Here is a 234,310-nt window from a genome sequence, read left to right on the forward strand (position 1 = left end):
TGTTCTTCAGCTCCCTCATCTCCTCCATCTCATTGAGCATCTCATGTACATTGAATTTGGACATGAGGAACTTCAAGCGCCGATGACAATAGGTCTTCCTATAGTCCAGGATGAAGTATGAGAGATGGGGTTGGCGTACACAAGCAGACTCATTAACAGACCACATAATCTGACATGTCATCCCACAAGTCATCATCCCGCAGCGGTTCCAGTCATGTGCTTTTCATGTTGCTTTTCATGTGGGTAGTGGGAGCAAGAACCAACCTAACAGGGAACATTCGCAAAACTTTAGCCAACATTATGTGAAGATTCTCTATAGTTTGGTGAGAATGTTATTTCTACGTTTTACATTTCAACAAAGGTCCTGTCAATGTCAGCATGATAATCTTATTACTTAACATCCTTTTAATACAATTGATGTTGAAAATTGTTTTATAATAAAATACAATTTTATCATAGTGCTATATGTATATACCTCGACTACCTCCCAGTCTTTCATGACCTTTGACATATAAAGTGACAGTTACATACTGCTTTACCGTGCCCTTCATTGGTTTTCATATTACAACCCTGCTTCCAGAAAAGTTAGGACACTGTGTAAAATGTAAGTAAAAACAGAATGCAATGATTTGCAAATCCTATAAACCCATATTTAAATGAATATAGATCAAAGACAGCATATCAAATGTTGAAACTGAGAAATTTTATTGTTTTACGCCAAATATATACTCAATTTGATGTTAGCAACACACTTCAAAAATTTGGGACAGGAGCAACAAAAGACTGGAAAAGCTATGGAATGCTAAAACAAAACACCTGGATGAATATCTCACAACTAATTAGGTTAATTGGCAACAGGTCAGTAAGATTTTTTGGTATAAAAAGAGTCTCCCAGAGAGGCAGAGTGTCTGTGCAGTGAAGATGGGGAGAGGTTCACCACTCTGTGAAAGACTGCGTGGGCAAATATTGCAGCAATTTAAGAATAATGTTCTAGAGTTTGGGAATTTCATAATTTACGGTGTACATATGGTGAAAAAATATTCAGAGAATCTAGAGAAATCTCTCCATGCAAGGGACATGGCTTAAAACCAATACTGGAAAGCAATAATATACGGGTCTTCAGGTGGTACTACATTAAAAACAGATATGGTTCAATAGTGGAAATCACTGCATGGGCTCAGGATGACTTCCAAGAACCATTGTCTGTGAATAAACTTTGCCGCTGCATCCACAAATGCAGGATGAAACTTTAGATCTGGTTTGCATGGTAAACATGATCCGGAAACGCCGCCGATTTCCCTGAGCCCAAGCTCATTTAAGATGGATTGAAGCAAAATGGAAAACTGTCCTGTGGTCTGCCGAATGAAAATGTCTCTTCTTGGAGATCATGGATGCTGTGTCCTCCAGATTAAAGTGGAGTGGGACCATTCAACTCGTTATCAACAGTTCAAAAGCTGTCACGATGTGGGGGTGCATTAGTGCCCATGGCTTGATTAGTTTGCACATCTGGGAATGCTAAATGATATATACAGGTTTTGGAGCAACATGTCTTCTTTTTCAGAGAAGGCCTTATTTATTTCCGTAAGACAATACCAAACCGTATTCTACACATATTACAATAGCATGGCTCATTAGCAGAAAAATCCAAGTGCTACACTGGCCTGCCTGCAGTCCAGACCTGTCACCCATTGTAAACATTTGCCGCATCATAAAATGAAATATATAACAAAGGAGACTCTGATCGGTTGAACAGTTGAAATCCTATATCAGGGAAGACTGGGACAACATTTCACTTTCAAATCTCCAGCAACTGGTCTCCTCAGTTCCCAAACATTTACAGAGTGTTGTTAAAAGAAGAGCTGATGCAACACAGCGGTAAACATGCTCCTGTCCCAGGATTTTTGAAACGTGTTACAGGCATCAATTTCAAATTGAGCATATATTCGTCATAATATAATATCTGTTTCAACATTTAATATGTTGCCTTTGTTCTGTATTCGATTAAATACGCATTGCATTCTGTTTTAATTAAAATTTTTTGGAAACAGGGTTGTATTAGTCTTAGCTGCAGTAGTAGTTGTAGTGATGGGATAATGTTCTGGGTACATCAGGAAAACTGGACACTTTGAACGTTTCTGTACCTTAATCCCAAGTTTGGTAAACACTCCTTGAAGGTGATTCGTAAACTACACCCTGACAAAACTTAAACATGGCTAAACCTGGTGGAGGATAACAGTTAGTGTCTCCTTAAATCTGTGCTTGTACTCAAGAGTGAGTGACAAGAGGTAAACTTACGTGGGGCCTTGCGCTATCAATGCAATGAGGAAGTTCATGTCATCAATGAAAGTGGCGTAGTCTGGTGTGGGTAGGTCGATGGGCTGGTGATTGTCAGCATCCACTGTTGTTTTGTAGACATGGACCACACCATCATGCATACTTGCCACATACCCCAGATTCTGTGGCAGCGTTTTTGTGCAGAAGGGGTCCTCCCCAGCTGTGGGTGGTGTGAAGACTGATGCACAAGGACACACACAGACATGCATACTGCTGTTAGATATCATACATAAAGCACTATGTCACTAGAAGTCAAATATACCCAGAGTATTAAGGATAAGAATAAGTCAATGTCTCCTTAGCTTTACCCTTGCTGCTATGAATTCACTCAGGCGTGCATCTCCTGACTATTCCCCCAGCTTTGTGAATGCATTGCAACTCAAATGACTGTGTTTCAGCAACCTGTAAGTTCACGTATTTGCCACTTACTGAGCAGTCATTTTTCTCTCTAGATCAGTGTTTTGCAACCCAGTCTTCAAGCACCCCAGACAGTCCACATTTTTGCTCTCTCCTAGCTCCCAACCAATCAAGAACACTGAATGCCTGTTATGGTTGTATTGGGAGCTGGAAGACAGCAAAAATGTGGACTGTGTGGGGGTCCTCGAGGACCTGGTTGAGAGACACTGTTCTAGATCAGGGGTCCCCAACCACCGGGCCGCCGACCGGTACCGGGCTGCTGCGAACGGATAACAGAGGCCGTTTTATTTTGGAAAACACTTCCATCTGTGGCTCATAGGTGACGATAAGGCAAGGCACTTGGTGATTACAGTAAAATCTCGTTATAGTGGACTCACTTATAACGGAATTCCGCTTATAACGGACAAACAGTTTGGTCCCCAGGGCCGGTTTTAGCTGTAGTTTTGTTCACTATAACGGAGGTGCAGGTTCCGCCTACAAGGCGCCTGGCGCGCGGGTGATATCCAGCTGTAGTTTTGTTCGGCTATAACGGACATGCAGGCTCCGCCTACAAGGCGCCTGGCGCGCGGGTGATATCCAGCTGTAGTTTTGTTCAGCTATAACGGACATGCAGGTTCCGCCTACAAGGCGCGTGGCGTGCGGGTGATATCCAGCTGTAGTTTGTTCGCTATAACGGACATGCAGGTTCCGCCTAAAAGGCGCGTGGTGATATCCAGCGCAGACACGTAGTCGGGATTATTAAGTCACGCACCTGGTCAGGTAAAGTTGGATTACTACATGTATAATATAATAATCTATACCACAAGTGTGTCTGCTGGGGTGTGGCATGAGTAAATGGTGTCCTGTAGTTGTGTTCCGGGCATAGAGCAACTCTGGATATAACGGACTGTTTTGTCAGGTCCCTTGAAGTCCGTTATAACGGGATTTTACTGTAGTTAAATATTTCGCACCTCATTATCTTTGTTACACGTCTCCGCTCCCTCCCCCAACCCGGCACGTAAGAGGGAAAGAAGCTCAGGGTTCCCACTAATTCAGCGGGATGGTGAGTTGTATTTTTATGCACTTTGTTAAGGGTCCAAAGCACGAAGTGCTATGGAACCTTATTGTTTTTTCAGTTGTTTCTATACTGGTGTTTGAAAATATTGTTTTACGTGAAATTGGTTCATGGCGCAAAAAAGGTTGGGGACCGTTACACGTGTCCGCACGTCTCTTAACACGCCCTCCCCCAGTCCGAGGAAATTTTAACGGAACAAAACCGGTCCGTTGTGACAAATAGGTTAGGGACCACTGTTCTAGATCATTCAATAATTATGTTAAGGGTATGGGTATGGACGTTTTTTGTAAAATGTATTTATAAACATTTTGCAAATATAGAAGTGTTTCTGTGTCCTCCAAAAGATTGTTTTTTCAGTTAACAGTAGATTACAAAGATTTGTTTGTGAAGGTAGACCTCTTACTGTTACTATAGTGCCAATTGTAAATGGTTAAAATAGTTTTTAAAAATTCTGCTGCTAGAATCTAACATGTTGTCACTTTTCCCACCAGATTATAAATCTGTACATACTGTATATTTACACACATATAGATATTGTGTGTGTGTGTACTGCACATGTATATGGATTCTAGTCTATAGTGGTGTTTGTTTGCTTGTTTTTTTTCCTGTTATTATTGATTTACATTTATTGGCACCAGCCCAAAGGATACATGACAGCAAGTATGTCATGCCAGCCATGCTGGAACGTCACAGAACATTTTCCAAATGTTGTCTTTAACACACCTGGCACCACCAGGTCCTCAGTCTTCCAGTTTACTCTCTCAATCTTACGCAAGAATTGAGAAGCAGTTATGGGGAAACGCTGGTAGGCCTGCCGCATGTACTTCTCCCTGATGCAAAGGGCACGATACAGGCCCCTGCAGGACAGTTCAAAATCATCCATAGTCACCTGGGGAGGACAGAAAGATGCAGAATGTGCCGAGGTGGGAAGGAGCAGCAGACTCTACAGAATGCTTTGATAATCCCTGTTAAATATGGCCAGTACACCAGCCTGTCATACCCCAGCAGCATAGTCTCCAATGACTGCCACTCTCTGGAACTCAGGCACCTCTAGGTATGTAGGAGTGTCTGCTTCAGCTGATGCAGTGACTGTTACAGTGTTCACAAAGGCCTGCTGTCTCTTACTGAAAGGGGAGAAGGAGAAAAACAAGAGGTTATTTGGTGTGGTGCACTGGACTATATTCATCAACCCAAACAAGCAAAGAGTTCTTGATTTTTACATTTTTTTTTTTTCAAAAGATGGTCGAACTTACTGGTTCAAGGAGCAACTTTGGTACTGTAATACGCTTGAGTGAGGTATTTAATCTGAAATGCTCCACTACCAAGGAGTAGAGAATGTCAGCTCAGCATTTAAATATCACGTCATTGTATTCCCAAGACCTGAAATGCAAGAATGTCCATTTCTGTACTAAAAGCCTCCTCTAATGTAGTTTTAGAATTCTTGGCTTTTCTTTAACTGGCTTCACAATCGGAGACCATGTGAGTGTGCGAACAGTGGAACAGCATTCCGCAGACCAGTATCAACAACTTGAGGAGCCTGATGTGTTGTGCTACCACAAGCAAATGGTGGTCACATCAGGTACACATCTGGGAATTCTCTTCCATGGCCCCACCTTGTTTTCGTGGTATTCGTGACCAAAAGAACCTAACGGATTCATCTCAACAATCAGATTTCCATTTCTTAATTTATTTTCAATAAAATCATTTAAATGGTTGCCTTAATGAAAGAACTGGGGTGCCTTCATGTTGATAGGCCATTTCATTTCATGCCTGACCTTGAAGTTGTGGATAAAAGCATCTGCATTTTTATCTAAGTGGAGAAACAGATGAATTTCCTTTGTTCTTCACTTACCTGTTTGTCTCTTTCCTTAACTAGATTGTTGGTCGACAGATTTGACTTCTTGGGTCACTTTTTGGGCAGTATGTAGTATGAAGGCGGAAAATGTTTACTGTTGTTTATTGCTCTGAATTATATTTTAGTATCTCATGTGATAATGTTGGACAATGTTTACTGAATAAGATCCCTATCTCGTCTTGTTTTGCCTTGTGAACTTATTTGCTATTACATGTAAATCTCTTTGGAGATGAGCGTTTTCAAAATCAAGAAATATGTCTTCACTAAACAAAAGATTACATTTAAATAATCGTGACCATTTCCACAAAGGTCCACATCAGTGCCTTACCGCCTCTCCTCCTTTGTTTCATCCTGTAGGTGCTGGGCCATCTCCTGGTGGATGATGGGACAGTCTTCAGACACGTCGAAGAGAGAGATTTCTTCTCGGACGTCCTCATCTTTCGTCTCGGATGCAAACACCCGCTCCGCAAAGGCACGCATGCTGGTATCGGATTCTGGCACACATTCATAACTGTATTGTATTATATCTCTTCACTCAAGATCACAGTATATCTATAAGTCTGTATGCAGTTAATACAACATATGAAACAATATTACAATAACTAAGAATAATACAGTTCTGTACTCCAAGGAAAATCAGCATACATGGTGGGGAAAGAGGGTGGCAGAGAAATTTAACCTGCTTAAATAAATTAATCATTTATTATATGTACAGTTCCTTCAAAAGCACAGACAGCCAAAGGAAATTAAAGTTTATATTGTTTATGTTGGTGTATAACTATGATTTTATGTCTTTCAAAGTATGTGAGCCTTGCAATTTAAAAATAACCATATACCCATGTTGACTGCTACCCAACCTTTTTGGTTAATCAATACCACATCAAATTAACTGTCAGCTGGTTGTGAAATTTAACACATACATGGAATGACTGAGGTGCCCCTGAGGAGAGGTTTGGGAACTGAAATGGTGTTCATCTAGTCATCCAACTAGGTATCAGTAACTTTTTGGGGAACAGAAGACATTCATTTCTTATTGCCCATTTACACATATTATAAATGTCAAATTGTGTTATTTTCTGAGCAAATATACACTTACTGCTCAGATAAGTAGCTTTAAACATTTTCTTTGACGGCCCTAGACTTCTTCAGAGATGTATTTCATAGTAACTTGTACACCCCTGAGCAAAAAAATGGCCAAACCCCAAATTACTAATTATTAAGCTTTTAATGGTCTTAACAACAGATCATTGGTCAGATAATTAGCAATAACTAAAAATTGCACTCTCGAGACCTGTACCACCATTTGCTCGTCACTGATCACTGCTGCCGTGAACTGCTAGAGGAAAATGCTGAAAACTGGGACATTCATTTACACACGTTTCATGATAAAATCATGAAAAGATTTAAATGTGTGATATAAAATTCAGACTAACATCTCTGTGTGTTCAAAATTTTTCAAAATATCTTCTGGTTGTTTGCTGTTGAGACCATTAAACACAATGAATGAATGAATGAACTGTTTTGCAATTTTTTGTCAGGAGTGCATATTAATAAAATTGGCCATCTATAATGCACACAAATCCACCTTGCAAGCTAATGACAATTTTACACTCTGTGAGTGCGTAGACAATTTAGTTCAAGGTGGCTGAACACCATTTCCACTGCGATGAACAGCCTATTGGTCTCTGGCTAACAAACAACAGGCTACAGCCCCAGAGGCCTGTTTCACAAAACTGGTTTAACAAAGTGAGGGTTAGAAGAGTTTCAGCTTAATGAGAAACAGAAGAACCAGGCTGCAGTTTGCAAAAACAAAATCATTCACAAACGCACACCCATAAATTAAGAAATGAGTGAAACAAAAAATTGTCCTATGGTCTTCAGCAACTGTATTTTTGTAAACGAATAAATATTTTTGTTATAAAACAAAAAAAGCAATATTTTTATTGAATTAAGCAAGCATCTCAAGACTTTCTGTGAACACTGCATATCTGAAAAGCAGACCAGAAAACTTATATAGTTGCAAAAGCAGCTATAAAGAAACGTAATGTGATATTTCTTGACCCAAGTGAGGTACGGCTGCACGACACATTAGAAGTATTCCTGATTCAACAGTGTTACATTTCATATTAATGATTGTTGATGATTTAACATGCACAAGCATTTCGCGACAATCTAGCAAACAAATTTGAGTTTTGTTTTGGTTAGTAAACAGACAGCAAAGTAGCTCTTTAGCGGCAGAACAAATGTAATCTATTGATCCACAGGGCAGAACTTTATCTATTGACTCAAACTTTCCACTGACCATTCAGAATTCAGCAGACAGCTATAATATTGGTCACAAAGAGACATCAGTCTCAAACAGAACGTCCAAACTAGACGATTACGTTTTGTTTCGCAAGACAAACTCCACAACACCCATACCAAAGAGAGACTTTACCGTTTATTCATTTATCTATTTTTCTTTGTTTGATTTTTCTGCACAACTGCACTAGTTGTAAACATGAATAAGCAGGTAAAGTCTTCCAGTCACATTCCGGGTCTCTCATATTTACTTACTTTTTGGTGCTTCCGTTTTCCCTACAGTCCAAGAAGACCACAATCAGAAAAAGAGCAAAGGAATTGAGGACATGATTTATGCCCTTGATCTTCCTCAGAGACCCGTGTACCAATCACTTCAAGATGGGATCCCGCCATCTGAACCAGTCCCAGTCCAAATTCTGTCAGGTCGATATAAATTGCCATCTCCACACATTAGCACATTAATTAGTAGTCTACTGCTGATTTTTAAATCGTTATTTTGTATTTCTTGATACAATGACTGAACAATACTAAGGAATGTGTATTTTTTAATTCAAGTGTTTTCTGCACTAGATTTAAAAAAATGAAATGCCTATCATCTTAGGGTAAGTGGATGGATGGAAGCAAAATTAAAATACAAGAGACCAGAGAAAGTTTATGCGAACAGGGGAACAGAAAAGCTGAAGAGGATACACCCAAGATTGGGAAACTCCATGATGCCGGGAGAATGGATGCTTATCTATTAACAGTGAAGAAATGAGATAATCCAGATATCGCTACAGAGATTAAACATTAACCATCTTGATTATGTAGTTACAGAATTACACCTCCATCAGGAGTTTGTTCACAATCAATTATAATGGCAATAGTTCAGTTAATAAGAGAACGCGAGAGAACTTTCCACCCATATTATGTAAAATACAATGGGCACTAACCCCAATATCACATGTAGTTGTCAATCACTGCAAAATGGATAACTGTGATGGCAGTAATATTACAACTGCAGCCTCTTACGAACATTGGCTTGTAATATGTGGAGTAATGCCATAAATCATGCAAGTAGACACCAGAATAGGAACTCTCTCATTGAACATTCTTTTTTTTTTTTGCCAACGATCAATATTAAAGCAAAGAAGTAGTTTGTCAGCTTTCCGCTGGTATGAGCCAGACCGGTTTTGGAGAAAATGGCATTTTCTTTTCCCACAACTTTATCTTCACTATGCAAACCGCAGCTCAATTTCAAGTGGAGACATATATCCCTGAAGGCCCAGATCCCAGACACTTGATCTTAGAGAATTTGCTGATGTTTGTGGGCTTCAGGCTCCACCACTTAACACTATCCATCTAAATTACACCATAAAACAGTCACATTTCACAGTCCTGCAAAAATTTCACATCCAAAACGTTTTCCATACCTTGAGAACACAATTCCTTCAGAATCTAACCTAAATAGCAACTTCCCCTTCCTTTCTGATCTACGGGCACAGCGTTCCTCAGGTATCAATCTCAGTAACATTGGCTTTGATGTAGCACCGCAAGCACAGCAGATGTAAACATGAGTCATCTAACACTTACGGCTCAAAGGCAATGGCTGCCCAATCCTAATAGTAAATGTGTGTGTGTATATATCTTCACAGAAATCAGTTGTGGCATTAGAGTAAAGCAAACAACTGACAAACAAATCCAGTTAATCCACAAAAGTATTCAGAACATTACCTTTTTAGGATCATGGTTTGTATTCTTTTCTTTCTTCCATTGTTATTGAATATGATCAAGTATCATACCTCCACCACTACATAATTTTTTTTTTGATGTTATTTGAAAAATCAGAGTGAAGTATTATGTGGAAACTTTAATAGATTATATCTGCTTACATTTCTATTTTCATAGGAAACACCCATTACTACACAGAAGGGGGGCAGCAAAGGTTCTTACATGAAACTCATGTTTTATGCAAATGAAACACACTAATCCATCAGACAGGCACTTAGAGCAAGTCGCAGTTCATGTTCTTATGCTGCAACACTGATAAGTCATTCCTAAAACTGGTCAGCGTTCAAGTGGCACTGAGATCCCGCAACAGCAGAATCGCCTGCGATTCTTCTGTCCCAGACACTCACCTGACATTTCAACTCGGAATATATTCGACCAAAGACTGCAGATGTGACGCCTTCTCCGTCTCAGGCTGAACTGGTACGACGACGTACAACGTGGAAATGTCTGCTAGTGTAGCTCACTGCTGTTTAAGCCGACTTTACACACACACACACACACACACGTAATCAGAGCCTGGCACCCGTGACTGACAAGTGTGTTAGTGACAGGATGGATGCTGCTCTATTTTAGGTTTTCAAATGGTATCCAGTTCCTTCCTATGTGTATAAAGGGGCCAGAAGGCAGGAGGTTGAAGAACACGTTCGTTACCTCAACCTGATCTAAACCATTATAACAACAAAAAACAGGCATATGTAAATTTATTAAAGAACCTGCATTAGTTTAGCATTTATTTTGCACCTCACAGATGTCAAAATGACAAACGAAAATTGTAAAGATTAATAAACCCTCCAAACAAAAAGCAGAGATGAAGCAAAACTTAAAACAGTCGATCTGGTGTAGTCTATCAGTAGATTAAAAAAAAAAAAAAAAAAAAACAGTAGACAGTGTACAGTAGACACTGCATTAGAGATAAAGAAATTTAACAGAAGGGTCAAGGATAATAAAAAGCCTACAGTAAGGCGATTGCAGAAAGAAATTACTAAAGTCCTGTGTGGTAAAGCACTCAAACGTAGAGGAAAGTGCTCCCTTATTCATAAAATGTATTTAAAAAATAATCCCCTTGCAAATTATCACAGTTTTAACGCCTAAACATAAAACCATTCACATTACTCCTGTAACACTGGCTTCCCGATTTGGTTTCAGACATAAGCCTGACTGGTTGTTTAGCACAGGGAAATGTTAAGGACTTAAAATGAGAACGACAGCTGAAAATGACATTAGATGTGAGAAGTGTAGGCTGTACATCTCCCAAAAAACCCCCCACAGAAGCAAGTCCAAGTCTTCCATTTGGCCACGGTAGCTCTGGAGAAAGTGCACATGCAGCAAGGCAAAAGGCAAAGCCTGCACATACACTGACAAGTGAGATACCAAATTTGTTCTCTGGCAGCAGTAAGGTAAGGTAGGGTAAGACCGAGGGGGTCACCACTGACATAAATCTCATTCAGAGCTCATTCTGCTATACCTGCATTGAAATAATAATAATAATAATAATAATAATAATAATAATAATAAACCAAGGGAATTCTCTCCCTGCTCTGTCATACGGTTTCTGACTATGTAAAAATAAAGATAAATTACATTTTCCAAAACAAAATAAAGAAAAATAAAAACAGTTATAAGCAACAGATGTTGCTCTCTGCTTTCTGAGTGCGAGTAAATCCATCGCAGGTGAGGGATTGAGGGGATATACTGACCATAAAATAAAAGACCATTCACCTACAGCCAGGAATGCTCAAAACAAGAATCAACAACCCTTCTTAGATTCAGCACCCATGCCCTGTCTCTTGAGCAACAGCTCATTAAAAACCCAAAAGCCACTGGATGGCCACCCACATACTCCCCCATTTCCAATCAAATGCAAAAGTATGGTATGATAAAGTACTGCATTCATGAGATAGTCCTTAATAGAGTGTAAAAATGCAGACAAAACCATTTTGTGGGATGGGGTAGGACGGGAGAGCATTCTGCTACTGGTAAGAGTTTAAAGGGGAGAAAGGGGCTGTTGGGTTGGGCAGAGTCCACTTTTCTGTAAGCCAGCATGGACCACAGACCTGCCCCAAAGCTCCTCAGTGAGCAGATACGCCAGTGAGTAGCTACACAGGAGACAGCCCTGGAGAAACAGCAGGAGAAAACTAGTTAGCACCAAATACGAAAAGCAGAAATGTCCAAATCCCTGGGTCTAGGTACAAGTGACCACAGTTTGCTTTCATTGTTGCTGTTACAATGGTATAGAACTTAACTAGCCACTTTCACAAAGCCATAGTTAGTTTTTTCTAAAATCTCTGACCTTGGGAGGTTACATGACCGCACAGGAATGGCCAAGACAGCCCTGGTTCCTATCTTCTCTGCTGTTGAGTTTCATCATGCGGTAGTGTCGGATCTCCCTGACCAGCGTGTAAAATGCATCTTCCACTCCCTGCGGGTGACATGACACTGACATGTTGTGCAAATTGACACATTGCATGAACACTTTCTAAAAATTCAGTTTAACCTTAAAAAAAACATTAACTGAACTAAATTTTTCATTCTTCATGTTAAGATTCTTACTGAAGGATCTCAGTAGATACATTCTTTGTTTTGCACTTTCAGTATATAAATACTAGACGTTTATCAGATGTGCCTATTGCTCCTCGGCAGAAAAACTGTACCATCCATGAGTGAGGATCACGACAACCAGAGGCCATGCTTCACAACCTACCTGTCTAGTTTTGGCAGAGGTCTCCACAAACTCGATTCCATAGCTGCGTGCCAGTTCCTGGGCCTGCTTGGTGTCTACAGTTCGAGCCAGGTCACACTTGTTACCCACCAGCACCATGGGAACATCATCGGAGTCTTTAACCCGTTTGATCTGCTCCCTAAGGGACATAAGAGAATATGGAGAGAAGGAAAGGATAAACATCCTCCGAGTCAAAGGTCTGATGTATATACAGCTTATTGTATGCATAGATTTTCCTTCCATCCAACCCCAATAACCATATAAAACATTAATTTATGGGCATACGCTACAGGTCTATGTTTATTATTGAAATCTCTTAGTACAATTATATTTCATTCATAGAATACAACAGGAAGTACTTTATTGATCCACATGGTGAAATTGTTGTACTTCATGCAGAGCAGTTTTTGTACATCTTGCTCTCCATGAGAGGCCCATACACATAGGGCTGACTAGGGTTACATTTCACTACATGTTGCATGTGTACAATAAAGCTCTTGAATCTTATCAAAACGAAATAACAGATAACATGATTATTACACAGAATTCCGTTTCGCAGCGATGCTGCAGTTTTGTCTTTGTGTTAAATCCAGCGCACCTCTTTCCAGCCCCTATTGAATTATATTAATAGTTCGTTAGTTTAAAAAGTTCAGTAAATGCATATTTCCAAAATCAATGAGTAATCATGTTAATTGTCATCTCAAAACTGACAACTTGCATACTTAGGATTTTTTTCCATAACTGAGTGGTCCTATATACACATATACAAGTGAGAGAAAGTTTTGGGTCAGAGCACAAAGTCATCCAGGGCCCAACATCCTGGGGCAGTAGAAATTAAGGTCCTTGCTAAAGGGCTTAACAACAATATGACTACTTTGCTAGGTAGATGATTCAAACCCACTACCCACTCCCTAACCCACAGAGGGGCATAATGCCTCATAAACAATTAATGAGCTCACAGTCAAGGCTAATCACTCAGGACTTTGATGCACTTGCCACAGTGAAACCAGACAGTAACTCCCCATGTCACTCCCATTGCAAATTTCAAGAAGTCTCCCTCCAAATTATGAACCACAAATATACTGGACCAAAGTTTGATTCGTTTTGATTGTTAAATGTTAATAATCCTTTCCATAAATCTGGTCAAAACTCCCGCTTAGCGCAACTCAGAAATAAGACCTACAAATATGCTAAACATGACAATTATGCAGCAAAAAAAATTAACTACAAGCTACATAACTGAGAACTCTACCAAGTCAAGTTCCTACAGTCTGCAATGACTTCAAACCCATGTCCAAATTAGGAGTGGACTAACATCAGAAAAGCACTACATCCTTACCTGTAGAGGTGCACGTCAGCAAAGGACTTGCTGTTGTTGATGGCAAAGACACAGAGGAAGCCCTCCCCAGTTCTCATGTACTGGTCCCGCATGGCGCTGTACTCTTCTTGACCTGCTGTATCCAGGATGTCCAGTAGACACGTCTCGCCATCGATCACCACCTGCTTTCTGTACGAGTCCTGTCCCATCCCATCACACATGTATATTACTTTCAAGGTTCTCAAACCTTTTCTCAGTGACCCCCAGATGAACGTGACAACTGAGCTTTTTTAAAAGAGATTTAAGGATCCTTGCTGTAATCTAATGACAGTTCACCATTCAAAGAGTTGTGTACATCCATTGCTGTTACAGTTTGTTAAAAAGATTGAGCATCGATGAACGTTAGACTTACCTCAATGGTGGGGTCGTACTCATCCACAAAGTGGTTCTGAATGAGCTGTATCGTGAGCGCACTCTTGCCTACACCTCCAGCTCCCACCACCACCAACTTGTACTCCGTCATCACACCTATTAGATCTGGTGTCAAACACAGAATCGTTTGGTTAGTCGGCTAGACTTGGGACTGAGGGAAGAGAATGCAAGACAAAGGAATATTATGCTGGTGTATATATATGTGTAAAAACACAAGATCTATAGGCCGCTTTGAAAAAGTCGTTTGTATTTTGCTTCATCTGCTTCAAATCTGTACTTATCATTGAAACACAGAACTCTACGGAAGGCAATATTGTACAAAACATGGGTGGATTTAGCTGATCCAGCTGACAGCAATGGCCCCCACCAGCACACTGCACAGGATACAGACACCAAAGTAACCGAGAAAAACATGGCTAACCCAGCTGACAGCGGGTTAGAGTTCAACCTCAGTGCTGGCTAAGGACAGATAAGCAGATATAATCCATCTATTTCTGGAACGCTCTTCCAAATGTCAAAGTTCCCCTGGCTGCAGACTGGGCAGAAGAGAACAGCAGAGACACAAGAGCCTGCAACTGTGTCACTGGACCAGTGTTAAGGAAACGTTGCATAAAACGAGAAAAAATTCACTGAAAAGCCAACAGGGAAAAGTTCTAACAAAATAAGAAAACAAATCTAAAAGGAATAAGATTAAACATAACCCAGTAACTTAATGATGAACATCTGATGAAATTATACATGCGATTAAATAACTACATCACAATATTGAACAGTAAAATGCAAAATTACCACCAAAACATTAGTATAACCCCCCCAAAAAAAAAATTAACACAGCAAAAATGTGTATGCATCATGTTGTTAAATAGAACTGTCACTACTTATATATTAATAATCAATTAATCTAATCTGATGTCAATATCAACATCACATACTATGACCATGCAACCGTCACACCTGAAAAACCATAATAGGCAGGTGGGCAAGGACACACCAATACATTTTTACTCTGGTAAATAATCATAATAATACTAACAACAGATTACATTTATATAGCGCCTTTCACAAACCTCGACGAAGACGACAAAATCTAAGCAGTTCAGGAAGAGAAATGTTCATTAAAACAAGAAGGTCTTTAAGTCAGATTTAGAAGCAGAGAATGAAGAACAGTCACGGACAGCCTGAGGATGAGAATTCCAGAGTTTGGGGGCAATGGCACCGAATGAGCTGCCAGCCATAATGAGAAGCCTGGCACGAGGGAAGAAGAGATTACAGCTAAATGACTGAGAGGGAGAGTAAGGTGTCAGAAGATCAGTGAGGTAAGCGGTGCATGGCCATATAGTGCTTTGTAGGCACCTTGTGTTGTTTATTGTGACACAATTAAAAAAAAAAATGCAGTCCGACAATATATGACGTTTGTTTGACCAAGTTAGCTATTACTCAGAGGTGTATTTTGTGCATGACATGCAATGAACCAAGGAATGGCATGTCACCTCACCTTTAAAAGGCAGCGGTGCATGAGCGACGGCGGATTGCCATTACAAAGGCGCGTTTGCCCGGCTAGCCAAATCACTATTCGCCCAAGAAAACGGACGTGCTCGTCCACAAAGTGAAAATGCGTGAGTTTAAAATCGGAAAAATGGGACCATTTATTTTGGATTACAGCAAAACCTTGGATTGCGTGTACAGTAAGACCTCAGACATTCGCAAGGTTACATTCCAGAACCCATCGCAAATGTCGGATTCGTGGATGTTTGGTAGAGTCACTAAAAATGGTAATATGTGCTTATTTCTATAGTTTAAACCCTAAATATGCTCCCAAAACACTTAAATTTCATTTAAAAGTTACCTTAATCACCTTTTTTTTTTTTGAAAAAAAAACAAACATTTGATGTAAAAATAGAGTGCAGTATTGCCTAATGGATATTTGGGAGACGTATGGGACTCTACCTTGTTCCTTGTTAAAGTCACACAAAAATATTCCAGTGAGCCAACAGATAGCAGTGATTCCAATAGTTATAGTGAAAGTCGTCCAACAAAAAAACCTTCCACTTCTCCTCTCTCATCTCTCTCACACCATCCACGATTCTTTTCAAAGGTAAAGTGCAGGTTAATTTGTTTTATGTATTTTTACTTTATATTTTGTATTAATTATCTTTATATGAATATTTTTGGGTAGGGGAATGAATCATCCGAGTTTCCATTATTTCTAACGGGAAAATTCGCTTTGATATACAAGTGCTTTGGATTACAAGCATGGAACAAATTATGCTCACAAACCAAGGTACCACTGTACTTTCTTTGAATAAATAGACCAATTCATTCACAATACACCAGGATCATGAATTTGTTAATGCCTATATGGAAACCATGGATGACCATTCAAGAAAAAAAGGCATATTGCATGTCCATAGTATCCAGTTACTTAACTGGGTATGAAGGGTTTTATGTATGTTGCACAGGCAAATCTAGACTTGGCTAGAGGGCATTGTAGCTTTCCAGGGAGCAGTACTAGCAACTAGCGCCACACTACATAATTCACCATGGGAAAGTGGGCAGCATATGCAAAGTCTTACAGATAGGAATGGGAATCAGACCCTCTCCTGAAGAACTGGATTGCTCTGGTATCTTCCTACAAATCAAAGGCACTGCGTAAATATTGTAAAGTTGAATTGCGAGCCCATCAACACAACCTGAAGGTACATGCATCCACTAACAAGCACTGCACAAGATGCGCTCCCACTCAGGCCAATTCCACCCCGATTACATCATTCACAGGGCCCATCAGGAGTGTGATGTCAGACGATCCAAAATGGAGAGAGGTGAATATGGCTACCTGTGTTGCTGAGCATATATACATAAACGCAGTGGGTGACTTAGGCGAAATCCTCAAAGATGTATTCATACATTACTTCATTTTAAGGGTCAAAGTTTTAGAAGAGTTAGATTTTGGGCTATTTTTTATACTCCCGGTTTGGGCTACAAAAGTGGTACAGGATTTGGCAACACTTGCCACTAAGCCTTTTGAGGTGAAGCAGAGATGGGATGAGGTAGCAGCGAGTGTGTCCTCGTTTTCTGGCATCACCAGGTCATGTGCTCAGTGGTAAAAGGATGTCAGAATACGGGGAAAATGGAAGCTGACTGCTGAACGAGAGCAGCAGCTGGGAATGGAGACTTGGTTATGCAATTGTGTGCTTTTTATTATAATTTTGGGTCTGCAGTTTGCAAAATATAAATAAAAGGGTGATCTTTGTCCAAACAAAACAACCTAGTTTTTAGAGCGTTTTAAAATGTTCAAATTAATGCCAATAGGGCTGTTTTTGTACGTCTCACACTTTAGTCTCCTTACCAAGCTACAGATGATTCAGCTCTTATGCCAGCTGATCCCTCCGTGCCCGCACTGCTGGCATACACTCCTTTGTTGGCATCACACCTTCTAAAGTCTCCTAATGTGTCCTTACTTATGTCCAGCAGACGCCCATCAGTCATGGCAATATTATGCAGCGTACAACATGCCACAAGGAATGCTGTGGTTTCACCTGACTTCATTTAAATATCTGAAACACATTCTCAGCAATCCAAATGTCCTGTCAGTTACAGTACGCGCTCAATTCTGATAATGTTCTTCACTTAATATATATTGTTTTTCCTTTGCCGTTTCATTAAACAGTGCGATTACGTGAAAGGACTGGATGTACTTTATAAAAAAAATATATACTGAACAAAAATATAAACGCAACACTCTTGTTTCTGCTCCCATTTTTCATGAGATGGACTTAAAGACCTACAATTCATTCCAGATACACAATATTACCATTTCTCTCAAACATTTCTCACAAATCAGTCTAAATGTGTGATAGTGAGCACTTCTGCTTTGCTGAGATAATCCATCCCACCTCACAGGTGTGCCACATCAAGATGCTGATCTGACATCATGGGTAGTGCACAGGTGTACCTTATACTGCCCACAATAAAAGGCCACCCTGGAATGTGCAGTTTTTTGCTTTATTGGGGGTCTGGGGACTCAGAACCGGTCAGTATCTGGTGTGACCACCATTTGCCTCATGCAATGCAACACATCTTCTTCGCATAGAGTTTATCAGATTGTCAATTGTGGCCTGTGGAATGTTGGTCCACTCCTCTTCAATGGCTGTGCGAAGTTGTTGGATATTAGTGGGAACTGGTACACGCTGTCGTATACGCCGGTCAAGCACATCCCAAACATGCTCAACGGGTGACATGTCCGGTGAGTATGCTGGCCATGCAAGAACTGGGACATTTTCAGCTTCCAAGAACTGTGTACAGATCCTTGCAACATGGGGCCGTGCATTATCTGTCTGAGTGGCTGGTCTCAGACGATCTTGGAGGTGAACCTGCTGGATGTGGAGGTCCTGGGCTGGTGTGGTTACACGTGGTCTGCGGTTGTGAGGCCGGTTGGATGTACTGCCATATTCTCTGAAACGCCTTTGGAGACGGCTTATGGTTGAGAAATGAACATTCAATGCACGAGCAACAGATCTGGTTGACATTCCTGCTGTCAGCATGCCAATTGCACGCTGCCTCAATGCTTGTGGCATCTGTGGCATTTTGCTGTGAGACAAAACTGCACATTCCAGGGTGGCCTTTTATTGTGGGCAGTATAAGGTACACCTGTGCACTACCCATGATGTCAGATCAGCATCTTGATGTGGCACACCTGTGAGGTGGGATGGATTATCTCAGCAAAGCAGAAGTGCTCACTATCACACATTTAGACTGATTTGTGAGAAATGTTTGAGAGAAATGGTAATATTGTGTATCTGGAATGAATTGTAGATCTTTAAGTCCATCTCATGAAAAATGGGAGCAAAAACAAAAGTGTTGCGTTTATATTTTTGTTCAGTGTATATAGAAATGAAATAAGATCAAACAAAACAAAAAAGCCATTGGTGCACTTCGAGAGCGTATCTGTGTCAATAACCAGCATCATGCACCTGCTTGGTTCCAAAAAAAAAAAAAAAAAAAAAAAAAAAATCGCACCACGTAAATATCGGTTAACAATGTGAACCTGACTTTTCCATGGTTTGTTTGTCAAAAGCGCGATGGTAACTGGCGACAATGTGCCCAGTCACGTTTCGGTTAAAACACACCACACCTACAAGTAGAAAGCAAGCAAAATCATTTTGATGATGTGCGCACATGGTGTGAAAATGAGCGATATGTTGGTAGGAAACTAGCCGAACCACTTGGTGTCGTGCTTTGCGCAGATGGAAAACGGAGCCCGAGATCTTAAGAAGCTTTCATAAGAACTCACCAACAGCCCAGCTGCTATTTTCTAGCAGAGAGACTTGTGTGGTATTTCTTCCTTTTCAGTACTGACATATTCAGGCAACAGAATGGCCAATGTGACCAATCACCGCAAGCCCCTAATATCCATTTTGGGAAACGTGTTACAATTTTAAGATTTTAAGCTTTGCCAATAAATTCTACTATGTCCATTGACAGAATCACCATTTCCTTATAAGTCAACACAAGTTAAGAAAGAAAAATAGTTGACAGAAGCAAGTGTACAGCTTGGAGTCCATACCCACAGACAGTGATTTAACTGGTTAACAACTCCATTAATACTTTAGCATCAGTTCGGACTTGGGCCTGTCTTAAGACTTGTGAAGGGTGAAAGCAGAGTTACAGCACACTGTGGGGATCATTGTGGGGAGTTTCCACTTCTAACAGAAACTCAATATATGATCAAAACAAAAAAAGTGTGAACACTGCACAAAGTATTATTGCTGTGAGTGTGATTTTATAGTGACTGACTTCCCAGAATTCCCAGAAGGATTTCTCTGGGTTTACTATTCATATCCACACTCACAGCAAAATAACCCCAACTCACAGCATCCTCACTAATGAACAGAGGTGGTTTTTATTTTGCCACCACCCACACACAAGCCCCCCCCCGTCACCCTGGCTCACTGCAATGCCAGCCTGTTCAGTGGTGTGCATGTCCATGGCAGCACTGCATTTCATATTTAGCTGTTCTATCAACACCACCAATTTTTTTTCTTTTTTTTTTGGGGGGGGGGGGTGTCCAGAGCACAGGGTATCTGCCCCCAAAAGGTTTCAACAGTTACAGCGACAGATATAGTGGCACTACAGTTACGTTTTAGATCAGTTTCTTTACTCAATGTCTTTCCTTGATAGGTTTTTAACTAATGGGATGGGAGCACTCAATGTGTATTGAACCCCCCTGCAATAGGAAGATAGATTCCTGCCCATAACAATGCAGCCCTTATCAGTAAAACATTAATGAACTGTAGGGAAAAAAAGCCCCAGGTTTATTTAAGTTCATGGGAACATGGACCATGCTCATTGGTTAAAATTATGACCATCATTGATGCCAATATAGTCCTTGCTATAGTGCCAAAGGGGTGACCGATAGCGCTGGTTGGCTTGAATATCTGATGAAAATGACAGAACATCCTGCCATCACCTGTTTCACCATCAATCTCTAATCCTCCCTGGCAAACGGTTACACCAGGAGAAACGGTGATGTTGATACGTTCATTTAAAGGGTGATGGGTAAAGCAGACGTGGACTTTGGAGCAGATGAGCCGCAGCCAGGCTGCATAATGTGCATAAAAATGTACTTCTTACATGGTTTGAATGAACGTATTCTTTTGCAGAACGAGCCATATGAGAATGCTCCAAATGAACCTTGAAAGGGGGTTAGAGTAGAGTTTGTTTTGAGGCCGTTTTGCTGGTTCGTTTGCTGATGGGATGCAAACAAAAGGTGCGCCCAGCTTGCTTTGCTCCCTGTGCTTCCTTTGGATACCAAAAAATGCTGATGTCAAAACGACTGTCAAAAAAAAATTATGAATTCTTCAGATAGATTACTGTGGAGCCCTGTTCATAATCTAAAGCTAAAAATTATGTATACTGTGGTCACATTTTATTCATTTGCTCCCACAGTGTATTAAATAGTGGACAGGATTCACTAATCCATTCACTCGTTTAAGTTCAGTGGTGGCCACATTTTAATTCCTTCCCTAGACAAATCGTGGGAAAATTTTATGAATTTGTTCTCTTTTTGAGTTGCATCGTTCACATATTATTTTAAAACTTGGCCACAAAATATATAAATTTTATCATCATGTTATGAGTGGCGCTATGTAGATTATATGCTGGGAAATTTCTCAGTAATGCATGCAGTTATTTTAATAGTATGAACACAGATTCTATTGGAGACCTATAATATTCTTTCCAGGTTGTAAAAAATGTGACAGTTTAGTTTATGTTGCACATAATCCGAGAATTCAAAACTATAATTAAAATATTCAGTTAGCGTCTCACAGGAAAGCTGATATTACTCGATTTACTTTGTTTCAAAAGAAATTCCTGACAGAGGATTACACAGGATAAATATATCATAATTTGCCATATTTGATTTATTTTATTGAAAGCTTATACCTAAAAATCTTAAGATCTTTCATTTTAGAAAGTGTCACCCTTCTGTTTATAGATAATTTTGCGAAACAGGTTTAAGATTTTAGATTGATCACGCAATTGGTATTAGTGTTTCGAGCCATCTAGTGAGTATACATGCGATTGATTATATGTACATGTTATATGCCATTAATCTCCAAAGAGTGTAACTAAAACAAATTAACAATGAATGCTTTTTTTGAAAGCTTTGAAATTCACCTTGCATTTGCTTGCATGTAGTATTTTAGTTGGAATTGAATAATCTGTTGGCCTACATCATATATTTAACAAATATTAAAATATTGGTCATTCTCACAAACTTGACATTTTGTTGAGGACATTACTCTCATGATCAGTTCAGTGTCCAAGAGGACCGAATGTGAAATGCAGCGATACCACATAAAAACTGAAGTTGGCCAGAAAGCGAACAGAGTGCTTTTGGAAGGTAACGGACAATGGAATCGAGCTCTCTTTCTCTTGGTCCACGTTCTGGTCCACTAAAAGACGACTGTGCTTGGTTCATTTAAAGAAAGATATGTGAAAACACCTTTATAGCCAACAGGTATTTCTCAGGCCGATCTATATTTCTTGTGATATGAAATGTAAATTATATGAGGAAACTACAGAGGCTGTTGCTGCCCCACTCCAATGGTGCACAAATTTGGATGTTGTCTCAAACGAATTACCATGTTTGTCTATCGGCTCGGTTACCAAAATGCAAGCAGTCTTGGTCTTATCAAACACACTCTATCCAGTGCATGTGTACTTACCTGGGAAACCAAAATGTTTCGAAACCGCTGATTACGACTGCCTGTAACCAGCATTAGCCGTAACCGACTCACAGCCACAATTAGCATAATGTTTCCACGTTGAACGTCTAGATTAGAACTTAGGTTCCACGTTTCAATAAATGTATTCATTGGTTTCATTAGCTGTGTCCCATTTCAGGGGCTGCAGCTTTCAAAGGCTGCATTCAAAGTCCAAATGCGTAGAGGTGTGCCACAAATGCTGCCCAATAACGAAGGATCCTTCATGGCCCAATGGCAAGATTCATTGCGTGGATTTTTAAGATGATGCTGTCCATAAAAGAGGGCTATGCAACTCACGGTCCTCAAGGTACCAGCCCTACTGATTTTCCATCCTTCCTTCACCTGTGAGCCAGGTGTGAAGCCTCTGGCCAATCAGAATCAGTAATTATTAAACTACCTGGGAGAGCTGAAAACATGGTCTGGATTTGGAAACAAGGTCCAGAGTTCAACAGCCCTGCTATAAAGTCTATACCGACCAGGTCCTTCAAAGGACGTAGTACCAAAACTGGGACACAGCTACTGTCTGTACTGGACTGAAAATAATGTAGCAAACAGTACAAGACAAATACGTGAACCGTTACAGCTCAACCACATAGTGAGACATCTTTCATCGTGATGTTTTTGTTAACCATCAGAACATGTGCACACTGGCTTCTGGTAATTACAAAAGCCTGATCTCAATGTTACCTTTATTTTATACAGCTAGAACTGTATAAAATAAAATTCCTCAAGTGGCTCTTGCTGAGAAGAAAAGATTTAGCAGTCATTGTTTCCCCACCTCAAATACAGGTTAATTTTTCAAAAGCTAATGCTTCTCCATTCATCATGGTGAATATCAGGAAATATATGGGACATGCCAAACTGAAGATACATAAAATACATTTTGTCCAATACCCGTGTCACACTGAGTAATTATGTTACTAAGTCTAAATATCCTGTATAGTTTAGCCTTAGCAGTAAGAAACTACTGTAACAAAAGTTCCTAATTACCAATAAACTGCTATTTCAAACACGTAGTTTCGTTTTGCATTTTTAACGGTAGAAACAAACACACCGAAAGGCCTCCAGTTTACTCGACTGCCTTGCTGATCAAGTGTAACAGCGAACACATATCACTCGTACCATGATTTCACAGCTCTGTCCTGGTTCTAAAGATCAGGACAGAAAAGGCGACCATCATAGCTTATGCTGCTATAATACCACCCCATTATATACGGATAGCTATGCTAATATTTTAGGTCGTTGGTAGTAACATGTTAAAGCAAAAAAAGACGTTTACAAATTATTCCAAAGTTTGTAAAAGCTAGTTGAGGAAACCTTGCTTACTATAATAGTATTTCATTGTTCTTTTCTACATATTCTGGATAAAATACAAACGTATGAGTACGCTAAAACGAATAGCTGAAATGTCAAGTTAAAATAAATGTATGCCGCCACCAAATTAGGCAACAGACCAGTCACACTGTAGGTCAGAGATTGGTATAAATGGCAAAGTGGTTAAAATACATAGCTGCAGTATATCGGTAGATAGATAGGATACAATCCTGCATGTGTGAACTTATCAGTATTAAGGCGTGTGTGTATTTAACTCAGGAATCATATAAATCATACGAACCGAGTAAAGATTTTTAAAGAAACTTACCTTTTAGCCTCCGATTTACAGTCCGAATCTTTGCCAGAACTGCAGTGACGTATGGATTAGAACCAAACTACACAAAATCATAAGAAAGAGGCAGATCGTAAATTAGCATTTCAAAATGATTGTACTTAATTTTTAAAAGTATTAATTACCAACGACAATCAACAGTTCTTGAGCTGAACTTCCTGTCTCATTACGAGAACATTATAACTTCTCGAACCGATCCTGAATCAGACCGATAATTTAATTCATCATAATCGACGATGGGCTCCTAAAAGGTAACTGATTCCAAATCAGTTGGGAAATTCAGAAACGCTCAGTGCGGCTCAGACTGACACACCCAGACTTATGCGTTGTCAGGACCCTGTATTATAATCGTCTACTATTATGCCTGTTTTTTATGTCGTTTTTCCTCGTTTTTAATTAAAATCAGACATTACTAAACTCCATATTTTACCATCCAAACATACATTTAGATGTTAACCATCAGGATTTATATTCCAAAAAATTGCCGGATTAAAATGACATCATTAGAAACGAATAATATATATGTTTAATAATTTTTATTTAATGTGCCACAAGCAGGGGGAAATGAGTTTTATATGTGATAATATTTTATCACTGCAACCTGTCTGGAAATAGCTTGAAACATGGACTTTTTTCAGCCGAGAGTACAGGCTGATGTTCCGCACCGATACCCATCGCTGTTCCCCTCCCTTGTGGTTCTCAGGCAAAGACGTGTGAACATTCAAAGCGTATTACCATAGTTCGTACCAAAAACTAAGAAATACCAGAATTAGTTTTCTATTTGAGTATTACTGGTAGAGTGCATTCTCTTTTGTGTTTGACAGGTTAACCATTTCTTAAAATTATGTTTTAACCACACAATGTACATACCTAATCTGGACAAATGCATTAAATTTAATAATTTTGTTGAAAAGCATTATTAAAATGAAATCGTGACCCGGTTAATGTTACTGTAATTTATTTAAATAGGTAAGAAACAGTAAATATGGCAAAGGCATAAGACCAAGACCAAAATTCAAGTAAAGTTACACTGCAAACTTACTCTCGGTTGACTTTCTCACGTAACAAAGTGAGAATCGCAACCTGTAAACTAGATTCGGTGAGAAGGGGACGTTTCAAACTGTCATCAGGACGATAACACTTACACCGGTTTCTGGTAACACATAATGCAAAATATCACCGTCTAATTCGTCAAAGGCGAACACTAAAGTGGGCGGGGGAGGGGGGCATCACCCACGATACCAATATCCGCGGATGCTCTAGTCGCTGATATGGTGCAGTATTTGCATATAGACTTACGCACATTCTTCCATATACTTTAAATCATTTCTAGACTACTTATAATAGACCTACCTAGTACAGTGTATATGCTATGTATATAGGCCTAGTTGTTATACTGTATACAGCAGATTGTACCGAACAACATATATAACATGTTTATCCTGTAGGCCTACATACATACCTACGATAAAGTTCAATTTATAAATTACAATAAAGCATAAACAAGAACATAATAAAAGACCACAATATTCTGTAATGAAAGGTATGTCTAGCTTTCTGTTGAATGAGCAGTTTTCTTGTTTTTGTATTTTTGTTTAACTCACAACGGAAGATCAATGTAACATCTTGAACACAACATTTTAACAGTGTGGAATTTTATTTCTTATAAATTATCATAGCTCATTGTCTGCAGTCACCCTCCTGTAATATGTAATATTATAACTGAAACCGCGGTTATATCAGCGGGTACGGGGGTTACACTGTATTTAGGGAATAATGAAAAGGAAAACTCTACATGTTCGCCGCAAGGAGGCTACAGTAAGGGATGCCTACACATCACGGCATTTGTGTGGATTCAGCGTAGTGTTGGACGCGGAAAGCTTTTTAAAACTTTATTTTTTTTTATTCCAAATATTTTCGATCGGCTGATGCGGAACCTGCGGATACGGAGGGCCAACTGATTAATAATAAAAAAAACATCATTATGATTATGATGACGATCATTATGTCTTTTTGGTGCCCCCTCCGGCACTTCGTGGCTGACGCATACTGCATGATAGGCGTGTACAATGGGAAACACAAACGGAGGAAAAGACGTAAATTAATCCCAAGAAACGGACTAAAATGTGGCTGCCCATTTATAAACAAACATCCAAATAAAGTACATCGCTTTGAATGAAATGTAGATTTATATAGGGTGCACTGGCCGTCGCAGGGTCGCCAACTCTTATGCATCTGGCGTGACAAACGCTTTCAGATTCTCACGCTCATACAAAAAATCTTATAACAAAGCTATTCTATTATAAACCTAAAAATCGTTGGGGCTAGTTTGCAGAACCCTACAGAGTATTTACAAGGTACTAAAAGTTTTACATGCATATAAATGCGTGTGCATGTGTGTGCTTACTCCAACCAGCTGACCAAAGTTGGCAACGCTTATATATAGGTAAGTAATCCAAACTATAGGTGTCAATAAAGGTATAAAATTTACCATGATTTCCAACAATCACGGTAGCTAACATAAATAGGATGCTAACGTTTGGAAATTGAAAAACACATCTCGGTCCTGATCGCTATCACGCAAAGGTCGGTGTCTGTCACTCCCTCAGAGGCTATTGTCCGTCCCAATTCGGGCGGTTCTCTAGTAGTTGGGTGGATCCCCGAAACCTTCCACAATATTAAACGAGACCTTGAGATTTCAAAATATTCTTACTCGCCAAACAGTTCTTCACAGGTCAGACCCACTAACTCACGCTTCCTATTACGGCTGGATACGCATCCGCACGGAGCAAGAGTATACTTCAAGGGACTTTGGGGTAGGCGTTTAAGCTTCCATTAAATTGTGCATAAAATGAAATGAAAGAAAGATAATTATGTTATAATTAAAAATGAACCGAATTTGTAATGTCCTGTGACCTGTACCAGCATAGGCATTCAGAAAATGGATTGATGGACAGGAGCTATTGTAATGGATTGATGTTTCCATTATAGCCCAATTACTGGAAAGCAAGCATTTCTTGAATAACTTTTATTTTAAACCCATTTCATTTGAGATGAAACTAAGGATGTATAAAACGAAGATTATAGGAATAATCAGTAGAAAGAAATGGAGGAAACTGTCATCGCCCCGTAAAGGCTACAATGGTGTAGTTTATTGAAATTAATTGCCTTAATTAATTAATTGCCAGGAGCGTGTAACTCTGCTCAATCTTTAATCAAAGATTAGCTTAATACCCTGCAAAAATCATCTACAGCTTGAGTGTCATCATACAAGATTTTTTTTTTTATTTTTTTGCTAGAAGTACCATAAGTGAGTGAAAGACAGTGTGGTGTGTGTGTCTGGAGACAGAGAAGGTGAGGCTCTGAGATGCTGTTCTAGGGAAAAATGAAGGAAAGGGGATGTCTGACTGATAAGCCCTAATTGAAGTAAATGCCCATAATTAATTTCTGGATGTCTTAGTCATTTCCTTCTGATAGAGTATAATTGCAGGAAAAGATAGTACCTCTCTAAATAAACAAATTGTATATATAGACTGGGTATCTACATAGAAATGTTAAATTGCTCCTCTGCCCACCCAAGGTGAATGGGCTTCCCCTTTGGGCTTCCCAAGGTTTCTTCCTACTAGGGAGTTTTTACTTGCCCCTGTCATCTCCTTCTCGGTCTCTGGGGGCTTTGGGCAGGGATAATGTGAAGCACTTTGAGACGATGTAATGTTGTGAAAATGTGCCGTACAAATAAAATTGAATTGAATGTGTGTATTTTTCTTAACAGGAAGTTTTGCATAACACCATTTAGATGTCTTCATTTGTTGTTAAATATAGTACACACACAAAGTCTTACCACACTTGTTTAATTCAATAAAAACAGTACTTAACATTTAAAACATTACTTGATTTGTTTACAAAAACATATATGACAGGGTGGGGGGCCAATCTGGAATGCATTCCTCGATTCCAGTCCAAATCAGGAAATGGAACTGGAGTTGGGATCGGGGAAAAAAATGTGTGGGGAACAGAATTGGAAACAAATTCGAATTTCAGGGAGATTTAAATCCCAACTCCTGTTCTATTTCCTCATTTGGACTTGAATTGATGATGCGTTCCAGACTGGCCCCCCACCCTGATATACAACATTAGAAACAACCAGAGGTTTTAAGTAAATTCATTTCAAGTAGTAATAAATTGAAACCCAAATTATATAGTTGTAAAAGAGCGGTTCTAAGTTAAAAAGTTAACTGACAAGCAGCCTCATTGGATGCTTTTTAATTAGTAACACCTTTGCATAACTTAAAACACCAAACATTTACATTGAATATCTGTTTGGCAGCAATTAATAGCATAATATCAATTAATCAGTCAAAAAATAATTACACTTAAGAAAATGTCTGTATGGAAGATGTGCTAAACATTGCTTGTCAGTTAACATTTTTTACAGAAATAAGCAAGCATCCCAAGGCTTTCTGTGAGCACTGTATGTGTTACAGATAATATTGTATAGTCATTAATGAGAATGTTTCCTCACCAGATCACCAAAGTAATCTAACCATGTAGAAAAAAATTGTCCTTAGTTTAAAACTTATGTCCACAAAAATGAAGGCTGGCTATGAGTAGTATTTTATCTGTTAATTAGCACACAATTGATGTGTAACTTATAGTCAAATCTCTCCTTGTTAGCCTACAAGGATGGAGCTCAAGGTGACCGTCGATGGTGTCCAGCGTATTGTCTGCGGAGTCACAAAGAAGACCACATGTCAGGAAGTAGTCATCGCTCTGGCCCAAGCCCTGGGTAAATTACTATCACGTTCCTTATCTCATCTGTTGCATATTGCCCTCATAACTTCCTACAATGTATATGTAAGTTATGTAAACCTACTGTTCTGAATTTTCTAAATGGACTAATTTTGTATTTGCTGTAGGACGTCCAGGTCGGTACTCTCTAAAGGAAAAATTAAAGGAGTACGAGCGCAGCATGACCCCCAGTGAGCACCTCCTAGAATCTCTGGAAAAGTACGGTCAGCAAGCTAGGGAGGTACAGCTCACCCTGCAACATCTTGGGCCTTCAAAAGTGGAGGACAATGTACTCTCTAGTGCTGGTACTCGGCTAAGGAAGTCAGAGGTGGGAAGCAAAAACTGGGCAGCAAGGAGAGCTGGTTATGTACATCGCCAAAGCCTGCCACCCTTGTCTCGTCTAAGGTTAGACGCAGAGCCACCTCACACAGTTGAGGCCAAGGGGCAAAAACGCAAATCTTTTACACTGGTGGAGGAAGCGAAGGGCTGGCTGGAGAGCCTGGGCTGGAATGGGAGGTTCCAGAGGATACAGCAGAAAGAAAAGGGTTTGGATACGGAGAAGACAGAGAGCCATCGGTGTCCCGAAGGTGACTCTGGGCAGCTCTCCTCCACAGTGGTGTCACAAGAAAGAGGAAACTGTAAATCCCCCACAGTTACCACACATCAGAAGAGGGAAAGTCTCCTTTGTGAGACTGACAGTAGGGCCAAGGGTTCCGGCAAGAATGAAGAGACAAAGAGTATGCAGCTCCCAACTCATAAAGTAAATGAGGAACAGGATGCATTGCGAACACTGTTGGTTTGCCAGCAGGCCAGTCTGCATGAACTGCAGGTGCAAATTGGCGCAGTTGAGGCTCAGATTAAGTTGGAGGAGGAACATCAACTGGAGAAGGAGCAAGAATTCTTTCAGCAGACAGTATATGAGGAGGATGAGTTGCAGTACTGGGAGAATGAACTGAGAGCAGAGGCGGCCTACGAGCAAGACCTGCAGCAGCAGTTTTTGGAGATGAAGCGGAAGGCTGCGGAATGTAAGGCAAGGCTGGAAGAATACAAATTCCGACTCCACGGCCTGGGGGAAGGGCAGAACCTTAACTTTGCTGTTCCACAAGGCGAGGATTTGGATACTGGGTACTCTGATTCACCAATCAGAGGGGGTTTTCAAGAGGGAGAGGAGAAGCTTTTGCAAGCAGGGAACAGAACTGAAAGTTCCACAACTCTGGCTCCCATTGGAGAGCCCTGTTCATCCTTGGGACACTTTTTGAGATGTCAGAACATACACACAGGACCCAGTGCGCCGGAACAACTTCGTGAGAAATGCTGGGTGAGAAATGCCATGTTTCGCTGCTCAGAAGTGACAATGTATACGAGTAGCACAAGGGTCTGAAAGAAGGGTGGGGGTCCTCTTGTGGTCACTACTGTGGTTAACCTGCATATACATTTAAATACAGTGCTTTTACTTCAATAGACCTAGTGCTCTTTACCATTAAGTTACCATTTAACTGCATAAAGTTCCCATAAAAAGCCATAATAAAAAGTTTGATTTCTGGGGACTCTGTTCTGGGGAACAATTAGCATCAGTTCTCTAAATGCAATAGGCGCAAATGAACATCTAAGAACATCGAGGTACAGTGTAAATCCTTAATTGTATTGAAATGTTCACTTTTTGTTAAGTTCCATGGGAATCCAATCCACTCTCATTTCTTGCACCAAGGAGAATAAATATACTCAAAAAAGGGGAAGTGGGACTACGTTCCTAACCAGAAAACACTGAAATTCACAATTCTAAAAATCAGACTTAAAGGTACACAGCAAAAGCAAATGAAGAGACGACATACATTAATGTTCCGTAAAACGTTTATTTAAGTTTCATTCAAGACCATTAACAAAAGTACACAGGAGCGTGTGCAAGGCCCAGCCCGAGCCTGACCACCTCCACGGTTTTGTTCATTATAACAGTAATAACACCATGTGCCACTGAAGGGGCGGCACTCTCTCACCGATCCCTCCAGCTCACAGAATTCAAAATCTCAATCGCTTTTCCCCCAGATCAACCCCCCCATCTCCCCCCTTCAATTTAAGCAAGTTCTTGAATTATATGATGAAGTGGGGGGGGGGGGGGGCAGGGGCACACAGTACATACAGCATATTTCAGCCCACTTGTATTGGGATGCAAATTGTGTTATTTCTACAAAAAAAAAAAAAAAGTTCCAAGATTGTTCTTTACATTTTGGTGGTTGGCTGGGAAAAGTTCAGTAAATTACTAATTCATTTTTGTGTATGTAATTTTAGGCACCTTAAGTTTAATTTCTCATTCATTAGCAGAAACTTATGCAATGAAAACAGCAAAATAGCTGAAATGTGCAATGAAGAAAATGAAAATCATGTATAAAAATAAACTGATGACCACAAGATGCCATTTGGAATTCTGAACACATGGGTTCTGGGGTGGATGTCCTGAGCACAGAGTGAATCAGGAGGTAGGGATACTATCGACACACAAAACATGGGATGACTAACCGTTCGGACTATTCTAAGAACTAAGCAGCAAGGCTGCCTGTGTTTGTGAAGCCGTCTGTTTTAAAAGGTCAAACAAATCAGTGTCCCTTCAAAGAAAATGTAGAAAATTTAAGCTCTTTTTGGAAAAATAAAGTCCACCATGTCAAAAGCATGAATTTATAAGGTAGAGAGAGAGAGAAAGAAAAAAAAACTAATAGCGTTTAAACACACTAACATCACAGGTGAAGAATTCCAGACTCTCGCTAAATGTTACCTTTTGAGTTTCAAACATGGCATACTAGAGCAATTTGCCAGATGGTAAATTGCCGTTTCACCAAAGAACCCACCAAATCCACTGCTACCTTCCACACGGTCTCTAAAACATTTTACACAAACACGCACACAAACACGGAATAGAGACTTCCCTAAGCCTTCTGCTGCACTGGAGGCCACACCCACATCAAAAGCAGAGGACCAATGGATTTGGAGGGTTCTGCATTGAATGGATTGGCTAGAACAGGAAAATGGGCTGTGCATGCTCATCTCACAGCATTTATAGAGTACAGCTGCTGTAGATTTGCCCCTTGCAGGATTGCACTTTTTAAAACTATTTGCTCCACTGAGTGGGGATGGGCCCTGGGAGTACAGTTGAGGGTTCAGTCGATGACACCGGCTTGATGGGTTTTCCGTTCCACATTAAAGCCCTAAAATTGGAAACGGACAGAACATCCTGTCATTATGAACAGAAAGATCTAGAGAGAGAAAAAGAGGCTACATTTGCCTTCAATAACCATGCTGTGCAAGCTGACAGTGACGTTGAAAATGGGGGTCGAGGGGGTTTCTCACCTTAGAGTTGTCGGGGCCACGGGGTTGCCGCACAATGACTAAGCGGGGAGCACTGGCATCATCCAGTGTGATGCTCTTCAGCCGGTTCACCAGCCGGTCGGGCCGAGGTGTCGCCACTGGCTTTGGCCCTTCACTGTAATGCATATAAACGCAGTGTTTTTATTAAAAAAAAAAAAAAAAAAAAAAAAAAAAAAAACTAAAAAGCTCCATCCACATCTCATTTTAACTTATTGATTCCACAGGTACTTAGTGTTTGAGCAAATACAGATCAGTCGTACAGTGCAAATCTCCACATCCAAAGGGCCACTGTAGGGTCAGCCTCCCCACCCACCTGACACGGCGCACGTTGCAGGCACTACATTTGCCCGTCCGCTGGTTGAGGATGACCGAGAACTCGACCTCATCCCCAGCTTGCAGTTCCAGCCCATCCTGAACCTCTTTCACATGGAAGAACAGCTTCTTGCTCTCTCCAACCTCATAGGTAATGAATCCAAACTGTCGAAAAGCACAGCCCCCTTTAACTGACAGACAGTGAATGGGTATACCCAAGAGGCCACAAAGCAACTATCCTAAGGTCACAGATTCCTTCTTTTAAATACAGAAGCAGGTGATGAAAACATGTGACAGACACTGGCTGAACAGTCACAGGAACCAATAACTGGGACCAGTGATCCTACTGCATAGAAGATGCATTCCCTGGATATCCTCTATGGCACTGTGTTGGGGGAGGGGGGGTGCTCTTATTTTTAGGCATACCTGGTCCTTGACACATTCGACGGGGGCACGGCGCTGTGGTACAATGTTACAGGCCATCTTCTGTCCTGTCTGTGGCACAGTGCAAACCTGGAAGCGGACGGTCTCTCCCTTCTGCAAGGGATCCGCCTTGTTGGCCATACCCACTATGCCGAAGGGGAAGCTCTGGCCCTTCTGGGTACCTGCAGGATGACCGGGGGGTGGGGCGGCCGATTACTTTGACCACTTAGATTACAACAACACTGAGTCTTAACACCTTTGCAGCTGAACTGAATTATGACTGAAAACACATGGGCAATGAAATGTTGCGATTCTCAAAAATAATAAAAAATCCCATTCTTTACAGGGGAGAGGTACATACTGAGATGAACCACTTTGCTCGTCAAAATAATTTGATTACAAATTGACAGATGATATTTAGTTAAGTACATGTAGAAACAAACTTGCAGCTGTTTAGATGTTTGAGATCGCATTTCATACACAAGTCGGGATGAAACCATGACAGCCAAAATACTGGCACTGATGCACTTGCAAATGACTCAATTTCTTTAATAGTACAGAATCCTTGATTTTGTTTCAATGTAATATGGATATCTGGCCAGTTCTTTTTGTGTGGAATGATCTTCACTACATGTCATACTATTATACAAAACGGTGTGTTGGAATTTTTTCATGTCTTCTCTCTAACTTTGCAAGGACACTGATGACAGCTGTCTGCCGTCTACATCATCTGTGAGAATTTCAGTGATTACTGCAGCATATAAAAGCTGCAGTCATATTTCCACTTTTTCCCCCCACAATTGTGCTGTGCCACAGTATTAAGCATCTTCTATATTATTTCTTAAAGGTTTATTATGGGATGCAAGGCTGATTTAACTTGAGAGAAGACGGTGATCATTAAGAACTTAGGAGATGGAAAATCAATGCTAGAAATTGCCAATTGGCAGAGACCATTGGGCCATAAAGAACTGAATACAGTTAGGGAAAGGTCAGAAAAGGGGAAGATGAGTTCTCATAAGGTACATTCATTTAGGAAGGGCTAATAAGGCCTTAACCCTCTGGGGTCAGGTGGGGAACACACTTTCCCTGACTGGGGCATGGTCACACACTTCATTCAATATTATAAACTTAATTCATGGCAAAAAAATATTTCTTGTACATTTCTTTTGGCATCTTAATCTTAGTGTACTTTGCAAATATGTCAGATTTATGTGAAGTTTATAATTTGACAAAGTATAGACATTGCAAAATGCAGTTCGGAACACTTGAAATATTATAAAAGTACATAGTAAGCAATGGTGCCAGTTTTTTTTGATCCCATATATCTGATCACCAAAGTCTTGGCTACATGAAGATGACTAAATGGTGTAGTTGCAACGTTCAGTTGGAAAAATAAATATGAAAAAACCGAACTCATGTTACTATTTTGGGGCTCCTGTCATTGAATATGCATCAACTTTCATGTGTATGCATGAGCCATTGACACCTGGCCACGTTCCCCCCCCCCCCCGCCCCCCCACCAGGGCGCTGATGGGGATGTATCTGGATCGCGTTTCACCGTTGCGTTGTTCATCTAATTACCAAGCGAATGTGATTTGAATACGCGGTAATGCACCTATTTATAATGTGAATAGTGATCTTCAGGTGAGGGCAGCACTACACGCCCCTGATGCCGGTAAAACAAAGAAAGGTGACATGGTTTACTTTTTTGCCGATTTAACCTAATTTTAAAAACTTTAATACTTCCGACAATGGACATTTTAAAAAGACGACAGATTACAGATTTAGTCTTTTTTTAACGTTTCTACAATAAGATTTCAGCAAGTTATGAACTGAAATACACGAGAAAGATACGCGGCATCGTTGACGATGCCGTCGACTCCACAGGGTTAAGCCAACGGCAAATACATCTGCTGAAGCTGCTGCCACTAATTTATCAAAATCAAGTACGATATTCCACCACCTTGGAAACAAAGCCAGGTATTCAATCTCTGACGATGGGCAGCTACAAAGTGAAGACACTTCCAAGCTGATGGCCCTGACAGAAGTAGTAAAGGCTGAGGAAGAAATGACAACTCTGCCCCCTCAGACAGACAGCAGATGGTGGTGGTGTGGTGTTTTGGACTGGTTCCTAAAAAAGTGAAATTGCTCCATCCGAGGGCTGGGCGCACCCAATCTTAACAGTAACCCCAGCCCCCCCCCCCCCCCCCCCCCAGATGATCCAGTTGCCTACTCAGCAATTCAAAGCTGGAGCCAGAACCAGACTGCAAATACTTAAAGAATTTCTGAAAAACAATTGTACCATGAAACAAAAGTTGGCATCTAGCACCACAATGAAAGACATTCATGCCTAACAGTGCCCCATCACATGGTACCAGGAAGACCAGAAATAGTTCTTGATGAAATCCGGCTTCAAAAATGACTGATGAAGCATCAAAACAAAAAATAAAACTATGGTGCTATTTCAACATCAGCAAGACATATTTTACCCACAGAACTTTAGAATCTGTCCAGGTCAGTGGATCAAAGGCTCATTTTGGTCATATGCACCCATTAGCAAATAAGCTCTTTATCTAGGGTGAAGAATATACTGGAAATATTACAAGACCTTTGCAAACTGTTCTAAATAAATAGTCAAATAAGTGCATATCTTAGCAAATCATGTCTCTCTCTAAATATTGCATAAAACTTATCATGATTGACTACTTTTGCACAAATTTGGTACAATTCTTAACTCGTAACTACTCAAACTTTTGATGTCAGATAACCCAAGTTTTATGTAACAGCACAACAAAGGGTGTGATTTGAAAATCGCCAAACATCTTTGTTTTTTGTTTTTTGCACCTCTCCCTCTTTGGGGTCATGCTGACAGACTCTTCACCTTCTAAACCACCTTGATGCACATGTGCCAGAATGCCAAAGGCAGCAAATCTTAGGTCTTAGGCCATAACTGATGCCATCTAACCTGAGGGAATGCATTCACTCTAAAAGCTTCATTATGTTCTCCGTAAACAGACTGCATTTGTCAAAACATTCCCATGCCTCTCAGCACCTGTAGGGGTCCTCCTGAGTCTCCTACCATTTAACCCCCTATTACTGAACTCACAATAGACGGCGTCTGTAGGTCAGCTTCTATCCTCGTGGCAGCTGATCAATGTGCTCTCTCCGCCATGCAAACAATCCTTTGCTGCAATCTTTGATCGAGTTCTTGCAGCCAGGAACTTTTGGGTCACGGAACTTAAATTTCACGACATTTTCTATCCCGTTTAATGTTAACACCATGGCCTATAATCTTGTGTCTGACCTGATTGAGCACGGAGAAAGGAAATGAAAGCATTCTCTAGTGTGTCATACTCTCTTCAGACTGGTTGAATGAATGACTGACTGAAGTGTATACTTCATGCACCTCACCACAGGCGATCCCTGTCCTTAAAGTAAAGAATCAGCAGATTCAACTGAAATACTCTAGAAGGTGGAAAAATATTATTTCCAGGGGCATCAGCTGGAAATTAGTAAAATACTTTTTGCGTTACACATGTAGATACCAAAAGGTTTTTTTAATTTCAGTTTTCTGGGAGAAATTCATTATTTGAAGTGCGTGAGCGCCAATATTTTTAGCTCCAATGGTAGGCTGAAGTAAAAGACTTAATACTTTCTGGGAAAAAATTACTTGTTCAGAATATAAAAAGGCTTTGGGATGGCTGCCTCACCCTCCTCGGTGATCTCGATGAGGCCTTGGTATTCGGTCTGGGACGGGTCCACGCTACGCAGAGGTCGCACCACCTTACCCATGACCACGGTTGAACCCACATCCTCCCACAGTCCATTCACTGTTGGGAAGAGCATTGAACTTCAGCACAGTAACAGCTGTTCTACTTGCCTTCTATCACCAATACTGAGGAAGGCTTGTACCAAAAACACTGTGGTGTCTTCAGATCGTGTGTATATACCACTGTATATACTTACTGACATTTGTATGCCTTGACCAGAGTGTCAATGTGGACAAACTCACCAAAGTGTTGTTCGTAGACAGCGATGGGAGTGGAACTTACCAGCAGCCACCCTGGTGACCTTCTCGGCGCTCACTTTGTTCCCCTTGCCCTTGGACACAGTGTACTCCACGGCGTCACCCAGCTCCAGGCTCTCCACATCGCCACACAGCTCGCTGCTCAGACACGGAGATCGCAGCATTCGCCGGGTGGAGCTCACAGTTTACGCAACACAACTGCCTATTTTATGATCAAGGCATCTCGGGGATGACAAGGTGGTTGGAGCTAAACTAAATACAACAAAACTAGTCAAACTGAAGTCGCCGACTCTACCTGTAGTGGAAGAAAATCTCCTGGTCATGGTTGGCGGTCTCAATGAAGCCAAAGTTGTCTTTGAGCGTGGCCACGAAGCCCAGCAACCGTTTGGTGTTGACAGAACGGTTAAGGATCTTGATGGACACAGCACTTTGCTGTCCGGTCCTTTTAACCTCACTGATTGAGAACTCCACCTGGCAACAAGGGATATAGGAAACTGCATTTAAAGATATGGATTCGTTAGATAGAAAAAGGAATGTCTACTTCCGCACACACAGACATATTCATATCTTTGTGGGGACTCTCCCGTCATTTCTATGGGAAAAACCGTAATCCCAAAAATGACAACCTTTATCCCAACTCAGAGCTAACCTTAACCATAAGTAACCAAACAAAATACAAGTTTATTGATTGCATCCACAGATTTTTAATAAAAATAAGGATCATATTGTGAGGACATGAAACGTGTCCCCACAAGCTAAAAGGTAGATTTTACCAAATTGTGGGGACATTCTCCCCCCAATCTCCACTTGTGGAAATTACAGTGAAGCATGAGGAACTTGCGTCATAGTCACAAACCTTATCCCCCACTTGTGGTTGTATTCCACCTTCTAAGTCCTTGGTGTGATAGGTCATCGTCATCTTCACTCCACAGTCCTCATAAGCGATCACCCCCTCCTCTGCCTCCTGCAAAGGAATTTCAGCAAACAAGGTGCAGATTCTTTAGGGCAATGAACATAAGGGTCATAGTGAAAAGGCCTGGCAGCAAAGAAACACTCAGACTGCACTAGAAGCATTTTGTGTGCAATGGGATGAAGACTGAACATAGGTTTACAGAGTTGCATTTATGATGATTTTTTTTTTTTTTTTTTTTAATACAGCAAAACACCTACATAGTGCAAGTCGCACAGACCATCAAGGCTGGACCAGAACAGTTTTGTTCCTTAATCATTATGCATTCTTCTGCCCAATAAGGAAGCAACATGAAGCAGCACAAAATGAATGCCACACCGAAATGTCACACAAGTTATAGGTTTGGGCGATATGATAATATTTTTATCATAAGTCTTAAAGCATGTTGTTTTGCTTCAAAACAACAATTTGTAAATTTTGCCATTGGGGCCTCTATACATACAGGGCCCCAAAAATCCCTCCAAGTTCACTCCAGAAATATAATCTGTGTGTCTAACAATAAATTCAGTCTACTAATTATTACCAAAATTAGCTTAATTACAACAGTAAGGAAGAGTGACCTGGTTGAGAAGACGGCTGCAGTTATTTCATAGGTTGTTTGATCTTAAGCCAAATGACAAAGGCAACCATCAAACCAGAGACTTCGATATTAACTTAAGAAAGACAAATCCAGAAGAATTCATAAAAATAAGTAAAAGCTACTTCACAGTTAGAATCATCGCCTGATGATTTAAGTGGGCAAGCAAGGCTCAGATACACAACCACTCGGAACATTTACAACCACCAAACCCATAGGATGAGATTAAGATAGAAAAGAGTCAATGCAATCAGGAGGATCTCATAATGCACGTTGGCACACAGTGGCGTTGCATAAAATGGTTTGGCAAGATTTCTGAATACAGTCAACGTGGAAAGACGAACTGATCAGGCGCTATAAAGTGCTGCATTGAAGCCTGTTGCTGAATTAACAGACCTTTCATCTGTGGAAAACACTTCAATACTATGCATGCTACTACTCAAAGGTGGCATCTTTGGTGTTAAGATGGGACCAGAAGCTGAACCGGGACATTTAAACTGGTGTGCTTAACATTGCTGCACTTTTAGATTCCTGCTACTGTTAACTACTGCAACAAGCTCATGAAAATCAGGAAAAACGGAGCAGGATTTTATAGCTATTGCAGGAAAAGACGACTGGGCAATCTACTTGGAAAAGTCAGTTTTACTGTGGGGATCTAACAGCAGAGGGAAAGGCTGCAGCTGAATAGAATATAGAAAGATATGACAATTGGCACAGAAGACTATGAGACTACGCAGGCCGAAATTCATACCTTAACTTCTCATACTCATGAGGCCAGATTTACTATGCAGGGCAAAGTAGCAGAAGGGCACAAAAAAGGCACCGATGGAAGTTGCCAGTTCTGTGGGTAATGTACTGAAAGTGCACAAATGAATGAGCACAGACGCAGTCAATTCATTTAAGAAATGAACAATGAAATCTACCGCGGACAGCACAATACAAACATGCTTTTGTGTTACATTACAGCGCAATCTGCAGTAAATTTCCGACCGCAAACCTTAGTAAATCTCGTCGCAGGATTCATTTAATACACCCTCCTCCCTCAAATTTTGTGCTTCGAAAGGGAACTCCTACAGATGCACATGCAATTTAGGCGTAATTTGAGAAAAAAAACACACACTCAAAGTTTTATATTCTGCTCAAAATGATAGTTATCACAGACTTGTACTATGGCCTACAAAGTTAAATGAAAAATGTAAAGCCAGGGCTGAATAATCCTCAGTCCACAAAAGATTCCAAGAAATTTTACACATCTTGCCGTCTAGAGCCTAAAAAGTATAAACAAGATGCTGTTGGAATGACAACAATGTATTCCCTGGATCGCATCATCACCACGACCCCCCCCCCCCCATCTAATTCACCCACAATCTCTACCCCTCTCCAGAAAAACAAAATGCATTCAAAGTTCATCACCAGACCTGTATCCATGGCTGTTATTTCATGTGACACCACTATGTGGCACTGATTCAATTGTCATGAAATTTGTATTGGAAATGGGAAACACATGTTCATCCACAATGTTTCAATGAAACTGAAAAAGATCCAAATACTCTGAGTTCACACAAAGTCAAGTGGAATCTGAAATTGCTCTTCGCTGTCATCACTATGCGGAATTGCTTCAATTTTAGTGTGATTTGTCTCAAAATAAAAATCAGTTCTCGTCCTCCTATACAAAAGTTCCTGCAAAATCTTAAAAACACCCAACAAATACTTTGAACTTCCATGCTAAGCAGAAGTGTCCATGCCTATCCTTCTCTTACGCTGCCACTCCGCAACATGGCTTCAGATTTGGTACGACTTGTATAAAAACTTTCAGATCTTTACCCATATCATTTCTTTGCAAAGTTTGAAAAGGATTAAAAGGAACACTTTTTGGTTTTTTAGTGTGATAAGCATTTGCATGAGCGTGGACTGAAAACCGTATGTATTCCCTATCAGGAAATACAAAGTGAATCCGAGGTGTAAAACTGCCAAAAAAAAAAAATAAGGACTACAGTTCAGGTCGGGAGTGCCCACTTTGTATTGCTCCATACAGATGCACAGCAGGATCGGTGTGGAATAGAAATTTTAGCAACAAATTTTACCCTGATATTAGAATTCTGATGGTGCTACAAGAGAAACAAGGCGCCACTATGCTATTCTTTGGGATGAACCCTGAGACTTAACCGGAAGAGATTCAGAAATATGTTAATCATAAGTGGTTTCCATATCTACTACTCAGCATTACTTGATATTTAACAAGGAGAAAGTTATGATGGATTGCAGATGTATCTAAAAGACCATACTTGGCCTCTTTGTTAATTAACTAGTTATTTTTATTAGACATACAGACGCTCCTCTACTTACGAATGAGACGCGTTCAGAACGGCCATTCGTAACTTGAAATGTTCGCAAGTCGTTATTCAACATCATCTTAAGGGTATACGCAAGTACAAAGAACTAGGATGCTGGGAGTACACTGCTCCGCGGCGGGAGTAGCGGCCAGAAGTCGTACTGACAGAAAAAAAAAAAATTGATGTTGCGGACAGGAAACGGGAGCCCAGTGTACACAATTCGGACTTAGTCCTCTTTGTTCGCATGTGTGAAAGTCTGTAAGTAGAGGAGCGTCTGTAGTTATTTTTGGGCAGTCCTTTTGGGAAGGCCTTCCTTCACTGAGACAGCCGAGTACATGTTGGAAACAACTGACAGCTACCATGCTGTCAATTAACAGAGCAGAGTGGAATGTTAGAAATGGAAAGATACCTAAGGTAGCGATTTTGAAAACAGAATATCGCCCAACCCTAGTTATTTGTACCTTTTCAAATATCCATGAACTAGTAACACTCAAAAGTCAGTTAGTTTTAACACCGAGTGTGTTGTCAATTAGTGATTTATAGTTTTATACACATCAAATCAATGGCATCCTCTTTAGCCTGGCAAAAATGGGCTTTAGGGCCAAGATGCTGTTGGCATCAGTACTGATTTGCCTGCATAAAGCGGCGATTCCAGCTACATAAAAACGACGAAGTTTCAGAATCTGCTATTAGATTCAGCTATGTGAGCAAAGGCAGAGCACTCACCTTGTCAACTTTATTCTGAAGAGATTAAAGACAAAGAGAGTTCCAAATATTAATGTTACTTAAGTTACCAATAAATTTTGCTAATATTTTACTCCCCGAGAATTTGAATGGACTTATTCAGCGGCATAATTAGATGAGGATGTAAGAAGTTGAGCACTGCCCGATTACTTTTAAATACCAATTTATGTTTTATATTATTCATCTCCTCTCTCCTCTCTGGGACCTATTATAAATTTCACCGTTTCAAAAAAAGATAGTAACGTTATCTTGCAGAGAAGAGAAGGAACCTACCTTATCTTTTTTCTAAAGGAGGAGCATGAGGAAGTAAAGGAAAAAGTAGGAAAAAAGCAAACAGGCAGGTTAAAACAGAGGACAGGAGGACTGATACTTGTTTTCAAACCAGAAGACTGAGACCACTGTACCACTTTCTTTTAATAAAACAATTTAGCTGTATCGCTTGGGAAAGGACGTCCTCATTTTCAATTCCAAAACTAGCCACCATACTATTTTTAACTTGTGCTCATTCCTCATCTGTTAATCAGCAAAGGGACAATTTGTTGATGCTCCACCCCCCAACAATACGCAACGCCCTCGCAGAAGAACAGTATGGCAACCGGTGGAAACTGTACCCCCATTACGAAGACAGTGAGAGTGGAGAAAATCTTTGCTTAGTATCACAAGCTGTTGTAAGCCTAGACTCAGTTTAAAGCTCCCATGCGATATCAGGAGCAACAAGTGTGTTTACAAAGCCAGTGGACAGAGAGAACAGAACAATTGTTCTGTACTGAAAGCACCTATAAAACAAAGCAGGTTTGCACGATTCCAGGCCATAAGAGTTCAAACTCAGCCTGCAGTCTACATATGGAAAAACATGAAATGGAAGAATATGGGACAGCTCAAAGTTTTTAGCAGAAAAAAGGGAGAAAACGTTCTTCCCACCAAAACTGGCATCAGCACATCTGTGCTGCAGACCACACAATGGGCAAATGCAGCACTAACAGTGTCTTGGGACACTTGTTTAATTCAGCATAAATATTGCAATAAAAAAAAAAAAAATCATTACTTATCCATTTGCAAAAAATATATAGCACATTAGTAATAACCAGTAGTTAAATAAAACAGTGAGCAAGCACGCAAATTGAAATCTAAATTATATAGTTCTAAAAAAGCTGTTCCGAGTTATGAAATGATTTCACAAGCAGTCACATTCTGTGCTTTTTAATTAGCAACACCTTTGCATTAACATAAAAAACACCAAACTTATTTTCAGTGTCCCTTTGGGAGCCAGTGACTACAATTGCAATTATCACTTAAAAAGAAAATATCTGTGTGCAAGTTGTGTGCAGATATGCCAACAACGCTTGTCAATGGATTTCTGTTATAAAACCGATAAATCTGCAACATTTTTACAGAATTAAGCAAGAGTCCCTTGTACTGTATGCATCTCTCAACCGCAGCCGGAACGGAAACGCTGCCCCCACCCTCCAGCTCCTATTGGCTCACCTTCTCTTTGGTCTTATTGGGGCTCGCACTCTTGGTAGAAGCTGCAGCCTCCTTTTCCACCACTCCTACAAAACGCTGCTCTGATTGGGTGTGAAAGGACACCGTGCCCTTGGGCAGCTTCTTGATCCGCACAGCATGGTTCCGCTGGGCAGACAGCATGTCCTTGAGGGGGGGGGGGGGGGGGGGGTGTTTAGCTGACCAACACTTACAGTATAGAAAAGGACTATGAGCAGAGTAGATAGAAGGTAATGTGTAGACTTAACAGCCGGAAGTGACTCACAGGCACAACAGTGAACTCCACTTCATCAGAGATGTGCAACTGACTCTCCTCCAAGATCTCACTGAAGTGGAAGAACATCCTGGCATCCCGGTCCACACACTTGATGAAACCAAAACCATCGCGCATGGCAGCAATCACCCCCTATGAGCGAGCAGGACAACTGTACAACCACTACTACTACTACTCTAGCACTAAAATCCCACAAAAAAAATGCTTTAACATTTTGTTGTGACGGAACACAAACATTTGCTTACCATTTCCCGGGTTTCTTTAGTGTAGTGAAATGTGTCAGGCAAGATTTCTATATTTGTGGCTCTTTCCAGTTTGTCCCGGCGATCTGTGGAGATGTTGAATCGCACGTGATCGCGCTCCAGCAGAGTCACCTTCGACTTGGTGTCCTTCTCCCCAAACAAAAGCTCCTTATCTGTGAAGTTTATCCTGGCACGGATGCGCCCTGGCAAGGGGTCATTCTGCAGAATGCCAGACAGCGGAGTGTTAGGCCTGGCAGGGTGTGTACGTTGCGGATATTGACAGGATCCTTCACTGCTCATTAACATAACCAGTGGCTACATTCCAATGACCAATATATGTTAAGAGAGCACCTACATTTCAGCTATCAAGTACTAGAAATGCAAATTCAGCTTGGCAGTACAATACAAGGTAAAACATTAAAGGCTTCCCAAAACTGTCTGAAGTAAACAACCAAAATGCATGCAGTAAGTGTAAGGTGCATGCGGTACGGAGCCCGGGAGGGACATGGGAGGGGAAAAGAAACAGCATGTGGTTCAGTGGGCTAAGCCAGTGTGCCTGTAATCAGAAGGTCAGTGGTTCAAACCCAGCCTCAGCATATCTGCGGGTCCTTGAGCAAGGCCCTTAACCCCCAGATCCCTGGGCTCCGTTATGGGTGGCTGTCCTTCAGGGACAGCTTGCTCTACATAGAGCTAGTTGAGGGAGGCTTAAAGACACTTTACTGATCCCCGTGGGGAAATTATCGATTATTATTATTATTATAATAGACATTTGCGAGACCTTGCGAAACATTCATAACTGTGCTGTGTCCGGTTGAAATACAAAAAGATGGAATTTTGGCCTATTTATCGACTAATAAGTATAAATGTACATGATACAGACATGTCCTGTAAAAGGTGCTTTAAGCATTAAACATTGGGGGGACAATGAACACCTTGTAACTTTCATATTATGCGTTTTTATACTCAATCATTTATACTAATTCACTGCCAGTGACTCAGCAAGACAGATGGGCTGTTGAACATTAAGTGGGCACACAAACATTGAGAAGAAAAAAAAAAATTTTTTTTTATATATAAAAAATATATATATATAAAAATATAATTTTTTTTTTTTTAAAGACACCTTGAAAGATATTACAGCCGGAACACTGCATATAAAGCTACCGTTACCGCGGTGCTGAAATTCCACTTCCATACATGTATACATCATCAAATCGAGAATATCAGGCAGACGTACACGGAAGTGGGTTCGGGTTTAAACCTTCACTCTGGCACCGCAGTAAAATTAACTTTGTTTTCCAGCTGCCGTCTCTTTCAAAAAAAAAGTGAAAACCCCCCTTTTCAGATTTATGTACAGCCAAATTTTTTATGAATATTTCAATGGTGGTGTGTACACTATGATCAGTAGCCCAGCTGTCTTTTTTACAGTCACTGCCAGTGAATGGACAGTGCAATTATTGATAAATGCGTACAAGAACACATAATATGAAAGTCACATGGTCTGCATTGTCCCCCAAATTTAATGCTTAAAGCACACCTAACTGGACATGTCTATCGTTTACATTTACTAGTCGATAAATAGGCCAAAATTCCATCTTTTGCATTTCAAACGGGCACAACACAGTTAATGTTTTGCGAGATCTCGCAAATGTTTATCCTTTTTTTTTTTTTATTGTTTTCCTCCCATGTCCCCTCCAGCGCTCCATAATGCAGAGCACAGCGAAAGCCTGGAGAACTGAAATGTTCTAAGGCAACTATAGTCTTGCCATTCTAAACCCATGCCCTGGACAAACAGGATTACTCTGCTTATTCTTTTACTTATTTCTGTGTAGAAACACTCTGAAGGAGCTTTGTGGGCTCTGTATAGTAGGACTTTATGTTGCGTTTTATGTCCTCCTTCAATGTGATTCTATACAGGAAACAGCCTGGCTAGGATGTTGGTTAGAGTCCATGCCAACCTGGTTCTTGTTGGGAATCTTAGGGATGACCTTGGAGACGGTTCCTTCAAACTGCTCGATGCTGATGTCCTCGAAGATGACCGTACCCTGGGGCAGCAGGCGCACCTCTGTTGCCACCTCCTTGCCCTAAACGTCCAGAACACCATGTTTACGTTTTGGGCTTTCGGAGCCTTTTTCCAAAGCAAAATGTACCTTAGTGAAGGTAAATGCAGTTACGCCCCAAAATGATTAACGTGTAAATGAATATTCCCGGCTCTATCAAAGTCACGACGCTTCATACGAAAGTGTCGTCCACTCAAAAACATGAGCAGCGTTGCCACAAATGCCTCGCATACCTGACAAGCAAATGTCTCAAGTGCCCCCCGCCGCCCCCCAGCTTACGTTGCGCTCTTTGATGGTAAACTCCACATCATCTCCAGCCTGAAGTGCCTCCAGGTCGCCCTTGAACTCACTGTAGTGGAAAAAGATCTCCTTCACCACGTCTCCTCTTTCAATAAACCCAAAAGCTTCCTAGGAGCAAGAAGAGAGGGAAGAAAAGTCAAAACACAGCATCTAACAGCAGCGGCAAAAGGAACTACGGGAATGTAAGACGTACCTTGGTGGCGCAAACAACACCCTGGCATCTCTGCTGTTTCTTCTTAACCAGGACGATGTTGTGGGCACTTACGGCTCCCGTGCTGAAACACAGTCAAGACGTCAGAGGCCAAGTTCATCAGGCCTGTTCTGCAGGATGGTGGGAGGTTTTCCCCACTTACTGCTTGTTGGTTTCCATGAAAAAGCTGACTTTGTCCCCGGTCTCCAGGTGCAGCTGGCCCTCGACATCCTCTTGCGTATAGGTCAGGTAAAACACCTCCTAGATGGATGAAAGTAAATGATACATAGCAATAATCATATATATTTTAAAAAAGAAAACCCCACAGAGGTTGCCCACTGCAGTTCCCTAAGCAGATGTCCCTACATTTAACGCATTCACACTGCACCACGCAGGTCTTTCCGGTTGGCCGGTCCTTACCCCATTCCTCTCGTAGCACACACTGCCAGTGGGTACTTGTCCAGGGGCCGCTTTACCATCCAGGTGGGTGGGAACTGGAGATACAACCTAAAGGATGGAAATCAAGTTGGGGTACGAGATTAGCCAGCTGTCTGGGAGCATGTACCGTACTGCTGGTACAAACTGACAACCTGCAGAACAGACACGGATGTAGTTAACCCAGATTAAAAATGTGTCACAATACATGACATTATACACCTGAGACACATCAACATTTTCAACTGATTAAAATATCAAACCATGACTGACATGGGACATGAGGGACCTGCAAAGTCAGGCATAACATAACTATACGACCATCATAAACTGACGTCGCTACTGAAAAGCAACAAGCATCATTCACTGAACCATTTCTTTTCTATTGCCTTTTATTTACTGGCTGGTGCAACAAGTAAATTTCCCCAGTGTGGGATCAATAAAGTCTTATCTATCAAAACAAAGAGCTACATTAAGCTTGAATCCAGCACACGTCACCAGCGTAGCATGTGCTCATCACTGCAAAGATTATCAGCAGTTGTTTTTAATTCCCTTGCAGTTCTCTTAGCTAAAAAAAAAAAGTTCAATTGGCCCGCTTGGGGGCCTCCCTAGCCATGTCAGTCTAGGACCCCCCCCCCCCCCCCCCCCAGAGAAGTTAATCCAGCCCTGATGGGCCAAACATAAGCCACGATAATGCTCTGAACCGTACCAGCTGTGCAGCATGCAAGTCTGTGCCCACCTGCCCCGAGATCCTCTCCTCAGGCACCTCTGGCTTGATCTTTACCAGCTTGACAGCAATGGGCTTTCCAGTACGCCGGTCTGATGACACTTCAAACTCCACATCGTCTGCGTGAACAAGGGGGGTGGGGGGGGGGCATACACACACACACCATCTAAGTGACAGCCTCATTTACAGCACAACTCCACACTTGTTTTATTTGGCATCTACTGGGGGCTGCAGCATTGTTACCTGTGCAGCTACTTTTCACCATCATTAGGAGAAGTGTGAAGGATTTTTTTTTTCCCCAGTAAGCGTTAGAAACAAACCACCATGTTACGAATGAGGTAGAAGTTAAACAGCAGTCTTTACACTTCTGCACGCAAAAGTCAAACATCGGTATTGAGTTGAAAACAAAGACATTTACATAAGCATGGAGATTGTGAGCTTCTGTTACTACAGATTTGTCTGCATGCCTGAACTAGTCTCACTCATCTCCAGAAGAGCCACAAAATCATGCATGACAGCTCTAACAAAGCAAATGCCCTTATGCTGGGCTGTGGATAGTTTCACTTCTACGTCTGGAGAAGCATCTGGCTGCAGAACACTGGGCGAGCTCCACTGGGAGGATCTCCGCTGTGAGGCTGAAAATCACACGACCTCCACATCAGGTCATGATGCCACAGAGGGGAACTCGGCAGGCTGAACATGTGGATCGATAGCACCTGGCTTCCTTTAAAATTCCGAAGATTAATATTTCTCATATCTTAAACTACATAAAAGTGAGACACACCGGAATTGGAGATCTAAACCAGACTATTAACATCCATTCTCATAGATTTAAACAAGATTATTAACATCTGTTTCAGATGCAGCAATAATATCACCGAAAAAGCAAATACGTATTGTAAGAGAAAATTAAAGCCAGTTCCCAATGGTGCATTAATGTTATATCCTGGTGTTGCCCCAACGCCATTGCTGTCGATCTGACACTGCCCAGCATCATTTGATCAGAGCGCTGTCATTCATACCCTGGCAAGCTGACAATGCTCGCTATTGGACCAGAGCACTGTCAATCACTTCCTGGCAAGCTGACAATGCCAGTCATTGGATCTGAGTGCTCTCACCGTCTGCATGTTTAGAAGACTATTTTCAAGCAGCAGAGACGCAACTCAACTACCGGCCACATGATCGCTTGATCACTTCTCCCAAAAAAATAAAGGTACAAATAAAGAGGTAAACATCAAAATGCGAGGTTTGAGAATGTTAGCTTAGCGATCTAAGAGGATTTAAAATAATCCAGACATTTCATCCTGGGAACAAGTCAAAAACACACACGGCGATGTTTGCTACAAATAAATACTGTTAGATCAATAATTCATGAGATTCCTTAGTATATAAAAATTGCTCCGTTCTATCCATGTTAATCAATATAAAACTGTTTCCTAAGGTAATTTTCAATATGGTATTTGTTTCTGAAACAGTTTTCTGATTCCCAACACCCACCCAGCTGATTCTTTGTCTTCCCCGTGCCACTTTATTATAAAAATCTTACAAACGCCACTTCAGTGATTTCAAGCCTCCCAGTGGAGGTACCACTTCTGTTCTTGAAGCGTGCACAACGTCATCTCCAGGCCAGGTGTGGAGATCATGTGTTTCCCGGCCCAACACTGGCTGTCCCCCTAGTAGAGCTCGCCCAGTGTTCTTTAGCCAGATCCTCTTGCATATCTGGAGGATCCATAACTACCATTTTATTGTCTGTCTCAATACACTCCCAGAAGTTTGCAACACCTCACCTCCCAGCTTCAGCTCCTGGAGGTTTCCGCTGTACTGGGAGCAGTGGAAGAACAGGCGGGCCTGTCTCTCGGAGCACTGGATGAAGCCATAGGACGTGAGCAGTTTCTCCACCACTCCCGTCTCACGGAGGCTGCTGCCTGCACCGTTAGCAAAGGCAGAGTGGCCAGTGCTGTGCAGAAGGCCAGGGTCAAAGCTCATCTGGAGCAGTCCGACAAAAAAGAGGAGGAGGATTAGGGAGGGGGATGGGCCGAACAGATGCATTGTTTACTTTGACATGGCATTCAAAACATTTTTTACATGCAACACTGGTTTTAAATTTTGTCCAAAAATGAAGAAAAAAAATTTAAAAATCTTAACGCTTAAGGTAACCCACACGCCAAGTCAGAACATCAGTGGTCAAACAGCCTGGTGTGTGTCGAGTCAATAAAACTCAACGGCCGACAATTTTACAAGCCCTCCAGAGTCCAGAAGCAGAACTCCCCGACCTGCCTCACATCATGACCATGAAAGAGTTAGCAGACGTACTCAGCAGATTGCAGCTGGCCATGACCTCGAAGTGACCTCCCACTCATCACTACCGTCAGTATGAAAGAGCACAAACCTCAGCCAAGGTACACAGGCCTTAGAGGGCTGTTTACCTTTCCAAAACCATGCCAGCGTGTTACCATTCCACTTAATGGGGGGAAATTAATAATAATCCAAACTCAATCAAGTAAGTTTAATAGGCAAATAGCAGCCCTGACAACCCAAAACACACCCAATATTCCACCAGGAAAACTAAAGCAATCTAATTACTTAACACCATTCCAACATTAAACATTGATACAAACAAACATGCACAGCTCTGGTGGTGCATGAGCTACTGCCCTGATTGCAGTGTCAACATGCTAGAGAACCAGTGTGGCGCCGTGTTAATATGGCAAAACCTTAACACAACCAGTGAGTTATGGCTACCATAGAGGTTGATGACAGCCTGTACAAGGCGAGACTGCAAACAGAACCCAAACCATGCGGTTAGGACTAGGAGTGATTAAGGGGCCAAGAGGAGATCACAGACACCATCCCAAAGACTGTCACTTACTGATCTCTGGTATAGGGGGGTCCGCTTGTGCTTTTTTGCCCCGGGCGGATGAGAGGCACGACAGGAAAGTGAAGACGAACGAGGGATGGGTGGGGCCGAGAGGGCCACGGCGGGGGCCTGCTCAGAGTAAGCCCTCTCCATCACTAGCAGGGGGAGGACAGGGACGTGCTGTACCGGGGTTGGAGGAGGAGGCATGCTAAAAGAACACACGGGCTAGACACAGCCTCATTTCTGTCGCCCTGGTAACAGGGCTGGGACATCAGCCTTCCAATGGACTACATGACATCCAAATGTCAGTCTGTCATATTTCTGATTTATTTCCAGAAAAACACCCCGTCCCTGCTGACAAGCTACTTAACCCACAGACGGTCCGACTAACAAAAAGACAAAACAGGAGAGCTTTTCATCCCGAAGCTAAACAGCTTTCAAAGCTAAATTCCAAGCAGTGGGTCATATTCAAGTCACCTGAAAACGATCCGGCCCTGATAAAGACAGAAACAAACCACTCGGTAAAAGGCTGACAGACAGGAGGGGCGCCAACAGCCAACAGTCAGCCAGGAGAACTCAGTGAACACAAAAAAGAAACCCCTAAACCCACAACCAAGCAACATCTGATAAAATGTGTCAGTGGGCAATGCACAAAGCATTTCACACCAAGTCAGCTCTTCATGCAGGAAATCCACACACACAACTTTCTCTGCTTTAGCATGCATACAGATTTGCAGTAAAGAGATGAGCTGGAAAATGGTGACAAGGAAAGATGAAAGCAAGTAATAATGCACTACTGCACCTCGTAAACACGAAAACTTCTCTTTAAATACTTCAGATCAACAAGGTGAAAGTGAGAGGGGGCCAAGGCATGTGCATGAGTGTGATGGATGTAAAGACCATCAATGCCAACAGGGGAAGAATGGGTGTGGGTTAGATGGAGGGGCAAGACTAGCTGTGCCAGGGCAGGAGCTGTTTTGAAAAAGCAGACATTTCTGTTCATGTTCAAACAAAAAGAGAAATCGAATGTAGCACAGCAAACAGCTACATGAAAGGACAAGGATCCTTCAGTTCGATCTCTTATAAAAAATTGTGTTTGTGGTTTTTTTTTTTTTTTTTAAATACACTAACGTTCCACAAAATACCCGTACATCCTCAAAATGCATATCCTGTTCACATGTATAAGCAGTATTAAGTAATAGTCAAACTGAATATGCCAAAAAAAAAAAGGTTATATGGCATAAGAACGACGCCTTATTTTAGAAATCTGAAAGCATTTTTAGTGTGAGGGAGAAAGTTGGAAAGAGCAGGAGAAACTGCTGATTCATGTCAATTACATTCTTACAAACCACGCCGAATCTCAGAATCTCACTGGACTGTCGTAAAGTCTGAAACTCCGACCTACTATGAAATTTCAGCTAATAGCACTGTGTGTTTATCCGAGAGTCAGGGGTCAATCAGTCGCACACTATGCTGACTATAGCCTTCAAACAATGTGGGCCAAAAAACCAGCAGCACGTGTGTTTAGTGGTCACCAACCCTGCTGATCTACCACCCTGCAGAGTTCAGGTGCCGCCCCAATTTAACACACCTGATACAGATAATCAGGCCCTTCAGTAGCATCTTAGTATTTTACCCAACTTAGCTTCAACACAGCTGACACCAACATTTATCTGTGTGTTAGAGTTAGGGCAGCACCTAAGTTCTGCAGGGTGGTAGATCTCCAGCAGCAGGGTTAGTGACCACTGCGTTATGAGGATCATTAATCTAACCAGCACAATAGGGTGGAGGTTGCTCCCCCCAGCTTTTAGATGACATGAAAGCATAGATGAACATGCCCACATGTTCAAACTACCCACCCACATTAAATTTCAGCACAGGCTGCAGCTCAGCAGAGACTAGTCTCAGAGCCCAGGAGGTAGAATGGTGCTAGGACAGGATGGGGATAGAGGGCAGGGCAAGAAGTGCGAGGCAGGTGTTTAATGGTAGGGGTACAGAGATGGGGGCACAGTGGGGTGGAACTTACGGATCGGCCATACGGGGACAGGCAGAGTCCGACGGGGGAGGTGCTGCCCAGGTCGGCGCTAACAAATGCAGTGGGTGGAGACGCGGGCAAGGTAAACTCCACAAAGCCTTTCCAGTGGCTGCCCATATTTGCCCATACACTCCCAAACTCCACCCCCCTTCGTGCCGCTTTCTGCACTTGTTCACACCTTTGGTTTAGGAGAAACTATTTTTGTGTTTTTCTTTTTTTTTTTGTTTCGTTTTTTTTTTTTCCACACCACCCACCCAACGACACACCTCCTGACGTCTGCAAAAGGTGGAGAGAAGAGGGACACAGAAGAGAAAAATAAAGAGAAAGAAGGGGAAGGGAGCAACAAGAACAGGCAGTAAGCACAACGCTACAGCCTGGGAAAGGGAGGAAGGAATGCGCACACGGGAAAACGGACAAGGAGCATCCTATCGGCAAGGCCTATGCTTTCTGCATCTTACCACATGGTTTCTCTAACCCAGCGTTTCCCAACCCAGTACCTTGGGGACCCTCAGATAGTCTACATTTGTGCTCCCCACCAGATCCCAACACAACCGCAAGAAGTATTCGGTGTTCTTGATTGGCTCTGATCTTGGAGGGAGTAAAAATGTGGACTGTCTAGGGTCCCTGCGGACTGGGAAACATTCATCTAAAACTACCTCAGCAACCCTAAGTTCCGGCAAGATTTTGGATTTTGTGTTGGAATGTAGAGACAGACAATTGGTTTAGAAAACAGCTAGCCGTTTAAAGCCACATGACGGCAGGTTCAGCTATCATTTCGTTGAAATAAATGGGTCCAACATATCAGAAAATAAGTGATTGTCCAAATAATTACTCTGATCCAGGCATTGAGCACTGAAAATAAAACTACCACAAAACGTGACATCACTGTGTCAGATCCAAAGGCTTTAATAAGAATAAACATCTTGTGTCAATCATCTACAAGAGAAATAGGACAAAGATAAGGATGAACAAGCTTGATCAAGCCAGCTTGGCCTGATGCAAATCAAAAAAAATTTGGCATATATTTTTTTTTCTTAAAACTCTACTGCTGATGCCAAAAATGTAGGTTAGGAAGGACAACTTGAGATGGCTGGGGATGAAAGGCCCCAGATCAAGGAACTAGCAATTAGGATCTTCAAGGCAATCTGCCATGTATGTTCATGCTGCAGTCTGTTGGAACAAACACCACTAATGTGTAAACTGACTAAATGTGTACCTATTTAGCCAAGAGTTGAGTAGTTCTTGAGTAGCTCATCTAGATTACATTAAAGACCAATAAACAACTTACTCTATAGATGGCATTTCAAAAACCTCAGATATTTACATGATGGTTCAAATATCTTCATATTTGCTTTGTTCTTGCATCACTTGGGACTAGGACACCACTCTGATACCGAGTACTATACCCCTAATCTACGTAGTATACAGGAAAAAACACAATTACATTTCACTCAAAACTTAGAATAACATTTTAGTAGACATACATTTAACACTGTCTCATATAGCAATTAGGTAATCTATAATCTGCCCTTTTCCCACCATTTCCGAAGGAACTAAAAAAAAAAAATAAAAAACACTTGTTAAATTCTGATCCTAAATCAAATTTACATTAAAACAGGAAACACGCAGGAAAGTGTAAACTCAAGTCGGTAACTGAATAACAAGATTTCCAGCATGAACTCATTCTTGTCACTAGACTTTAGAACCAACTTTAAATGGAGTTGCTGGATGGGTAGAGTTAGGGGTTGAGGAGGAGGAGAGAAAGTGTAGACGTACACTAAGGTCACAATGCACATGTATCTGATGGTATGTTTATGCTGCACCTCACACACAGGTACAACAGCAGGATTCTTAGAAGTGAGAATGAGGTTCCGACGCTTGCATCACTTTTAGACAGGATGCTGTTTTTTCTGTCACTCCATAGCATATACAGTTCAATGAAGAGGGGGCTTTCAGGGGGACAAGGCTGTTTCTACTCTTGAACATTGACGTTTTGAGTATTTCCCCCCACACCTTTCATTTCAGTGAGTTGAAAGGTCAAGCCAAAGCACTGGCGTTAGACATTAGGCATTAATAGCCGAGTCACAGAGTACCACTGCTGACATCAGAAAGCACTTCTCAAAAGCATACACAGCATTTCTGCAACGTGTTCGCAGAACACCACCCAAACGCACATGCAAACTTTTCATTAGAGAGGCCTACCTTGTCTGGGTGGGATGAGCGGCTTCTTGGACAGCAGCTGTCTAGGGAGCACCGAAGGCGATTCCGTTTGCACGCAAACTGCAGATTATGCTTGACCCGTGTTGTGATATTTTCAAGCAAAATAATATAATAATAAATGGGAAAAAAAAGAGAAGAAATAACAGTAGGAGGCCGACAGGAGTAACACTGCTTTAACTCAGGGGAAAAAAAAACATAGCAAGACGACAGAGAAAGAGGGATGGAAGGAAAGCGCAAACAGGAGGGGAACTATGTCAAACTAGCAAAGAGTAGCCCCCCCGTACCCCGATGGGACAGAGGCACAGCGAGGATGAGGAGGGCTTTGAGCAGCGTTGGGACGTGTGCTTTATTGAAGCTGTTGAGTAGGCACAAACTTCTGGTCTCAGATCAGATGTGGTCTTCTGGCTTTGTCTTGTTGCCACGTTTCGGCAGACTGTCTTGTCTCTGTTCTTTGGTTGTTTGGCTTTTCGTTTGCTGACTGTTGAATCAATCCTTGATGATGCGTTTTTTTTTCTTTTTTCTTAGCGTTGTTGCAATTTCTATTTGACTTGGGTTTTTAGTTTTTCCTTAATCTTCGGTGTGATCTGAACTTGAAGCAGCAGTTTGATGTTACGTAATTCAATTCGGTTTCACTTCATACTGCAAAGAAAAACAATTGCGACTTTCAACACAAGCTGGTCACTAAGCCCATAACTGGCATCACTTGCTGTAAATAACTGACATCACCATAAGCTTACTACTTAGAAACCAATAAGAATTTAAAAGTTACAAATCCCCCTCAGTCATAACACAGCACATCTTTTACTGACATGTACAGTCTATATCAGTGTAGACCAAATATTTTAAATATGGCTTATTACAATAATCAAAACAAATTACTGGATTCATATGATACGATTCATTTCAGTAGTGGGAGTATTAGGTGTAACGAGGATGTTGTTGACATGTCGTTGATTACTTTCAAAGCCCTCTCTGTTTCATTGATTTACATACCATTTACATTATCGCTTTGTGTGCCATAGGTCAGGATACATCATTTTCTCAGGACAGCAAACAAAGAATATTCACTAAACAGGACACTGTTCACCAGTGAGCACTGCCTGGTCCGAGATTAACATCCAACCAGATTCCTTTTTTACAACCTCAGACACCTAAAAATACAACCCAGCCTCACCCTTTATCTGCAACAACAAGCAGGCTAAACACCATCATTGGACATCCGGGGGAAGAGGACGACAGCAGCACACGGTTATGGAAGCAATGAGTTAAAGGAGCAGGAGCTTAAGTCAGTAATAAAAGCTGCATTTTGAAGAGCAAACCCACAAGAACTCTGGCCATGTCGAATTAGATAAGATAAAACTTTATTCAAGGGGAAATTCTTGAACACAAATAAACTATACAGACAACATTTAAAACTACAGCTACAACAACGTCACCAATAATTAAATTTTTCATTAGCTGCATTTCTGCAATTTGCTACATAATTTGTGTATCACCACTTAGCAACATTAACGTTACTGTTAAATCTAGCTCATATTTAACTTTTCTGCATGCCATTACACACGGAACCTTGTGTTTGCAGCTCCCTATGTTCATACTACATTTGTCTATGAACGTAGATGGTTGCGGTCGGCGCATGCATACAGCAGTGTTCAGATGTATTGCAACCAGCACAAATACAAGCAGTGGAGTGAAACAGGTAAACTTTTATGAGGAGTTTGAAAGTTGTTAATAGGCTTAGACGGTATCATAGTAATAAAAGTATATTGGACCCCCCACCTCCAGCGAATTTAAATTTTATTTTACTTTTTTTAAAATCACCAAGATTTCAATATGCTGCAATATCATTGCTTTTGCAAATGCTGTCAAAACATTGTGTATTGCATTATAAAGTACAACTGTTGTTAAATATGGTGGATAGTGACTCTGTTTCTATGGCACTTTAAATAGAAATTCTGTACACTGTAAAGTTATTGCAACTGATTTTAAAATACCCATGCGCATCTGCTTTACATATCTCAGGAAAAAACTAGGAGACCACTCTGATTTTAAAAATCTGCATTATTAAATCCTGGCTAGACAGGTTTTTTTAAAAAATAAATAAATAAATAAATAAATAAATAAATAAATTATTCACTGCAAAGCAACCTGGTTTTCCACAATTCACCCTGACATCTTAAGTGGAGCACACAGGAGAAACATTATCCAGAACGCCAGTGCAGCAATATTAGCCAATAGCTCCAGGGCTTCAAGGGTAAGACTTCAGTTCTAGGGAATGGTGACGTTTCACACAAGTACACATAGCTCAAGGAGTAATGGCCCCATTCAAAAGGCAGCTAGAGAAGTCCACGAAACAAACTTGCAACCACATTAAAGGCAGTCCAAAAAAATAGTACCCGTTGCTTTTGAAAAGTTAAGACATTTAATAATATGAAGCAGCATAAGCCAGTTTCCTGTTAAAATTACATCAGATCTATTATCCACCAGCCTATTCTAAAAGTTCTTAATGAAACAGCATCCATTATACCAAGTAGAGAAACACAATGTATCGGTTAACATCAGAACCGGCTGATTTTACTTTGACATATTAAACAGATCTTATTTGTTAATCTTAGCTGATACTGCTTGCTTATGCTTAATTTTTATCAATATTAAAAGTTAGCAGCATCAAAGTGACATAACTATTAAAATAATGGAGATAATTGCTTTGGGCAATCAGCCTTTTCCCATAGTTGAATGAGGGAATTTGTCAGCTCACTCTCCACATAAAGGTAGGATTGCCACTTTCAATCTGAAAACGCCACCCACCACCTGGGTCCGCAACAATAAAATTTTCCGAGCAGGAGTGGGAAACTGATCATGTGGTCTGAAAATACAGGACAAAATTTCCCGTACTGCTACAAAAAGGACACAGCATTTTATTTTACAATATGGAACAATCCCATAAAACATGAAATAGGTGGCTACTCTAGTTAGAGAATGTCTCACAGGACCAGCTGCGAGCTTATGGTTTTAACAGCCTGTGACATTTTTTTATTCAGGCCAGCTGATCAATGTAACATCATTCCAATAAACAGCACCTGCAAGTTTGATGACAGTGATATAATGTAGAAGTTATTACACACAGCTATTAAGCGTTTCTGTTTAACGTCATCTTCAGCATTCAAGCAAGTTGAGATGCACCGATCCGATATTCAGATGAGTATCAGCACCGATCCAGACCGATTAGATGGACTGAGTATTTTAATTAATTCTGTGTCGTGAATCTTAATGCTTGGAACTATTTGCTGTCCCTATGACCCAGAAGTTTGCCAGAAATTTCTCCGCCATTTTTTACAATGAGTCCCTACGGGAGGGTCGTCACTGTTTTTTCCCAATAATATGCAGCTGCAATCACCACTCAGGGGGCCCCAACCGCTCGGGTTGACGCATCAACCAAGAAATACGTTCTTTATCAGTTTCACGAGTTTCGAACTTACGTTTATCTGTTTAACATGTTAGGGGGGAAATAAAAAAAAAAATGCTACGAATATATTTGTGCACGATCTATGTTTCATGATTGTCAATGTATTACAAAAAGCATTTTAAATTTTATTTTTCCCTGTTTATGCAAAAAATTCACAAAAGAATTCAAAAATTTTATCTTAGCTATAACATTCCTGATGTTATAATGATTTGGAAACATCTACCGCATTATCTGTTGGGTTATTCATTCTGGATACATGAAATACATTTACATCAGGATTAAATTAGTACTGAAGCAACGTCGTTACATTATGATTATTTTATTCTCATCTGTTTTGCGCATGCAGGAATCATAAGAGTAACGAGGCTTGAGAATGGCGAATTGTTCAGGGCACACGTGAACCGGAAGGTGCCTGAGACGGGGGGCTGCAGCGGAATACTTATTTTTTCTACCGCTCTGCTACACGTAATGCAGCATAAGCACACTGTGCAACAGTAATAATCCTCCGTGTGAAACACAGTGATCACTGAGCAGTACACTGTCGGGCAGATTAAATGAAGCATCGAAGCAAAGAATTTGCATTGAGGATTTTTTGCAGTCAAGTAATTCGAGTTACTCGAGTCGTTGCATTCCTAATTAGTAAAATATTAATTTTATTAAAGAGCTCTTGTATCAGAATCTGTATTAGTATTGGCAGTTGCGTATCGGAATCCAAACTGAAAAAAATAAAAAAACACAGATCGGCTCATCCCTACATGCAGATTCATTCATATCACGTTCCATGGTTGGTTTATTCATAAATAGGCCTGTTTATTTCAAAGCAATATAATACTTAAATGGCAATGCTTTACAGTATCAATTTACCATTCATACCAAGTTTAAGAAAGATGCCAATATGGGAAATATTGCACTGTATTCATTAAAAAAGGGTGACTAATGTTTCCATGTACAATAAATACAACATGAAATGCAGTGAAATCTAGTATCAGTATCCAAGTCAAAGTTGTAGTATTGATCCAACTCTACATCTGGATTATGGTGCTCCAGTTCTAATCATGTATGGTTTTTATTCTATCCCAACTCCTCATAAGAGATAGTTAGCCTAAATTTAGGCTATGGCATTAGGTATTTAATTAGCTTCTAAGGCATTTAAGTAACTGGCTAATGTATCCTAATTAAGCATAGCAGGAACAGGCAGTACTTTTGAGGCGTACAAAGTTTTGCCTTGGTTTGGTTAACTGAAATGCATCACTGAACAGCAGGTGTCAAAATACAGGCACTCCCATTATCCTCCAAAAATAAATAAAAATAAAATTCTAAAGCAATTCAAAGAACAGTACCCTTCAAATATTTAACATTTAAACTAAATCAATTCTCTATTAAAGGTAAATCTTAATTTTAGTTTTTCCACTTCCACATTCATCCTAATATGTTAAGTAGTGTGCTGTGATTGCGACTGGCTTTCAACACAAGACATCTACAAATGAGAGGTGAACATTGAAATTACTGCATCCCAGCTCACTGACATGTTGAACCAAAAAGCCACAGAAACATTAGCTTCAAAACAGAGAATCTGGCCCACTGATAGCAAAAACTGTGATGAAAAGTTACACTGGAATCAAGGTACATCTGTGAGGTTAAACGACACTCCAACATCTCCCCTTTTTATCCATCTCTTGCTTTACATTTATCCAGCATATGCTTTGGTCAAAAGTGACAACAATATGAGGAATACGGTCCAGCTAGCACCTCGGGGCAGTTGCAGTTAAGGGCCTTGCTGAAGGACCCAACGGTCACTCTGCCAGCTGTGGTATTTGAACTGAACACGGGCACTGAGCTACACCCCACCCCTAAAACCATGAACTAGGCTGATCCTACGGACAAACAAGACAAATACACTCTTCCAATAAAATCTGAAACCGAATATCCAGGTAAGCATGTCAGGTAGCATTTAGTGTGTGTGTGTGCGCGTGCATGTATTAAGCCGGCACAATGTGTAATGTTAAAATCGATAGCACGTTACACACATGCAGTTCTCACATTGTATGGATCCTGACAGTCAGCTGGGATGAGACCATCAGTGTCACACTGAAACATTTTTACTATATTAGAGAAAACAAAAATGAGCAAACTCTGCAATTTCAATGGCAGTTCCTTTTCAAGATTATCCAGTGAGTCAGTCTAACCCTAACCCCCACTGTTTTGCATAAGTTCTACATGACCTCTTCAAGACAATCAATCATTTTCCTCCTTCGTGTTGGGCTCGCAGACCATGAGACAGGTTTGAGAGAATTTTTAAATAATGAGTGTAATTTGGAGGGGTCCTTCCTGCCTTGTTGCTTCAATTGAGTTAATTTATACCAGTTAATTAGTTCCATGAGCATTTACCATTAAAACCATTCCAAAGCAACCAGGATGTTTTACACCATTGCTTGACCAAATGATAATATCAAGTATACTAGATAGCTACACCTAGAGGAATAAAGAAGGCCTGACACTCATAAAAATTAATGAAGGAGTTCAGTTAATTGTCTGTATTAGTCTACACATAGACCGATTAGTTCCAAGGCGCGAACGCATCTAACCACCTATTTCTAGATGGTGACCCTGACTTTGGAGATGCCTGCTCTCAGCGCGTGCTGCTCAGCTGCCTGTGACGCAACCACACTGCATCCGCAGTCCGAGCCCGCCCCCTCCACATCCGGCACTGCTGATTGGTTGCCTTTCTGCCGATCGGACAGGAAAGAAAGTGAATTTAGTTATTAATTGGTCGCTTCTACTTATCAGTTAAAGCCCTTTATAAAGTTCGATAGAAACGGCTAAAACGTGCGCTGGTTCGGTACCAATTTCTTCTAGTCAGCTAGCTCCCACATAGTTCCGTTACCTTACTATGATCCGTAATAAAATGGTTTATATCAAGAAGTCACAAACATTTACCGTGCAGACACTACAATCACATCATATCATTAAAAATCACCTTGAATAAAGTCGCCAGTTAGGTCATGAGTTCGTGTTCTACATAAAAATGAAATTCCATTCACCCAGCCAATTTATAGTACTTTCCAGCTTGCTTGCTAGTTAGCCATGTTAACGTACTTGATTGTTACTAAAAGTATGCATAATAAAAGTGAAAATTTACGACAAATAAGTCACAGTACCTAAATAGATCAAATACTGATACATTTGCCTTGTATGTATCTCACGCCAATAACTAAAAAAACCAAGATATGCAACAAAGAATATTTGATTTCTCCTACACTGAAAACAGACTCTAGTTTACTGGTAAGTTTTCACAGCTGCACTACTCGAAAGAGCCCCAGTGAAACAAAGAAAAAGAATGCGACACACTAGGCTAACGGGCAGCGGGTTAGCACATAATACCACCAACTAGGTTCGCTACCCAAGCAGGCCACTATTCGCCAAGTTTACAAGCGAGCAATCCAACCAATCAACTTTAAAAAAAAATCTCTAACACGAGTTCTTGTGCTATAGCGACACACGATGTGAAAGCAGAAACCCTTGGCATAGCAGTAGCCTGTGTACATGATTTCCGACGATTAAAAAAAAAACAAAAAATTTAGCGCACGGCCCCCGCCCAAGTCGTGGTTTTCAAGGAAGATATCACTGCAGCTACTACTGTCAAGAAAATTAAACTGATCCCCTAAGCCCCGTGTCCCTAATCATATCACTTCAGAACGTCGAAACACTATTTCGACAACAAAAAGATATCAAAAACTCACCCCAACAGCTCTCAGCACTGTCACCAGCGCCGCCATAAGCAGCACGGCACATTACGTAGTGATGAGGATGGCGTCTTCTCGCGATATTTCACATATATTACGTCATTTTTGCTCATGTTTGTTACAGTAGCGGGATCTCTATTAAGCATGTAAGTGCATATCTTTCTTTAAAAGAAAGTTCTGTTTCGTGGTATATTTTAGGCTGTGATTGTCTTAACAGTGTATATCGAGTACTGTGCACATCACTGTACCCTCAATCAGAAGATGCCGTGCATTAATGGCGGCTTTCTATCCGCATACACGTGGCGTCGAACTGCCTGTAGGTATGCTCGCTTATTTATGGAACTGTAACACTTCCCAAAATTTATCCTAGAAGAGATACATTTTACTAAATATTACTGTTGATGATGCAGTCCTTGCACTGAAGTTAACAATGGTCGCCCCTAAACAAACATGCCCTTCTTCCCGGATCCTGCACCTGCACTAATGGCGGATCATCATACCAAAGGTGAGGCTGAGCACACGTGAAGATTTTTTATTATTATTATAATTTTTTTAATTCGAGGCTTTCTCGTTGTGAACAACAAGATATCTAGGCTTACAATCTGTAGGAAGTCTTATCCCTAAGAGTTTTGGTCAAGTTGGTGGGGTTGTGCACTAGTAAGTACACCTGGCATTAAGATTTCATAAATTGAGCGCAATAAAAATAAAATATGAAGTAAAACAGTAGACTCGTTCATTTTGTTGCCTCTAAAACAGTTTTACATTATACAATGGAAATGTCAGGAGAGACACTAAAAGATTCAAATAACTAAATAACAGAATGTGACAGAACAATCCAAACACTTTTTATGAAAGAGCAACCAAATGCACTTTAATAAAGAATCCCAAATGACATCTGTGGGCGACACCAGCAACACACACAGTCCTTGGTGCATCACTTTTGAGTTTGATCATAGTGCTGCCCTATAAATTATTTACAAACTCAACAAATGGTGCATGCGAAAAGCAAAAATAAATCTTTGTTGGGTACAATTCTGACATGAAAAATATAGTTAATATGTGAAGGATATTCCGTACATAACTTTTTATATTACGTCATCTGCATTATACCTACACCAATTAAGCAATGTTCAATGAACAGAAAACCTGACTGACAGAACAATGTTATCCAGCATTGTCTGGCTTATTTACAAAGCTGTGGTGTCTGACTGCTTAAAGACTCCATATTTTAGGGTAGAGTGCATTGACAAGGGGAGGCAAAATCTAGAGCATACTTATATAAGACACTTCTACAGACTACCTCAATAACAGGGAGAAAATAATTAAAGCTTTAAGCTACTATCAGACCAAACACTCCAACATGAATATATCATTCATACAGCTTTTGAGGGACTCCTACACACAATATAGTAAGAACACGTATTACAGAACAATGTTAGATGATCTACACAAAGGCTGACACAGGATTCCTAGAACCAACTGTCTTATTTTTCTAGTCAAAAACTCATTAAAATGGGAACAACTAGTATTTGATATTTTAAGTTTCACAGCCTGGAAGAAAATGACTGATGACAAAGTATTTAAAAGAAATTAACAAGACAAACCAGAAAGGGAGAGATAGTGACTGTTACAGTACTGTTACAATAAAAGTGAAAATAATTCCAAGTGAACTGGTCATCTCCGGCCTCTTTGTTGGGCACGTGCCACTTAGTGGGCAGAAAAATGCGGCTCTTGGATGGCTAGTGGACATTAAACCTGCAGTCTTATACCTTTAATTAGTAGCTACTGAACAGAAATAAGACATTAAAAAAAAATCAGCCATAATTGAGCTAAACCTGAGGTGCACAGAGAGCAAAACAGGTCGCCGTTGCTTGCTCAGTGCTGTAGCATTCTGCTGTCTGGGTCGCTTTCTACCTGGGCTTCTGCAACAGGCCCCGGCTCCAGCTCATGAGGCACATCTTCTCTGGTTGGCCTTAGGGAGTTTTTGCTAATGGCTAGGAGCTCCCTAAGCTCCCTGTTTTCGATCTGCACACAACCACAGACATGGGAGAAATTCAAGTTAATACCTAGACCAGAAGGGGATTCGGGATTGAGGGCTGTTTTTTATTAAACGGTATGGGTACGACTTAAATCCTCGGTTTCAAAAGTGAAACAAAGTTATGTTATGACAGTGCGCTTGGTTGCTTTCACAGAAGAGCACGAGTTAATGGGGGAAGAAGAAAAAAAAAAGTAGCAAGAGTTTTGTACAAAATGTTCCTAATATGTTCAGACAAACCTCCAACTGGGCCAGTCTTTCCCGCACTGTGCAATAGTGCTGGTTGTCCACCTGCACCGCTTGCCGCATCACCTGACCCATCTCACAGATTCGCTCCAATTGGCCCTGCACCTCCTGGAGAACAGGAAGATAATTAATTGAATATTTCCCAGCGAATCAGCTTTAAACAAATACATTAGAATTTAATCTCACTGCACAGCATGGATAGGCATACGCTGGGTGTAAAATGTCCCGGATGGCCAAAACAGCGGTCCGTTATGACTTTGGCAAAAGACTATCAGCTAACCCGCTACACAATGTAGAGTAACCTCTTCCCTGTAATTTACATTTAATGCAGAAAAGTGCTACAAATTTTCTGTAAATGACTACTCTTTATACCACCTAAGGTGTAACCCAGTCTTGTGCCGTTATGCCAAAGATGAGGGTCATAGTAGGCCTCACCAGCATAAGTGCTGGAAGATGCTCTATTACTGTACAAAGTACAGAAAGTACTAAAGTACTCAACAAATACTTAAAAGGAAACCATATAAACATTTATGTAATAAATGTTTCCAAAATACTTCTCTGGACCACGAAAATAGTCCTTGAATTTGTTGAAATGCCACTACTCCTAGTTAGTTAGGGGTGCTTAAATATACTATTTAGCGCAGTCTTATATTCCATGTTAGCCTATTCATCTTTTTAATTACAGACTTCTGGTAGTGGTGAGTTGTCCATATAACAATGAAAAGTAAATTAAAACTAAACATCCATCCATCCATCCATTTTCCAAACCGCTTATCCTATTGGGTCGCGGGGGGTCCGGAGCCTATCCCGGAATCAATGGGCACGAGGCAGGGAACAACCCAGGATGGGGGGCCAGCCCATCGCAGGGCACACTCACACACCATTCACTCACACATGCACACCTATGGGCAATTCAGCAACTCCAATTAGCCTCAGCATGTTTTTGGACTGTGGGGGGAAACCGGAGTACCCGGAGGAAACCCCACGACGACACGGGGAGAACATGCAAACTCCGCACACATGTGACCCAGGCGGAGACTCGAACCCGGGTCCCAGAGGTGTGAGGCGACAGTGCTAACCACTGCACCACCATGCCGCCCCTAAAACTAAACATATAAAAAAAATTCAACCAGCATCTTTGCTGATACACCCAAATGTCTTAAAAGTTTAGTAGGCTTTTAAGCACAAACATCAATTAAAGGCAAATATGAGAATCAAGAATTTAAGTGTTTAAAAATACACTGCACTTCAGTGTGTTGGCGCCCACCCAGGGTTGGTTCCCGCCTGCACCCGTTGTTCCCGGCATAGGCTCCGGGCCCCCCCCGCGATACCAGTGAGGATTTAGTGGTCATGATAATGGATGGATGAAAATACACTGCAGCTTTACTCGGAAGTAGACATGTGTATGAGGAAACCGACAAACTATGCATGAAATTAAATTACAGTGTACACTGCAAGATCTGTATGTCCTGATGGAAGGATATATGCTAGGCTACAGTCAACTGAATTAAATTTTTAGGTGATTTTGGGTGTTAGTTGTGAAGCTGATGTCTAGACCAGGAGACCACGTGAATAGCATTCTTCAAGAATTGTCTTCTGTCCAGGTGTTTAGGCTTCCCAAAAGCTTGTTCATTGTGAGTCTTTTCATAATGAACTCAAAATAAACTTTAATCCAATAATTCAAGCTTGATTTGATTAAGAACCCAACTGTTTTCATTTCTGTCTTTGGTATCTTTATGTTCTGGGTGGCACCAAAGTTCAATGGTATCCAGTTCTCTTCCTGTGATAATTTCTCCTCTTCCTGCTCTTCTTTGTCCATCATCACAGCAAATACATATTCTGAACATTTCTGATCTTTACTCTTGTCAGTGCCTCTACGCGCTTCATTGGAGCTGTGTCAAATGCAAATCTGCAAAACATTTCTTGACTGCTGGATCCTTTGTAGTGGATACTTGAAATTGACGAAAGCATCTATAACCTCAGATTTCTTCAAAGCGTTTTCTTCACATTTCACTGTTCTTTAACTTTCCTTAAGTGTCTGCAGATAGTCTTAATTTTCTACCATAAATGTAGTGCCACCAGCATACTGAGGGTTGCTGGTGTTTCTTCATCCAATCCTGTTTTCATCCAGTCAAGCTTTGCTCATATTCTGCTTTGCTTACGTTTGGTGAATTTTTCTTAATAAATAAATAAATAAATAAATAAATAAATAAATAAATTAATTAATTAAATAAATAAAGCACCTGTATCTGACAAAAAGGCAGCAGGTTCTTAAAGTAATTAGGAAATAACTTTGTACACTATCACAAAGGCCTGGTGTGTAATATTTTAGTATATTATGACCTTAGCATGGTCCTGGTGCAGGCTAAGGATGGGCCTTGTGTCAAGTTCTTTGTGGCCGGCAATCAGCTGCAGCATCTGCTTGCGGTAGTGACCCATTATCAGTTCCAGTGCATACTGGTGCTCCTCTAGTGACAGCCACAGCTCTGTGAAATGAATGCACACACACATGCACAGACACACACACACAGAATATACTGATTCAGCCTCTACCTAATGATTACCTTAAGTTAAAAAAGTAATTCACTGCCAGTAATGACCCAATAAAAAAAGTAACACAATCTACAGACTACATACATAAATTAAAAACTCTCAGCTGGTACTGTATAACATTCATATTACATATTATTACACAAAATATGAATTAGGAGAAACCTATTAAGGAGCAACATGATGAAGGAAAAGAATGCAAACATAAATGCAGGGGAATGTGTTCACCTCTATTCTCCTGCTGCAGCTCCTTGATCTGAGTGTTCTCCTGAGTGAGCAGGATATGCGGTTTGTACTTAGACAGTTCCTTCAGCTGTACACTGTCCTCTGGATGCTGGAACAGAGCATAGTGAAGACCTTACAGCAAGTGTTTGTGACACTACAGCACCCTCTACTGGGCAAATGCCATTGCAGTAACTGTTAAACGATTATGTATAATCAAGATACTTCAATTCTGGTTGTATCTCTCTCTAAAAAAAGGTCATCCAGCCTATAAGACGACTAACCCACCTTGTCAGGAAGCCCACTACCCACTTCCCTCATACTCTGAACCTTCTGACTCAGCGTCCCTGACTGTTCAATCAGGCCCTCCGCTGCCATGTCATGCTCTTTCAGCCGCTCCAACAGGGTTCGAGCATCAACCAACACCTTCTCCAGTGTGCATGACATCATGCCAGGATTCGATCACAGCAGCAGGTCAATATAACAGATCTCTCCGTCCTAGAGAGAGCAGAATAAAAAGACAGAGGCAGCATATATAGCTACACTGGGTATTACTGTGAATATAACTAACCACATTGGAACCTTATATGCTTCCGGGTTTGCGATGCCTCCTCCATGCCTACCCAGACTGTATGGAAATTACAATGTACTTGTACTTAGTATAACAGAAGTAATCAATCTCAGTTCTGCTAAGAGTGTATTGATACAGCAACGTGCGCAGGAGCCTCAAAAATACGGACTACTACTTATTACAACCCTCGCTTCATAAATGTCATTAAGAAGCCAATATAACAAATAGTTTGATACGAATAACACAAAAGTTTCAAAGAAAATAAATACATAAAGTACAACTCTTGACCCAGAACTGAACGTCTTAAATTCGGAATGGAAGTCCGTGTAAATCCATGGTACTGCACTAAAGAAATTATACTGTTAAAATTGGGTCGGTAATTGACATTATTTACACCACTTAATTATTACTACTACTACTACCACCACCACCACCATCAAATATTTGTCACATGTATGTAAAGGTGCTTGCTAAACACAATATTCGGTTATTTTCACACATTTCACGTATTCACTTATTTTCACATATCCACATATTTTTTAACGTTCAACGCCATTTGCTCGAGCCGAATAGAGTCTTAAATCCCAGTCATATTCCCCGAAATTTCATAAAGGTAATGGTAGTTTTCGAGCTTAACAGAGAACACTGAAATAGCCAATGTATAATCGATAGTTTGTAAAAGGAGGAAAACAAAAAGTAATTCATGTATGAAGACATCCATGCACTACTTGCAACGACAGTCCTAACTTTTATCTGTCCCGTTAAACATGCGATTGACTTTTCGTCATTATATTATATAGTCTCAGCTTCACTAAGCAATCTGCCCAACAGACACACGATCTGGGAATCAGTAAGTTTGAAAAATCTATTTTACCTGGTCTGGTATCAGCTTCTTGTCACTACCAGATCCGCGTCCCTTGTTTGATTTGCAGTGCGCACGCGCACCGTTTCACGCATGCGTGAACTTTGTTTTACGGCGTATGTTTTATTACGACATTACGTCATTTTTAGGGCATACGGGTGTTGTGTGTTTGCTCTAGTTTCTCCCCGTCAAACAAATCTTTTGCAATTTACTTAGCTACACCTTGAAAAATGTCTTTAATATATGGAATTTAACTCAAGTTTAAGGACGAGGTATCCCTAATGACCGAAACGAAACTTTCCGAAGCACTGATGCATTGGAACCAAAGTTAGATTGGAAGCCTCTGAACACCATATCGTATGACATCTGGTGGACAATATAAACAACGACACCACTTCACAAGTGATTGACCACCAAGTCAGTCCTAGGCGTTGCCCTGGTTGAGGGTACGAATGGCGTGCAGGAAGAAGTTCCTCCTCTTTCTGTCTGTATTGGCCTTCAGGGAGTGGACGTGCTTCCCTGACCACAAGAGAGAAAAGAATCCGTTGTTTGGGTGGCTGGGGGTCCTTCACTGTGTTCCTGGCCTTGGTCCAGCACCGCTTGCCGGATATGGACTGCAGGTCCATAACCTTTATATCTACATCTACAAAATCAGCTATTGGCTAAATTCATAATTTGGATATCAAATAGGGGAAAACGTTTTGTTGTTGTTGAAGATGATGATGATGTATATCTCATTTTCTAATCAGATGCACAAATGCTATTCCTGCAAGCATACCATGCTGTAGGCTATATATTAGACTATTGTACCGGTATGTAGGCCAAGAGAGGTGTTAAGAAGATATCAACCCAAGACTAAATAAATGCGGATCCAAAATCAAATGCTCCACTGGGTAAGTCTCGGTAAATGTCTCCACCTACAGTTGCGTCATTGCAATTGGCCTCGACACATTTGAGGTGGAACAGAAATTTCGAATAAATAGCAGCCAACTTCAGTCTCCTGCTGAAGACATTTGCGTTTGTGATAAAATAATAAATACACTGTAAATACTTTTCGACTGTAAATTACAATTCCTGTTTACGTCTTCAATTGTAAAATATTAAAGCATTAGACTATGAAGTCAGCAAGATAGGCACTCCGTTAATGTAAATTATTGTAAATAAATCAGCCAACAGACTTTGTTCCGTTTGTTTAATGGCAGATAATAGAAGGGCAGAGTCATGGCATAGGCAGTATAGTATAGGGCACCCGGGCACCACAAAGGCTAGAAGCGGAGCGGAGTGTTACTATAGCATACTTTAAATATTTTGACATTCGCTAATTTGATAAATAGCAAGAGTTAACGTCAGTTACTCCCTACATAAATTAATTAAGGAAAGTTTGAAATATTCGGGAACGCACAACATAATTTTCAGAAATACTTTTTCTTTTAAGTGTGTTGCTGCACCTGCGTGATCCATCCACCGGGTCTGTCACAAGATAGCAACTCGTAGTAGTCAGATAAAACGCTTTTCCATTTCTATCCCCCTTTTAAATGAATTGTTTTAAGCCTTTGCATTTTCATTGAATGAGTTTTTTTATGTTTGAATGCTAGTCGTGTGTAATTTCTCTTGCTGTTTAATTTGTGTTTAAAAAGTCATAATCTGGCTTAGGTCCTGTTATTGGCTGGGTTTTAATTGTGCTGAATCGCTCTTCCCGGGCTTGGTGCAGTTCCCCAATGTTCCCCCAGTCGTGCGCTGATTTGAATCATTACACGACCTGCTCCTTTGTAGCTAGACGGTTTCTCTGTCACTTTATATGCTGATTTTGAATTAAACCCATCCATCCATCCATCCATCCATTCATTTTCCAAACCGCTTATCCTACTGGGTTGCGGGGGGTCCGGAGCCTATCCCAGAAGCAATGGGCACGAGGCAGGGAACAACCCAGGATGGGGGGCCAGCCCATCGCAGGGCACACTCACACACCATTCTGTGACCCAGGCGGAGACTCGAATCCGGGTCCCAGAGGTGTGAGGCGACAGTGCAAACCACTGCACAACCATGCCGCCCCTTTGAATTAAACCATTCATGCAAAAACATTGGATGAATTTTCGATATTTGTGTATTTTTTTTAAAGATGATCATTTATCAATTACTGACAATGTCTTTGTGCCTTTTCAAGCATAATCCAGTTCTATTAATACATCACGATGCATGGTTTCCTATAATACAGATACAGAAAGTACAAAACACCAAACTGGTGATACAAATCTCTTTACATGCTAACAGGTATCTGAATCACGTTTTTAGCCATCAATCATACATTTGCGCATAGATATGAAGAGGGAACATTATTACTTTAAGGCTAGAATACATGGTTCCCCCTGCTAAAACAGACACACAAAAACTCTACGGATAACGTTAGTTTATACGCATGTAATTATGTATCTGAATGATTTTCAGCCATCTCACATACTTCTTTACCCAAATGTCACTGTATGTTCTGGACACTTGTGTAAAGAAAGGTGCTTAGCTGTCAACTGATCACTCCCTGGTGGCGAATAGGATCAAATTGAGGGGTAAATGCTGGATAGACTTGGGAGATACAAATGTATAGTGAGAATATGCTGGGAATGGTTGGCAGAGGCGCCTGGTGGGGAGATCAACTCACAACTCCAGCAGAACCTCTTGCTTTCCGAGGGAGCCTGGAAACATTTAGCCCGAATGGACAATGTTCTGTACTTCTATTAAGGTGGCTGTGCAGAGCTGTGGCCATAAGGCTGTTGGTACCTGTCACAATAGGAAACCACAAACTCACTGGTGGACAGTACTGGGCAAAGGAGTCGTCAGGCTGAAGAAAGAGGCTCTCCGAGCTTGGTTAGCTTGTGGGACTCCAGTATCGGCTAACAGGTACCAACAGGAGATGCAGGGTGTGGCTTTAGCAGTTGCATAAGTAGTTTGGTGAGGCCATGGAACACAACTTTTGGTCGGCCTTGAAAAGATTCTGGCAAACCCTCAGGTCACTCAGAAGGGAGAAACAGAGATCAAGTACCATTGATCTCAACTGGGGACATAGGGATTGATCTCAACTGGGGACATAGGGATAGAAGGAGCACCTTGAAGACGTACTGAACTCCACTGACACATCATCTTCAGAGGAAATAGATTCAGAAGACAGGGATGTGCAGCTGGGGTTTGAGGATTGTGGCCCAATTGACTTCATTGAGCTGTAATCTCCAGTTAGCTGAGGTGGTTCTGATGCCTGGGGAGGCACTTTAGACGTGTTTAACCAGTAGGAGACCTTGGGGCAAACCCAGGACCCGGCCTAGGAGCACCTGGGTATCCCCCTGGAGGAGCTGGCCGGGGAGAGGGAGGTGTGGGTATGTCTGATCAGACCGATGCCCTGCAACCTCAACTCAGACAATGGATACCAGCAAATTTTTTGACCAAAGCTTCTCAGATTCTGGTAAGAACTCGGTTGTATGAAAATGTCATTTAACCAGTTTACTTACCCTCAGTATGTTGTCATTTACCCCAGACATGATTTGCTTTGATACTGACATTTCCATTATTTGCAATGCAAGAATGTAATAGTATGTTTCCATATTTGTAAATTAAAAAAATATACGTTGATACACTGATTGTTACCCATTTAACTATCAGCATATTGTACTTTGCTGGGATTAGAGATATTTTGACCCATAATTATCAATCAAGTATTTTAAACATCTGATTGTTACATTTTTTTTTTATGAAATTGTTCAGATTCTTTCCCCCCAAAATTTTCAAATCAGGCTTAGATCGCATTTGTCAAGACCTCACACTGAATAAATGGAAAATGGATGACTGGAGTGCTCATCAATAATCATTTTATCAACTCTAAATAAAATATATTGCAACCACTAGTATAATATAAGAACTCAAGATACAGCAGTAGTCTTGCCATATAATAACCTGGGTTTATTGGAGTTGGAGGCTCTATTTCTTGAATAAGCTTTACAAAAAAACAAAAACAAAAAAGAAAATAGAAACACGTACCTAAATAGAAACCAAAAAAGCCCCCCCCCCCCCCAAGACAAAGTAATTCAAGACCCAAACAGTATTAAAAGGAGCATTCATTATATGTTCATTCACTGTCCCATTTGCTTGCCCATTACTCCAGTCATTCACAACAGAAAAAGCGAAAGGCAGGGATTTCCCACCAAGTACAGTGATAACAACAATGATCATAATGGACGTGTATTGCCAACCCCTTCACAGCAGGAACTGTGTTGTGCACTTTTTTTTTCCCAAGGAGATACTGGGTAAAAATACGTCATATATATATTCAATACAAGAATAAATAGTGAAAATGACCTTTAAAGCATCACCCAACTACTCAGCCATCCCTTATATGCTTTGAAAATTCAATAGGTGGGAAAAGTGTATCACTGCCCCAAGAGACAAACAGTACATGAGCATTAGGAAGTTAACATTATTACTATACTGTGTAGAATATTTGTAACACCGATATTTATAACTTATCAAAACTGAGAATGAGGACTTAAAAGACGTTTCCAATAAGACTCATTTAAAAAGCTTTTTGTTCATTTAAATGAATGCTGAAGGTGAGAGCAATGGCAGGAGAGGGAGCTGAAGAGGAAATACAAACAAAGAGCTTTGGATAGAAGGTGAAACAAAACAAAAAAAGCATGGAAGACCGCAACAGAAATGAAGACAAAGCGCTCTAACTCTGCTGTTTGCGTTTGAGCGCCACCATCAGGTCGTTTTTCAGAGCCTCCTGCATCGACTTGTCTGCCAGTGTCTGTATACTCCTGAAAGACAGTAGACAGACCTTCAGTATGGCAAAGGGGTGAAGGCAAATTCAATTGACTCAATTTGCTGTACAAATGCACAGTAACAAGGCAAACCATTACATGAATTCATATGAAGTGAGAAGAGATACTGAGCCATTCTTGTACCTGGAAACTGATGTTAGTATGCAAGATAAACATAATAGAAGGTTCCTGGTGGGGGGGGGGGGGGGGTAATGCCGTATAAATATTAAGCTGCTGGTTTTCCTGCGATGCACAAGCATCTTGCCAAGTTAAAAAAATATATAGATTTTTTATGCGGTTAATTATAACACGTTAATTATAACACAACCTAACACTCAAGCAGTGTCAGTAAGAAATACAGAACATTCAAGTACCATGAGAATAAGCACAATCACAAAGACACGAAAACAAAATTCATTCCTTATGTATTTCTTAGGCAGAGCCATACAGCACAGCCCGATGAGCACATGACATACTAGCGACCTGGTCAGCATTCCCAACAGCAGGCAGAAAAAGCCAGATATTTCAACCTCAATAAGTCGATGAAGCGCAAACATACAAAATGGCAGCTCTCCTCCTGAAACAAAAGCCACACAGATCCCATTCCAGTCACCTAGTGTCAAGCCTTTGGCTGAGGCCTACAGTCACACAATCACATAGTGCCTCGAGGCCCTGAAGAGACAGGATATACCTCCAGCCCTAATTGTCTGGCTGAATGTAGATCTGGCGCTGGGTGAGGACCTGGGAGAGCTCCTTCTGGAGCTGACGGTATGTTTGGTTATCAGGCAGAGAATCAATAGATCTGAGGAGAAGAGGGCAGGTAGAGCGAGGGAAGGAGACGGAGAGGAGAAAGAAGGACAGGAAGTAACACAGAATCAGGGTAAGGAGGAAAAAAAATCATAGCAGGGAAAAGGGTAAGAGAGAAAGTATGCGGGAGGGGGAGATGCCAGATATAAAAACCTCTAGGAATAAGAGTTCCCTCATGTCGCTAAGATTCCATGTGTGTGCTCTTTAACAGGGTTTCCATTACCAAAACTTAAAAAACTGTTTTTATTCATTCACCAAGAACAAGACCAATGAAGAGTTTCTCCCCTTTTTAAAAAAAAAAAAAAAAAAAAAAAAAGATGAAAACTACAAAAATCCATAAACATGGCAATTAAGTAATTAAAGCTGGGGCACAAGAAACAATAGCTTGATAACCCTGACATATTAAGCTATAATTAAAAATTTCTTCAAACAAATATCACCACAGTGCACCTCATGACGGCATAAGCAGGCCCCACTGCGCACTTAACCTGCAGGTTACCCATCTGAGGATTTAACCAGCATTCTGCTCACTCTACTACCTACTGTAAAATAAAACATTCACCAAATTATACAAAATGCTAAGGTGTCTGTGCACGCCGGCAAAGTACATAAACAGGTCTATATGTAGTATCTCAGCTTATGCCCAATTTCTCATTCCTTTCAATTTAAGTAAATTTATAAACGCAGTGACTGGTCAAAATTTTTTTTATCTCAATCGTGTACTTAACACTGGGGGTGTACACATTCCAGAATTGGGCAGCAGTACACAGATAGTAAAATTCTACTGTACCCCAAATGGCCAGTGATCCGCAAAACACAAAAAGGGTAGAGTTATGATACTGAACTAATAAAAGACATTGGCATGGCCTAGACAAAGGTACAGTGAAACATTCAATCCGTACCTTAGACCATTGACGATGTCCTTTGTTTTTCCAAAGTAGATTTCATTCAGGGTAGAACGAATTTTATTCTCCATATCCTAACAGAATAAACATAATTGTACATTACTTAAACACTGACCCATAAGTAATTAGATAAACAAAACAACCAATATTAATTAAATCCTATAGTATGGCACCATTTCTATGGAGTGGTTAAAATGTCCAGAGGGTTAAGTAATATGAAATCTAGTAAAAGTACATATTAGAGCATGATGGTAGGTCACATCATCTAAATTAGGGGTCATCAAGCTGGGGTCAGCAACCACAGACACATTTCAATTCAAGTCACTAAATGTTAGTGATAAAAGCTGGTTACTGCTGCACCCCCCCCCCCCCCACCCAAGTTAAAGGATGGTTCACCTCCACAAGGCGGCCGATGTTGGCAATATGCGGAGAAGACTCTCCTACGGTCTCATCCTTCTCCATCTGTGCAGTCAAGGGATAAAAAGAATTAAGGTGCAGAAAAGCAAACCGCACTAACATTGATATATATTTTTTTTAATTCAAGAACACAGAAAAATCATCTAAAACCTACAAAATAACTTTGAGTCCTCTACTGTATGACATTTTGAACACGTGGCTAAAAATTAATGTGAGTGAATATTCCCTTATTCAAAAAATATTCCCTTGCGATCATGCGATTTGGCCTGAGCCATGACATAACACCATTACCTGTAGTGCTTTTTGAAAATCTACACTGAATTGACTAGAAACTGTTAGGTGGGTTAAAACTAGTATTCGCAGCAAGCAGTGTTCATACTGTCAAATAACCCAGTATTGAGTTTTGGAAACAAAATAACTACCTCAGTGACAGACACTTAAAGGACCAAAGCCTATCAGTAACAACCTGGTAGTAGGTAAAGAAAAGTGAAATCAATTACTCATTATTTCAAGAGGGATGCTGTTGTTGTCATGGAGGATCAGAGTTGACATCAGAGATGCACATAATTGATGTGCAAGTATGCATTCGCCAAATGCATTCGAACTTTTATTTGACTAATGCATACTTCTTTCACGGTATAAAAGTTAAAATGCATCTCAGGCAGACATTGTATTAGAAGGAGGTGACGATTATGCTAGCAGTACCAATAGCAACGACAGACAAAGTAGATCCTAAGATATACAAATTCAACAAAGAATGACTTAAGACCGTGGTGGCTAACCAGTCGATTGCTGAGACATTTGTAGTTGATTGCAAAACAAGTTACAATCTAATATATTTCGAGGAGAACCCTGCGCCCCACGGACTGGCAAGATATACCTAGGGGGAACCCCCCTCCTCCCAGAACCATCCGGATTATTTTATTCCTTAAAAGTAGCTCTCATTATAAAAAAGGTTTGGAGACGGCTGGTAGAAGACCTTTTTCATAGCTGGAATTTAACGTCACAATAACCATTCAGCACAAAGTTCAAGAGACAAAGTTATAAGGTGAAAGAATGCTGATTTTGAGATAAACCATCCATGCAAAAACATGGGTGGATGGATGGACTAAACATTCTGCACAAAGTTCAAGAGACAAAGTTATACGGTGAAAGAAACCAAGAGACTGCGAGTGTGTGTGCACCCACATCTACTCATACACAGTGCGTGTTAGCATATGTATATCAGAGCAGGGTCCCTTTGTGTTTATCGTCTTGAAATTAACAGGCTAATCAGTGTCCTATTTTGAACAATTTTATAAAACTGGATTATCAACTGATTTATGAGCTTGATAAAACTTTGTTAACGGAGCAAGTCTCAACATGTTTCTCGGACCTCATGAAATTCTGTTTTACTGAAATTTGTTATGAGTGCTACAATTTTGTACGCTAAAATTTGTGTGCTACAAACCAACTTAACAGCACATAAGCACTGCTGACCTTGTTGACATCTAATCCCATCACACTAGCAAAGACGATCTTTATAGATGAGCAGCCTGTGTGAAATAACTAGATTTGTTTTGCTGAAGTGGTATGCCTACAGGTACATCACCTGTCGAGTCAGGCTGCCGCCCAGGTTCATGGTGCCGGAACCTGTCTTGGTGGTTTGTAGCCAGAGCATGACAGTGGAGGTCAGTTTGTAGTGAGCTGTACGTCCACTGGATTTCTCCTGTGTATGACAAAGGTGAGGCATGAAGCACTTTTCAGGGTTGCCCTGGGTGACCCTTCTTCACTGGCCCATTAATCATATCATTCACCTGCACTTCGACCACATGGATGGAGTCCCAGCAGCCCTTGATCTTCTTAGAGCCATCCCCCGCCTTCTTGATGAGGATGACTCCCGCAAAGCCATGATCCAAGTCCCACAGATACACTGACGACACCCCACCTTCAAAGTACCTACCCAATAAAGCACGATTATTGAGAGAGACTACATACTCACCAATCACTGGTTATGTGTTATCAGGCATGACCACACACCTATACAGAGATGCTGTTCAGGTGAAGCGTGCATTTGCCCAGCTCATTTGTACTAATGGTGGGATATTGTGTAGAGCAGCGTTTCCCAACCGAGGGAATGCTAAGACAGTCCACGTTTTTGTTGCCTTCCAGCTCCTGGTAGTTGGGAGTGAGGAAAAATGTGAACCGTCTGGGAGTCCCCAAGAACCAGGGTGGGAAATGCCGGTATGAGTATGACTAGCAGATAGCACATGAGTTATTAAACTCCTGCATGGAATTCTTCTTTGCTTGTGAATCATAAATAGAAGCTACTGTTCTGACCCTTAAGTAAATGCTTATTCAGTACAGGGTTATAGTAAACCCTGCAGGCTGTGAACCGTAGTCTACATAGTACAATTAGCATTGCAGAGCATAACACTCACAGATCTCTGTACTGGTCAAATGCGTTATTAGCCTCCACTTCCAGCTTGCGCAGGCGGGCAGAAGGCATAGCACCATCATCTATGGGCGGCTCATACTTGTTACTCCACGGTGACCTAAGGCAACATGGAAACAGACAATGACAAATTACTCTGAGGCAGAACACGCCTGGAGGACTCTTCATTGCACCGTTATTTTGTTCTGGTACTTCTGCTATTTACAGGCAGTCACCAGGTTACGCACTTGATCCATTCCCCAAGTCTGTCTTTTAGACCAATTTGCAGGTAAATTGAAAAAGTTATAATACAGGACAATAATAAAAATAATTACACATTAATAATAGAAGTAACTACATACTGAACTGATGTCATGCGATGTTTTTACAAGCATCACAAAGTAGTGCGTGCATGTGTTAGATACCATTTTATTTAATCCATTTTTTTTTTTAATTTAGTAGGCTTTGCGGCAGAGCATTCATAACTATGAGCTTAACCCAGGGACTGCCTATATATCAGTCACCCCACCTGCCAAAGAGAGAGTAAAATTTGTGATTGAATCATTATTCCCTAACGAACCTATAGGAGTCACCATCACGGTTATAGTCACACAGCAGGTAGTCCTTGCCCACAGCTTTGTCACGTGCAATCTTCAGTGGCTGGTCCACAGAGGACAGCAGGTCTTCACAAAGACTGGGAACCTACGCATATAGGAAGTGCACAGTTACTACACACACTTGAAGTTCCACAAGCTTTCTTCCAGTATAAATTAACAAAATGCAAAAGTCACTGCAATTTGAGGAAAGCTCTCATTTAGTTTCTCCAATCAGCCACTGAAATATAAAGATAAAATGCATGAAAATGCAGCGGTAATAGCAAGCAAATCATGTATATTACAGCTGTGTGTGCCAAGAAAGTGGAAATGCAATGTTAAAAGAGAAGTGTGCAAACTACTATTTGTGTAATTCTAAGAAACTGTTAAACACACACAAACATATACAACGGAGTACACGCCTAAGATTTTCTCAACATTTTGAAAGTGTTATGCCAGTAACCTAGACATGTCTGCCTTTCCCACCACTCTGCAGAGAGTTTCGCACTCACTAGGTCGATGAGATCGCTGAGGTTCTTTTCAATCTGCTGGGGAGGCAGACGCCTCATCAGATCAAGGGCACAGTCCAGCTGCTGGTCATTCTGCAAAGCCCAACAAACAGAGACTGAAAATGCAAGTTTGAAAGCAAAGCAAATGACAGCAAGAACCATCACTCATCAGCACTTAGACTGTGCCTGCATTCACTGTGAAGTACATCTAAATTTCGTGTTACTCTAAATAACCAAATCCAAAAGATGAATGACATAGTAAAATCAGATGAGAAGAGAGAGATTTGCCAAAATCCATTAAAATTTAGCCAATGACAAAGCAATTATTCAAGTTGAGTCACTGAAATAACTGATACAAGCAGTGGGATTTAAAGTAAACTTTGAAAAGTTAGTCTTTGTGGATCTATGAAAAGTGGATCATTCAATCCTTAGATTTCTAAATAAATGCACTTTACAAAACATAATTGCAGATCACATAATGGCACAGGTTAAACAAATTGTTAACAAAAGACAAAAGAAATTACAGAACGCATGCCTGGAATGCAGATTCTATATCAGACAGGAGCCTGTAAAGACAAGGACCCAGCACCTTGAAAAATTCCTGTAATATATAAGTGCGAATGGGTCCATGTTCTTCCAAACTACCATACAAAGACTTAAATCTACAGTCTTGAGAATAAGGGAGCGATTACTGATCCAATTATATAGCACAATGTCATTCCCCAAGGACTGATTATTTTATAACTGTATCGACGTTTCTAAAGTAGCTCAGGACTAATTTTCATCAATGCAAAGAAAAGCTAATGCACACTAAAAGTGGTAAATGTTTTCAAAACAATGCAGTTAACGCATTAGTCAGCATTAGTCAAACGAAGTAGTCATTTAATAAAATATTAGCCTTATGACTTAAATTTTAGTCTTACGTACTTGCACGACAAAAAAAATCGAAGGGATTGCTTCGAATAAATACTACACTCTAAACCCATCCGAGGTAAAGCGAGATAAGAGATCGAGGTAAGTGATCGGAATGCCGTTCCTCCAATGAACGAGGTGTATAAACTTAAATAAGTATATTTTATATGAAGAAAATTTGAGAGCGTATTAAAAATAAATCGACTGCACAGCAAAAACAACCACGTTGTACGTTACGAATCAAACAAGAGAAAAAGAGATTACACCGACTGCTGTGTTCTTGCACCAAACAACTTGAGTGTCGTACACGTCCTGCAACTTAAGACACAGGCTGGCAGGTAGGGAAGTCAAGTGCAAGGCTAGTATAGCGTTAAGTCGGCGAACACTCCGAGTTCCCCGCAGCTCGGTAATTCCTGACACTGCCACATTCCGAGTTATTCAGCAAGTATATCAATCACATAAAACACTGCAATTTACTTCTTGTTCAATGTACAGCAAAAATGCTGGTCGATAGATCAGCAAACAAAACGACTATCCTGTGTTGCCACGCACCTAGAAGACTTCCCACAGGGTACACTAATCTTCCTTGCACCCCACCTTAAACTAGCCTACATAGCTTACCCTATCCGTTTCTTTAGTTGTTTTTAATTGCAAGGCCTTACCATGTCTGCAGCTTTCGGTCTTATATTTAATGGAAATTCCTCTTTTACGGCTTCGCGTGATTAGTTAGCTTGAACTTTTTTTTATCTATTTTATTTGCAATGTTTTGTAATTGTTTTGTTCCTTCTGAGTAATTCCTCTTCGTCCAACTCTCTCACAACCCAGCTCAGTCAGCGAATCGAACTTCCTCAAGCTGGACGAGAGGGTGGGAGGGGGACTGGGGGGGGGGGGGGTGCTGCTGCAGGGAATCCATATCCGGGTCACCGTACGGTTGCTCTGTAACAACCAATCGTAAAGTAGTAACCAAGGCATTGCCAAATATGGAAACCAACAGGGTGTGGTCAATCAAGCATATGTAGGATGAGTAGAAAAAAATGATTCAAGTGTTGGTAACTTGAAGAATATGTTCAATTATTTTTATTTCCCCGGCAATCCAGTTAATGAACCTGATTTCGTAAATGTTATGTTTGATTAGTTACATTATGTAAGGTGAGCAATCCAGAATGTTTATATGTTGATTTATATGTTATGGTGTATCTAAAGGTTAAGGTTAATATATACTTACTTGCATCCTACAAACTAGATATTTTCAACGTTTGTTGTTAATGCATGACTATACAGTTCTTTTGGCTGTTACAGCTGATCATACATTGAGAGATATATCTATTCATAGTAGTAAAGCTGCGAAATAAAGATTTTAATTAACATTTTATGTCGTAACAATATCCTAAATTCTCTCAGTCAACCACAAATTCCCGCGATAACTTAGTTTTTATTAAGCGCGTGGTATCTCGCGAGATTCACGTTTTATTGAAACATGTCTGAGAAGGAGCTGGGGAGAAAGTGGGACCGCTGCCTCGCGGACACGGCAGTCAAACTTGGTAATTATTGTTGTTCCTCATTTGCTTTTTTTTAAACAAGTTACAAAGCAGTCGATATGTTAGGTATTAGAAGTGGGTGAAAAGAAACGTATAATTCCGTAGATTCCACTATCGGCTTCTATGGCTAATGAGGTCCAGTTGAAGGTTGGGAAGGTAGGTCATATTGAAGCTGGTGGCTTGGAAATGTTAGGCCATCTAGTGATAGTAGTACTAGTTTAACTATATATATATTTTCTTGTCATATCGTGGGTGCATTTTGGTTTGACTGTTTAGTTATACTAATGTAAAATCTAATAGTACGTATAACGAATAACATTATCGCTGATTTTTCTGCATTCATCTAGTTGACAAGGCTTCTGCTAGTGCTAACACTGACAGAATTACGCGATTGTTTATTTCTTCATAGCTGCCATTATATAAATACTGAAAACATTTTTTTCTTGAGATATTGGGTTGAATTGATTTGTAACTAACGACTAGGGTTTAGATTTTGTTCTAAAATGAAACACTTCATGAAATGATAACTTCTACATTGTGAAACAGAAGGGGACTGTATCAGCAACTCGCTGTAAAGAATCCTATGTTATCTAATGAGATTTTCTTTACGGTAAGGAGGTAATGAGCCGTAATGAGCATGTAGAGATCTTTTTCTAACTATGAGCTAATGTAATATGATGTTATTGGGAACATTTTGGTAATGCTTAAATGCTTGGGTGGACTTGCTGTGATCTTGAATTGTTCCATTTTCCACAAATGGTTGTAGATGGTTGAAGGTCCCAATTATTTAAATGCTTTTATGAACCTCTTCAGCTTGGTCAGCATCAGTGACTGATTAACACCTTTTTCAATCTTGGCATGATGCATGTTCACTAATATTATATGTATTTGTTTGCCATGATACTAAATGGAAAGTAAAAGATTTATTTTTATACTAAAGCCGCATCATGATGCCCACTCTTCACAAGGGAAGCATGCGTCTCAAGAATAGCATTTGTAGCTTTTAGAACTGGTTTCGTATACAAAGATCTGATTGTAACTTGTTCAGATGCTAAAATCCACATCAACACTGGACTATAACATCTCATTATTGATAAGAAAATTGCTGTATACCTGCATTGGCTTTAAACTAGTGAAGTTGAAAGTGCATAAAGTCAAGTGTGCAGTAACTGATCTACCTAAAGGTGACCAAACACTGAACTAGTCTGGACACAACACATCACATCCGCTAATAGTGGACCATATTTGGGATCAGAACAAATACTACACTTTGTCTCGGTCGGCCGTACCCAGGTGGTTATTACGACATACAACCAGTGTTGCTTAAAAAAAACACACTTTCGTCTGAAGCATGTGGCCACCTTTTAATATAGCAGTTTGACTGCAGCATGTAAATTTTTTTTTTTACATCTGCAGTCTCCAGCTGCTAGAAATATCCAATATTTTACCTTCCAAAGAGCTGTATTCTTAGATATCTGCAATACCCATTACCAATATAGGAAACCAATTTTTTTGTATATGTCCCTTTCTAGAAATTTGATCTAGCTGTGGTGCATAAATGGTCACCGAAGGTGCTTGGGAGAGAATGGTGTATTCTAAGCTACAGTTAGTATATAATTTTGATGTGAAGCACATTGCCAAGGAAATGACATACATTTGTGTCAGGTTAAACTGTTAAGGTACTACTGAGGTGCTTTTTCACTGCATCAGGTACCACACTTTTGGTACCTGATACAGTGCTTCGGTACTTTTTCCATTGACGACTGGTCGAGTGCCAGAAAACGTGAGTGGAGCGGAGTGTTGACAATTTCCGCATATTGTTCACGGAGCGATGCGCTACCCACACTCCTCCGCTCACAGCCACTCAATTTTCCCCCTGATCCAATGAAACCGCTCTCTCTAAAAAAGAACACAATCTGCATTGTCTATTAACTTTAGCTTAAACTGTAGCTTGGCTAACTGAGCAGCCAAATTCACAGTCACGAAGAAACGATATATTTCAAGATGTTCAAGAGTGTTTTTCAGATATACTGCTCCCGCTTGCTCCCGCTCTTCACAAGCTCTGTCAAGTACCGATAAAAATTCCTGTCACCAAAGTACAACACATGCTTATATGTGGGCCATGAGCTTCTCAAACATTTAGAAAATGATGCAAAACTGATGAGGGAAGATGAACATGTCATAGGTCTCACCCCAAAATTTGATAAAATTGATATTTTAGTTATGCTCCTTGGTTAAATTCCTTAACATGCTTTCATGGCAAAAATGTTGGGTAATATTTCATGTAATAATCATATCTGAACTGCACCCTTGGAATATTACAAAGCATTTTATTCAGCACAGTATCAATATACATTATCCCATAGTGGCTGCGCCATTTCACCTAGAACTTATTTTTCGTTCGTTCACCTACAGTTAAGGTGCAGTAAATGGATACTGCCTTAGCAGCAGTGCTCTTCAGCTTAGTCAGTCAAGGAGGGTTTATTAGGTATAGGAATAAGAGGGGGAGTTGGGAGGGAATATACACAGCGCACACCCTGGGTGTCCCTGGAACAGGAAAGCCTATGTTTGTCATTCTGCTGAATGACTGGCCCTCATTATTTGTACTTTGTCTATGTTGTCCGACTCTGATCTTCAAGCATCCTAAAGTAGTTAAGGAAATTTTTTTTTATCTAATTGATTGTTTCAAAACTGTTTATCTAATCTTTCCTGAAAGGACCTGAGGTGTTTCGGGAAGTCTGTATGTGCTGTTATTTTTTGCATCCCCTAATATTCTGTAATAATACTCCTTAACTCCCCCTTGAGTATTGTCTGTGTGAGAAGTTGTGGATGCCAGCTTTGCTGCTAAATCATGTGTCCCTCACTTACGGAAAATCCCATCTCTCCCTTACTTTCTAGGGGCCGGCCTGGGTTTGGGTATCGTCTTCTCCGTTGTCTTCTTCAAGCGTGAGTTCTCTTTTTCTTAGGTTAGAACGATTTATTACACATCACTGTTTTAAAAGTGAAGTTACCCCCATTTGTCAGATGAATGGTGCCCTGAAACCAGAATGCAGTGTCTGCTCATCTTTTGAATATGCCCCACTGGGGGCAGATCTGCACTGAGCCAGATGTGTAACTGCATGTTTTGAAATCCTCTGTTTATTGGGAGGGATTTCCGATGGCTGATTAGGAATTGGTGTTGGGCAGTAACTCCTGACAAAGATGTGGGAATGATTCCATAAAATGTGTGTTCTTTAAGGAATTTAAGATAATGTGTTTTTACATTTTCTTTTACTTGGGTTAGGACCCATTCGTTGAAATTAGGGGTGTAGTGATAGCGATGCTTGATTTTAAACTACTCATTGATACCAATTAGGGCTGGGTAAAGTCTTACAAAAAAAAAGTGATGTTTTAATTTAAAATATTGGGACAATAATATCAAAATTACCACACAAGTACACTTTTTTTAACCAAAAAAACAACCTCATGGGGGGGACAGTATAGGGATAATGTTCTAAACGGTTGGCGCTAAACCTAATCAGCATTTTTTTAGTCTGAAAAATGGATTGGCAAGCTGGATTTAATTATGATTTAAATACATGTCACAGGCAGTCTAAAGCTGTGGTTCATAAACTTTTTGTAGTGTGTATCACTTCAGAGTTCTATGTACCCCTGTTATTGCATTATCGTTGATCATCAAGAACAATGAACAGTGTAGTGTGTAACTGCGCAAGGGTTTGACATTTTCTCTGTACTAGTGTTTGCTGCAGTGTTGCTGCTCCTTGCAATTCCATCATACTATTTTAGTTTTTAGTTGTTTAATTCAGTTACTAGTATTATGAATCCGTGTTCGTTCCTCTTGATAGTTTAGTCAAGCACAGTTTGGAGCGCTTAGTTTGACTTGTGTTAATGAAATCAGATTCATCAGATCTGTGCCTGTTTTTTCGTGTACCATGATCTGCCATGCTTTGAATTTTATTGGTAACTTTCAGTTTTCCGAAGTTCCACACTTCAGATGCTTCGTTCTGTTTATTTTGCTTGATAATATCATTGATGAGTTACCTGGTATCTGTTTCAGGCATTGCGCCCAGTTCCAACCAGTATTGATGTTGGTGTATCCCAAATTAAAATGAGTCACTGGGAACGAACTGGCAAAGATAGGTGTGTGTGTGAGAGAAGAGCTTGATATCCCTATGAGAGCACTCTCTTTCCCATAGGTCGTACATGGCCCATCTCATTCGGCTTGGGGTCGGGGCTTGGTATGGCTTACTCCAACTGCCAGCACGACTTCAGGTCTCCATACCTTCTGCATGGTCAGCTGGTCAAAGTAAGTATGCCAGCTGGTGTGACCCTAGCATATCTCAGGCACACATTTGGGATCATGCACTCACCAGTTTGGCACAGCCCATGCATCTGTCTCACAGTATGTTATTCCAGGCGAGACCATGAGACCAGCTATGAATGAAGTTGCCTTTCTTTTGTTTTTTTTTTTCTGCAGGAGCAGTAGTAATTCCAAGAGTGATCGCCTTCTCTGCACATTGATTGCATGAATGCTGTTTGCCTCTCAACTGGTCCCCAATCTCACTGCAGTGTACCTGATCAGAGCTGATCCTATTAATTAATAAAATACTAATGTATATGCAACTGCAGGAGCACACTCACACAAAATATATGTGTATTTATATAATTTTGTGTTTTGAGCAATTCATTTGTGTGTCTGCTATGGGTTTCAGTCAACGCTTCCCTGGTGTATGAAAGAAGGATGTTATCCCCAGTTTTGGATTGATTTCATCCCACAAGACAGAGACAGATTAGCGAGACTGTTGGAATTTAACAAGCCTTTAATTAGAAATTGTAGCCCCATCTCCATCATTAGGGGTGTTCTAGGCATATAAAGCATACGAGGGCAACAGTCATGATGGCAACTAACAGCTATCAAGACTTATATACAGACTTTATTTATTGGTTTGTTCGTTTATTAATAATTATTTACAACAGTATTAATAGTAATGATTTATGCAGCACTTTTCAAAACTCAGATGCTAACAATATTCAATAATGCAAAACGGCACAGATATGTGCTACGCGTGATGAGTGATGAAGTAATGCAGCATACGAGTCATAAATGGATAAAGCAGAATGAACAGGAAAAAAGCAGAGTGGTGGGAGCTAGAAACTGTGGGAGAACCAGAAGGTTTTAAAGTGAGATTTGAAGACTGGGAGAGATGGGGAGTTAGATATCATGAGGATGGAAAGCAATTCCAAGGGTAAGAGGCCACTCCAGAGAAAACTCGGTCACCACAGCTGTGGAGTTTGGAAAGTGGAAGACCTAAGGGGGCTAAAAGGGCAAGAGAAGATCATGCAAAGAGGTGGAGCAAGGGGATATACACCCACTGACCACTTTATGAGGTATACCTGTTCAACTGCTTGTTGAAGCAAATATTACCTCAAACGTAGCATAATTTATGAAGTCATTCAGATGCAAGTCAGAAGCTTCTATTAATGTTCATAATAAGTATGCGAATGTGGATGAAAAGGTGATTTAAGTGACTCATCCTGACACGGTTGTTGGTCCAAGGTGGGCTGGTTTGAGTATTTTCGAAACTGCTGATCTACTGGGATTCTCAGCACAACATCCATCTCTAGGGGTTACAGAAAGTGGACCAGTGAGTGGCACTTCACTGAGTGAAAATGCCTTGTCGGAGTTGAACGGAAAGATTGGTTCAAGCTGATAGAAAGGCAACAGTAAGTTAAATAACCATTTATTACAACGAAGGTATGCAGAAGAGCATCTCCGAATGCACAACACATTTAACTTTGAAGCAGATGGGCTTCAGCAGCAGTAGATCACACCGGGTACTACTCCTGTCAGCTACAAACAGGAATCTGAGGCTACAGCGGGCACGGGCTCACCAACAATGGAAAAATGACTGGAAAAATGTTTCATAGTCAGATGAGGTGCAGTTTCTGCTCCAACATTGAGATTGTAGGGTCAGAATTTATCACCAAGAACATGAAAGCACAGATCTGTTCTGCATGGTATCAAAAATTCATGCTGATGTAAGGGTGTGGGTGTTATTTTCTTGGCAAACTTTGGCCCCATTAGTACCAACTGAGCATTGTTTAAATGCCACAGCCTACCTGAATATTGTCGCTGACCATGTCCATCCCTTTATGATCACTGAGTACCCAGCGCCTAATAGCTGAAAAATTTGCAGAAACTGCATGACACTATCATGTCAAAATGGGACTGAAGTCTCTGTGGAATGTTTCAGGCACCTTGTTGAATCTGTGCCACAAAGCATTAAGGTACTTCTGAAGGCAAAGGGGGTCCAACCTCGGACTAGCAAGGTGTACCTAATAAAGTGGCCAGTGAGTGTATGTCTCAAACTGTGCTGATGGCTTGACTACAGACTCAATACTCCAGTTTCTTGCTTTGCAGGCGTCTTTTATTTATATTCTGTGAGCTAAATTCAGTATTTTATTGGCACATTAAATTGTGTGGACAATTTAGTACATTGTGCATGCAATAAAAAAGGAAAAAACTCTCCATGGCCACTCGAGGGCAACTACCATGTATTGTCATACAGACACATAAAGATAAAATACTGCTGGCCAGATAATTTTTTGACTGCAGACACAAGCACCATTTAGTCTGCCTGATGACTGAATTCACGCTCATGAATAGTTGAACATCATTAATTGTGCTCCTTTTCAGAAATAACACACACGCATTTGGTATCTGGCATTGTGGAGGCTCTCCATTCATTTCAATCGGCCTAACCCTATTCGCAGCTATGATAACCTTAGCCATAAATAACCAAACAGAATACAAGACTTGTATTTTTAAGAGTTTTTTAATTGTGTTCATAGATTTTTTTTTTCTATAAAATTAAGTTTAAGCAGTGTCCATGAACCTGGGGGTTATGGGTCTTGCCCCAGGGCCCACGGACATGTGACTGTTCTGCTGAAGTCAGGCTTGAACTGGCACCTTCCAATTGCAGGAACTGATTTTACCCCCCCACACACACATACAGATTATATACAGTTAAGCAAAGCTTGGGGTCCAAATGCAGGGTCAGGCCATCTGTCTGCTGACCCTGGAACACTTAGTTTGACTTGTGTTAATGAAACCAGATCTGCGCCTATTTTACCACCTCTGACTTTAACTAGGGCTTAGTAACATGATAAATATGATACAAAAAAAAGTGGGGAGGGCTGGCAATGAAAAAAAAATACAAACTTTATTTTGTAATAACCCCAAAATCATCTCGACCCACATTTTGAGAATCACCGACCTGTGCAATGTTCCTGAGAAGTTCGCAAAATCATCCACAGAATGCATTTAGATGACAGATGGCTTTGTTCACAAGACGGTGGCTGCAGCCTCAGTTTTTGGCCTATGGTGCCATCTGTTGCTGCAGTTACAATTGTGGGATGATATCGGGTCTCTCAGGTATAGATTTTCATCCATATAATGCTTTGTGAAATGGACAATAATATCCATTAAAGATCAGATGGAGTTAATAAAGTATTAATATGAAATGGAGTTATTCTGTTCACAAAGCTGAGCATCTTCTCTGAATCTCCCTTCCCTTCCTTGTCACTAAGCCTTGTTGCCTCAGTTTTGGAGCAATTTTTTTTTCCAGATCTCGATCTTTATAGCATGTCTGCAAAGGCTGGGAAAGAGCTGTCAAATATTTTCTGAGTTGTGTTAAAAGGATCAAGTGTGTGAAACAGCCCTTTTCTTATCAAAACGATACTGCTCACAGTACATATGCAGACCTTTCTGATTGGCTTAGAAATGGCCGTATTAACAAGAAGACCAAATTCAATTATTGATCATTGTGTGGTTGTTGTGCATAAATAGTTTCTCAAATTTACAAGCAAACTGAGAGTGGGAAGTAACCTGCATAGGTCTTTCTACTGCTTTCCCTTTATATCTGTGGTTTGCTTGATGGCTTGATGGAGAACTGTCATACAATCAGATGCTCACAAGGTGGCAGCAAAATAGAATTCACTCAGTGCACGAACATTGCATTGTCATGGTCCAGAGGGTAGGTGTGGGAGAAAGATGGGTTTCACGCCTCCGAACCCCAGTAGTTCTAACATTTTGCAAAGCGGTGCCTGGAAGTCTTCTCTCTTGCACAGACGAAATGGGAATACTAAATGCAATGGCAATATGGAAGTCAAAATTTATAGAAATGAAATATATTTTTCTGCTCCCTCTTTCTATTCCTTTTGTATTATGTCAATAACCTCTAATTACTGGCCATGTTTTCCAGGAGATTGCTGTGCTGTGGCTTCCGATTACAACAACATTATTATTATTATTGTTGTTGTTGTTATATATTTGGATATTTGTAACACATTTGCAATGTGCCACACAGTAAAAAACTGTTAAAACAAATGACAGATAATTAATTAATTGAACTTTCAGTCCTGTACGCATATCTTTCCTATTCATAATATATATAAAAGTAGGATTAGTAAATTCCTTCCGAATTCCAGCACATACAGGATACCATTCATTCACGGTGCCAAATCAGAGATGCTAATTAGCTTAACGGTATATCTTCAGGCTTCAGGAGAAGAAAATGCAGGTTCCATACAAAAAGGGGCAGCAGGAGGTGTGAAGCACGAGTGATACCCACTGAGGCAGGATGTCACCCTCTAGTTGGAAAAATATTCTATTAATCAGCAAAGTATGCATAGGCAAATTCTATAAAGGATTAATTTCTCAGCCAATCATTCGCAGAACCTCAGTGAAGCAATCTAAAACCACCAGATCTCTATTTTTTAATCAGTCTTCACTCCATAGCCAAGTTTACAGTAAAAACCGCATTTTATAATCTAAAAATGTCTTTTTTACCAGGGAAAAATATGGTCTATATAAATGTAACTGCCAGATCAGTCATGCGGCACAGTTGGACTGTAGGTTACAGAACTGCAGTAGTAATCTTTTGTGTAACCCTGTAAAAGTGCAGTAGTCTGCCCTCTGTTTATCGTGGAGCTCTGGCTGAGTTTCATGTAGCTTATTCTGCAAAATTCTCATAAAGAACTACAGCAGGTTAGCATACATTTTAAAAAGCACTCAATCTACAAAATACATTTAAAAAGATACTTTTTGAAGATGACCATATGATATGATGTTGAGCTCAAACCAGTGGTCTGTGCTACGAAGCGGGCTTTCTGGCTTATCGCGGTAACTTGTCGGATTTAAGGTACCGCACTTTAAATGGACTTCATATTCGTTCACTTACATTTTGGCCAGACTTCCTTAAATCCGACAAGTTACCCCGATGAGCCAGTAAGCCCGCTTCTTAGCACAGGCCACAGGTGTCAACATCATTTTGACGACACTGTGATCAAAACCGAATTTTTAACACGGACACGGTATTTAAACACATAGCGTACACAGCTTTTTAACCACAGATACATTTGTCCTTGTAAGGACAGGCTTTTCATCCCTGACTTAAACTCTAAAAACAAAACAAATGCCCGCCTGATGCCCTGCCGTGCGACCTGGTCCCATCTGCCCACCCACCACTCCACCCTCATACACCTGAGAGCCCAGACAGTCAGCGTCTCCGACATTTTAATGCGCAGACACGTGCTGGCAGTACTGGAGTGCTGGACGTGGGGATTAGGCCAAGCGGGGGAGGAGGTGCTCGCGGCCAGCATCTCATGCACTCACACAAATACTTCAGCGTCGGGGGCTGGCCCACTTGAAGATGTTCTCGCGCACACATGCGCACACTCTCACACACGTGCGTGCTCCTCCAAACACAGCAGATATTACACACAATTGGAAACGTTTTATCTTTGTCTCTTCCAACCTTCTCGCTCCCTCTCTTTCTCGCCCTTGGTCCTGATTCGATTTTCCGCTCTCTACATGCACACCCTCACGCACACGCCGCAGCAGACATGCCGGCGAGCAGGTGCACGTATGCGCTCGGACACGCGCGCACGGTAAGTCCTCTCCGTGCTGCCCTTTTGCGGCGTGTGTCATTGTGACACACGCACAGCTGCGAGACACGCAGACAGGCACGGCGTCGTGGTGGCGAACGGGAGAGGAGCCCGATGGAGCGTAGCGGCGAGCTGGCATGCAGGCTGCTGAGCGATTGGCACCTTGGAGCTGAGCTCTGCTGGCGGATGAGTGTTTGAGTTTGTGTGCAGAGCGGCGAGAGAAACTCCTCGCATCCCCTCTGGTTCGCTTCCTCCCCTCTGACAGGAGAGCCCTTCTTATTAGCCTTCAACCATTGCCCTCCAGACCCGGAGTTAAGGGACTATCTGAAGATGGCTGAGCCCAGCTTCCCCAAAGGGCCTGTGGCGGCAGTTACGAAGTCCAGTGGAGGCGGGAATCACAACAGCAGCTTTGCTTACGCAGGGGCCCATGGAGTGTGGGACCTCAGTGGCAGTGGGTTGTGGCTTTTGGCTGCTGTGCTCGTCCTCATCATCGCAGTGACGGCGTGTGGCAACGTCCTACTCATCGGGCTGGTTTTGGCTCACCGCACGCTCCGCTGCACCTCCAACTGTTTCCTGGTGTCGCTTTTCCTGTCTGACCTCATGGTGGCGCTGGTGGTGATGCCTCCGGCGGCTCTGAATGCGCTGAGTGGTGCCTGGATGCTCTGGCCGCCCTTCTGCCCCGTGTGGCTCTGCTTCGACATCATGTGCTGCAGCGCCTCCATCCTCAACTTGTGCCTGATCAGCCTGGACCGCTACCTACTCATCATCTCGCCGCTGCGCTACAAGCAGCGCATGACACCGATGCGCGCCTTACTGCTGCTGGCTGGGGCCTGGGCGCTGGCCGCTCTCACCTCCTTCCTGCCAATCGAAATGGGCTGGCACAGCCTGGGCCGTGCCGCCCTGCCGGAGCTGGGCGTCCTCCGCCTCGGCATCACCCCCTGGAGTTCCAGCACCGCGCCCACCCAGTGCCGCCTCCGCGTCAGCCTGCCCTTCGTGCTGGTGGCGTCCTGTCTCACCTTCTTCCTGCCGTCGGCGGCCATTTGCTTCACTTACTGCCGCATCCTGCTGGCCGCAAAGCGCCAGGCCCGGCGCGTGGCTGCCCTGACACACCCCCACCACCTACACCATTCCCCTGGGGGGGTGTCTCGCCCAGCCTCGCCCGCACATGCCCCCGTGGATGGGGACTACTGCAGCCAGCAGGAGGTCCCTGCAGCTCGCCTGGCGCAGGTGGGTTAGATGGGAGGAGCTCCATGTGTAACGATACATCCATGATGATCTTAATCTAACGCAGTTAAACATCCAGTAGTATTTTAAGTTTAGGAGATGGCTAGGGTACCGTTGCTCTTCTAGTTGCTTGGTTTAGCAGATGCTGTACTAGAATGGGAATTCCTTTAGTACTGCCAATCTATTTCTGTGCATGTCTGTGGCTGAAATTAAATGGTGTTAGTAATGTCTGATATTTAAGTGAGCTTGGGCAGTGATGCATCTATAGGAGCTGATCTTTGTAAACGTAGAATTGTGATAAATGAGCCAACAAGGATAAGTAGTATTTTATATAAGCCGTAAAACTATAGAAGCACAGTAATCACTAGAAGAGTGAAAATTATATTATGCAACTGTACACTATAATTTTAAACTGGAAGTATTTTCCCTGGTGTTCAGCCTGTGTATGTAATGTAGGGAAATGGGAATTAATGAAGGACAGGCCTACAGACAAATAAATACATTTTAGCATTTGCTAGCTGAAGGATGTTAGTTACCAGCTCACTAAACAAAAAGAAACAAAGTAGTTTATGAATTCACTGTGTAAGATAAATGTGAATCAGTGCACAGATCTTATAAGTAAAAGGTGATTGTATCATTTATTTATGTTTGTAAATGAGTCTCATTGTGTGAAAAAAGATTTACCGTATATTTACTCCAAGAAATGTTTTGATACATTGAGAATTCACGTTCCTGAACTGGTGTGCTGAAAGACGAAAGAAATAGTAGACAAGAAAACAGCCGGAACATTCTCCTCACATTTAAACCTGTTTGAGTAATTTTATTCTTGTACAACATTAATTCACTGTTATTTGGAGAACATACAGAAAATAACTCACTACCCCCTACTGTGGTTCAGGACTAATGCACAGTGTGGTGATGATACAAACCGAATCGCGCTGAAATAGTCTAATGAAACCACCATGTTTGCTGTCTTCACACCTCCTGCATAAGCTTGACAAGTTCCCCTGTGCAAAATTAGTCCATGCCTTTTGGAAAGTGTTATGTTTCTATCTATTCTGTTTTTTTTTTTTTTGCTTTTGCACTCAAAACTTCATCGCTTTCTCTGCTTGTCACTTGAAATTAAAATGTATTATTGTCAAAGTGGTACAGCGATCGCAAGCATACTGTAGGTTTACTCTGCGATGACACTGTTTGTGTAGACATACAGACGGACGTGGGTTATTAAGAAGCAGAAACTTCCAATCAGTCTTTTTCAAAAAGGAATCTGAGAAAAGAAAAATGTGACACGCTGAAACTGTAAAGGTGTGTCAGAGGTGGAGATGAGAGAGAAGTGTTCTTTTAAGAGTTGATGTAACAAGGTTGATAGCTTCATACTCGTGCCTCCCATCCAGCTTCTGTCCTTGCCCACATAATGCCCTTCGGTCTAAGCACTGTCACAGCAAAGCAACTCGCAGGCGGTCGGAGCGTTTGAACGGCTGGCCTTCATTTTATAAAGGCAGATAAAACAGACATGGACAGGGAGCGTAGTACATTTTTAGATTAAAAAGATGAAAAACACCTGATGTCTGCTAAAGAAGTAAAAAAAAAAAAATTTGTGATCCCGGTTACGGAAAAAAGAAGAGAAGAAGACAGCAATAAGTAGAGGGTACTTTGTGTAGCAGAGAGCGAGGAGTCCATGTTATGTATGAACAGGATGAAAGATAGTAGAGCAGGATGAGAGATTGTCAGGCTGTATGCCTCTCTCACTTTGCTCTCCTTCCAGTCTTCAGTGAGTCAGGAGCGCAGGATGGCTCACCGGCAGGGCCGCCGAGCGCTGAAGGCCAGCCTAACCCTGGGGGTTCTGCTGGGGCTCTTCTTCAGCACCTGGCTGCCGTTCTTCATCACCAATATGGCACAGGTCAGTCTGCGCTCTGCCAGTCTAATGCCTGCTTTGCACGTCACTTCCAGGACTGGGTAGTTTATCAACATGGCATATATCAGTGTGTGTTTCCCCCTTTCCTGTGGTGATGTAGAACAGGCCATATTGTTAGTATAGTAGTGAATTCAATGGTGGGTAGTTCAGGTCCAGAAAGGAAAAATCCAGACCAAGAATTTGTTTCAACCAAGCGGTACTCTGTCAATGTGACTCTTTGAACTCAGCTGGTCAGTTGAAACATCATCTTCTGGATTTTAATTTCTGGACCTGAACTATCCATCTCTGAGTGAATCTCGATGTATGTCCTCACTTTGAATTTAAGAGGGGGGCGTTATCTCCCCTCCCCAAAATGATCATACACCGTCCTTCACTAACTCCGTCTCTGATGATAATCACTGATCCCTGTGACATTATAGTGGAGCTCTTTTCCAGCCCTCAAAAAAAATGAAAAGGAATAATAATAAAATCAAAAACAATTACTGACAAACCCTCCATCAGCGACGGCTGGAGTGTGCTACAGAGGTCCAGATGAAAGGTCTCTCTGTAAGTCAGTAATTACCAGTGACGGTTCCCTCACTTTGTACTCCAGGCATCTTACTCTCCATCTGGGTCCCTGTCCCCTCTCCAGTGGGTGCCTTGCAGAATGTCCTCCCCCCACCGCCACTTCTGACTCTCTGCCTCCCCATCAGAGGAGTGTGAATGGCACATCCTCTCCCTTCTCATATTTACTCATCTTAACTGGGCGGCTCTGTGCTCTATTCCCAGTCCACTCTGTCACAGTCTTTGTCTGTATGTCATGTCAGTGTGGTTTTATTTTTGTTACTCCTGCCATATCAATTGGTCTGGTCTTGGTGTGATCCTGTCTCTGTCCACATCCCCATGTCATTATGGTTTTATTTTGGCTACTCCTGCCATATGAATGGGTCCGATCTTGGCGTGATCCTGTCTCTGTCCACATCCCCATGTCAGTGTATCAGTGTTTCCTTGTTACGGATATCAGACTATATCAGTACCCAGGGACTATGTTCTCTGTTCTCCTGACCATCTTCTTCTTCTCTCTCCAGGCGGTATGCGAGTGTGTGCCTCATGCGCTCTTCGACGCCCTCACATGGTTGGGTTACTGTAACAGCACCATGAATCCTATCATCTACCCACTCTTCATGCGAGACTTCAAGCGTGCCCTGGCTCACCTGCTGCCTTGCTGCTCCTCCCAGTCCCCCCGGCGACCCTCACCGCCCCTCTCCCTCTCTTTGCGCAACTCGGGGGAGCCCCAGCTCCCCACGGAGCCCCCATCTCTGACTTCAGATGCCCCTCAGCCCCCTGCTACAGCTACGGATGCCGTCAACCTGGTTGATGCAGAGCACGCTCAGAACCAGCTGCCACTGCTCTTGCCTAATCAGGTGGATACGCTGGACTGAAGGAGTGTAGGGGAAAACTACAAAAGGAACACATCGATTACATAGGGCAGTGTTTCCCAAACTGGTCCTCGGGGACTGCAGACAGTCCACGTTTTTGCTCCTTCTCAGCTCCCTACCAAAAATGCGGACTGTCTGACAGGGAGCTGGGAAGGAGTAACAACTTGGACCCTCTGAGGGTCCCTGAGGACTTGGTTGGGAAACACTGGCATAGAAAATTAGCGGGGGAGAATAGGGCTCATTTTGACGACACCACTGGAATGACTGTGACTGCTCCTGGAATGGCTAATTAGTCATAACTTAATTATGTTTTTAAACCATTTTCTTTTATCTTCCACTACATAGAAGCATCTCCAATGCATACAGAAAACAAGTAAATGATTCATGTTGTTTTGTCTGCCTTGTTTTGTCTTGGCAATGTCCCGATTTGTTGGGAGCTGTGTTGCTGATGAAGGGCTCTCGTTCTGGATCAGATGCAAGTGTTATTAAAAGATGCCATTTACAGACCATAGCATAAATTATTATGGATGAGTTTGTGTTACATACAACACATTATATCCTTGATTTAAGAAAGTGTAACTATTAATGGACATCTGTCCCACAGAGAAGCCTGATTTCTAATGAAAACCTGCTTTACAGAAAGTAATAACTGCTACACAAAATACTTGTATCATTTTATGTCTTGAATTCCTCATTCAACATCTATTTAAACATATTAATGTAGGCCTGTTTTATGCTGATCTGCATAGTACTGCTAAGCTTTTTGAGGATGTATATATGAAGTGTATTAACTCATCTGTGTGTTTAAGCTTATAAATTGCAGACATTTTCACATTTAAAGAGTAAGTGACACTACCTCGTATTGGTAGTCCCTGTTATATTGGCCTCTCCTACTATACGTGGAATTTTTGCAAAGGGAGAACAGGTCATGTTAGGAAAGGCAAATGTGTGTGTGTAAGATTCACAGGAAACAATTGAAATTATAAAATAAGTAAATGCAGTAGCTGTCTGGGGAGAGAGGTTTGCGAGACAGATGACAGAAAAATCATCGCAGAATTTCTCACCTTCACCCATTCTAGACAAGCCAGTGAGGGGGCGGTGCAAAGGAACAAACATCACAGATTTCAGGGCCCTACCATTTTCTCAAATTCATGGGGGGGGGAGCAACTCTGAACAATGCTAACATGGATCAGACCAAGGACCACTCATGTCAGCGGTTGGTAATAGAACATTTTAAATTTAATCAATCGTGGAATCCCTTTTAGAATGAATGATTCCGTCCATAAACGCAATAAACAAAAGGAATCAAGCTTGGCTTTAAAAGCATTTTTAACATGGTTAACACTGACATCTGTACCCAACATGGAATACCCATCTGGGGAAGTGAACAAAAAAAATTGCTAGCAGCTGGATAATTAATCCTCCTACTTCATCCATCCATTTTCCAAACCTCTTATCCTTCTGGGTTGCGGGGGGGGGGGGGGGGGGGGGGGGTCCGGAGCCTATCCCGGAAGCAATGGGCACGAGGCAGGGAACAACCCAGGATGGGGGGCCAGCCCATCGCAGGGCACACTCACACACCATGCACTCACACATGCACACCTATGGGCAATTTAGCAACTCCAATTAGCCTCAGCATGTTTTTGGAATGTGGGGGGAAACCGGAGTCCTCCTATCGCAATATACAGTAAATATACAGTATACAGAAAATATACAGTATATAGTAAATATTAACCATATAGGGCTTTTCATTTTACTGCGACATGAGGTTAGGCAATACAAACAAGAGCTTTAAAACCAGTGAATTGACTAAAAAAAGGGAGTAAACTACCCTCACAAGTCAAACCACAATGAAAAAGGCAATAGAATCTGCAGAACGTTGCGGTTTGAGTTGCTACACCTGTGTTTCATTCGCCATTTTGCTGCCCTCATGTGGTGAAAGTATGACAGCACAAGCACACAGTCTTTCTCTGTACCAAGTCGATGTCAAAAATTCTGAAAACACGATGATACCCGTTTTTGCACAGCAACACAGATACCAGGGATGCAATCCTTCTGGACCTGACAGGAGCAGCATATACACATACAAATGTTCTAGTTTCCCTCTGAATAATGACATGCCTGAAATAAAATGCTTATTACTCTTGAACCACATGTACTACATTAGTAAACATGGGTAGGCTTAAATCCCAACACACACAAAATGTTAACACATCACAAATCAACTTCTAAAAGCGGAAAAAAACCCCCCAACACTTTTACTGTACAGTTTTTGCGCTGCCTTAAATGATTTTGTGGTTTGTTTTGTTACTAAAACATTCTGCTTAGCCGGGAGACAATTGCAATTGATGACGATAGCTGTTTCTATTTTAAGCACCGTATAGTTTAAATACTTGAGGGCTACATGCCACCATTCTTTTTTGTAGCCTAATGTTAATAGTCGTGTCTTTTTATTACTTGAAGGCTACAAAAAAACAAGAGCAGTTCAAATGTTTTTTTATACAATTGGGTATCAAAAATCCTGGAATTTCACTCGAATTGGTGTCGACTTCAATTTATGGTATCGCAACATCGCCTAAAGTCCAACAGGGTATGCTTTAAGGGTGTTTTCATACCAGCATTTTTAGTCCCGTTAAGATGGACTCTGATTTGATTTCCCACATTGGTGTGATTATTTGGGCAGGTGTGAACACAGTAATCGTACTCAGGTGTGGATCAAAACAACCACACCGAGACCCTTGAGAGGATGTGGTCTCAGTTCGGTCCCAAAAGAACTGTGGAAAAGTTCGTTTTTGGTGCAGACATGATCAAACGGCTCCCATAGCTACGTAGGTGTGCTTTGCATTCTGGGATGAGGCAGAGCATGCAAACAAGTAATAGTAGAAAGCAGAGAAGGAGGAACGAACCGAGGTCCTTGGTCTAGCAGCGAGGTACGCTGCCTTCTTGAAATCTCAGCAGATGACTACGTCTGTCAACTCCTAAAAACATCTCATAATAACTCTGAAGTTTTCAAAATGATCAGTCAATGGCTGAAGAAGAGAGCACTTGACTGGGTGAATGAATAGTGACTTGTGAAAGTAAAATGAAAAACTGAGGTAACAATACATAAAACTGAGAGATGTTCAACTGCACAGGACCTTCTTCCTGTATTTACTTTCTTGCTCTCGCCAGACACCTCTGACCAATGAGCAGAATGAACATTCTCACATGGTTTGTAGCATTGCATTGTTGCTTCACTGGGATTTTTCCCTGTGTGAAAGCAAAGCGAATTAAGGGGAGAGTGCTGCATGTTTACAAACTCATCAACTGATTTGGACCAGAGAAACCAAACTATAGGTGTGAAAACACAGTAAAACTCAGTCCCTGTATGTATGATCAGAATCCCTGGGCAAATGAATGAACTCAGGACTGAAGTCGCTGGTCTCTGCTTCTTCTCCATAACGATGCCTCAAAGTAACAAGACTGTCTCCGCCGTCATTTCTCTACATAGGGCTTTTTGGCACTTTGTCCAAAGGGCACTGCGGGATTGACACGTCTGCCTCATTTAAAGAATCCAGCAAATCAGAGATATCTGGGAAATCCCAACCATCAGAGTCTTCTTTTTCTCCTTTATCGTGTTCTCCCTGACTGCCTTTGCAATCTTTTGCAAGGTTAGACACAGAAACACTGTTCAAGTTAGGTCTCTCTTTTCCAAGAAGGACTGGTCCATCGACCTCTTCAGTTGTCCTCACCTCTTCCTTTCTGGAATCTCCATCTTCTTTGTCTGACTGGCATTCAGCAACGCCCTCTTCTGCAGTATTTCTTGGGTAAGACTGGCAGTTCATGTCTCCTGCCCTCTCACGAGTAGGAACCCCTACTGCAACAAGAATGGTCTCCATGTGACGCATGTAATCCAGATGGCCATTTATCTGAAAAGGAAGAATTTTATTATAAATACATATTAAAAACCACACTCACAAACAGCTGACAGGAAAACAAAATTTTACACTTAAGTTAGTTATAAAATTACTAAAGTTTAGTGATAAACTTACCTCAGTACAGTCAATACTACTCACAACTGCAATTTTTATAATTCGTATGGTTAGCTGTTCTTTCTACTAAAATTTGAGGAACAAGGGTGAGACCATCTACATGTTTTAATCGTAAATTCTCTGAAACATTTTTCAGACCATAAATGTATCACTGACGACATAAATTCAAAACAAATGTTAATCAAGGCTATTCTGTACTTATCACTCATACTTTAGTTAGATTACCACACTACTGTCATTCCACAGATGAACCCTGATGTTCATATTGTACTGGTCATATTGGTTTGGTACCCGTGCCCTTAACCCCAATCGCTCCAGGGATTCTGACCCAGCAACTTACTCTCGCCTGTGTCTATATCTCCGTGTGTGTCATGGAGAAAAAGATGGGATATGCGAAAACAACCCAATTTCCACTAAGAGGTGAATAAATCATTATTATTATTATTAACCCTAATTTAAAAAAGGATAAATATTAATGAAATGCAAAGCCAACATGGATGGTTTTTCTTATATTTTAAGAGGTTGAGACTGCCCTACTCACCACAGATGACAAGTCCACATTAACCATATTAGGATCATCCAAACCGATTGGCTGAAGCCCTGCAACAGTCAGCTGGACGGACGAACCACGGTAAAGGAACCCAAGGAGCCAGTCCCCTCTATCAAGCACAATAACAAATCACACTGTAACAGGGCCATGCATACTACTGTAACAGGGCCATGCATACTACTGTAACAGGGCCCTGCATACTACTGTAACAGGGCCATGCATACTACTGTAACAGGGCCATGCATACTACTGTAACAGGGCCATGCATACTACTGTAACAGGGCCCTGCATACTACTGTAACAGGGCCATGCATACTACTGTAACAGGGCCATGCATACTACTGTAACAGGGCCATGCATACTACTGTAACAGGGCCATGCATACTACTGTAACAGGGCCATGCATACTACTGTAACAGGGCCATGCATACTCCTCTGCACTTAATGCTGCAATTGTCCACCCAGTAAAATTCCCATTTCTTCAACTATAACCTCCCCACACCTGCAGTATCCATTAACAATCCTTCCAGCGACCACACTGGAAATCCTTTTCCACTGCTTGGCTGAGCCATCCACTGGCGCCCCCAAGAGGACAACATCCTCCACGATGCCCTCACAACCTGTGAAAAATAACAGATCTAAAAACAGCATGTGTACTATGGATCTCTCTGCATTTCTAAAAGAACAACTTTTATTCTAAGATAACACGATCAGCTTCCGAAGGTGCTATGAAAGTTTTAGATGAAATTTTCCTGTGCAATATGGTAGGCGAAGAGGCTCATAGGGTACCATGGCACCCTTACACACCCAGGGTTGTAGATCTGTGGTCCAGTGTCTGCAGTTGCATATTTTCTAGAATTGACTATGTGTGACTATGCCCTGTGATGGACTGGCATCCCGTCCAGGGTGTCCCCTGGATGGTACATGCCACCCTGACTGGAAGAGCGATCATACAAGATCTTTTCTTGTAATTACGAGATTTAAGTCATAACTACGTAATTATTACATAATTACATAATATACATAATAACAATTATTTTTTCTTTTGTGAATGCAAATGTGCTTCTGTTAACTGTTTCTGTAAATAGCTCGAGTTTTTAAATCATTGTTATTTTTATATTTTTCAGTTTTTCAAATGTCTTACCATCTGTTCAGTTCTGGTTGTTGTGGCTTGAATGTGTTCCATATACATCTGCCACTTTGGTTGTTAAAAAATTCTATTTTCAGCACAGGTGTAAACTTACATATGTATTCGTCCATACCTTTGTCATTTGCCAGCTCCTGAAGACAGAAATAGATGACTCTTGCTCCCAAACTGAAGCCTATCAGGCTGACTGGACGCTTGCCCTGGACATAGACGCAACACACATAAGAGCATGAGTGAGCAGTCTGATAATGAGCTCTTTCCCTGGGGCCTGTTTGAGTGGATCGACGCACCTGCTGCCTGCTCCGGAGGACTTGGGCTAGGTGCTTACCGACCTCGGCCGAGCGGCTCAGACACACCCCCCACGGGTTGTCAATCACACTGGCCACTGCCAGGAGGGAGGCAGGCCATGTGAGCGCTGTCACGATGCCTGGCCGGTCACATTCAGAAGGATCAAGCCCCAGTCGGCAACAAAAACAATACACAATCTTTGTACATATGACATCAGTGATGAAAGCATACTCTGCACCAATAAATAAAATAGGTATTTCTATACCTGCTAATACAGGCAGTCACCGGGCTAAGAATGTGCAACTTACTTATGAACATACTGCCATAAAGCCTATCATATTAAAAATGAACGTGAAACACAATGGTTCGTAATAACGAACACATGCGGTACTTTGTTACTCAGGAAAACATTGCACGGCTTGAGGTACCATACATTTTATTATTACTGTATATTTTTTATTATGTACTGTATTATTTTTCCGACTTACAAATTTGGACTTAGGAAACAGATCTGGTTTGTAACGTGGGGACCGCCTGCACTTCTGTAATGTGCGCAAGTGACGGCATGACAGCTTGCAGATCTTCCCTACCTGACAGCACAGTGTACTTCAGAGCTTCCTGGGCTACCATGCTAAAGAGACCATCCAGCAGGGAGTCCAAGGCAGAACCGAGATCCCTCAGGTACCGGGACTCCCACACAAGGCAGTACTGCTCCCCGCAGGAGCCCAGGCTACACCACGGGGCCTGAAAAGAACCTTGGTGGGAAGAAGAGTTAGCAGAGTCACATTCAGGTCATCGCTGAAGAGAAATTGCAAGCGGCCCGTCTGACCTCCCTTGTGGTGCTCTTGCATGTTCATCAATGCCTCCCTTAAATCACGGGGATTTACCGGTGTGTTTGAATGCATTAAGCAAGTTTTTCCTGTAATTAGTAACAGAAACTGCCTCACTTAACAGAGGAGACCCTGCTATCTCTTTAACAGTAAGACCCACCTAGAAGAGCAACATTTGTCAAACGGCTTGAGCTGTACAGATAGATAATTAGTCCAACTGGCCATTATAATGCAACTGTGTGTCAGTCACTGCATATGATTATGAGTATGTTGGTGTGACCAACTGTATTTTCCGCTGCACAGCCAGCCCGTCACAGCCAGGGTAAGGTGGAGGTGCTTCCCGGAGCTCAGGGGCAGAAATTCAAACTCCTCAATGGCCCCCACCCGTTTGTTCATCTTATAGCCTAAACGAGAAAGACAGTGGGGGAAGACTATCACTAAACTGACTTAAATCATGACTCATTAAGATTACAATTAGAAAGAAAAAAGATATGTCTGAGAAGAGTGTGAAATATTCCGAAAAGCAGGAAAGGGAGCTGAAAAACAGCACCGCAGAACATTGTGGGAACGATTCATTCTTTTGCTGTGATCCTACGCCCTGTTTGCTATTGGCCAGCTCATTAACCCGTCTGTGCCCCTTTAACCCACCAGTTAATCCTGCCCCCGCTGCTCCAAAGAGGGAGGCCATGATAGCGATGCCAGCAGCTGATCCCAGAGCTGCAGCACCCCCTGCACCAATCACGGCCCCTACTCCCGCAGCAACCAGGGGAGCAGCCAGACCTCCAGTCACACCTGCAAACCAGAGAGCAGAAGGGAATGCACACATACACAATGCATCTCCACACACAGTCCAGTACCTATTAGGAGCTCAGTAAGTAAAGCTCACACCAGTATCTTAATGGAACTCTTTGGGAAGCATTTAGAGTAATTACATACAGTACCAGTGAAAGGATCAGACATGCCAACCCGTCTACAGTGTGACATGATCACATGACCTGGTCACCTGACCTAACACAGTAGAGATGGTTTCGGAGAAGTTTGTCTAGAGAGTGAAGGAGAGGAGAGGAGAGTGGCCAATGAGTGCCCAGCATATGTGGGAACTCCTTCAGGACAGCTGGAAAAGCATCGCAGGCCACCTCATAGAACTGGCATAGAGGGGACAGTAGGATCAGCCAGTCCCTGGAGCAATTGGGGTTAAGGGCCTTGCTCTGGGGCCCAATGGTGAGATCACTCTGCCGACCCAGGGATTTGAACCAGTAACCTTCCGAGTCCCAACCCACAGAGCTGCCCACCCCAAACGTTCTTTTTGTTTTGGTTAGGGCATAATTCTATATGTTATTTCATCATTTTGATGTCTTCAAGGTTATTCTAAAATGTAGAGAATGGTACAAATAAACATTTCTATGGGTAGGGCTGTCCAAACTTTGGACTGGGAATGTACATGGTGCAGTAATGAAATATGGACAAACAAGAGACACATTCAATGATTGGACAAGTCATCCTATTGGAAAGCATTGAAACACAGGCAGGACGGTTAGCATATTCGACACCTACCCTTACACATACAAGCTGACTCTACACAGCACTAGCGTTCTGCTGCCTGCCAAGTTTTCATGTCTACATGGTATCTAGTTGACAAACCATTCTGATACAGCAGTTCCTTCTCAAACTAAGCACCCTTGGACAGAATACACAACAATTAAATTAATTTATATTTCCCAACAGTTTTCCCTATCTTTGGCTAATTTTACAATGATTTACTATGTTTAAGTACTATGGAAATTTTCATCGGAAATGACTGATTTTGATAGAGTTGTACACACATCAGGGACAGACAGACGTCAGAAAACACCCATACTGACCAATCACAGTGCCCCCTCCATACTGACCAATCACAGTGCCCCCTCCATACTGACCAATCACAGTGCCCCCTCCATACTGACCAATCACAGTGCCCCCTCCATACTGACCAATCACAGTGCCCCCTCCATACTGACCAATCACAGTGCCCCCTCCATACTGACCAATCACAGTGCCCCCTCCCACGGTGGCCAAACCAATCAGCAGGTAGCGGCGCAGCCTTTTGCCTCTTTCTTTTTTGCGTCTTCGAAATGACTCCTCCCTAAAGAAGCATGATAAAAACAGGAGAGAAGTTTGAACACACATGGCTAACCTTGGTTTTGCAAAAAAGATACTGGCATAATACCTAGAACACTCATGCAAACATTTACTTTTATACACAGGATGGCCTGCCTTTGGAAGTCATTCAGAAAATAATATGTACACTTAATATTAATATAAACATAAAAAACACACTTACTGTAACAAGTCATCCTGTTGGAAAGCATTGAAACACAGGCAGGACAGTTAGCATATTCGACACCTACCCTTACACATACAAACCAAGCACACTCACACACAAACATGAACAACATCCAACATGCAATATAACCTATGTAACCCCCAATTTTTGCTCAATATTCAAAATCTCTCCCCCCATTCCCCCACCACTCACTCGCTTTCCTCTCCTCCTTCCCTCAGCCTTTCTCCCAATGTCTCTTCAAACTCCTCCAAGCTTTGGGACGGCACACGAAGCAAACAGCTGACATGTCGGATCAGAACCCGGGCCCGTGCATCATACTGGCCTGGAGGAGGAAGAAATAACAGACAGGGGTTAAGAAAAAGAGGGAGAGAGGAATAGGATGAGGCAGAGGAACAGGGGGGGTATGTAAAATGACCTTGGCAACATTACCATACAATCGATACACAGAACACACAGCTACATACCGTCTTTGACAGAGAAGGACACCAGGTCCTAGGAAGCAAAAGGAAACACGTCATTCGGACGCTAGAACAATCAGGTGGCTTGAAGTTGCAGCTAGAGATAAACCAGCACACAATACACAGGAGTCTTTGTCCCAGACATTATGGAGGGCACTGTATGTGTTATATTACCATTGGTGGGAAGGTGTCAGTCACCTGTACAACTGGCGTTGCCCCTACACTCAACAGTGGCTCCCCATGCAGTATGGAAAGGAAGGTGTCGCTGCCCTCAATCCCCAGTCCTGCCAAGAAGGCCCTCATAGCAGGCATCACTGACTGATCCAGCCCCAGCCACTGCACCAGGCCCTCCAAGTACTGCTCCCGAAAGCACCTGCATATTTGCAAATGCAGGGTCACGTGGTTTTCACCATAGGGCGTACTTAAAAATATTTTGATAATGCATAAATAATAGTTGCGTTAAACCAACTGCTGAGTACCGTATATGAGACAAGCAGAATTCATAGACTCTAACAAATACCCAGAACATCTGCCCAAATTTAAATACTGTTTTATACCTGTGCTCTGCTCCTTTGAACAGCTGCCCCAAGGAGACGCCGCAAAGTCCGGCATATGCAAAGCGAACTGGCTCGCTAAGCTGCTGGCCAATCACACCAACGGAGCCAGGCTGTACTTTTTCATCTTGTGTACAGCTCTCTACATGTGCATTTAAAGAAAGAAGTTCTGATGGTATCGGGCTAGAATACGAAACTTTCTCTTTATAAAAAGGGAGTCCAAAATACAACCACAGACGCAGTTCATATATTTTCTGGGCAAATAATGAATGTAAACATTCGGCAACCTAACAATACGGCGTCACCTCAAATAACGGAAACAATTATTAATTCTATGTAAACCACTTTCTGACAACCGAAGTTTGTATAGATCAACTTAAATCAATTTAGTAATGTAGATTAATACACATGCGACTTAAAAAGATCTTCTATACCAGAAGTTGCGGTTAGATCCGAGTCGATACTTCCAGTTACGTCCATTTTTTGCATGAAAGTGTGACATTAACTTTTAAATAATTTTAAACAGTAGTAATTCCGACGTCAACTTCTGTTAACTGGCACTGAGCCAATTCCCACCTCTTCCCATAGACGTAACGTAAAAGTGACGAATCATAAATCACGTAACGTCTCTCAGCAGTCTGCACCGCGCATGCCGGAACTTTTACGATAAGTCGAATGATTCGCTGTCTTTATTTATGTGCTATTTCTGCACGGTAACAGTTGACAGTGAAATCTACAAGTTTGCAGACTGTGCTTTTAATGTGTTTTGAGAGTTGCTGTACTGCCGAATTGTTCTGATTCTCACATCATTTCACTAGTTTCCTTCTTTATCATCACTTAATTTAAATTTATTTTTGGGCAAAATTTTTATATTGAATGAGTAGTTAAAGTTGGGTTGCCAACTTTGGTCAGCTGGCTGGAGTGAGATTTTCGAGACAAGTCTGCACACATATACTTACGCATTTACTTGAATGTGACAGTAATTTGTAAATAGTCTGCAGGGTTTTCAAATTACTGCTTTTGATGTGGAAAATTTTAGTTTTATAATGAAATAATACAGATTTGGTGTAAGATTTCTTGCTTGAGAGTCTGAAAGTTGTTACACAAGATGTGTGAGTTGGCCACGCTGGTTAAAGGTTGATTTAGTCTGATTAAAATTTATCTGTTTAATCTTTTTTTACACCTAAACACAGCAAATATATATAGTAGGCCTATGCTTAGCATTCAGAAGGCTGCTCCATATTTTTCTGCTCTTTCCCAGACATAAACCTCGAAGAATAATTAAAGGATTTCAAGTTAGTCATTGCATAAATATTTATTGGTGACAGCAATGATCGAGTTATCGCAATGAAAAAATATAACCGTCCAAATATTGCAGAATGTCTAGATGGAATTCACATTGACTGTAATAAAGTATTAAATGAAGGAGATGAATCAAGGATTTATAGGGAATGTACATTCTATTACAAATTTGCACAGGATACGTAACTTTTACTATTTGTAGCTTAAACTGATAGTCCCATCCTGCTGTACCACACACTCAGCCAGAGGAAGAACCACTGCTCCACTTTGCAGACCTCAGAGATGGCAGAGTTCCAGGGACATCAGTGCAAATCACCGGTTTTCATTGTCATTACTCACAGCCACCATGATAAATGCAATAAAGACAAATCCACTGCAGTTTAATTCATGTGCTCTTTATTGCCTGCACATAAAGATGACACACATGGTCATCCATCCATTTTCCAAACCGCTTATCCTACTGGGTCGCGGGGGGTCCAAAGCCTAACCCGGAAGCAATGGGCACGAGGCAGGGAACAACCCAGGATGGGGGGCCAGCCCATCGCAGGGCACACTCACACACCATTTACTCACACATGTACACCTACGGGCAATTTAGCAACTCCAATTAGCCTCAGCATGTTTTTGGACTGTGGGGGGAAACCGGAGTACCCGGAGGAAACCCCACGACGACATGGGGAGAACATGCAAACTCCACGCACATGTAACCCAGGCAGAGACTTGAACCCAGGTCCCAGAGGTGTGAGGCAACAGTGCTAACCACTGCACCACCATGCCGCCCCACACATGGTCATTTCACAGCAATTAAGAATCATCCATCTTTTTACAACTGAAAGTACAACTACAAAATGAAATAGTGTTACAACGCTTCAATTTCTAAACTAGATTTTTTTTTTTAAATATTACTATGCTTCATCTGGAGATCACACTTTATTTGCTTCTCCAGGTGGACCATGTATAGTTCCTTAAAAAGGCATCTAGGAAGAGAACATTTTGTTAATTCTGCATCTTTAACTATCGTACTTTCCAATCACAGCTGTGTTGTCAAGGTCAATGGACCTTCTTCATCTTCAGCAGCGTCAGCCAAACTGTTAGAGGACAATAAGCAAGTGCATATAATCAGATAGGCCTATTGATATGAGAGATACTCTTACATGAACCTATATCTCTGCCTTCCTTCCTGTACGTCCCCTAACTGAATAGTCTGATGTGACTCCTCATCCTCTTCTTTTTAATTAGTGCTTTAATGTATATAATGTATAAACATCAGGAAAATCACCTACAGAAGTATGAGGCTTTGTTGTAGTAGGACGATCCAATCTTTCCAAATCCTGTCCTCGGAAACCTGCAGACAGTGAATGTTTTTGCAAACATTCGAGTCAATAGCTACAGACCTCCAAACTTTGCGTGGCCTTCAGATTAACTCAAGAACAGTGCGTAGAGAACTTCATGGAATGGGTTTCCATTGCTGAGCAGCTGCATCCAAGACTTACTGTACATCACCAAGTGCAATGCAAAGCATCGGATGCAGTGGTGTAAAACACGCTGCCACTGGACTTTAGAGCAGTGGAGACGTGTTCTCTGGAGTAATGAATCACACTTCTCTGTCTGGAAATCTGACGGACGAATCTGGGTTTGGCGGTTGTTAGGAGAACTTGCCATTGTGCCAAGTGTAAAACTTTGATGGAGGGGGGATTATGGTGTGGGGTTGTTTTTCAGGGGTTGGGCTTGGCTTTCCAGTGAAAGGAACTCTTAGTGCTGCAGTATTCAAAGCCATTTTGGACAATTTTATGCTTCCAACTTTGCGGGAACAGTCTGGGGATGACCCCTTTCTGTTCCAACATGACTGCACACCAGTACACAAAGCAAGGTCCATAAGGATATGGATGAGCAAGTCTGGTGTGGAGGAAATTGACTGGCCTGCACAGAGCCCTGACCTCAACCCAATAGAACACCTTGGGGATGAATTAGAGCGGAGACTGCGAGCCAGACCTTCATGTCCAGCATCAGTGCATGACCTCACAAATGCTCTCCTGGAAGAATGATAAAAAATTCCCATAAACACACTTCGATAAAAATTCCCATAAACACAGCCTTCCCAAAAGAATTGACGCTGTTATAGCTGCACAGGGTGGGCCAACTCCATATTACAACCTAATATGTATTAAGAATTGGATGCCATTAAAATTCATGTGTCTATAAAAACAGGTGTCCCAATACTTTTGGCAATATAGTGTAAATGAAGTGTACCATTCTTATAAAATATTCCATCCCTTATATTAGACATTGTTTTCAACATTGTTAGCCTACTACACGCCTAGGTTATAGTAAAAAAATGTAAATAAAAAGCACAATATATAATAATGATGAAAGTACAGTCCATCTATCCATCCATTACCATCCGTTAATCCGGGGTTTGGGTCGCGGGGGCAGCAACTTCAGGAGAGATACCCAGACCTCCCTCTCCCCAGCCACCTCTGCCAGAAATAAACTACAGGTGTGGGTTGTTTAGAGCCATGCCAGGGAGGAAACAGGAGGATTAGGCAGGCAGAGGGGGCTGGATGTGACACCCTGGAACTGGGGGTTCAGGGCCTTGCTTAAGGGCCCTCGGACATGTGACTATTTTGCCAAGTCTGGGGTCTTGATCAGCAACATTCTGATCACTGCCACTGAGGCTTAACCTGCAGTGCCACATGCCGTCCCCGAATACATAGCATATCATAATTTAAATTAGCCATCTTCGGTGATTTTATGGGCCATAAGGGTGCAGGTGCATAAATGTCATGCAGACACATAAATGAGTGAGGCGAGTGGATCCAAACTGACCTCAGAGACACGTTCACCTGCAGTGCCTTTATCTCTTATACGTGATTTCATTCATCTCACATTGTTTACGCAAAGACAAAACAACCCCCCTCCCCCTGTGGTGAAAACCAGCTGGGAACGGGAGACCGACCACTGGTAATGGGAGAATTAAGATGAGAATTATTACAGTATATTAACAGTCAACGCCAAGATGTGTATCTGTGTCACCAAGAAAACAACTGACCCTGACTGGGATACATGAACAGATGGAGCAGTTACTTATTTTCAGTAACTGGCAGCATGTGTGGCAGCATGTGTGATGGTAGCTGGCAGCCATTAGGGGGCAGTGGAGACCCATTTTGTATAACACACACATGCGTGTTCATTAGGAGTTTAAGCTCTAACAGGGGAAAACACCAAAATACTTTCAGTGTCCTTTATAGAAATTCATGGAAGTATGTGATGTGTCTTAGTAGTCTCCCAGATTTGCTTGCTTGACTCTAGAGAAATGGGGTAGAGCTACGGGCATCTCTGGCACTAAAACCACAAACCAAAGGAAGGTTTTGCAACAGCCGATACTACAGTATCCAGCCATACCCACCAAACACCCCAGGCTGAGGGCTGTTTACAGGCCTGCCTTTCCCATGCATGTGGCTTGGGGTGGAGGACAAATTTGTAGATGTTTGAGGCCATGGGCGTAGCCCTGGGTGTAATTTGCAGGTTTCAGTGTATGCAGAAAGTTTGGAGCCAAATCATTTTGAGAAGTATAGCTAAAAGAGAGTAGACTAGAGAAACCATAATACAAGAGTAGAGAGTGAAACTAATGCCGCTTTCCCACTGCCACCAAGAACCAAGCCGAACCACGAACAGACGATTTTTCCATTGTGAATTTCAGGTATGTGAGCCGTGCCCATGCTGACATCACCCTGACTGAGCTAGTTATGTCACCACCATCTGATTGGTCGAAATACACAGGGGCAAGAAAGAACCAGTGATTTGCATCAATATGCATGAATTATACGACGGGAAAAAAGGGCATGTTCCATATATTAATCAATATTAGCACATCGTGATGTATTGGTGCATTCCTGATCGGAACTGGAAAATTTCCAACCACCTACTTAAAAAAGTACTATAGAAACCTGAATGGAATGGATTGTAAATTTACAAATGAAAATGCTAATCCTGCTAGCTTCTGATGCTAACATAACATGGTGATTCTAGACATGCTAGCGGAAATTAGCAGATAGTAAATCATGATGTACATCTCGTGCGAACAGTATGTAAGTGTCTCTTCAGTTTTACGTCAATGTCACTCTCCACACTCGGCAATGTCTTTTCCGGTTCCTGTATGTCAGTGGAAAAGCAACATAAACTATAAAAGGAGAAATGATAGATGAAGAAGAGCAGGGATAATGGGGATTAGTGTTGTGGTTGAACTGATGAACCCTGTTAGACCGGATGGATGACAGAGAAGGCTGCCTGTTTGTGATGTTTATATACTACGCATGTCACATTTACCTCCATTTTCAAGGCCTTGGACCCATCGGAGGGGATAACAAGCAAAGAGCCTGCAAATATGAGTGATAAAGGAGAAGCTCCCAGCTGAAAAGGCATCATTTTATTAAATCTCAGCTAAATGTTATTCAGATCTAAAACAGGTAATTACTTCTTCACAGAATTCTTTTTGTTCTGAAAATATGTTCCTAAAAAATAAAATAAAATGCAATTTGGTTGCAGTCAAGGTCAGGGCAGCCTTTAAATTATGTTTGGAAACATCTGTCCTCAGTCTGGTACTTGAATCTGAGCTGTGAGTAGCTTCATTCAAGCTCAAAACAAAAACCATTTAATAATTCTGCTTGGGGGCTATGTGTGTCTCATCGCTTTAGGATGTTGCACTTGTGATTGGAAAGTCAGTGATTCAAATCCCACAGTTGGCAGAGTGATTCCTCCCCTAGGCCTTTAAGCAGGACCTTCTCACCCTGCTTACAAATGCATGTTGCATGTTTGGATAAAAGAGTCTGCCAAATAATTAGTAATTTCTAATCAAATATGAATACAAAAGAAGATGTAATTTGGCACATAGGAATAACTGTAAATCAAACCACGGAGAGACAAAAAATCATTCAAGTGAATGTAAAATGTTGTTGCTGTGTGGATCTGTATAACAGATCCTTATTTTTACGATGCTATATGCCCTTTCATGCAATACTCTAACAGGAAACTACCACACACTTATAACTGGCCAGGGACAATGAGTGTTGATCTTAAAGGAATGGGAAATTATGTAATTTTAACAAAACAAAAAATGTTTCCAATTATGTATACTGTATATACTCAGTGACAAAAATACTTAAGCAGAGAAGTAATTGCTTTCGTGCCATGTCCTCTCACAAAGCTAATTATGTTGTGTATGGCATTCTTACACACACAGTAGTAAGGGTCGCCTACAAAATAAACTAACTACTGGCACATTGCTTAACATTTGTGGGTGTCACGGAGCTTCTGTCCATTTACAGGAGATACCCAGAACTTCTGAAACAGATGGGATTGTCAAAATAAACCCAAAATAACGCTAAATTCATACAGTAGGCTGTTAGGCTAAGAAAGTCCAACCTACAAGATATGAAAACATTTCAGCATTATTTCCAATTGAAATACTGCATAAAGGGTAAAATGCAGCCCCTATCAGATTCACAACACAGGTTAATGCACAATATGCTTAAAGCATATCAGTTACTATGCAGTGGTTTCACAGACATGCTATTTGAGCCCTCAGTTTGGAAAATGTAAAACGCTCATATTAAATATACCGTTTACAGTTGGGTGCCACAGGATCAACTGGCTGTGCAGGGTGTCCTTTAGCTTATAGCCTGTGCTTCCTAACACTGGTCTCACAATGATGCTATACTGGATAAGTGGCTATGGAAAGGCAATAGTTTTGTATTTTAACTTGAATCATATTCACGCAATAATGTTAAATATAAGCTTCTTATCATGGCATAATGATTTGTCTTGGTCAGGCTCGCCATGTGATAATACTGCTGATTATTCTTTGTTATTGGAAAAGAAGTGAAAGGACTCTTCATTTCTAGATACAGAAATGGCTGCCAGACCACTGAAGTGGTTTGTGTCTCACTGACATTTCAAACACTTTGTTCAGTGTTACCGCTTCTCGTTCCAGCGAGGGAGTGAGAGAGAGACTGTGAGAGTGAGAGATAGGGAGATGAACCCTTTCTTTCATGAGTCTTGAGGAAAGGCATGCTTCTGACTCATAAAATGTACAGCATACACAGCACTACATGTTCACAGAAAGAGCCCAGTCATTCAGCCGGGGTGACTCTGTATAAACACACCCCGGGGCACACTGGGAAACGCACAGTATCTTCTTATGGGGATTTACCCATAATTCACTCTGACATATTCTTACACCAGGCCATATATTTCAATTTCAAACAGGGCGTAACATATAACTGAGGAATGTACACAGTTCAACAAGTAGAAATCTGTCTGTCTGCCTGCATGAGCATGCAGCCGAGTGCTCTGTGTGATTGTACATTAACATTCTGGTGAGACTATGAATGTTACCCCCCCCCCCCCCCCAAGACTTGCAATGCATGCATCACTGTCTTATGAGAGTGAGGTGGTTTGCATGTCTGGGCAGGTGTGAAGAAGGAGGATTCTGCAGAGGAAACCTGAGACATAAATCAAAAAATGCAAACATGCAGCAAGGCATTTGATGTTTTTTTTAGCCAAAAGAATGAAAGCATGAAAAAGAAGCATCACGTGGATAATGTGCGAAACAGCTGCAGTGAAAAGTCGCCAACTGGAAAGGATGATGACGGTGCTGCTTAGTGCTGCTCACCATTGTATTTTACAGTTAAACTTACAGTTCACCCTTGCCATACAGTATACCACCATATATTACACCTCCATTACACCTGACATTTACATACACTGACACTTTTGCGTACCATATGAGGAATTTAAGAATAATACCAATGTGTGCGTGTGTTTTTGACTACGTCGGAAACTGCCTAGAAGGCACAACTGAAAGCAAAATATACATCTTTATTATATTTATTGTTTTGTGTATAGCCTAAGCCTACTTGCCCGGCAAAGCTTATAATCCTAATTAGTTACTATCAGATATCATCACCAGGTTGCTTGTCCGATATCATCGATTACTGATAATATTGTCATATTTTCCAGCCCTGCAGCAAACATGACATTCGATGAATAAAGCCAGTGCACAACTGTTCACAGTTATGATCTATTTAAATTAAACTAAGGTTTAATTTAAAGTCCAAAGAGAGTCTTTTTCAGTGTTTTTATCGATCAAAGAGAAAGTCATTCTGTAGACTTTAAGAAGTTTTTGATGAAGTATTAGCACAGGATAATAAGAACAGGCTTTGGAAGATACATTTTGGAAGGAATGACTGTCTAAGTATCTAAGTATCCATGTAAACATGCAGAAGTTGCTGGCAGACTGGCTCTGCTGTAGCCACTGATGATGTTCTACAGACCACCAGTTAGTGGTCAGTAGTCTAGAAACCAGGAGCTCATTTATAAAGGCTATAAATGAACAAAAAAGGCAAGAAACATTTGCACACACATTTCTCCGAAGATTTTGGGATTTATAAGGAGACTTTTTCTGTTCCTGAAAAAGTTCGAACATTTACGAAACTACGAATGGTCTTGCATTTACAGTTAGTTTTAGTGCTTGGTGAAATGCATCTTAATAAATACAGAAACATTTTTATTATATCCACTATACAACAAACATTTAGCACTTGCGTTGAGTAAATGAATATAATTCATTATATCTTTATATATAAATATATATATATATATATATATATATATATATATATATATATATATATATATATATATATGTGTGTGTATATATATATATATATATATATATATATATATATATATATTTAGAAATATATTTATTGTGTCCAATCCAAGTTAGCAGTGTGTGTAGTGAAAAGCCGAAGTATAAGTACCAACATGCATGCACCCACATGCATGCACCTACATGCATGCAATCGGTATAAAAAGGCTGTATGTAAGAATGTGACACACAACATTATCCTGGTATAATTAGCCTTGTTAGAGGACATGGCATGCAACCAAATATGAATGGAGCTAGGAGATCATAATGATTATTGGTGGCTTATCAGTCATTTTACACTATCAAAAGCGATTCTGATGGAATTGTGCGACGTGTGAGGAGCATACTGTACCAGCGGGAATTCCCTGACAGATTAGGGAAATCCCAGCACACACTGGGTTCCATTACTCCTCAAGTAGCCGACAATCAGGACAGTATATTAAGTATCCCTATGACAATTTGCAGCAATGAGTGGCTATCCTAATGTATTCAGTGCTATTAACTGCACGCATATTAACACCATTAATAAAAGCTGTTTATATGGTTTTAACAAATGTTGCACGTTAGCCTGGATGCAAGCATGATGCTTTTATTTTTAGAAACTTTAATGTTAGTCATAATCTTGAGGCTGGGGCACACCCACGGCCCACATATAGACAGAGTACAGTGCGAGTCTTAGGCACTGTAGTCAAAAGAAATGTTTAAAGCTAGTTATCTGGGTAAGAAGTGTACTTTTGCTCAGAACAATACACAGCAGCATTAGAACATGTGCAAATTAAGCGTACCACAATAAAAACTAGCAAGAATTTCTTCTGTTCTCCAAAAAGTTACTGATATCTAGATTGCTGGATTGACAGCACTTCAGTTCCCAAAACCCTCCTCAGGGGCACCTCAACCATTCCACGAATTTATTACATCTGACCACCGGCTCACTTAATTGATTCATTTAATTAGTTTACAAAAGTCAATGAGATATCGATTAGCTACATGAAGTGTTCTAGTGGTTGAGTCAAAAAAATGCATGGCTGTATTGGATGGTTGCTGGAAATAAAGGGGTGATTTTAGTAGAGTTTTTGACACCAACATGTCACACCAATGTGAAGATCATATAGGCATCATTTGCAACAAGAAAATTTTAATTTGTCAGGGGTGAGAGCTCTGTGGGTTGGGACACAGAAAGTTGCTTGTTCAAATCCCTGCATCAGCAGAGTTATCCCACCAGATTAATATAAGAAATTAAAAATTACACTATAATATTCTCATTACCCAGAATTTCCAGATATTTTGCCTGCTTCAGAAGGAATGTTTTATAAATATTAAAGATTTCCTACATTTCATATACATAAAATGAACACACACACACACACACTTGCTACTGTATATGTATGCAACCGGGTTATTTTTTAATATGCACAATTACACATAATCTTTTTTTAGAATGTTAATTTGCCCTCAAGACAAAGCGTCAGAGTTTAATAGAAAATCGACAAAACACAGATAAACCGGTTACATACACTGTTTTATTGAGTGTATACGTACAAAGACTGGCCAAGACTTAATTACAGTATGTAAGTGTGGAATAAACACCATCAAAAGAAATCCAAAATACGAAAATAAAAATCTAGTTTCTTGATCGGTTTTGTCTGTCATTCTTAACCTTTCCTTTCCACTAGTTTGTATGTGAAATTGTATTATAATGATACATCAAGTCTGAGTGTTTAAAAAACAGAACCGATTGTCTGTGCTCCTAAATCTTTTAACTTAGAGGCACAAGTGCTCCTTGAAAAAAAAGTTAGCGTGGAGCCCTGCTTGTGTACATGTGTTCATAGGACTGGAATTGGATTTGGGCGATTTTAGATTACTTAAAACGGGTGCAGGAAAACACAATTATAATCATGAACATATTGAGAAATACCCTAGGGCTATTTCGGGACCGGTGTGATGCGTATTACGGTTTAAGGAAGGTTTTATAAATCTGAAATAAATTGAATTGAATTGAGTTTCTATGGGGAAAACTCTAATCCCAACATGACTAACTTAACCCCTATCCAGCCCTTTGTCAAAATAACAGGTTAATATAAACCTAATCACACAGACACAGACAGACACACCACCAACCCTGGTGTATCTTGTTTTTCTAGCGCGTTCTATAGTACTATAGGTCTATCGCGTTCTTGAGCCGTAAACATTCCGCTTATATTTAATCATACATTTATTCAGACTTAACAGCACAGGCATTGTTGCCCAGGCGCATGTGCAACCTTACGTGATGTCCAAAAAAATGTTTGCCAACAATTAACAAACATTGTAATTTGACTTTGACTTAATATTTTGGGTGTGATGGAGGTGCTACACGCTCCAGAGTGTCCTGCAAACCTGCAGTATAGGACGTGTTTAAATGATGCGTATATAATCTCTTTACAAATCGGGCACAAGTTCAGAAACGCCTTGTTCTGAGGCAGGATCAAGGCTGAGAAAGGGAGGTAACGAGGGACGCTCGGCAAATACATGAGGTTGAAGTTCCCTGATCGCATGAGTTAAAGGCTAAAGTGTCGCAAGTCCCCTCCAGCGAGGCTGAGAAAAGAAAAGCCGGAGAAAGGAATCAGGTGTTTGCGGAGTGACTAACTGGACGAAGCACAAAATGAAACGGAAAGAAATGGTACCGCAGCGACATGGGTTGTGCTATTGTGCCTGAATGTTAAGCCACTGTACATTGTCCATGCCCACCAATACCGAGAAAAGAAGCGCGGATCTCGGGGAGGACAGGCGGTTCTGAAGCACTCTACACGAATTTTGACAAAGCTTCTTCGTGTTTCCCTTTTTTTGTTTTCAAAAAGTCATCTTATTGTATACAAAAGCTGAACTACAAATGGATAGCGTACTTTTACTGACGTGGATTTTGATGGGTGCGTTTCTCCAGCCAATTAATACCCAAAAGTCGGAGCTGGATGCAGGTGAGCTTTACATTTTGAAAGACGCGTTACATCAACAAAAGAACGGAAGAATCTATGGACGGGGGGGGGAAATAAAGATTGCATATGGAAGAATTCACTACAGGCCAGCTGTTGTTCAAGGAACATAGTGTGATTGATTATAAAGCATTTAACCCTAACTTTGATATGCACTTGGTTTGTATTGGAAATGACAACGCTGATAAGGATTCTTGGAAATCAAAACTCTAAATATTAAGTATAGCTGTGACAATATATTCCTGCAATTCTCTGTTAGGTTAATTAAGATGTTTCATACAAAATGATGCAATAAATTAATTATGATTAATAATGGTACTGGGAAATAAAAATAACGCCAGTAACCTGATCAGTATAATTTTCTGTAGTATGTTTACTGACTAAAATGATTTTTAACTGAAGGTAAATAAAACTGAATACAGTGATGTTCTCATAAACACAGTTCAGTGAGTCACCAATCTGGGATTCTGCAAGTTGCGCTAGCTGCCGGTGTTTAGCTGCAGCTAAAGAAAACGCCGATTAGAAAACTATATGTCACAACTTTCTAACAATTGAATAATAGTTTTTTTACACCAAATAACCAAATAGACAACCAAATGAACTACTCTCACTGTAAATATCAGATGGTGGCCGGTTAGAGTAATTATAGTACCGTGCAGGCGCACGGGGGCTCGCATGTAGGGTTAGATTTCAATGTTGTCTCTAAATGAGGTATGTAGTTTATTAATAATGTGTATTGTGTAGTACTATTAGTGTTAATTTGGGTACAGTGACTTAGAAAATCATCTTAATTACAGCTGACCTAATTGGCTGGTTGCTTGCTACAAACATTAAAATTAAAAACTGAATTCACTACCAAGGGCAATTAATATCCGTGAGAATATCCAAGGAAGATGAGTTTTTAAACAGCAGGTGGTGACACTCAGCACAGGCTCCTGTCATTCAGCTGGTAGCTGGTTGGACAGGAATGAATGAATTAAAAATGAGATTTTCTGCTGTGCTACTGCAGTTCTGGACCTAGAACAGAAAGCTGAATTCATTGTTGATGTAACAGCAAACGCTCTGTTTTCTTGTACATCTAAAGGTCACGAGGCAGATATTGCTGGAGGTTAATGACTGTGCCGCATTATGGGTCAGGGGACATGTCCCACTGGGGATCAGGATTCTGTGCTAATGAAGGTTAAAGATCCCACTTGAGGCCTTGGTGCTTCTCAGAAGCATGGAAGCTTTTAGTGGGAGGTGAACTAAGTGTCTACTAATTCCACCCTCCCACCCCCGCCCCCTTGCTGGTAAAGTTCCTCTAACTTGGGCCAAAGCTGACACACTGGGTTCCACCCTTTCACTTGCAAGACTGTGTTTCTGTGTGCTTTTTATGGTTTATGATTAACAAGAAGTTCATGCATCTTATCTCTGGGTGATGAGTGTGGAAAGAAGGGCTTATGCTCATAGAATACTGCAAAATGCCCAGAGCTTTGATACTTAAGGTATAAAACGTCAATGCAGCCACTACAGTATGGGCTAGCATGTATAAAACGATATTTGCGTAGTTTGCAGGGTTTAGATCAAATTCATAATTGTATTTGTTCCATGACTGTGGTCAGTTTCTCAGCAGTGACTTCCTGTGACTGGCTGTTGTATAAGCCGTGCTGCTGATGAATATTTTAATACATGACTGCTAGAGTACATGTAGATGAAAATGAACTATGAGAATGCTTATTATTATACGTTTCATAATGACCCGATGATAGGTGAAGAAACATCAGAATGTATTTGGGGTAGAATGTACATGAAGGTAATCTCATGTGGAGGAGAGTGTACGTTACATTTTTACTGACCGGCGTGTGGCATCCAAACGGTGGAGAGGGAGCAGTAAACAGCAGACGGCTACATTCCTCCTCCCACTTGGAGCTTAAGGCCAAAGTCCTCCCAGGCAGGCCAGAGCCACGAAATTCCACAAAGGGCTGACAATCTCGGGCAAAGACAGAGAGCAAGTAAACAGCGAGGATTATATATGAGGAGGGGATCTCGAGGGCTTGTCCTTTTACGGACTCGCTTGGAAAGGCGCGAGATTGATAAAAGCTGCTTGGTCATCATCTTGTCTTGCTTCCAACGTGGGTCGCGTACAAACAAGCTAATGAAATAACGATTCACCTAATGTGACCATTCGTGAGCAGCGACAAACGTAGAATTTCAACGTGAAGGTGTAACATGGATAGATGGATAAATTGATGAATGAACGTGACTTTATTTCATTTAAGGTATTTTGAGGAGACAGAGTGAGACAATGCGACTGTATACCATTTTGAAGATCGCACCTATATGTATTTATACTGAAGCATGTCAGGTTAAGTCAGTCACTCAAAGGTACTACAGCTCTGTCCCCCATTATGCTTGGACTGCCAACTGTTGTCCTGTGTGAGTCATTCATTACCAGAGAAACTGCCTCCAATTTTGTATTTCTTTTGTATGGTTGTGCTGCTGTGTTTTCTCTGTCCGTCATGTTTATATGAAGCACCTCACTGTCTGGCCTGATTGATGCTGTTTAAGCTTCACTTTTCTGTTTCTTGTCTTGTGTGATGAACTCTCCTTTGGCCCTCTCATTGTTGGTAGGGGATTAGAGTGCTAGCAAACATAAGCACACAGACACATGCTGGATATTGCTTCCTTGAAGGCCTATGGTGGCACATTTGCCTGTCCATGCTTTTCTCACTTATGAGTTACCCTCTGTTTTTTTAGAAATTCCCCAATTCTTGTAGCCAACCCCCTACTGAAGAGGTTCTTTTGGATGTTTCCAGTATATTGCTGTTCATTTTCGGTCCAGGTTCTTGATTTCTTTCCCTCTTTTGATTTCCTTCTTCTCTTCTCTCACTGATATAGCAGAGTGTGAGTGCTTTACTTCTGCTGCATCTTTGTCAATGTGGAGGAAGGTGGCGTGTAGGTCTACCTGCTTACACATGTGTCTATGGACTTCTCAGTACAAATAATGACATATAATAATAATCCAGTTGGTGTCCAAATTGTCATTTTTCCGGTCCCTCGAGTCAAAATTTCCCATTTTCAAATGACATTTTTTATGTTCAGAAATGAGGCAAATTGGGGATGAGAGGTTTTTGACCTCATGCAAACTCCTTAGAAGCTGTTGTGTTTCATTCATCAGCACTCTCTCCAGGCCCCAACTGACTGCTCACCTCTGGTCCCTCACCTCTGGTCTCTCCCCCTGTACATATAGTTGTTTTATGACATGCCTTTGGATGTTTTGTCACATACCCATTCATCCATTTAGCAAGCACCGATTTCCATTGTGGGGGGGGGGTCTTTCCCAGGTAACCCAGAGCAGGGGATTCCAGGGGAGAATATATGCACACTCCAGGCCATTTATACACATCAGTTAGCCTAACAGCATGTCTTTGGACTGCAGAATGAAAGCAGAGCATGAACATCCAAGCTCCACAAACGTTAGCTGTAGGATTCAACTTGGGAAGTGCAGGGCAACATTGTTACACACTAAGCCACCCTTAAAGACAAAACACCATTTACACTTGTACATTTTTACATAACGTTACTGGTTAGCCTTTATGGAAATAATGCAAAACACGGAATATCCATCCATCCATTTTCCAAACCGCTTATCCTACTGGGTCGCAGGGGGTCCGGAGCCTATCCTGGAAGCAATGGGCACGAGGCAGGGAACAACCCAGGATGGGGGGGCCAGCCCATCGCAGGGCACACTCACACACCATTCACACTCACATGCACACCTACGGACAATTTAGCAACTCCAATTAGCCTCAGCATGTTTTTGGACTGTGGGGGGAAACCGGAGTACCCAGAGGAAACCCCATGACGACATGGGGAGACATGCAAACTCCACACACATGTGACCCAGGTGGAGACTTGAACCCAGGTCCCAGAGGTGTGAGGCAACAGTGCTAACCACTGCACCACCATGCATAGTCATTTTCACCATAATATGTATCATGGATGTAGTATTCTCAATTTACAAATGTTCACCTTCTGAACCAATTTTATGGAAATAATTAGGTTTATAAGTCAAAGGATGAGAACCTGTTACACACCTTTCTGAGTAAACAACAGGAAAACAGCATAGCCAGTGTCCTGTCACAACTGGCCCTTTTCGTTGCTTTGTCTGTTACTCTGCACCTTCCTGATCAGCTCCATTCCTGCCTCCACCATTGTCTCTAAGTCTCGGGCATTTGTCTATAAATCTGTTCCCCCAGCCTTATCAGTGATCCGGCCGCCTTCTCTCCACCTCCCTCTCTTCCTCAGTGTTAAACTGCTGCGAGGGCGACCTCCTCTTCCTGCTTGACTCCTCGGGCAGTGTTTCGTCCTACGAGTACTCACGGATGCTGAGCTTCCTGTCTGAGCTGCTGTCCCCCTTCTCGTTGGGCGCCAACCAAGTGCGAGTGGCGCTGCTGCAGGTGGGAACCGAGCCACGGCTGGAGTTCGGTTTCGACACGTACACAAGCCAGCAAGGCTTGCAGGAAGCCCTGAAGGTTGCCAAACAGGTGCGTGGGGACACCAATACAGAGGCAGCCCTGAAAATGGCCCAGCAGGTGCTCCGGCCGGGCGCGGCAGGCGGGGTGCGGGCGGAGCTCCCGCGGGTGCTGCTGTGGCTCACCGACGGCTTGCAGCCCGGGCCGGTGGAGGGTCTGATGGCGGCTCTGCGGCAGGAGGGCGTAGCAGTGCTGGCTGTTTCCACGGGACACAGCAACTACAGAGTTCTGCAGCAGGTGGTCACCCCGCCCACCGACAGCCACCTCTACTTCGTGGACATCGATGACATGAGCATCATCACCAAAGACCTGCGGGATGCCATCATCGGTGAGGGAAACAGGCCCGGAGAGGCTCGGGGGGGGGCAGCGGGGGTGGGTGGGGGGTCACCAAATCATATTAATAGCATCTGTTGAAACACTATGCGACTGATACACTGAGCTGGGCTGTGTGAAGTCACAGCTAGCGGTCACATCCTGCCAGAAACAAGGTGTCACAGAAGACGGAGAAATACTGGAATGGAAGAGAGGGGCTATTAATAAAGAACCCCCCCCCCCACCTTGGCCACCATTTCTTGCACCATGTATGCTAGGAGGGGGTATTTATAGAGGGCTTCTCTATGGCCAGGAGCAGCCTGACCAACTGAAATGCAGAGACCCACATAGCAGTAGGTCAGTGCACCAACATACAGCTAAATGCAATGCTCAAGACAGGAAAATGAACAACATGTCAGTCTAGGCTAGGAGTCCACAGACATTGTGATTCAAGTTCATGATTTTGCAGATTTTTGCTCTACGTCAGAGGTCTGGAACAATGTTCAATGTCAAAACAGCTTTTCATGAACTATTGTTAAAGAATTAATAATAACTTTGGATATTATTCATAAACATATAGCAATAATGGGAACATAACGTAAAGACTGGTTTTTAACTCTCACTGTTTCGACATTGTTAATATAGTGGGAGGGAGGGGGATTATGACGACATGTGTGTGCAAAGTCTGGTGGTTCTATATTATATTTTTGTACTTCAAACTACATTAAGTCTTTTTACATTAAGCATATTGATTTTTAAGTTGTATTATCAGCTTGGTCTGGATTAATTTGCAGTTCGGTCTGCATCAGGAGCACCCCTGGTGTAGGTTATAGATGACTGCCGCACATTTATACGTGGTCAGCATTGCCAGTGATTCTATACCTCTTATACCCATGATGCATCTGTCTTCCGTTGGCAGAGATCATCCGGGCTCAGCGACTGCATGTGCGGGATGTAACCACCAGCAGCGCCAGCCTTCACTGGCGGCCTGTCCTGAGCGGTGGTACCGGCTTCTACAATATTCAGGTTGACCCGGTTATACCCGGGGAAGTAGGAGAGGGAGATGGAGGAAGGGATGGGGAGCTCGGTACCAGCTCCAGCACTGGAGGGCCACAGCACCAGAGGCTGACCCGCCCAGCAGATGCCAACCAGGCTGAACTTAGACACCTGCTGCCTGGTGCCACCTACAAGGTCACGCTGACCACACAGCCCAATGTGGCGGCAATGGAGCCCCTCACTGCCACCTTCACCACTCTGTCAGGTAAGTGAAGCAGCCAAGCGATTTTGGGGCTTGACTTTAGGCTCACAGTCCCATCACTATCTTACTTCATAACCCCATCCACCCTGTCCTTTCTACTCTTTTTACCCCAGTGTCCCCAGACCAAGAGGTGCTGAGCCCAACTGTTGTGACAGTTTCAAATCCAGGCATGCGGAGTGTCAGGGTGAGTTGGGGTCCTCTGCAGCCAGAATCGGTGAAGCTCTATGTGGTGGAGTATTCGGCCCTGCCGCAGGGGAAAGTGCGTGCCACCACCGTCACCCGGGACCATAACTCCACCCTGCTGACTCAGCTACAGCCTGACACCCAGTATCTTGTCACTGTGAGTGCGCTACATTCATCCGGCCAAGAGAGGGCGATGTCTGTCAAGGTGTGCACTCAAGAGGGTAAGGAGCATTATGCTTTCTTATGCGTGTTTATATGTACACTCTACTGCTTTGTTGACATGACTGTTTAAAAAAATATATATTAAAAAAACACTCATTATTATATGCAAATATACTCCATAACAGTATTACGCAGTGCGATGGCAATAATTAGGAGATATTAGTTTTCCAGGTGAAACATAGTAGGATTTCATTAGTGTCCCCCTTTTGACACAAAATTTCTCTGAGAAGTGTGCAGTAAATTACAAAGTATATTATTTCTCTGTAAATGTTTGCAATGCTCAGTACGCAGCATTAGTATTGAAATGAATTGATTCAGTGTATTGGTAGAGTGTACAACAAAACTTGCCGTATAAGGGAAGCCCAGATGTGCTGGGCGTCACAGGATGGTATGTTTTTAGCCCTCTAGCCTTAGAACAGCCACCTTGACCTCTGCTCTGTGTTCACCTGGTCCCTCCTTCCCAGAGCTACTCCCGCTGGCCGATTTGCAGCTGACTCCAGCGGGTCATGACTCGGTGCAGGTTCAGTGGAAGGGCAGTGTGGAGGGTCTGCAGGGCTACTGGGTCACCTGGCAGGGTGCCGGTGGGAACGTCAGCTCCTCCCGGTTCCTCCCACAAGGCACGCTTTCCACACTGCTGACAGACCTGCCCGCCGGCGGCGCTCGCGTTTGTGTCTCGCCCGTCTACCGGACTGCCCGTGGAGAGGGGCTCTGCTGCACCGCCCGCTTTCATCCCGGTAAGCTGTTCTACCTTCTGCAAGTACAGTCGGCCCTTCCACACCGCAGGGATTAGGGGTGCAGGTCCCCCGCAATCTGGAAAAGCCGTGTAGCCAGACCCTCTCGGGGTCCGCTCAGTGAATGAAGCGAAACGTTTCAGATTTGAGTACAGCACAAAAATTTTGCATTTATGATTCACTAAACTTGTAGTGTGTCATCTGCTGACCTTTGGAAAAATCCCATTGAATTTCTTATGCCAACCCCACAACATATCAAAACGACTGTACACTTGTGCCTGTCTGTAAACATACTTGATCTATCACAGGTCTAGCTACTCAATCTTGATGACTCATATGCTTATCATTACCCTTTCCCTTCCTTATCATAGGTCCATCACCCTGGACTTACAGCCCTCACAGCCTCGCCCAATCACATGCTTGACAGACAGCGCAAGGGCCATGAATTCTAGGAGGGGCTGGGAAGGACTCAAATTTCTGACACTGGACAGACATAGAGACCCTTGTGCACATGCTTGTCTGGTAAAACATGATTGGTTTGAAGCTGCCAGAGCTCCTGTTTCCAGAAGAGGGCACCATTCCTACTTAAAGCTGTAAACACTGGACTAGGATAATTTTATCTCAGCTACTGACCACTCGCATTCTCATTGGCTCATCATTTAGACATGTGGGCACACACAGACAAACACGAACCCCCAGAGTGTATCTCTGATTCATCTCTGATTTTCATATTTCATATGAGAAACATTGTTGAAAACTTCCACATTTAGTGCCACCTACACATTTTGCTTTCTTACAGCCTATTCTACAGCAATCTTTCAATTAAGACAACAGGTAACAAGGACTCTGCAGGTGTCCTCCAGGTAGCCTTGCTTTCATTTCCCGTGATATTTGTAAAAATTTCAGTCCCATATGTTTTTTTTAGTTAAGTTCACATTACTTAATAGGCTTTAGAAAGTCTCAACTCAGCCTGGGCACTTGCAGGTGCTATAAATAATTGACACATCTCTATAAGTTACTTCATTGCTCAGTAATGCATGTACTTCATGTGCCAGATCAGTTCAGTCTTGGTCCTGGTGAAGCCTTGTGCTTGTAGGCTTCTGCGATATCCTTTAGGAAGCTCAGTATAGAGTCGACATGAGCTAAGATACAGTAGGATCAGTGGCATGGTTGTGTACGCTGGCTTAACTTGCAGCTAACCTGATAGATGAGTTTGGTGGTGCTTTTCATGACAGTTATATGATTTAGTGTTTAGTGAAGCAATTCGGCAAGTATACTCAGAAAGATAAGAGCAATGACATTATTATTAGGATGTAGTATTTTAATGGTTGTGCATAATACAAATGTAATATGGAGTAATTCAATTGTAAAGTAACTATTTTGATACTTTTCAGATGCCACTTTGTCTTCACACTAGTGAGAAACTCCCCCTATTTTTTTGCTAACATTGATTAAGTCATTTAAAGGATTTTTGTTTTACCATGCATGTTATATACATTTTTGTAAAAAAAAAAACTCAAAAAATATTTATACATTGTGATGGCATTTGAATGCATTTGTATTCTTAACAAATAATGATTTGTGGATTTGACAAAAAATGGTGTGCTAGCTCATCTTTGTTTGAATATTTAAATGTCTTTTTCGTATAGCAGTGATGGAAAGAATAGCATGTAATAAAAATAATGGATGTCTGCACAAACAAACATGAAAAGTATTTACTCCCAGGGCCCATATCATGTAGCTAAATTTCTTGCTTAGCCAGATGACTTGTCGGATTTAAGGTAGTCTGGGCTAAATGTAAGCGAATGAAGATGAAGCCCATATGTGCTGGGGTACCTTAAATCCAGCAAGTTTTTTAGCTAACCAATAAATCTTGCTTCCTGATACAGACCACTGGTAGCTGCTATTTCAGTCCAGTTAATAATCACAAGTCACAATTAAAAACATGAACATCTAAAACACTAAATTATTATGTCAGCTGAAAAAATAGTATCCGAAGCCAGATTCTGAGTAGCCAGTTTAAACCAAACAAATGTTTTGTGACTTGGAAACATATTTAAAAGTTAAGCCTTACATTAGGATCTAGTTAAGAAGAATTGACTACCAAGATAAATGAGAGGTTTTTCATGCTAGCTCCTTTGCAACCGGAACTGGGCTATTCTGAACTTGTCCTTCTGGAAATCTGTCTCTGAACTAAAAATATGCTGGAATGTCATTTTGAAACCACGCTTCACAGTTGAGGTTGGCCAACCAGTCCTGAGTCTGCCCCATGCCAAGCTGTTTTTAAGATGGACTCTTCAAACACATAACATCCCAATCCCCAGTCCCCACAGAAAACTCTTTGCAGTGTTCTGCTGGAGTTAATCTGGTATCTTGTGTCTCATCTACACCTACTTGGGGGTATTCCAAAAAGCGGGCTTGAATTTAAATCCACTTAAATAAGCCTGTCACAACTTAAAAATAATAATCAGTTCCAGATCACCTGATTACGACAATGGTATCGGATTTAATGCCAACTGAAGCACAGGCTCACAGAAGAATAAAATGCTGACAAAGGGATTTGCCAAGGGAACAGACGGCAAAAAGTGAACAGCTCCACTTCATCCACAGTTGGAAATACAAATATTAACATCTGCTTATACTGAGTACAGATTTGCTATAAAGGAAAAGTAACAGTGCGGCCGCAGCAAAGGAGACAGCGGGGAAACATGCGCAACTAGTCAATGAGTAAGTAGATCACTGTAATTGTATTTATAATTCATCAGATCAATGGGTAGAAAACAATGTCTAACATAAGTGATGGAATATTTCACATGAATGGTTCACTGTATGTACATTGCACTGTGTATTTATGAGAACATGTTTAACATAGTTGCTTCGCAGTTGGGACAAAAAGAACTTGACAGCAAATACAAATAAAATACAAAAAACAATCAAAATAGTAGGAATATTGCTATTTATTTGTAATTCATCCCAACATTCATCTAACTATAGATTATGGCTAATTAATAACTTTTATTCTGTATCCAAACAGAATACAGCTGAGCAGGGAAGTGATTAGAAATTTTGGGCCCCATGAAAGAATCTCATATGTGGCCCCCAACCCAAACCAATCCAATTATCTTCTGAATAATAAGGATGCCTGTTTCAGGGGCTCCTGGAATTGTTGTAACTTTCCCCGATTTTATGGCACCTAGCAACCGAGGCCTGCTTAACAGGCAGAGGGCTACCAGCAAAAGTGCCGGCTGTCTGCCAAAACCGCGGCCACCCTATAATGGAAGGAATCCCAGGAAGTAGCTCTTCAGAGGTGATAACACTCCAGGATAAACACATTAGTTTTGTCACATTTAGGATGAAAAAATAAATGGAACTGAATAGCAAATTTCCAAAACTCAGTCCATTTTTTATTATATATAAGGCCACTAATGAAGGCTTCATTGTCGTACGTTACAGCAAAATTCATTCAGTCCACAAGAATGCCATTTATTGGTCTAGTGCAGGGGTGTCAAACTCCAGTCCTGGGGGACCTGAGCTCTGTGTCGCTTAGGGGAAACCCAAAACTGTGCAGGGCTCTGGCCCCCCAGGACTGGAGTTTGACACCCCTGGTCTAGTGGATCCTCCTGCCACAACTGAGCCTCTTGCTTTACAGGTGATTGAATATTCCTCAGATTTTGCCTGTTAGTTCCGAATGTTTCATAAATTAAAGCACTAAAGGATGAATAGGAGCCACATCAGCCTAGTCAGGGAGGGGACGTGCAAAAAGGACTGTAAAAATGTAGCTTGAATATCGGACATATGATTTTTTTTTTGTACTTGCTTATTGTCCTCTAATACAGTTGAACACAATGTGAAAAAAGAACACAATGTGAACTTATTCCCTGTGTTCTGTGTTTATGAGAAAGAATGACATGGAGTCTTAGGGAACTGTACACTATCCATCGGGAGAGGCAAATGAGGAAGTGTGATCTTCAGATAGAGCATATTCATCTTCTTAATCGAGGAAAACCAGCTTTAAAAAAGCTGCCGGAATACCAGTTAAGTGAGATTTCTGGTTGCCAAAAGATGGGTAACTTATAATTGCTAGACAAAGAAGTGTCATTTTTATTTGCAGGTGATAAAGAGATCACGATTGAAACTAGTGAAATTGTCTTAATTTCATTTATCGTGGTGGTTATGAGTGACTACTAATGAAAAGGGTGATTTGCCCCGATGTCCCTGTGAATCTCTGAGGTCTGCAAGGTGGGGGGGGGGTGTTCTTCCTCTGGCTGAGTGTGTGGTACAGCAGGAAGGGACTCTTTCATGATTGTGTCAATATTTGTGCAGTGCCACACACTCTGTAGTGAGTCCAAGCCGTCATTATGGAATCCTGCAATATTTAGACAATTACTTTAACTCGTAGTGATAAATCGTTCAGTGCCAACACCAACAAACATTTCTATAACAAATGACGTTGCTGTAATGAAGTATAGTTGGAACTATAATAATTCTCAGATGTTTATATCTAGGAAAAACTACAAACTGAGTGCTAACAGTGGCAAGGCAGGGAATTGTGGGCCACCTCAGTACATTCAGCCAAATGGAAGAGGAGCTCCCCTTAGGCTACAGGTGTGCGTTCGACAATATTAGAATGTGAATGATTAAAACGGTGCCACAGTGTGTCTTTATGGAGAGATCTTTAGTATCGTACTATAGTGCACATTCTGTCAGTTGCAGTCCTATGGCTCAAACATGCAGCTGAAGTTGTTGTCAGCCAAACCCTTTTCAACACACCAATAACAGATTATTTCCGGCTTCATCTCAACATGTAATGCGCAACATGAAACATTCCCTGTTTAACAATGTAGTGGGCAACTAGGAAAAGCAGGTCCCCCCAAAAAGAATGACATTGGCAATATATAACTCATTTATATCTTTGAAAAACAACAGTTATTGGCAAAATTTGCAAACAACATATGTTGACCGTTTCTTGAAGAAACAGGCATGCCATCTCAAACTGCCGAACTCACACAGCCACAGCCCTGCCCAAGAAGCCCTGAACTTCTCAGGTAACCCTGCTCATGGGCTGGTCCGATTCACACCATTAGTTGCTGCAGTGAGTGAGTGACGCATATTCTGATCTCGGTTTCTTGAATGGAAACTGCCCAGGTTTGAGATAAACCTGATACCTGGAACAGCCCCCTGGAGGAAACTTAACATCAACAAATCTTAAAATCTCCCTCACATCGCTCTTTCATCCATACTCACTTACTGAACAGTTCATATACAGCTACCTCCAAATATACAGATTTACTCCCTAACATCAGCTGCCTGGAGCTGCCCAAATTGTACAGCAGGTTTCTCCTCAGCATCCATATTCTCCCTACAGTTCAGTTAATCGCTGCTGAAATTGAAGCATTAAATGTACTTCTAAACTATCATTTTATCATATTTTTGTCCAAAGCAGTGATTTCGCTCATCTTCGCTTCTTGCCATTAGTACATTACAGTAACTATAGATTTCAATGCTCCTTTCTCCTTTATTGCAGTAAGGATCTACCCCAATCACCACAAGCTTCCTTTTCCCACATTACAGAGGCTATGAAAATGACCGACATTTTATTTTATTCCAAAAATGATATATATACTTACACACACAGTGTGCTTTCTCTGTAAGGAATACTAACAATCCAATTTAATACAATTTAAACCAGAATAGCACATACTTCTGAAAAGCATGCTGTCAGATCAAATGAAGAGTTGTACAGATATAGCATTCCAAAAGGATTCTTTATATCACATTAAATTGGTTTTATCTTTGGTCTTAGAGAGGAAAAACTGGTGGTATTAAACAGCACACTCCCAAACCTGAAGATAATGTATACTGTACACTCACAACCACAGACAGAGACTCAGGGGTTTGGGGAAAAACAGTTTGTGAAAATCACAGTCTTCAAAACAAGTCCCAGCTCAGAGGCCAACAAATCAGTTTTTTACCCAGACTGGTTCTAGATGCTCAACGTGTTTAAAGCTGGTACTAGAGTAATTGGCTCTGCAGAGTTAAGGTTCTGGTCCTGTGGTGACCTGCTCTGTAGGACCTTCTGCCGGTGCCTCTCTTCCTGTCTCTTCTTCTTCTCCAAACGCTGCTGCTCCTTCCTTTGCTTATTTGATATCTGACAGTGAAAAATGCATTTACATTTAAACCAGACTGCCAAGCAGAAACCGAAAATTAACTACCGCTGTCGATTCCTGTGGAATCACAAAGGAAACAGAAATAAGAGGACATGTGTGACACACCCATACACCTATGGCCAATCTATAGTGAATAACAATTTCCATGAAGATTGGCATGAATTCCAAAAGCTGAAATGCTGTGAATTTTGTGAACTATGAACAATTTTGAGTAACATAGTTTTGTGTCCAATTGTCTCAGCACTCTCTGTTAACAAAGTTGAAATACCCTATAATATTTGCATCAATAAGCAACATCATTTAAATGTGTGTGAGTGAGTGTGTGTGTCTGCGCGTGTTTAATAGGTTGATGTGAAGATGCTATCATTTCGGGAACAGAGGATTAACATACCAATATGCTGCTCAATGCTGACCCAGTTAGATGTTAAAACGAGCTCTTAAATTTTTAGCTGGCAAGTGGCCTCCTCGTGATACGTCTCTAAAGACAACAGCAAAGACGGGCAATTTGTGGCTGTGTTCAAGATGCGCAGACCGAAAATCCATTTTCTCTAACCATCAATTCACTCCAGGGTCATTGGGTGCTCCATCCTTCTCCTGAGCTCTTTGTGTGAATTTGTATCTTTAAATCATAATTGAGAATGTGCCATGCATCCCACCCAGGGTACGCCATGCCAAGGAGGGGCGTCCCGCCCAGGGTACGCCATGCTAAAGAGGGGCTTCCCGCCCAGGGTACGCCACGCCAAGGAGGGGCGTCCCGCCCAGGGTACGCCACGCCAAGGAGGGGCGTCCCGCCCAGGGTACGCCACGCCAAGGAGGGGCGTCCCACCCAGGGTACGCCACGCCAAGGAGGGGCGTCCCACCCAGGGTACGCCACGCCAAGGAGGGGCGTCCCACCCAGGGTACGCCATGCTTGGTGCGCTGCACTTCTTGGGACAGGCTGCAGACTCACTGTGACCCAATACTGAATAAAGAGTCACAAAAGGAGGGTGGATGGATGGATGACACTGTTTTCTTGGGTCCAATTCATTGACGGGGGACTTTTGAAACACACACTGGGCAGGAGTGCCGTGTATTGTCAACCAGTGACAGGTTACATATATACTAGGAATGTAATGGTACATATATTTGTACTGAAAATTTTTGGTACAGGTCCTTTGGTTCGGTACGAATATGTGCCGAATGAATGAAGCAAACGTAGAACCTTTGTGTGTTTGTGTTTCTCCCGAGCGACATTCGGAAAGGGGCAGATGATGCCGCGCCACTACGCATACATGCATAGATTTGGCGAACATAGATAAACCAAGATTTGAAGGTACAGTTAATTTTATTTAATTTTTTTTAAATGTGTGCCTTAATGGATATTTATTTTATTTACTTGAGAGAATATTAATTTAAGTAATTTTACTTTTTCATTAGAGGGTTGCAGCAGTACTGAGAGACTTCATTTAACAAATACAGTCATACTTTGTTCAGTAAACCACTGTTTAATAAAGAAGAGAAAGAAGCACTAAAAGCTGTTTCTTTTACCCCCCAATTTACACACACACACACACACAAACACACATGTATTATATATATATTTTTTTTATATTTATATTATATATTTTTTTATTGGTTATTGTATTGTTAGACAATGGTGTGATTGACACCCCACAGTATTCCCACCCACCTAATTTCTTCTAGCACATTCCAAGAGAACATTGGGCCATGTGCAAAACAATCTCACCTTGGGTTTCTGCGATGCGTTTCTGTCACTTTTGTCGTGTCCCTGCTTAGCAGCCGTGGCTGGGACCTGTTCGGCTGCTGACTGCTGCCACTGGGCAGGACATGGTGTGTCTGCCTCCAAACACTCAGCAGGGCAGTTCAGCGGGGGGCTGCAACCTTCAACAGGCAGAAACCAGAAACTATTCAGCAAAAAGACACCTGGCAAAACGCCTTCACAGACTGACTGACTCAAAGACTGACCGTGCATGTTAAGGCAGCTCAGAATGAGATCCTCCTCGTCCTCCAGGGGCGGGAGAGAAGGGGCATTGAGCTGACCTCTCGGTTCACTGTCCGAGTGCCCCGTTTCACCCTGCCCTCTGCACTGATTCAGATTCTGCAGTGTTGGAGATGAAAGGACTGTTTTAATTAGCAGTGTGTCCTTATGGGTACTGCTTACAAACAGATTACAGCAGCCCCTCCCCATGTCTGTGGTTTGTTATCCACGGCAAAAAAAATAAAATTGTAACAATTGTATAAATGTTTTTTCATTGCTCCTTCATCCTTTGAGGGGTATTAAAAGTGTGATTTTCATATCTCAGTAAACCCTTGATATGTGACACATTATCATATCTTGAGGATTATGCCAAAATGTCATAATCACTTTCATTAGAGAAAGAGCAGTACTGTATAATGTACATGATTATTACGTGTATCTAATGCTGGCAATGTCTTACTGTGGGTAACTTATCAATTGTCATACATAAGCACACGAAAATCACTTTACATATGGGACCAGCAAATGGTTTGCCGTTATCCACGTTTTGGTTTATCTCTGGCAGCTATCATCCACAGATACCAGGCAACTACCGTACATATAATCCTGGCTGTCTTTAGGAATAAAAATTAAACATATGACACATATGCATCCATACCTCAATGTACAAGTGGGCTGGGCTCTCGGAATTGTCCCCTATACGGCGGACACTGTCATAATGGTCTCCATAGCGATAAGCAATGTGGAGCTCTCTGCACATGGGCTTATCAGAGCCATTTATCTGAAAAGACAAGGAAAATAAAAGTATATAATTAAGTCACTTAAGGAAACAAAGACTGCAGTCTTAACAAAGGTAACAAGACTAAAAGCAAAAACATTATGGCTGCATTTCTGAAGCAACAAATGTCCTATAAATATGTAAGACCCTTTTATTTATAACTGGATTCAGTGAGAATTCCTAAAATAACCAATTCCTATCTTTGTATTGACTAATTTAGCTAAATGTTTCTGAGGCTTGCGTGCCTTTGAAATGAATAACCGAGTGTGGATGCAGCGAGACAATACAAGCAGCTGTACAAACACAAACAAAAAACAAAGCGGTAGGGGATTGGTCAGTACCTCCCAGAGGGGAGTGTTCAGCTGATGTATGACCACACGTAGTTGGTGGCTCCGGGCGAAGGCCACGATGGCATCATTCCCTGCAAACGTTCCCGGCTGAGACAGATTGTGCACTGATGGAAACAACAAAAATAACAACATTCCTTCATCGATAACCGCTCATCCAGTGGAGGAAGCAGGAACCTTCCACAAAAAATACAAACCTATTGTCAAGGTACGCACCCACTGTTAAAGGGTACCGCCAATAAGCCTCTGAGCAGATATTACTATCGTTCTGAGATGATGCCTTCCACGTATGTTTTACCGATCTCACCCATTCTGCTTGCCCCTTCTTCTCACTCATAGCAGTGACAGTGACAGCATTTATAACTAATGCGTCCTCTCCCCCCTCACCCTCGTACAGTGCTGCGTGAAGGGCACGTCATCCTCCACAAAGGGCTCGAAGTCCTGCCGGTGGGCCTGCATGTACTGCACGGTGTCCTGGCGCAGCCGCAGGTGGCCCCGGGAATGGCCCTCAAGCTGGTCCCCCAGGGCACGAAACAAACAGTTCCTGAAATAGTGTGAGGGAGGGTTTGGGACAGGAACACCACACATTGGTAATGTATCCAGCCATGTATCTATCCAAAGCATGCAGCTGCAGACACATACGATACCAAGTTTGGACACACCTACCCGTAGAAAAGTTTATCTGCACTATTCTCTTCATTTTAGACTAAAGACATCGAAACTACAGAATAATATACACAATTATGCACTCACCAAAAAAGTATTAAACAAAAAAAATCATTTGTTTGGGGGAGGGGCAGATCTGCTGTGGGTTGGGACTCAGAAGGTTGCTGGATCAAATCCCTGAGTAAGCAGAGTAATCCCAAGACTGAACACTTGAGCAAGGGCCTTCACCCCAACTGCTCATTTGCTTTTCTAGCTGTCCGGAGGTCCCACATTTTCTGAGCACTCATTGGCCACTTTTCCTTGAATTTCCGGTCAAACTTTTTCTATAGTTTAGGTCAGGTGGCCGGATCGTGTGATGTGACATTCATTCGCAGGCATCTCGACGTGTTCAAACTTCTCTTTGGCACTGTATATACACATATACGCTCCCTTACCCGTCTCCTGGGACTTCCCTAAGTTTGAGTCCAAGTGCCTGCAGCTGATTGGTGAAACTGAAGAACTCATTTGCTTCCTCCTCCGGAGGACGGTTCTTCCTGTCTTTGGCCAAGGCCCTGCGTGCTGCCCGTTCATCGCGCTTCCTCTCCACGTCACACTTGCGGTTTCCACGAACCGGCTTTCCCGACTGCTTCCTGGACATGGGCACGTGTTGGCTGACAGCTCCACCGAAGGACTCTACAAACATATACACTCACACTTAATACATACAATTCAAACATTTTGTGGCTCTAAACCCCCTTTTTTTAACAGGTAGCAGAAGGAACCACATTTAAAAATGCATACGCTGTTCTGCGCAAAGTCTTAGGCAGTCAAAGTGAATGTTTAAAGTTATTTATTGGGATAGTAAATGAATATTTGTTTAGAACAAATACACTATGTAACATTAGAACAATCGCAAATGAAGAGTAACACAATAAAAACATGTTACTGGAATTTTGGTAGATGGCTAGATGAACGCCGTTGCAGTTCCCAGACCTCTCCTTAGGGGCACTACAACCATCTCACGTATCTATTAATTAAGTAATCTGGTGATAGAATTTAATTCATTGAGTTTATTAAAAAAAATAAGGAGATATTCATAAACCACATTAGGTGTTTAGTGGGTCAAAGACTGCAAAGACTGGGGTGACCTTAGGAGAGGTTTTGAAATGGTTATAAAGATGAGACCGTTTGACAGACAGAAAAATCAGCTTTACATCAACATGAACACAATTTGAACATTTTGTTTGACTGCCTAAGCGTTTCGCACAGTACTGCACATGTACCTGGTGTAAAATAATATACCCTCATTAAGTCAATCTATGCCCTAGTGACTGGTTTTAAAAAAAACAAAACACCCTCAGCAGCTGATAATCACACGCACATTTAAAACCATTTACATTTTTGCTACCCTAGTCAGGTACACGGCAGTGCGGCACATTGTGTGTTTCAAGGTATCATTTCTCCCATCACATCAGTGATTACTATCAATATGCCTGTAAAATCCTAATGACTCTGTTTCTTATTCACACTTGTTAGTGTAAACCATGATAAAAGTATCGGAAATGCATAATTTTACTCAATGTTACTCTGCATATTCATCTACACCATATTAAAGCTGTTATTCACCACAAAACAGAAAAAAAAGATTTAACCGGATAAAACCCCTGCAGATTTTAAGTGGGACACTGCAATTACACACATTAAACTCAACAATAGAGAGTACAACCCAATACAAATAATATTACACATTATTTAATAAATTATTGAAAATAATCAGGTGATAAAGGCCATTAAAAATTACAGGCTCACATCCAGAAACTCATTAAAACTAAAGTGAAAACACCTGTGATATAACTTCCAGTCTAATAGCAGATCGTTCCATTAGACCATTTCATTAAAATATATAAGGCTGGCTGACTGAATGACTGTATACAAAACATCAGAGGCCTCATTTTATAAATATCAGCATGAAAGCATGCATGTGTAAAGAGGCAGAAAGAGTCATCAAACCTGGTATATGCATAGATCTATGCAATCTTGTAAATGTGTGTAGATGTACGCATGAAGGAGCCAGAAATCCTGCCCAGTCACCACCCAATGATATCCTGAAATGGTCGATGGAAATAAACGGCATGCTCATATAATATGTAAATCAAGCCTTTCTTGTGGTCCAATGATAGCAAGTGTAAATAAAAAAAAAAAAACAGGAAGTTTGCGGTGTGAGGCAGAGGCATGAAAGGTGTTATATTTGGGGGCCTAAGCCAAGTGAAGGCATCCTGAACAAAAAGTTTATGAAATGGCAACACATCACCATTGCAGTACATTTCATCAGCTGTTGGTTGGACCTGAAGATTGCGGGAAACAAATCACTGCACACAGAGCCAGTGTGACTACGTGCCCTCAAACCTGGACCCGTGTGTGGCATCTATAACAAGGGATGCCCTCTTCTGCGGTGCTGTGTCAGAGCAGAAAGGAGATACTGATATGGTACGCGAGACTCAAAACAAACGAATCATGAGATGACACAGGCCTTCAGGCTACGATGTAAAGTTCATGTCTTGCGTCACAGATGACTTGCAGATTAATAGAACGAAACAGCTTAGGCTTGACAAAAGCAGCACTCCTTTAGCACTAGGTGCCCTTACGGCACACTGAGAGGAGTCAATTGCCCAGATTACATTAGGGAAACTGGATATTGCTGCAAATTTAGTTTCTACTTTTGTCCATTGGCCCAGAACACAGGGAAATGTGAAGTAGCGCCTTTCCAATTTTGTTATGACATCCAGCACAGAGGGCAAGAAGGAGCTGAAGGTTGGCTAGGCTATCCCTGATGTCTGCCATTCAGAACCTGTATATGTAGAGGTATAGTCAGAGTTTGTGTGGACTGTCTGTCTAATGCTAGGCCTACACCACCATATATTTGTAAAATAAATTTTTTGGAGCCTAAATAGGCTCACAGACCAGTGAGACAAGTACAAATAAAAACTTTCTTGATCACAGGGGAAATTCTTGTGCATAGAACAGCAAGGTACAAGTAGTTGTGGTACCAGTGATGCCAGTGCTGATTAGCAGAATAATGATACATCATTTAGGTTTCTGTGGGAAGTATAAGGTCCATCACCAAATGGGAGAAAATGTTACAAGAACAAGCTACTCAACAACAACAAAAAATCTCTACTAAAGAATCAGCACAAAACTGCAAGACTAACGTTTGCCAAACAACAATGAATCAGCACATTCTCTGGTCAGATAAAACAAAATGAAACGTCTTTGGATCAGGTGGAGTTCAGCATTATACATGGTATCATGAATACTAGTGTATGCACCAAATTACTGAATGAACAACAGTCTCCAGTCCCAAGACGCTTGGCACAAAGGGAATGTGGCAACATGACAATGATCCTAAAATAGATTTTAACATAGGGTAATGTGAAGACCTTCAACTGGCTAAGAATGGCACCTAACCTGAATGTTACAGAACACTTCTGAGGATGCCTAAATTAAAATGCAAAGAAGCACAAGATTCAACTCTAAAGAACAGAAAATATTTCTCCACAAGTCTGTGCTCCATTCGTATAAACCATGCTGAAAATACCAATGTATACATTTACTGTGTACAGAGGACTACGTGCAATAACATGCTGAAGCAGACGAGTAATCTCCGTTTGGAACTAGAATATAAATCGTTTTTTGCTTATAAAAAACAAGGCACATTATGTATTCACATAACCTACCGAATATTTCATCACTAACCATTTACTTATTATAAACTCAACTACATGATATATATCGGACCTCGTAACAGAATGAAAGTTAGCTAGCTAGTTAGATACCTGGGCCGAATTATCCTTTAAATATAAACTAGAAGTAGTAATTCTATTTAAACAAATAAAATACGATCAACTACTCACATTTTTTCTTGGCAGTGATCGCAAACAGTTTCAAAATTTAGAATAATAAAAAAAAATACACTACGAGCTTTGTTTACCTTTCTCAGAGCTTCCCCGTTTTACTACTTCCGGGTATAAATGCTATTCATTGTTACGGTGGCCTGTAAGAGTCTAAATAGATATCGTCTATAATATCACGTATATGTGTGTGCGTGTGCGTGTGTGTGTGTGAGTGAGCGGGTATACCTATCCTTATGGGGACACAATGTCCCCATAACGTGATAAATATCCGTTTTTTTCCCTTATGCGGACCGGTTTCCTGGTCCCCATAAGGGAAAACTATATTTTATTAAAATCAGTGACTGCTATGAAAAAACTAAAAATGCAAAACCTCTTGTATTTTGCTTGGCTACATATGGTTATGGTTAGGGCAGGGTGGGGGTTAAGGTTGTCATAGTTAGTGTTAGCATTTTTCCCATAGAAGTGAATGAGTGGGCCCCATAAGGATAGGTATACCCTACACGTGTGTGTGTGTGTGTGTGTGTGTGTGTGTGTGTGGTTTAGGTTTAGGTTTATATTACATTGTGGGAATCAAATGTCTCCCACAATGTAATAAAAACCTGTTATTTTGACATTGTAGGGACCATTTTTCAGGTCATCACAAAGATATGTGAATACATATAATGTATGTGAATATCTTTTATTTTGTTTGGTTACTTATGGGTAAGGTTGAATGAATGTTTTTTTTCAGTATTTTTATGCATAATTTTTTTAATGAACGTAATGAACATTAGTTCCTACACAACTAGCATGAATATTTTGAAAAGGATTAATTTTAGAGTTGATGTAGTCAGTTTGGTTTCTGAGAACATAACACGAATTTTCTCATTTCTAATTAAACCAGCTCAATGTGCAGAGATCACGCATGTCTTTCATTAGAATAACATAAAATTAATATAATTTTTTTATTAAGAAACAACAAGCAATAAACATGTATTTCCTACTAAAGCCATATTTTATGACATATGGTAAAATGTGAAGTTCATGTAAAGGGTTTATATTTTTCCTTCAGGCATTTTCCTTGAGTGCCTTACATGTCCAGTGTGTTTTTGGATGTATGTGGCCATAATCATATAAGAAAAAAGAGTGACTTGTAGTGACCATATAGAAAACATCAGGCGTTGTCATATATAATTGAAATACAAAAAACAAAAATGCCTGATAGACTTTTATGAAGCATGTTGTTTTTTCATATGGGTTTGTCGCTTTTGCGGAGAAGCGCATTCTGCTTCTCCTTTCTCATAGGCACAACTTTTGGCATTCATGTCATTTATGAATGAATATGAACCGGCAAAATTCTCAGCTTTATGACTATGCCAGTCCTCGAAATAGTCAGGTTTACTACAATCAAATACAAGTTATTAAATTCTACATAATTATCATAGTTTAAACATTACGCAAATATATTTGCTCAGCCCAGGGTGAGCCTGGAGACTCACATGTACAAAGTCACACACAGCATGTAATTTAAGACACACAGTAATATATCCGACTTCATGTTACCGGACTATGGAAGAAAAGCAGAATGCCTGGATAAAGCTGTAAAAATCAGAGAGGATACCCAGGGGATAGCCACCAGATTGGTTCAGCTAGTTTATTTGTTTTTAAGAGTCTTTTATCGCAAAAAGAAAATAATGTGAAATGACATAATTCAATAAAATTTGCTACAACTTAACATGAAAAACCTCAAAATGAAATGTACAAAAGAATTTAAATAAGTAATATAAATGAAATAGTTGAGAAAGGCAATTGACAAACATGCCCCTTGCAACATAAAAGCAAAATTATTCAAGAAAACAACTTTAACAGACCATCATATCTTCCTAACAAACTTTCTTTTATGTATTTAGCAAGAAACTGTATTGAGGCGCGGTATTATTCTGGTAGGGAGAATAAGACTTGTATTATTCACTGGTTATTATAATAAAACATGTATGAAGTGAAATGGCAGTGTGGTGTTCCAGTGGAAAAAGCCGTTACCTGCCGCCTCCATGGCTGGGGACTGGAGCCCACCTTGGCCCTCTGTGTGTGGAGTTTACATGTTCCTCCTGCAGAGCAGTGAGTCTCTCTAAATCACCTGTATGAATGTGAGAGACTATATTCCTGTCCTGTGATGCACCGGCATCCCATCCATTGTACTCCAGCCCTGTTCCCTATGTTGCCTGGGATGGGCTCCTGCTTTGAAGATGGATGTAAAAACATTTCTATGTAACAAAATGGTACTCTGCAAAGACATCTAGAAATAAGTTTCAAAATAGTTTATTTTTAATTAGCAAGAGGAAAACTCACGACAATCCATTTTGATATGCCTTGGTGTTATTGCTCTTTTAAATTTCTTCCCTTTAATCTGCATTTATCCAATTAATCAACAGCTATGTGTTGGCTGATCTACGTATTGCAAAAAGACAGTATCATTGGGGACTAATTTTGCGGACACCTATTCTTTCTTACTCGGAGTAAGATTTGCAAATATTCTCATTCATTAACCCTGACAGAACAAAGCTAGAGGCTGACATAGACCTACAAAAGGGAATTAAAATGAAGCCTGTCATCATTCAAATAGCAGTAGTCACATCTTTTTTTGGAGGGAGTTAAGAAATTCATCGCTTTCCGTAATCGCCTCCCTGTTTTGATGATTCACTAATGTATACAGTGCTGAAGCTTGCAGATTTCAGTAAACCTCTGAATTTCGTTAAGCTCAGTGGTAATTTCTTTCCTCTTTAATGGACTTAATAGTCCATAAAAGGACTGTGCTTCTGTCTGCATAGGATGAACAGCAGTAACGCTATTTTATATTGCACAAGTAAAATCTTCGCAAATGTCTCTAGAATCGATCAAAATACCGGCATACAGGTAACTCCTGGCATAATAGTAATAAATTAAAGACACTGTGACCATTTGTTTAAATAGTGAACTGAAGAAAATAAAAAAAATATCAAAACCACAATAACGTAGAATTTCATATATCATAATCATATATTTTACTAGCTGCTCTGCGTTTTAGATAAATACTTTCTTCTAGTGAGCTTTTTTGACATTTTGTGTAACCAATTTTCATTCATCCATCTCATTTTGATCAAGGTTGCGGGGATTGTAATAAGCTACCATTTTAGCAATGTACACAGATTTGCTTAAGTAGGAATTCTGAACAAAAATTATCTTTTTGTAAATTATCGCTGTCGTATATCCACAGGGCATTTTCAGGACATTTTATTAAAATGTAATTACTAAGAAAGATGTTTTGTTAACTTAAAGAGGTTACTTGTCTGCAACGGGCACCACTAGAGATTTTGAGCCCCATGAAAGCATATTGGGCCCCCAACCCAGAACAATCCAATTATGTTCCAAATTTTGAATGCCCCAGTCACTCTGCTTGGTTGCTTTTAATGCAGTTCTGGAAGCAAACATAAGTCCTATTGGGTACTAGCTGGGTGTACCTAATAAAGTGGCCGCTGAGCGCATGCCTTTTTGAAATATCATCAGTATTTACATCATAATAATCATTTGAAATGCCCATTGGCAGGGTGGTCTAGGGCAAGGGGAGATCCGGGACTTAGCCCACAACCCTCTTCATGAGATGGAGTTCAGGATTTAAAAATAAATAATCTGGCCATCTATTCCGTTCGAAGGACATTAGCTCTGTGCCCATGGTGGCTCTGAATTTGGTGTTTCATACCAACAAAACCACATCATATATAATACATATAATGAACAAAACATGACAAAAACATACAGCGTTTTGCTATAAAAATTCGGGGCTTGACCCTCACTAGTCTGAGACAGCGTGACCACTGCTGTCTGGGAACAGAATGAAACCAGTACGCAGAAGCCACTGGTAATCAAAAGCACAAAAAAACCTGCAACTTTTATTACTTAAGAAAACAAAAAAAATACTAGATTAACGCTACGGTAAACGTGATGATCACCAAATAAAATAATCTGAATTGTTTTTGCAGTATATTATGGAATTCCCCTTCATGCAGTTCAGGTCGGACACCCAATTCTCCCCTGTTACCAACCAGCTGAGGGCATGATTTTATTACACAGTACGTCAAAGATCAGTGCAGAAAGGCAGCATTTTCTTGCTGGCATTCCTTAATGCACCCAACACATTCAGAATACAAAATATCCCCATTCCCTTCTATGCCTCCAAAGCTTTCCTGCAAACAGGTTAGTTAGTAGAAAAAATATAACTTAATAAAAAAAAAAATGTTACTTATTTGCCATTGTATGGTGTTCTAATTCAATTAGACAAAATTATTAACATTACATAGTTGTCATAAAAGACTGAAAAAAGACAACAAATGCATTGCATGGCTTCAAATTAAGAAAGGAAGTTCAAAAAAGCCATGAAGGCTTGTCATCTGTGAGTTTCCTCAGATTCCCTGCAGAAATTCTCGGTCTCCCTTCTGAACACCCTCCTGGAGAGGCACCGTCCTCCTAGCTCCTGTGCCAGTGGGCCTGCAGTGCCGTGAAGGGGCAGATCACTGGGGCACGTCTGCATGCTGCAACCTGAACTCGCCGCAGCTTGTTGGCCTCAGAACGCTGGAAAGGCAGTGAGTGTGTGTTGGTGGGGCTTGGGGGGTCGCACAGATGAGGAGATGGAGCATGCCACTGCCGTATTGCTGGTTGGAAGTGAAGTCTGAAAGGGCTGGTTCTGTACTGCATGGTCGGCTTGCCTTACAGCAGATGGTAGAAATAAAAAAAATGTACTGAAGCTATGCTTCAGTTCACACACACACACACACACAAGTTTGTAATTATATCTTTGTGGGGACTCTCCATTCATTTGTATGGGGAAAACTTAATCACAACATCACGACGTTATCCATTACCCAGCCCTAACTAAACAAAATGTGAGATTTTTGGAATTTTTACTTTTTTGTTTGCATTCACAGATGTTTGTGGGGACCTAAAAAACGGTCCACACACACACACACACACACACACACACACACAATATTGGGATCTTAGCTTCTCACGGTGTGGTGAGCTACAGGAATGCACAAGGGGCTGTGGTTATATGGCATTGCAAAACTCTATTTTTTTTTAATGTTGCTCTTTAATACTGGAATTCAATCTAAAAAAAAAATGTACAATTTTACAGTTAACTGTTGTACTGCCTCACGGGGAAGATTTAGCTTTGTGTAAAATCTGGACACTAATCCGGGTTCATACAGGAAACACCACATGCAGAATTAATAGGTGGGTGTGTATTTTGCTTGTATCTGCTCTTCCCCTTAATAGTTTCAACCCAGATTAAGCTCTAATTAAGAATGGGCTGTTTAAAAATAGAGAATACTGGACGTATTTTATCTGAGTGCATCTTATTTGGAGTAAAACAGGAAACCATAGATGTTTCTCTGTGCAGAATAATTAAGCAAATTATTATTACTATTAAAATGGGACAAATTAAAGCTGCAATGGACAATAAGCTTATGATGGTTATTGAGAAGAAAGGTGGCTACACAGGACTTCAAACTTGGTGAAGTGGGGTGTGCAGAATGCTCATGAGAATTTTCATTACGCAAAAATGTTCTGAGGGGAGAACAAGACATGATTGGTTCAGAGAGTCAACCTATCATATCGTATTAATTGGTTGGTCCCACCTCTCTAGTTGCTTGGACCCACCTCTTCTACAATCTGATTGGTTATCTCTCTGAACCAATAATTTATCATATCTGTTAATGGTGAAGAGAGAAAAATCGACAGTCAAATCAAAGTTTCTGATTGCCTAATAACTGTAAACACTGTTAATCAAGTGTTTTTCTTTTATTTTTGCTTGCGGTAGACTAATGTACCTTTTACCTTCTAAATAAATTTGCTTGGACCAATAGAAAATCACTGAATTCACTTTTATAAGTCTTTCGTGAAAAAAAAAATCCTGGAGCAGTACTTGCCTAATAATTCTGCGCATAGTATACATTGTGAGTGTTTTTAGGGGGTACCGGTCTGCAGAGTGGTACTGGGGGGTTTTATGGATTCTCCTCCACCTTCCCATTTTTGTATGATGTAAACCAGTCCGAGGACATCAAAATGTTGGGAACACCTATTTTACAGGGTTCAAAGAAAGAAGACAGTGATGATGGGACAAAAGCTTTCTATAGTCTATCTGCTCTCTGGCTTTTTGGGTCGCCAGGGTTGCACTGGGCACAAGTTTGCCATAGTAAATCCTACTCACATAAAGGTCCGTTTTACACTGGAACTGAATGGGGTGAGTATGCATCAAACTAGTGAGATGAATACAGTACAGAGCAAACTGCGGTCTTGCATGTATGCTGGAAAAGGTACACATTTGGTATCCTGATCAGTCTGTATTATATGCAACTTTAATCATGTCACAGTGTTATGGGAGAGGAAACGTGGGAAAGGATGTTTTACAGGGAGAAATGTATATTGCACCTTTTCCATCCAGCATAAACTCGAGCTGGCAGTCCATCACTCAGAGAGTCTTTATGAGTGTGTACAGGTTCAGGAAAACGGACAGAGGGGGATGTATCACCATTTTGCTGCCGTCTGTTCTTTGTCTCCTTTCTCCCCAGTTGGATATGTTTAATGGAGATGCTCTTTTCATTGCTTCAGCTTTTCACAGTGCGCTTTTGGAGGTGGTCAAGCTAGGAATGGGGACTGAGTGTGTTTGGAGGACGGGGGGGGAGGGGGTTTACATGTCAGTAAGGAGAAAAGAGAATTGGCCCATGGGATGTGCGAATGGGCCCCGGAGCGGGTCTGAGGACGGCATGGCTGAGGGGTGGGCCTTGCAGCAGGTGATGGTGGGGATGAGGGGCTGGGCCTGCAGCCCGGAGGGCCAGGGGATTGGAGGAGGCGGCGGCTGCCATCGCCGCGGCAACAGCCAGGGGACTGGGCAGAAGGGCAGCTCCCAAAGCTTTGGTGAGATCCTTAGAGAAGGACAGGGAGGTCTGAGCCAGGAGAAGGTGTGTGAAATGTGGAGAGTCCAGAGATATTGGCGTGGAGGAGAGAGAAAAGGGGAAATTAATCATTAAAACTATGGATCTCGCCATAAATATCATAAAATAATCATTCTTTTTTTTTTTTCCTTTTTCTCAAAATAAGCAATACTCATGCTAATTATTTCTATTAAAAAGACCCCCTGGTTATGGGTTTGTATTCAACCTTAACAATACAATCAAAGTCCGCATGTTCCTGTCTGATTAACTGAAATTGCATTACATCGGTAATGAAAATGGGTGGAAAGAGAAGTTCGTATCTGTATACACATAAACACATAAACATGGCACATTGTTCTGGAAATGGTTCTTAATAATAATGCATTTCATTTCCAAATGATTTTACAAGAGGAATTGAGGATGCACTTTTACCAAAGCGACCCTAGGTGGCCAAATTATTAATAAGTGGGTTTTGGGACAGGCAGACATTACCGTGAGGTCTGCAAGCCTGTGTTTTTTGTGACGACTGAGGAGAGGGTTGGGCTTCCCAGCGACCCCGTCCCGGTGCCGTCGGCTTGATATGTGCTGCAGTGGAGGAGGGGGGAGACAGGAGTGGGGCTAGTTTTAGTTCTCTGACAGTCATCCCAGCGAATCGCCACTTTCTCCTGATGATTCCTGAGTCTATTGGAAAAGGACGCTCTGGGAAATCGACAAGTGACAGGTTGCATAGATCTAATATGAAATGTACAGAGATAGACTCAAGTGTTGAGGGAGGGTGAACAAAGGAGACAAGAACTTGGAAATAAGACCCAGCTGGGGACAGGACTAGTAACTAGTAACTGAAGGTGAAACTACAACAAACTTGGGGATTGATGGCAGGAATCCAGTGGAATCGGAATTCAGTTATGCAACTTGGCCTAACTAGGAATTAAGAGATGAGACTGAGATAACCTAGGAATTAAGAAAACAGAACCAGAAAACCCACTTTCTTGTGCCCCTCTGGGCATTTGTTTCTTATAGAAAGTTGCCTTCATCTTCCTAGCTTGCTTTTGCTTAGTGACATTCTTGAAGATGCCTTTGGTTTACATTTCCTGTTTGTTCTTGCTCGTTCTTCCAGTTCCTAGTCTGCCTCCTACTGGGTCCAGCTTCCCATTTCCTGGTTTCTGTTTCCTGGATGGTTTCAGTCTCCTAATTCTTGTCTCCTGTGTTCATCCTTCCTCCGCACTCGAGCTTTTCACCTGCACACGCTGTGACAAAGCTGTCCTGCCAGGTGCGTGCGGTTGCTTGCCTAGTCTCTGGGGTTTCTTTCCCATCAGATTCAGGGACTGTTGGGCAGTTGGCGGCATTTTGGGTGGGACAATCCAATTTGGGTTGATACCCATTTTGTTTACATTACTTGTCTGATAATAAAAGAAGTTGCAGCAAGTTCCCTGAGTCTGGTGCAGCAATAATAGCAAAAATAATCCATCCATCCATATACCCATATATTCTATACCCACTTGTCCAATGCAGCGCTATGGGGTCCGGAGCCTATACTGGGAAGCTATACATGCAAGGCAAGGGATAACCTAGTACAGGCACCAATTCATCACAGGGACAAAAATAATATAATTTTTTTCTTATTAAAAGTTCATATTACAATTTTTATGAACATTGAGATTTACTTTATTATTGTTAATTCATTTTAAATCTGTTGTTGTTCTTAAATGCCTGTCACGGTGCAGGTTTTACAGTCAAGTCCATGCATATACAGACGCTCCTCTACTTACGAACTTTCAACTTACGAACTTTCAGACATACGAACGAAGAGGACTGCAAGTCCAAATTGTGTTCGTTGGGCTCCCGTTTCCTGTCCGCAACATAAATTTTTTTTTTCTGTCTAGTACGACTTCTGGCCGCTACTCCCACCACGCAGCAGAGTAGCGTGCGTACTCCCAGCATCCTAGTTCTTTGTACTTGCGTACACCCTTAAAATGATGCTGAATAACAACTTAGGAACATTTCAAGTTACGAATGGCCGTTCGGAACATAACTCGTTCGTAAGTAGAGGAGCGTCTATATTTATATAGGATGTAATTTTCTATTAGATCTGTTTTCCTGTCTCACCTGCCTCTGTGACTCTCACCTGTTTGAGCTGCAGCTCTGAGTTGACCCTCACATTGCAGATCTCACAGTGGAAAGTGCGTTCCTGAGTATTGGGGTCGATCACTGTCCCTCCCTGCTCACTGATTGGCTTAGGGCCCAGCCGAGGGTACGCCTTGATGGGGCCCAAGCCACTCCGAGCCTCCAGGATGGTTTTGTGTTTCGTACCTGAGGGTCACATAGACGATAATACAGACTCCTGAGTTTGCAGAAAAAAACAGCCCCCTAGCAGAACAGGCAAGTCAGTTGTTCACCTACAAAGTGAATAAAAGTGATTGAAGTGAATAAAAAAATCACCACAGCGGCACACGGGTAAAGAACTCCCTTCGCCATTTACAGATTAATCGATGCTATAATTCAGCTTCTCCAAACACTCCATCTTGTAGTCACCAGGACTATTATAGACTCCCCATGATCCTGTACTGGTGACATTACAGTCGACGCTTCCACATTGAGGGATTTAAGGGCTCAGGCCCCCGCGGTCTGGAAAAACCACATGAAATTTTTTTGGTCTCATTGACGAGGGAAGCAATCATGCGAAGGGAGCGAAGCGAAATGATGCGAGAAATGTGGGATAGAAAGACCACTGTGAGGTTACTGAGAGGCTGACATAAAGACGCTCGGCGTCCTGCAAGCCAGCACTGTACACATATTTTACGCATTTATGAATTACTAAACTGAAGGCTTATTATAAAACAAATATAACAAGACTATTCAGTCACTTGGTACTTACTGTTAGAAATGAAATTACAGACAAGCTGAATATTTTTTCTTATTCTTCACTGACATTATATCTCAGAAATTCGTTCACATCTAAATCTGTTACAATCTGTAACAAACAGTCCCCCTCCACAGTCCCAATACATGCTGAGGTTTATTGGAGTTACCAGATTGCCTATGTTTGTGTGTGTGTGTCTGTGTGTGTGTGAGTGAATGGTGTGTGAGTGTGCCCTGTATTGGGTAGGCACCCCATCCTGGGTTGTTCCCTGCCTTGTGTAGCCATTGTGATAAGCTCTGCCCCCCCCCACCCCCACCACGCTGAATAGGATAAGTGGTTACAGAACATGGATGGATGGATGGGTGGATGAACAGATATTAACAAATACAGTAAGCATGTTTGGGATTCATTAATGATGAACAAATATGAGATCAGTATTTAACTTGTATTATTCGTGATTTGTTCCTTTAGTAGATCACAAAGGTTTACAGAATTATCAGATATAATAACAAATATAGTAACAGTTTGAGATAAAATGTGTCACAATTAATTAATAATGAATAAACATAAGATTAAAATATAACTAAGACTTACATTAATACATAAGAAATAATATGACACTATATTATTTTTGCCCTGTCAAGTGAAGTTTTACTGCATAAATGAGGCTATTTGTACATATAACACATAAAACACAAGTGTTTCAGATCTATTTTTTGCAAACAAGTGCAGCAGAATAAGTTGGTGAACGAATCAGAATGATTCTTTTAGGTGAACTGGATCAAACGAACTGTGCGTGGAAAACAGTAATTTTTCACATCCTTATCGTTCACCATAGGCATACTGTATATATTCAGTTCAAGGGGTGGTGGAGGGAATATAAAAAAAAAGAAAAAAAAAGGAAAAAGGGAAAAGAAAAGAGAAAAAAAAATCAGTCCCATGTTTACTTCTCAGCCAATCATATGCTCGCTTGCATACCCTTACATGCCTCACTGCCTCTCTCAGTGGCCATGGTCAAGGAGGGAAGTCACATTGAGGCCACGCGGAAGGAAGTAAGAACGAATCTTTGCAGGGATGTGATTGTGAGTGTGCAGTTCCTCTAAGGGACTCATTCCCTGAGAATGTCCCATCATTATTAATTACATAAACAATGAACATTTGTGCCACTACTGGAATGCACTGCGTTTTTGTTCCATGAACACAACAATGTAACTGCAGTTTGTTTTCCCACTAGAGGGACACAGTGCTCTGTTGCATCAGAGGTCGGCACAGCGTCACGGGATGTTTATTGCTTCCATGCTGATTTTAAGATAAACAATATTCCCATTACAGTAATGGGCTATACTTCCCTTTTTCAGAGTTAGTTTCTTCGCAGTGACCTTCAGGACTAGTTGAGAGTCACAGGGGAATCGAAGGGTGAGCTTCGAATAATTCTTTTACTTTAGATCATAAGCAGTGTCATGGTTTTGCTTGTGCTGTTAATAAATTAAAAATTCCAGTAATTTCTCCAGAATCCACAGGTGCCATTATATGAAAACCCTGACAAACATAATGATGAATCCGGACGGGCACAGGACCAGTGATTTCAGTCATGGATAAATATGTTAAACTAAATGTACACATTCCTAATACCTGCGGCATGACAGTGAGTAGCAAGTACTGTATAGCTCACAATTCCCTGAGCTCGAGGGTTGAATTCCACCTCTGCTGTATGTGTGCCTGTGTGTATGTAGGTTTCCTCGCACAGTTTGATGAGTTAGGCTTATTACAGTCGCACTAAGCAGCACACATATAATGCCCCTGTAGTTTTCTCTGTGATGGACTGACATTCCATTACCCCAGTGCCTGTCAAACGTATGGATGGTTATCATTTTGTAGGAAAACCAAGCAGTAAAATGTTTCATTGAAAGACATTTTCTTTTATGTCCCTTAATCTCCCTTCTTTTAAATTTCTTTCTCTCCCCCCCCCAGAAATCTCTGTTTAACTCTCACCCATAAACCTTTCTTACTTTTTCTCTCACTGTGCAGTCTCTGTCTCTCTTTCTTTCTTGAGTGTCTGCAGAGTATGAGATTTAATTCTGACTTTAAAGTCCTTTTTTGTGGCGATTGTGGTGAGAGGGGGGGGGTGGCGACTGAAAATCGATTCCCGCGGGATTTTCTGAGCTTCCTCTGATTTCTAAATCAATCACCAGTTTCCATCAGAGTCACTGGTAAGTGGTGAGTATGGCCAACGGCGCCAAGCAGGAGGGTGATTTACGGTATGTCTTCTTGTAGATGGACGATCACTTGTGGTTATCCAGTTTTTTGAGTGCTCCTTTGTTTATTGGTATGGGCCTCACATCAAGATGGTTACACCTTGAGTCATAATTTAATTTGCTTGCCACGACAGGTTGTAGAGTAAACTGACATCCTGAGATAATTCAAAACTTAATTTTTGTGGGATTCCAGATCTGAACCATAGTTCTGCAGCTCTGTTAGCAGACCAATCCTCAGTTATCAGTCATTACTTGGTGCATCAGAGAGGTGTTGACGGCACTCCGAGGTGAGAGCGCATACTGAGGTGAGTGGAGATGAGGGGGCTGTTTCCGGCTGCTGCCATGGTTACACAGCAGACCCCCTGGCACGTATCTGCAGTCCAGGGGATCCAGTAAGCACTGATTCCTGTGATGTCGCAACGACAGAAATTGTCCTTAGCTTCTGCCTTTTTACACAAGCTTTAATTCTGTCGTCAAATAGTCTCACAATTCTATTTAAATGGATAAATCTTCCTAGGCTGGAAGGGGTATAATACTGCTTATCTGGATGTCATTTAATTCAAAGAGGATTCAAATAAGGATGCAAGAAGACAGAATCTGGCAGGGACAATTCCTGGTCTTAGATGAAGGGTCCCATAGCCATTTGGTTGAACTCAGCTTCAATTCAGCTGATTTTTATAGAGTGCTCTGTATAAATTGCCTGGCCCGAGTGCCTTAACACATTAGCAGAACTGAAACAAGTCTTCCATCCATCTATTTCTGTGACCTCTTTTCCAGTGCAGGGTTGTGGTGAGCATGGAGCCCCTGGGGGACCCCAGAGTCCGGGACCCTGGTCCATCCAGCCAAACAAACGTGCAAAACGAATGTCATAAATTTAGGAGCCCTTGGTAGATTTCACCAGCCTGGTGTGTTGGGGTGGTGGTTCAATTGGCAATCGATTACGCACTCTGCTTTACATTTCATTCCAGATGACAGTTCCGTGCCTTAAAAATATATATTTCTAACACTGTTATTAGTTTCGCTGTGTCCATCTGTTCAAGAAGCAGACCATTAACTCCAGCAGTAAAAAGGCCGACATTTTACACAACCTGCTTTTCATCCCCTGTGGCCAAGTTGAAAAATATTTCAAAGGGAATGGTGGGGGTCAAATCTTTGTGGGGGGGAGGGGGGTCTTACAGGTACATATTCTGTAGTTTTCTCTTTACAGATCGGTGCCTATTAGGTCTTACAGTTACTGGAGATGAGGCACTGCAGCCTATTCTAAATGGTAAATGAGTCGACGAAAACCCATGCAATCCTCTCCATTGTTGTAGCAGTTTGTCTTTAGCTCTATTTGGCCTAATTTGGAATATTGATACAGTTTAAATATCGACCAAGACTGATGTTGCGATTTTTAAAGAATATCGGCCAGTACCGAAATTTTAACTGACATACAGATAGACGCTCCTCGTATTATGATGGGCCATGTTAATTAATTTGAACTTTACGATGGCTATGATTATTCAATAAATTACACGAGATATTCAACACTTTATCATGTATAGGCTTTGTGTTCATAATTTTGCCCGCACTGTAGGTTGTAAATGTAAGTGTTCTAAGCATATTTAAGGCAGGGTAGACTAGGCTATGATGCTTATTAGGTTAGGTGTATTGTATTAAAATGCTGAATGAACTGAAGTGATTGTTTTGAGTGTGTCTGTGTGTGTAAATGTGATCTCACCCTTATTGTGCGCCTCAAGCTGGGATAGCGAGTTGACGGCCACCTTGCACAGTGAGCAGTACAGCAGTTTCTTGGCCTTGTCCTCCTCAGACTCAGGGGCCCCAGCAGGGCCTGGGGCCAGCTGGTCAGAGCGAATGCTGCCGCAGCCAAGGGAAGGGGAGGATGAGCATGGTGACAGAGGCTTAGCAGAAGGGCTCGGGTGTGCAGGGAGCTGGAGACCAGGAGGATCTGGGCTGAGAGGGGCAGGTGGAGGGAGGGGGCAGGGGAGAGAATCTACCCCATGTAATGACGGGAGGAGGGAGGATTTCTCTGAAACACAAAAGAGGGACAGACAAAAAAACATCTTAAATACACCATCTAGTGATTCACCTATAGGACAAAGAATATTTATGAATGGTTCGGACATCTGGTTAGGATGCCTCCTGGATCCCTCCCTGGGGAGGCGCTTTGGGCATGTCCAACTGGGAGGAGAACAGGGGGCAGACCCAGGACACACTGGAGAGATTATACCTCTCGGCTGGCCTGGGAACGCATTGAGATTCCCCCAGAGGAGATGGAGGAGGTGGCTGGAGAGAGGGAGGTCTAGGCATCCCTGCTCAGACTGCTACCTCTGTAACCCCAACCCAGATTTAAAAACCTCTCCTGAAGTCACCTCAGTAACCATACACCAGTGTATTTTATGATTTAACTTCTATCCCACCTTATCTGACTAATTTGTATGTCACTTTACACAGTACTGTAGAATTACAGCTTAATAGAACATCAAATATTTTTCAGATGAACATTTTGCTGCCACAATTTCAGTGACTCAAGGTGACTTGAATAAGATAATAATCAATGTTCCAGACTTGTCAAAAGAAAGGGTAGACAGGCACAATGTAATGTCATTAAGAAAAGACTAAGTGAAAGGTTAAAATCTACCGCAGTGTTCCCCAATCCTGGAGGGAGCATAAACACGGACTGAATGTGGGTCCCAGAGGACTAGGTTGGGAAACACCGATCGGGAGAGTCAAATCAATGTACCATTTGCAGTTAAAGATAAGAATTAATGGACACCCAATGTATGCTGGTCTCATGTTTCAGCAGAAGTACTTATTATAGAGAATATCCTCCCAGACTTAGCAGAATGGAGTGGTTTTATTGGGAGTCATTGAAGAGAGTTGGGTTTGTCTATTTAAACAAGATTTGAAAGCTGAATCCTGGGGCCTCAAGTTATGCACCCACAATTAAGTTATACACCCACAATTAGGTTATACACCCACATTTAGGTTATACACCAACATTTTATTATCCATCACTGAGCGCTTAGTAATACTTGTACCTCAGTTAAAGAAAATCTTAAAGACGAAGGGTGGTGCTCTATTTGATACTTTGATGGATGTATGATAACTAAAAAACATGAATTGTTTGAAATTATAAAAATATATGACATTTAATGCACATAATTTTTATGGCAACTGTGACGCTTTACCAGGAGGAATGGTGTGAAGACGGGTACATTTCGGGAGACAACATGTACAGGTGGTCCTCGGGTGATGAATGAGATCCATTCCCTAACTCTTGTCTTTAAGTTGAATTTGTAAGTGAATAGGAAAATAATAGTACAATAAATAATAATAATTATCATTATAGAGTAATAATAAAAGTGCCTACATATGGTACTGTACTGTGCCTCAAGCTGACAAACTGCTGAAGCAGTGTAATGTTTTCACATGCATCACAAAGTAGTATGTACTGTACAGTAGTATGTACTGTACAGTAGTATGTACTGTATGCTCATTATTACAAACCATTATATTTAACCCAATTCTGAATACAATACGTTGCAGTATACGGCAGTCTGTTTGTAAGTAAGAATATTCCGTAAGCCGGACATTCTTAACCTGGGATCCGCCTGTATATTTTTATCTTTATAAAAATGCAACTTACAGTACACCACAAGAATATCAGTGAGGAGAAAAAAGGCAGAAGGACAGAGTTGGTTTATAATTATTTAAAAACCGCCTGACACAATTTCACTCTTGGCTTTACACGACTAAAATGCTGAGCACCATGTTAATTCATTACTATAATCCATAAAATGAAGCTTATATAAATAAAATGTCTAGCCTACAGTCACAGTATGTTTTGTTTTCAACAATTATAAGACACATTTTAATCCAATAAAGTGCCTCCATCAATCAGGCAGCTGCAACAAAGCCGACGTCGTGAAAGCCTGTTTATATTAAACTGAACATTTGTAAACCGACACAGACAAACACATAGATATGTTAAAAGCACAGAACTGTTTGTTATTTTTGAGTAATAGGTCTGGTTTACATTATACATTATTATGTAGACATCTCATCATGCATTGTTTTACTGAACAAATTCTATATATAGATGTATTATATGTAATACGTAAAACAGAACATTTTCTGTTTTGTGCGCTTCTTATAACTATTTATGTTGTTGAGGCTGCCACTGTAATAAGCTGGTACACCCAGCACTGCTGTGTCTCAGATGTATTAGAAAAACATTGCGAGTAAATCAGCAAACATTCAGCAAACATTAGGCATGCTGCAGGCAGAAGCTGAACTGTGTAGCCCAGCATGAAGCACAAGGACTTACTCTGCCTGTCTCCGTATGCCTCTAAAGCTGCCCCCCCCCACACACACACACACACACACACACACAGGCTCCCATCTTCCCCCACCAGAGCAGCTGGAAACTCCCACAGATCAAGTCAGAGTTTTGTTTTGGAGACCAGAAACACAGGAAAATGTCAAAACAACAAGCTTTATTAAATACATGAACAAGTAACAAGGGAGTAGAGACCATGCCAGTGAAGCCATCTCAAGAGAAGGGATCAGACAGGAAATACTGTCCCTTACCTTATATCTCATGTCACATTCAGACCAAAGCACACTACTTCTCACCGCCCATTGAAGGCTCTTTTTATACATTTACAGACATTCAGTAATTTCTTATTTTTAATGTTAGAAACTGGAAATATGGTAAAAAAAAAATAGAGCTGGGTTAGAGTGAACCTGGTAAACTGATGATAACCCAACACCCCCTGTACCATATAAGGTAATTAATAATGAGACTCATCCCATCACCAAGAGTAATCTGAATTTTAACACAGTTGGTTTGCGCAGTAATATTTATTCTTCAGAGTACAGCTATGGAGAATACCTTTCAAAGAACATTTCACCCATGTTTGATCCTATCACTCCTCTCGTTTTATTGCGCTTTGTGCTATTCAGCATTTTATAATCTACCTGTTGGTTATGTTACTGTAAGTATCTCTTTAAGATGTGCCACAACACTGAATCTAAACCTGAATCCTTTGGACCATGAATCCAGGTGCTAAATTGTTGCTTCATGTGGCCACTACCTGAAAGATCAGTGATGGCACTTCTCCAATAGCCTTATCCCATGTGGTCCTTAGCAAGCCTTCGGTCCTTCAAACCAGCTGTGCAGGTTTCTTGCTCTTAAAAATTGACTTCCTTTCCCGTTAAACTGCAATCGACCCAAATTTCATGATTCTCATTTTTCATGATTCTCTCACGTGTTTTGATTCGATTGACTTTGATTCCTTAAAAGATGTTTCTCAAATATCTCCTATTTTCAGAGGTTCTTTCTAAAGTGGCCAGGCTCACAGACAATTTCCGTGACCACATGCCAAGATAAACATGTAACCTTTTCCTGAAAATCATTATGATCTTAACAGCACTACTCTAAGTCACTCAAGGGTTTGTTAAGAGCAGCTCGAAACCTTTCAAACTGGAATTGGTACTTGACATATAGAGGATGAGTGGTGGACAAAGGGATGTTCTGACCTCACAGGCGACAGGATGTCCCAGACCACTTTTAAAATTGTATTTATCTTATATCACAGTGCTGACCTGAATACAACTTTACACATACTATATGTACATAATTCATTTTTAAATACAGTCCCTAGGTTAAGAACGTCTGACTAATGGACAACTTGTACATATGAACAGACTGCCATAAAGCCTATTATATTAAAATTCAGGTTACATATAATGGTTCATAATAATGAATGTGATGCTCATTAAAACATTGGACATCAGTGGTTGGTCGGCTCAAGGTGCCACATGTACTGTAGTTACTTTTATTATTACTGTATAATAATATTACTGTGTTATTATTATCCCGACTTAGGGGAACAGATCTCGTTCGTAACCTGGCGACTGCCTTCGCCACTGCAAGGTTGCCGTCCCCTAAGCTTGGCCCCTTCCTGCTTCTCAGCCTGTCTTTCAATCTCATGCAATAAAGATATTTTTTTGCACTCGATACACTGGGCAGCACCTTTTAGTCAGCTCTCTCAGGCCACTTACATGCAACAACTATAAACATAACTTTTTCACAGGTAAATACTTCAGGTCCAAAAAGTCAGAGTAACACTTTACTACATGAATAATGTAGTAGTACACGCTTACTTAAGGCATTAATCAACCAGTAACTAAGTGTCTGTTAAGTACTGATCCCATGTTCATTCATCATTAATCAATCATGACAGTTCATGTATTTCATGGGGAAACCTACATGTTCATGATTTGTTCTTGAGCAGTAAACTAATTAAGGAACTTTTGCTCCCTCATTATTAGCTAATTAGTTAACGTTTGGTGCCTGAATGGAAAACATGAAATGTCATGATTGATAAATGATGAATAAGCATGGGATCAGTACTTTTTTTATTTTTTTTATTCACCTTTATTTAACCAGGCAAGACAGATTAAGAACATGTTTCTTATTTACAACTGTGGCAATAGCTACTGGTTAGTGGTTAATTAATGCATTAATATAAACATGTACTGTACTACTACATATTGACATGCGTGATTCAATGTTCTCTGATCATCTGTTTCATTTGAGATTTCTCCACCCTGTTATATCACTAAGCCAAGCGTTGATGATTAATGATTAATTCCTCCACTGCTGCATACTTTTCTGCCGCTTTTAAAAATGCTGAGTTGCTTTGGAACCCCCCAAAATTTATTGGACACTGTTACTCCCTTTAAAACCCTGCATCCTAAACCTAAACTGAACCCTGGCTGAATGACACCACTCATTGGGTCAGATGAGAATGCAGGAGGGTTGAGCCAAAGCAGATGAAAAATAAGCTGCAAGTGTCTTTCGATATACTAATGGAAAGCTGGTGCAGGTATCAGAAAACTGTTAAAACTGGAAAGACTAAGTATTTCTCTGACGTTGTTTCAAAAAATTGTCATAAATCTGGTGTTCATTTCAGTACCATTAGCTTTGCTCTAAATTCACACAGGCCCACTGTTTAGAGGCCTCCAATGACACATGTTAGAAGTTTATGCAGTTTTCTTCTGGGTAAGATTGCTAACATTAGAGCACTTACTATACTCCCTTCCTACAACCCATCCACCACTGTTTCCCGCTCAGCCCTTCAGCCTGTTTGAACCCGTGTCACTTCCTCTTCCTGAGGAAGTCATGCACCATAGATGCTGTTCAACCTTGCCTACTTATAGAGACTTTTACTTGCATCCAAGCAATTATGAATACAGTAGTAGTCTGGCTGCAGGTTTTGTTCCAGAGCAATTTAAACATGTTATTGTGCAACCTTTGGTTAAAAAAATCTAATTTAATCTCAAATTTCAGATCAATTTCCAAGCTTCATGGCCTTGACTTTTTTAAACTTCAATGAGAGTTAAACCGAGATCCTCATTTTTCAGTCCAGTGGGACCAGAGATTCCCTCCACATTAACCTAGGTTTCCTGGAACCTCTTATTAAGGCCTCCGCAAAGATTTTGGGCGTGTTTATGGATAGCGATTTTAAAACAGACAAACAGATCAGCTCAGTGATAAAGTCGAGCTTCTTTCAATTAAGGCTTTAATCGAAAGTCAAGCCCTTCTTATCAATTGGTGATTTTGCAAAAGCTATACGTGCGTTTACTTTATTTTGACTTCGTTACTGTAACGCCTTGTATTCAGGGCTCAGCCAAGCCTCCCTCTGTTGCCTACAGCTGGTACAGAACACGGCAGCATGTCTCTTAACAGGCACTAAGAGGCATGACCCCAACAAACCAGTACTTGCATCCCTCCATTGGCTTCCGATACAGTTTCAGATAAAGTACAAGATTCTCCTGTTCACCTTTAAAGCCATTAAAAGATTTGCCCCTTGTTACCTTACTGACATGATTACTCCTTGTACCCCAGCTAGGTCTGCTGATCTGTTTTTGTTGATCGCCAGAAAGTCTAGGCGAAAACAGAGAGGTGACCAAGCCTTTTTGTCCTGGGCCCTAAGCTGTGGAATGGCTTACCACTGAACGTTAGAATGCGCCGCTCGCTGCCTGTTTTTAAGTCTCGTCTACAAAGACACTTTTATTGCTTAGCTTTTAATTCAGTTTGAGAGTTGTTTAATCATCACTTGTCACTGTTTTTAAGTATCTTCGTGTTTTTGTTTAGTCGTTTCTTTTATTGTCTTTTAAATTGCTCTTGCTACATTGTTTCGTCATTTCATGTTGTTTTTAATGGTATATTGTCCGTACAGCACTTTGGATTCAACTCCTGTTGTTTGAAAGTGCTCTATAAATAAACAAAAACAAACATAAACATAAATAAAGTGTGACCAGTAAAATTCCAGGCCAAGTTTTTTGTTTCAACCAACCAATTGAGTGTACAGAGTCACATTGGCAGAAACAAAACCTTGGTCTGGATTTTTTCTTTCTGGAACTGAAGTATCCACCTCTGCTCTTTTTCCCCACTGGTCTTCTTTGTTAGTTCTGCAGAATGGATCTGTCATTTATCTTCTCTCCAGTGTTTATAGATACTGAGTACTGGCTGAAGCCATGCTGACATGTTGGCTTGGGTCCATCTCTATTCCCGCGCTACTTCCCTGTCAGCGGAGCGGCCTGCTTCTCATTAGAGTTAGTTGATTGACTCATAAACTTCAACCATCTGTATTGCAGGATCTACACCCCAAAGGAATGTGATGGACAAACAGCCAAGAAGAAATGGCCAAATATTCCACACGAATATGAGGCGAAACACTTGCTTGTAAACGCACATAAAAAACGCTCTGGGAACAACTGCATTCTGTGCATTTTATTATAATTTGAAGTTCTTGTTTCTAGAAAACTATTAGAAATTAAAGGAAAGGATTATTGTTATTTTTCACACAGGACAATACAAATTATTTTGACAATAAGCTTTATATATTCAAGCAAATGAAAAAAAAAAACTGCTGGTGTAGTTTCATGTTAAAAACTCAGAATTATAAAACTAATAGAGCTAATAGAGTTAATAGAGCTGTTTGAAATGCTTTGAAGTCCCCTGACCTGCAGATTGGGGGTCATGCTCACCTGGGATGTTTGGGCTGTCAGGGGCCGCAGGCAGGGCCCCTGATGGAGATGGGGAGGTGACAGGAGCCGGGGGGGTCCTGCTGTTCTCCTGGGGTCGGCTTTTTGACGTCTCTATGCCCTTGACTCGCCTTGCATGCCGGTTTCCCTTGTAATGGGCCTCTGCTTGGCTCTGTGAGCAAGGGGGAAAGGCTGATGCTTAGGAGGTAGGGTCAGCATGTCATGTAAGGTATAGAAGGTGCTGTAAGATATAGACGATGAAATAATGCAACATGGCATATTGACACACTGACACTGAACGCAACTGCAAGGGTCACCCTAGCATTAACAAAATATGCCTGTGCAGAACAGGAAGGATAGTGGATAGTTGTACTCAGAGGATAGTTGTAGTCTGGATAGTGGACAACAATGTCAGACAGGGAACAGGCATCTTCTTTGGCTTGGATCGCAGTAACAGCACTGCACCGGTGTTGTTAAAAAAGGAATCAATCGTAACACCAATGTGGGTGCTGTGCATGTGCCGTAAACAACAGGGTCTAGACCAGATGATTGGGGATGATATAAAACAGCAACTATTCATTGTGCAAGCGAAGAAGGAACATTTCAAGCAACTGATCACAATCCTGCCAGGATACTCCACCCCCCCCCCGCCCCCCCCCAATCAGGAATATCGTTCGTACAGCCTTCGATCCCTGTACTATGCATTAAGACAGAGGATATAGTTTTTATAATGATAGTACAGTATAATGTGTGATGACTAACACCAAAACAAATGAACTCATAAATGCTTATGCGCTGTACTCATTAAATGCACAGTCATCACTGAAGATAACCTGTATTAATGATCATGGACAGAAGTGTCGCTAGAGATGAATGAAAAGGGAGGTTAAGGCTTTACTAGGGAGTGTGATTTTAATGGCAGTGAATGAGAACACACTGTTTAAACTAATTAGTGTATATTTATTTTGGGGGTGGGGGGGCTGAAGAATATTTTAGGGAGATTGATGCAACCCTGGTGGTGCAGTGGTTAGCACTGGGGGTGGCATGGTGGTGCAGTGGTTAGCACTGGGGGCGGCATGGTGGTGCAGTGGTTAGCACTGGGGGCGGCATGGTGGTGCAGTGGTTAGCACTGGGGGCGGCATGGTGGTGCAGTGGTTAGCACTGGGGGCGGCATGGTGGTGCAGTGGTTAGCACTGTTACTTCACACCTCTGGGACCCGGGTTCGAGTCTCCGCCTGGGTCACATGTGTGTGGAGTTTGCATGTTCTCCCCATGTCGTCGTGGGGTTTCCTCTGGGTACTCCGGTTTCCCCCCACAGTCCAAAAACATGCTGAGGCTAATAGGAGTTACTAAATTGCCCCTAGGTGTGCATGTGTGAGTGAATGGTGTGTGAGTGTGCCCTGCGATGGGCTGGCCCCCCATCCTGGGTTGTTCCCAGCCTCGTGCCCATTGCTTCCGGGATAGGCTCCGGACCCCCCGTGACCCAGTAGGATAAGCGGTTTGGAAAATGGATGGATGGATGATGCAACCCTAAAACCCTGGCAGATGCAGAGAAGCTCGTCCATGCTTTTGTCTCCTCCAGGTTGGATTACTGTAATGCACTCCTCATTGGGATTCCTGGCAAGAATATTCAGAGACTTCAGTATATTCAGAACAGTGCTGCCAGGATCCTGATGAGGGTGCGAAAGCATGATAACATCACCCTCATCCTGAAAACCCTTCATTGGCTCCCTGTCCTGCTCAGGATAGAGTACAAGGTCTCCCTTCTCACCCATCAGTGCATCTATGGACATGCCCCCCTTTACTTACAAGAACTCCTCACCCCCCATACCTCCTCACGCACACTCCGCTCTGTACACACTAACACCCTCCAAGTCCCCAGAACCAAGCTCCGTAGCATGGCTGATAGGGCCTTTTCATCTGTGGCACCAAGGCTGTGGAACACCCTCCCTGACTACCTGTGAGCCCCACAGTCGACTGATGCTGTAGGACGCCCTCCCTGACTATCTGAGAGCCCCACAGTCGACTGATGCTGTGGAACGCCCTCCCTGACTACCTGAGAGCCCCACAGTCGACTGATGTTCTTTAAAAAAATCTAAAAACCTATCTTTTTAGAAAGACATTTAGTTGAGTATTTTTACTTTTTACTCTTTATAGTCTAGTCTTTGTATTTTATATTATTTATATTATTATTATATTTTATAGTATTTTTATTACACTACTCTTCTACTTTGTAGCATGTTGAGATTGCTAGAGTATAAAGTGCAATACAAATACAATTTATTATTATTATTATTATTATTATCATTATTATTATAAAACGGCTCTAGTGATGCCTCTGATGATGGATGCAAAAAGCGGCCATTGTGCTGGGTACGTGACAGAGGGTTGGGGGTCTCGGGGGCACTGGAAACAGAGACAGCTGTGTATTTGATTGCTCTTTAATTGAGGACAAGGGGGGAGATTGCAGTAGCTGAGATTATTCTATTTGAGCAGGTACTAAAAGCGCTGTTTGTCGTCTTCTCTGGTGTAAATCAGCTAATGGTAGGAAAATGACTAAATCGGAGCAGTATTCACACCTTAGCCCACTATCGAAGGACGACGTATGACCCTATAAGTGACCCCTGGCGTAGTGATATGTTGCAGGGGAGGCATAATGAAAACACGACAGAAACTCTATACTCTCCAGCTGCCATGGTGCTTCATCTGAGGTTAATCTACAAAGAATAAAACGAAAAGAAACGCCGTTAAATGAGGCCTTTGGGACCCGAGTGTAATCTATGCCTCCTGGCAGGGAGAGTAAGTACTGATCTGGTTTTGTCAAGCGTTATTTTAAAGTGCCACAACATGCCTTTAAGAATAATCCATCAAACCGTCAATCCATTCTGTATTCATAGAATTATATCAATGGGAAATGTTTTTATTATGCTGTGTTATTGATGTATTGCTCATTTTTACAGAATTTGGAACTGGACCACATTTAATTAATTTCATCTAATACAAAATGTGAGTTAAAATATACAAACATAATTAAGATGGAAAGCTTTCTGAGAGGGTTGACAAATCAATACAATACATTTGTTTTATAAAAAGATCCACATACATATAGAATATTTGTGACCCATCACCACAAAATGAATCTTATGGGTGAAGTTCTACCAGTGTGACTTAAGACTCATTTCGTGGTGACGGGTCACATTTATTTATTGTCATAAATAATACAGGCACGATAATGTGCATCCAGCCATCTGGGCACAGGGGACCGGGGTCTATCCAAGGCAGGAACCAACCCGGGGGGGGGGGGGGTGCCAACCTATCACAGGACACACATGTGGAGAAACCCCATGATGACACAGGGAGAACATGCAAACTCCACGCACACGGAGCCCAGTTCCCAGAGGCATGAGGCAACAGCACTAACCGCTGTGTCATCAAGCCAACCTCAAAACAGGAAGTGCAAGGGGAAATTTAATACATGGCGCATCACAAGGCAAAGATCCTGGAATAATTGCCCGTACCCTCATGCCTGAAGCAGATGTCTCTGAGTTAAACTGGGTGGAAGAATGCTTAGTGCATCATTGCTGGCATGTGGCAGTGATTATAGATACTCTTTGGCTCTGGACGACCTGTGGGCATCCTCCCCACTGCCTGCTGGGCCTGCACAGGAAATCATGGTGCATGGCTCTTTGGGTTAAGCCTCAGTGCCTGCGATCTGAAGGTTACTGGTTCAAATTCCGTGGCTTGTAAAGTGATTGCACCGCTGGGTCCTTGAGTAACCTCTGACGGCTACAGGAGCTGTCTGACCTTGCTTTCTTAATTGTATGTCATTTTGAATAAGAGAGTTTGCTAAATAATGATAGTAAACAGACAGACACGGGCACCTTTTATATTACTGTGTATTAAAGGTGTTTATGTGTACTGTATGTGTTTGTCTAGTGCCTCTCTAGCTTTGGACGAACACACTCTTTATTTTTAACATAGACAGAAAACATGTGCTTGTCAAAGAATTTTGACCTTTTCTCTTTGTGCTTTTGTTTTGTAGATAAACACAAAGACAAACAGCGAGCTTAACTGAGCTGCACTTTCCCAATGTTTTTTACACACTGGAGCCAATGATTATTTTGGCGAAATCTAGCGAAGAATCACCTCAGAAGTAGAAATTAATCAGATAAAACTGGAGGAGCTTTTCTGGCTGCAGAACATTGCAGACAGGCGCTGTAGATCAGGCCCCAGCAGCACACCAGCTGGGGTAACGTGTTACCCTCTTTCACTCACGCTTTCCCCCTCTTTGTCTATCTTTTATTCCCTCCTGACATGGAAGCTCTGCTCTGCACATGACAAGGGAGAAAATTACAGCTTTGCATTGCATCAGCCACACCCGAGCCCAGATTTTAACTCAGCCTGGTAAAAATAGCTGCTGGACACTCCCAGGATTTTATAGGTTCTCTGGCGAGGCGACCTTTTGGGCCAGAGCCTGAGCTCTCGCTGGATCGGAACCCCTTAATCAGAGATCCAGCACGGCATGGAGGGCGATGACTGTGTCATTTTGCTCCTTAAATTTCTTATGTAGCATTGAACTTATATACAAGATACACATGTGCAAAAGTACACAGGCAGAGAATGTCACTCTGCTCACCTCTGAGTTGAAGCGGATCTGGCACACATTGCAGGAGATGACCGGTCGCCTGGCCTTCATCAATGGTACTCCAAAAGTGTGGCTGATTACAGCCTTCTGCACAGGGTCCATCTGAAGGGAAAGAAGAGGGATATCAACTATCAGCCAATCAGCTGTAGGCTACTACCAGAAATTAACTTGTTGTCATCCAAACACATGAGTGTTTAGCTCTCTGTCTAATATGTGTTTTGAACTTCACTTCTCATCACACTGCACTGCTGTCTCAATGAAGAAAATGTAATTATTCTGCACATATCTGCACATATCTTCTGTACATAAGTGTCATAATTTTGACTGACTCTGTTAACTGGAATGGCAGTCAATTGATCCCAAAGGGATACTAAACACAAATGTTTGTTTTTTTATGTTATTGCAAAAGTGTTACTAATTGAAAAACATCCAATGAGACTGCTTGTCAATGATTTTTGTAATAAAACCAATAAATACCAATAAGATTTTTCTGTAAGCACTGTATAAATATATAATACAATTATTTAATACAGTAATATAACCATATAATAACAAGGGGTGGTGTGTGCATCAGTGGGTTACAATTCTGTGCCAGTGGTTAAAATTTCACCAGTTTGAATCCTGTGAGCAACACTGGCGCCGTTGCTGGGCCTTTAAGCAATAAGGCTCTTACAGCTGTTGGCTTTACAGGCACTGGACACTGGCGCCGTTGCTGGGCCTTTAAGCAATAAGGCTCTTACAGCTGTTGGCTTTACAGGCACTGGATACTGGCGCCGTTGCTGGGCCTTTAAGCAATAAGGCTCTTACAGCTGTTGGCTTTACAGGCACTGGACACTGGCGCCGTTGCTGGGCCTTTAAGCAATAAGGCTCTTCCAGCTGTTGGCTTTACAGGCACTGGACACTGGCGCCGTTGCTGGGCCTTTAAGCAATAAGGCTCTTCCAGCTGTTGGCTTTACAGGCACTGGACACTGGCGCCGTTGCTGGGCCTTTAAGCAATAAGGCTCTTACAGCTGTTGACTTTACAGGCACTGGACACTGGCGGACTCTGTACTGTCACCCCAAAAATGTGCATTTCCCGTGTCTGCGTGCCTCATGGAGAGCAAGATGGGATGAATAAATGACTTGTAGCGATAACAAAAAGCATAACAATAATAGTAACATTAGAAAACAGAAAGAAGAAGAGGTGGATGAAGTTATTACAATAGCCGAGAACCAGCCCCGTTTCTGATTGGCTGAAGTGGCCCATGAAAGAGGGCCGAGGCTTAAAATGGCTATTTGTAAATGAAACTGAATCGGTCTGAAAATCAGCAAAGAGATGCTAAGCAGGCACCTCCCCTGCTGCTTGAGAAGAGGCACAATGCTCCCGTCCGGCTCACAGGGTGACAGCCTGTTTTGTTGCAGACATGCACCGTCTGCTTGGTAATGGCACCAGCAGCAGGGATTTCGCTTTTTTGTTTCATTTGGCCGCTCCTCACACTCCCCGCAGTCCTTCCCCCAAGTTAATGACAAATGAGCTCCATGTATATTAGGGCTAAGGAAACAAGCAGGATCCAACCGGTCGCAAAATTCGTGACCACTGTAATTTGGGGGGCTCCATTTGGATAGAATTATTTGAAAGTCTTCAGCATTTTGAAGAGATACTGGATTGCTTTTATTTGTTTATTTTTAATTAAGGCTGTCGCTCTGCATTGAAGCCCAATTGTGCTCTGCTGACGAGCCTCAGAGAATGAGAGCGATCTTGCAGTCCACACTTCTCCTTGCACAATTCAGTTCCAGCAGGCTGAAGAGGGAAAAAGATTTTTAAAAGCCACTGCGATTGCATGCTTTGTGAGGCATCAACAGCTGTAATAACTGTCTCTTGCCAGAATCGCAGAAAAACAAAAAACAAAATGGAATTCGGCACATGAACCACAACCCCAGCCCAAATTGTTTTTTTTTTCATTCCAACAAAAGCCACTCATTCCAAAATGACAGGAGCTTGTCTTTTCAAATCAGATTAAAACTTTGGTAGTTGTAGCCTGACTGCAGAACCATGGAGACAAGAGGTATATGATCATCAAAAGCTTTTTGTTGCAGGATCTAAACAAACCATATTAGGTAATACAAGTACAGTACTTTACTTGAGTGGGCACAAGTATCTCAGTTACTATTCAAGTACAAATCATGAACAAATATAGTAACTACATGAAATGCATGAATGGTTATGACTGATTAATGATAAACGAACACGGACTTGGTACGTAACTAGCACGTAGCATCTAGGTAATTAATACCTTAAGTAAGAGTGTACTAGTACATAACTTGGGCTCCTAAAGTAAAGTGTTACTCAAAATACTTTTCATGTACATAAAATAGAAAAAATACAAAATTTAACTTATTAATGAATCTGACCATCTCATCATCCGCCTACACCTTGTTCCCTAATCTGCATTTCTGCAAGTCCTACTCTCACACTGTAGTGCCAAACCCAGGACAGAGAGGTGAATGAGGAGCAGACAAATGCTCCCCCCCCACCCAAAAATGCACCATGGGTGGAGCAGACCTAAAATCTTTATCACAGAAAAATTGCATTTGTTCTCACCTACTTAATTCTGAGGCTAGAAAACTTCTGAAGCCTTGTAATGGTCAGCAGTTCTGAGAATAGCAGCATAGTGTGTACCGCTAGGTGGAATGGCAGTGGGACATTTGCATTTCAGCTTCAAACAGCTTCAAACACCATATTGTTTTTGCTGCCATTGCCATGCACCCCATTGCATTTGTACTCACCCTTTTTAACTGCTGCCGCCTGTGGCTCTGAGCTGCCTCAGCCTTCGGTGTGTCTATGTGATCCCTCTCCTCGTTGTGTATGAAAAACAGTCTGTTTATATCTCTCTCGCTTCCTCCGACAACCCAGTCTTCAATATCGTAGCGTCCTCTCAACTTTGCCACAATTTGGTCCCACATTTATACATCTTCTTCTCCAAATACACCCACTTTCTGAGTATCCATCTTAGTCTCTAATTACCCTCTTTCAGTATGATGTGCGGTCAATGTGACCAAAGCACATCTTTTCAGTCTCAGCAGCGAGCATTTCTCATTCAGTCTAAATAAAGAATATCTCGCGTGTCTTCTTTCTGATCCCTGCTTCAGTCTTATTAATGTTCCTCTTCAAGCAATTCCCCGCCTCTCCCACCCTCGGCCTGTCTTCCCTCCTTTTCACCAGCATGCACACTCAGTCACAAACACATCATCCAGCTGCTACAGGCTTATTGTGCAAATTTCACCTCTCTCTCCCCTGCTGTACTTGCCACACCCTCCCTGAGATCATTTTCTGTCCCTCGGTAAGTATAATAATGTCTATATCTGCGGACCCTCCCCCCATCCCCTCTGCATCCCTAGCCAAGTGAAACATGGGCCAGATCTTTAAAAAATGGGAAGGCAGACAGCACAGCGATTCAAGAAAATGTAACACGTCAACATGACAAGAATTCCGATCTCTGTGCCGTTGAAGGGTTTGAGTAAAAAGTTAAAAATCAGGCCTGAAACTGGAGAAAGGCAATGTGAGAAAATCCTGGCAGTTTACTCTGTGTAAATAAACATGCCCTTCAGCTCTGCTAAAACATATTTTCATTAGATGTTCTCTTTGAACTGTCTTGAAACCCATCATAATAGGAAGAGACCATTTAAATAAACAGACGATAATTTACATCAAACAATACTACATGAAGGCAGACAGAACTGTGTGATATTGGACCAAACTGGAGAAGAAAAGGCATTACCATTTAAACACTTACATTTTTTGAGTGTCCACGCAATAATGAAAAGTCACACTTGCTAGGAATTTGGCTTTATCCTCCACCATCATTGCCTGCTCGGAAGGAGACACTCATATTTTGATATCGTACCCCTGTGCACGTCTGTTTGGAACTGCGAATCGATATTCCGAACAGGACGCTGGAGAAAGGCAGAACAAAATCTCTGTGGTCAGCCATGAATGACAAGTCCTTCAAGAGGGATGTAGTGGTGGCAGGTTTACTGAAAAGACGTGTGTGGACCTGTTTACCAAGTCAGCTTCACAAAAAGGGGAACCTCTGAGACTCTTTAGACTTAGAGAGCTTGAGGAGCAGAGTGCTGTTATGTGAGGCTTGTCTGAGGCTTTGGGCCTGTTGGTGATACAGTTACACTCACTTCCTTTGGGCCAGCAGCCTCATCATACGCTGCTCTCAAGAGACTAACAACAATATTCTTAGTAAGTGAAGCTGCACGCCAGGATACATCCAGGCAATCTAATACTGAAACATTATCATGTACTGTAGCAACCCCCAAGAATGATAATAAAATGAAAGCCCGGGACATTAGATTTTAGACTCATTAATATGCATACCTACATGTGCTAATTTTCTGTCACTTTTTTGGTGTTCATGTGCCATTGCAGTAGCATTAGCATCAGACTTACAGGGTAGAGGTTTGTCCACACTGCCTAAATCAATGCATGCCGTTTATCTCATTTTTCCATTGCTTCTCCTGATGAGGGTCATGGTGGCAGCAGGTCAGACCAGATGCAAATTTTCACGGCCACGCTCTCTAGCGTGATCTAGGGGATCCCTTGATATTGTCCAGCCATCTTGGAGATATAATCCCTCCAGCCTGACCGGGATCTTCCCTCCAGCCAGTGGGATGTACCTAAAACAGTTCCATTAGGACCCATCCAGGTAACATCTTTATAAGATACCCAAACTTCCAGCTGACTCCTCTCAACTCTTCTAAATTTGAGATCCCTACAGAAGACCTGAAAACTGCACTCATCTAACAGGATTAATTTTTTTGAATGCGACAGAACTTCAGATTTGGAGGTGCTGATCCCCATCCCTGTCATTTCATCATCGGCATCAAATCATTGGAGGACGTGCTAGGGGTCCTGCTCAAATGAGGCCAAAAGCATTGTTTACAGATAACAGGGGGCATCACTTCTACCCCCATACTGGTTACCTTTCCAGTCACAGCTACATATCCTGTCCATGAAAACTTTGATCTAGAGTGGAAAAAAGATGCACCATCTCCAGAGATACCAGAAATAAACCAGATCAGTTTTTGTTAGATATACAGACATACTGCATAGCTACTGGCATCTCATCCACCAATCCCTGTGGTTATTGCAGGCAGCGCGTGTCTGAGAACTGACATCAGATAAAGCGACAGAATCTCACTCTTAGCTTAGGTGTTTGCTCTCTTCCTGTTTGCTCTCAGCCACATTGTTTCAGAGGTTTCAGGGAAAAACTCTTAGTTAAAGACTTTTAGTGTGATTTAGACAGAGATAAAATTCTTTGTGAATTGGGGCCCAGATTTACATCACTGCATCGTGAACAGGCATGTAGCCAGGGCGTAAAATTACGGGTCTGAATCCCCCTCGAAATTTGTTTGTTCCTGACCAGCCACGTAGGCAGGTGTGAACCTCACACGTTAGCCATTGTTTATTTGTCTTACATATTGTATTTCAATGGTACAATTTTAACTTATTGATATCAATATATATGATACATTGATGGCATGACTGATAATTATATACATGCGCTCTGGAAATGTGCTAACATTTTAAAACCCATTCTTTGTTTTATAGAATGACAAAAAATAACATTGTTTGTATATGCTAATCTTGAGTGAAATTATTCATTCAGTTGTTAGATATTTACTGTAAGGTTGCATGTGCAAAAGCCTTGGTCTGTCCTCATTGTTTCTGCGACATCGCCATCTGCTGGAAAGTCGTACCACTACAGCCAATGTAATGCGCAATCCTTCAAATAATCAATATTCTAGTATTAAAGAGACCATGCGTTGGGTGTTCAGTTTAAGTTACATACGTATCATGGGGCTCAGTGCACATGTAAAGCTGAGTGTTAGTGTTCCCCCGATATGGGGATATGGGCCTTTGGGTGGGTGGGTTGCTACAGTACTGCCTTCTGGTACCTTCGGCTAATTTTCAGTGGTTTCAAAGCAAATCTGTGCTGTAGTTTTTACACCCTCTGCCAAGGGGCAGGTCCAATGCTGTGAAAATTGGGATTAAGATCATTTGTAATATTCATCTACTAAATGTTTTTTATGTAATTTAGCTTTGATCCGTAGCAAAGGTGAATCATATGTGCGGATATATGAACACTGCGCCGAGCTGGTGTGCAGTTCATGGCGGACCATGCACTGTGTTCCAGGTTTTCACCTGAACCTTAAAATATATCTCTGTATATTATTATTATCAGACTGGAAATGAGCAATAAATGATTTGATGAACCTGCTGAGCAATATAACATGAAATGGTTCACTGGTCAAGATAAGTAGTCAATTTTCTAATTAGTCTAGTATCAACAAAACTAAACTGTAGCTGCTGTGGACCATGAAGTTATGCAAAAAATGACCTCCTTGTGACAGATACTATAAAACAGTGCAGGTGCACTGCAAACTGCAAACAACCTTGCAACAACTGACATGGAAGATTCAATTACATTGGTGCAACAAGCATAACAATTACATCAATTGATTTACTTGATGACAGTAGATAAAAACCTGAGGTGTTCCTCAATACCAAGAATGCAAAGATCGTACTTGTGTTCTGGCCAAAGGCAGTCTTGCTATCCTGCCTCCCAAGAACGAACTTGGGACACGATGAATCATGTGATTGTTCTCATCGGGTTAGGATGCAACCGATGCATCGTAAATATTTCGGATTGGGCTAGCATGACATCTCGGCATTTTTACAGTCCTCTGTACTTCTGTTCTTGAGCACTGGAACGGAATTTTGGCAATGGAAGATGACATCGCATGGGTACGCGAGAACACGAGAATGTCAAGTATGCGTTTCATAAACAGCCCTGCACAAACCATGGCCTGGACCTGAGCACTCACCATGCTGAAGTTATGGAAGACTCTGAGACTGGGAGTGGGTGGTGGGGCTTCCATGGGGATCTGCAGGAATGGCTTTATCTCCACATGGGGCTGGATCACAGTGGGGGTCTGCAGCAATGCTGGGATGGCACCTGCACGGTTAATACTACCTGCACAGAGTGAAGACAGCACACAGCAGGAGTAAGAATGCAACACTCCCATTAATAATCGATCTTTAACAGTTCATTCTTATTTAGCAACCTTGCTAACATGACTGCACCTAAGAGTTTTGCGATCTAACATGGTAGATGTAGATGTAATTAGTAAATATTCAAAAAAATGCGAACTGTGTTCAGCTCCACATCAGCTCCAGAGTCACTTGAATGGACCCCTATGACTGATCATCCAAATGCCCTGACCTTTCACTTCACATGGAGCATAAACCTCTTACTCTTCATCAGCAGGCTTCCAAACATATTTTCTCAGCAGTAATTTCTCAGAGCCACTAAATTAATTCTCTACCTCTGTCCCCCATCCATCCATCCGTGCCATTTTCTCAGCTTCTTCCTTTTGCTTCAGAATCCTCTCTCTGGCCTGGTATGTTCCCAGTAATACACTGGTTGGGCCTGCCTTCTGCCACTCAGCTGTGGTGAGCAGTGGCGTTAAGCTGCCCACGTCACATTCTGCAAAATCCAGATCTGCGGTTCCTCCGCGGCTTGTCGCTTTACTTTTTCCTCGTTGCTCGTGCCTCCCTTTTGTCCACTGCATTTTCTGCTTCTGTCTGAGGACCAGCCTCCTATCGAAGGTCTGTAGTGAGGTGTGTTATGTGGTGCTTATCTCCATGCTAGGGCAGCAGTTAGTGTGATTAAGCACATAGACTTAAGCACCAGTCAGTACTGTACAAGGAGCTTGATCTTAATTGTTCCAGTAAAATAGTGTCCGTTAGGTGACTGGTGCTGATTGAGCCCTAGTACAGTTGCCTGCATAGGTCTCTGTAAGCCAATGGCGAGAGCTCATTAAGCAGCTGGTAGAGATTCAGCCAACTGGCAGGGCCTCATACAGTGTAAATGCATGCAGTGTAGCATCTCCATCGCCACTCAGTGGCAGATATGAGCTTCTGCGAGCAGCTGGGGAGGTACCATGTGTGTGTAACCCCTGACAGGGTAAAGACCGAAAGGCAGCTATTAAAAGTCAAAAATGATATAGAAAGGCTATAAATTCCCCAAATTCCCCAAAGAGGTGGCCTGAGGGGATATACCGTACATTCCCTTAAGCAAGTTCAAATTTGCTGCAGTCAACAAATATGCTGTCATGGTTCTAACGTTGTGCGTTTCAGTTCAGTGATTGAAAAATGTAAACAAATGAACAAATATTCAAGATTTAACGTGTTGTGCATTATCAATGCAATGCTAATAAGATGAAAGAAGCATTTTAAAAGAGAAACTTTCTGAAAGTTATTCACTGGAAATTTTCCTGGAAGAGTTCTGGGTGACTCGTTTGCTCAAGATTAGCTTTTGTTTTTGAACACTGTTTGCAGGGACTGACTTAGCGCAGGGCAGGTTAGTGTAAGGTGTTAGAGCTTAAGCTGGGGGGGGCTTGTTCTCTGAAAAAAACATGGCCTCTGCCTTGCCTTCACAGCCAGTGGGTGTAAATCTGTTTCCTGCCTTTGGCCTATAGTTACGCCACTAAACTAAAACACATGTTGGGCGCTGCCTTACACTGTAAATCAACCTGCCAGTCTGTGCATGCATGCCTGCACATTTTTTTCCTTTTAATTTTGTTGGCCTACTTCTAAGACATATTTCACAAAAAAAAAACTGTAAAAATGGCTAACACACTTGGACAGACATCAAAGTTTTACATGAAGATCATTTAAACATCATTTCTTTGACTGAGACTTTTGCATGATACTGTATATTAGATATGTTGAGTGTCTGAGTTTGGCCTTAGTTAAATTTTCAAAGAATTTTGGAATTCCTGGCTCACACAATAAGAGTTTGACTGGTTGGACTGATACTGCTGTTCCAAGTCTTGTGTAAAGCACCACAGTCTCATTCATACAAAAATCCACAAAGTTACAAACATATACTCTCACACATAGAGTTACAATCAAATTAGCAGATGAAAATGTTTCTTTTGTAAGGACATCATCAAGGTCACTCGGGGGTTTGTGGAAACATTCATTCATTACGTTCCAAATCATAACAAAAATTGGGGAAAATATTACAGGACACAGGGAAAAATGTATGTGAAATACAAGGAAAGTGGAATGAAGGGCAAATGGAGTGAAGAAAGAGAAGATCGAAACAATATTTACATAGTGGCAAGCGAAAATAGGATTGTTGGTGAATTAAGATAAGTTACATAATGGTGAGAGGAACAGTTCTCCCTTTGCAACCTGCATGACAACATTTTACATAGTGAATCACAGTTCCACAGTGTGATGAGTCCGTGACAGTGCTTTGCTGAGGTTACAAGTGCATTAGTATAACTAAACAAAGTATAAAAATAAAATGAAAGCAGGAAAATGATGTCGGAAAGATAGCAATGAATTCCCTGGACAGCCCATCACCCCCCTTCACCATCTAATCCCTACTCCCCCGAAACCGCCCCTCCAACCTCCACAGTGTCTGCAATCACTGGATGGATCAGCTGGAAATGTGAATGCCAATATATGCATTTTTACCTTAATGCTCTGAGTCACATAACTCTGAAACTACACCTATTCATTTATTAAATCGTTATTTAATAATGGTTCCATGTCTTAAAATCATTAACTTGTACAATGTTCCTGGTAGGTTTGAAAATATATAAATAGTTGTTTTTGAATATACATGCATACATAGGACTGTCAATGAAAAATCCAGTGCAGTAACAGTACTACTAATTGCTACTGTTAGCATATGGCTGGCATTTTATCGGTTCATAAGACAACATGGTCCTTCACAGCAGAGTCCGACACATTGACAAAAGCCCATTATGAGGAGCAGGTCAAAAACACCTTCACAAAACCCCCAGGCCTCTGGTTTGCAGCCCTCTTCAACAGCATGACAACATGCCTCTTCATCTTCTGCTCCACTTTAATGCAAATGCTTGGTGACAAAGAGATCAACAGCAATTTAACTTTTCAGATTGTCCAAGAGGCAGCAGGAGGGGGGAATGAAGTGTCTCATTGTGGTCCACCTTTCTCAGTAAAACGACCTTGCATGACCCAGTATACATTTTTACCCAGACGGCTGCAGTTCTGCACCTATCCTGCAGCAGAGTCAGTGGTTAATTGAAAATTGCTTGTGGTTTTACAATATAATACTGGGAGAAAAGGTAAATCCAGAGTTAAATTGGTGGACAAATTAAAAAGGGGGAGAAATCCAGTGAAATTGGCAGTGTGGGCAGGTATGGATTTATTACTATAAATTGCCTATGTTGGTGGTTATACAAAATTAATCAACAGCCTCCCGAACAATCAGATCCTAAAATTCAACAGCTCTGTGATATAGTAGGTATTATTGTTGGGCTTGGTATAGTACTGTTTGAACTTTTAATGGCATATAATGCTACTTGAAATTTTCTCAAATATCATTATTGTTTATTGACTTGTTACTGTTTCCATTCTTGAATAAAATTGCTATAATTTGGTAAAAACTAAATATCCTGCATACATAGTCAGATATGATATTATACACTATAAGGTTGACAGTATGCGAACATCCCTATTAATTAGACGAATTGGCAAATTAAGCAGGACTATAATTTACTATGCAGTCACACAATCTCCTGCAACAAACATTTGCAGTACAATGGGTGGTTGTGTCAGGATCTGACCCTGTCATATTCCGGTTTGGCCTGCAGGTGTCACTAGTCACTTTGCTCCTCTTGAATGCGTCAGTCACTCACACCTGTTTCTCGTTGTATTTGTTATCAGTGTGTATATGTGTCTGCTCTCACCAATATCCCAGCTTGGCTATTAACATCTTGTCAGATCCTGACAATGGTTAGTTTCATCGTTGGTCATTTTGCTTTGTTTACCTTTGCTTGCTTATAGTACATAGGTGCGTAGGGGCGTCATGATGGCACAGTGCTTAATACTGTTATCTTACACCTTTGGGACCAGGGTTTGAATCTACCATGGCTCCATGTATTTGGAGAGTATACATGTTCTCCCGGTGTTATGTTGTGCTCCCCCCCCCCCCCCCCCCCCCGCCCACAGTCCAAACATTTGCTGAGGTTAATTTGAGTTACCAGACTGCCTACAAGTGTGAATGGTGGGCAATTGTGTCTTGTGATAGGTTGCTGCCTAATCCTGGGATAGGCTCCGGATCCTGATTAGGACAAAACATGCTACCAGTATTTTTACTGTTATAACCCATCATTACACAGACACACAGCTAAAACGAATGAATTGTGAATGTGCTACAAACCCCTTTGCATGTCACAAAGTTATGATTTCACATTATACTATTTCTAAGGGTGTTTTCACACCTATAATTCAGTTTCTCAGGTTTGAAGCACTTGATGAGTTACTAAAGTTGTAGTGTTTTCCTCTCAGTTTGGTTTGCTTTTACACAGAGAAAAATCCAAACAGAGCAACAATGCACCACTACAAACTACATGAAAATGTTCATTCTGCTTATTGGTCAGAATTGTCTGTGGTGGGACTAAGAAAGTAAATACAGAAAGAAGGTCCTGTGTCCGGGGCTGTGCAGTAAATACAGGAAGAAGGTCATGTGTCCTGGACTGTGCAGTAAATACAGGAAGAAGGTCCTGTGTCCTGGGCTGTGCAGTTGAATCTCTCAATTTCATGTATTGCTGCTTCAGTTTTTCTTTTTACTTTCACATAGCACTGCTTAGTCGACCAGTCGAATCCTCTCTCCTTCAGCTATAGACTTAATGTTTTGAAAACTTCTGAGTTTTTATGAGATGCTTTTAAGAGATGACAGGCCTAGTCATCTACCCAAATTTCAAGAAGGCAGCGTACCTCGCTGCTAGACCCAGTAAAACCTCAGTTCATTTCTCCTTCTCCACCTAGCTGTTGCTACTGGTCTGCATGCTCTGCTGTATTCCGGAATGCAATGCACACCTGGCTATAGGTGCTGTTTAGCTGAAGCTCGCAGAATACACCTGGAAATTGTTTTGGATTGAGGTTTACATTCACACCACAAACAAGACTCTTTTGCGACTGGACCGAGACCACCTCCCCTTAAGGGTGTCGGTATGGTTCTTTTGGTCTGCATCCGAGTGCGATTGCTGTGTTCACAACTGCACAAACAAATCACAGCAAGGGGAAAATCGAACCAGAATCCGTTTTAACCGGACTAAAAAGTGCTGGAGTGAAAACAGCCTAAAAGGCAGTACATAGAAAAGGACAAAGAGAATTCTCCATAAGAGGGTGCTGCTGGGGTTAATTTAGGTCATCCCTTGAGTTTTTGAATGTTCAGTTGCTCCAGCCTCAACTTTATTACTCTTTTGCTAGGGAGTGGCTTAAGTAAGTCAAAGCTTGTTTTCCTTTAATCCAGCTTCATTTCGCTCTAACAAGGTGTGACATGTGCTTGCAGAAATTGCTAAACTAGGTAGCTGCGAGGCATGCATGTGCGTGTGTGGGTGCCTGCACGTGTGGTGGTACTTCATGTACGTGCATGTAAGACAATGCACAAATCAAAGGCTGCATCCATCTGTGCCACATACTGCATCAACCCCAAGGCTGTAAAGGGACAAAGTAGAAAGTTCTGGAGTAGGGGTGGACAATTAGTTACTTCTCTGTGGCCGAAACGCCAGCTGAATTGACCAGTAAGACTTTAACTGGCCTATGAACTGAAATGAGACAGAAATCTGCCTACCACGTATGTTTTTCGAAGGCTACCACCCTATAAATACCCCTATTTTGGACAGAAATAACCATATGGTGTTCATTTTATGTTATTCTCCTCATTCCAAAGCAACCCACAAAGAATTTCAACAACTGACGATGAACAATGATAAAAGCTACAATATTGTTTCAAAGGTTTTTCTTCCAAATATATGAACTTAATATTAAAGAACAGAAAAGTTTGATTATTATTGCTAACTTAAATAGTTGTCTCCTTTGTATTAAGCATTTTTTTTGCACTAAATACATTATATATAAGCTGCATTAATTAACTTGTTTACTGTCCCGTTTCTTTCCTGACAGAAAGCAATAAACAGGTTGTACTCTGAGTGTCTTAACAGGCAGTCGAATGTCCACTTTCAGGAAATGCACCAAATAAGAACAGCTAAACACCGCTTATCAAACCGTTCTCTCCGTTACCAAATTTGTCCACATATCCACAGTGCACAAATATCGAGAAGTAAATACTATTTCCAAAATATCAAGTCCAAAAAAATCTAAATATCTGCTGTTCAGATCATTTGAAATATACACTGAAGTTCCCTGCTGTTCTTTTCAAGCCCACGTCTTAATGGGAAGATACAGAAGTTGTCTGGAGCACCTACTGTAGAGCTCTGTTGTCCTGCCAGAATACCAGGTGTTTGAGAGGAGAGCCAGCTGCATGTGTGCATGTGAGGCACATGAAGTGCGGATCGGCAGGAGCAGGACTATATTCAGGACTCAGACCAGGTGGAAGGAAGCTGGTCAGACGAGAGTCTTGCTATGAATCATGTCAGCAGACGCCTATCTTTATGTACACTCAGGCAGAGGTGGATAGTTCAGGTGCAGAAAGTAAAACTGCAGACCATGATTTTGTTTCAACCAACCAGTTGAGTATGAAGAGTCATGGTCACTCAACTGGTTGGTTGAACCAAAATCATGGTCTGCAGTTCTACTTTCATAACCTGAACTATCCACCTCTGCACACTGGATGCTATGTACAGGGATTGTAGTGCACAGAAACTTGCTCAGAAAATGCACAACAATTCTGGCTGAGTGCACAATCACAACGTCTCACCACCGAAGCACATAACCAGGAAATGAATTTCCATTCATGTGAACAACTTTCAGTCCAAGGACGGCCTGTTATTAGCTGCTGTAGACTTGTCTTTGTTTCTCTCCCTTCTTCCCACCTTCTCACATTCTCACATTTCTTTTTTTTTCAGCACGTATTTGTCAGTAAGCCTCACCTGCCCCGCAGCCAGCTTGGCTGTAAAACAATACGCTCCCGTTTATTGGCAGACTTTCAGACTGTAACCCACTGCAGGCTACGTCCTGCACTGGATACGTGACGCTTTGTGCCTTTTGCTCTTCCATGAAAGAAGACCCCATATTTACATAAAATGGGAATTGACCGTACAGTGGCAACAAATTAGTGGCTAGATAAGGGCAGTCTTTTACAACCCAACAGAGACCGACGTCCGAGCTGCACCGGACCTCCGTCACATTTCTGAAACGTCCATCCTAGGAGAGGTAATTATGGTGCTAAGCTCCGAAATGGGAAATGCCTCTTCTCCATTCCCCCCTTCCAAATCATCCCAGTGCTCTGCTCTGTAGCCGCCCTGGGGGCCATTTCTAAGGCTTACACTGCTCCTTCCTGTCCCTCCCCCATGACTCATTTAAAAGTTAAATATCAGAGACACACGCCTCACTGCAACAATGGCCAACCCTTCGTCTTGCCCTCTTTTTCTAAACCTCGTGCCCCTCAGGTATGAAATTCAATCGCTCAACAAAAATAGATGGATTAACCTAGTTGAGCCTCCAGGGAGCAGGAAAAAAACACCCTTATTTTTGATTCCCTAAGAGAGATAAGATAGAGAGGAAGGTAAAATGATCTAAAAGGAATGCCAACTCCTGGATAATAGCAGCCATTCTGAGGAACATGAAAGACCACTGAGACATCAACAGCAGTATGGCCTGTGGGTCCATGTTTGCTTCATTCTTTATTATACCAAAGTATGTACCTGAAACTACAGTCGCCTCTTTAATGCCACCATGCTTATGTGGACCGTGAAGTAGCTTTCAAGTAAAACCAGTATAAAAGATGAGAAATACTAATTTATCATCTCTGGAACCCAAATTAAACAGATGGGTAATAAACTTATATGTACTACACCACAGAACTTTACCTTTTGTTGTTTTTCTTGAGGAGGAACATGCACTTTTTTATGCAGAACTATCTCTCATAAGATACTGGTGGGGGGGGGGCTAATTGGCCTGGGCATTTTATGAGGATGCAGTGCCACCTGGTCAGCTCTCGAGAGGGGGACAGAGACCCTGGGGCAGACCCAGGACATGCTGGAGGGCCTGTATCTCTCAGCTAGCTCGACGGATGTCTGGGCTTCCCCAGAGCTAGACTGAGAGTTCAGGGTGTCAGAAAAGCAGCTCTGGTCTGAACTGCCATCATCACCTAACTGGGAGTGTGAAGACAACAATACCTCAAGTAGCTTAAACACTTGAAGCAGAGCAGTCTGACTAAAAAAAAGTAAGTGCTCCAGTTAAATCATTCATTTTTATTTGAATTTATTCAATTCAATTTTCATTTATACAGCGTTCTTAACAATGAACATCATCACGAAGCACAAACCCTCAGGTTTGAGCTCACCAGAGAATAGGTCTGTGGCAAAGGGAAACTCCCTCAGTGAGTCAGGCAGCAAAACTTTGAAAGGAAACAGACTCACGGGAAAGCGGATCCCCCTCAGTTTAGCACCAGAAAGTACACATTTGTGTATTTTAGTGCCAGGTGAATTCAGGCAGATGGTGGGACAGCATCTGTTTGACAGGTATATGACGGAGCTGGCAGGCAGGGAGGTGGTCTGGGCAGGGCGGGGTGGGTTAGGCAGACTGTGAGCAGCCAGGGAGACACAACTTGGGGGGGAGGCGAGAAAACTTAATATCCTGACCTCCGCGGTGGTGGAGGGGATAAGGAAAGTGCATCAGCAACAATACAAAAGAACAGGGCGTGTACAATAAGGAAGCAAGTCTAGTTATGGCAGCAAGACAAGGAGGGAGAGGCAGGAGGAAATACAGGCAGGAGGAATCCCTGAATGCCATCACACCAGTAACACAAGGCTGTGACGGCACTAACAGTACTGCCATACCAAGGCAAAACACAGTAACTATGCTGACAACGAAATTGACTGTCCCCCCCATACATGTAGTAAATAAATAAATGTACATAAATTGAAGTCCTTCCTTCCCCCATCTGTGCCTGGATATCTATGCCCCTTCAACGCTCCTGTTTCTACCCAGTGAACCTGAATCACACACATTTGCTATCCCACAGTTGTGGAGAATATATAACGTAGAGCTTTCCTTTGTGTTTGCTGCAAAATATCGGGAAAAAAATGTATTGCGATATTCGAAAATACCCAAAATTAAAATCACCAAAACAATATGTGAAATAAATTAGTCGTGTTGCTTTGAGTTGCACCAACAGACACAAGGCCAAGCTGATAAATCACTTGTGTTTGCTCAATAATATCTCTTTGGAATACAAAATATTTTCACACAGCGGAAAACGAATGTCTTTTGTTGACCAGTTCTCGTTTGCTTTTCTCCTCTTCACTTGTTTTTGTTTAATTTCTCACAAATGCGCTATGAGTGTTTATGACTGAGTCCTACAGCAAGTACGAGAATGATTGGCCCAGAGCGCCCATGCAGAGCAGCAGGAGTAAACTTCATGATGATTTTTGAACACACACAAGAGCGAAAGAGTGTGAGAGAGCGAGAGAGAGAGAATATTAACATGTGACACCATACAGCATTTAAAGAAGCATGATTTTTTTTTTAAATAATAAAAAGAAAATCATAATTAATTAATGATAAAATGAAAAAAACATTTAGTAATGTAGTACTAATTGATGATTTTTAACCGGCTTTATAGGAATAGGATCCAGTACTTATGTAACTGCTTTACAGATAGGAATCAAGCATTTTCCTCTGGAGTGAAAAATTCAACCACTTCCTTTTTGATTCTGTGTAATATAACAAACTCTGATGGCTGAGGGCTGATAGCGGTTTCAAACTTGTGCAGTTCTCTGAATAGCACAGAAACTATTTAATGTGATCTTGTGTATGAGCTTTATGGGCGCTGAGCCCCCCACCCCCCGCCCCCTTTGTAACCTTTGTGCGCCTACCTGCCCCACCATAAGTCTCTGCACAACCGTATTTTCCAGTTAAAAACATAAAGTCAAGATTACTAACAGCTGTTGGAACATATGGGCCTGATGTCCTAAGATACCTTGTTAACCGTGCCTGAGAATCCATTTTTTCTGGATTTTCTATCAGCCTGGAGAGATATTTATATATTTAGAGATATTTATATATGGAGAGATATTTAGATATTTAGATATTTAGCCTGTCGATCCAGGTTCCCTTGATAACCTCTAACTTAGCTGAATACTACATACACTCTAGTCTGTTGTTTCAGTTCATAAGTATGACAAGTTCAGTTTCACTATAACCCTGAATATGAGCCTGAGATTCATGTATACTTGTACATAACAGGTTAATGTGAGCCAATGAGCTCCCCATTTTCTCTCCTCTTTGAGTATCTTTCTGTAACAAGCCTTTGAAGTGTGGGGCTTAGAATGAGGGTAGAGAACAGAGAAACAGACTGAGAGAGGAGGGGCACTAAATGCAGATCCACAGTCCCCTTTGATTTTTCTACTGGATCCCATGCAGATCCCTCCTGCTCTCACACCAGCAAAGGAGCAGCTGAGGGCGGCATGCCTGTGCTGTGCTGTGCTGTGCTGTGCTGTGCTGTGCTGTCACCTGCCCGTGGCTTGCTGATGGGCAGCTGATACCATCTGAGTAATCACTCCATGCTGGGCAGGCCTGGGGGCTGTGGGCCGGGGGTGAGGGTACTCTTCCCTTGTGACTTTAAGGGGCTGAGGGCGGCTGAAGATTGGGAATAGCAGGTTTTGCCTTCGATTTCATTACTATTCTGACAGAAATGAGAACGTTAACTCGACGTAGCTGCCCTTGAAACAGGATATCTGAAGAGGAATGTGGTTTTCCGCAGTATATCATCAGTCCTTAAATTTAGCAATTGCTGCTGATCTGGATTTAAAGGCACCTCCAATCTAGCATAATGAATGCACAAAAAACGGAACTATTTAGCTCCGGTGAGGCAATGGCTGTGCATCTCTCATCCCTAGTGCTGTTGCCAGCTGCTGGTACAATATGGTGTATTTAAGAAAGCGACCCTTGGAAAATATGCAGAATATGGTGCAGAATACGGCAGCCCCATTCACAAGGCACATACTGTATAACCACATCTCAGAGGTGAGTGATTCGCTGCATGAATGCGGAGTCTCTCCAGCTGGCATTTTATTCATTATTCCCTTTTCCTCTTGACTGCTTCCTCTCTTTTCTTTTTCAGCACTTATTTATGGCTCTCTTTCCCCCTCTAGCTCTTTCAGCTTTTCCCCCAATGCCGCAGTAGAAGTATGAAGCAGCAGAAAGGCCTCTGCATTCCACACATCTCAAATCAGCATCTCATCACTGCCCTCCCCCCAGCCGCCTGGAGAGTGGCTCGGGCACACAGACATGACAAGGCGCAGCTGGATCCTTTCACCCTGACATCAGAATAAAGGTTTCCTCACACCCCTTTCACTGATCTCAGGTTCAAAGTGTTCATGTACACAGGACCGCCGTCCTATCTTTTCCTCAGAGTCCATCCTAGAGGGAGTCCACATGCACAACCAGTGACTTGCATCAGGGTTTCTCAACCCAGTCCTCAGGGACCACCAGACGGTCCACATTTTTGCTGCCTCCCAATTGCCAGGGAATTGGGAGAGAGCAAAAATGTGAACCATCTGGTGATCCCCGGGAACTGGGATGAGAAACCCTGACTTACATAATAGAGCCGAATCTGAAACTCCTCCTATAATTTTGTGCTACCCTCTTTCACACTGTATTTCTGGATTGCAAATGAGGGAGTAGCAAAATCTGATGTCGTACAAATCTCCAGCCAGAAGCCTCTTTCATATATAAAGACAATATTTTATTGCATAACTGATGAATCATTCAAACTGAAGTATAAGCATAAGTTCTTTAAACTCTTTGAACAGGGCACACATGCCCATGAACCAGGGTTGAGGCAGTGAACAAAGTTAACCAATTTTCTCAGGGCAGATACAGGGCCCTTGGTGCCAAGTCGAATGACTACATAATTCAGTGACACCATTGTCCAAGATGTTACAGGCAAAACCCTCCACGACATCATACCTACAAAGATATTCTGTCACAAGGTCAGCAAGAGTGTGTCCCACTAAATGTCTAGGCAATCAACTGTGTCAATGCATTTCGACTGTGTTAAAAACAGTCCTCAGCCTTCACAAATTGCCTCCACACTGATCATGTCAATTTTTCCTAAAATATTATGGCCATAGACAGGCAAATCAAGTTCAATTTATTCATTTCCCACAAACAATTTTCAATCCCAGAAACAGTACAATGCAGGATATTCGACGCATGCAAATATGCTGCTATGAATGTCAGTCCGATAAGTAAAAAAACATATTTTACCTGGGACAGGTTTCAAATGTATCCAATTACCTAGCTATCTAGCTAACTAGTCTCTAGCAAAAACTAGTGTCTTCTATCAATTGCACCGAAAACTGACAAAGTAATCACTATACTGTAAATGCCAGCTACCAGAAGCAAAATCTGACAAGGCAGCAAAAAAATGACAAATGACAGAACACTAGACATATAGTGATATATAGTCATATAGGTGACATAGGCGGCTGCCTAAGGTGCCAACAGCTGAGGGGTGCCAATTTCGCTGTCTCAGATGGGGGGGGGGGGGGGTGCTGTACTGTTATAATGTGGGGGGAGGTGAACAGTGTGAAGGACATTGACAGCTAAGCACAATGTGACAAAAAATATTGTAAGTTAAGTGAGAGAACACCAACATTCCAAAATAAACAAAAACTGTTAATAGGGCCATGAAATTATTAATTGTTTGCAATCACAATTAACCACCCACCATGGCAATAAATCATATGCTCAAGAATGCTGCAGTTCAAGAATGTTGAAATGGGAAAAAAGTTTTATAGTCTGTATATTTAGTATAGAAATTAAAATATATTAACTATATTTACTCATAGTATTAAAATGTCGTATTGTAGTCAACACAAAGAAATAATACTTTATGACTTCAAAGCACCTGCTGTATTACTTATTATTGTTTGCAATTATTAATTTCATTATATAAAATAGTATGTATTATTTATTGTGTTATTGCACAAATTATTAATTCATATTCATTTTCTTTGAACTTCACTCATGGTTTGCACTTCACCTGTAGTAGGCGGGGGGGGGGGGGGCATATACTTGCAATAAGGATATTAATAAGTGGCGTACAAGGCTATTGACTGTATGAAGGATATATTGGTCATTTGTGCTATTCAACTGTAAACCCTGCAGTTGAAGGAGGAATGTTGTTTCATAAAGGTTGTAGTGATCACTCTCAGGAGGTTATAAATTGTGCTTTTAAATGATACACAAGCTTCAAATGATACCAGGAGTCATATTGATTGCTTTCTTTGACAGGGAATTCATCATTGCTAAATTTTTTTGTGTGTTTCTGATCCTTAAAAGAAATTCTTTGGTGATGTGATATGTGACAGATGGATATATTTCCAAATCATGTCCAATCACCTGAATTTACAGCAGGTGGACTCCAATCACGTTGTAGAAATATCTGAAGGATGACCAGTGGAAACAGGATGCACCAGAGTTCAATTTTCACGGCAAAGGCTGTGAATACTTACGTAAATTATATTTTTGTTTTTTATTTTTAATAAATTTGTAAAAATTTCAAGCAAACTTTTTCACTATGTCATTATGGGGTATTGTGTGTAGAATTTTGAGGTAAAAATTAATTTAATCCGTTTTGGAATAAAGCTGTGACATAACAAAATGTGGAAGTTGTGAGGGACTGCGAATACTTTACAGATGCACTGTAAGTAAACTAGGGCAATGGAAAAGTTATCCTGCTAAGCCAGAAATCCAGCTTCATGATACAAGCCCCTGTTTTCCACTTGGTTCAGGGTACCCTACTTTGAATGGACTTTATCTTTCTTCACTTACATTTAGCCCAGACAACCTTAAATCCAACAAGTTATCACCAATTCACGTCTTGTGTTTACATGTAGTCAGCCAACAGTTTGCCAGATAGACTATTGCAAACAGGCTCACAACAGACAGGAACAAATAGGTACGATTTTATAGTTTAGAAACATTTTCAACGTGTTAGACTTTGTTCACCATACCTGCAAATTAATGGTAGTGGATTTACAGTTAGCGGAAGTAAATTTAGCAGAAGCTAATTGGTCCGCTAATGGTTTTCAGAGTTAGCGGAAATGCTAATCCGGCAATGAAAAATTTAGCTTTGCTAATTAGCAGTTAGCAGATTACTGGGACCCTGCCCACCAATGTGAAGGAGTAAAGGTTACGCACCTTTCCATTTCAATTACATCTACAGTAAAAAAAAAAAAAAAATGTGAAGTGGATATTTCACTGCTATTAACAGCCTTTATGTACTGTCATGAAATTTTTATTACGTAACCGACAGGAAAGTAGCAGAGCACACAATCAATCCTGTTTAAATTCAAAATTAAATCAAATACATACTTTTTGATATACTTGCTAAATCTCAGGGTGGGGGGGGGGGATGACAATGAATGTACATCAACATCCACAGTGCCAGGGCAGTAGTGTGATCTCATCCTACTGATCCTGCCATGACCCACATATCCCTTCTACCCTAAAGTAACCAAGACAATGTACCATTGTTTGGTAGTTATTAGTCTTGTGGGGAAAGTACGCAACATGATCATACTACACATCTACAGGCAGTCCCCGGGTTAAGAATGTCTGACTTACAGACAGTCCGTACTTATGAATGAACTGCCATTAAGTCTGTTATATTACAAAACTTGTGCACACTTCTATGTGACGCTCGTGAAAACAGGTACGCTGCATTGCTTTAACTATCACTAGCAAACCCTGGGTGACTGTGCCCATGTGTATGAGGGCTGGTCACATGATAAGAGGTGGATTATGGAAATTAGGAAATTGGGTGGAGGAGAAGAGAGCGGGGAAGCGAAAGAGGAAGAGAGGTGAGAAACGATAATTAAAATGAATCAGAATCCGAATGTGTGACTCAGCAGGCTAAATCTCTACGTCTGTGATCAGAAGTTTGTTGGTTTGAGCCCCAACCTCAGTAGAATAGTCACATGTCCATGGGCCCTTGACCAAGGCCCTTAATCCCCCCGCCCCCTGGGTGCCACAAGGTTGCTGCACCTTTGCTGTGGCCCCCAAGCTTGCTCTCACTTGCATTTGTGTCTTATGGAGAGCAGTAAAGAGAATTTATCCATGGGAAAGTTAAATCTTTCCCCAACTTTCCGGGATAAACTTGGGGGTTGGTGGCCGGACTGACACTCCATCCACTGTAAAAACTTCACTCAGCTCCACCAAAGCAGACAGGACTGTTTTCTACTCTCTGCAGGAACAGCCACCCACAGGAAACCTGCACGCATGATGAAGGGGATGGCGTTCGACTGAGCCAACATTGCCATGTCTGAACGCACATTTCTGGGCTCTCTGTGCTCCCACCAGGTTCTGCAGGGACACCTTTGACAAGGGCTACAAAGCGACCATAGGGGTGGACTTTGGGATGGAAAGGTTTGAAGTGCTGGGCGTTCCCTTCAGCCTGCAGCTGTGAGTCAGTTCACAAACTTCATGCACTGGATAAGTCATTTTCACATGATTGGTGCTGCACAGGGGCATGGTGGTGCAGTGGTTAGCACTGTTGCCTCACACCTCTGGGACCTGGGTTCGAGTCTCCGCCTGGGTCACATGTGGGTGGAGTTTGCATGTCAGTATTATGAGACTCAGGCTAAGGCACTCTCTGGGTGTCTTGTCTGTTGTCTCAGTGAATGCTCCGACCGTGGTGCGTGATGTCTCGGTTGTTGATGGGTGCCCATGAGGTGACAATCCTCTGGTCATGGGTGATTTCAATGTGACGACTGGCAAAGATCGGGTTGGCTATGAGGACTGTCTGTGGTCTTCACAGGTCTGGCCACTACTTGAGCAGCTGTTTAAAGCTGACCCTTCTGCTAGTATGTTGGACATCTCCGGGTCCACAGTTCTTGAGGATGTCTTCTGAGTAGCTGAGAACCACCCAGTCTCACTTAGATTGCACAGGTGGTGAACCAGCTGAGGGTAGGGAAGGTAGCAGGGATCCGTGGTATCCACGGTGAACTCCTCAGACTGGTGGTAAGGCTGTCCTCCTGGCATTGCAAGCGATCATTGCTTACATTTGGGAAATGGGCGTCATCATAACTGACTAGAAAATGGGGCTTGTTGTCCCTATGAGGAATGGAAAGGGTGATGGTTTGGATTGCGGCAACTATAGGGGGATAACATTGCTCTCAGCGCCGGGTAAGGTTTTGATAGGGTCATCCTCAACAGGATTCATGAACACTCGCTCACTACTAACAACCGGAGCAGTCTGGTTTTACGCCTAAGAAGTCTACCATCGACCGCACCCTGGTACCGAAGCCTGTCATTGAGCACTAGCACAAATATCAGCCATTTCTTTGCAGCCTTTGTTGATTTTCCGTAAAGCGTTCGACTCGGTTGATAAAAGAACAAACACGAATGTCGGCAGAGTTTCTTTGCAGCCTTTGTTGATTTTTCTAAAGTGTTTGATCAAGTTGCCCAGTGCGACATCCTGAGACTTTGCGGGATCCGCACCCCCCCCCCTCCCCCCCCGTAGTTGCTAGATGTCTTAGCCGGCCTGTACACTGGTACAGTGAGTGCTGTGCAGAGCGGAGGCAGAACCTCTGCGTTCTTCCCAGTTGATTCTGGGCTTCGTCAGGGGTGTGTTCTTGCTCCTACTCTGCTCAGTGCCTGCATGGACTGGGTGTTGCCTATGATGCCTTAACGTTTCGCCTATCCAAACGTACAATTAGAATAAGTATCACAACACTGTTCTTGTAGAAATTAAAGGATGAGGAAGTTTAAATAAGGTTAAGGAGTGTTTTTTGACCATGATGGTTGGTGTTTACATATTTCTTATGAAGAAAGATCTAATTTGAATCCCTCATGGCGAATACTTGGTCACATTAGCTTATGGACCTTTCCCTTGCTGTTTCTGCTACCGCAGCCCCCAGCTCAGACTGTGAAGGTCACCCACCTTGTGCTATGGGATGCTCAGCAGCTCGTGGAGGCAAAATTGGATACTCAACCTTGAGGCGGATGTCTGCTGGGACACTGCCTGGCTCGATCAAAAGCTGAACATGGGGGAAGGGAGAGTGACTAAGAGTGTAGGAGAAATTTCGTAAACATGCATGCGACAGATGCAGAGAGAGAAACTGCCGATAGGAAAAGAGAGCATGGAGACTAAGAACTGGGAGAAACTGTGATGGAATGCAATAGACATTCAGATATACACACTCTGCAGAAAGGGCAAATATACTGTGCTAATGACCATAAAACCATAATGCATTATGTGTCCTCCTTCAGAAAATGATGAGATATGTTATTCCACTGCTTCAAAGTATCGACTGAAGTGCAAGGTGGGGTGTGGTGGTTGACAAGATGAACAATGACAAGGTCAAATTTTTAGGAAGGGTAGCGAAGGGCTGTGACATTAAGCTGAAGTGACAATATGATGTCGAGGGGAGTGTGACTCACACAGAGACAAAAATAAAACAAGTGTTCATCAACATTAATCCCCCTGATTAAAATGCATAAGGCCTATGGAGCTAGGAGAGGCGTTGCATATTAAGCTTTGCATTAAAGTAAAATATTAGCATTGTTAGGCACATTTCAGGTTGCCCCGGGTTAAGAAAGTCCGACAACTTGTACATACGAGATTAAAAAAACTATGGTAAACAGATGCCAAAGTAACTCCTATCATCATAGGTGCTACTGGGGTTATTGTTAAATCCATCAAGCAATATACTGAAAAGGTCTCGCCCAACATCAACATCGTTATTCTCCAAAAACAAGCAGCGATACGCATGGCGTCCATCGTCAGCAGAGTCCTTGGCGCTGTTAGCAGTAACTAATACTGGACATTTTCCTTTGAGCTGGCCCTGACCAGTCCCCCCTAAGCCTGACTAGACCTAAATCTTGAAATTTACTTCTACCCAATGCCTTCAGCTATGTCATCTCTCAAGAGATCTCTTGAGTGAACATAGTTTTAATACGAGCTGGAAATCAGTGATATCCAAAGAAATGAGATAGTATTATCCATCCATCCATCCATCCATCCATCCATCCATTTTCCAAACTGCTTATCCTACTGGGTTGCGGGGGGTCTGGAGCCTATCCCGGAAGCAATGGGCACAAGGCAGGGAACAACCCAGGATGGGGGGCCAGCCCATCGCAGGGCACACACTCAGACCATTCACTCACGCATACACACCTACGGGCAATTTAGCAACTCCAATTAGCCTCAGCATGTTTTTGGACTGTGGGGGGAAACCAGAGTACCCGGAGGAAATCCCACGACGACATGGGGAGAACATGCAAACTCCGCACACATGTGACCCAGGCGGAGACTCGAACCCGGGTCCCAGAGGTGTGAGGCAACAGTGCTAACCATCCATCCATCCATCCATTTTCCAAACCGCTTATCCTATTGGGTCGCGGGGGGTCCGGAGCCTATCCCGGAATCAATGGGCACGAGGCAGGGAACAACCCAGGATGGGGGGCCAGCCCATCGCAGGGCACACTCACACACCATTCACTCACACATGCACACCTACGGGCAATTCAGCAACTCCAATTAGCCTCAGCATGTTTTTGGACTGTGGGGGGAAACCGGAGTACCCGGAGGAAACCCCACGACGACACGGGGAGAACATGCAAACTCCACACACATGTGACCCAGGCGGAGACTCGAACCCGGGTCCCAGAGGTGTGAGGCGACAGTGCTAACCATTGCACCACCATGCTGCCCCCCAGATAGTATAATAATAATAATAATAATTAAACAAAAAATTTAAACAAAAAAATCATTGGAAAAACACAATAAGCACATCTTTGCTAATGTTGTAACATTCACAATCAGTTTTGGTGACTTCGATGTTCAACAGAATGTATCCCATTCTAAGATCAGGTTGGGTGAAGTGGTACAAATCAGGCATGCGGAGTCAGATGTTTCACAAAGCAAAGTTATCTGAAAAAGACACGGATGGAATTTTTGGGTAGCGTGCATTGAGTTACGTGCAAATTCTTTTCCAATTATGAAAAATGAAATTTTTATTTTTGTCACAGAAAATTCTCATAAAGATATAAATTTGTGAGCTGTGAGTTCAGAAAGCGAGAAGTACTTGTACTGTGTTGTTCTAACTTACCTAGAAATTCAACTTAAAGGCAGAACTGATCTCACACGTAACCTGGGGACTGCTTAACTTAACTTATTGCCGTGATAAGTACATCGAAGCAAATGAAATCATAATCAAGTAATATCTAAGATGAGTCAGGAATACCTCTAAGGTCATGTCATTGGTGGTAGTTGGAATCACTTGGAATGTTATTCCCTGTATCAAATAACTTTTGCCATTGCAATGTATATCAGACCCTTTTTAGCAGCATGATGAACTGGGCCTTTAACTGACATTTGGCATAAAATACAGCACTGCATGCTAAAGGTGCTTGGGAAGTGTGTCATGGTGGGTGAGGTTTTTGCCAACGTGTCTCCAAACTAGACTGTTCTCAGTTTCAGGAGCGTCCTTCTTATCAGGCTCTTTTTCGACGCCTTTTGACATGCACACACCTCCCCCTACCTTTTTTCATGCCCCCAGGACAGAATGAACTACAGGCCCAGCCCACCACACCCCTCCCCAGCCCTCCCTGGGGGCTGTCAGTGTTATAAAGCTGTGGAGACAGGTGTGCATACCAGGTGCCCATCAATGACCATTAGAAACTAGCTTCTGGGTCGACTGCTTCCCGGGTCCCACAGCCAGAGCTTTCCTGGCGCAGTGTAAAAGGCTCATTATCAATGGCCAGGCTAAGTGTGTGCATAACAGGGCAGGCTTGAGCACAGCCTGTAAGTCTGACTTCTATTGGCCAGACTTGGCTCAGGAATGCACTGCAAATACCATTAAATCACAGCAGTCGGTAAGGGCATTTCGAACTGTTTGAAACAGCATGTCAGAAGTGTGGCTGCCATTTAATCAGTTAATAAAAATTTCCTCTAGTTCTGTGCGTTGCTTTGTAAAGTGAACATCATCTCGTTCTACATTCAAAGCAGCACTGCTGTAAGTGTCGTAAACTAGTTTAGTCTGGGCTGAGTGTGATTTGTGCGACATGGTGATAATGTGTGTACAGTACATCAACAAATAAAAGGATGATACCATTCATATCCTCTTTTGATGAGCTGCTGATTGTCGGGAGCTTGGCAATATACACTGGGCTCAGAGGAACAATTTCTACCCCCAGGCCTGTTATCATATCAACCCTCCCCCCCTCCTTCCAGACCTTACTTTCCTCGGCTGTGTTTCAAGGAGAATTGATTTTTTTTTTTTATAAACTGAAACCTTAGTGCGACAACAATAGGGGAGACAAAAACCAACCCCGCTGTGAATCTCCAGTAAACCATTTTCCCAGGACAAAAGCTGTCTCGCAGTGATGTCACTCTGCGTTAAGCACCATCTGCGCAGGAAGAGATTGAATTTTGTATAGCTACCGTCGACAGTCTGCAGTTCTTATGAATTCTGTTTGAATGTGTCTATTTATTATTCATTTGGTTTGACACTTTTCACGAAGTAACTTAGATAAATATTTCGGAGGCCGGCCTTTCTTGTATTTGTGCTATGCCATGACCTTTATGAGAAAAGTCTTATATCTGCGTTTCAACTAACACGGCTCAACACATGCTTAACTTTGGCCTAACAGCAATTACAAATATTTCTATATTACAAGACAAGCTGCTGCTACAGTATGTTCACATGCTTTACACTCCTGCTGGGTAATAATCCTGCTGGGTAAAAGCTGTATGCAAGACTATAAGTCACTTCACACAAGGAACAACAACACAAAAGTGTTGCTGAAAAAAGCTAAAAAGCAGCCTATTAAGATGGTCATGTCCAGATCTTGCTGCTTTTTAATGGTTTATTTGGGTGTGTCAGCAGCTGGTCATGGTGATATGATCAGCTATACCAGCTAGAATGACTATCATAAGCTGGTCAACCAGCTTGATCTGGTGAAACTGTTTTTTTCAGCAGGGTTGGGATAGATATAGCAGTGATACAATGGCAGACTTCTGGAGAGGACTTTTTCCCCCACAGTAGTCTATCAAAGCAACAGTTCCACTGCTAATGACTTCACAGTATGAGCACGAGGGTGAGCCATTACCACGACCACTGAATCCCAACTGGGACCAGAGCCTATCCTGGGAACAATGGGCGCAGGCAGGAACCAACCCTGGGCAGCCGCCAACACACCACAGGGCTCACATACTTTTAGGGCCAACTTAGAGTCGCCAATTAACCTATCATGCACACTTTTAGACTGTGGGAGGAAACCAGAGCCCCCGGCAGACACCCACACAAACACGGGGAGAGCATGCAAACTCCACACAGAAAGGTCCTACGCCTGACCTGGGGACTGAACCCAGGACCTTCTTGCTGCGAAACAGCAGGGCTAACCACTGCAGCACCGTGCCAGCTGAGTGCATCTTCTGTTGACCAAATTATTTAGCCCACATGGGGAAGAACTTGTGCCCACCGTCCTCGTTAAATGTGGCCTTCCCCGCTTTAGCCAGAGCAGTGTAAGACGTCGCTGCACTGAGGCTGCGTTTCATAATAAGGCCATCTGATCGAAGACGTGAGTATGACAGCTTCAGCCTGGTTTCATCATCAGCAGCATCATCATGCAATGAAAAGAGGGAATGCAAGACAAGGCTTCTCATGCAGCAGAGCCTCGTGTCTTTGTCTATGTATATGAAAACCATGACTTCACTTTATGCTGGGGCAGCGAAGGCCTTGCAAGCATAGTGTGACCGAGCTGCCTGGTGCAGTCCTAAATCGGGGATTGAATGAGGAGATGTCAGCACTGATTAGTTGCATGGTACCATTGACGTGAGCTGGGTTCACACCCGAAATCTCCCAATTAACATACCCCAAGTCAGGAGATGCTCATTGGCGTCCATAACACCTACTGTGAACAGGCCCCTGATGCAAACACAGGCAGAGAAGACAGAAGAGAGAAGTGTGATATCTAATGGTCTCACTGTTTTGCACTGACTGTACACAAAATAGTGCGTATTTGTGACAATGCAACATGAGACGGCTAGATTTATCACGTGATAAATGCATTAAACAAGGCAAAAAAAATTGCGGGGAAGTAACACTAACCAAGTGCTAGTCCATTTCATAAATATTAATCGAAATATTAACGTAAAGCGACAAGAGAGGCTTTTACTATTTAATGAGGGATAATACATGGCCTTCTGCTGGAATGTTTGGGCTCAGATGTGCAACAGAAGGGGTAGAAACCCTCATTTTTTGCTCTAGAAAGGGATTTGCTTTGAGGCGCTGGGGGTTATTGGTGTGGGGCATGGGGGGGGAAAAAGCCATCAAAAAAATGAGATGGGAGATGGGGAAGCAGGAAAGAGTGACTGAGGGGTGAAAAAAACAAGGCACTGAAAAGGTTTTTTATACTCTCTTCAGACTTCTACAAATAGCTGAATGCGCATGCTGAGAAGAGCAGAAGCAAGGAAAGCAGGGGACGGGCAAAAGTATGAGACTGAAGAAAAGAATGTAAGGCTGTCACACAGACACATAATGAAGATAATCTGAAGTTACAAGAAGACAGGCCCCAGTGACAGGGATGGACAAGCATGCCATCCAGAATGGGTAAGCACTGTGGACCAGGGAACTAACATTTGAATGGGACACAGTGCCAGACGACAGTCTTGGTAACTGCACTGACACAAGTGAAGCGAATCTACAGCTATCTGGTAGAGAAGATGAGCAAATGAGACGAGCCCGCAGCTGAGGTGTGGCATGTTAATCTAACCTGGAAAACACTTCTACCCAAAGTGACTTTTGCTTGCAAGTCTTTTTATTAGCTATTTTTTAAACTGTACCAAATTTCATAGCTGTTCACCCCTCCTTCAGTGCAACACTTTCTTGAAGGTATGCGCTTGAGGACAGCCCCTAAGAGATCTGGGAATATAGTTTTGGCTGCCGGTAGCTCCCTAACCCAACACGGTACCCACTACTCCAAGCTGGTGTAAAACTGGCTTCCCGGCAGCAGGGGACAACTTCAATCAAGCTTCAGTGCTAGAGACCTTTCTTCTTCTGTGACACTAGAGACCACACTGGGCAGGGGAGTTTCCCAACCTTTTGATTTGATGCAAAATGTGAGATTCTGGGACAGAACCACTCTCCCTTCTCCCTACACCTCCTTGCTTACCTCTCTCTGCATCACCCTCTTCCTGCCCTTGCCTTTGAAGCTACAGAGAGTGATGTGTCATCAGTAATGTCAAACGCTGAGGAATAGCAGCCTTTTTCTTCTGTGGAGAAATATACATACGGTTCCCTAAAGAGAGACTCCCTTTCCCTGTCATCACGTGGTGCAGAAACATTAACAGAGAGAGTGATTTAGCTCAAGGTCATAATAAAGAATTTTTGACTGGCAGAAAGACTCTGTCTTCCTTTGTCTCGCACACTACGCACAAACATAAATCCATTCGTAGAGTATAATGACTGTGGTAACCCTGTAACACACATTACAAAATAGCATCATTAGCACTCATACAGCAAGGGCCTGCTCTCCTGATATGAATCTGCTGAAGTTCACCATTATATTTTGGCTGGAGAGTTTTGAAAATCCCACTCCACTGTAGAAGTACAAAATGATCAAACACAAGATAGAAGGAAACACGTACATGAGAAAACTTGCTAAAAGGGAATGTTGACTCCCTCTAGCATCAGTGATCAAGTCAGAATTCAGAGCATCAATTGTTTTGTCACCTGTCAGGCTAATGAATGCACATCCTATTAAAATAAACACAGTATGACACTAACATCTGCTCCATAAAAGCTAAACATTTCCTTTTTACTTGGTATATCAATATTACATACAGGTGGCAAAGTAGAATATGCTTCCAAATGGTTCATAGAGATATTAACAGTTCAGTAGACATATCAGGTTATTGCAGAGGACTAGGTGCAAACAATGGGTATTACACCTGCATGCACTGCCAGTGATTTTGTGTTGCATTCATTTAGCACAGAAATGGACAGGTGACCTTGTGGGTTTACTGATGCTCTGTTAGAGAGCTGGTGTTGCAGGTGTAATTGGGCTTGTTTGATCCACAATAAAGGTCCCTATATGAGAACTGAAGAGTGGCGAATTCAGGGACCAAAGATGATCATTAACAGGCCTTTTCTCTTTCATCCCTCCATCATAGACTGTGGGAGCAAAGCCCATAAAAAAACATTCATTTCCATGGGTATAACCCTAATCCCAACAATGACGACCTTAACCCTACCCAGCCCTAACCTTAACCATAAGTAACCAGGCAAAATACAAGCCTTCTGGCATTTTTAGTTTTTTGATTGCAATCACAGATTTTTATACAATTGAGTTTCCCCTGGTAAGGACCAGAATAACAACAATGTCAAAACAACAGGTTTTTAATTTCATTGTGGGGATATTTGGTCCCCGCAGTATAATGTACATCTGACCCAGTCACACACAGAGAAAATAAACAGAACCTCACTGCGCAGCATGTGTATGAACAGGCCAGACAAAGGATGTGCGAACAGACAGTAGGTAGCATACAGATTGCAGATTTGGATTGCCACAACTGAAGTGAGAGGAAGGGCAGTGTCTGTAGGAGAGGAACGGGCCCCTGCTGTAGGGCAGGGAGCCATGCGGCTCCTCACACCGGGGCCACGCTGCAGAGCAGGGAGCCATGCGGCTCCTCACACCGGGGCCACGCTGCAGAGCAGGGAGCCATGCGGCTCCTCACACCAAGGCCACGCTGCAGAGCAGGGAACTATGCGGTTCCTCACACCGAGGCCACGCTGCAGAGCAGGGAACTATGCGGCTCCTCACTCCGGGGCCATGCTGCAGAGCAGGGAGCCATGCGGCTCCTCACACCGGGGCCACGCTGCAGACGTTATGCCAAGCGCAATGTGAGGCAATGCCCCTGTTAGCCAGAACTCTACGCTGGCCTGCTCCAGGGGTGGTAGCATAAGATCAGATAGTGTGGGGGGGCAGAGAGGGAGGCAGATCTGCCCGGGCACGTTTCTCAACAACGTGGCTTGCCAGGTCTGGAGCATGTATGCATGACCACATTCAGCCTCTCAGAGCCGTGACTAAAGGACGTAAACAGCCCGGACAGCAGTGCTGGCATCCTGTGAAGGACTATGGCATGATGATAGAAAGGGATAGGCAGACATAAATACATCATGGACATTATGATATCAAAGACCAAACCGCCAAAGATGTGTGCTGTTCTTGTGCTAAAAATAGTCAGAATTCAAACTATAGGTTGTGATCCTGCAGAAATCGGCAGTGTGGAGCTTTACTCGTGTTTTCTGCACATGAAACACAAGTGACCTTGGCTGGTAGCTGAAAGTCAGTTATATTTTATAGCCATTGTGCTGCTACCTGCTCAACCGATATGCTTGGCTTTAGGCAGGAAATATCAATTAGGCTCAGAATAATTCAGGCGGAAAGATGGATTTTTCCTGGTTATTGTTTTCTTTGTGAGATCTAAGGCGAAAAACACAAAAACCAACCCTTTGTGTCTTGTGGAGGCAACAGCAATCTGGTCCTACAGCTGTTCATGTGCACTTACCTGTTATACTCTAATTGTACATCCAATCATTCAGGCATACGCTGCAGCTCTGCTACCTGACCAACTGGCATGAACAGTGTCTCTGAGGCTGATAGATAATCAAAACAGTCTCCCTCAGACACATACAGCCGTTACACTGGCAAGTTCAAAGCAAAGGTGAGTTTTCTGTAGAGAAGCATAACAAGTGGTTCCGGCTCGCGCCAACTCACCCAAAATCATGCCTTCACTCCTGAATGCGGTCCGCGGTCTCCTCCTGTAGCCAGCGAGTGCCCCTTCCAATTCCGATCTTTCCGGTAAGCCTTGTGTCCGGGAGACGCTGTCCGAACAGCAAGAAGCAGACAGGGGAGAAGGTCATTTGCTTCTCCACTCACTGCAAAGAGCTCCTGCCGCTGGGCTGCAAGTATTTTAGAACAGTGTTTGTCTCTCTGTGTATTAGGTATTCATGGGGTAGGAATGTGGCGAGACGGACGTGGGGAAGAATCAATGTGTATGTTATTCCCCGGTGAGATCTTAATTAAATCTGCTCCAGAATGAGAACAATGTGCCAAGATCCTCCACATAAGAACAAAAACATAAATAACAAACAAACAGGTAAAATCTTGTCCGCAGGAACTTTCAAAAGGTACATGAGGTTTGCCGGAAACCAAACGTAAACCGAGGTCCTGCTCCTCCTGCACTCTCCCTGTCTCAACACACAGACACAGTCTCTCTCTTCTTGTGTGTGTTTTTTGGGGCTGGGTATAACCTAAAGGCACCTTACATGCCTGCGTTCTGATTGGTGGCACTCCCAGCCAATTGGAGTGCGAGCAGCCGCTTGTCATCCTGCAGAGTTTAAGTCATGGAGCAGACAGTGCAGGACTAATAATGCCACTATTTCTCTCCCCCCCCCCCCACACACACACACACACATCTGTCCCACACTTCCTCGGATTCTTATTTTTCTGAGGTTTAAACGCACCCATAATCCTTGTACTTTTTTATCCCTGATCCACTGCTGTAATTTAGTTCTGTGTAATACTGCGCCCATTCAGAGTTTTAATCTTAATATTGATGTTGGTCCCCCTAGTGCCCTTCCTTGTAACTTGGATGCACCAAGTTCTTGGTCTTTAAATCCTCCCACGTACCATATAAAGATTTTAGACACACAGGGAAAAAGAGAGAGGAAGAAAGGAGAAAGGGACATGGAATGTGAACTGACAGAGTGGTGAAGAGGGGGATGGGGAGATCGCAGGAAAAAACCGACAGCAAGACAACAGGCAATGGCGTGATGCTAGCAGGGCACCTGGAAGAATGAAATGGACAGAGAAAAAGAAGGAGCTGACAGGGTGGACTGTGGGGCAGATCAGGTACTGAAAAGGCTGAACAAAAGTCTCTGAGTGACTAATGAGGAGGGTGCCCAGTGAAGCAGACAGCCCAAAGGGTGCAAGTCACGCCATGTGCATAGAAACAAACTCCAGGCTCCCCTTTAAGCCTTTTCTGCATTCTTGATAAAATCAGACATTTTCTGTAGGCAAATAGCTGAAAGCCAGAAAAACAGCCAAAGATTTTGCTGATACGTAGACACACATAAAAAGCCAGTGCAGGCAGACACACGGACACACCAACAGCACATACAAAGCTAGTGAAGGCAGACACACGGACACACCAACAGCACATACAAAGCCAGTGCAGGCAGACACACGGACACACCAACAGCACATACAAAACCAGTGCAGGCAGACACACGGACACACCAACAGCACATACAAAGCCAGTGCAGGCAGACACACGGACACACCAACAGCACATACAAAGCCAGTGCAGGCAGACACACAGACACACCAACAGGACATACAAAGCCAGTGCAGACAGACACAGGGACACACCAACAGCACATACAAAACCAGTGCAGGCAGACACACGGACACACCAACAGCACATACAAAGCCAGTGCAGGCAGACACATGCACACCAACAGCACATACAAAGCCAGTGCAGGCAGACACACGGACACACCAACAGCACATTCAAAACCAGTGCAGGCAGACACACGGACACACCAACAGCACATACAAAGCCAGTGCAGGCAGACACATGCACACCAACAGCACATACAAAGCCAGTGCAGGCAGACACACGGACACACCAACAGCACATTCAAAACCAGTGCAGGCAGACACACGGACACACCAACAGCACATACAAAGCCAGTGCAGACAGACACAGGGACACACCAACGGCACATACAAAGCCAGTGCAGGCAGACACATGGACACACCAACAGCACATACAAAGCCAGTGCAGGCAGACACACGGACACACCAACAGCACATACAAAGCCAGTGCAGGCAGTCACACGGACACTCCAACAGGACATACAAAGCCTGTGCAGGCAGACACATGGACACACCAACAGGATATACAAAGCCAGTGCAGACAGACACAGGGACACACCAACAGCACATACAAAACCAGTGCAAGCAGACACATGGACACACCAACAGCACATACAAAACCAGTGCAGACAGACACAGGGACACACCAAAGGCATGTACAAAGCCAGTGCAGGCAGACACACGGACATACAAACGGCACATATAAAGCCAATGCAGGCAGACACACCAACTGCACATACAAATCCAGTGCAGGCAGACACATGGACACACCAACAGCACATACAAAGCCAGTGCAGACAGACACACTCTCACGCTGTAATGTGTATGTGAACCTGGAGGCAAAGAAATCCCACCTCTCATCTATTGCTCCTCATTTTGTCCCTCCCTCATTACCCCCCCAACCACCCCCCCTACCATATTGGGCTCATCCAGTGAGTCACCAAGCAGTGCAGTGAATACTAAACAGTCACACTGAAGCTCCCTGTACAGCAACTCACTATAGGGCTGCAGGGCTGTAGCAGCACACATACCACATCCCTCGCTGAACCAGAGCACAGAGTCAGTATATAGCAAGCTGTACACATGCAGTCTTTAGCAGATGTTTGAGATATATGAGATATATATACATATATATATATATGCAGTGGAGTAGACCATCGTCCTGGTCTCACTCCCTTGGGCTCTCCACCAGAGTGACCTCCTGCATGCCAGCCCTCCAGGGAATAAGATTTCCTCATTACCAGAGTTGGCATCAGTAATTCACAGAAAGGCTGTGTTGCGCTCTGTGAGCTAACCGCTAATGGGCTGTCCCTGCCCTCGGACCTGGAGAGGCCCTGAGGGATGTCACAATGAGAGGAGGAAATTGGAGCACAGGGATTCTCCCCCCGGGGTGGGTGGGACAGCAGAGGGACGGCCGGGGGGGGTGAGGATGACACCAGTTTTGGGTGTCATTACGCAGGAGCTCAGTATGTTCAGTCCCCTTTGTATGAAGTGCCGCCATATTGCATTACATCACATAGCGGCTAAACAAACCTTTATCCAAAGCCACACACACCTTCACCTGTCCAGCTGGATGTTCCTGCCAAAACACCCTCAGTAAAGCTTTACTCAAAGGTACAGCCAAGGCCTCCTCTTTTAGCTTCTACTGGGACCCTCTACGCGGTTCTGTTGCTGCCTGCTTAGCTCCACTCCAATGGGGAACCAGGCATAAGGGTCAGACCAGTAATGATGCCCGAAACTAGACTTCACATCCTGTGGTGGGTGGGATTAAACTGCTCTGTCAGTTATACACAGGCTAATTCCAATTGGCTGCTTATCTGGCGTTAACTGCTTAAAAAATGGGAATGATGCCGCTCTGCATTTCCACCAATCATAGGTGTCAGAAACTACTTTTCCCCATTGGTGCTGACAACAAATTATCAAAAGATTCACTCCAGCAGCCGCTAAAGAGCCTTTAGACCGTTGCATTTACTACAGCACCACTCCTCTGCTCCTGCAAGGAGTGAACATTGGTGATGCAAAATTGATCTGGTGGAAGGAACTTGCCAAGAGCAGATATGGTGGACAGAAACAGCCACAAATGGCCTCTTGTGTTCTGAGAAACAGCAAAAGCAGAAGCAGGACCAGAACCGAGGTGATGTGATGACAGAAAGTGACTGTCGTCAGAAGGTGGGTCCAGAACGTAATGCTGACTGAAGACTAATCTCAGAAGATAATCTCAGAAGATAATCTCAGAAGATAATCTCAGAAATGCAGGCTCGCGTTAGCTAACTCTTTTTGTGACGCATAAAAATGTTGGAATAATTAATCACATAAAATGTCAATAATTAATCATTTACATCACAAAGGACTGCATTATAAAAGGTTGTTAGGCAGTGTTAGTCTCCCATTATAACTAAAAAAGGGGAGGAAGTCCTTCCTTTTACGATGTGTGTATATATTTCAAATGTAATTCCAGTTCTAAAATCTTAAAGGATATTGCTGCCCTCTGCTGGTACAGACGTGTCATTACAATGCTAAGATCCAATAGACCATGTTTGTCAGTAACATGGAGACATTCATACAAAGACAAAATATGCATGTTCAATCTAAAATAGTTCAGACAAATTCCACAAGTAAATCAGACAATTATGTTTCAAGTATTATTAACACCAGTGTGATATGTAAAAGCAGGAGGACCAATTTCCATAAAAGAACCTGTAGTAATTAATACTAATCTTCCAGTAGTATTGCACTGGAATCAGAAGACGCCCATCATGATCCTGCGTACCTATCTCCTCCAGAAAAATAATTTGCCGGCACTATGGGTGTCCAAGGCACATACCAAACATCAGGTGCTGTCACCATACTGTCTGCCCTCGTACGACTAAAGTGACGAATTTAAGCAGTTTTGAGAGGCCAAAGGTGAGGGAGACAGGGAAAAGCAAATCACTTCACTGCGCCTCAAATTCTACCTAATGGATAAGCTACAACTGACCACACTTCCCAGAACTCCATTGGAGAAATAGATGCTCTGATCTCCCACAAACTGCAAAGAAACATGAAGAGAAGCAGGTACCAACACAGCAACCTAATACTTTTGTATAGTACTGTACAGTATGTTTGGTATAAAATGCACACTACATAGTGTATGGCTTGTAATTACCAAAATATAATATGTGGTCATTTTATAAGTCATTGTCCATAAGCAATTACAGTTATTCTTTAATGCAAATGCATTTAATCTCACCTTGTAAATGCATGTGCAAATTTCAACATGGAAAATTTGCACCTGTAAAGAATGTCAATGTTGACTGTCACAGCACCACATGTTGCTAATCAATTCATATTCACATCGAAAAACAAATTATGTAAAGATCTACTACAACCTGTTCAGAATTTCCTTGGATTCTCAGTCTCCCACTATTTCTGACATGAAGCCTCCATCGCTGTTTCACATCAACTGGATGAGTAACAACCATCACGAAAAGTCCCACAGAGAGAGGCAAATGGAAAAGATGTCCATTTTAAATACTTTCTTTATTATAATATGCAGTGTCTGAGATACCCAAGGGTGATGTCAGATCAAGCAGAACACCATCCACTCCTGGTCTGACAAGGCATATCCATCACATCTGGGCATGTCCTCACAGATGCCGTCATGCACCTACTGTACAGACTGTTGAAGAGTTCAGAATCATGAATGCACACCTGGAGGGAATTAAAGTGGCTGTGGACGGAATGTGCGCCGTATTAAAAGTATAACTCAGAAAGTATTCCTGCACCTGTCTTACATTCTTTTGCACAGATATTTCCTCAGTCTCACAGTAGAGAGGTCAGCCGGTTCAGATGGGGGCTCAGCAATGATGCCACCCGCTCTGATATGTAGAGGTTCAGGAAGAGGCAGATGTTTTGCCAGACACAGCAGGCGAATATGACATCGCACACTTGTTGTTGGGTGGCAGGGGCGCCGCTAAGGGGGGGAAAGTTGGGACAATTCTAAGGGCCCATGCCCTTTAGGGGCCCCCAGAGATCTGAATGGGTGTGGTAGGGGGGCCCAACCTCATATTTTGTCATAGGGCCCAAAATTGCTAGCGGCGCCCCTGTTGGGTGGTATACCTGAATGCCTGTCCAAACACCGGCACCTGTTTTACAGACAACCTATGATGTGCTCTGCCACTGAATGCGCCACTGCGCCATTCCTCTTTCACTGCATGGGTGGTGAAATGGAGTTAATAGTCAGTGCTTAAGTAGGTAACTGCTGGCTGATGTGAATACTACATGTACATATTAGTCAAAGGAAAACTTTGGCATATATCTCGTATGTGTCACAGTCATCAATCAGCTATCTATTTCGACATGCCTCATGATTACATCCTACGCTGCTTTTCCATAAAATAAACGTATCATGCATGGATCCAGGACAAGTGGCGTTGGTGGAATGAAATTGCTCACAAAATCAGCTTCGCTCTCTGGTGGTGCTTTTATTGCACTACACTAGGAAAGCCAGACACCACTGCAAATTGTATTTTATTCTCTGAATGTACATCCACACAATAAGGCAACTTAACATACTGTCTTCACGGTTGGTTAACGTTAATGCCAGCCACTGCTTAGGGAATAATGGAAGCCAGTGTGTTGGGATACCCCTGATCTGTCAGCCAGTTCCCGTTGTTATGTTACTGTCACCAGAAATCCAGTTGTCAGCACTTGCAGCTGGGTAGGAACAGTATGATATCATAGTGGCCATTAAAGGGCCAGGGCCAATTCATCATACAATTCCCTCAGAATCAGTCTTTGCAGTTTAAAATGACTGATCAGCCCCTAATCATAATTGGAAAAGTAAAGGTATTAATTATGTCATTTTTGGCCGCAAGCAATGTCCTCTAACAAGGCTAAATGTACTGTTATGCTGCGAGTGATATACTTAAGTTTTTATACCTACATGAGGGTCCACACATTACACATCTATACTTACTTTGATTTTTCAGCATGCACACCTGTAATTATACAAATAATATGCAAGAAGTATATTGGTATGTATAAAATGAAATCATTAATTTATTACAATATGTTGACTCACTCAACACAAATGCTGAATGTTAGTTATATAGCAGATATAGTACAAATGTCTCTGTATTTATTAGCAAATTCAGTCGGAGACACATCAGAGAATGTTTTGCTTTGTTGTTGACATGCAAAGAACACAGAGCTTTAGAGTGGGTTAGGGGAAAAAAGGTTGGCAAGCGAGTGTAACACTGTCTTTTCATCAACAACAACAACAAACAACAAATTTATTTTTCTATAGCGCATTATCACAACATTACATTGTCTCAAAGCGCTTTACAGCATCCTCACCCAAAGCCCCCAGTGAGTAAGCCAAAGGCGACAGTGGCAAGGAAAAACTCCCAAGAAGGAAGAAACCTTGGGAGGGACCAGACTCAAAGGGGGAGCCCATCCTCCAGGGGCCGGCAGGGATAGTCAAATAGGAGAGATGGTTAAGTGCCAAGTCACACTGTCCCAATCATCTCAGACTTCAAGGACATCACTGTCCTTGAAGCTGCCTACTGACGGTTTTCTATGAACCTACACTTAAGACTGTCTAGCTCATAGACCTGATGCATGATTCTATGGCTAACAAATCATACAAAGTCTGATCAGTCTGGCATCCAACTCCTGTTTCAGGATCATCCCCAGTGTCCAGCCCTCTCATGTGCCACGCCCACCTCGTTTACCTTGTGTGGAATCCCTACGTTTGCCAGATGTTTTACGTTGCCTGCCGTTTGTCCTGTTCAACTTCAGTCCACGTTCTGGTCTGTTCCCCAAGATCTGTCATTTTAGTTTTGTGTCTTCGTCAAGCCGTGTGATTCCTGTCTGCTAGTTTTCCCGAAATTAACGCATTACTTTTGGATTCCCGTCTCCCTGATCCTGCTTCCCCGCTCCCTGCTTGCTCGCATGGAGTGTTGGAGAGTCAGCAATGTTGTGCAACCCTTGCATGATATTCTGTCACTAAAAAGATCATCATACCTTGAACCAGTGCAGTACCATCCTGACTCAGTTTCTTATGATGCCAAGCTGCACTTGCCCTGAATTCAACACCCTAGGACAGTGTTAAATAGGAAGGAACATTTTCCTTGTCCGTGGCATCAGATGCTAGAGTGGAAAAATAGAAAATGAAATCAATATACAGTGAGATGACAGAAAACTAACCACTTGGTGTCAGGACAAATATCCTTGGATATGTAGCTTTCATTTGGCTGATAGGACTGTCTGAGGACTTGTTTTGCTTTCTGGCTGACACACTTCACACTCTTGCGTCCCATGTTCACTGTTGGCACCCAGTCATTATTGGTTCTGGCATACAAGGTGGCCCAACATAAAAGGATAATTATTCCCATAAATACGTTTCCAATGTCGCATTTTTAAAACCAATCATTTCCACAGTAACAAACAGAATGGGGATTATGAGATGCTGTAAAGTTAACATGCTATAACAATAACTACACCGATGTTCACTAACTAATGGAAGCCCAGCACTGTTATGATAAAAATATTCTTATTTACGAAAACGAACACAATGGAAACACTAGTAATTTGGGCGTGATTCTTACCAATACCGAAGTGGTCTCCACACACTCCAACCCTGTTAAGGTTCTTCTCAATGAGTTCTGCTCTTGAGATTCTGTACAACCATTCTGAGCGGCACTCACTAGATAAAACTTGTGCACTATAGTATGACATGCCTTGTTTCAATCTGGTTTTATAGGCAATAAATCAGTCTGGGCCAGGACAATGTCACTTTTTCTATATAGACAGATACCTGACGTGTAATAAGAAGTTCATATTTGCCTGATTGGGCATATTTCCGGGCCTGATTGGGAGTGGAAAGACGTTTGCGTTTGTCTCATTTTATGATAAAATGCATACATACTATTACTGAAATTGCCCAGATATGTACTTTCCTCAACATGGTAACAAGTCGTAGAATCGTGTTCAAATTAATACGAGAAAGCCAAATGAAGTTCTGAAGGTAAGCCTCGCTAAATGAGGTCCCCTACCGGCGCAATCGCGTCATTGCATTCGGCTGCGCGGCATTTAAGGTGGATCGGAAAATTCGAATAAGGTGTCGCGATTAAGGAGCCGACTTCAGCCTCGTTATGGAATATGACGGACTTGGCTTGGTGTGACGTCACGTGCAACGCTCCTCGCTTCGTATTCCAGGTGTAAGTTATGTGCTTTCTGAGTAAGCACCAGGTGCAAATTATAAGGCTAATCTTTTAAAATCTGTTGAACTCCGCCGATTACTTAACTTGCTCGATTAGTTTTTGTTTTGGATATTGGAAATTATTTGCTTTATTAAACAGCGCGCTACAATTTCATAAAATTACTAATACAGAACCGACAGTGGGTGATCCATAAAATAATTAGTACGCATGATGGCAAAGACTTATTCTCTAAGGGCTAAGCTTCATGCATATAGCGAAATGTACAGTTATGAGAAGCGGCTGCAAACGTTTGCAGACTGGCCATTCCGGGAGGACTGCCTGTGTACGCCGGAACAGGTGAGTAAGTGATGTCTCTGGCACAAGAACCACTTACATGGACAGTACTTACTCAGTAAACCCTAACACAAATGCACCTCATCAAGCATTAAATTAAACCGTAAGCACGAATTAATGTAACGGCAGAAGTAAGTGGCCACTGTTATAACGCATCCAAAGCAACATGGCCCCATGTCCACCAGAGGAAGACTAAGAGGAAGACTTTGATGCGAGAGATTTAGCAAGATATTTGGAATACATGACAGTGCTGCTATTATTTGACTGAATTACTGATCATGTTGTGCAGTGATCACTGCTGCAGTGGCGTCGCCTGTTGCACAAAAGTGAAATTATAAAATCTTACTTTTAGAAGAGTTTTTTAAAACTGGAAAATGACCCCTAACTACAAATTTATAGCAACTGAACACTAATTTTGTATGATCGATGAGCGCTTTTAGCAAAGTCTAAATAGTAATTTCCTAAACTGTTAGGAATTTTAAGTGTCGATTTTGACTATCAGTTTGATGTAAACGTATTTGCAGATGGCCAAAGCAGGTTTTGTTCATTGTCCCAGTGAGAATGAACCCGACGTGGTATCTTGCTTCTTCTGCCTGAAGGAGCTGGAAGGCTGGGAGCCGCAAGATGATCCCTGGTACAACTTAATCCTGCCAAAAACATGGCTATTAGAATGACTAGTAGAGCTAAACGGTAGTGTGTGAATGAATGAATGAATGAATGAATGAATGGAACCTTTATAATATACACACAATATAAAAACATTTTTTTACTGTATATGCGGATCTTGTGTGTGTTTTTTAGCTTAATCGTTGATTGGCTTAAAGAAGTAAAAATGCTCCCAATCCTTTATTCAGCGTTTATTCATGTTTAGATATTTAGGGTAACTGGACTGAAGAGGCTTTACTGGGAGTAGAACTGTCCTCGCAATGGGGCATGTTTCTCTGCGTCTAGGTCTGAACACGTTAGACGCGCTCCTGACTGCGCCTTCCTGGGCCTGAATAAAGATTTCGGTGATCTGACGGTGGCGGAGTTTTTCAAGCTGGAGCAGGAGAGGCTGTGCATACTCATCGTGAGTATCGAATGACTGGGGGTTTTCGGTCTTCTCCACTTTAGGCTAAAATTAACGCAATAAACTAATACTTTACTGTCTCGGATGTTAATAACCCCCCGGCTTTCTTCAGAGGAAGACTTTGCAGCAGAAGATGGCGAGTTTTCGTGACGAGGTGGATCTCGTTCGTAAAAACCTGGAGATGTTATTTGATCTCAAAGACCAGAAACAGTATCAAACCGGTAACGAGAGATAGTGTTTAACAAGTCCTGAGATATAAACTGTTTTGACTTTATCTAAATGCTGGGTTAAGTATACAGTCGCTTTGTTCCAAATGTCATTCGTTTTTATTCCTGTACTTTTTTTTTCTTCTTTTTTTTTTTTTTTTTAAAAAAAACGAAACTATGCATGTATTGTCTGCGTTTTTTATTCTGTCAACTAATAAACGGATTATTTTGTACTGGGTTGAAGTTTTTGCTACTGGCCACAAGGTGGCGCTTTCATACTAGCGACAAAGATTCGACGCGTTGTAGGTGGTTCAAGACCCGCTGTGGATTTAAATCCCGTGGTGCTTCCTCTGATATTTTGCATTTCTTTACCCAACGTTTTTCTGAACGTGAGTGGAAGTTACTTTATGGTTGTCATCCCCTCATTTTCCAAACCTTGACCCTAGACAGATGGCTCTCAAGCCCCTCCCTTTTTACAATACCAACTGTTGCTGTAGCAACATCTGTCACATGTATGTGTGTTCTCAGGATACGGGACTTGAACTGTGCATAGAAGGCCAGTGACTAATCAAGTGTGTGTTGGGGGCAGGAGTGACTTTTCTGTACACGCTTGAAATAATTCTAGGGTGCTTCGTTGTTATAGGGGTACATCCTGAAGATGTAAGGTTTTATCAGTTTTTAGGTGTGATCTTTGTGAAAGGTGGCTTCAGATTAGCTAGTGGCTTGAGGCAGCCTCCGGGGGTGCAGTATATTAAAACAGGCTGGGGATTTGTAGCCCTCCCTCCCTCTTGAGGATTAATATCTAAAGCAAAGCTTTAGGCATTGAGCTCTGATCAGCTGTTTAATTCTCCTTTATCCCTCCACAACTAGGCAAATAAATGAGACCTTTTTAGATATGCAAGCTTTAAGCTGGACTGACCCAAACTCTCATTTTGTAGTAACTCAACTGTGTAACATCACTGACTTTGTAGCCAGTGCTTAAGTCAGGTATTCTGCTTATACTTAAAGCGTTATAAAGGTTTACTCCATTGCGTGCTTTGTGTGTGTGTGTGTAAAGAGGTCTGTTCATATAACATGGAACGCTTTGCCATCTTCCTGTATTTCACTGAGGAAGCTTGCTCCCGCAGTCTGTTGGCTTAATCTGTATTTTGTAGCAGCTTATAATGGTCAGGGGCTCAAGGGAATCTGCCATCATGGCTGATGGCCAGGAAAATGAGGGTCTCATTGTGCTCTGTTGCAGGTAAACTGGAGTCCTAGATCCTACTTGTGTCTGTGTGGAGCTGACACTTCGAATGTATTCGTATACTGGGCAGCAGTTAAATTTTGCTTCTTGACATGCTTCACCCAGGGAAATCCTACTCATAAGATGGTTGTCAAAGAGCCAACGTTAGCTGCTTCCTATCCAGGCAAAGTGATCAATCGCTTAAGGGGAATGGATGATTTTTTTTTTTGGCTAAAATCAGGGCTTAAGCCTAGCGTTAGCTTCTTAATGGCTATTAGTGATTATCTGATTTTTCCACAACGAGCAGTTAGCAACTTTTATATGTTTGCATTGCTGCCGTTTTATTCTGGTGTTTTACTGTACTGCCCTGTTGTCCAATGTGATCTGATACTATGTCCAGGTTGCTTCTATACATACATCCCTTTCAATCAATGAATTCGGGTATTTCGTTCAGGTGTATTGCCACAGATGTATAAAATGAAGCACGTAGTCATGCAGTCAGGTTTACAAACATTTTGTGAAAGAATGGGTTGAGCTCAGTGAGCAACATTCAAGCGTGATACTGTTGTAGGATGCAAGCTTTGCAATAAGTAAGTTTTCCGAAGGTCTTTTGCTGCTAGATATTCCACATTCAACTGAAAATGGTATTGTGAAGTGGAAATGTTTAGGAACGATAGAAACTCAGTCATAAAGTGGCAGATCACGTAAAGTAACAGTAGGGTCACGGAGTGTTGAGACACGTAATTGTTACCAATGCTTTGTTGATTCTATAAATGCAGAGTTCCAAACTTCCTCTGGCATTAATCCCAGCACAAAAACTGTACGTCTGGAGCTTCATGGAAAGGACTTCCATGGCCAAGCAGCTGCATGCCAGCCTCTCATTGCCAAGTGCAATGCCAAGCGTTGGATGATGTGCAGCACACCGCCACTGGACTCTGGAACAGTGGATATGTGTTCTGTGGAGTGACATTGTGCTTCTCTGTCTGGCAGTCTGATCGAGTCTGGGTTTGCTGGATGCTGGGAGAATGTTACCCGCCTGACTGCAATACGTCAACTGTAACCTTTGTTGGAGGAGGGATAATGTTATGGTGCCGCTTTTCAGGGGTTCGACTTGACCCCTTAGTTCCAGTGAAGGGAACACAATGCTTTGGTATACCAAGACATGTTGGATCGCCTTTCGCTTTGATTATACCACACATTTGTCTTGCCATTGTTTCCATAAGTTTGTGCATCATCTCAGCATGTATTTTCATCCAGACTTGCATTAATTTCTCAAGATCTTGTACTGAAGATAGGTGAGTTGAACCACTCTCTTAGTCTTCTTCAGCACATCCTAAAGACTTTCAATGGGCTTACAGTTAAAACTGTGGCAGCCAAATCATGTATGAAAGACTCCTCATGCTCCTGAACCACTCGTTCACAATTCCAGCCCAATGAATCTTGGCATTCTTGTGGAATATGCCCATGTTATTAGGTAAGAGAACATCCATTCATGATGGATGGAGGTGTAACCTCAGCTGACTTCACTTTATTGCTGCATAACATTGCTGAGCAGTAATAACGTTCCAGTCACTGGCTTTTAAGTATTTGCTGGTTTAAATTCAAATGCTGCCGATTTTGTTTTACTTTGAAGACCCCATTCATAGATTCCAATTGATAACCATCCAGAATCCCACAGACTCTGTGTACCATCATTATCACCTGATAACAGGTTGTCTGAGCCACATTTCTAGGGTTGTTTTAGCCTCCATCCTATGACATCCTATGTGTACCTTGTCTAAGTTCTGGTCTCTCCCCTTTTTAAGTGGCATTTTCATTTGCCGATAATACGTACCGTCAGTGTGGGTTCAATGTCAGCTGTGCCTTCGTGTGACAGATGGACAAACGGATGGACAGATGTTACCAACCGAAAGTTCATGACCTGAAATGAGGAGCATCCAGCCCATCTGTTCCTTGCCAGCCCTCCTCCATAACTTTCTCTGTCTCAGCCTCCTCCACTGTACTAGAGCATTTCTGCGTTCCTTACAGCTACTTTTCTCTGATTCTATAGTTCATTCATAATTTACTTTAGAGGCTGTTCTCCATTCTGGAGCAGTGTTCTTCTGAGATTTTTTATCCAGGTTTTATCTTATCTTGCAGATGGTAAATGAGACATTTCGGCTAACGTTAGGACATACTTCATTTTCCTAAGAATGACACAGTATTTTCCCTCCGAGTACTTATTCAGGTTCATTCAGGAAAGATGTACACAAGCTGCACTCTTTACTGAATACCGACCCTGACGGCTTACTTTGCCTTTTCCCAGGACGCACTGCCAACACACCTGACTGGGTTGTTCTTTCACATGGACGATAGTAAAACAAAAAATCCTGGTTGAATTTGTAAATAATTCCTACCCCCTCACGTTAAGCCAGTGTACTCTGTCAGCCTTCTCCTTCTTAGCCATTTGTTTTTTCTCTCACTTTTTTTTGTGCTTTCTTCCCCCAGAACAGCTCCCATCTGTCCATCTTTCCTCCCATTGTGGTGTCCCTAAGCCGGGTAACTTCCACAATGGACTGGGAGGGCAGAGCGGGCTGGTGAGTAAACATGACAGCATCCAGATCTTATTAGAAGCTCTTTAACTTTGATGCCTCATTCGCTCTGTGTTGTTGGGAGAAGTGCAATGAGACCCTGTCCCTCCCCCAGTTTCACCTTTTCATTCTAACACCATTACTGCTCTCATCTGCTGTTAGAATGTGTCTCTCTAATTAAACCATCTTCCGCTTATTCATTGTACTGCTTCCAAACTTCATCCCTCTAGTCTTTTGTTTTTAGGTTGGCTGCCTTTTTTCCTCCTTTTTTAACCCCTTCCCCCAGCACACTTGCACGTGCAACTACGCTAACCATCCGTCATTACTTATTCTACATTAATTTATTTTCACACTTTCTCTGTATGTTTTTTTGTCCCATGTTTTAACTTTTTTGTTTCCTATTTTGTATTTATTGCATATTTCAAAGTTTAAATTTCAAAAACTTTGAAAAAGGTGAGAATTAAGGTAATTCTTCCATATATACATTAATGTTACGTAACGATATGCAGACTCGCAACCTGAGAGAGGTCAGTTTTGTATTGAATTATTTCCTGTGTGCGATTGAGACTGTCACAAGAACTTTTTTGTTTGCAGTTCCAGATGCCTTATAGATTGTATACGTTGACTGGATTTAATTGATCATAAACACATGTTATTGAAAGTATATTCTACAAAAATTATTCTGGAGTTACTTTCCAATTTTTGTTCTCTACTGGTTTTCAAAATCTCTTGAAACTTGGTCACTGTGTGAGCTCGCTAGTCCAGCCCAGTTGCTAACAGGCCATGGAGACTGTGGCTGTCTCAGTACTGGGAAGGATTCATCCCTCGCTTCCATTCATACTCTGCTGAATTTCACTCTTCCCCATCTCTCCATTAACTCTTATAGTAATGACTGATTTGCATGCAGCATTTGTTTCATCCTTGTAGCTATTTTTAGTTACGGTAATAAAAGCTTTGTTAGTTGTATAAAACCCCAGAACTTACATGAGGGGAACCCAACAAAACAATTGCTGACAAAAGTGAATATTTTGGAACTCATTTCCACATTCTTAGTACAACCTGTCTTTATTAATGTACATCTGTCCTTACTAAGCGATGTGTTAATGTGCCTTCGCCTTTAATCCGGACCAAACCTCTGTTCGTTCTGCTCATGCTGTGTGCTTTACATCTCCTTTCCCTTCTTTTCTTTGTACACTGTTTGCTTTAGAACCTTTAGGCGAAGATGCTCTGCATAATATCAGGACAATGTGCGGCTCAGTGGGCCAAACCTGTGTGCCTGTGATTGGAAGGTCACCAGTTTGAGCTTGGCCTTAGTCACATGACTGCTGGCCCTTGCTCAACACCCTTAGGTAAAAGGCGTCTGTCCCTGCACTGTGGCAAAGAGAATTCCCCCACCAGGGTTACTAAGAAGCCTCTCTTTTCTGTATATGGCCTCTTCACAAAATGCATGCCTCTGTGATCTTCACTGCACTCGGCTGATGTGTGGCCTGCCCTTCTCGCCGTTTTCCGTACTTGTGCTGATGCCATTGCCCCTCTGTGAGCAAGGAACCTGGACCCGAATGCTCTCTCTGAAGGCCCAGCTGTTGTGCAATAAAAAATTACTCCATAAATAACCTCCCGTATAAACGGGTAAAATTGTATTTCATTGTATTGTATTTTAAGCACAACTATCACTTAAGCAACAAAATGCATGTCCTTTAATCTGTTGTTCAAGTTGTACGTTTCTGTTATGTTTGGTTTTGTTTTTGTTTAATTTATAAAGAATTTGCAGAAACGTATATTATCACTTGTAATGTTTACTTTATTATTTACTATTGTGCTATGGACCTTATTTGTCCACTTTCCTGGCCCAATCCTCTCCCTTCAGTCTTTTACCCATTTCTAATTTGGGCCTTTCTCATCAGCCCTGAGTTTCGGTTTCAGTGACAGCCCATTTTCTCTTTTTCTTCTGCAAAGCATGTTAGTTCTCCCATTCCTACTTGTTTCACGCCCTAGTCTCTGCCCCGCTTCCCCGGGATCTTGTCTGGGTGTGTTTTGCAGGAGCAGAGAGGATGGCGGCGCTAGCCAGCCCCAGCTTAAAAATGGGGGATTATTTCAGCGCAGACACTGATTAAAACCTTCCAGCCTTCTCTGCCCCCCATTAATACAATCTTAATCACAGCGCATTATCCCTCAGACTCGCCCCTATGGCTCAGGACCTTTCATTTAATGTGGGCTGATATTGTTTGACCACTGGATTAGGGAGGCTAAGGGGAACTAGGGGAGATGTCCACAAGAACTCTGACATCATTCCGTTCCTGGCTATTGCTCCATAAGTTTCAGTCGTACTTCTAATCTCTCCATAATGCTGATATTTTCCAGTTAATCCATACAAATATGAAAGTGTAAATTATTTTTTAAATTAAGTGGAATTGGTCACTTTTCCTAAAGGTCACCTTGAATCTGTTCAGTTTGACTGCTGTCGGGCTCATTGACTCCAGGGGTCCTACTGATCAGAATCCTTCTGAATGCATAAGGTAGAACATCCAGACTAGACCATAGTACCATGCCAGGCATTACTTTAGTTTTTTTTTTTTTGAGTAAATTCCGTTTTGCTGTTTACCAGAACATTGCTTCTCTGCCACAGTATGGTCTTGCAACGCAGAGGCCAGAAAGAGCCTAGAATCAGTGCTTTGCTGTTTATGAAACCTGGTCCTCCCACACCATGATTGAACTATATTATTAGCAATTTACTTTCATATTTTTATATTTCTGATTGACTGCAGATTTAGGCACCTCCCCCACCTATTTCTAAAATGAACATGCAAGGAGGTTTAGCAAAAAGGAGGATGGACCTGCCTCACTCTCCCCACCTGCCTCTGTCTGTGTGCAGCTATGTGTCATTCCAATTACTAGAGAGCAGGGACTGTGTGTGTGTCTTTCAGATCCCAGGGTGGGACTTGTTCACCCCTCTCTCTCTCTCTCTCTCTCTCTTCCTCACTCTCTCTGCAGCTTGGCCCCAGCTGTCAGTCAGCCCCCGTCGGCCCCTTTAGCTCCCCCCCCCAGTCTCCCGCTGTTCTCCCAGCTGTCTCTCCTCCCTGACCGAGCAGCTCGGCAACAATGTGAGTCAGAGGTCAAGAGAAAGAACAGGCTGCATTTACAATGGGCCAGTGGTATCCACAAAAACAATTGTTCTCTTTTTCCCTCTCTGCTCTCAGGACTGGAAAAGACAACCTACCAATGGGATGGGGTGGGGTGGGGGGGATTAGAATAACTGACCCTCAAGCAATTTTGCCCCCACAATTTTTGTTGCCAAAAACTCTAATAGATGCATGCAGTACTTCATCTCATTTTCCTCACTCCGATTCCATCATCTTCCCGATGATGTAAGTCTGAATCTTGCACATCTGACAAATCCTACTTTGCAAAAAATAATGCAGCCTTTTACTTTAAAAAGCATGTGATCAGAAATCATTTTCATAAATCAGCATTCTCTTACAATGCTTAATTCAGTAAAAATTATTGCATATATTTTGGTTTTGTAACAAAAATCATTACTTTATTCATTTGTTTTATAATAAACGTATATATCATATTAGAAATATCCATTATCTTTAAGTAAAACATTCATTTCAAGTAGTATTAAATCAAATCTCAAATTATAATTCTAAAAGAGCTGTTCTGAGTTCATTGACAAGCAATCTCACTGGGTGCTTTTTAATTAGAAACACCATTGCGATAACATAACATTTGTGTTTAATATCCTTTTGGGAGGCAATGACTACAATTGCAATTAATCGCAAAATGGCAAGAACAGAACTGAAGAATTGACCTGTTAGTCAAAACAATTGAAAAAAAATCATAAAAAGAAAATGTGTGGAAGGTATGTGCATATATGCCAAACTTTGCTTGTCGATGGAATTTTGCTGTGAAACTGGTAAATTTTACAGAATTAAGCAAGTATCCCAAGACTTCCTGTGAGCTCAGTAGCAGAGATGGTAGCAGAGTATTTGTTCTTTTTGTCTTTTATCATATGAGCCTTCGGGGGACAGTCTTGTAAGTAGCCATCACCTGTTACATAGCCCACTGTTCCCAGGGTCTGCGGGGGCTACCAGAGTAGCTCGGGGGGGGGGATTGGAGTGAGCTGGACTCGCATGCAGTCCACAGATGATGGCAGCAAGAGACACTGATATAATCATTCCTGAAATACACGTCAGTTGGAAACATGTTCCGCCCCCAGAATGCTGTGGAGTGGTAATCTTGACAGATCTATGCATCCTCAGTTACTTATTTTTTAAGGATTCTTAAAATGTTGATTCGGTTATTTTCTTGGTCTGCACGTTTCTGTATCTTAGGCTTGCAGGATTTTCAAGTAGGCCTCTATCCGACGCAATAGAACTGTTTCATGATGAATAATGTTTCATGCAGGACTGTAACTTCCATTTTAATCAATTCAATTCGTGACACAAATTTCATTTAAAAAATCTTTAATTTTACAACGTGCCCCATTAATTTTTTTCCTTTTAAAAAAGATATTTTCATTTGTACAAAAAGCCTGACGTTCACAACAAGCTCTCAGGTTTTAGATAAACCTATCGTTTAGAAAGGGAAGCTAAGAAAGAGGTCTTTCTATTGCTTAAAAAGGGAAATGACATTGAATTCTGTAATACTGTCAGAAAAATTCTCTTGCATAGATAGAGTTATTGCTCTGAATGAATATTACAGCCTGGAATATGGCACTTACATATATTTGCAGTAATACAGCCCAAGTGCACCAGGGCATCTATCTCTGTTACCCTCCCATTAACATTTCTGCTGCCATGGACTGTAATCCCGTCCAGGCTGGACCCAGCCGTGTGCCCTGTGCTGCCTAGGATGGGCTCTAGCCCCCCTGTGACCTGACCAGGATAAACGATTGGAAGAACAGATTTCAGTATTGAGAATATGAGGTTAGCTGTGGGGGTGAACCGCTCACATTTTTCAAAAGCATGTTCAGTCCTGACCTAAAAGTATTTTCCTGCTTTTAAATGTGTTAGAAGCAAGACCATACAGATCTCCATTAAACTTTCTTAAGAATAAACTGAAATATCAAATATTCCATGAGTTTCTGGTTCAAAGTACCCATTTTCAGCATTATCTGCAAAATAATATATTACTACATTTATTTAAGTGCGAGCCAAAAAAATATTTACATTTTTAGGAGTAAGTCAGATGACACAGATCGGGGAACAGACAACAGAAAAATGACAATAATGACCTGAAATATATTAATTACAATAATATTAAAACCTGCCAGTGACTGACAGTGGAATGACATTAAACAGTGTATATTGAGAAACAGTGACAAAAGCAACAGAAATCCAAATAAATATTAAATACAGTTATAAATAAATGAATCTTTAAATGACCATATTCAGTATTCTGAAACAATCATGTCTGATAAAGATATATTATGTTATATTTAGCATTGTTGGGGTTCGAGGCTTATTTTGGGTTAATTATCTACCACTATCTAAAATAAAAAAAAAATCTATCAGATATGATGTTTGATCAGATATGTTTAGTTATTGACCGTGTGCATACAATTTTTGTCTTGTTCTTTACTCCTGGAGTAAGAAAAACATTTTATCCACAAGATGTGTATGTGAGCCTTGTGGCACTAAGTCCTGTGTAGGACAGAAGCCTTATGTACTGTACTTATAGGGATTATCGGGAAGCTGTGGATATTTGCCGGTCCAATCAGAAGGACCATTCCTCCTGTAGCAAGTGGAATATAAGAAGAGCCCATTTACCTCCTCATATAAACACCAAGTAATATTGAACTTAACAATTACAATAAAAGTTATTATACCCACAAACTAATTTATAAAAGAAATGGGGCTATTCTTTTCCAGCCACTCTACTCCAGCAGCTAGGCTTGGGTGGCAGGACTGGGGAGTGGTTGAGTGTAAATGCAACATAATATCTCTACACAGTCTTGGAAGTTTGGCTCTCTGAAGACCAGGACAAGGGACTGGTGGACTATACGCTTCTCTTTCACTCATTATAAAGGGCAGTCATCTGTGAGGTAACCATGTAAGTTGAGGCGAAGGAATCCAAAGCCACGTCCAGGGGCAGGTCATACCGCGACACCTGAAAGACAGCATGGCCCTGAGGCTCAGCTAGTCCAGTGGCGACTGGGTAGTGTTGGGAGGCAGAGTAGTTTGGGGTATAGTTCCTTTCCGCCTCATGTGATGAGGGTTCCTGTTTCAGTGAAAAATTGCCACTGATGCTGAGGGGGGGAGTGAGGGGCCCATCGTAGGGGGGTGTTGCACTACTACACTCGTGGGAGGAGGCCTTCTCATAGGTCACAGCCTTGAAACCCTTCAGGTGCAAGAGGTGAGAGGCCTCTAGGGAACCGTAGGGAGGACTGGGCAGCCCTGGAGAGGTGTAGCTGAAGGGATGTTCTGGCTGATCTAGCACTCCAGCCCCCACAGGCCCTGCACATTTCTCCTCCAGCCTGTCCACCATCCCTGGGGCTGGTCCAAGCTGTAAACAGCCAGCCACCAGGTTGCTGGTTGGCTGAGATAAGCCTTTGCAGAGCATCTCCATGAAGCCGCGACTCTCAGGTGACTGTCCACCCTCCAGAACCTCTGACAGGGCCCAGATGTAGTTACGCGCCAGTCGTAAGGTCTCGATTTTCGAGAGCTTCTGGGTTTTGGAGTAGCAGGGCATGACACGGCGAAGGTTGTCCAGAGCGTCATTTAGGCCGTGCATGCGTGATCGCTCACGGGCGTTGGCTTTCACTCGGCGAGCCCGGAACCGTTCTTGTCGGGCCTTTGTCATCTTCTTCTTCTTTGGCCCCCTACGCTTGGGCATCTTTTCCCCTCCCTGATTCTCATCTTCCTCCAGCTCCTCTTCCTCTTCCTCTATGTCTTTGTTGCCCACCTCCCTGACACCGAGGGCAATCCTGGTCAGCTTGTAGTGGCCCATCGCCGGGGCCACCTCCCCATCCTGGGAGCTCAGGTCTTCATCCATCCAGCCCAATGAACTCACTAGCTGGCTGACATCACCTGGTTTACCGTAAGGTTTGGTCATCATTTTGGCCTGGGGAGAAGGAACAATATGGTCAAAAATATGCTCTACAAACAGCTGACCCTGCAGTATTTTTGTCTGATTTATTTGATGTTTTTACTTTCAGGTGCACAAAAACAACTAAATCACATATATCAATGTGTTACACTAACCTGCTGCATCTGCCACAGGTACTTTTCTTTTGCAAATTTAAGTAAACTAATTTGGTTTCCGTTTCATTTATACCAAACTACACTTCTGTGAATTACACAAAATGCTCGAAGCAAAATTGCGATTTTACGAATCACGGAATTTGCATTTCCAATTTGTTAAAAAGTCATGTAAGAAATCTGGATCAGTGAAACTGTGATAGATGTTATAAATATTTATCTGGTTTGCAACAGTGAAATCACTAATAAACATAAAAAAACATAAAATAACAAGAGATAATTCTAAAGTACATGATAAGTGTCACCATTCCTCAGATAATTATATGCGATGGTTCAAGGCATTTTATGACAAAAATCTGTACCTGCAAATCAGACCCTGTATTTCCAAACATACTGCCAAGAGATTTTCATGTCTTTGAAACCCTCTCCTACCCCTGTGCTTCTCAAGAAGGGCCTTCAAACTTCAGGCTGAATATGGGACACAAAAGACTGAGTGCTTCTCAGTACAGTTTTAGTTCTGTGGGAAGCGATAGCTAGCTGGCCCAGATACATATATAGTGGTCTTATGCTTTTATGCATCAGATTTATGAGTCTAATTGCCGTGCAAGTTTAGAATTGGGTCAGCACAGTTGACTAGTATAACATCTACAGGCAATACTCTCCAGGGATTCAAGTCTGCCTCTTGACCCTTTATGCATTTCATCCTCAATCAAATCTGTCCAGTTCATTATCCTAAAATATTAATTATCTTAGTATCAAATATTAGATCATATTTATATATACACACATATATGCTAAATTATATTCCAAAAATAGTGTGGTATGGGTGAGACAAAGCAGAAAGCCAAGTGTAATAATTAGCAGGATAAATGTAAATATCATCCCATGGCTGGCTTGCTATAGAATGGCCTCTTGGCTTGTGTAGAAGAAAATATGTATTATACATGAACAAAAAGGAAATCATTGGTGAGTCTGAATTCAGCACCGCAATCTGGACAGTTCCAGTAACTGCAGGGCAGCTTCACGTTACACTATCCTTTTGAGGACACTCAACTGCTCAGTGTTCTAGTATTTTCACTTGGAAAATAAACTTGATCCTCTTCAGGGTACATAACTCACAAACCTTAGTTAATAACGCAACATCTTCAAACAAGATATTCAAACACTGATTGATCACTAAAATAGAGACATGACTGCTGGTTCAGTGAATCTAAGATCCCTGATTCTCGGCTGTTAGTTTGCTGATTTGGAAACGCCGCCGATCTGGGACATGGCAGGATTTACTCCGCAGATAAAGACCTCCAAAGGGACGTAATTCGTCGCTAGCCTATATAGCCAAAACAACGACACAAGACCAAAGCTAGACTGAAAACAGACTGAACATTTCAAATGGTGAACAGACGCTATATGCCCGTATGTTTATTCTTATACTTTCTTAAACTGTTCTTAAACTGTTCTTTTGGACGGATTTGAACATTTAAAACTACCTACTGTCCCCTGACTGAAATGAAATGGAATCTTGCAAAGCAAAAATGTCTTTTAAAACTTTGCTTTTCAGCATTTTGTCCGGAGGCGTCTTGCTGTTTATATTTGTAGTCGTGTAGCAGTGCGTGATACTAAAAAAGGGGTAGGCCTACTTAACCTTACAGTAATTACCACATTAATTACAACCACCAGCTTACATCTCCCAATTTTTTTATTTAATATATTAAGGCCATACAATAAAATAAAACACAATACAATGCAATGCGCTTTCCTGATAACCTAAACTAAAATATTGCATAAAGATACGCTGGAACACACTCGTAATTACATTAAATGTAATATTTATATCACATAATATGCATTTTTATTTATTGTAAAGACTGTGAAAACAAATTATGCACAAATTAATCTTAATCAGTAGGCGAAATTGTGATTAAACGTTAATCACAATCATATTTCATGTATATATTGTGACTTATCGTTATTTAAAATCACCAATATTAAAGGGTTTCGTTTCGTACATTCCCTTGCAAGATTAAAAGCGTAACAAGCCATTTTGTGTTAATGTGTATCAAAATGCTAAAACCAAATGCAAACCACATAATACAAAAAAACTATTTTAATTAAAATAACTTTAACTCCGCATGAAGAAAATTTTTAGATAAGTGTTCTAAATTGTCGACTGATTAAATGATGACTAAATTATATAGTTCTTCAGTTTTATCATCCAGAAAACTGACGCACCTGTTTTCTTCCTCGCCACCTTGACGTGATGACAGAATTTTCAAGGTCCCAAGCTGATATTAAGGAGTTAGTTTGTATGGTTATGAAGAATTTCGTATTCTTTAGCTGTCCTTCTACTTTTTGCACACTTCCAATGCTCAAAGTTTGCTGAGCTACTGATCCTATCGCGTGAAATCGCTCCTCAGATTGGGTCTCTAGAGCGCAGATTTGGGCCTTTCAAGTAAACTAGAAACGCCCCTCCCACGACCACCCCCCCGGATGGTTCAACTCCGTGCGTGTGGCAGACCCGTGGGCAGTATCACTGACCACAATAACACACACTCTTCGTGAACTCTATGTGTGTGTGTGTGTGTGTGTGTGTGTGTGTGTGTGTGTGTGTGTGTGTGAGTGAGAGAGAGAGAGAGAGAGAGAGAGAGAGAGAGAGAGAGAGAGAGAGAACCTCGTGCATGTTTGGAGGGCTGTAACTTAAAGCAGCGGTGACGGTGGTAACCATGTAGTTTTTCATGTATTTCAATACAATTTAAATGCTGGTTTCCGCTACCAGTCATCTACAATTAATTAACATTCTTAAGTTCAACGGAGAAGCCTACACAGCAGGACTATGTGACCGCAGCCAGAAGTGATTTCAGGATTATGTATTCATGAGTTTTCATTATCGTCTCGAGACATCAACTGTGCACGAGACTTCGTTTAAGCTTACAAATGCAGGATATGGATGTCAAATCGTGTAATTCCATTCACACTTAATCCTGAATATGTATATTCTGTTTGATTTAAATACAACGCGAATGAAAATTATTGTATTTAGCTATGTATTGTAAATATTAAACGCGAAATTATTACCGGAAAAAAACCTACAACGCTACATAAACAGAAATTCTATTTTCAAATTAAATTGAAACCCATTGAAAGATTTATAATGGGAAGAGTTGTATAAATTCTGAAAGTTGTATTACGTTCCGGAATAAGCTTACCGTAAAATAAATTTCACTTGACCCTTTTCTTCAAAGTTATACTGAATGATTTTGACGGCTTGCTGTGGTCAGAGCAGGTGTACGCGCTGATTAGCGCCATCTCCACGCCACTTTACACACATTCCATGAAACAAGACCAGCTACGAGTTGAACCGTATGACATGCGTGTCAATAATTATTACCAACAGATCCCTCTTGAATAAAATGGCATAGGAAGAAACCGTCGCTAGAAAACAATATGACACATTGTTCTTAGTTAAGAACCAGTATAGGGAAATTACTTAACGTGAATACCAATAGACATGCCTAAACCATTTACTCACAAACCTGATTGGCTGTACTTTAGCAATAAGTTTTTATATAGACTCATATACCTAACCTTTCGCATTCATATAAAACGATGAATAAATGGTAACTGGCCTTTAACATAAATTGTAGGGTGACCTTACTTGATGTTAAAGAAATAGGAAGACGAGGAGAAGTGGTGGTTTGGCCATCCTGACCATGCTCAGTCACAATACTTCGACTTAACTGTTGTCTTTCTATCGTACAGGCTTAAGAAATGTAACACGGGAGGTCGACTACGGTGCGAAGCCGAGCCGTGCCACCGTGGGACACCATTGTCACCGTGGGGACACCATTGTCACCGTGTCCCACTGACAGCCGGGGCTTATGGATCGCACGTGTCCCTCGCATTGATCCTATTGTTCACGCACAAATCACAAGTACGCGCACGCGCGCGCTCTCTTGTCATCTCTCTATCATACTGCAGAAAAATCAGCTTTAGCAAACCACTTTTAGCATATGATAAAATGATTTTGTTATACATTTGTGTCACGTTTCCTTTTATATTAACGAACACATATATGATGCCATAGCCTATTATTATAATTAGGGTATAGTATAGACCCGTTTATTTAAGACAAAATAAAAAAGACGCGTCAAATAATTACCCTGTTCCCGCTCAATCCAAACAAACTTAACAAAATCGATATTTACTTTATTTTGTCAAGTTTGACTTCTGGACGGGTAAAATATTTAAGCAAAACAATGAAATTGTTTATTTTATCATGTTTCTTGCGGAATACGGACAATTATTACCCCCAATTAAACGCGTAGGGTTATGTATCCCCTAACTGTCGGCTACCTGAAGAAAGCCACAGTCCATAAAGGGGGTGGATACTATAAATTATGAGACACTATGGGGCTGTTGAACTACATTAAATAAAACGGTCGTAGTAAAGGTTTCCAGACTGTGCGGCCATATATCCGACTTCTTCGTGAAAGAACAGATGGCCAGCCATGTAAAAGAGAAGCTATGCATCTGTCGGGTGGGGGTTCGCACCCCGGCTTATGTCTCAAACAGTGTCCCTTGCTAAGAGACGCTTGAATAGATAGATTTATAAATCCACGTTATGTTTCTCAATCGTCATAAATTTGCTAGATTAAAAAACAATACTTGTGTTACTAATTCATATAGTCCAAATCCACTGAGAGTGAGAACATTTATCATCTCATACATTTTTTTGACTGACCAAATTCATGCCAACAGAAATACAAATAAATACGTTTCAATCTTGTCTTACGAACACGAAAAAGCAAAAAAATAAAAAATTTCTAAAATAACAGTGTTATTTTATTTGTTCGTGAATATCAATATACAGGTACATGTCAAAAATTCATTTTTGAATGCAAGTACGTCTTTATTAAGCTAATAAAATGTTTGAATATCGTTTATAATTTTCAAAAGGCTTAGTAGGCCTAGCCTGTACTGTTTGTATGTAAAATCATATGTAAAACACAAGTTGAAAGACTTGAACTAGGCCTATATATATTTGCAGTGAAGAGAAATGATTTTTTTTTCAGAGGATTTTGCACCTCATGAATGTGTGTCATGGATGCTTGAGGACCCCCAGGTGGCCAATATGGCTTCCTGTCCAGGCAGACTTTGCCAGTCCCACACCACACCCAATACCTTGAGCAAGAATGTCAAATATACATGGTGCTGAAGAAAAACTACGGAATTTCGGGGGCATAAAACTGGAAACCGACTGAAATGAAAGAAAGAATCTCAAATTGTATTACTTACGCTTTTATGAAAAGAAAATCTATCAGTCACCGTGCTTGGCAATCTTAAGAAGACATTATATTTGAGAAGCATGTTTTGTTTTTTTCTTTGCTGCAAACATACAGTAAACCTTTAAGTGACCAGAGTGAAGTTCCTTCTCCTTCATAACCTCACTTTTGTAATATTAGTACATGATTAACAGAGGTGCAGGGCTCATGCTGGGTATCTGCTGAAAGGCATATCTTGATCAAATATGGACCCATGGAGAGATCGACATGCCTTTCTTCTAGCGGGGGTTTAGGGTGTAGGAATTGGCTGTCAACTTCAGATACTGCACACTGCAGGACCGACAGATATCAATGGAAGCATATATACACACACATAAAAACATATGAAATAAATATCTGAACTTCAATACAAATAAATAGAAGTACATATAGGCTTATATAAATTATTCATAGTTCTATAATATTTTAAACTTACATATATAGTTTAAGAAAGTAAAAGAAAAAAAAATTGCAATAAGGGGGAAAATCTAGGTAGATTGACACTGTCTTAATTTTAATAAAATTTTGTTGATTTCCTTTCTAGCTTTTTCTCCCCCTCGCTGTATAAAAAGACATCGCCACAAGTGAAATGTGTCCTGCCAGGGTCCCTGGAGGCAGGGGGAGCCCAGCCAGCATTGACAGATGGGCCCTTGTCCTGTCTTTCTCTCGCCCGCTCCCAAATGCGCACACACACGTACTCACACTCACGCACGCTGCGGCTGCCTGAATACAATAGGCATTAAAACCCTGCACACATGCTCCCTCGTCCTCCTGAAAGCTGAGGCCCTTGTAATATTCATAAAAGGTTGGAGCAAGCTTGTATTAGGCAGTCGGGGAGGGCTGGACAGGGGGTCAACTTGAAATGAATGCAAATGAAGAGTGCTCCCAATTTCCACGCTGGGGGGCACACTGCACGTTTCATTTTCTGAAGATGAAAGTTTACTTTGAAGGTCTCTCTTGGAACGCCAAGTGCCACAGAATCAATCTGCTGTTGTGTCTCAACTTTAATAAAATTATATGTCTACATGTGCCATTATCTGCTCTAGACAGGAATTGGTGCTTCTGTCTGGTTGTTTATTTATTCATTTATTTGTTTTTCTGTATAAACATGAATTATTGATTTTTATTTTTCTTAATTTTTTGACTTTCTGAAGTCAGTTATTCATCCTGGAAAAAAATATTCCACTATTATAAAAATGTATTGTCAACAATATAGCTACTACTCAAAAAGAAAGATATTTAGCTACTTATTTGGTTGGACAGTTGAACAACTGACAATTGTCCAGTATGACTTTTAAGGTCATTTCGATTTTCTCATGGTACATTTTTGCGTTTAATTACGTCATATTCCAAGTTCTGCTTTGCAGTCTCTGGAACAAAAATTTTATATTAGTGTTTCAATGTTGAATTTATTGATGAGAATTGATGAATTTATATAGAATTTTTCAATCTCTTTCAGCAGTATTTGCCTAAATATTAATCTTCACATAGCTACTGCAAATCGCTGAAAATATATTGCCTGGTGCTGGTAGTTACCATCTATTGTCATGTTTGTTTCGAGTGTGTGTGTGTGTGTGTTTCATGCAGGATGCCAGCACAGACGGACATGTATACCACACTCACAGTTACTACGCCCCAGCAGGTGATCCAGGTTCTACTACTGATGTGCTGTTTATATAAGCTGAACACAGAAACATCAGCTGTTTCATTTTGTCTAGAAAACATATTTACACTGCTCTTCTGCTCATTCCAGTCTAGACACAGAACTTCACACGTCATATCTGCTACAAATGTCATGAAGTTTTAAAAAACAGCAAGTTATAACACTAATTTGCAAGTAGAGTAGCATTTACTTTGCTGATATAAATGCTTCCCATGTCTAGTCCCAGAAGACTTCCTTTAATGCTATTCTTGGGAACAATATTTAACATGAATTGCACCCAGATAAATATCTAGAAGTAAGAATAGCTGGTTCATAGCCCCAGATAACTGAAATGTATGGATCATTATTCTCTTATTCTCTAAACTGCATTCTTTAAAAGTACTAAACGAGTCTGACAGAAAATTCTACCAAGGTGTCAATCCTGAAGTACTGTAACACGTTGACAGTGAACTTTTGACTGGATTTTGAAAAGTATACATGAATTTTGCCTTAAGATGATGATTGAGAATTAAGGGCAAATGGCAAGAAATGTAGAAATTATTTTTAAAAGGGGAGGGATGCAGCAAAAAAGATGAAAAAGGGAAATGTGTAGGCATGGTGAGGCCTGGGTACATGCTTTGCTACAGTATGAGGAATGTACAGCGTGAATTTCTCCCATCGTGGGTTTCGAGGTCTCCTTTCCACCTGGTTATGCTGAGCTTCATTCTAAGACTGCATTTTATATAGTTACTTTTCAATCAAGCATATAGATGCTTAATATGGCACACATTAATATGTCATGCAGTTTAGCCCACAAATCATGTTCAAATCATGGAACTCTGCATTAGATTGCAACTCGTTTAATCAAGTACATTAACCAGTTATAGCAAAAACCAACTATATTCTGCCTCAGAACCCGAACCTGCAGCTCCATAATGCCTACGATTTAACGATTTAACACGCTAATTGTTTGCAGACGTGGGTGTTATAAATCTAGCTTGTTAAACGTCTATCAAAGTACTCCAAACATTATGTAATTGAAAAACAGCTGAATATTTGTTAATAAGGGAAAGTGCTCTGGAAAAATATTATAAGTACTGTTTTATTAATACAGCATGTAATTGATGTTTTTTAAGAGTTTTTTAATGAAATATCTTACTTGAATGTGGGATCAAATCACACCTGGAAGTTTCCAAAACCCTCCAGGTCATTTCTATTTGTTGTCCTTCTGAATGATTCCTTAGTGTTTACTTCATCTTTGCCTCTCTATTGCTTGTCCTCCCCCTAAGTCTCCTTTGCTCGAGACAAAATATATCTAAACTGTCCATCCAAGCTTCTTCTCACTAAAATAATTATGCTTTCTGAGAAATGTGGCATGTAAGATGGCCTAAAATGTGCAGTGTTCTGTTTGAATTCCTGCTTAAATCCAAAAACTTTGTCAGTTTGCAAATCAACAAACCAATTTTTCCTCCCTCTGGGTTAACCCTGAAGGTGATCATGCTGTTAGGAAGATGGGGTGGGGCGTTGTTCTAACACCCTGCAGCTGCATTCATAGATCACCAACTCTAATAACTGCCAACAGACTTTATGCAGGTTGACCGAAAATGAACTTCTGATTAACAGAATCTGTGCAAGATAATAATTCAACTTTAGAATTTCTTTCTCTTGAGTCAAACAAGGAAAAAAAATGTTTCTCCCCACATTAATTTTTTCAGGTTAGATTTTCCAAGTATTAGTAACATTAAAGATGGTTCTGAGTCATATGATGACAGTTCTTATCCTTCTAGAAGCCTTAACCAAACTGTCATCTTTTGCTCGGAAGAAGCTGGAAATTTCAAGCCTGTGGGTCAAACTAAAAAAAAAAAACACCTCATCACATTTCAGCAATGCTGGTACTAAATACCAAACCTTTGTGTATTTGGGGGCCTGTATTTGGTGGGGGAGGGTCCATCTGCCAACACAACTGCCCTAGGAGAGACGGGCAAGTCCCCTGGGAGGTAAAGGAGGGGCTGAGTATGCCACAGCCGTCAACTAATCAAGAGCTATAATCTGTAGACCCATGCAATGTTTTTAATTACACTTAGGCCTTAGATACACGACACATAGAGAAGAAACACCAATACACCAGACAATATAAGATCCATGAATGTTTCGTGCTCTTTAAGTAATATTGACCTTTTTCAGCCTATAAAAATTGCATAATCTCTCAGTTTAGACATATTCTTCTATATATATGTAATCAATATGTGATGCTTATACCCAGAGTTCCCACACTGTGGAAGCTAACAACTGAGCCCGAGTAGGCCGCTGCTTGGCCCCCCCATTCATACATGCGCCACTGCTGCCACTGCTCCAGGGCAAAACAAACTTTGCCACTGCGGTTTGGCCCGCTCCGGCCTCCTGCGGAGCCTGCTGATTGGCTGCCTGCCTCCCGGCACCCATCCTACAAGCTTATTGTCTCACGTGCCATGCACAGTCAATATTAAGCTTGGCTAATGTGATACATGGGCAGCTGGAGCAGCTCTCGTTATTACCATGACACAGCAGAGAGACGGACATAATATCATTAAGGAGAAATCAGGTGGTAGGAAGATTTTGGCAGGACACAGGGGGGATTTTAGGCGTTTGGTGGGGGGGGTGATAATTTGATTACACAGTCTAGGAGAAGCCCGGAGGAACAATTGAAACCTTTTCTCCCAGTTTAATTTAATTCAATTTCAGAATTTCAGGCCTCAGAAAAGCAAAGGAATAGAAGTTTACTTTTCCTATTTTGAAATAACACCCTTGAAACCTGATTATAGGTTACTACTGCGGCAGATGCAGGAAAATAAACACTAAATTAAATTTAGCGCTAGAAGGTTTACATGAAAAATTAGCAAAGAAAGTAAATCTATATATCACATTTTATTTATTTAAATATTTTAAATATGTTAATATAATGTAACCTATGTATCCACTGCACAAACCATTTAATCTCTTCAAAGATTGTATATAAACCATGCATGAACTAGAAATGACTGATCGCTGTGATTACTCTCTATACCCTAACACTTCCCAGCTGGAGTATAAATATGCTGATCTATCCAGCTCATATTCAGTTGGGTCTAACTCTGTGCTACTTCAGATATTAAAATAGCAAAAAATAAACCAACAAACATATAAACAAAATACAAAATATTGTCATACGTGTATCTATTTGATAAAAATGCAACACTGGTTTCACGGCAGGAGATTCCTGTAATAATTGTTCTCTGCTTCAAAACACAAGCACTATTTCAGGCTCTATTGAATGTGCAAAGGATTGTTCGAGAAATCCTTTTAGAGGCAGAGAATGCTGAATATTTGAACAAGTGAGTCTTGTGCTTGCAGTTAGTTTGATAATGCTACCTTGTTCCAATAAATTAAACTAACCCTAATTAATTATAATGCTTCAATATTACCCTAAGTGTGTGCTCTGCAAATATAATTAGCTCTTTTCTCATTTTTTGCATACAAATTCAGGTAATCATTTAGGGCTTTACCATCTTTTTTAACTGCTTTAAAATATGTTTGTTACACTTGAATTTTCCATTCATCTTTTCTGGAAGTTACAGATTTCCACGTTGAGCCTGAACTCTAAGCATTAGCACATCATCGGTGCCTGAGATTGGGTGTGAAGTTGTGGGACATCAGACACTATGTGTGAATTTAATACACTCAAGATGATTCTCAGATAAGCATACAGTGTACAGTCCCAGTGTACCCCCCCCCCCCACCCCCACCTGTACATATTCTTGTCTCCGTTACTCAACACTTACTAAACATTTACTAAACACAGTGCACCAAGAAACATATAAGAAACAAGATACTGGCAAAATAAAAATGAACGGCTTTTGTAACTAATGCATTTATACCCTAATTTTATATTCTAAATAATCATATTTGCCAGCTTGTTTTGACATCAGAATCATGCAAATACTTCCAACATTCATTTAGAAAACATCTTCATAATACTCATTCAGATTATATTAGGGATTTTGCGTAACAGAAATATTTAATCTTAAATGGATTCATGAATGGATGATTCTGTCATACTTTTAAACCATCCCAACGTTGCTTTGACTTGCTTCAGATTCTAGTTTTAGATCTTTTGCAGCCTGAAACTAATTCTCCTTCATGGTTATGCCTGTATTTCACACCATTTGTTTTACTCTTTCCCAGTTGAGAAAAGCATGTTCATAACTTGATGCTTCCATTATTCAGAGTGTATGGTTTTACCTGGGATGTGTGGCTTCCTCAGTGTGCTTGCATCAGGTCTAGCACAGTCTGTATTTGTATATTGCACAATGCCCCATTGTGTAAGAGGATAAAAGCAACTATCAAATGGTGCACTTAAAGATAGAGACTACACTGTAGAGTTTTAAAATAGATCATGATTTTTTATTTACATTAATTGGTTATTTAATGTATATTTGACAAGTTCTCTATGAAGTTCTTTTATCAATATTTTGAGTATAAAGATAGTTACGGTTTTTAAGGTTTGAACAATACTGACACCTTGTGGTAAAGAACATACCACACACGTAAGCTGCGAAAAGCATTCTCTCATTCATTCCTTCATTCATATTCTGTAGCAGGGCCGTGTAGAGACCTTTTGAGGGGCAGGTGGTCAACCAGCAAAGGGGGGTCATGTGTTTGTGTGTGTTCATAGGCAATTGAAAACAATCACTTGGTAAAATTTACTACATTTTCACTCATGCAGAAGGGGCAGCCCGCACCTGGTCTATTCCGCTTACCCTAAACAGGCTAGCAGGGGTCTGGAGCCCATCCTGAGAGTAATGGGTGCATCGCAGGGTGCACATCCCTTTCACATCTATAGAAGATTTGGCAACTTCAGTTCACCTTAGTGTTTGGACTGTCAGGACAGGGGCTGTGCCTTTGTGTAGGAATATATGTGTGAGTGAGTACCATCATAAAGTAATGATGTCAGCAAAAAACACAGTAAAATATACAATAGCTCAAATGACTTCCCTAGTATGAGCAGAGATGCATCAGCACATTTATAATTCTGGGACTGATGCATGTGGAAAAAGCTACACTAATTAGCCTCAATCCATCCACCTATGCCAGGTAGCATATGTAAAATCTTGGGCACGCGCTCATAGGGCACAGCTTGGGTACTCGATCAAATGCACAGTCTTGCTCAATGAGCGACTGACATGCCGGTTTAGGGTTCCCACCTTTCAGGACATCATTTTCCAGGAGTTTTGCAGGACATTTTTCTGATTCACATTTATGGATACAGGGTTGTCAGTGAAGTTGGCATTAAATCTGAGATTCTACAGTCAAACACAGGCCACTGTCAAAGAATAATGTACACTTCATTCTAAAATATCCTGACAATTTAAGATTACTTGCTTTATCTCACAATATAATACAGTATATAACTGATAATCACATATTCATTCCTTAAATGAAATGCTGACATTAAATGGCTTCTTCCTCTTTTTCTTCTTATTATTATTACTACACTAGCAGAATAAAAATGGCCTGTATTTATACATTTTCTAGTCTTTGCTTCATCATTGGTCTGTTCATCATTTAGTACTTTTATATTTCACATTAGGGGGCGGCATGGTGGTGCAGTGGTTAGCACTGTCACCTCACACCTCTGGGACCCGGGTTTGAGTCTCCGCCTGGGTCACATGTGTGCGGAGTTTGCATGTTCTCCCCGTGTCGTCGTGGGGTTTCCTCCGGGTACTCCGGTTTCCCCCACAGTCCAAAAACATGCTGAGGCTAATTGGAGTTGCTAAATTGCCCATAGGTGTGTGTGTGAGTGAATGGTGTGTGAGTGTGCCCTGTGATGGGCTGGCCCCCCATCCTAGGTTGTTCCCTGCCTTGTGCCCATTACTTCCGGGATAGGCTCCGGACCCCCTGCGATCCAGTAGGATAAGCGGTTTGGAAAATGGATGGAATTCACTTGCAGAGTACCCACTGAGAAACAACATAAATGGAAATATTTGCCAAAATATTTGGTCATATATGTCCATAAAATAACATCTTATATGTTTAAGGTTTTCCTGTTTGGTAGGTATCATTTAGGTAAATAGTAAAATGCATAATTTCTGCGAAAAGTTTTTCTTCCACAATAATGTTTTGAATTCCTTTGACTCCCCTTATATTGAGGCAAATACAATATCCCAACTAGCTACACTCACATTTACTATCAAGCTGAAAACCGTATATGTCAACTTCCCTAAAGCCCTGCAACTTCAGAACATTCCTAGGTACCTTTTATTGTGCATACAAACATTCAGGACAACCATTACCTACCTAAATTACTAGATTTATACAGTTGTGCTCATAAGTTTACATACCCTGGCAGATCTTGTAAAAATGTGTACAATTCTTTAAGGAAAACATGAGCAATCAGGCAAAACACATCTCTATTATTTGTAATGGGATTCAAATTAAAGTATGCAATCTCAAAATAACACAATCATTAAAGAAAACATAACAATTAAGAAAATACTGAGATGGTCCCTGATCAAAAGTTCGCATACCCGTAATTCCTAATACTGTGGGTTCCCCCCTTTAGAATCAATGACGGCCTGTAGTCTTTAGTGACAGCTGTGAACGAGGAACTTAATTTTCTCAGATGGTAAAGCCTCCCATTGTTCTTGGCAAAAGGCCTCCAGTTCCTGTAAATTCTTGGCCTGTCTTGCATGAAGTGCACGTTTGAAATGTGCAGGTGACTGTCAAGACCCCAGCATCTCACTGACTTTTCATACACAGACACTAATTACAAGCAACCAAGTCACAGGTGTGGACAATTACCCTTAATATCAAATTAACCTGTGTGTGTCAATTTGTGTGTATATTATCAGGCCAGAACTTGAAGGGTATATACACTTTTTATCAAGGCTATTTGGGTGCTTCCACTTCTCATTATGACTAAAAAAAAACAATCACAATTGAATAAATGGCTTCGGCCAACCACTGACTCTGAATGGGAGAGAAAAATTTGAGCATGGTCAGTCATATTTCCTGAAAAATGGCCAATGTTTCACAAGTTCTGCCAGGGTATGTAAATTTATGAGCATAACTGTAAGAATTTATTAGCAATTAGGAAGAGCAGCAGTCAACCAACAGTGACTGCAAGTATTCCAGGAAGAATGAAACACACTTAGATTTCAGTCAGGTTTAAAGAACCCCTCACTACATATCCTAGTCAGCTTCACCTGGAGCCAATTCTAGGAAACAAGGCAGAGAAAAAACTTTGGGCAGGATGTGGATGTGGATCCATCACAGGGCATGGGCAAACACACACACACACACACACACACACACACACACACACACACACACACACACACACACACATTTGTATTCATACCTTTGTGGGAGCCATTCATTCATTTCTATGGGGAAAACCCTAATCTCAGCAATAATCAAACAAATCTCAGTAGCCAAGCAAAATACAAGACTTTTTGCATTTTTCATTTTTTGATTGCATTCACAGATTTTCCACTTGCGGGGACTGAAAAAATGATTGCCACAACATTAAGATGATGTAGGTTTATTACACTGTCCCCACATTATAATATATACATAACCCCCCCCCCCCACAGACACACACACACACACGACCCTTGGACTCCCCACCCTACCCAACCCCGCCTCAAATTTATGTAAGGTGAAGTGCAGTTTATGTTAAACAAAATACATACGTTTTCTGTAATTTGTAACATTATGAAAGTAAAAACAGAACAAACTCCTCCCTGAGTGCCAGCTATCTCCAGAAACACTTCAAGGCCCTCAAGCCTTTCTGCACACCACAGCTGAACTGAGGTGTTATTTTTGCGCCTTTTGCGTGTTTTGCTAACTTTAGTAAGTCTGCTAATAATCATCTGGTCTCTCTCACTAAAAAGTGCCATTGATTGGATGTTTTGTGGTTAATACACCACCCTCTTTCAACCTCTAGATCATTCGGCCCCAAAGACTGGTTTGCAGGAGGTTTTATTTGGGTCGCTACATAAATTTACAGAAATTCTTCCAGTCTTTTAGGATTTATATTTGCAGTATACCATTGAGCCGCATGAGGGAGCTGTTTTTAACCACACACTGTGTATACGTCATAATTGCGCAGATTCTGCAGCCAGGCGTAAGCAATAGATGCTTGGCTGCGGAAGATGAGGCTACAGCTAAAGTTATCCAAACTACTGCGTGAGAATGAAGCACGTTTTGATAATATTCATATTGTTCTGATATTCGTACTTATTAGAGATAAAGCGAAATTTCGGCAACCGCATTCAAAACGCTTTGAAGGCGGAATTTACTGATAAGAATCGCCAACGTTTTTCGACCTCATTTTAACCGCCAGCTGAAACTTGTTTGACGCTTTTTATTCTCGCTAAGGGGCCGTCGTGTTAGTATGCCGTTCACCCATCAAGAACATGGGACAGTCAGTAATCCTCAGAACTCATTCCTCCCTCCAAAAGCCATAAAACCTATAATAAAA

General features: G+C 41.7%; 14 protein-coding genes across 27 annotated transcripts in view; 5 read left to right on the top strand and 9 right to left on the bottom strand.

Moving 5' to 3' along the window:
* The window catches only part of ampd1 (adenosine monophosphate deaminase 1 (isoform M)), an 18,931-nt gene extending 8,637 nt beyond the window's left edge, over nucleotides 1-10,294 (bottom strand). Inside the window, exons 1-7 of one of the 2 annotated variants that reach the window (XM_048982723.1) lie at nucleotides 10,079-10,294; nucleotides 8,217-8,237; nucleotides 5,989-6,154; nucleotides 4,806-4,929; nucleotides 4,529-4,694; nucleotides 2,296-2,512; nucleotides 1-98 (exon numbers count right to left, since the gene is read on the bottom strand). The exon at nucleotides 1-98 is cut by the window's left edge and continues 32 nt beyond it. In XM_048982723.1, the coding sequence (XP_048838680.1) occupies nucleotides 1-98; nucleotides 2,296-2,512; nucleotides 4,529-4,694; nucleotides 4,806-4,929; nucleotides 5,989-6,154; nucleotides 8,217-8,237; nucleotides 10,079-10,085 (799 nt within the window). In that variant the 5' untranslated portion in view covers nucleotides 10,086-10,294. The remainder of the gene's footprint in view (nucleotides 99-2,295; nucleotides 2,513-4,528; nucleotides 4,695-4,805; nucleotides 4,930-5,988; nucleotides 6,155-8,216; nucleotides 8,238-10,078) is intronic. The other variant, XM_048982724.1, reaches the window with a different exon arrangement.
* Nucleotides 10,295-10,411: 117 nt separating this feature from the next.
* nras (NRAS proto-oncogene, GTPase) lies at nucleotides 10,412-24,422 on the bottom strand. 3 transcript variants are annotated; one of them, XM_048982743.1, is made up of 7 exons: nucleotides 24,259-24,422; nucleotides 24,110-24,176; nucleotides 14,181-14,305; nucleotides 13,790-13,968; nucleotides 12,433-12,589; nucleotides 12,022-12,150; nucleotides 10,412-11,844 (listed from the first exon to the last, which is right to left on the bottom strand). In XM_048982743.1, exons 3-6 carry the CDS (start codon nucleotides 14,289-14,291, stop codon nucleotides 12,031-12,033), a joined length of 567 nt encoding a protein of 188 aa, XP_048838700.1. In that variant the 5' UTR covers nucleotides 14,292-14,305; nucleotides 24,110-24,176; nucleotides 24,259-24,422; the 3' UTR covers nucleotides 10,412-11,844; nucleotides 12,022-12,030. The 3 variants fall into 3 exon arrangements, with proteins under 3 accessions (XP_048838700.1, XP_048838699.1, XP_048838698.1); XM_048982742.1 differs by having other exon boundaries at nucleotides 24,110-24,422; XM_048982741.1 differs by lacking the exons at nucleotides 24,110-24,176; nucleotides 24,259-24,422 and adding an exon at nucleotides 15,268-15,543.
* Nucleotides 24,423-26,832: 2,410 nt separating this feature from the next.
* Nucleotides 26,833-31,044, top strand: rassf11 (Ras association domain family member 11). Its single transcript, XM_048984570.1, has 3 exons — nucleotides 26,833-26,949; nucleotides 28,808-28,919; nucleotides 29,050-31,044. The coding sequence occupies exons 2-3, from the start codon at nucleotides 28,817-28,819 to the stop codon at nucleotides 30,300-30,302; spliced, it is 1,356 nt and encodes a 451-aa protein (XP_048840527.1). The 5' UTR covers nucleotides 26,833-26,949; nucleotides 28,808-28,816; the 3' UTR covers nucleotides 30,303-31,044.
* csde1 (cold shock domain containing E1, RNA-binding) lies at nucleotides 30,761-61,860 on the bottom strand. Of its 5 annotated transcripts, none has more exons than XM_048984567.1 (21): nucleotides 61,711-61,860; nucleotides 54,487-55,143; nucleotides 50,262-50,404; nucleotides 49,180-49,378; nucleotides 47,375-47,511; nucleotides 46,651-46,737; nucleotides 46,394-46,491; nucleotides 46,234-46,315; nucleotides 46,020-46,148; nucleotides 45,639-45,764; nucleotides 43,684-43,899; nucleotides 43,430-43,570; nucleotides 43,150-43,311; nucleotides 37,897-38,004; nucleotides 37,336-37,511; nucleotides 37,066-37,178; nucleotides 36,724-36,843; nucleotides 33,017-33,195; nucleotides 32,592-32,755; nucleotides 32,261-32,393; nucleotides 30,761-32,118 (listed from the first exon to the last, which is right to left on the bottom strand). In XM_048984567.1, the coding sequence occupies exons 3-21, from the start codon at nucleotides 50,400-50,402 to the stop codon at nucleotides 32,071-32,073; spliced, it is 2,559 nt and encodes an 852-aa protein (XP_048840524.1). In that variant the 5' UTR covers nucleotides 50,403-50,404; nucleotides 54,487-55,143; nucleotides 61,711-61,860; the 3' UTR covers nucleotides 30,761-32,070. The 5 variants fall into 5 exon arrangements, with proteins under 5 accessions (XP_048840524.1, XP_048840523.1, XP_048840525.1 ...); XM_048984566.1 differs by having other exon boundaries at nucleotides 50,262-50,429; XM_048984568.1 differs by lacking the exon at nucleotides 50,262-50,404.
* Nucleotides 61,861-62,556: 696 nt separating this feature from the next.
* Nucleotides 62,557-68,309, bottom strand: sike1 (suppressor of IKBKE 1). Its single transcript, XM_048984573.1, has 6 exons — nucleotides 68,212-68,309; nucleotides 67,055-67,264; nucleotides 66,773-66,878; nucleotides 66,338-66,480; nucleotides 63,989-64,102; nucleotides 62,557-63,738 (listed from the first exon to the last, which is right to left on the bottom strand). Exons 2-6 carry the CDS (start codon nucleotides 67,214-67,216, stop codon nucleotides 63,589-63,591), a joined length of 675 nt encoding a protein of 224 aa, XP_048840530.1. The 5' UTR covers nucleotides 67,217-67,264; nucleotides 68,212-68,309; the 3' UTR covers nucleotides 62,557-63,588.
* Nucleotides 68,310-72,120: 3,811 nt separating this feature from the next.
* Nucleotides 72,121-80,428, bottom strand: LOC125713442 (F-actin-capping protein subunit beta isoforms 1 and 2). Of its 2 annotated transcripts, XM_048984571.1 has the most exons (10): nucleotides 80,217-80,428; nucleotides 78,646-78,735; nucleotides 78,121-78,242; nucleotides 77,548-77,661; nucleotides 76,924-77,065; nucleotides 76,719-76,835; nucleotides 75,107-75,172; nucleotides 74,708-74,784; nucleotides 73,690-73,800; nucleotides 72,121-72,995 (listed from the first exon to the last, which is right to left on the bottom strand). In XM_048984571.1, the coding sequence occupies exons 1-9, from the start codon at nucleotides 80,217-80,219 to the stop codon at nucleotides 73,698-73,700; spliced, it is 834 nt and encodes a 277-aa protein (XP_048840528.1). In that variant the 5' UTR covers nucleotides 80,220-80,428; the 3' UTR covers nucleotides 72,121-72,995; nucleotides 73,690-73,697. The 2 variants fall into 2 exon arrangements, with proteins under 2 accessions (XP_048840528.1, XP_048840529.1); XM_048984572.1 differs by lacking the exon at nucleotides 73,690-73,800.
* Nucleotides 80,429-80,939: 511 nt separating this feature from the next.
* micos10 (mitochondrial contact site and cristae organizing system subunit 10) lies at nucleotides 80,940-85,758 on the top strand. Its single transcript, XM_048983404.1, has 4 exons — nucleotides 80,940-81,095; nucleotides 83,991-84,038; nucleotides 85,289-85,398; nucleotides 85,570-85,758. The coding sequence occupies exons 1-4, from the start codon at nucleotides 81,032-81,034 to the stop codon at nucleotides 85,576-85,578; spliced, it is 231 nt and encodes a 76-aa protein (XP_048839361.1). The 5' UTR covers nucleotides 80,940-81,031; the 3' UTR covers nucleotides 85,579-85,758.
* A 123-nt stretch (nucleotides 85,759-85,881) lies between these two features.
* htr6 (5-hydroxytryptamine (serotonin) receptor 6) lies at nucleotides 85,882-96,452 on the top strand. Its single transcript, XM_048983402.1, has 3 exons — nucleotides 85,882-92,267; nucleotides 94,030-94,164; nucleotides 95,247-96,452. Exons 1-3 carry the CDS (start codon nucleotides 91,371-91,373, stop codon nucleotides 95,598-95,600), a joined length of 1,386 nt encoding a protein of 461 aa, XP_048839359.1. The 5' UTR covers nucleotides 85,882-91,370; the 3' UTR covers nucleotides 95,601-96,452.
* A 362-nt stretch (nucleotides 96,453-96,814) lies between these two features.
* On the bottom strand, nucleotides 96,815-106,356 carry tmco4 (transmembrane and coiled-coil domains 4). Of its 2 annotated transcripts, XM_048983401.1 has the most exons (14): nucleotides 106,213-106,356; nucleotides 105,782-105,920; nucleotides 105,423-105,597; nucleotides 105,231-105,258; nucleotides 104,959-105,088; nucleotides 104,468-104,565; nucleotides 103,092-103,235; nucleotides 102,728-102,847; nucleotides 102,204-102,368; nucleotides 101,616-101,752; nucleotides 101,441-101,525; nucleotides 100,681-100,798; nucleotides 100,170-100,287; nucleotides 96,815-99,505 (listed from the first exon to the last, which is right to left on the bottom strand). In XM_048983401.1, the coding sequence occupies exons 1-14, from the start codon at nucleotides 106,265-106,267 to the stop codon at nucleotides 99,080-99,082; spliced, it is 1,938 nt and encodes a 645-aa protein (XP_048839358.1). In that variant the 5' UTR covers nucleotides 106,268-106,356; the 3' UTR covers nucleotides 96,815-99,079. The 2 variants fall into 2 exon arrangements, with proteins under 2 accessions (XP_048839358.1, XP_048839357.1); XM_048983400.1 differs by having other exon boundaries at nucleotides 101,441-101,752.
* Nucleotides 106,357-117,243: 10,887 nt separating this feature from the next.
* vwa1 (von Willebrand factor A domain containing 1) lies at nucleotides 117,244-126,517 on the top strand. Its single transcript, XM_048984053.1, has 6 exons — nucleotides 117,244-117,742; nucleotides 122,045-122,599; nucleotides 123,503-123,844; nucleotides 123,955-124,245; nucleotides 124,711-124,980; nucleotides 125,349-126,517. The coding sequence occupies exons 1-6, from the start codon at nucleotides 117,658-117,660 to the stop codon at nucleotides 125,399-125,401; spliced, it is 1,596 nt and encodes a 531-aa protein (XP_048840010.1). The 5' UTR covers nucleotides 117,244-117,657; the 3' UTR covers nucleotides 125,402-126,517.
* A 4,040-nt stretch (nucleotides 126,518-130,557) lies between these two features.
* On the bottom strand, nucleotides 130,558-138,944 carry otud3 (OTU deubiquitinase 3). 3 transcript variants are annotated; one of them, XM_048984055.1, is made up of 8 exons: nucleotides 138,881-138,944; nucleotides 135,348-135,585; nucleotides 134,643-134,791; nucleotides 134,242-134,354; nucleotides 133,781-133,903; nucleotides 133,110-133,242; nucleotides 132,871-133,025; nucleotides 130,558-131,125 (listed from the first exon to the last, which is right to left on the bottom strand). In XM_048984055.1, the coding sequence occupies exons 2-8, from the start codon at nucleotides 135,548-135,550 to the stop codon at nucleotides 130,961-130,963; spliced, it is 1,041 nt and encodes a 346-aa protein (XP_048840012.1). In that variant the 5' UTR covers nucleotides 135,551-135,585; nucleotides 138,881-138,944; the 3' UTR covers nucleotides 130,558-130,960. The 3 variants fall into 3 exon arrangements, with proteins under 3 accessions (XP_048840012.1, XP_048840013.1, XP_048840014.1); XM_048984056.1 differs by having other exon boundaries at nucleotides 138,804-138,925; XM_048984057.1 differs by lacking the exon at nucleotides 130,558-131,125 and adding an exon at nucleotides 131,133-131,622.
* A 2,141-nt stretch (nucleotides 138,945-141,085) lies between these two features.
* LOC125713293 (zinc finger protein 385A-like) lies at nucleotides 141,086-197,897 on the bottom strand. Of its 2 annotated transcripts, XM_048984296.1 has the most exons (8): nucleotides 197,379-197,897; nucleotides 171,440-171,588; nucleotides 164,558-164,668; nucleotides 159,926-160,094; nucleotides 152,583-152,891; nucleotides 147,873-148,057; nucleotides 146,240-146,332; nucleotides 141,086-145,759 (listed from the first exon to the last, which is right to left on the bottom strand). In XM_048984296.1, exons 1-8 carry the CDS (start codon nucleotides 197,386-197,388, stop codon nucleotides 145,511-145,513), a joined length of 1,275 nt encoding a protein of 424 aa, XP_048840253.1. In that variant the 5' UTR covers nucleotides 197,389-197,897; the 3' UTR covers nucleotides 141,086-145,510. The 2 variants fall into 2 exon arrangements, with proteins under 2 accessions (XP_048840253.1, XP_048840252.1); XM_048984295.1 differs by lacking the exons at nucleotides 171,440-171,588; nucleotides 197,379-197,897 and adding an exon at nucleotides 167,333-167,868.
* An 8,352-nt stretch (nucleotides 197,898-206,249) lies between these two features.
* On the top strand, nucleotides 206,250-214,872 carry birc5b (baculoviral IAP repeat containing 5b). Of its 2 annotated transcripts, XM_048983919.1 has the most exons (6): nucleotides 206,250-206,584; nucleotides 207,106-207,215; nucleotides 207,533-207,650; nucleotides 211,566-211,654; nucleotides 214,640-214,749; nucleotides 214,846-214,872. In XM_048983919.1, coding segments are annotated over exons 1-6 (558 nt in total). In that variant the 5' UTR covers nucleotides 206,250-206,455; the 3' UTR covers nucleotides 214,848-214,872. The 2 variants fall into 2 exon arrangements, with proteins under 2 accessions (XP_048839876.1, XP_048839877.1); XM_048983920.1 differs by lacking the exons at nucleotides 211,566-211,654; nucleotides 214,640-214,749; nucleotides 214,846-214,872 and adding an exon at nucleotides 207,763-208,007 and having other exon boundaries at nucleotides 206,262-206,584.
* Nucleotides 214,873-216,137: 1,265 nt separating this feature from the next.
* Nucleotides 216,138-221,261, bottom strand: neurod4 (neuronal differentiation 4). The gene is made up of 2 exons (XM_048983824.1): nucleotides 221,080-221,261; nucleotides 216,138-218,713 (listed from the first exon to the last, which is right to left on the bottom strand). Exon 2 carries the CDS (start codon nucleotides 218,705-218,707, stop codon nucleotides 217,664-217,666), a length of 1,044 nt encoding a protein of 347 aa, XP_048839781.1. The 5' UTR covers nucleotides 218,708-218,713; nucleotides 221,080-221,261; the 3' UTR covers nucleotides 216,138-217,663.
* Nucleotides 221,262-234,310: the final 13,049 nt, after the last annotated feature.

The sequence above is a fragment of the Brienomyrus brachyistius genome, chromosome 18 (assembly GCF_023856365.1).
Source record: "Brienomyrus brachyistius isolate T26 chromosome 18, BBRACH_0.4, whole genome shotgun sequence".
In the NCBI taxonomy this organism is placed as follows: Eukaryota; Metazoa; Chordata; class Actinopteri; order Osteoglossiformes; family Mormyridae; genus Brienomyrus; species Brienomyrus brachyistius.

Excerpts from the sequence above, each read along its gene's own strand:
- rassf11 (XM_048984570.1), top strand. The coding sequence starts at position 28,817 with ATGGAGCTCAAGGTGACCGTCGATGGTGTCCAGCGTATTGTCTGCGGA. Across the intron at positions 28,920-29,049 it reads CGCTCTGGCCCAAGCCCTGG|GACGTCCAGGTCGGTACTCT; the intron begins GTAAATTACTAT and ends TATTTGCTGTAG.
- otud3 (XM_048984055.1), bottom strand. The coding sequence starts at position 135,550 with ATGTCCAGGAAGCAGTCGGGAAAGCCGGTTCGTGGAAACCGCAAGTGT. Across the intron at positions 133,243-133,780 it reads CAGCCCACTTGTACATTGAG|AATCTGAATCAGTGCAGAGG; the intron begins GTATGGATGCAT and ends CCAACACTGCAG. Across the intron at positions 133,026-133,109 it reads GAGCTGCCTTAACATGCACG|GTTGCAGCCCCCCGCTGAAC; the intron begins GTCAGTCTTTGA and ends TGCCTGTTGAAG.
- tmco4 (XM_048983400.1), bottom strand. The coding sequence starts at position 106,267 with ATGCAAAAAATGGACGTAACTGGAAGTATCGACTCGGATCTAACCGCA. Across the intron at positions 105,259-105,422 it reads GGGCAACGCCAGTTGTACAG|GACCTGGTGTCCTTCTCTGT; the intron begins GTGACTGACACC and ends TTTGCTTCCTAG. Across the intron at positions 105,089-105,230 it reads GTCCTTCTCTGTCAAAGACG|GCCAGTATGATGCACGGGCC; the intron begins GTATGTAGCTGT and ends TTCCTCCTCCAG.
- LOC125713293 (XM_048984295.1), bottom strand. The coding sequence starts at position 167,509 with ATGTGGGACCAAATTGTGGCAAAGTTGAGAGGACGCTACGATATTGAA. Across the intron at positions 160,095-164,557 it reads AGATCCGCTTCAACTCAGAG|AGCCAAGCAGAGGCCCATTA; the intron begins GTGAGCAGAGTG and ends CCTTGCTCACAG. Across the intron at positions 145,760-146,239 it reads ACAGGCTTGCAGACCTCACG|ACCTCCCTGTCCTTCTCTAA; the intron begins GTAATGTCTGCC and ends CTCCTGGCTCAG.
- nras (XM_048982741.1), bottom strand. The coding sequence starts at position 15,316 with ATGAACATTTCTCTTCCTGAACTGCTTAGATTTTGTCGTCTTCGTCGA. Across the intron at positions 14,306-15,267 it reads ATTTTGTCGTCTTCGTCGAG|ATCTAATAGGTGTGATGACG; the intron begins GTTTGTGAAAGG and ends GTTTGACACCAG. Across the intron at positions 12,590-13,789 it reads GCTGACGTGCACCTCTACAG|GGAGCAGATCAAACGGGTTA; the intron begins GTAAGGATGTAG and ends TATGTCCCTTAG.
- sike1 (XM_048984573.1), bottom strand. The coding sequence starts at position 67,216 with ATGATGTCATGCACACTGGAGAAGGTGTTGGTTGATGCTCGAACCCTG. Across the intron at positions 66,879-67,054 it reads GTAGTGGGCTTCCTGACAAG|CATCCAGAGGACAGTGTACA; the intron begins GTGGGTTAGTCG and ends GCTCTGTTCCAG. Across the intron at positions 64,103-66,337 it reads TGCACCAGGACCATGCTAAG|GAGGTGCAGGGCCAATTGGA; the intron begins GTCATAATATAC and ends CCTGTTCTCCAG.
- csde1 (XM_048984564.1), bottom strand. The coding sequence starts at position 52,401 with ATGGGCAGCCACTGGAAAGGCTTTGTGGAGTTTACCTTGCCCGCGTCT. Across the intron at positions 50,430-52,275 it reads TGTCCCCGTATGGCCGATCC|CACGTCCCTGTCCTCCCCCT; the intron begins GTAAGTTCCACC and ends ACCCCGGTACAG. Across the intron at positions 46,738-47,374 it reads ACTTGCATGCTGCACAGCTG|GTTGTATCTCCAGTTCCCAC; the intron begins GTACGGTTCAGA and ends TCCATCCTTTAG.
- micos10 (XM_048983404.1), top strand. The coding sequence starts at position 81,032 with ATGTCTGAGAAGGAGCTGGGGAGAAAGTGGGACCGCTGCCTCGCGGAC. Across the intron at positions 81,096-83,990 it reads GGACACGGCAGTCAAACTTG|GGGCCGGCCTGGGTTTGGGT; the intron begins GTAATTATTGTT and ends CTTACTTTCTAG. Across the intron at positions 84,039-85,288 it reads CTCCGTTGTCTTCTTCAAGC|GTCGTACATGGCCCATCTCA; the intron begins GTGAGTTCTCTT and ends TCTTTCCCATAG.
- neurod4 (XM_048983824.1), bottom strand. The coding sequence starts at position 218,707 with ATGATGACCAAACCTTACGGTAAACCAGGTGATGTCAGCCAGCTAGTG.
- vwa1 (XM_048984053.1), top strand. The coding sequence starts at position 117,658 with ATGGATAGCGTACTTTTACTGACGTGGATTTTGATGGGTGCGTTTCTC. Across the intron at positions 117,743-122,044 it reads AAAGTCGGAGCTGGATGCAG|TGTTAAACTGCTGCGAGGGC; the intron begins GTGAGCTTTACA and ends TCTCTTCCTCAG. Across the intron at positions 122,600-123,502 it reads CCTGCGGGATGCCATCATCG|AGATCATCCGGGCTCAGCGA; the intron begins GTGAGGGAAACA and ends TTCCGTTGGCAG.
- LOC125713442 (XM_048984571.1), bottom strand. Across the intron at positions 78,243-78,645 it reads TCAGCGATCTCATCGACCTA|GTTCCCAGTCTTTGTGAAGA; the intron begins GTGAGTGCGAAA and ends CTATATGCGTAG. Across the intron at positions 74,785-75,106 it reads ACATCGGCCGCCTTGTGGAG|GATATGGAGAATAAAATTCG; the intron begins GTGAACCATCCT and ends TTATTCTGTTAG.
- birc5b (XM_048983919.1), top strand. The coding sequence starts at position 206,456 with ATGATGGCAAAGACTTATTCTCTAAGGGCTAAGCTTCATGCATATAGC. Across the intron at positions 207,216-207,532 it reads GAGCCGCAAGATGATCCCTG|GTCTGAACACGTTAGACGCG; the intron begins GTACAACTTAAT and ends CTCTGCGTCTAG. Across the intron at positions 211,655-214,639 it reads TGGGAGGGCAGAGCGGGCTG|CTTGGCCCCAGCTGTCAGTC; the intron begins GTGAGTAAACAT and ends CTCTCTCTGCAG.
- htr6 (XM_048983402.1), top strand. The coding sequence starts at position 91,371 with ATGGCTGAGCCCAGCTTCCCCAAAGGGCCTGTGGCGGCAGTTACGAAG. Across the intron at positions 92,268-94,029 it reads CTGCAGCTCGCCTGGCGCAG|TCTTCAGTGAGTCAGGAGCG; the intron begins GTGGGTTAGATG and ends CTCTCCTTCCAG. Across the intron at positions 94,165-95,246 it reads TCATCACCAATATGGCACAG|GCGGTATGCGAGTGTGTGCC; the intron begins GTCAGTCTGCGC and ends TTCTCTCTCCAG.